Below are 287,708 nucleotides of genomic sequence, written 5' to 3'. Positions count from 1 at the left end.
TTGCAATGTCGTGTAGTTAGCCAAGCTTCTTCCTGCGAGATCTGCGTATTTCTACCCATTTTAGGGGCTTTAGGGAAGTGTCTGAAAAGCACTAGATGACATCTGGTAAGCTGTACTTCGCTTTTTAAAAGGCGAATAGCATGTTTGCGCCGCATGCTAAAGCCATCTTTGTGCTGCATTTTTACCTTGCTTTGTCATCAAAATATACAACACAAGTTCAGTCAGTCAAATAACTTTATTTAAAGGCCCTGTGTTTGTGAGACACAACACAACACAACACAAGTTATTGGTGGCGATTTATGTGAGCAGTACATTAAAATGGTTTTCTATGTTATTGCTCGCTGCGCACAGTGGCAAAGAAGGGTCTAGTGCTTATGTATGTTTTGCAAGTTTATGTGTTATACACCAAGTATGAGCAAGCTGGTCTGTATAAGCTCTAGTCACATTGACAAATAACACACTCAGCAACATAACCAATTAGTGGGCCAGTGCAGTGTACATGAGATAGAAGCGTTACATTATCATTTGCGTCTTCTGCCACTTACAGACTCTTTAATTTTATCTTTCTTTTTTTTTTCTGTTGCAGTCAATAGAGAACATGCCATAATTTGCGTATCCATTTATGACATCGTTGAAACGGGCACCAGCTTTGTTAGGAACAACTGAACATGCTTCTCGTGTAGCTGAGTGTGAGCATCACACAATTATAGCAGTTCAAGCATCCTGACGTTGTGCACAAAAAAAAGTTGGAACAAATAAGGCATTCAGGCGTGCGCAGCCCTGTTTCTTTGCACGCTGGTCATATGCCACTTTATCTTTTCGCGGTGACGAGTACTCGAATGCGGCTCATGCATGTGCATTAAAAACACAGGACACAAAAACCATCAAGTTTCATGCAGTCTTTTTACACTTGCCGTAATGGAACAAGCGCTGTGCAAGTTACGAAGTTGACACGCACACCTGATTGCTTTGTGCTCACCTTTCTTTCGTGTCCAAAACACAGTTTTGGGTATGGGATGACAATAGTTGGCTTTTCTTCAGAAAGTGAACCTAGCAGACTGAAAATAAAAATGCTGAATGGCCATAAACGGCCACATAACAGTGCACTGTTATCCCAAGCCCGCAGCGTAGGAAGGCAGGATGCACACTATCGCATATCTTACGGCAGCAAAACAAATACCCACCTGAGCAAACACGCTCGGCAAGAAGTCTTTTCTTTGTAAAGCTAATACCGAATGGTGCATTGCAGGCACCACGAAAATGTGTCTCCGTGTAAGTCGCAGGGCTGTTGCATGAGCTGCATCTTCTTTTGCTGGTTGTTGGTGCAGCCAACGAGGGCACTGTGCTACCGTATGTACTATCCACTTCTCAAAATATGCAGAAGACAAACAGCTCAGCAGGTGTGGTAAGAACAGGTCTAAAAACATTACAAGCAAACACGTACAGCAAGTACAACCATTTTCTCTCATCTCCCGCAAACCCTGCCAGAAGGCAGCACCTGCTGTCTAAGAGTAGCGGCACAGCTCACACTCGCGCTATGAGGCTATAAAACATCTGGTCTATATTTATGCAAAAATGGCATTCATGCAAGTTTGAATCATTTCCTTGACTGTATTAATATATTGTCATGGAACATTACCAGGTACTCACCAGTTTTAAAATCATTGAAAGAAGTTATTGACACTGTGCTTGCAGTTTCTTTCAAGTGGTTTCTCATTTGCTTTGCAGCTGTTGTTGACACCAATGGCCGTTACTTCGGTGGTCGTATTGTCAAGGCATCCTTCTATGACCACGACAAGTTCAAGCGCCTCGAATTATCAGACTGACTCTTCACCTGGGCGCTTGTCTCTGTATATAATATACCCTTGGCATCAATAAAAATGTAATTTCATTTTCATTTATTCCATGCTGGCCTGCCATTGTAGTGATATCGGCAAGCACTGTGTTTTTTTTTTTTTTTCCATTTATGGCACATGAAAGCAGTGTGCTGTCTGAAGCACTGGCTTTTTTGAGTTTTGCATTACTTCATTAAATGGTGTCTTTTATAGAAAACGGTTATGAATGATGCATTCTGCAATTGTGAAACATTTTGTCCTTGCTTGCGGTGTCGTGCTTGCTTTCGTCTGCATTTCACTGTCGTGATAGAGCCTGAGGCAAGACAAAGCATGATCCATTCACAGAAACATGCTGAAATCACTTGTGTACTTAAATTTATAGGCAAGCTTTAAGAAGGTGTTTTCTTGCAGATAAAAGAAATGCATATCTTCTGCTGCGTAAGCTTGCGTGCCATTACCTGCCGCCTGACATGTCTTAAGGCTGGATGGAGCGAGAAATTGTACACCAAGCATGAAATTATAAATTATGCAATTATTTACTCGTTCATTAGTTGCCGCCCAAGCAGGCATTACCATAACTGAAAACAGTAATGATTAAAATGTAAATTACATCAACACAAAGATACTAGTCGCTTGTCCACATGTCTGCTTTCGGCATGTTTATTTTTTATTAGTTTATTTATGGATACCTTACATGCCGTCAGGAAGGCATTGGGAAGGCATCAACGTAAAACAAGCCTTATGAAACGAGGCAAAAAAAAGCATCATGTAACAAAGGCATTATTTGCGCAACGCATTAGCATGCTAAATCAAACTAAAAACAGAAAAATGTTCACATGGAAACGTACTTGTAAATATTACACGAACATCATTGCACTAAAAATTTCACAAACAAAAATTTCCATACGATTTGCTAAATTATCGCAATGCAAAGTAAAACGATAACGATATCCTTTAATGCGAAATTTGAACGCAGCTCTATTGACCCTTTTCGCGGAACAGTTTGTTCTCGAGAAACGAGATGGCACTTTTGGTGGCGTGCCATACGTTGCCTCAGCGAAAGCGCATGAATACGAAACCATTACCGCTTCTGTCCTGTTTCTGTGCGATCAGCTGTTGGAAATGCAACTGGGTTTTCGATCACGCACTGTGCTCAATTCATGCTGCAAAATGTGGCGCAGTGGATTGAAGATGTGTGCAATAGTCAGCTGAAAAAATAGTGACTGGCATGTTAAGGAATGGAATGAATATGTGTGACCAAGTTCACAGACCGTTGCTACATACGGATAGCCTCTGTTGCCGGCCCTTCTTGATGTACGACTTTCCTCGTGGGTAAAGAAAAATTCACTTATCCGCCAGCATTGTATCGCTAGCCTCCAAAGAAAAGACTTCAACCCCAGAACCTCGGCAAGAGCAAGTATTGCTCGTTAAACAATGACAAAGGGAGTAGCGCCGCTTCCTGGCATAGTAAGTTTCGCGCATGTTATCTACACACAACGACCTCAACTCGCACGCAAGCTTACACGCACTCTATCGTCAACGTATTAAGAATATATGAATGGGCGCACGCTTGAATCAGTGTGCGAATGCATGGTTGACAGCAACTACACCGACAGCACACGAATGGTCGAAGCTGAATGTTTTGTGACGGTCCACAGGAGTAAGCGAGTTACTAGCGATAATACATGTTTGCTATGAGCTATTACGAAGTACAGAACAGCTACGTTCCAAGCCTTGTGTGCAGCAAGGCTAAATCTATAGACACCGGCGAGCGAGTAGGCAGAAAATAATCAGGTAGTGACTGCACCAACGAACTTCACTGAGTCGGAAATGCAACAAACAACTGCTTTAAAGTATTTGCCAAATAAAGAACGAAGATCGAACCACACTCATCCTGATTCAATTCATAAGCGGGAAGCTTGGAATACATTTTTAGCCTCTTTTTTAGAACAAGCACCATATACGCTGCTCACGCTGTTTCGAAGCTTAATGAGCTTTGAAAGCACATGTCCTCTGAAGCTGTCGCCAAAGCTTCGTGTCAACCCCCTAATCAGCGTCTATGATATCTCCCGAAACAGAGGTTTCCTGAGCCGCACCGGGCGTCATGTTCACCCATTGTAAACACGAAGGCAGCTGAGGCAAGCAATGAAGGCGTCACCACGTGATCAAACATGGCAGCACCCACGGGATCGCCGCGAAAAGGGTCAATATATGTTTTCATGTCGCGATATATCGGCTGGCGCAGACAATCTGTCTCGTGCGGCACGTTGCAAACGGAGTGAAGTGTGGCGCGACTGCCGCGCTGATGTGGAAATCGCGAGAGCCAGCGCTTGGGTGACGCGTCGACGCGATTCACAGCAGCCGTTCCCAACAGACCTCCCAGCCATTGTCGCCGCACTATGCTTCTCACGCTTTCGCCATATGCTCCACCTCCGCTTTTCTCATCCCCCGCAGCGCTCCGCGTTCGCTCTCATCTTTCGTTGTGCTCCTTCGCTCGGTTGCGCCGACGCTTGCCGCAAGAACTGGCGCCTAAGAGCTGCGCTCTAAAAAAGCTATAGTAAGCAACACTCTACGTACATGTGCGATAAGCTACCCGTTCACAGACAATGGATGGTGTGTGAACCTACACATGACTTGTTCAAAAAAATAAATGAGTAAACATATGTAAGTACGGACTATATTGATACTACAAAATCGATATATATATATATATATATATATATATATATAGAAAGGTACACGAAACAAAATAAATGCACAGTAAGGACTAAACGGTTGAGACCGCAGTATGTTCCAGGCAGAGCTGAAAAATTGCCGTGGACATAACCTGCGAAAATCTAACCGCAACGCGCGTTGGGATCTCACGCTGTCTACCTTCTACAGCCACCTCCACAGGAGCCAGAGATTCAGAGTGCTTACTTGATAATTTTAGAGTACCGCCACGAACTCTGCCGCCGGCGCGCGACCTCCTCGCCTCCTCCTTGCCCCTCGCGAGTCCCCTCCGCGGCAGATGGTCTAGCGCCCGTATTCCTGCACGATGATTGGTCTCCCTGCCGTTGTCCTTGGAAACGAGCGGAGCTTGCGTTTTGCTTGTGTTTTGCTTTTTCGTTCGCGCCATTTTGCGCCTTAGCTCGGTTGGCTCGGTGTATAGAGAACGTTGCACGCTTACATTGCACACTGTTTCGTGCACTGTCTGCTAGCGTTATGCCGTGCTGCTGCGCATATAACTGCAGCAGGAAGCTTGATGATGGTTGTGCAGTTTTTACGATACCGCAAGGAAAGCGTGATGGCTTGCGCAAGAAGCAGTGGCTGCACCACATTGGCCGAAAGAACTTTGTTCCGACAAGGAAGAGTATTGTTTGCGAGGTAAGGCATCTTTCTTATTGCTCATATCAAAGCATCCCCTAATGCTGCATTTTTTCAATTCTTCCGGCCTGCTCATTAGCGTTTTTGTTGCGGCAATTGTACGTTGCATAAAAATGGTGTTCTCCTCAGAATGCTCAATATTCTGCTGGGACTCCATCACCTCGCACGTCGTCAACTGTTATTCAATCGGAAATGCAGCATTATAGATTCTGCTTTCCACTGAACAAATATACCCGAAGATACAGCCTCGCGATCGCACTTTTCGTGATTGTTAGTATCCGTTGCCTGTTTTACTGAAAATCGAAATAGCATCTTGTAGAGGAGCTATTTACAGCTTCGATGTGTGTGTCAGACACTTAATACAATGAATGCAGTGCCTGAAAAAATTTGTAGGAATTGTATACCCGTGGTATTGCAGGTGATGAGCGCCAGCTAGTCCACATTTTAAGGCGAGACCCTTAGTTGGAGATGTTTCAAGGTGAGCGTTTGAGCTACAGAAAGTGACGTGACCTAATGAAAGCCAGAATTAAGCGGGCCAAATCATGTCCAGCCATGTAAATAGATTATTAATGATTAGCAAAGTAAATTCATGACTGAGTAATGATTGGATTAAGGTGGATTAAGGTTAAATAAGGAGGGCTAGGGTCGATTAAGTTGGATAGGGTGGTTTAGGTTGGATCAAGATGTAATAAGGAGGATTAGCGTCGATTAACGTGTATGAAGTAGTATTAAGATGGATTAAGGTCGTATAAAGTGTATTAAAGAGGATTAGGGGGGATCAAGGTCGAATAAGGTCGATTAAGGAGGATTAGGTTGCATTGAGGTGGATTGAGGTTTATTAATTAAGGCGTATTAAGGAGGATTATAGTAGATTAAGGTCGAATAAGGTGCGTGAAGGTGGATTAGTATGGATTGAGGTGAATTACAGTAGATTTTACAAGACTCGCATTCGCGTCTCTTAGGCAATAGCTAAGGACACCTGGTAATCTTTTTCAGTTCTTGAATTTGCTTTGAACTGGGCTGCCATGCACGCGTGAGTGGGTGACGATTATTATTTGGTTTTCTCACGGATACAGGCAATGTGCAGGAGGCGATCGCGCACCCTTGCTGTTGACTTCCAGGCGGAGGCCGGGAATCTTCGCTTTAATAGCGAATGCGTTACAATCACCTTTCTTCGGTTTTGTTCTGTGGGTAAACTTTTTGCATCCATGTAACACGAGCCGATGTCATTGTATCAATGCGCTTTGATTATGAAGGTTGAGCAATAAATAATGATTATGGTTATGATGTAGCAATGCAGGGAATATTATGTAGGCAATAATCCCACTGAACACAAGACGTTTTGTAGCCGTCTTGGACCAGCCAAAATCAACTAGGACCTCTACAACTATTCAAGACGGCTACAAGACGTCTTTATATGTACGTCTTGAAGACGTCCTGCGAAGGATGGCTTGAAGGCGTCTTGTTAAGCTGTTTTAAGCTATCATCTTGCTAAGACGGCTAGAAAACGTTCTGTAAAAACGTCTGGAAGATATCTGTGCGGATCCTTATCCAGATATATGTATAAAATATGCGTTTCAGTTTTTTCCGCTGCTTTATACGGTTGTTAGATATCTAGCACCCATGAATACTGGTCACACAGCCTGTACTTAAAAACGTGTACATGCACTGCCTATCCTTTGGTCTGTCATTTTACCATCCTGTAAGATGTACATTTCCATTAGCTGCACATGTGTCGTTGCACAGTACGTCCAGTCGTAGCGTCTATACGTATTTCACGAACAAAAAAAAACATGAAGCAAACGTAAAAAAAAATGTGCTACATTGAAGGCAGCATACATGCAAGACCTAAGGCCTTTAACCACGTTAATTGAGAAAACAGAAAGAGTGAAAAATAAATCCATGGGTTGTACGTGCCTAAACTATGAAGCAGACCGTAGGTGGAGACTCTGGATTAATTCTGACCACCTGGGATCTTTAAGATACACATCAATCTAAGTACACGATCGTTGTTGTATTTCGATCCTATCGTACCCGCGATCTCGAGCTCAGCAGCGCGATGCTATAGCCACTTAGCTAACGTGGCGGGTAACAGAAAAACGTGTGCCTGCGCTGAGCAGCTGCGCAAATTTAGTGTGAGTGTTAGTTTCAGATAGATGAATAGGTGAGTTCGATGATATATTTTTGTGGCAGAAGATCGCTCGGGTTTTTTACCTGTGCGGTTTTCTGCAGGCTGTCACAAATGGCGTTTTTCGCACGATGCTAGTTCAACATCCACGCCAGCGCGTTATTTGACAGTTTTTCGCTCCTACCGAAATCTGCACATTGAGCTGCATCACAATTCCGCTGTCAGCTGTTCAATCATGTAGTAAAAAACTATAGTATCGCAAGTTCCTCAATTCCTTAAAACGCGTTTCACCGTCGTGTACTCCGAAGTTGTGAGACTGAATTGTTCATTTCATCGCTCTTTCAAATTAAATACCTATATACGCTCAAAACCTACAGCTAAAATTGGCGCTATAAATAAGGATGTGTACTTTGGTGGGAGAGCAGCATATATGGCATTTCATCTAGACGTGTTCGTTTTGCCCAATTATTTGCAACCACAGCACGGCGATTTTAGCAGTGCACCACATATTATAGTAAGCGTTCCAGAAATTTTAATACTGCAAAGTTTATTTGCGACCTCTTTGAAATGTTTTGAATGACCCTACTTTGTATATTTACTTGGAATATTTGTCACATACATAGAAGCGCTAAGTTAACCAATTGGTAACTACACCAAGACCGATATTGCAGTTACCAGGACCGAGCACGGTTGGTCCGCAGCTCATGATCAGTGCAGCCATATACAGCCGATGCATATCGGGGGTATTATGCAAGCGTCTACCAAGATCGGAGCGCGTAAAGCGGGCAAATTTGCTTTAGAAATAAGTTTGCAGTCCACGTGTGCTTATATCACAACGTTTACAAGGGCGTTGCAAAAAAAAAAAAGCACATTCGATAATTGGCGGTATCTTTCAGAGCCGCGTATACTGCATCTATTTTGTCTGCTTTGGACGTGTTATTAGGTGCACATTACAAAATTGCGATATCGTTTAGTATTGCTATGTCGCAGAGTTGTAAACATGATAATTTCCAATTTTCGAGACTCTTTCGAAAGACAGCGCCGACATTAAATCAACATCTGCTTCCAGCCCATACTTGATTTTACATTGTATTTTAAATGCAAGAAACGTCATCGAAATCGGTGTAGCGATTGCCGAGAATGTCGATTTCACCATTCCTAAGTATCCGGAGCTAACGCTGCAAGCATTGCGCATTTCAGTGCGGGCGCGTCCGGAGTTTCCTTTCTCCGTGCAAACGAAAGGCTAACGGCGCCGCGACTGGCAGACATGGAAGGAGGATGAGATTGGAATTTTCTGCCTCCCCCCATGCTCGGCGGCCCTGGCTGCATAGCGCCTCTTCCTCTTCACAACCACTCTCTCTAGACGCCTCCAACTATCACGTGACAAAAGCCATGAGCGAGGGCGTTGGTTTGGTCGCGGGAGCTCAACCTCCCTTTGCCGTTCTCTCTCGCGACGTGCCCTTTCAATCTTTTCCGTTTCACATCTTTCACGGCGGGAAGCGGCGCCGGTTGTTCGGGCAAGTCGGTTCGCGCGTTTGTTTCCGACTTCGAAAACTGGCCGAGCGTGCTCTCCATTTTGTGTCTTCGATGCGTTAACCAAGGACCCTTGCTGACCCTCGGAGTACGCGGCGTCGCTTCTTTGACTCGGAAAGCGGATTCTGCCTCGTCGATACGGACAAAAAAAAAAAAAAGTGAGTACCGCACGAAAGTGCCTTATTTCTGAGAATTGTTACCCCCAAATGCGCTTTGTATGGGCATGTCACGTTCGCGCCACGCGCTCGAAAAGTATACTGTGAGCTTGCCGCCGTCTTAAACGTTGATACATGTTTGTCACAGATAAAATAATGCTTGCTTTTTCCACATTGTGAATAACTATTTCATGACGCGTTTTCGTGTTTTTTCTCGATGATCCTGACAACGTGCGAGATATAGCGCTGCACTGACAAATTTAATTCCTAATTATATTGCAGTCATCCATGGTCCGTGGAATGCGTTCGGGACAGTTAGTGTCCCTGTGGGGGTGAAGTGCTAAAACACCCGTGTACTTAGATTTAGGTACACGCTAAGGAATCCCAGGTGGTCCAAATTATTCCGGAATCCCTCACTTTGGCGTGCCTCATAATGTAGATCGTGGTTCTGGCGCGTATAAACCTCATAATTTTTTAACGTTAAGGAGAGTCAATTACTCATGGCAGGCTTATCACAGCTGCTGCTGTACGCATGCCGAAACTTTAGGGCTTCAACTAGTGTCGCTCGTTTGGCGATACAGAACTACGCTGCTTGCTCTTCCAGTGGACCACCATTCCTGCATTAATATTGTTGGCGATCACGAACGCGATGAGGCAAACTTGCGTAGCCGACATAATTTGTTTGGCATGTTTATTGTTATTCAATTCCTGGCTGGCGCGGTAGCGCCATTAAAAAATATTCCTTGCCTCGAATCTTGATCCCCACTGTTCTCGCGTAAAATCGCGCGCTTGCTGTTGCGTGTTACTGCGCTTGCTTGCAACGTGTTATGTTTTAACTCGTATTGTACTGGTTGCGTGTGACTCACTTGTTTTAGTCTTTTCATTTGCGTTTAGTGACGGTGATGTAACTGTGTACTGCGCATTTGGTCGAGCTACTCTCACCCACGCTTCGAATCTATTGATTGCTGGTAGGCATTTCTAAAATATTGCGATCTTTGTGGGTGCTTGCTCATGGATGCAGACTCGGGAACACGCCGCTTTGCGCATAATTTTCTTTCGCGCTATCAATTTAACCCATAAATTGTGCATGGCTTAAATTAAGTCGCATCGGCGTTCCTACCGCAAGTCATAATCTGAATATGCTAAATCTCGCAGGCTGAAAACGAAACGTTAGGTGAACTCGTAACTAAAATTCATGAAAATCTGGGGCTTTACATGCCGGAAGCGTGATATGATCATGAAGCACGCCTTAGTAGGGGACTTCAGATGAGTTTTTACCACCTGTGGCTCTCTAGCGTGCAGCCAATGCACAGCACACGGACATTTTTGCATTTCGCCCCCATTCTAATGCGGCCGCCGCAGGCGGGATTTGCGCACCTTCAGCACGCCCCATATTTTGTTTCCTTGTTTGTTTCTCTGGTTAAAGAAATATCGCCAGGCCATCTACGCGTTTCCACGCTGTTGTGTTCTTTCGGGGGTTTTACGAGCCAAAACCACTTCTGATTATGAGGCACGCTGTAGTGGAGGGCTCCGGATTAATTTTGACCACCTCAGGTTCTTTAACGTGCAATACAACGCAAGCACACGGGCGTTTTTGCATTTCGCCTCCATCAAAATGATCTCGTGCTCGCTCGGCAGCGCAAAACGGCTTAGCCGACTAAGCCACCGCGGCGGGTCACGCTGTTGTGAATTGTTGCTTTGTTTCTTGTTTAACCGTTATTTTATCAGAGCTTCATGGGATCGCTGGTAGCGATGTCCTCCAACGCACTTCTCTGAAAGGGAAGGGAAATTGAAATTTTAGTGTTGTTACGAACGTTTAGCAAAGCAGCTATACATCGCTTTATACCGTTGCCGCGACGTTCTCAGGCACAAGTCTGGTTGGCGCGTGCTCGCTAAGCTGCGCCAGTTGTACGCGTGGCGTGCTTTTTAGGCAATGCAAGCAAACCAACCGGTAGCTGCTGGATACGGTAGCGGCAATAGTAGAGCGGCATATGGTAAATGCTTGTTCATTTAATGTTCCAGTGGGAACCCGTGAGGTACCTGAATAATTAAATAAATTGAGGTATGTGTACCTACTCGCGCGTAGCGTCAAGCGTTGAGCAAAATCAGACACTTGCAGCGTTCTATCAGCAAGCTGAAGCGCTGGTAAACAGGACGATGCATGAGAGAGTGGTTTCCTGTGATCCACTTAACGATAGGCCTTTGTTATCGCAAGACTAATTATTTGAAACGCTGAAAAGGTCATTTCTTATTCCTCTTGTGCCATAGACATGCGAAAATATAGTCTACAAGTCAGGCCGCATTGTTGTTCCAGAGCGGATTATGTGACCATATACGTGGTGTCTTTTTTTAGCTGCACCAATTTTTTAAAAATTGCCTGTGGCAGATAGCACAATTACAAACCTTGATCAAAATTACTCGATAAGGCGGCCATTACGTTACGAGAAACCAATATGCTTTCCGAATAATTTACTTAATTGCGCTAATAAACGAACTACTTTGCAGCACATATTTTTAATCTACGAATTGTAGCTAGTGGGTATGCAATGCATATCGACTTGGACCGAGATTTGAGGACTACGCTAGTTTCGATATAATAATTTTGAATGTGTCCACCGAAATGCATTGGCGTTCCAGTTAGTGTGTGCTTCAATGTATGAAACAGTGTTTTCTTAAAAATTAAGTTAGAAAACTGTGCATTTTTACTGCAAGTTTGATACCGCATATCTCGAAACCGCTGCCATCCTCAGAATTTGTTCCAAGTCGATATGCCTGGCATAATCACTAGCTACAATTAAAATATGTGCAGTGAGGTAATTAATAAAAAGTTAATTAGTGTAAGTGTCAATTGTTCAATTAAACGTTTAGATTTTTCGTAGAAGTAATAGGCCACCTCATCGAGTAATTTAGAACAATTTGGACAGCACAATTGTGCTGTCTGCCACATGTTCTTACAATTTAGTTCAGCTAAAATAAAAAGGACCATGTAGAATGAGAACATACCGTATGTTCTCATTCTACAAGGTTTTTTTTTTTTGACTGAACCAAATTAAAAAAAAAAAAACATTGCATGTGGCAGATAGCACTTGGGCAAGCGCAATGGTCCAGTCATATCACATGCTTCAAACCATTACGTTATTAAGCTGCTTTCTGTGTTACATAGAGAGAAAGTAGCATTCTTTAATGAGATGCTGGAGATCTTAGCCTGGCTATTCGCCTGACATGCTATTCCAGGTGCTTAATAACGTAATGGTTTGAAGTAGTGATATGACTAGCCCATGGCGCTTGTCATGTAATTGTCATTTTAATTGAGTATGATGTTACCGGTAAGCTGAACCAACCGCTGAGTAGGTTGAGCTTACCACTGAGGCGAGGATGACAGAAGAAGGTGAATACGTCATTGCGGCCTCAGTAATGATAGAACAAGATGTTGGCCTTCAGAATAACACACGGATGTAATGTCCTATCGTTTGCGCCTTTAAATAAATAAATTGTGTGACCTGTATGTGCGGCATATGTATTTTTGTGTCCTCATTAACTGATAGTTTGGACCTAATTTTTTTATGCTGCTTCACTGACAAATCTATCTGTCCTAATTTAAACCACAAGAATGATTAATACGTAGAATTTTGCCGTCTTCAGTGTTTCTGCTCACATTGACTTCCATACTTTGCAACAGCTAGAATAATAAATTCAAATTCAGTGCTGCATCTGGCTTATGCTTTCTCTTGGTTCATGTTACAAGAAGAAAAAAAAAACAGGACGCCGATCAAAAAGTGGTAATAAGAATTGGACGCACGCAAGCCTTGTTCACAACACGAACTGCTCGAAACGACGGCATTCTGCGCATGCAGGCGGGATATTGCCATCGTTGCGATACAGCGTTTTTTCTGTAGTTTTTTGTAGTCTGGATAGCAAGGGATTCCAGAAACTCCCTTCAAATCCAGTTTCCTTAGCAATGATAGAAGCCTTGTCTCGTCGGTGGCATATTCAGCCTGCCACGTGCTCCGCAAGTGCAATGGAAAGCAACATTGTTTCTTCACTTCTGATTCATTTCTAATTGATATCTTTGACATAGGTTTCATGCTTCAAGCGCTTTCAGAATGACTGCTTTCGCTGATGTAAAGATAGTCGCGATTCGCGCCGGCTGTTCTGTATACAATGCTTGGAACATACCTTCTGCATCTTCACATCTCCCTGTTCATGCTGCAACTAGTGGGCCTAAACGTGGGACATTGACTTCATAGGGTTTCAGAACAATTGCGATGGCCTTGCTCACTCAAGGGACATAGGCGAGGGTCGTGCGAGCTCGAGGGCGCGTGTGACCGGCAATGTGGCAGGCCTCAACGATTTTTCGTCGAACGAATGAACATTTCCGGTTATGCTCACTCGGACGTAATCTGTGCAAGTCATTGTCAGAAATCTGGTCGCCAGGATTAAAGCAAAAATTTTACAGCGATCCCGGCAAATTTGCTCTAAATCAGGACGCTCATGGCAGTGGCGTATCAGGTGGGGGTGGGTGACCGGGCTTCCGCCCCCCCCCCCTCTCTCTCTCCAAATCTCGTCTCTTTTTTTTCTTTTTTTTCTTTTCTTTTCTTTTTTTTTTTTTTTTTACGGCCTGCGCCCTGCTCCGTTTTGTGCCTGGCACGTCGCCTATTAACAAAGGCGCGTATCCTTCGAACGTGCGGCTGTTATGGGCATTCGCGTCTCAACGCATCTCCGACGCCTGGGAACTTAAAAGAACGAAGCACCGCAGTCAGGACGATCGCGGTGCTTTAGCTCCCCCACCCCCACCCCCGAAAGAAATATCCTGGCTACGCGCCTGGCTCAAATTACGTCGCGAACATTCTGAGTGCGGTTACCCCGGAAGTGTTTCATTCGTTGCGTAGAACATCGTTCAAGTTGACCAGTGACCTCGCTTGGCCGCGCGTCCTGGAGTCGACGCTGCCATTCAATATGTCCCCAAAAGGAGGCCTTGTCACGTGTTCTGAAAACCTATGACGCGCGCCGCATATATGTTCCTGCCTGCACGTTGCATCATGAACTGGTGCGGACATGGTGTAGAATTATTTTTCGGCGCAAACTGCTACTACGTTTAAATCAACAAAAGATGCAATTTCGAAAAAGGGCTTGCAGCATGTGTATGATTTGAAAACGAAAAATGTCGCTTGCGACGTAGTTGCGGAGGACATGGCAGCCTCCAACAATGGCACTGGCCTTCTTGGACAAGGCTGTCGTTATTGCCAAGAATTCGGATTTCACGGTAATATCTCGAGGGCTTGCTACCAAGGCTACAGATAAGGCCGAATCGCAATGATGGCATTATTGCATCTGCATACGGAAGATACCTAGGTCGGATTTCTAACAGTTACTGTTTGCAAACAAGGCTGCGGTATAAATGAGTGGGAACTCTTCAGTCATATGCAATAAAATCTTTTTATAGCGAAGTTGAAGGGGGAGCCAAAATTACGTCATTATGTTCATTACTGCCGTTCACTGCAATATATGCGCAATGTCGCGCACAAATTTCAACTTGTATAGAAGCAGACGGTTTTTCGAGCAGCAGAACCACTACATGGCCACGTGCTCGCTGAACTTCTAATAAAACAGCAAAAGAAACTTTGGCGTCCTTAACACACCACTTCTTAGCATCTGACACGATTGCCTTTACGATAGCTGCTTTCTGTTTCAATGTCATGATCTTTCGTTACCGCTTTTAGTTAGGTCGTCTCTAGCATCGCGAAACCGGCGAAACGGCGACGCGGTTGAATAGGTTGCACGCTGCGACACCAACTATGTTCGTCGTGTGCGAGCAGCACGTGGTAGACACAGGGAGGCGTGGCCTCTGAAATTGCACCGGCGCAATCTCCGAGGCCACGCCTATAGCTGCACTAACTATATAGCCTGCGTGGTGCCGCAGTAAGAGGAATTGCGATGGCGATCTAGAGTCTGCTTACGCGCAACTACGCGTAGTGGTGAAAAGTACCAGTGTTCGACGGTGGATTCAACGCAAATACGTAAACGTTTTAAACATCGGCAACGAATGTGTGTTCTACCCTGCGGAGAGCAGAAGCGAGCCTGCAAGGGTCGGGCATTTCTTTTTTCGGAAAAAACTGAAGTTTGGTGTATCTATTGGCAGGATAAGTTTACTTCGTTGAAACGAGGTTATAAAAACATGGATATCTTCGGAGATTTCAGCGGGAATGTCATTTTGTTGTATACAATAATTTGTTATACCCCGTTTCGTTATAACGAAGTTTCACTGTAACATATCTAACATCTTTTGTCTTACCTTCTAATTGCAGGTGCGAAATCTGAGGTCAAGCATCATTGGAACACGCTGAATTTTCTGCGGGTGCATCAGCCTGTGGAAATGTCTAAGCTAGTTCCCTGAATCGTGAAGTGTCCAATTTGTTATAACAGCCAGCCACAATGCAAAACTCTAGGAGGTGCATTAGAAACATTTTGCTTATGTAGTGGCGTGTTATTGATTTATTAAAAATTCTTTGAAACCTTTGACCACTTTAGCGCTTCATTTGTGTGAACAATCATGCTTTATGTTAAGCATACGTGGCTTTGACACGTGTTCATCACTTTTGTGGCTTTGCCAATATTTCAGTGTTGCTATGGTGGGTTGTAAGAAATGGGCCATAGGGATTGGTGCTATCGGTAAAGCCAACCTTTTTTCAATATTGCGAGGAATACGAACATCCTCATTGATTTCTCTATGTAGCAGATAACAGGGAGACACTCAATTCCTTTATAATTAATGCTATAATGGAAGGGTGTTTTGTGTATCTAAATTCTTGTGCGTGCCAAACATCCATGCAAGGAAAAATTCTGTAATAGTGTTGCAGGAGGCTTTTATATTATTCCATCTGCAAATCTAGATCAGTGTTGACAAGGTAAGTAAAATGATATTGGGTCTTCCTGGACGTAATGCGCAGTGTATGCTGTTTCTAGCCAGATCACTGAAGCTAGGCAACATTTCGTTGGATAGTTGACATCTGAAGGAGACAGACCAGCTGGATTGCAATATGACCTAATTTCAGCTTCTGGAAACTACTTAAAATGTCATTTGTGCTAGTGCTTCCCCTAGGTGACAATAGATCAGGTGTTGAACTAAAGTTTAGAGAGGTCAAGTCCGTTGTACTTCATATATTATATATACATTCATAGCATGGTTATTGCTTATTTGTTTCTTCACTTTTTTCCTCAAAGTGAAGATTGCGTAACTTTATGGAATACATTGTGTTGAAATAACCTACGTCGTGTTCAAATTTCACATCCTCTCCACTTTAGATCTAAGTATATTTCCACTGTCACTATCTTTTGTAAATACTATAAATACTGTAAAACAATATTTAGGGCTTAAGTAACTAAATACGAGCGACTAGAAAATGCCATGCCTTAGTCGACCAGTAGATGTTTAAAGCATTTAAAAACGTTTTTAAGACATCCTCAAAACGTCCAGCAGAACGTTTTGTAGCCGTTTTCAAAACGTTCCCAAGATGTCTTGCAAGATGTCTTCTAGCCGTCTTTGAGACGTCTACAAGACGTCTTGTAAGACGTCTGATATCCCAAATTTGGCGGTGCATTAGACGGTCTTAGAGACGGCTACAAGACGTTTTAAGACGTCCGACAAAATCTTGGTAAGATGTCTTGAAGAAGTATTTAAAATCTTGCCAAAACGTCTTCAAGACGTCTTGTAAACGTTTAAAAGGGTTTTCAAGACGTCTTACTTATCTTGTCAAGACGTCTTGAAGACGGCTTCTAGACCAATGTGTGTTCAGTGGGAATGTTTAGCACTGCAGCGTATTAGCCATTTGTACTTGTATAAAGGACGTTTTATTCATCCTGCCTGAGTGATTAACTCTTTGATAAATGTTCTAGCTACATTTCACTGAAGACCAATTTGAGCCGCGCATATTACAAGAATTTAGGGAAAAAAGCTGAAGCCTAACGCAGTTCCAAAACTCGGTCGCTTAACGACGCAGCCAACGACACTATGATCCTTTATGCAGAGCCTGTCGCCTCCGCATGCTTGCCCGCAATCTGCAATGCGTCGGCAATAGGGCCCCCCGCTAATCAAAATCACAATTTTAACTATCCTACTACATAATTTAGCGGTATGTTGGTGTGAACTATCAAAATACCTTATCCAGAGGCGTTTCTTTTGCCTAAAAATATAAAATACCTTCTCCCATAGGTATACCGATTATTTTTTAAGCTTCATTGACACCGAGGCCTAAAGAATCTGCAAATACCTTTCCTCAGCTTCTGTTACTGTGGGCGATGAGTGGTTGCCGGCACCGCTTCATCGCACTGAAATGGCGCAACCGTCCTATTCAATACAGAAACCACAGCGCAAAAGCTACTTTGCCATTGAGACAAACACATGGACGGACGACGCACTCGCCAGTAATTCATTATAAGAAGGCACGCTGAATATAATACCTGCGGTGCACATGCGCGCACATACAAGAAAAAACTGCCAAACACAGAGCGATTTGCCACAAGCAATACTAGATGAGATGCACAAAGTAAAGCAGCGTATTATGTGGCAGAAAAAATAACTGGAGTATAGAACTCGTCTCAAAGCTCCTTTTACATCAGTGTGTGTCATTCATACGGCTTTAAGATGAAAGCAATCTCCTCATGAACGTTGCCTTCAGCATTCTCCATGCTGTTATCACCATTTCTCACAATTTTCTACGCCACTGGGGCGCACAACTGGCCCAAAATCGTGCGCCTCCATCGAATTCTGCGGCCCGTCCGCGGGAGCCCAGGCGCAATCGCGTGCCGTGCGCAGTGCGCGTAGCCGGCGGGCGAGGGGAATCGAGGAGGAAAGCGCGGCGGGGAGGAGAGTGTCGCTACTTTCAAATTATCAAGGCGCTTATCCCTTCTTTCGCTCCCACTTACCCCTCCCCTTTGGCGCTGAGCCGTGCTCCCTCAAGGGCTGCAGAAGATAGCGTCAACCTTTCCCTTTCCTCAAGAATCACTTACTACTACGCGCGACCTCCTCGCCTCCTCCTCGCCCCTTGCACGTCCTCTCCGCGGGAACCGGCTTTGCGCCCATTTTTCTGCACGACGATTGGTGTCTCCCTGACGTTGCCTTTGGAAAAGCGAGGATCTTGCGTTTTGCTTGTGTTTTTCTTCTTCGTTGGCGCCATATTTCTCCTTGCCTCGGCGCAGTGAACGTTGCACGCTGTGTTTCCTGCGGTGTTTTGCTAGCGCTATGCCGTGCAGTAGCGGATATAACTGCGGCAAGAGTCCTGAGGATGGCTGTGCGGTTTTTATGATACCACAAGGAAAGCGTGATGGCTCGCGCAAAATGCAGTGGCTGCACAACATTAGTCGAAAGAACTTTGTTCCGACAAAGAACAGTGTTGTTTGGGAAGAAAGGTGCCTTACTTTGCTCGTATCGAAGCATTTCCTAATGCTGGATTATTATTATTATTATTATTATTATTATTATTATTATTATTATTATTATTATTATTATTATTATTATTATTATTATTATTATTATTCCGGGCTGCTCATCAGCGTTTTTGCTGCGACAATTTGTACATTGTCTAAAAATGGGGTTGTCGTCAGTATGCTAAATATTCTGCTGGGACTCTATTGCTGCTGGGAATATTCTGCTGTTCTTAATTAGGCTATTGCCATGTGCGTATGAGTGGGTGACGATTAATAATTGCTTTTCTCACTGATACAGGGGATGTGCAGGGGGTGGTCACATGATCGCGCACGCTTGCTCGCACTGAAATTGTGCAACCGTGCTAATCAGTTGAGACCACAGCGCAAAACTACTTTTACATTGAGAAGACAAACACATGGACGAACGATGCACTGGCGACTAATTGATTATTAAGAAGACACGCTGAATGAAATACCTGCGGCGCACGCGCACATGCGTGCGCACAGGCAAGAAAAAAAAATTTAAGGGGCACTTATTCCTACGTGGATGAATGCGAAAGCATTGCGACCACCGCGTGATGCCTATGCTCTTTCAGTCGTCTTAATTTAACTTCGCCTTAATTAACACCAAAGGTTGTGGGTTCGACTCCCACCAAGTCGTGTGTTCGAGTGCCGTAATGAACTCTGTCTTAATAAAACCTGTCTTAATTGACTTCGCCTTAATTCACTCTGCAAATTAATTAATTGACGTCATAAAATGCCTTGATTGGCTCACTTGACTTTTTGGACAACCATGGTCACGCCGACGACGCCCGATTTTCTGCCTCGTGAGCCATATAATGCTTTCGCATTAAAAAGCCAAACACATGGATGTGCCACAAGCATTACTAGATCAGATGCACAAAGTAAAGCGTCTTATCATTGGCAGAAAAATGTCTGGACTCGCCGCAAAGCTCCTTTTACATCAGTATGCCCAATTCATACGGCTTTAAGAAACCAACCTCCTCATAAACGTTACCTTCAGCATTCTCGATGCTGTCAGCACCATTTTCAAAATTTTCTACACCAGTGGTACGCGCGCAACTGGCCTAAAATCATGCGCCTCCGACGAATGCTGCGGCCCGCCCGCGGGAGAAAAAAAAAAAAAAAAAAAAAACACGTAGCTTGCACTAGTGGCGCAAGGCTAAAGAAACAGCGGAGCTTATCGGCACCTAGCTGGTCCTGGCCTTACGGGTTATGCTTTCCCGGAATTTATCGATTATTAATCGATTAGCGATTACCTATTGATTGGCTATCGACTGGCTATCGCCAGGTATTGGCCACGTATTTGGGCTAGGCTAAGCACTACCAAGTCATCCCCAGCATTTCCCGAAATTTATTGATTATTGATTGATTATTGATTAGCTATTGATTGGCTATCGCAAGGTGCTGTGCGCAGTGACGTCATCGCTAGGAGAGTTTTTGCAAATGCTACGCGGGCGCCGGATCACACTTTTTTGCTGGGGATCGCGCCGCATGGGATGTCTGGAGCGCAAGCTCCGGACATACCATGCCATGGCACCAATGGCACACGCATGAGATCGGGCGGCGCGCGCTGTCAACAGCGCGCATAGAGTTTCTCCGTTTACAGTGAGAAACAGGAGTCTGCGCGAATAGTGATTTTTGAGACCAAATCGAATAGTGCCAGAAGCGGATCGAATACTTTTGGAATAGTTTTAGAATAATGAATATCCGTTATCATAATTAATATAAAACGATGTCAACATCGCAGTATTATTAAAGTTATTATGTTTCTGTCATTACAAAGTACCTATGAAGCGTTGGTTATTAAAAGCACAAATGAAGCATTAGGAGCAAACAAGTAGTTTCTTCGCATGCACAGAGCTCTTCGGGGAGTGCGAATAATTGCTGCACAGCCTGTTAAATACGGCTACCTATTTGACGTAGGCTGCTCCACTGCGTGTGTAACGCAAGTTCCGCGGGGGTGAAAATTTACCCGATTTTTATGCCAATTTTATGCTTATTTGGGTGCAGTTGACGTTTTGAAATATTCGAAAAATATTCGCATTTGCGAATAGTTACTATTCAGTTCGAAGACTGAATCGATACTATTCGATTCGTTATTCAAAATTTCGAGCACGTTAAAGAACCCCAGGGGGTCCAAGTTATTCCGGAGTCCCCCACTACGGCGTGCCTCATAATCAGATCATGGTTTTGGCACGTAAAACCCCATAATGTAATTTTATTAAAATTTAGAATATTCGCACACCCCTAGCGAAAACTCAGCGCGCGCCGCTAGATCTCGGAGGCCATAACACGCTAATTAGGGTTCTTAACGCCGCCGTACAGCCCGCTGCGGCGCTGCGGGCGTTGGTATTCTAGGCTGTCTCCTCATCGTACGGCCACGTACGGCCACTCTAGTTGGCTCTAGGCAACGCTCTCTAGCAGCTGTAACCGACTCGTAAATGTGTAAAACAAGTGTAAATGTTTAGTCAATTGTCTGAGAAGTACACGTATATTTGTCATGTCAATACAACAAACAGATTTATTGCGAAGTGCGCGCCTCGTTTTGATTGCCTGCGCTCTGTGACTCCGCGCGTTCGAACACTCGCCGGCGTCTTCGCACTCGGAAGCACGCGCTGAAAGTGCTTCGCTAGTGACTCTGAGGCCGCTGTGAATAATAAGACAGCGTGGAAACGACACACGAACGGCCCATGATTCTGCCAGGACGTCGGTCATCGCGCACAGATGGAGACGAGTCGAGGTGGTTTTGCACGGCTGAGAACAACGCCGAGGCGTCAACAATTTACGCAGCCGCAAAGCAGCATTAGCTCGCCGCAGCCTTCGGCCACTTCAGCCGAGCATCCCTGGACAACAAGCGACGTTGACCAGCTCGTGGAACTAGTCTCGGCCCGCGCCTCCGTGCTACTGGGCTCGGTGGACGGCACTTCGAAGCGCGTAGCTTGGGAAGAAGTGTCTCAGCGGCTCAAGAGGACCGACGACGAAGTCCTGCGCAAGTGGACAGGCATCGTCGCCGATCTGCGCCAGGGCAAGCGTTCGACGCCGTTCAAGCCGTACGAATTAGCCGCGTTGAAAGCGCTTGGCTCTGCAGAGCGTACCGGCGAGCGCTCGCGCCCGCCGATTTCGCAAGCGTCGCAGGAGCCTCTACAACTCCAAATCGTCCCTACAAGTGTGCGATCTATCACTACCGACACTTTCCTGCACCAGGAGAATACTACATGTCGGTCACTGACGCCTACAATGACGTCCTTGAGCTCCTCGGTCGGCGGCAGCACGCCAGCGGCCGGTCTGACCATCGTAGCGTTGAATCGCGAAGTGTCCATCACACCCGTGAAGCCACCTCGGCCGCCACCAAGCAGCACGCGGGATTCGTCGGAAGAGCTGCAGGTAACTGCCGGAAATTACCCAAGTTCACATCATAACTGCGGTACTAGTAGCAGAAGTGCAATAGTGTAGTAATTAGTTTCCCGCAGGGAAGAAAAAACAAAAACAACCATGTTCCGCAGATAGTGCCCAGGGCCATAGTGGCCTAGCTGGATTTATTAGGCCATTACCACTTGTCGCAGCTTAATGTTGGCAGCATCCAGCAATGGTACATCAGCCACCAGCTGCAGTCAGCCGATACAATTGGTCACCTGTATTTACCTATAGAGATAGAAATAGGCTGCCCTCTGGCAAAGATTAGTGCAAGGATAATCAACAGGTGAGGCAGTATAAAGGATTCATTAATAGTTCAACACTTTAAATAGTGTTGCTGTTCTGGGTGAGGACTTGAATTTTGTGTTAGCTGTCTTGCTAAAGGCAATATATCGCATTATAGAATTGAGCATTGTTGGCCTCTCTGTAGCACTTGCCTGATCATAGGCACAGTTCAAGTGCAACAAATAATTAGTGCAATGTGACCATCAGTGATCAGACTATGCAATGTGTGTGTATGCAGTGCCCCATTCTGTAACTTGTCTGCAAAACATAACATTGTTTATGTTAACATGCAAGCATAGTAAATATCATGCAGATGAGCCCATTCACACAAAACTCCAGATGCAAGACGCTTATAGCATATAGACTTATAGATCTCTCCGTGCAGTACACACAAATATACAATGTAACACTAACTTGTGCATGGCTCACTGCATCGGTGCAATACAATATGGCAAGTTGCTCATATTTTTGTGCACATAGAGTAACCCGAGAGGGTCAAAACAAATTTGGAGCCTTTTGTGACACGGTTTCTCATAACCTAGAGATAGTCTTGAAACATAAACAGCCTTACAGAGAATCCCTCTTGCGCAAACCATTGCACTTCCTTCTGCAGTTGGTGCGCTTCTGCAATTCGGTGCACACACAGACACCACCGGAGCATGACGAGCCTAGTGCCAAGAAAGCACGCCATGGCTCTCAGGCTGACGCGACCAGCCTACTGCAGAGGCTGGTGTATCTGGAGGAACGTCGAGTTGCACTGCAGCAAGAACAGCTGTCCGTCGACCGTGAAAAAGTGAAGTGTGTGCGTGATCTGTTGGCTGTCCTTGGCAAGAATGACAAAACAACGCCTGTGCCAAATGGAGACGTGGTGGCCGCTGTAGTGTCATCAGCATTGTAGACTGATTGGCCTGGTCAGTGCTGTGTGCACTTTGACCAAGTTGTACATGGTTCTGAGCCATCAGTGCATTGCAATATCATATCAGTGAATTTAGGGGGTATGCTGGCTCAGGCACAGAAGTTTGTACACCATGTGAGCATCAACCAAGCTGCATTGTTGTGATTCTGGTTTCAAGGGGGAGGGCTTCACACATCAATTTCATTCTAGCAGAGATAGTCATTTGAGAGGGCTCAACCAGCATGTTTTGCTTCACCAGGCCTCAGTCACAGAGAAGAAAACAAAAAATGTTATTTAGCTCAGGAAAGTCAAGCAAGAAGTGCTGTCAAACAAGTAGCATGCATTCCAATGTGGGCAAACTTCCTTGCTTAGCATGACAATGTGCCGCATGTACTGTTGTTGGGGAGTCCATTTTGTGCTCTTGTGAGCACAAAATGATTGCCCCAAACTTATTTCTGAAGACCTGACGACCAGATAATTCAGCAGAGCATGTTGTGTCGTTGAGCAGAATAAGGGCGGAAAGACAAAGAGGACAGACACTCTGTCCTGTCCACTCTGTCCTGTCCACATCATTTCTGCTTTTATTTCGCCCAGTGACACAACTTAATGCACCAACTGGCCCGACAGTCAATGATTCTGCAGCAGAGCAGTTTGGCTTACACTCAACATTGTCCGCAAACTTTTGTCCCTTATCGTACTTATTGTACATAGACACACCAGGGCCATGACTGCTTTTAAAATCAGGGAACCATGGTCTTTATTTTTAACGAATATAGTACAGTGATTGGCATCCTTGGCTGCTTTTGACTGTTTTGTCTAAAGTGGTGTGTGCAGCTACTTTCACTGTGGTTGTCTTCTGGTAGCACCACGTGGCACTAGCTGTGAAGACATAGAGGATGGGCTTTGTACTATAACTGCTGTTGATAGTACAACTGCTAGTTTCAGCCAAACACCGATCATCATTACACAGGTGTAAAGCTCGGCAGTTCTCGTCATTATCTTGTAACTGAGGTTCCAATGGCATTGCTGTTTTCTGTGTGAGCACTCTTGCTTTGTTTCTACTGGTTCAGCAAAATCAGTTGCATTGGTAAAGCACCACAAACTGTTGCACAGGAGTTGAGCTAAAAAGATTGATGTTTGGAAACCTTAATGGCATTGACATTTTATGTTTTTGCCCAAGCATGCGCTCACTTTGTGCTTAGTGCTCACTTGTGAATGTTGGCCACATGACTGTGCTGCCTTCAGCAAAGTTCATGTGTGTAGTATTGGCTTGAACGACACATGGTAAATTTTCACAAATTAGCTGCTTTACAAACATTTATCTGTGAGTGTTTTATAGAGAAGTTTGCTTGAATGACGAATTTATTTCTTGAGGAGAAAGGCTTGCCATTGGGTGATGCATCACAGCTGTTTTCGGTTAAGCGAAGATTGCATATGCAGTCAGTGAGCAAAGTCTATAGTTTATCACAGGAATAAAAATGGCTTGTTGATAAGGGGGTGCTCCCAATTTAAGTGTTTAGCCTCTACATTTTTTATTTGGCTGTCGATGTCAGGACTGTTGTTATGCTTTGACCTGCTGCAGAACTAGAGAAGGAGAGAAGGAAACAAAAAGTTGGGAGTTAACCTGACACATGACTGGTTTGATACCCTACACGTGAGGAAACATGTAAAGGGATTCGCAATACTGTAAATGGCCATAACAGTTTTAGCAAGCAATTCAGTTTTTCTAGCTATGTTTATGTGATACCACATTCATCCAACAAGAATTCTTGGCTGCTAGCTGTGTGTTGATCTGTATTCAACATGAACACTTTCTTTTACCCAAATCATTCTGCATGCACATAGAATTCACACAGCCAAACTAGCATTGTCATCGTCTTCTGTGGGCAGAAGAAAATTTTCATCGGGCTTGTATAGTCTTGAAGTATGCTTTCATATGCCTACAGTAGAACACATTAAGCATCACAGCATAGCAAGAAGTAGTCTGCATGTCCAAGTGACTGTGAAAGGTCCCGTTTGGGTTGCTTGTAAGTTTCCATAATGTAAATACTGCATTCTTCTGGCCGCTGGTGCCCATTTGTGAATACAGCCTCTGGCAGTAAGCCTGTACAAAGCGCCCATTTGTGAATACAACCTCTGACAGTATTGCCTGTACAAAGTATATTGTGAATATGTTGTACATCAAATGAATGCCACACATTCTCAAACTACATAAAACATGTTACAACAACTAGTCAGACCTGCTCTTATCAAACTGAAATATCAGAGCACTGTGACATTTAATAGGCCCTACATTCTGTGGTCTGTGACATCATTGCTGCATGCCATAATGAAAAGTAGAACCAGAGTCCTTCGATAACTTTTTCTCTGGTAACGAAACTTCAATGTCATTTTTTATTTAAGGAACTGCACACTTAGTGGTATTCACTTGAATGCCCTGCTTCTTGTGCTGTTTCCTGCAACACTGCAGTAGAAATGCTCACTCAACTCGCTTTCATATGCTTGCAAGTTAGTCTCCTCTAGCCAATGGCTAAGTGCCCTCTAAACAATGCTGCACCTCGTCCCTACTACTTTAGGCAGTGTAGTAAGCTTTCCCATACAAGTTTTGTGACCAGAAAAAATGTTATCAAAGGACTCTGGTGCAACATACTCTATCTTGGTTCTCCTGCAGTCATAAAAATGGCATGTTAGGCACTCCCCCTCTCCCCCCTTCATTTTATTACTCTCATAGATGCATCCATGGAATCTCACTTTGCAAGACCTACTGTGTCTTTTCACTGCCACTGAGTTCATTTATTATTATTAACTATGTGTGGCATATGTGCACTTGATCCAGCTTAATGCACCAGCTCCGACAGTGCAGGAAATAGATCGATTGAGGATGTGTGTACCAAAGACCATGACGCTGCGCTCTTCAGAAGCGTACAGCTAATCTTACTTGCAGCAACTCCTTTGATTTCATCCTTTCATTTAACATTTGTCTTCATAATGTTCTTTACTTTTTCCATTCTTGCATATTTTGCTATTTTACTGAGCATTTTATTTAATCCTTGCTATTTAATCCCTGTACTAGTTGCATTTTTTTTTTTTTGCACCACAATATGTATTTGGTACTGCTTAGTTCATACATCATGGGCCGATATGCAATGGAGTGTCTGATTTAGGTTGTGAATCAGTGACTCCTTTTGTTTGTTCTTTGAAGCTAAATCTCGAATATTGTTGATAACAAAGACTGCTTAGCAGGAAGCAGCCAGTGGGGTTTGACTGGGCACAGCTGTTGCAATCATTTGAGAAATGTTTGTTAGTTCCCATTTATATTAAACTTGCTTTCTGGTGCCTCTCTGCCGACATTTGTTGCCATTTCAACTTGGTCAGTTGGTTACAAAACTGGCCAGATGTGTTTTAATGACTTTATGGTTTCCTCTGCATGGTCTGTGTTTTGCATCTTCATTTTTCTTATTTAAAATTTTCTATCGTGTTATATGCATGGTGCAACTATGGAGGATAGTGTGTTTATACTTTTTATTCCACTAAGGTGAGGCAAATCGCATTATTTATATACGGTTTTAATTCTGCAAGATTCCTCTTCGGGAAATTACAAGCTGCCTTGGTTATCCATTTTCAGCAGGATGCTGAGCTTATTGGTACAATATATCATATACACACAGTATAACAATGCAAGCAACACAGGCCTAAATGTTTGTGTTTGCATTCCCTTTGACCTTATTGCTAGCATTGGTAGGAATGCTAAATGAATGCAAATATTCTTTTTTTTTTGTTAGGTTCTGCAGAATTGTTACCTTAAAAAAGAGAAACGTTAAGACTTCTGCGTAAATTTTTTAAAATTATTATTATGCCATGGTGGAGGTGTGCAGCAAGTTTGAGGGTAAACATTCAGTAGAAGTTGACACTTGCCTAAGTTTAAGCATTTTGATTACAAACACGTTGAAACAAGACATCTTAAATATAAAGTTTAAGGTTATTATTCATGGCTAATTAGCCCATTTAGTGCCCATGCGCTTGGCAATATTCACTCCAACTTTTCTGCTCAATTTGCTTCATAGCTAACTGTTCACAAAACTTGGCAATAAAAATTCTAGAAACATATTTGCGTATGTATGTGCGTACTTATGCAACAAGCCTTTATGTGTGTCCCAAGCCAAATGTTGTTAGGTGTCTGGCAAATCCGATGCACTAGATGTGCAACATCTTTATCAGCCAGCTAGTTAAAGAAAAAAACACGGCTTGCCTCAATGCGCAAATGAAAAGAAGCTCTTTGCAGTGTGCTATGTGCGTTGACACAATGACAGGACCAAGTTAGATGGAGAATATATTTTGGCATACGATAATCTTGAATAGTAACCATCATATCCTGAATAATATGTAACCATCCCATATCTATAATATGTAAACGCATGCTCTATTGACAGTTTAATTTTTTTAATTTTATCTCTGTGGCCATTGCTATGTGACATTTACCCTTTCACTGAATGTGCACGTTGTGAATGATGTACCTGCAAATATGTATTTTCCTATAGTCGGGTACGACTGAAGAAGACAGGGGAGGCCCCGCCCAGATGACCGAAGCGCAGCAGCCGATTGCCTCCGCGACTAAAGAAATAGTCCCGCTGACGCGACTCGCCCCAGCTTGAAGCGCGGGCTGCCATGTTCTCCGTCGGCGGGGACACCGGCCGTCCGGTTCATGACGCAAGTCTATAGTGCGCGCCTATTGGTGGAGGCCCGTATGCAGCCGCCTTTGAGGGGGCAAATGCCGCTGCCTTCTAAAGTTGTACCCGACTGTAACATTTGTAGCATGCTTATTTTAGCGCGATAGTGTTAAGGGCCCTGTGTCGCAGAAAATCGGGCGTAGGTGTCGGCGTCCGTGGCGGAGAAAATCATCCCGAACCACTGCGACCGCGCAGGTCCTCTGCGTGGTGCAAGGTGTTAGTGAACAAAAATTTAATTTTTCACTGTGAAATCCATCAGAAAAATTGTAAAATACGACTTAACCACAACCTACAGACATGGTGGCGTCGGACTGTTATTTGAAGGTACGAGAAAACATAATTGTGTTACGAGGAAACTCAAACACGAACCCCTTTTACCAGCATTTCTACCATATCAACAGGCGCGCGCTCGGGTAGGCTACTTGAGAAAATCGTATCCAGATGGCGCTCGCATCCTCGGCAGGTCAAATTGGGACTTGGCCTGCCTAATGCGTTTTGGACCCGCGCGCGCGTCGGGGCAATAGCAAACAATTAATAAAATCGTAAAAAAAGGTCCGAGCGCCTTCACATTTTAATATAAGACGACTTATATTGCCCCTGGAAAAACGTCCTCCCGGCAATGCATTTCTGTTTAAAAGTGAAGCCGACTTTAAGGGGATCGGTGTAATCTTGGTCTTTGTAAGCTGGCTTTCCCACGTTCTGTGCTGCAGTGAAGCTTACTCAAAGAAAAATACGGTGCGAATGGGTTCTGATAACGCTATCGCGTTCCACTCTTAAAGGCGAAGCTTAAGCGTCCTCCATTTTTTAACATGAATTTGACCGAGTTAAGAGAGAAAAGCACTCCGTATGGTTTGCAAAAAAAGAACTGTAGGATGTGGAGAGACTTTCCTGCTTTGTCGTTGTAGAGTGTTGAAAAGCTGAACATAACCTATTAAATGCTGGATGTGTAAAAGACAGCACATCCTACTGTACCTTGTGGCAAATGAAGCCTAAATTACAGCTGCACCTAAACACTGCCAAATAACATTTCCCACATAGTGTGCAATTTCTTTGTCTGGTTTTCTTCTCTCCTTTCTTTTGTTTGTTTACAGAATGGTGAATATGTGGTGTTAGTACTGATGTAAGTACTAATGTCACCATTTTAAGGTTCCTATTTATATTTACGCCAGAAAATTGCGAGAGAAGTGTTTTACCCCAAGTGTAGCTTGCTTTTATCAAGCCCAATTCTGTCAACATTCTGTATAAGCAGGCTTGCTTTCTGTGTTTCATTGTTCTGGCATTAAGTGACTCGTACATCGAAGTATGATGCGAGCCACGTTGTAAATAAAGGTTGTGATGATATTTCTTTAATAAATGAATAAACAGAATGTGAACTGAATTGTCTCACCAATATCAATGGCATAATTTTTGCGTTGTTTGGTGCTGCAATGTGCAAATGGGCTCTGGACACGAGACAGCTGCTTCTTTAAAAGGGATGCCACATAGAAAAACACGTTAACTTGTATTAGTAAATTACATTCTGCGATACCAAAAAGGAAAAAAAAAGAAAACACTTGCCATGAGAAGAGCCTCGATGAGCTGGAAGATATGGAGAACCGAAAGACAAATGGCAACATTGCCTTTATGTTCCCGCACATCTAGCCGTGACGTCATGCATTTTGAGAGCATCTGCGAGGGCCTAGTTAATTTTGTATCTGTAAAGATGGACTACATTGCGTTCTAAAGAACAGTCTTTACTGTGCCACAACGACCTGAATAGGAGAAAATGCATTGAAACTCGTAACATCGCGCCGACATACCGGCGCTTGGGTTTCGCCACATATTTAACAAATGGATGTTTAACCTTCATCTTTTACTTCTAATAATCAACCAATTATTGCTAAATTAACGAAAATACATTTTCAAAAGAATACTTTATCAGTCTAATTTGATATATTGTTCCTCTGTAGTGTCCCTTTATACAAGAGGGGAAAGGCAGGCGGGGAGGGAGGGGACATAGGGACGAAAAGAGAGAGGGGTATAGACACCTCAATGTTACGTTCATAACGAACTTAAAAAAATAAAATGAGCTAAAGTGAGAAAAGTGCATTTTCGATCGTTGCGATAAACATTCACGAACAGGCATAAAAAAAAAATCGGCCATATTTTTTTCATCACATTGCTTAGCGCTCAAGGCGAGTGATCACCTCCTCTCTGACACAGAATATAGTTATGAGCTCGGCATTTTTGTCTGAAGCTGGTTTCTTGAACCTGAGTCTGCTGGTGAATTCGATATAGTGTTAAAAATAATTATGCGGATCCAACGCGTATTTTTGAATATATGAAGCAAATTTTTCGTGAAGCCGTTAATCTAATGCTATAAGTTTGCCAATTTCATTCCAGCCTATTTGGCGTAAAGGACACTCACACGTGCTCTCACGCACAGGTGTTACCCAACGTTACACACGCGGCAATCTTCTTGGAGAGCTACAGTTGGCGTTGGCACGGCAGAATTATACGTGTGATTGTGGCCACCGAGACAACACAGAAATTCCCATGGACGTCCGGAAAAGATCCACACGTCCCACATCCCAACGGAGACGTCCGGTGGTCTTCAAAGCGACGTCCTAATCGGCAAGGTCCAAAACGGGCCATCGCGGGATGTAGAATCCGCATGCGAAATATTTTCTGCGAGCGTGCACCATGTGGGGGCGTACATCATGAGGGTCTCTCTCTCTCTCTTTAAGTTCACCTAGTATTTTAGTTTGTCGTACCATGGGACGCACCGAGGACGTCACACCCGGGTCCTTTTTCGGCCCACATATTAGCAGTCGGCCTTCTAGAGGTTCGGCCTTTTAGTCTCCGAGAAAGAGAAACATGTGGTTTCTGTTATGTTCAAATTATAACCCAAAGCGGTAACATCTGAAGCGCATGCATACACCAGCTTGCGTATTTTCTGATAACACTGACTTTGAAAACTTCAGGCGGTTGTATAGCTCATCTGCGGCGCGTGACGGAAGGTCTTAATGGGAACTGCCGACTGCACTTCTATGGAGCCGTGCGCGCGCGTTGTGTCTGCTCTTCTGCATTCAGCAGACATTGCATTGTTGAGGTTGATGAAAATAGAAACATGAAGTTTACAACGACAGAAAGCTGAGCTAGTTGGTAAGGATTCATAATGCAAAAAGGTAAGGCGTAAAGACACGGACAAAAGAGAAGTGGACAACACGAGTGCCGACTATCAACTGAAGGAAGCACTGAGGCGAAAAAAGAAAGAAGACACACAACTCATCTGCGCATGCTCTGGAAAGGTAGCACCACGTGTCAATCGGGTACACGTGCTGGCCTACGTGAGAGATAACTGTTGAGCAATTTGATCTCTTCCTTATGTAAGGTAATCGAAGGCTGACTCACGCACGCACTTCCACCATTATTGATATGCCAAGCCTCGACCATTAGACGCATATCTTCATTCCTATGCAATATCGCGCATTCGTCTAACTCGGGCGTGCAGTCACAATCTTGGCAGCCTTGGCAATGTAAGGAAATATTGGAAGGCGATCCACCGGTTAACGAGCTTTTATGTTCCATTAGCCTAGCTCTGATTGATACACCGCCCTGTTTGCCCTACGTAGAAATGGCCACAGATAAAGGGAACTGTATATACCACAACCACACGACAGTCGGCAAAAATTGTTGTTCTTGATGTGCTTCACTGGACAAATATCTGTTCTTTTTTTGCCTTTCACCTTTTCCTTTTTCCTCTGCATGACAGCGCATATATTACCTAGCTTATTGGGAGCAGTAAAAACAACATTAACACCATATCTACTTGCAACCTTCTTAAGCCTGTGCGATACTGAATGAATGCAAGGAATAGCCACAACTCTTTTCTTGCTATTACAGTTAAACCTGGATATAACGAAATTGACAAATTCCCGAAAAAAACTTCGTTATAAAAAGGATTTCGTTATGTGCAGGTTCGGCAAGAAAATTCCAAAAAGAAACGCTTACCGTATTTACTCGATTCTAACGCGCCCTCGATTGTAATGCGCACCCGTTTTCCGTTTTCGTCGAAGCACTCATCCTTGGAATGTCACACCAGGTACTGGATGTGTGGACGCGTGTCGTTTCGCACAAGCGCGAGGCATCAGAAACGAAGAGCAAGCGTCACGATGGCGTCGTAGCGTCGTATAGTGTTACAGTAGAACCCCGCTGTTACGTTCCCGGGTGCTGCGTTTTCCCCGCTGTTACGTCGTTTTCGGCCGGTCCCGGCACAGCTCCCATAGAACACAATGCATTGGTAACCCCGCTGTTGCGTCGCAACTGTGGGACCATTCCCGCATCATACCTTGCGAACTGCCACCCTGTGCCGGCCCGAGTGGCCATTTTGACTTTTCATGTCGCTTGGCTTGGTGGCTTGACGATGGCATTGGCCGCCCAAAGTGCCGGGGGCGATAACTATGACGTATTTTGGGTTTCCGCCAGCAAAAGTCTGGCCCTTGAGATCCGTATTTGCTATCTAAAGATGGTGACGCGTTGTGGCTCTAAAATTGGTTTTGGCTCATAGATGTTCCGTATAAAGTCCAAGGGCAATAACGCAGTCGCCGCGCGCCGTATGGTGTATGTGCGAGTGAATTAACGCGAGGTGGGCCGACGACGGCGTCTAAATCTCGCGCGCGCAAGAAAGAAAAACAGGGAGGAAGCGCGCCTTCTTCCGTTGCGCTCGAGGCACCGGCGAGGGGGGAGGGATAGCGGGCGGCGTTGTGCTATGCTCTTGCATCAACTGCGTACTGCGCGGCGGATCGCGCGGGCTGTATCTTGAAGGCGATCTGCGTTGGGGCAGAGTCCAGGCAGTGTAGGTGCGTCGGTGTCTCGTAGCTTTGTGCGTGCTGTGTGTTCTCGGCGCTCAGTTTGCGTTGAAGCGATAGACAACGGCACGAAGGTCACTTCGCTCGCTTCTGCAGCGGCGCTTCCACACGCTGCCAGCGTTTGACAGCGCGTGTCCGCGCTCATCGAGTATGATGTGTCACAGCGTCTGCCAGCGCGTCGGCAACATCAACTGGAAAAGGAGAGTGCCGGCATACAGAAAGGAATTCAACAAGAGGGGACGCTCCCATAGAGCCCAGCGGCCGAATTGACTGCAGCGCGCCAAGCGGTCGGTGTAAATCACTTCCCGTTTCGGTTTTGGGCGCGCGCATTTTGAACGCAAGCTAGCACGCCGGCTGTGCCCCCCCCCCCCCCCCCCCTTTTTTTTTTTTTGATCTTCGCGCGGAATCTGTTTATTATTTGGAAAAAATGATTGCGAACGATCTCGTAACGTCCCATCGAATCTGTGCCACGTGCAATTTCACAAAGTAGACGCAAGACCTTTTGTGCAATGAGGAAATATTTATTTTGCTCTATATAAAAGCTCGTTCCGCGCTTTTTGTGCGTTCATCCAACGTTGTGATCCCAGGTAAGCAGTAGTTCCTGTATGAAGCTCCACCGGACGGAACCAGCTGAAAAAAAAAAGTAAATTACAAGCATGTGTAATTTTGGTATTTAGAGATAGGAATACGGCGTGTAGAGGCGAAACGTGCGAAAACGGTGAATGGGCGGCATTACAAACAAAAGCCATTCGCTTTTACATACATGGCGTAGAAAATACCCGACTCATCCCAAACAATATAATAAAATATGAAAACATCTGATTTCCAAGCATTCCCCCATTTCCGGGCATTATTTCCTGCACTTAGGCACCACAAATACACGGGCGACTTCGCGTTTCCAAAACTTGGCCTCGGGCGACGCGACGGTGTGCTACATACATAGAGACGGACGCAACAGGCACTCAAGACAAATGCGTGGGTGCAATGCCTTTTTTTCAGTCCTTTAGAAGACGGAATTTTCGAATTACAAGTTTCTGATATGTTCGTCGGCGTTATCTATCGCGCGTTCTGCCGGCGCCAGCAGCACACTCCCATGTTATCACTCGTGGCAATCGCCCATCGCGTTTTCAACAGGCGTGAGTACCGAAAGAAGGCATATGTTGTTGACAAAAAACGTCACAGACTTGTCCCTCTAAGATTCATTACACGCCAAACTAACTATCACCACGGCCAAGCTGCTTTTGCTAACTGCGTCACAGCGCGCTGTGCGGCCAGCGTGCCTCAAAAGTACCCCAGAAAGTAACGAAATTACTTTTCAGTAATGTCTGGCGTCAGAGAAAGCGGCACAAACTTCTCCTAGCAAGATGCACTATACAGACTACGCACTACGGCCGAGTTGGTTCTCGCTAACTGCGACACGGCGCCCTTTGCGGCCAGTGTGCCTCAACAAACTGAAATAAGTTACAATAATCCCCTAGGAAGCGTCGGAAACATGTCCCAGCACGATTCGTTAACTCAAATTAACTGCGCCAGGATGGCCGAGCTGTTTTTCGCTAACTGCGTCTTAAGTGTCGGTCCCGTGCCGTAAGCCTAATTGCGTCGTAGACTATGAAACAAGATTTCTCACCTTTCCGTAGTCCAATAGTGCAGTGGTGTCTTGTCCCAGTACAGAAGGAACGCAAGAATACGCCGAGAGCCCAATAAACCAAGTTACATTAAAAAAAAAAAAAAATGAAAGGAGACAGACGGGTCGCCGCGCGCGAGCGCTCAAACGCGCGCGCAGCCGTCCTCGCTGGCTTCGGGGGAGTGTCTGGCGGATTGCGCATGTATCTGGCACGTCATTGACCTGTAGATTAAGTTCATTTATACGCAAAACGTTTTAGTTTTCGCGGCAAAGAATTTAAAAAATAAATCAATGCCTGTTAACTTAAGTTCACTTTCTTTTTTTTTCGATGCTCGCGGCAGCTAACGTTCGGTGTCAAAAGTATAGCGTGACGTATGGTGACGTGTTTCCTGTTGCCAGTTTTTGCCGAGTGTCCCCTCTTGTTGAATTTCTTTCTCTATGGTGCCGGCTTGGCGGGCTAGGCCAACTGCAGCAAGCGGCAGGATCAGGTTTGAATGAAGGGAGGGGGAATGGTCACTCCCGCGGCGGCAAGATCGCCGGGTCGAGGGATGCAGGCCCGCCTCGCACACGCTCGCACGCAAGCACACGTGCGCTCGCTTCGCATTCCGTCGCGGCGGAGAAGATGCTTCCGGTTGCTGCTCGCGCAAAAATGACAAAATTTGGGGCGAAATCTCTAGGTTGTCAGCGGGGGAAATTCGTTATTTCGAAGGGGTCTCCCGCTGCCTCTTCGTTACGTAGAGGTCTCAAATACATGTGCTTCTATGAAGTAACGGCGGGGAATAGAAAAACTTCGTTATATCCAGGAATTCGTTATATGGAGGTTCGTTATAAGCAGGTTTAACTGTACTGCTTTCTGTAATCCAGTCCGACCCCCGCGAAATCGACTTCTTTAGGCGTTCAGCTACAGTGGCCACTGCCACGCTAACCTGCTTCTAATAGGCACCGGACCTGTGCATTAAAACTGGCACTCAATTTGTGCATGCATGATCTGGTGAGAGAAGACTTAAGGCACAACATGGCAATTCCGTATTTTACTACTTTGGAATGCTTGGATTGAAAGTTTAACAATGGCAATTATCATTACAATTATCATTACCTGATCTACCTCGAAGGGTCGCGCTCGAGCCGTTCTGTCGTAGTAAAGCTTGGCATTACCTTGTACTCTGCGCATTTCTCGTCCTGCCAACTCTTGTGTCGTGTGCAGCCGATCTAACAAATCTAGCACGTATTCAACGACAGACGGATCGTCAGCCCGGCCCTCCCAGGCTTCCCGAATGATCCGGAGTGGCGATCGTAGGCCATAGACTTACTCAGCCGATGAAAACCCTGTCGACTCATGCGGGGCGGTTCGAAGGGCGAACATAGCTGCTGGTAAGCAGAGTTCCCAATATGTTTTGCGCTCATAGCACATGGCTCGCAACAGACGCTTCATGACCGAGTGAACATTTTCTACGGCGTTGTACTGGGGATGGTATACCTAAGTATGGATAAGTTTCATACCGCATTTTTTCAGAATTGTCGAGGTTAGGAGCCTCGTGAAAACGGTTCCTTGATCCGACTGAATTTCCGCTGGGAAACCGACTCGCGCAAAGATGGACAAAAGCGCGTTCACGATCTTGACCGAGCTTAGCTCTTTTAATGGCATTGCTTCAGGGAACTTGATTGCGGGGCACAGTACCGTAAGAATGTGGCGGTAGCCGGACTGAGTTGGGGGCAAAGGCCACACTGTATCTATTACAAGTCTGCGAAAAGGCTCCGTAATTATTGGAACTAGTTTCATGGGGGCTTTAGCCTTGTCCCCGGGCTTTCCAATGCGTTGGCACGTGTCGCAGCTTTTTACGAATGCTTCTATTTCCCGAAAGCGCCCGGGCCTGTAGAATTCCTGCGACAAGCGGTCCTTGGTTTTTCGAATGCCAAGGTGTCCGTGCACCAAGTGTAGCAGATCCTGGCGGCAACGCTGTGGCACTACTAGTTGATCAAACTGGACTCCTTTCTATCGCGATAGATTCGATAGAGAACGCCTGCCCTCTTTTGGAACATTATGTTTTTCTTAGCGGTCCGCGCCTCACCGTTGTGCTTAAGGTACCGAAGAGTGGGGTCCCTTTCTTGCTCGGTAACCAAAGTGCAAGTTTTTACGTTTAGCAACTTTCGCCTGCATTCCGTTTCCCGAGATACTACAGGTTCCCCGTTCACTCTCAAAACTGCCGCCTCTTCCTGGCTCAGTGCGGTGGCCTGTTCTTTAGCCGACGCGCCTTCAACGACCTCGCTTTCACTGGTAACCTCATTAGCGCTCTCTGAGGGTTCCTTGTGTAAGGCTGTGTCCTCCTGTGCTGGGCTTGCGCATGCTACCTTTGCCGCGAGTTGTCGTGCCTTTGATCTGGTTAGAGCTTGCACTATTCCTTCGCCGAAAACGACTCCCCTGCTCCGCAACAACTAGTCGGATTTGTTTGAAAACAAATATGGATATTGCGGTGGAAGGTGCGCTGGCACGGCAGCTTCGGTGTCAAGTGTACCGAAAGGACCCTCAACGCGGACTATGGCTATACTGGTATAGACAAAGACTGTTAGCCTCTGCTGCTTGCTTTATCCAAGCGCATTCTCCTGTAAACTGACTTTGTTCTACGTATGAGGGATGAACGACATCCATCGTGGCGGCTGAGTCCCGGAGTGCGCGACAAGGCTTGTCATTCACTACGAGATCCCGAATGTACGATTCTAACAATCTCATATTGTCATCGGTATTGCTCACTGGCAAAAAGACAACTTTTGTATTTCTGCAACCGAGGGCAATACGTCCGGTCTTTTGGCAGTTAAAGCACACAACTGCATGGCTTTCTAGCTTCGAAAGCCTTCTTTTGTTGCGCAGCCTTGAGTTCTGGTGGCTCCTCCTTTCCCTCTCTGTTCTTCTCGTCATTACTGGTCGCTGACTCTGCTTTCTCCTTTCCTTTATACTGGTATCGACCTTGACCAACGCTCCTGCTTGTCGGATTTGAATCTATTCTCCTTCCTCATCGTCTCTTTGCTTTCGGGGCCCCGGCGCGAAAGTATTCCTCAGCAAGCTCTGCCGCCCTTGCGACTGTCTCTACGCCTGGCCTATCCTGCACCCAATACCTTATGTTTTCAGGCAGTCGGCGGAAGAATTGTTCCAGCCCAAAACACTCTACTACTTTGTCGTGGTCACCAAAAGCTCCGGATCCTTATAATTTCGGCGGTCATCGAGCGAGATGTGTTCATGTTTACCTGTGCACGCGTTACACCGTGCTTGTTAATTTAATTAGTAAGCGAATGTTTATAAGTTTATACAGCCGACAAAACTACTATCTTTAGTGTATAGTCTGCTAATTTGCTATAGCAATCGATGCTTCGCCTTTTCGGGTGAAACTGTGACATTTATTTTCCTGTCGTCGCAAAACGAACTAATGAAAACGCGTGTTCACATCTGTAATAGGAGACCGAAAAGTTTATTGTGCTTTGATGTTTTGTTAGGCCAAAACTCGCTTATTTGTGGCGTCAGGCTGTCAGCTCTTATGTTTTAACAGCTTATTGCTGTGAAGGAAGTGAGTCTAAATTAAATTTGCACTGTTTTAGTGCGACTTATGCAAAACTTGCGTTCCTTCGTCTTACGAAAAACAGATCTGTCTATGCGTAGCGTATGTTTCTTCTGGTGATTGTGACTTGTGCCGCAATATGGTTCTTGATGAACAGTGTACTTGAATGAAAAATCTACTGACAAACACCTGCCTTACCTTTTATAAATACCGCAGATATATTGATAATTTTTATAGTACGTGGATACGAGGCTACAGCGCCGTTAAACTGTCGGAGCTTCAAGTTTTATTGAATTACAACCTGACACCGAATCGCGCGCGTCACAAAAATTAGTTTCTGCTTGGCAGTCGCGTTGTTTAATTAGTAATTTCACTACCTTCTTCAAGGTAAAGAAAAAAAAATCCTACGTTCACGCATGTGGGCGGACATTTACATTTGCCATGTTATTTTATGCACTTATTATGCCGATTTTCAGTGGCTGATCCGTAGTCTTTTGCGGTCGGTCGTACTGTTGCCTCTTGCTTCTTTGAATCGTATTGAATTCCTTGGACCTTGGGTAAACGTATTAAAATTGTTTTTTCGTGACTGTTTGGATGCATCTTACGTACTGGCTTTGTAAAATAATCGCACAGATCTTTTCTGAGTTTATTGTATATTTTACTAAATTTTTTACGCGATTGGTTGGATTTTTTATGGCACGAGTTGCAATATATCAAGCCGGACATGCCGTGGTGCACGCAAAGGCGACGTTTTAAGTTTCCTTGGAAGCTGAAGCAGGCTCATTTGTACGATTGTTTATTTTATTGCGATAGCAATTATATGGACACTCCAAAGCAGATTTCTGCCGTCGGCGTCGCCGTCGCCGTGAGGTTCCGTATGACGTCAATGGAGATAAAATCGTCGCCGCGCGCCGCCGAACGCTGTATGTGCGAGTGAAAGGACGCGAGGGACGCGCGCTTTCACGGGGAGTGAACGCACGGCGGAGAACAAACGCGCGTTCTGTGCCATGCTCCCTTAAGGGCTGCAGAAGTAGGCGTCTCTTTCCTCCTTTACAATCACCATATATGTAGAGCAAACGCGCCTTCTTCTGACGCACGAAAGGCCGTGGGGGGGGGGGGGGGGGGGGGGGGCAGGGAAGGGAGGCGACGTTTAGCTGCGGCACCAAGTGCCTATTTATATCAGAGGCTCCGGCAACAGTCACCAACGTCGCACGCATTTTGTGCGAACGCGGGCAAAACGCCGACGGCGTCGACAACAGTGCTGTGTGTTGCCGGTGCTGCTGCATGTCCAAGTTTGTACAGGGGATAAAACTACTCTCCTTACTCCGTATAGCTCTCTACTAAGTTGCTATCGCAATTGATGCTTCGCCTTTCGGGTGAAACTGCGACAACTTTTTTATGTACGTAAATAAATACTGTATTCAATATCCCAGCAGTAGCACCACATTTGCTTGAGTGCTCTTTCTACATAAACAAAAAATAGTTATTGTATGTTGTGAATCGTTTGGCGGCATGCATAGGGCGATTATGCCACGCGTTCGGACGATCGACTTTTCCATTCCAACCAACCAGCTCCGTGCACGTGGTACCTGTTGCCAGTAGGCAGAGCCCGCCCATCGTCGCAAGAAAAAACGCGCATCTCGCAGCTATAAGCCGGTGCCACGCTCGTGCAGTCGCCCACTCGGGCGACAGTCTAAACTATGCTGATATATATCCGGATCCCTGTGTATTTTTTCGCTTTGTGTATAGTATACAATGCTGGGGTGTCGACAAATTGTATAGTATTGCTATATATAAATATTTGTTGTTCTTATGTCTGTCTGTCTGTCTGTCTGTCTTATGGAACCAGCACCCACATAACCAGCCACTTGTGATAAGCATCGCTCTTAAAAAATTGAAACATTGCGAAAGCCACGCGTCGAACACTGTACAGCGCGTAATTTGCACCTGTGTGTTTACATGTGCATTTACGCTTGCTCTCGTATTCCGCGCCATTTGCGTATTCAGTAAACAAGTGCAAATATTTATACTACGTACAGTAATTTGGGATGATGGATGTGCAACAGCCGTATATAATTAAGCCGAGAAGAGCACCGAAATGTATTGTTCAAGACATATATGCAAAAACAGATAAGTACAGACGTCTCCTGTACGTTTAGGCAAGACGTTTGCTAGCCGTCTTGCGGCGACGTCCTGAAGACGTCTTAGCAGATATACGCAAGAAACGTCTTATCAAGATATCTTCTAGCTACCTCTCGCAAGACGTCTTCCAGACGTGCACAGGAAGACGTCTTGTAGCCGTCTGATATTATTGTAGACGTTATAGTTGATTTTGGCAGGTCCAAGACGGCTACAAAACGTCTTGTGTTCAGTGGGTACCCACGAAACACACAAGCAGCTATTTGATGTCTAAAAGGTGTCTTGAATGGATAATTCAAAAGTCTAATAACTGTCCTGGTCAAGACATTTTCTAGCCGTGGACGTCTACAGCTACTTCAGTAAGCCCTGCTAACGTTACGCTAAAAGTTGGCTAATAAACATCTCGACAAGAACAACTTCAAGAATTGTATTAGACGTTCCCAGAATTCTGTAATAATGACTTTGGAAACATTATGCAGGCTTTTATAAAACATCTTGACAAGAACAAGTTAAGAATTTTATTAGACGTTCCCAGAATTCTGTTATAAATTATAACAGAGTTCTGGGGACGTCTAACAAAATTCTTCATTAAGCTATAAAAGCCTGCATATTGTTTCCGAAGTCATAACATATAATGGCTTCAGAAACAATATGCAGGCTTTTATATCTGTCTTTAAAGCAGCATTTATAGATTGTCATTCTACAGTGACGTGGTAAGCAAAATTATTGGCCACTTCTTCCGCATACCATGCATCCGTATGCTAGCTTCATAGTACACATGTTACTATATAGAACTGAAAATTAAATTGAAACATTACATTATATTATTTATAATAACTTGCATAAAATTGTTTAACATATATCAAATGTGCAATACACATCCAAAGCAAATGAGCATAACATGCAGAAAAAATTGCCTGACCTTGTGAGAAAGCGGCTTTATTGACTAATAAATTAAAAGACATGCAGAATTATTTTACAAAATTTTTAATATAGTAGAAAAGGTGACCACAGAAAATAAGACGTAGCTGCAGTAACCACAGCAATCCAGGTCCTTTCCCTCTTGGATACCGCTGGCTGCCCACAGAAGTTCACTCTGTAATAATACAACAGTGAAGAAAAAAGTGAGTAAGCCACACTTGATTTACAATAAAGATGTGCGATTCGGTATTTCAAATAGCAACATATGTGCCGTTGTTTTACCTCGATCACATTTACTTTATAAATTTAAGCAATACTTTCTCTCAAAATCTTATGCTGTACGATGACGTTCAGAATTATGTTGCAGATATGATATCAAAAAGCTACTGTAGAGTGAAATTAAATTGGCAAATGGTTTGATCCACACACTAATTGCAGTAGGTCATTAGCAGTTAGATAGTTTGCAAACAAATCGCTTACAAGAGTATGCTACATTTATTTAAGTAGTGGTGTTGGTGAGTTGTAGCAACAGGTGGGCTTAGCCTGACAATCAAGGCCGGCAACTGCTCCTTCCGAGTGTCTCTTACAATATCCCTGCGGTATTGTACCACATGTCAATAAAACCATTCTCTTCCTAAAGGGACCCTAAACACTTAACTAATCATAGAATGGCCTCACTATATTAAAGGACGTCGTCTCACGAATCTCATGCCGCAAAAAGTTTTCCAATCCTCCAACAGTTTTCCAAGTGAAGTTACCACAGCAATGCAAGACTATTTTCCTGCCTGCTAGCGTGCTGGAAGCTACACAAAGGAGAAGCCAAGAGAGCAAAGTCCCGGCATACTACGCAATGCAGCACGCTGCTGCCATCTTAAAGGCCACACGCAGCTAGAATTTCTGTAATCATTCAACTAATTATGTGAAACTCCGGCTTTACCTCCCAGATCACAAAAGAACATTCTGCGACATACTGTGCATGCAAATATATTCGAGTCTAAACTTCGGGCCAGCACGGGCCCGCCAAAACAAAAGTGGCGTGCAAGTTGTAGCAGGGAAACGTATACTTACCGTAAAGAACTGCACAGTATCTGCAGGCGCTGGTCAAGGCCTGAACGTGAGCAAAAGACTTGGGAAGAGAAGCATGAGCACTGGCGAGCGAACGCTTGCGAGCATGAGCACGGCCCTTTGAATCGCTCGCGGAAACTTCAGCGCGCCCCCATAGAGAAAGAAATTCCTTTCTCTATGGCGCCCCCCTGGTGCGGTCCAAGACACGTGGTCCAAGAGCAGATAGCAGTTCGCTGAAACGGAGCGCACGTTTGCGACTGCGCGCGGCCAGATCTGTTGGTGACGATAGCTGGTATCGCAATTCCGGCTTCTTCACCGCTTGTTCACGAAAAGGGAAAGGAAGGCACGGCTCTGATAAGGACGCTGAACGGGCGCGCACGTGTGCGCCCTGCCGTTTTCTTTTAAAGCGAAGCTTTGTACCTCTACCAGGGTTCTGTCGTGTCCGTCGTTGTAATCAAAAACGATCCCGACGAACCGCTAACAATTGCAGGTATAGCAGTATAGCTTACTTGAATTCAGGCATTCAGCGTACAACTAAGCACTCGTTTTCGCAAGAAAAACCACAAAAACAAGCTTCAAAGTGATGAGCCAACATGATGGATGATGGCTGCGGGGAAACAACGGAAACAGGCTCGGCGCGGTCCGTAATATTAGATTGCATGCTGCAGCTGTTGCAAAGCTTATGCAGCTGCTTGAAAGAGGGTTGACGTCATTCGAAACCCTTCCAGCCTAGTCACTGCTTCGGTTCATTTTCTAGACTACCCCACTATGGGTAGACCACGGAAAGTAAAGACGGCAGAACGTGCATTCGCGGAACGTGCATTGATTTAACCTTGGCAAAGAATGTAACTACAGTGAAAACTGAAAATTTGAGTGTATATCACACCGATCATAAAGCAGTAGTGAACATTGTTGTGAAGTAAATAATAATAAAGGCCGTAGTTAAAGTTACGTTGTAGTGTGTGAAATATCAAGTGCGCCGCAGTCACCGTGAGGGTGGCGTAAAAAGCTTCGCTTTCCAACCACCTTCACAGGGTGGATTGGCGGGCAATTTTTTTTCTTTTTTCTAAACTTTGACTGTCGTGACAGACTCATCGAGTGAAAAAATCGGAAAGGAATCAAATAACCCCGCAGGCTTTTTCTGCTTGTTCACCCAAAGGGGGATAGCAGCGAAAGGCTATATGATGCGACGTTAACGGATTGCATATATGGCTTGTTAAAGTTGCACGGAATGTAACGCTGCGCGTCGGGCACGCGCATTTTAAATCCTTTTCACTTTCACGCGCACGCCCAAGCATGTCGCACATTTTCCGACAAAGACATCTAAAAAAGTTCTTGAGTTATAAACTCTCAAGGCGTTCATCAAAGTATACTCCGGTGACGCCAGAGGTGGGCTGTTACCACAGCTGAAACACAATAGCATATTTGATTAACTGTACTCCCTGCTATATAATGTTTCCAACAACATCTGTTTAACATCTTCGCGTAGACCAAGACATCTATAGCCGTTTGTAGCCGTTCCGAGAAGTTTTGAAGACGTTTTGTGTTTCGTGGGTAAGCACCCCAAGACAACCACAGGCCAACCCGACAGAGCGGATTAACCGGAACCTCAAGCCCTTGCTCACGGCCTTTGCCCAGCAATACAGGCAGGGATTTGGATGTCTGTCTTAACGAGATCGGCTTCTCCTTGCGGTCTACGGTGAACCGTTCGACCGAGTTCTCGCCCGCTTTCCTTAACTTCGGGAGAGAGCTGCCAAACCCCATGGACCGCGTTCTGCGGCCCGGCAGCAGGGCGTGCGCCACAAAAGCCGGCCTTTCCGGCTACGCGGCTGAACTGCGCTCACGGATGGACGCGGCCCTTGACCTGGCCCGTTCCAACCTGGCAAAAGCGCGAGCTGGACAAAAGGCCCAATACGACTGGTCACATCGGGAAGTGCACAACGGTGTCAGCGATCTCGTCCTCAGACGCAACCATGTCTTGAGTGACGCCGCCAAAGGTATTTCCGCCTCCCTGTTGGTCAAATGGAGAGTGGAGACCAAAATGTCCCCTCTGGTATACAAGCTGGCGGACTCCCAAGGGAGACCAGTCGGCGGTCCAGTTCACGTCTCGGACCTCAAATCTTTCGTTGCCCTTAGCAATGACTGGGGAGAGGGGGAGGCGGTCTACGAACCGCAGGCAAACCGTGACACGGCTGACCCCAGGGCCCAGGCCACGCCAACTGAAAAAAACAACCTCGGTCCAATGCTGGCCCAACATGAATGGACAACCTGACCGACCATGGCCCAAGCTTGGTCGACAAGGTCGGGCCCAGGTCGGGATTGGTTATTGGCCTTACACCGGCCGACTTATGGCTGCCAACATAGGCCCAAGGCCGCAGGCCGACCTTCGACACATCAACTGGTGTACAGCTGGTTTATAAATCGGGCCAGTTACTGGTTATGGTTACCGTACCCACATTACACTTAAAAACTGCATTTCGGCTATGAATATTTCTGTAGGTGCAGGCATCTTGACAGGAAACAGCACAGAAGAGCACAAACAATTAACATGTCGCAAATGACATTTAATGACAATTAATGTCGCAAATGACATTAGAAAAAAATGCAAATTGTGAGCTTCTTGAACAAAACCATGGCCCTACAGACCACGTTTGGTCGCCTGAGCATTGGGTGCCGCCTAATCCCCTATCATTAGTTGAGCTGGCTGAACGTCTTTGACCAACGTGGTCAAATAACCAACGTAATTGGCAGTCGACCAGGGCCCCACCTTGGGCCTCCATTGGTTGGCCGAGAATAGTCTCCACCGGTTGCCGAGCACTGCCCAGTTGTTTACCAACGATCGGCCGTCGGTCAATTTCAGTTGGGACGCCACCCATACAACCTGCGGAAACGCACCTAAGCAGCCTTCCTCCTACCAGCTGGTAGCCGGATTTTATTCCCTACCACGCCGGCGAACGGAAAAAAAATGTCACAGTTTCGCCCTAAGGGCGAAGCGATGAATGCGATAGCAACACAGCAATGTCATACGAAGTAAGGTGAGCGGCTTTGGTAGCAATTTGAATTGTAGTAAACATGAGCTGGATTAAGTAAGCAGGTGTGCTGCGGCGTAAGTAGACCGACATGAAGAGAGACTCGATGACCACGAGAAGGCGCGTGTGAAACGGTGGTGTTGATGAGAAGCGCTTACCGTGGGCAGCGCGTGCGAAGGGACACACCTGTAGTGCTGCACTGCCGATCTGGGCAGCATTGCATGTGCAGCGTGCGTTGGAAAATGTGGCCCGACTATTACTAACTGAATGAACAAGCGTGGTGTGAGCGCGCACAAACAAACATGAATAGATCACACTGAATGACTGCAGCCAACGACTGTCAAAACGCTGGCAGCGGGCGAAGGTACGTGCGGTCTATCGCTTCAACGGAAACTGAGCGGCGAAATAAAGGTCAGAGCCGTGTGGAGATAAGAGACGGTGCGGTCGAACGAACGACGAGCGCGGTTGTTGGCAGCGTGTGCGCCCTTCCAGTGTGCGGAACTTTGCCAGCCAAGGCAGGCCCCTGGCTTCGTATCAAGAGAAGCGCCGTCTTCACCTTTTCGGACTGCTGGGGCCCCTTCTTCCTGACCTGGTCCTGAGGAAGACGATGGCACCCTCTTGTACTTTGCCCCGTTGGCTTAGCTCTCTTTGGCTGAGTCAACCTAGCCACTTGGCCTGGGTCAGCCACCTTTAGAGGCTGGCCTCGGTCTTTAGGAGGGGGGAATGTGGGGATCGAGATGCCTTCCCGCACCTCGTTCACCAGCTCGCGCGTTGCGCTTAGCTCGATCTCCGGGAACCGCCGCCGTAACGGCAACATGGCGGACACGGCTAGCGCGCCGGAGCTAATTTCCCGCGCAAACCGTGTTTCTCCATCCCCGGGATTGAGTTGCCGCGCGAGAACACGTCACCGGGACGCGCCCTGATTGGCCTCCTGACTGGCGACCCCCGGGCACGCTCTCCGCCCGAGCTCTCTTCTGCTGAGCGCCTCATCACCGCGGCAGATGCTCACAGGCCCGCAAAGAGTTGGTTGCGTGGGACCTTTGCTCTCGCGACTCCTCGTTATTGCGCTTGGTGAACCGCTACCCGGTAAGCCCTAGCGCAGCGGGCGCGCGTACTCGATCCGTCTGGCGGTGAACCTTTGCCCGTAAGCGCCGTGACTGTTACACTGTGCTTAGAGGAGCCTAAACTGTGCTGCATCTTGTGTGAATAAACCCGTGTCCGTTGGCGAACTGACTCTGGAGCCTTCCCTGCGCCGGATAGGAGAGTCGACGAACCCTGCCGTAGCGTCTTTGTGCGTTGGGGAGTGGGAATGTCGTGCCCTTTCCCGACCGTCGCTCGTAGGGTGAGCCTCGTGCAATCCCATCTCCACAACAGACTACAGGAATGACACGGACAGGTGCACACATTTAACTACTTCATTCGCAGATGAAAATGGACAATATAAAGATCCAGCACATACTAAGAGAGACAAAAAGAGCATCCACCAAGGTACTTATAATCTAAAGCAATCTCTTGTGAAGTTCACTTCACTGCTGCGGTGCACAATAGATGGCTCACTTGTGCACTTCTTTTAAGGTGAAACTTAATTAGCAAAACCTCCTAGACATTGCTGACCATGGCTGCTGCTGCTGTCTTGTCAAATAGTTCACACATAAGCACTCGACACAAAGGCACTCGAATAATAAATTGACTTGTATATTATTATTATTATTATTTAATACATACTGCGGACACGAAGTCCATGCAGAGTGGATAAAATACAATATTAGGTCACAAGAAGTAAAACAATGTCAATAAAACAAAATGCTGCAACAATACGGCAATAATGCTGATACGAAAAGTAAACAATCGTGATACAAGTTTTATAAAGGCAAGTCATTCCAGTCATTAATGGTGCGTGGAAAAGGAGTATTTAAATAGGTTGGTTCGGGCAAAATATGGGGTTAGAGCATTGTGGTGATGTTGGCGAGTAGGTCTTGTTACTAGCGGACTTATACAATGCCAGGTCGAGTGCCAATTTGTTATTAACTAACTGAGAAAGAAAATCACGCAGTAATTTTTTTCGACGCGATTCAAGAGTAGGAATATTATTAGACCTCATTAGTTCAGTTGGCAAGTCGAATGTTGAAAATTTGTTGTAAACAAACCAGATAGCCTGTCTTTGGATTCGTTCAAGTTTCTTTATGTTACATTGAGTGTAGGGATCCCAGATAATAGAGGCATACTCGAGCTTCGGTCGAATTAAGTAGTAATAAGCGAGCAGTTTAACAGAGGATGGGGCGTGTTTAAGCTTGTATTTGAGAAAGCACAGTTTACGGAAAGCAGAGAAAGATATATTTTCCACATGAAGGTTCCAGGACAGGTTGCTGCAAAGGGTGACACCTAAATATTTATAGTTAGTAACCTGTTTAAGTGCAGAGGAGCCTAGCATATATCTCTAAAGAGATGTTTTCTTGTGGAAAATCGGAAGAAAAACACTTTTTTCAACATTCAAGGTCATCCCCCATTCAGTGCACCAATAGAAAATTTTACTGAGGTATCATTCAGATCATCTTGGTCACTAGCGTGGGTAATTTCTTTAAACAAGACACAATCATCTGCAAATAGTCTTATTTGAAAATTCGGCTTTACAACATCAGCAATGTCATTCACGTACAGGAGGAACAACAAAGGGCCCAATACACTTCCCTGTGGCACCTCAGATGTCACTGGAAGACAGGCCGAGTGATGCCCACCTACATCCACGAACTGTTTGCGATTGCTTAAGTATTGAGCGATCCAAGAAACAAGTAGTTCTGGTATGCCATAGTTTTTTAGCTTAAATATTAGTTTGGAATGAGGTACCTTATCGAAGGCTTTACTAAAATCCAGAAAAATTAAATCAATTTGGTTGTTATTTTCAATGGAAGAAACAAAAGTGTGAATGACCGTGACTAGTTGTGTTACTGTAGAATATCCCTTTCTGAAACCAGGAATTTATATTTTCAATTGTACTATTGTTTTGCCTCAATATGTATTTGCATTTGTATTTTTGTATTTTTATATTTTGCTGATTTTCTGCTGTTAAGTAGTATTTGTATTTTTTTAACATTATAAAAGGTCCCCCTACAGTGTTTACACTATGGGACCTTTTTCTGAACTAAATATCTATACTTTTGTATCTGCACTAAGTATTCAATAAAACTTCAAACATCATGTTGAGAGTTGGTTAGAATTTGTTTCTCCTCAAGAAACTCATGGAGAGCTTTTGCAATAATATGCTCAATTAGTTTACAGCAACTTGACGTTAGTGCATGAGATCAGGCGATAGTTTTCTACAAGTAGTCGGTCGCCTTTTTTGAAAATGGGCATCACACGGGCTGTCCTCCAGTCCTTCGGCCTATCATCTGTAGTACTCCTACATCTTTGTCGGAGGCCGGCTCTGTTCTCTATGAAATTGAAATTATGCAGTGAAAAAACAAATGGTACTTAAATATCCTTGCTGCAGTAAATATTGACGCTCAATTTACTTATTAAAATGAAGCTTTTTATGCCTCCTTTCCCAAGGTTTGACGCATATCTGCTTGGACAATTTCTTGGTGAGTAAAGTGGCCGATGTTGGAGATAGTGCAATAGTTCCTGGAGGCAGTGTCATAGCAAAGTGGGCCAATCCCAGAGACAGTGTAATCTGTGCTTGCATGGTGGGGGTCTCTGCATCTTGCTGGGCAGGCATGTAATCACTATGCTGCAAAACACTGCGCAGAAAATGAACAGCTGTATTGTATTTAATTAACATCTTCACGAAAGCTTCACTTGATGTAGACGCCAATATGTGCATTGGGTCTGCATAATTCTTTATCCCTCTGTGCATGTGCTGGATCAGTGTAATGTGCACTTGCTTCTGGAAATTGGTTGGAAGTGTGCACCTTTCCATGTCGTAACTATCACGCACATTCTCATTTTGTGCTCCACAATTCTGTTCTAAATTATGCACCAAGTAGCCTAATAATGTGTTTTATTAATGATTTTTTTGTCTTACCTGACACTACTCTCACCAAAAACTGCATATTTCGCTAAGAATCTAGATTCGTTTCAGCATTCAACATCACAGTGGATATGTGTGCTGCAAGGATATACAACGCCTGTAAAAAAAAAATGCTGGGGCCGTATTCTGAAACGTTCCACTTCGGCGAAATTTCTTTTTCGCTTTTAGGTGTGCGCTGATTGGCTGGTTGAGTAAAATTGAATGACGTCGGGCTCAACCATCCAATCAGCTCATCCAATTTTGTTAAAACAGCCAATCATCGCGCGCCTGAAAGCGAAAAAGAAATTTCGCCGAAGTGGAACGTTTCAGAATACGGCCCCTGAGTTCAACTGTGTATTTCAGTAGGACACATGTGAATTGGTGGCAGACCTGACAAAAATTGTCTGCTGTTGCTTTAACAGGAGGGTTTTCAGTGAGTGCACGACACGAAACATCTGAGCTCAGCAATGATTTTCATTTTATTGTGAAATAAATAAAGCATTGCAAAAATATACAAGAGCACTCAGCCAAATGTGAGCAGGGCAGTCTGTGCAAAGAGCAGAGTCATGGAAAAGGGGAAAAAAAAAAAAAGCTTTGTTGTGGAGAACTCTTTTTAGAGCTGTGAAATACTGCACACTTGCGGCCTGCGCACAATGACCCGCGCCTCGCTATAAAGCAGTTGGCTAGCATTTCGCTTGTATCAAGGTCAGTACAATGTGCACTTTAAAATGCATGCTGACGCCAAGCTGCTCACACACAACAAGGAACACAGAATCCTGACCAGCATAAGTAGGTCTGTGCTGCATTCCAGTGTGTTCTGTACAACATACAAACCTTAGTCCTCAAACAGCCTCCTGCTGAGGTTTGCCTGCAATGCTTGATCTTAGCAATTCCATGCATAGGTACAGAGCCCGAACAGCTTCTACATAGTCTTAGGCATGATGAAGTGATAGTGAATCATGACCGCCTAAAATGGTGACACATGTTATTGGATAAAATTGAATGGGACACAAGGAATACACACAAACATGGCAAACACAGTACTACAGCACATAATCCAAGATGTAATTCAGCATTGGTAGTGCCTGTGTCTACTTTTTGTGTTTGGTTCAATTCACACTGGTACTTAAACATGTTTCATGATTCAAGCAACCAGTCAACCTAACACAAATGCTCCTGTATGCCCTTTTCTGTATACGAATGCTTTACAATTTGCCATAAATTTGGTGCATGATCAATATCATCAGCCTATATTTATGTCCACTGCAGGACGAAGGCCTCTCCCTGCGATCTCCAAATACCCCTGTCTTGCGCTAGCTGATTACAACTTGCGCCTGCAAATTTCCTAACTTCATCAGCCCACCTAGTTTTCTGCCGTCCTCGACTGTGCTTCCCTTCTATTGGTACCCATTCTGTAACTCTAATGGTCCACCGGTTATCCATCCTACGCATTGCATGGCCTGCCCAGCTCCACTTTTTTCTTGTAATGTCAAGAAGAATATCGGCTATCCCTGTTTGCTCTCTGATCCACACCGCTCTCTTCCTGCCTCTTTACGTTAGGCCTAATATTTTTTATTCCATCGCTCTTTGTGCGGTCCTTAACTTGGTGCATGATACAAGTCTTAGTCTAACTAGGCACCATCAGTAATGGGTATGGCGTGGATAAACATGACTGACGAAGCAGTGTTCTAGGTCTGTCCACTCATCACCTATAGCACTGAAATGATGAGGATTGAGACAGAAGCAAGAAAGGCATTTCAGAGCCTGTTTAAAACATCAAGTTCTGTTAGTCATGTAAACTGAAAAGCCATAAAATGCATAAACGCAAAGTGATGTAGCGTTTGCGCTTTCCTATTGAACAGGACACACAGAGAAAAGTGCTGACACAAAGCATGGCTCACCTCATGGTGGAGGTGAACACTACGTTCAGCCACAGTGCTTTACATTATTCTCTGTTATCAGTTATGCAGTACTGCTATTTGATGAAATCTAGGCTTGGGCTCAGCTGCTGCAATAAGAATATATTAGTATGAGCCCTTGAATTCCTATACTGTCAGTTCTGGATTTTCATCAATACTGCAGCCAGAAAAAGGGCTCTGAAATAATGAGGGATCATGAGGTTCCTTAAATGTTGCACCTGAACCCCAAAACATGACTATACTATGTACAGGAACCCACTCATTACAGTATTCAACTGCTCATAGCAACTCCAGTTCAAAATGAAAATATTCAGAATTATCTTCCATTAGTATTTGATGTCTGCACTAGGCATCATTGCCCGTACTTTCGTTTTAATAATGTCGAAGAAATTTTGACGCAGTATTTTGCTGGATGGTAATGGTGCGGTGACACTGAGAGTGGATGACCCTGTAGACCCACAGTCAAATTTTATGAAGCACCATTTCAAAGAAGGGGACTTTATATCTCGGTGAACAGCCCGAAACGTAATGTGTATTGCATGTCTTATGCTCATGCCAATTCCAGCATGCGGGCAAAGAAAATTCAGCTTGTTTTGCCAAAGCAGTTCTCTGTAAATGTTTTGTTAAAGGTACATGGCCATAAAAATGGTGTATGCCCATGATTGCTAGACAATGACATCAAGACAGCTAACTTCGGTACAAGTGCATTCTCTGCTCTTAGTTATAACAGTGGCCTTCTAATGGTGGGCAAATCACACAGCAGTAAAAGTTCAACAGTTCCAAGTGAAGCATTTTGTCTCCCATCTTTGTTACAGGACAAAACAACACCAGAACGCTGATGACCCCTCTGGTTTCTGTGATGAGCCACACAACATGTGGATCACACATTTTAATTAACATGACACAAAGCTTTTGTCAACTTCCTCAAAGCTATTTACTGCCCCTTTTATGATGAGCAAAGACAACAAGAACATTCACAATGATTCCAGTACTCCTTGCCATCTTGATAACATCTAAATCAGACTTGTACACATTACCAAAAAATAACTGATTACAATTACAACTACTCCTTTTAAAAATGTAATTGATTATGGTTACTAATTACTGTCCCACGAAAGTAATTGAGCAATTACTAAAAAAATAAACAATTATATTAATGTTACTTTCCTCCCAACTTTTATTAACATTGCACAAATACAGTAAATAGAACGAGTTGGACTGGCTCTTCCAATGCATCCTCTGGAGCCCTTCACATGTTGTATTACTTCACTAAGTATTACTTTTGAAAATTTTATTCGGTAATCTTCTCTAGTTTTCTTCAGAACACATCTGCAGCGACACTGAAAACTGACACCATGTGTGCACTAGAGAGAAGAGCTGTGTAGTAATTATGTACAAACAACTTGCTCAAACGATTGTGATTACTCAATGCCGCGACGTTCAGGTCTGGGTTCTCTATGAAGCGCAGCGCTTCATTGTTGCTGGGGCTAGGAGAAGGCATTCGTGACAAGGCAAATGGAAAACTGAAAAATCGTATTAGGTGATACCTTGGCATCAACGTCCGAAGTGGCCATTGCTATCGAGCCATTTCAGTTTGTCAGCCTCTGGTGGACCTCCTCTTGGAGCCCTTCAATTGTTAGCCATTAAGACTTAAATGATTAATTGCAACCAATACTAAAGAGTGATGTTAACATTCTTTGAAAACGTGCTCAAATCTGTAATGTAATTTAACATAATGCTACATATTATTCAGCCCTAAAAATAGTGTTCATGTGCTACAATTAATCATGCCATCATTCCTGCCGTCATTCTTCAAAACTCCCTAGAACGCTCACCACAATCATTCTACTTATTCCCCACTGATTCTAGCGAAGTCATCAACATTATACGACAACCAAAATTAACTGGGGCAGAGCCTGATGAACTTGAGTCTGGTAGCATAAAATTAATCACTTATCTTGTAGGTTCCTCGCTCTCACATATCATTAACCTTACATTCAAGACAGGGTCATTTCCATATTCACTCAAGATATCTAAGGTAATTCCAGTATATAAAAAAAGGAGACAGATTATGCGCATCAAATTATCGGCCAATTTCACTTTTATCACTCTTTGGTAAAATAATGGAGAAGTGTATTGAAAAGCAGTTACACATTTATTGAAAGAAATTCAATATCCTATCAAATCATTAATTCGGATTAAAAAAAATTACTTATGGTGCTTTACGTGCTAAAGCACAATCTGATTATGAGGCACGCCGTAGTGGGAAACTCTGGAACAATTTTGACCTCCTGGGGTTCTTTAACATGCCCCTAAATCTAAGTACGTGGGTGTTCTTACATTTCGCCCCCATCGAAATGCGGCTGCCGTGGCCGATTTAGAACAGGTTACTCGACTGACCTCACCCTACTCTCCTTCACAGACAAAATTAAAAATGCCATAGACAACAATAATTTTGCCGATGCCTTGTTTGTGGACCTTTCAAAAGCATTCGACTCAATTAAGATAAACTTAATTCCGATGTCAACATCTTAACATGCTCTTAAAGTTAATCCTTCTCAAACAACATTCATGCTAATCCATTTCAACCACAAAACTCCGACATACAAGACGGAAATAACACTTAGCAATCATTCCATTCATGCAGTAACCCAATGTTCATTTCTCGGAGTAACATTAGATTTCAACTTGAAGTACAAGGCCCACATTGCTTTCCTAAGACAGAAGTTCATCTATGGCATAAGAATATTGCTCAAACCTAGGCATTATTTCACTGAGTCAACTTGGATGAAGTTATCCTTTGCTTTCATTCACAGTCATTTCAATTACTGCTTCTCGACATGGCGAAATACCTGAGGGGAACCTGGGCACCTCCTACTCAGCGATAGTTCAGGGATCCCCCTCTTCAGAGAAGACATGAACATAATAAATAGACGTGATGTTGGGCCCATGATAATTAAAGGAATGTGACTGTGGCAGCCACTGCGATCATGATTTAGGTATGCTATATACGTCACTTGCAGTCTGCCATCACTTACACACAGATGATCATCATCATCACCAACAAAGGCTGGCTATTGCACGTGTCTTGTCCAAGGTCTGTCACATTAATAACAGATTATGTCCATCAGTCTGTAGAAACCTCTCAGGTCCTGTGAGGCTCGTCACTGCCAGATTTGATGGCAGTCAGTTCAAGGATCAGAAGCGGCACTACCATTGGATAGAAGATCCGATCGGTCCAGGAACTGCTCGCAAGGGCCCTCTTCATGTTCCTCTGGTGCCTCTCCTGACTGGACTACTGCCAGCCACTGGATACAAAGGGAGCAAGTAAGTCAGATCGACAAAGTCCTGGGTTCATCTAATCAACAAACTTTTGTCACTTACCTGGAGCAAATTGGGATAAAATATTAAATTATCATTTTCTAATTTACAATGCTGTCCACCAGTTACTCAATTTATAATACACTGTAAAAATTCACAGATACAGGGATTCAATCAATTCAAGTGCTTATTCAAGAGCACATTGCAGTGTACAATATCAGTGTGTAGTATCATCATCATCATCGCCATCCATCATTATGATGAGTTATAATCACTGCCGCTATTGCCATGAATATTGAATAGCTAAGCTCGCAAGCCACGAGCATCAGAATGTGCTCTCATCCTTGACCATGCTGGACGCCGCCGTTTCCTCTGCTCGTCACTTCGCCTTCCAGAATCATCATTATCATCATGTTTTTTTTTTTTTTCACCACTGGATACACAAGGTGAAAAAGGGAGAGCCGGAAAAAAAGCCGAAATTTCTTTGGCTTGACAAAGCTCCGGTCTCCCAGACACGCACGGTAGCGGCTGGTGTATCAATACAATCACGCATAAAATGTTGATATAAGAGTATTTTAAGCACAAGTACATGTAGATACTTTCATGTTATTATATAGAAACTAGTACAATACAGTTGTGTAAAATAACACCCAGTATACAATTACAATCTGTTATCTTGCATATTATTATTTGACACAAACTCAATCACATACAACATAAGAATGCAAAAGCAATATATATACATATATACACACATACATATATATACATATATACACACTTATATATTACACATACACATATATATATATATATAACAAATTTCACAGAAGTGTACAATAAACACAAGTTACCACCAGGAAACCTTTTTTCAAAATGATTTTACATACTTGCAAATAAATACATTGTACTGTGAAATAAGGAGCAGTGGGGATGTGTCTGTGAGAGAGAACGACGAGAGAGATAAGCCTTGTGTCGTGCTCGATCGGCTGTGCTACCTCTCGCTGCTTGATCGTGCTAGTTGCGAATGCAGACTTCATACATATATATATATATATATATATATATATATATATATATATATATATATATGTTAAAAAAATAGAAAAAGAAAAGCTGCTGCTTTCGCGACAGACACCTCGGCCACATAGCCCAGGGCAGCAACGTAGCCCAGGGCATCATCACATCCTCGAAGTTTAGAAGCGCAAAGACGCCCTTTGCAGCATCGAGTTCACAAAGCAAACCCTGTCGCGCAGCCCGGGGCACAATCGCTGCAGCGGAAACCTGTATTCTAGGAATTATAGTAAAGAGGCTTAGAAAATTAAGGCTAAAGCCTTCACCTTTTTTACTCAAGCAAGTGTGAGCAGTGCAATCAACGATATGAAGTCGAAGATACGGACAGCCAAGAATAATTACTTTTCTAACATTCTTCCAAACTTCTTAACTACAGCACCACGGAAATTTTGGAATCACATAAATCCCAAGAAGCGTGACGATAACCCAGCTTCACACGATGACAACTTGAGTTGTGCGCACTCCTTCAACAGATACTTCCAGTCTGTCTTTACCGCAGACAACGGGAGGGACCCGCCCATAGACCCATGTTTGCGTCAGCCTATAGAACCCCTTTCAGTTAGCACGCAGGGAGTACTGAACCTTTTGTTAAATGTGGACACGAAAAATGGAACGGGACCCGATGACATACAAAATACCTTCTTGCGGAGATATGCGGAATGGATATCTAAATAGAATTTTTAACAAATCATTAGAATCCTGCACTGTCCCCTGGGAGTGGAAAACTGCTATAATCGTCCCCGTGCATAAATCCGGAAGTAAGTCCGACGTCTCAATTATAGGCCGATCTCTCTAACTTGTACAGCATGCAAGCTTTTAGAGCATATAGTACACAAACACATAACCACATACTTGTAAAAACATTGCATACTGTCCCCATATCAGCATGGCTTTAGGAGGGGGCACTCAACAGTTACCCAACTAGTGGAATTACTGCACGACATATCGCTAACTATTGACAACCAGAAACAAACTGACTTGATACCATTGGATTTTTCCAAGGCGTTCGACCACGTGTCCCACAAAAAATTGACTTTAAAACTTACTTCTGCCTTAGGTGACAGTCCTATTGTTCACTGGATCCAGGACTATCTATCTGATCGATTACAATTCATACGAATTCATGATGTATCGTCCTCATTAGAACCCGTCACATCAGGTGTGCCCCAGGAGAACGTCCTGGCATCTGTGCTATTCCTTCTGTACATAAATTATTTGCCATCCATATGCAATGTAAAATTTCGACTATTTGCAGATGATTGCATATTGTACCACGAAATTAACTCACCAGCTGACCAGGAGACACTTAATGACGCATTACAGTGCGTTCATAAATGGTGCGAAGATTGGCAAATGAAAATTAATATTCAGAAATCTGCAGTGCTCACGATAAATCGGAAGAAAGAAAGAACTGATTACAACTATGCAATTAATAACAACAGGATTCCAAGGGTTGACAAGCACAAATATATGGGTATAACACTTTCACACGATCTCAGGTTTGAAACTCACGTAGGCAACATCACGTCATCTGCATTAAAAAAAGCTCTTTTTCTTAGACGCCAACTCCGCTCCGCACCTCCTAAAACGAAACTGCTTGCCTATGCTACACTGGTTCAGCCAATCCTAGAATATGCCATAATTGCTTGGTTTCCTCACAATAAGAAACTTTTATCACAACTAGACGCTGTTCAACGTAAGGCAATCAGGTTTGTATTCATCAAATACACACGAACTGATTCGCCAACAGAAATGATAAATAAAGCCGGTTTACTAACAATTGAAAACAGAGCAAAACTAGCAAGACTTAAGTTTTTGTTCCAATGTCTGAATGGCGACATTAAAACTGATACATATAAGTTCATTTCTTTAACCACCACCAGACCAACCCGACATAAGCACTCCCGAACGCTGGTCGAATTCTCAGCCAACTCAAACTGTTTTAAATATTCATATTTTCCACTTGTAATTAGGGAATGGAATAAATTAGACAAAGAAATCACTAACACTGAGTCATTAAACAGTTTTGTATCCATATTAGAAAAAGCACTATTAGCATCTCAGTTACATTAACTACTGTTACTTTTTTTTCCCTAAGAAATAATCTCCGGGCATGTTATCTCTGTTACCCGGCCAGTATTACTAATGCCTACGCTGGGTACTTCTTTTATTTATGACGACTTTATTTATTCTGATTCTGTGCCCCGCCTGCTATGAACTCGCAAGAGATTGGCAGTATTGTAAAATAAATAAATAAAATATACAGTACAAAAATTGCTAAAAATTGGTAGACTAAAAAAATAACTGAAGCACCAAGTTTACAGCTGTCAACTCCACATCAAAAAAAAAAAAAAAAAAAAGATGTCTGCATTTAACCTTTACTCAAAAGAAAGCATATGGTCAATTAAAAAATTTGAATCACAACGACAAATGCAGGAACGAATCACAAAATGCATGTAAACTTTTAAACCACTCAGCTAGAGAGATGTGTATGGTGAAGTACTAAAAGCAGTGCTGTCTACATCGAATCTCTATTGAAAGTAAACAAAGCAAAGTCAACCAAAAAGGTATATCATGAAAAAAAAAAAAAATCACCGCATATCCACGACGTGAATGATGATGAGTGGGCGAAGCACCGGGGGATCATTCGGGTAAACCAGAGCTACGGACGAGAGAGAAAGAGAGCGCGCGTCACAGTAGCGCACCCAGGATCTCTGCCAGGGGGGGGTTAACAGTTTGCCAATACCAACTAAACAGCACTACTTTCAATTTCTTCACGGGAAATTGTCAAAAAATGCGCTTTTTGCGTACTCGCAGGCGATTACGCCTCTTACATCTTAGTTGCAGTACTCAAAGGCGCAAGGAAAGAAAAGGGGTTATACAAAAGGGCGGGTTAACTCGATCGGCCTCAGGGGGGGGTTACAACCCCCGAATCCCCCCCCGTCGGTGCGCCACTGGCGCGTCAGGAACGAACGCTCTTGTGCACCGCAGCGCCCCTAGCTACGGATGAGAGAGAGAGAGCACGCGTTGGGAACGAGAGAGAAAGAAAGCGCGCGTCGGGAATGAACGCCCTCGTGCACCGCAGCCCCCCTAGCTACGGATGAGAGAGAAAGAGAGCATGCGTCAGGAACGAGAAAGAGAGCGCATGTTGGGAACGAACGCCCTTGTGCACCACAGCGCCCCTAGCTACGGACGAGAGAGAGAGAGAGAGCACCTGTCGGGAACGAGAGAGAAAGAGAAAGAGAGCACAACTGCGCCTTTAGCGGGAGCGGCGACTACTAGCGTGGCTACAACGGCGCGACGATGGCGGACAAGGCTCGACCCTAAGGAGCTTCGCCCCTAAAATAATCCTTCGCAGACATATGCATATCCAAGCAACTTGTACTTCGAAGACAGTGAGGCAGTATAAGCGAGTTCACCAACACTACTGAAGTCCTAGGTACTATCAGGTTTGTCATTGCCCCAAATCTGCCAAGGCTTTGCAAATGCTTCGCTATATCCGGTACAATTTCTTTGTTATACCCGAGTCTTGTCAACTGCTTCACTAGATCCAAGCTTAGGACTTGTGTAGTATTGCTATTCGCTATATCTGATGCATGCGCCTGCATGCTGCGCCAGCGTCCGGCTGTGCGCTCTGATAGCCTGGAAAGCCCTAGCTAGCTGCCAACATTCCAACAAGAGGTCTTGCCTTTGTCAGGGTGGTGTTCTCTTGTCCTCAAGTCCTCTCGTTGAAACACATTGGCTCTGAGCTGAAGCTTCCCTATTTCATCCTTGTCAATGTATTCAAGTGCACATCTTCCTGTGACTCCTCTGTCTTGTTTTTTTCCACAGTTGAACCTCACTATAACAAAGTCTCATCGAACATAAAAATACTTCCTTTACATCTGATATTCATTTAGGCATATATATTTGTTACATGCTGATATTGGCAAGAAACATTTTCGGTTGACTTCATTATACCCATAATTTGTTATATTTGTATTCATTATATTGAGGTGTGACTTGCGTAAATGAACAACGCCTTGTGTGTATGTACGTGCTCACACTGTACAAAGAATGCCGCCTCTGTGCAAGACTGGTCCATTCTTCACACTCAAGCACTTAGTGGTCCCAAGGAGAGACCGGGATACAGGCTGCTGTGAGCTCACCTGTGCATTGTGCCAACAGAATCGTGCCTCACACAGCCGACGGTTCCACTCTGGGTAGTAGTGGGCCAACACGGTCAATGCGTGACTGCAGACGCGGCACACCTCGGGGTTGCGGTCGTGAAGGAGGTCCAGCAAGTACGCTGGCACCTCCTGTGCACCTTGCACCAGCGACTCCCGCACAGCAGCACCACCACTGCTTACTAAGGCATCGAACACGTACGCCACCTGCGAGCCAGCAAGCGCACAACCATCAGATAGTCTTTAAGCAAGTAAGATAGGCTATCTGGTTCCGACAAGTATTGCTCCAGCTAACCCGTGTGATGTACATTTTTAGTGCTATGCCTGGCTTGCGTGTTTCTATTAGCCTCTGGCTTTCATACACGTGCCATCAAATTGCTGTAAATGGAGGTGTGGTGTTGCCAAGCCAACATTATTGCTAGCATTTAGGCCACACTCCTAGCATCCCTCTCTGTGAAATAAAGCTGCATTATTGTGATCCTAATTTGCCAGCATGAAATAGACACAGGCCTCAGCAAGACAAGCGGGATATTGATCCTGTATGCATCCCTCAGTAATCGGTTGGCCTTTATCAGTAGTAAAATTGTAGAGTGTATTATACGCAAAATGCTGTCAAAGAGTGGCAATAGGGGGGGGGTTTGATGTGGTGAGGAGAAAAAATGTGAAGGTATAGGATGGGTTCAGCTGACACAGGACAGAGATAACTGTAGGACAGAGGTAACTCTGGGAGAGGCCTTTGTGTTACATGGCACTTAAAAACAGGCTAATGATGCTGATGATGACGAGGGTGTCGTGTACATGTAATCTCCCACATTTTTTTATGGGTGTGATAAAAGGAAGGCGTGAACAGAAACATAAATGCACACACAAAGCGCTTTGTGTGTCTGTCTATTTCTGTTCATGTCTTGTCTTCGCGCAGTTTAAATATATTGCTGAATCATAAAAGGCTTTACTGGCTAGCAAAGTGGTATAGAGTGAATCAATGGTAAGAGAAAGAGTTAAAACATGCACACAGCACACAGATTAGCGTAAGAATTGTCTGCTCAGCTGTTCAGTAAGACAAGCTTACTTCCTGTCACATTTTTGTTCTCAGCTCCCATTGATAAAAGTCACTTGCAATGTCTGAGCGTTTCCCGATTTTGCTAATGAGAATGCAGGATAGGAATGCATGCCTAACAAAAATGCTCGTGAAATGGCACTGAAATGATGCCAAGGCATACTCGCCTGTAGCACTAGCTGGTCATCCTCCTGCTTGGCTCTGAGCAGGCCCGTCAAGTCGGCAACCAGACTCTGCTGCATGACGGACTTGGCACAAGTCTCGCCGCTCCGTGCCACTGTGGCCACCAGTTGAACCAAAGGCACAAGCAGCTCATCCGGCCCCTCAGCAAGGCGGCTACGAATCCATGGTAAAAGTCGGTCCAGCAGTTTCCCAAACGGACCCCCCTCCAGCTGTGCTAGTGTAGAGGCACACTCCACTGCAAAATCACTCTCAGCTGCCGAGGAATGCTGCATGAGTGCAGCACACAGGGCGTCCGCATGGGACATGAGGGATGCTCCACGAGCTGCGCCACTGTGCTGTGCCACAGTCCGTACGAGCCGCAAGAACAGGGCATCTGCATCCTGCAAAGCACGCTCCAGCAGCTTCTCAAGAGCACCAGAAAATAGCTGGGCATTGCGTCGATGACTGGCTAGGCTGATGGCTAGTGCCAGTGGAGCCGGCTGTGGACTCTGGCTTGCCAGGAGGGACCTGACCAACCACGGCATGCAGTCCGTGTACGGAAACTGGGACTTGCACCGATCGTCGAGGCTCATGTGATACAAGATACAGAGAATTGGTGTCTCATCAGCTGCCACACGTCCTTCCTTGACAAGGAGCTGAACGAGCTTTGGGATGAGCCCCACTGCAGACATGGCAGCACGGTGCGCACGGTCAAAGGACAGGTTGAGCAGCAGACGTATCACGGCTGATGTGAGCGGCTCCTGAGAGAGCAGTGGTGCGAGCCGTTCAATGGTCAGTAGCCGAGCCATTTCAGCCTGGGATGAAGAATAAGTGCCAGTTACTTTCTGAGCAATGCGAGTTGATACGCAAAACTATGCTTACAAAAATATGCCATTATATGCAGAAGTAAAAAGTTTGTAAGGTCATGCCATGCCTTCTTTGCACACAGTTGTTTGTTTGCAAAGCCACACACGGTACCTTCAACTTTACATTTAATGCAGCCGTTCCTACCAAAAAACTCCAGCTTTCTCTTTTTGGTCCAACTCTCATCTCCTCATTCAAACACATTAAGGGCCCATTCACACTTGCGACTAGGCAAGGTCGCGCGACCAAGTTGGTCGCAAAGCGACCAGTCGCAAGTAGTCGCAAATGGTCGCTTTTCTCGAAATGCGACCATTTCGGGCCAGTCGCTCACCGCTCGATTTTTCAGTCGCGCGACCGCAGTCGCAGAACAGCTGAACCAATCAGATGCGAAGGAACAGGACGTCCGTATACGCTGACGCTTATTTTACGTGGCGATGACATTTCAAGCAGACGTGAACGGCATATCGTGAGACATTCCGGTTTAGCGACTCGTCGGTCGCATTTGTAAGTGTGAACATCGTTCGTCTTGAGTAGTTTTCTGGACGCCAGTCGCAATTGGTCGCGCGACCTCGCCTAGTCGCAAGTGTGAATGAGCCCTTAAAATGCAGAAATACTCTCTGTGGATTAACTGAACTGATCTCAATGAAATGTGCTGTGTTTACAATAATAAAAGTTAGGTTTTAGTGAGTATTGTGAGCAGATTTTTGGTTTGGGCCCGCCAACCTTTTTCAGAAATAGACAAAAATAGAAATTGTGCATCCATTTCACCCCCAACTCTGAATACCCACAACTAAACCAGGTATTGCTGTTTTTTAACTTGCATCTGTTCAACCACAGACGGTATACAAACTGGATATGTCTCTGTAAGACACCACTAAATTTGCACTCCTTTTATTACTTACAAAAGCTCTGTTATCAATACAAGTGATGCTTTAGATGCCTTCGAAGGATAATCTACCATTTCAGCTTGACTTTATATTTGACCTTAGAGGCACACCTTTAAATATGGATCATCTAAGCCTAAACTCAAGGTGAGCAAAAAGGATTTAAAAAAAAAAAAAGGAAGGACACGCATAGCCCTTTGATGGGTAGTGTGGGTACACTTGACTCTCACGCATCCCCTGATGTTGCTTTCCCCGCATGGCTCTAGCTTCTCCTGTTCTCCGACTTCGCCGCATGGCCAAGCGCCGCCGGCGGTCAGTGTAGTTGCAGAATAGTACGAGAGATGGCGTGAGTGTTGCGTTGCTATCGACACCTAATGACAGGGTAACTCGGGCACAAAAGGGATTAACCAAGGCCGATGCAAATAGGTCGCGAAACTTCGAGCAAAAAGCAACTCAGAAGCAATTGTCACCGACATCGGCAAGAGTGGCTAGGGGAGCAGCGATCGAAGCATGACTATGTGAGAAGGGAACAAACATTGAGAAAGAAAAAAAAAAGCGTTCTTTAATTTAGGCGAGAGACAGTTTGATTCATTCAAGAAAATAAAATTCCTAATCAATCTTATACACATGGGGCGATCGAGGAAAGAAAAGACAACTCTATTTTACGCTATCATTAACAATAAATACCTCATTTTCAGTGCCCACTACAAAAAGGGGCGTTTATGCGCTGCTATCACTTGCAATGCAATACAGCTCTTGAGGTGTGCTGAAAGGCACGCTTGTTAAGGTAACCTGTTACAATACGCCCCCGTCACATGTGTTGTTTTGCTTGTCAACGACTATCTGAATTCTGGTGGTGCGGGTGCTTTCATTGTTTCTTAACGTCTTCAGTTAAGAGTAGCGAGATATAACAGCTAGACAATTGTTTAATTATGCTGTTTTCGTGCGGCTACGCTGGCCGACAGGCTTGGCGTCTGACGATACGACCTGCACTCTACACTTAAAGGTTTCATCGGCCTGCAAAGAAACGATGTTCGTGCAGGCATGCAATTTTGACATCCGTACAACTACCTTTTGCTGCATTGCTTTCCGCGCTGAAATCTCGAAATGCCCATCAAGTCGAATTGCAAGGTATTTGAAGATACAACTCTAACAGCATGCCACCAAAACAAATTTCGCACCTTTGAGACCAAAAATGACATCACTTCTGTTTTTAACGGATATGTCATCAAATTATTTTTCCTTCCGCTGGAAGTAAGTAAGTAAGTAAGGAGTTCCTAGTGCCTTTAATGCAGCACAGGTGTTTTAGGTGCCACAGGAAAAAATATATAGTTTTTGCTGTCTCACACAGCTCACTTTTGTTTTTGTTTGTGCACTGTCGAGTTTCACCACAGTTTCGCAAAAGAACACCCCTATTCCCCACAGTTTCGCAGAAAACACAGCGCCAAGACGAGCTAAGCCAAGTTTGGCATCACTAACTGCTGGGCAGCATGGCGATGAAAACATCTGTCGCATCTCATTGCCTGTGGCCAACGCTTTGGTCACTGTCGCAGGGGCAGATCTGGCTGGAATCCACGCGGTCCTGAAGCAGGGTTGGTGTGGGCTCCACTGTGCACTCTGCGCAGCCGTCATCTTCGCATCAATGTCCAGGCGGTGGCATGCCGGTGTGCACAGTTGGCAAAGGAGGTGTGTGGGGCATTACCACGGCCGGTCTGCTTTCAGTTCATCTGCAGAGTCAATCCCACCGCAGCAATAGGCTCTTTTTTGACTGGACTCGATCCATTTGTGTCTCCATCCATTTGACAGGACAGGCCTAGGAGTTCAATCAAACTTGATGATGTCTGAGGTTTATCATGCAGGTGTGGGAAGACCTGCAAGGCGTGAGCAACTGTTTAAGGGGTACCGCACAAACAGCATGAAGGGTACGAGTCGAACAGTTCACGTCGTCGTTGTAGAGTGGCCAAAGATCCTGTGCGAGCTTGGAAAGTAGTACGCTTGGTCTGTAGTATGCTTTGCTGCCAGGTTCCAGTTTATGTTTCACATAGCACGACAGACTGTTTTTCTTTGAGGTCGCTGTTTGACAGATGTCTGTGCTTGTCTGTGTTAACCATTTTCTCAGTTCTTTACACCATACACTTTCACTTTTGGTTTCCTGGAACTTTGGGTTTGGGCTGAACTTTGTTTTGATAGAGGCGAGTCGTTGCATCCAGAGAGTCTTTATGCTCCTATACCGCAAGTGTAGATACATTCGGTGGCTTAATTTATGTCGGGCATAAATTTCAGCCTGCCTATGTTTTGTAGTTTTGACCTTGCTTCTCGAATTTCAAACGGTGACCAGCCCATTTGACCTGTTATGGCGGCATTGGCTGTGAAAACGTTTCCTGCCAGCAGCCATCACCTGAGTTTGTTCTGGTGCCAGTTTAGGCATTTTATTGTTTGGGTCAAGTATGTTAGTGCATCAACTGAGTATGTTGTTGCTGGGACTGCAAATGTTTTCCACAGTGTGCAACCCACTGAACAAGGGGTGTACGAATGTCAGCATAGGTTCCATACTCAGCCTTTTAGAAGGTTCAATTTTTTGATTATCGAATCAGTTTGTTTTTGAAGATGGTCTTTTTTTGTCTGATATTTCAATTCCAAGGTATTTATTAGTTGCTGTCTTTGTTATAGAATTTCTTTGTAGTGTGAATGTCAATCTGTCACATTTTGTTTAGGCTCACACATTGCACTTTTAGTGTTGAACGTGAAGTAGTCCTCAGCTGCAACTCGGAAACAGATATTTAGAAGGTCTTGTAGGTCTGCTGCCGATTCAACCAGAAGCACAATATCATCAGCTAATGCCAAGCACGAGATTTTTGTATAGACCTCTTGATGGTCTGTTGTTATGGTGGAGAGTGTCGCCTCCCAGTCCCTCGTCATTTATTGCTCTCAGAAGGTTGTTTATATGGATATTAAATAGGGTTGGTGATAACGAACATCCCTGTTTCAATCCAGCTTTTAGGGTGACTTTTTTGAGATTTATGTCCATGGAGTTCAGATATACTGCTTTGTTCCCTCATCACACAGATGGCGCTTAGCCACATGAACCGCCATGTTTTGAAAGTATGAGTTTCTATGGAAGCTTCGCTACCAGGTACTGTTACCTTGGAGTAGCCGCTGTCTCTTTGGCTTGGATTTGGACAGGGACTCCAAAACGTATTTGGGAGTGGGGGGAGGCAAGTATTGTCGTCTTTGTATGTTGTGTTTATTATTTCTTTTCTCAATATTTGTCAATTCTCATTTATTTACATTAGATTTTATTATTTTAATAATTAGTATAATTTCAATGACATCAATTATTAATGTTCTAATTCATTTTAGCCGTATTAAGTTTTACATATTTGCATCTTCGCTCATTCTGCATTGGTATACACTTTAAAAATGGTAAGAAATTTCAGAAGTACTGAAAACCTACGCAGACCACACAAATGACAAAACTGGTTTGAAAGCTGCGAAAAAATAATTTTTAGCATTTCTGCATTCGCTCCCGCAGTGAAGCAAATGTGAACTGACAAAAGTACACAAATGTGATACAAGTAGACGAGAAAGTAGGCACTAGGTACGAAGCTATTATCACAGATTGACGAGCTTCTTGGCTGGCATGACAAGAGGGCAATGGGCAGGAGAGGTTGTCAAAGGAGGCCGAATGCCGCTGTTCCTTCTGCCGTTCTAGACAATAACTTTTTCATAACGGCATCCAAGTGCAGTTCCGCAGCTTTCTTCTGGCTACAGCAATTGCCGCGGCCAGCAAACATATTTTCCTTCCGTTTTATTATTATTTTTGAATAAACCACTTACATTCATTACTAACTACTGGCCAGCAATCTAAGATTGCAACCAGATGCTTAGCTGTAATAGCTAAAAAGCTATATTATCAGGAATTAGTTGACCGGCTAACTATAGTTGACATTATTCACATGTTTTGTGATGTCCGCCAGCACAGGTAATATTGTGCTGCAGAAGCCATCGCGATGTCTCTAAAAGCCTATATTTAAAAATTTTGGTTGAAACAGCTGATTTATAGCTCATCTATCGGCATATGTGTGTGACTAAATTGTTAGTGAAATAAATAAAATAGATCAGCGAATAAGTAACTAATAGGCAAGAAGAGTTGAAAAAAAAAAGAGGCAAGGTAAAATAAAAAGGAAAGAGAGCTTTTAACAAAAGCAAGGGAACAGAAGAAGAAAACGCTGAACTTAAGGATATGCTATTGTATCCGACTGATAGGTTTCCGTTCAGTAGTGTTATCGAAGGCTGGCTGCCGTGGAGCCAAGATCGGGGCAGGTAGGCTTGGTCAATGATCTGGTTGAATTTTTTTACGAGTTCTTCAAGGGCTTGGTATGTACTGTGGTGTTTGATTATTTCAAGTTTGTATTCTGTGGTGTTTGGAAATTTGCGTGTCAGTAGTAGTCTTTCCTTTCTTGTTAGGGGGCAGTCTATGAGCTGGTCATCGATCTTTTGTGCAGGTTTTCCGCATTTGCAAGAGTTGTGGTCAGTTTTGTTGGATCTTAAGAGGTAGTTTGGAAATATGCAGTGTCCGGTGATTGCCTGGCTTGTGTATTATTTTGTAGGGAAGTGCAGTGGCACGAGGGAAACGTTTCTTATCCATTGATGCGTTGGTGTTCCCTCACCGTGTGTAAGTCAATTTTCCGCCAATTTTTTGTGCGGCTGTTTGCATAGTTGAGATTTAATGAAGAGTTTGGTTACTGGTATGTTGAGTGGCGTGCCTTAATTTGTGGCTTCTTAACCAACCAGCCATCGTGCCACCATTGTACGCCCAGTTGATCATCGGCCTTCTGGAAAGCATTGAACCCCACAACCACCAGTTTGAAAATTTAACTATAGCTCTTGTCAACAATTTGATTTCAGCATAAACGCTCGTAAAGTGGGGGGGGGCCCTGCCCCCTCTGGAAAAATGTTGGGGGGGTGACCGCCCCCCCCTGCTGCCCTTGATTCTGGAGTCCCTGGGTTTGGAAGAGTGTGCAGGCTTGTTGTGCGCCTGTCGGCATGCTTTGCAGGACTGTCTCGCGACGTTTCAGAGCGGGGCACAGGGATGGACAAACTTGATCGTTATAATGCGCCACCGTTTGCATGACCGTACAAGCAAACGATTAGGTTTGGTGTCCAACATGGGGGCTAAACCTGTTAGCTCAATATCCTGTCATAGTGAGTCAGACTTCCTCTATTCGTTCGTGCGCATCGGCATGTTCTATTGGTAGCAATTTGGCTAGCTGGCATTGGTGTATGAAAAGTGCAATAAATGCCATTTTGATTGTTTGCACTACTGTGTTGTCATTCCTTTGTCCCAAGAGCACGTTTAAGACTCCACAGTAGGAAAGTGTTAGTACTCTGATTCTGGGGTAGTTCTTGGCGATATGTTCATGTTGAAGACCACCAGCTAGGTGCCAGTTTGCTAGAGCACAACTAGAACTCAAGAAAGATTTTGTGGCACTCAAATGCTGCTGGGTACTAATCAGTTGTGTACATGAACAAGCAAGTGGATGGTAAAGCACATCAGGCACAGGGTTGTCCACTCTTAGAGGAAATACCTCATTCATATTCAAGCATTGATAGCAGTTCAAAGGTGGAGCGGAGGCCAGCAGGCTAGTCTTCCATCAACAGATATCTCCGTTAGGTGTCATATATTGGTCATCTTTTTGTTGCACAACTATGAACAAAGGTTGGAGCCATATTGGTTTGAATAATTCAGTGAACTCTCCCTTGAGTGAACTTCGAGAGACCCAAGGTTCACTAAACTGAAAGTTCACCAAACTGAATATTCCCTGGAATATGGAACAGCATAGGGCACAGCAGACATCGAGTCAAAAGTGTGAAATGCAATTTCATGCAGAGTCGTTTCCTGGTGGGATTGAATCAAGTTTCACCTTTGAGCTTCGATTTTTGTTTCGCTATCATTGACAAGGCTGACGGTGCAATTCTGTAGTCCTTCGCAACGTCCACTTGCCTTTGACTGCTGTCCAGACACAGAAGGATATTGAGCTTGTCTGACAGAGACAACCACTTCTGTTTCGTCGAACTCATTACGAAAGTGGGCACACGGTGCACAAACTGCAATCCTGCTGTTGTTATCAAAAACGCAGTTGGCTGAACAAAACCGATCCCAAAGAAAAAATTCGTGGGGCTGCAACATTCATATCAGGACAGATTACCAGCAAAGCTGTTTAGGCTGCATACATAGGCTGCATACTGATTATAGAATCACAATTTTTTTTCATATGGCACCACACTACACGGACACAAGCACCGCCATGGTCACCGCACCTCCCATCCACTGATCAAGTTCATTCAATTGAAATATTCGCTATTCAGAAATTTGTTTAACTGAATATTCGCTATTCAGAAATTTGTTTAACTGAAAGATTTTTGCATAGGTTGCATAAAAGAACCGCCGGGAATTTTCTAAAAGCTTGTTGTTCTGAAATATTTGTTTAACCGACATTCATACAACTGAGAGTTTACTGTATAATGAGCAGCTTCTCCTAAGTGTGTAAACTTATTGGTATTCTAGCGCTGGCAGTGGCTTTATTTCGGAATGGAGGCCTGCATCTTATACGTTTATTAACAGATTTCTTCAGCATATTATAAGTCACTTTTTCCATGAAGTTGAGCAGATGCTGAAGTTATATCTCCCCAAAAGAGTGTACAACCCTGTGGATGGCGCGTGTGCACAACAGGTGGTTGAACTATAGCTCTGAAAAAGATGCAACGGTACCAGACCTGATTCTCATAGTAGATGGAGAGCTTCTTCAAGAAGCAGACTGCAATCAGGAGCAGGTCCGTCTGTTCCCGTTCAAGGCACTCAACAAGCATGGGCACAAGTCCACGGTTGACCATCTTGATCTCGCTGCGTGGCTCCTCAGCCACGTTGAGAAGCAGGTAGAGGCACACACGTAGAAGCTGGTCCTGTCGGCGTGTTAGCCCCATAAACTTGCGCCGACTACGCTCGTCGTCTGGTGCTCGTGACAGCTCCTCTCTCCAGTGAGCATGCCGTCGCAGCTCATACTCCACCAAATCTAGGCAGATGGAGCCAACCTAGATTATCAAGACACAATGATTATTTACAATATTTTTGGCCTTATCTTTCTTGCACACAGTATGCCATCTTGGTTATGTAAAGAGACAATACCTTATTTTAATATTTTGTTATTATATTTATTTTATATCAGTATTTATGCAAACTGGAGACACCTGTGTATAAATTTAGGTACATTTCTTGCAGTCACGGCTGTTGCTTTGCTATTGACTCTGAAATAATATTGACCGCTGGCATTTTTTTAAATGCAACAATTTAAAGCACATTAGAGAAGTGTTTCCACATTCCATCCCATTGGAATGCCTTCGGAAATCAAGCCCATGGCCTCGCATTCAACAGTAGAATGCTGTAGCCATTGAGTATTTTCAGCATGTACTGCTTAAGCATGGCAATGGGTATCCCCTTTTCAAAGCTCTGCTATATTCTGTTTGAAGCAACACTTTAACGATTGGCAAAGGAATGGGCCCACCTTGTACTCGGCAATGACTGGGTGAAACTGTGAGAAAGTTGAGAGGCAGAAGAAGACGTAGGCCAGGTTGGTGGCCAGCTGGGTGTCCCTGCGGCCGTCCTCTCTCAGCACCCGGGCCAGTGCACATAACAGGGTATCATTGGCTGCCAGCTCGCCCAAGTTGTCTGGGCTGCGAGCCAGCTGCAGCACCATGGCCGAGCCGCGCACCTTGTCCTCCCCTTCCTCATACAGCATGTCCACGTAAGACTCGAGGCAGGCCATGCTGGCCATCGGTGCTGCTCGACCTCCTGACGGTGACGAACCTCCATGCTGGGACAACGATCGGACTCCTGTCTGGGGCTGAGATCATTGACACATTAGTGGCTAGTACACTAACGTCACGTCAAAGTGACGGTGCAGAATCAAACACTGCCAAGAGTGCGAGTTAAGAATTTAACTCCTCTTTGGGCAAAATGGTGCCCAGAGGAAAAAAAACAAAAAAAAACACTCAAATCACAATGATAGTGGTGAGCACAGTCAGCTGTTCACTGAATTCGAACCCAAGGGTTAAAGACATCCACTCTTTAAACATGTGTAAGCATGCCAGGGTAATTGCTAATGCTCATGGACGTTTGAGAATGTACAACCTTATTCATGTTGGGCATATGCAGTCTGATTAAACAAGCCCCTTTTGAATAGGCCTTATTAAATAAATTATGGATACAGTGTGCACCATGCAGCAAAAATTAAAATGCCTTATGCATAATAGTATGCCATCCTGGTGTCTTGATTTGAAATAATGCATAATGTATCACATGTGTGTGTGTATAATGTCACGGACGTTATATTTGTTGACTAGTGCGGCTTGTTGTCACTGCAGGCCCACAAGGCTTGCACACATTAAAGCACAGAGCTTAGTGCCCATTGGGTACAATTGGTCACTCCAACAAAAACCAATTGACACCAAAGACATCCCTTGTTGGCCACTGCTAAGAAGCAAGATGTCCACACAGGTGCATCTGCTATTGCATTTGGTATATATATGTGCAGAAAAAGAAACAAGAACCATTGTCATAGAGCTAATGGAGGTATGATAAGGTCTGATCACAGAACATGCAATGGGCATCACCAAATCACATCGCCTTCTCTCAAGTGATTAATAAAACCTTAATCTCAAAGGTCATGCTTCGCCTATGCCGAAAGCGATCAGGTTGGCCTGCAACCTAGCGCAGACATCCCTTGTTCAACCACAGTTGAAGTCTTCACCTTACTGTGAACGATCTGTATTGTAATTGTGTTGCTCCTTGCAGGTTGGCTGGACTGAGTTGTGCACTGGGTTCATGATTAGATCAGTATAATATATATATAAGCAGTGCAGCTGATGGCTGTGTAGAAATCAACTACACCAAGTAAATTTACGCCACGGAATTATATCTTAGAAGACAGGATAGACATAGACATATCCTATCTCTGATGTACATGTATGTTCAAAATTGTGAAATTTTTAAATTTGCTGTACATGCAGTCTGAAAAATGAGTGTATATATATATATATATATATATATATATATATATATATATATATATATATTACCACTATGCTCTGTGCTTTAATGTGCGCAAGCCTTGCGGGTCTGCAGTGACAACAAGCCGCACTAGTCAACAAATATAATGTGTTCATTGAAAGTCCATAAACAGCGCTGCACTTAATTTTGAATAAGAAAGATATATCAGATTACTAGAACAGCGCTGCATATGGTTCCTTATTGAGAGCTCAATCTTCCAGCTTTTTTTTTATATTTTCATTTTTTTGTTAACACGGAAAGCTCGCGGAATAGTTGAAACGTATTTTCAAACGAGGCAGCGTCCGACGCGTCGACAGTACGTGCCAGCTGTCAAAAACAAAATGTGTAATTATTACCCTGCTGCTGGCGGTCCCGTTGTCCTTGCGCTGCTGGAGGTACGAAAGCAGCCGCTCCACTCGGCCCGTTTGGGATTCGTGCAAGAGGTCGCACTTGGCAACAATCTCGCGAGCCAGCGCAGTCACGTCGGTCGTGGCATTGATGCTCTTGACGCGTATAAGCTTCTGGCAGGAGCGGCTCTGTTCGAGCGCCGGCCCGTCGTCGGCCAGGACGACCGCTTCCACCTCGTACCGGACTACGAGGGCCTTTTCGGTCGGATGCACGTCCAGTTCGCAGTTGCGGACGTTTCTCTGAATGCACTGAGTCACGTCGTCAGGCTGCATCTCGGCGCGCGCCACTTCCCTGCTGCCTGTGGAAAAGCGATCGTACGCGTTCAGGGCTTCGCAGGTGCGATGACGCACCGATCCAAGGCTCGAGCTGTCTACTGCTTTGCGGACCCGATGTGCAGTATAGGTGTGACCTGCTTCCGGAGACCGTTCGGATAATTCCAGCCCAAACAATTTATCGATCTTGTCACGGGCCCATGTTGACGCGTCTTCGAGGCGGGGACGTCATTCTCCGGCTGTTGTAGCAGCAGTGATGTTGCCACCGGCGTGATTAAACGAGGCACAATGTGAGAGATGCGCAGGTTTCATACGCTGCCCAAACGGAGACAAATAAGTTGGTGTTTTCATCTCTAGTTGGCAACTCGAAAGTCAACTGGTGGAGCAGACGTGCAGAAAAAGAAACAAGAACCGTTGTCATAGAGCTAATGGAGGTATGATGGGTTTGATCAGAGAACACGTAATGGTCATCACCAAATCACATCGCCTTCTCCTCAAGTGATTAATAAAACCTAATATTAAAGGTCACGCTTCGCCTACGCCGAAAGCGATCAAGTAACGCCATAGCCGTCACGTTTTAAGCATAGCGAGGGGCACAGATGACGCAGATGAAAGCAGCTTGCGTTATTTTTCTTTCTTTACAAATCAGGGGTCAAGTGTATTAAACAATATAAATTAAAAAAATGCGATCTTGTTACAAAATTTGAGCAGAAGAAGCATGGGCAAGTGCAAAATCTTAAGGAAAACCACCCAGTACTGTACAACCATGGAGGGAGGAAAATACTTCCTCCATGTGTACAACCCTCTGCCCCAAGTAGGAATCTTTGATTTCTTGGGTTGCGGTTTCCTCAACGTAACAAAAGCCAATCTCGGAGGTTAATTATAAAGCTGCCTCCTGTGACAGGTGATAAAAACACATTTATGGAAGCGGTCATGCTTTAGGCATGATAAGGTCACTCTGGGCATGGTATTTAAGATGCAGATCTTAAAGGCTATGCTTTTGCTGTTTGAATGTGGTGAAAGCTATTTTTGGAGCCGAAAAAGCGCCATAAACACCACTTATAACGTGCTAAAAAGCAAATATATATATATTTAGAAGGTTTGATGTTTAAAAAGCTTATATACATAAGGTCGTTGTATATATTGTAATTTAAAGATTCTGTTTTCAGGGGCACTAGTGAAAAGATGCATCTAGCATTTGCTGCTTGGACGCGCAGCAGACGACGGTAACGACGGCGCGGTGGCTGTAATAACTGCGAATACTAATGTTGAATTTATTAACGAAAGAAATAGGAGATAGGTCAAGATGACCTGAAGCACATGAATAAATTTCTTAATTACAAGCTACATTTTCAGGAGCTTACCTTTAATACTAGTTAAGTAGTAATTTCGTACATACCGAAATTGTAGCGCGAATGTGCGCAAAATATTAGGCATCATACACTGAGCATAATTAAAATAAATTTATGGATACAAACTTAGGACAGTATGCTTCAATATCTATTTACGGCAATCAAGCCACGTTTACATGTACGTTACTTTTAAACACGTTATTGTTTGTTAATTGCGACATGTACACCGCGTGTATTGCAGTGTATACATGCTAGCGTGTCTGAAAAACAAAATTGCATCAAAAGCTGTAAAAAAAGAAGCAAAACAATTTTCGATTAGTTATTCGGGAGCAACTGCTACAACGCCAACATTTGTGACTTACGTGTTTGTTCTGATATTTCAAAAATTTACTCGGGCGCTTTCAAAATTTGCAAGCATGCGCGCATTTTGAGAAGTGCGCAGATAAATTTACTTTTTGCGTTGCGCAAAGACAATGGTAGAGAACGCCAGGTTGTCGAGCGTAGCCTTGTCAAAGAATATTCGCACGCATGTTTCCACCGCGCGCTTCGTCGATTTTGTTCGTTGGGATCTTCCGATGGCGCGCCGCTGCGCGCGCCAGCACTCAAGGCCGCCGCGGTGAGCCGCTAAGTCCCGCCCTCGGGAGGAGGGCACTTGGTATAACGCATGCGCATACGGAGAACTGGGAAAGCGGGCATTATCGCTGGTGCTGGTATGGCGGCGACAAAATTCAGTACGTATGTCGTTTTTATTGTAATTCCAAGAAAACAGGCTGTCACTGTCGGCAGAAAGACCATGCCAATTGAGCCCTTAGAGACAGCCACGAATTTTTCACTGTGTTTTGTCGCGATTCTAGGAGCAATACGGGCGTAAAACTTGGCACCCCGACTTTCTCGCAGCGACTCTCTTGTGCTTTATTTCGCCTGCCGACGACGAAAAACATCTGGGAGAAAATAATTTGGCTGTCGGAAAATAGTAATTCGTGTGCGCATGGCCGAACTACGCGAAGGCCGGGGCAATGTTTGTAAAAATACTTGTTGGCGCCCGAGATGACTCTGTTGGTGTCAGGGAAACTTTTTTTTTTCGCGTGGAGTGGGGGAGAGGAGTGTAATCCTAGCTAGCTCCACGAAGGGAGAGCAACGTCGAACCGCACTGTCCGTCTTGGCCGAAAATTGCCTATTTTTTTCCCCACGAGATTTGTCTCCGCCAACCGTACGTACATTTCCTCGGCACGCATTTGTCAAACGATGAATGCGCGATACGCAGTCTTTCCGTGTGCACTAATTATTGTGTATCTCTGCGCCGCGAGCAGTGGCATCTCATATAAGCTAGCATATGCAATTTAGACGTTGTAAAAATAAAATAAAATAATCAGGCCTGAAGTCTCGAGTAGTTTCAGGTGGCCTTTATACTTCTTGATGCGTGAGCTTGTGCAGTAGCGGTCGTTTCCGATTATACATGTTTATCTACAGCGGGACATAAATGAAACTACCATCACGTGGGTTGTGAGTTTGTTTTGCACCGATAATGGGTGATGACAGACCAGTAACTGTTCATCATTCCTTTTTTTTTTTATTACGCACCAATTTGACGGGACGGGGTGCCCTTTCTTTTGGCCAGCGCGTGCGCCTGTGGCCTCGTAATGGTGGTAGCATTGCGGGCGGAGTATCGCCCGAATGTCGGTACAAAGAGCTTGTCTTCCTTGAGGTTTTTGTTGCTAAGCGCTATCGTGTCTATATCCTATTTAAATGTGTCGCGTTGTACGCGTTTTCAGCACGATGAATCCTGCCGAACACTGCTAGGTTCTTTTTTTTTCTTTCTCCCATGCATCTCTAGCCTAAGTGATGCAGCATCGTGCGTGACGACAGGTAATATGAAAAACCTGATTATGGTTCTGTAAAAGGCAGAAAAAATGCAGAAAAATGTCTAGTTACAAATTTATATATTCTACTTTATAATTATGACCCATTTTATACCTTGCAGTTCCACATTACATGAGTTCTCACGGTATTATATGGAGTTGACACATCTGGTCTTGCCTGGAACTATAACTATGTTAATTATATCCAAAATAATAGTTTTAGTGGAATGCAGAATTCGTGTTTGAAGCATTATTTTTACCCCGTGCCTGAAAGTGTATTCTACTGTTATCTGTGTAATCTACTGGTTTTCACATGTTATGGCAACTTAAACACGTACACCACTCAAGAATTAAGCTGGTTGTCACTCATCTGCATATATCTGTATGGTTGTTAAAGAAATACAAAAGGTTCTGAATCTTTACACTGTAATAGTAATAATGGTAACTGCACATAGAAAATGTATATACTTGTCAATATATCAGCAGAAATATATTCAAATACAGATGTATTATTTTGTGTGTGCTTTTTCAATTTCCTCATGAAGCTGGACATTACATACATGGTATCATCTACTAAATTCTTTAGGAGCACGGCTAGCCTGCTTGTCTCTGTGGCTTTCCGCCTGAGGTGAGCAGCAGCTGTCACTCATTGATGAGTATATAAAAACTTGTACCTCTGTTTCCTGCCATTTGATGTGACAACTGTACAAGGTTGCACTCCAGCCTTGAACCAAGACCTAATAGAGTGTTAGCATTTTCATTGAGTCCATTGACAAAAATACTATCGTCATTCCTTCCATTTGAATATTTCACTTGGGGCAAGATGTTAGGAGGAGGAATAAACTTTTATTGTAGAACCAGTACTTTATGATGGCCGGGTCTAAGCCTCCCATGAGGGGACGTCGAGGGCTTGCCTTGCCGCCGCCTCACGGGCGTGCTGGGTCGCCCAGGTTTGGTCGTCGAGGGCGGAGCTCCGCAGAGCCTCACGCAACCTCGACGAGAGGGTCGTGGTGTGAATGTATGTGTATACTGTGCTGGGCACTCCCACAGCACATGCGGAAGCGTAGCCGGGTGAGTGCCACAGCACCGGCAGTTGGGGGTACTGGAAACTTCAGGGAATATAAGGTGAAGGGCGGGCGGGTGAAGAGTACTTATTTGTTTGTAGCAGACGCAGGGTGGTAGCCTGCGCCCGGCTGAACATGGATTTTTTTTTTTTCCACTCTCAGATAAATAACTTTATGAGGAAGCTAAGGCTACATTCGGTACAATAGTTGTAATGAGCCCAGGAAGCATATATAATTTGCTATATTGTAGGGATGTTCCAATAGTAAAGTTTCCGAATTAAATGCAAATATTCGAGAATCAGCTAGCGCAAGACAGGGGTAATTGGAGATCACACGGAGAGGCCTTTGTCCTGCAGTGGACATAAATATAGGCTGATGATGATTCGAGAAACACAATCTAAATATTGAATTAAATATAGAATATTTTCTAATTTCTGAACAAAGTGAAATATGAATTTTGCATTGTGGCCGTTAAGTATAAAAATGAGGCTTATATGCGTTTGACATGTAATACCATTCAAAATTAGATGTCCGGGTAATCCAGGAGCTTGTAAATGGAAACAATTGGTCTCAGTTGCCGAAATTCCTGTACAAATAGAAGTAATGAAACAAAGGGACAGCTTGTCACCAGATGCATGTACAGTGTTGAGTTTGAAGGAGAGAAGCATTGTACTACAGCACAGCACAATGCTTTGAAGGAGTACTGACTTGGTATTTTCGACTGAATTTTTTCTGTTAAATGAAGGTTAAGTTAAATGCTAGAAAAAATTGTGAGAAGCCTCAGAGTGCTGTAAGTAATTTAACATAATAGCTTTTCTACAGCCAGTTTCGGTTTCATATCTACTGTGATGTGAGAGCAGGACATTGCGTTGCTTTGACACTTACTCTGGCTCACTTGGTTGGCTTGTGTGCTACTACTCGTTGAGAGAGCCAATGTAGCAACATAGCGGAAGACCAAGCGAGCCGGAGCGAATGTCAAAACTTCGCAAATGTCCTGCTCCCATGTGACCACATACTGTGTGGTGATGTCACAACGCAGTAGAAACGGAACCGAAACTGGCTGTAGAAAAGCTATTATAATAAATTATTTACAGCACTCTGAGGCTTGTCACTATTTTTTCTAGGGTTTTAGAGGTCTAGGACTTTCATTTAATGCAACAAATGAATGATCAAATATGTCAATACCCCTTTAAAGAAATGCAAACATGGTGGGATTCGCCAAATAATCAATCAAGACAACAGATTCGTAAGTAGGCAGCCTAAAAGTGAGCCATTCTGTTTAATGAGTGGAAACTATTGGGCAGAACTTATCTGCCTCTTGTGTTCGCTCAGGGGCTGGTGCCTCTGCACAGCAACCGCAGCTCTTCTGCAGCAGAATCGTTTCCATTGTTCTCTCTTCCTTGAGACTGAAATAAGTTATTTTTATAATAAAAATAAACGAATATTGTCAAATTTCAAGCACTAAATTCACAAATAGAATAGCAGAGACTATTCAATCCGCATTTGAAATTTAAAATGTTAGCACACCCCCTACATTATAGATTGAAAGTCATGCCCTTGCACCCGCCTCAGTAACATGACAGTGTACACTGTCATGTTACATTTCCTATGTCAAAAAAAGGAAAACACTTTACCAGCCTTCATTTCATCAGCTGTTGCAAATTGATACATTATATCACGAAATAAGCTCATACAATAATTTCCTACGGCTTCTGCAATCTGCTTGTGTAACCTACACTGCTGTATTTCTCATTTTGTGTGGAAGATATAGCTCAAGAATGAGCAATTCAAAATGGGGTTAATCGTAAGAGGCAATTATACGTTCTGAGCGTCTTTGCGTTAGCTTGTCCCCAAGAAAATGCTTTGAAAGGTGAAATGATCATTGTGGCTTTAGCATGGAAATCACAGCTTGGAGAACCATGTTTTAACTTATCAGCTGTTTTTCAGGTTGTTGCCAGCAACATAATTTTGAGAATTGGAAGGCTTGTCAGTTTCATTTTTTCCTTTGTTTCCCTCCTGTATACTTTTCTTAGACTGACACATAAGGAGAGGCAAATTGTGCCATGGCCGGACGCGTAGTGCAAACAGTGGCTCCTGGAAATTGCCCATCTCAACCGGGAAGTCCACCAAATGAAACGCCCATAGCGGCTCCGAGCCTCATCAACTTGGCATTTGCCACGCCTGACATGTTGCAGACAAGGGGCCCACCTCCCATGACCACCATCACCCGTGAGTCGCCTGTTATGACAGTGATCCAAGGTAATCGAAAGCGCACTTGACTAGAAGTTACTGTTGGGCTAGTTGGTTTGCAGTCACCACGGAAGAAACTTTCATTGCAAAAATACAATTGCGACGAGACACATGTAGGATTGAAACATTCCTTTCTTTGAAGCTTTGGGCCCATTCACACTTGCGACTAGGCGAGGTCGCGTGACCAATTGCGACTGGCGACCAGAAAACTACTCAAGACGAACGATGTTCACTCTTACAAATGCGACCGACGAGTCGCTAAACCGAAATGTATCACGATATGCCGTTCACGTCTGCTTGAAATGTCATCGCCGCGTAAAATAAGCGTCAGCGTATACGAACGTCCTGTTCCTTCGTATCTGATTGGTTCAGCTGTTCTGCGACTTCGGTCGCGCGACTGAAAAATCGAGCAGTGAGCGACTGGCCCGAAATGGTCGCATTTCGAGAAAAGCGACCATTTGCGACTACTTGCGACTGGTTGCTTTGTGACCAACTTGATCGCGCGACCTCGCCTAGTCGCAAGTGTGAATGGGCCCTTATAGTGTGACTGAATGAAGATGACAAGCAACTCACCATTGCAACCATGTTTTAGAAGCCATGTCTTGCACCACAAACATGCTTGTCTGTTCAGAACAGAAACTAGTATAGATGGTGCTAGTAATCAATATCAAAAACTGTGTGTGTGTCTGTATTTGTGAAATTTTTGCTCTGAAACTTTTCTCCATGGAGATCCAAAGGGAAATGTAGTATGTTGACTTTTATGAAGAGAAATTAAAAGACAAATAAAGTGCCACAGCATTTGCCCTTAGCAAGTTTACATTGCTCCCAAGTAGTTCAAATTCATGAGTGCTGCAATCCAGGGTACTTATTTTCGGATGATTGCTTTTGGAGATATCACCTTCAGTTGGGGCCCCCTCCCTTGAGTGGAGGGGGCCCTTATAGGGTGGTGACCGGTATAGCGTACGCATACTGACACTCTCATTTATATATATATATATATATTGAAAGACGGAAGACGACCAGGACAGGCAGCACTGGCAGACCCGTTTATTCCGCAGGCACGGCCCAGGCTCAAACACGAAAAGAAGAAGAACAGGGATGATGATGGCTATATACAAATGAGAACGATGAAGTACGTTAAATGTGCTTACAATATTTATATGTGTGTGTGTGTGTCAACCGATTAATTGCGATTAAATCACTATTAAAAAATTGGAGAACTTGAATTGCCCCCAAAAAAAGGCACTACTGGTAATAAAATTGCTTCAAGCCCCCCCTGACTTTAAGCACTGCTTTCAGTGCACGCTGATTGGCTGGTTGAGCAAGACTGCTCTAATCGTCCAACGCATTGTGTGCTACGTCATGCAAAAGTGATTGTCCGAGAATACCGCCCCTGACTTCCTCAACATGGGAGCGGAGAAGGAAATAGTGTGAAGTTGAAGGTCTGACTGCAGGTACAGAGGATGCTAACAGTGAGAGAGTGAACTGCTTCTCCCAAAGAGTGAGCTGCCAAAGAAAGAGGCATTCCAAACCTCACGCACTGACACTCTTCCATGCCCTTTTTTTGTACCTCTTCCTGTTTTAAATGAGAAGCATTTCTTTGGCTAGTCGGAGCCAAGGTTAAACGCAAAGCCATCCAAGGTCACAGAGTTTGTTGCTGATGTGCCCATTCGCTGGCCGCTATTGGCTCGGCTCATCCTTGCTCCACACGCATGCATGCGCTCTTCCACGTGCCCACTCGCATGTTGCTACTGGCTTAGCATCTCCTCTCCTTGATCCTATTCGCCATTACAGGTGTATGCACCACAAATAGACGTGGCTCGGTTGTGCTAGGCGAGCTATGTACGCTAGGCGCTAGGCGAGCAGATAATACAATAGGCTCTCAAAAGTATTAAGTAGAAGAGGAGCGGAAGAGTGCAAAGGCTCTGCAGAGACTACAGAGGTATGCGATTCGTACCGAAGCTGGGAGGCAGGAGGTGAAGTGACAGGGGGGGGGGGGGGGGGGGGCGATGAGATATGCGTATTCGTGGATCGCGAGCTACACGAGAAGCGATGCGCAGTCAAAAGACAGCGGCACGCCATGTGAACGGCTGTTGAACAGGTTGCCGAAAGCAAGCGGTGCTGATTGGAGGAGTACCACTTGCAGGAATCAGACATGTACTTTCAATAACACTTTGTCAAAGACAAATTTGGTGTGGTTTTTAGTGTTGGCGAGCACCTCCGGTTCTTATTGTACGTTGTCAGGTTGTCATGGCCCGCGCATGTGGTGGTGCTTGAGCGAGCATTTCCCTGGGAGGACATAGTTCATTTGGGCTTTGCGCCACTTGCAGGGGAGAAATGCTTCGCATTGGCTTAAATAATCACATCGAAGATGGTTTCTTCCCTAATTTTTTACTTTTGTGTGCTTCGCTCTTTCCCTTTCCTTCCCTAGAGAGTTTCAACCATGCCCCTGTCCCTGTATTCACAGACATGCCTTGACAGTTTGCCAAGTTTAGGGCTGTGCCAACCTCAACTCCTCTAGTTGCTGAGCTTCAGTAATGATCCTCGTGCATTCTTGCGATGAGGAGTTGCTCGAGGAACACATTTTCGCCTTGCACAGATTCTGAAAAAGACGCATTACAAAAATATTGCTTAGGACTTATTCAGAAAGGTTATTGAAGCACAGTGTCTGCTTCAGCTGAGAGGCTGCATTGCTTTCCATTTATTGGAGTCAAGAAGTGTTGAATCAGTGAATATCAGGCTCTCCTAGGCTTAACCAACGTCGTTCTTGCCTTAAACCTGCTTAATTTGTTAGGCTTATTGGTTCCGTGTGTAGTATGCACGTGTGAGAGAAAACTGTTGAGAGTGCCAGTATAACAATATATTGGAATGAATTGATTCTGTACTTAAAAACAAACATTTTTTTTTCTTCTCAGTGTACACTGCATTTACCACTTATTTTTCTGTTTAGCAGTAAAAAAATCGGTTTGAACAACATTGTGCATTCAGTTGTATAGTCACATTAGCTCATGCACACTTTCTTTCTTGTATTGGTTATCATTTCATCTTTCAGTTTTCTAGTGAGATAATTTCTTTGGACAGGCTTACAGCAAAAATGGCTTATCAATTTTACATGAATGAATGTGTAAATTTGTATGTCTTTATTTGCTAGGAATCTAAGCGATGTTAGTTCAGAAAAATGTTCTCTCTGTTTGTCTTTGCAACAAGTGTGTGCCAAGTCAAAATTGCATCACATTGATCACTAACCTAAGCTTGCGAGTTGTTGTTAGAGTAGTTCCCTCTCAAAGAGAAAGCTTTAGTCCAACTAGTGAAGTACATTTTGTGAAAAATCCAAGACTGAATAATAACTCACAAGCACTTTCTTTGATATTCTGTGGTACTATGAGATTCGGCTGCAGAGCTTGAAGTTGTGGGTTTGATTCATGATCACTGTCGCTGCATTGTGTTAAAGGCAAAATGGAAAAGTTGATGAATTTGGATTTAGATGAGTACCAAGAACCATAGCTGGTCAAAATTATTCTCCACTACAATGTCGCCTACAAGCTTCAGGAGGCTTTAACCTTATTTGGGCGGCTGAACCCTGTGAATGAACTGGCCGCTTTTCTTTTAATGCAAGGAGCAGTGTACAAGCTGCTCCTTATGAGGTAAGAAATGCGGTTATGGGTGAGGTAAGTGTCATAGGAAAGTGTAGTTTTAAGGGATTTCGCCAGTATTGCATGTTTAGTGTCTACTAATCCTTGATGCATGCTTCAAAGCAATTCTAGTGAGTGTGACATGCATTGCCCCACTTGGCTGTGCAGTAACGCGTGACCTGCGGACAGATGGTCAGCTGAACCCCGGCGTGCAGAAGCCCATCCTGGTAACTGTCTCTGGCCTGCCCGGCATGGTGGCTGGTTCCAAGCCACAGGTCAGTCAGTCGCAGGTCATAACCCCATCTCTCGAAGACAGCTGTGAAAGGCAGTGCAGTAACAAGAAAGTTGTACAATGAATAATGTGCAGCATTAGTAATTATTAAAAAAAAAAAAACTGAAGTCTATGTAATCCTTATTTAAATCTACAGTCAACATCTGTTTTTTCCTGCCTCCTAGGGACCGTGAGCATGTTAGAAAAATCTGAAAGTCCGAAAAAACTCAAATTGCCACAGACACATCTGAAATAGCTCTGAAGGCCTGCCAGTGCACCTATTAGGAGTCTCGGTGCTTGTACTGTAACACGAGACAGTGGGTGTGCGTGTGTATAATTAAGGAACGCATACTCTGTCTCATGACAATGGCCGCTTTCAACTTTTGATATGGTTCACTACAATACATTGCATATGGTCGAATACGTAACACTGCTGTATTGCAGCAAAGCTGACTTTTGGGAATTTGCATTATGCAACACTTCTTAGACCTTTGCTTCTTAGACCTTTCATGTAGGAGCAAACCATCTTCGAAGCTTGACGACTCACTCAAATGAAATCCACGCATTTGGCAATATGCGACTTGCAGCTGCTATTTTTAAAATCTCTTCCAGACAAACGGAGTCTGTAAGTCCTCTAGCAGTAAGACTTGGCCAGGGCACTTAAATATGGTCACCTTCAGATTAGTTTATGCTGTACTCAAGGTGTCGATGCATACACTGATGCATGGTTTCAATTCACATTTGTTGAAGTGTGCTTTCTTGCTTGCTCCATGAGAAATGTGAGATTATATTGTTTTTGGCTGCCACCCACTCAACTGTCTAGTTTCTTTCTTTGTACTGTTTTTGTTTTTTTTCTTGTTTCTGGGGTTTTTACGTGCCAAAACCAGTTCTGATTATGAGGCACACCTTAGTGGAGGGCTCCGGATTAATTTTGACCACCTTGGGTTCTTTAACGTGCACTACAACGCAAGCACACGGGCATTTTTGCATTTTGCCTCCATCAAATGCGGCCGCTGCGGCCGGTACTTTTTTTGCCAGTCAACTGGAATGCATCCTCACCGTGAGGCATTGTATGTTATAGACATTGCAGGGAGGGGCCACTGCAATGGAGGGCTGTGTACAGCTGGCACCACTGTCACTGGCACCGGATGCGGATGGCTCTGGGCCGACCTTGGGATCCACGCCCGCGGTCAGCTCGGCCACGCCGGCGGTGCTTGTAGGGAAGCCTGGTGGTGGACTGGCAGTGATCCCTGGAGGCACGCAGGGCGCAACGTTTGGCACCCTCTTGGCCGGGGTGCTCACATCTGCACCCAGCGGGCAGCCTCCTTTGCTCACAGTGTCGTCAGTTGCAACGCCCATTCCAGTCGTGCTGCCGTCGTCTGTCACTGTGGCGCCACTCCCGGCTCATTCTGGGGCGACGGGGACAGCATCAGTAGCTCCTCAGACCCTGATGGCCACAAGTGTAGCAAACAGTGTGCCGGCTTCCTTGCCTGGATCTGTACCGTGCTCTATCCAGGGCTCTATTCATGGCTCGATGCCATGCTCAATGCCAGTTACTATGTCTGGCTCCACACTGGTCTCTGTGTCAGCTTCAATGCCAGTGTCCATGTCATCTTCCGTGCCATCATCAGTGTCGACCTCCATGCCGACTTCCATGCCAACCTCCATTGCTGCTTCAATGCCAGCTCCCATAGCGGTATCAGTGCCAACTTCTGTGCCGACTTCTCTACAAGCCTCTGTGGCATCTTGTGTGCCGACTTCAGCACCAGTGTCCTTAGCAGCAACAGTGCTGACCGCTGTACCAGCATCAGTGACAGCTCCTGTAACAGCCATGGCATCTGTTTCAGCAGCTGCGACAACTGTGCCCACTTCCATAACTGCTGCAGCACCAATAATTGTTTCAACTATACCTCTTACGCCGTCTGTGCCGGCTGCTCCATCTACGCCTATTGCAACACCCGTGCCTGCAACGGCAGCCGAGGGGTCTGCACAGGAGCCCGAGTTTGATCCCATTCAGGCCATGGAATGGAAAGATGGTATTGCCACACTCCCTGGTAGCAGCCTCAAGGTCAGTGCCTGCTGGTCAGATTTCTTAGAAACAGCAACAGTTAAATGAGTGAATGGCTAAGTCAGTGTGACGAGAAAGAGAGAGAAAATGATGAATGGTCAGAGGCAATATGTATTGTACCACCAAAATTGTTTTGAGAACAATTATGGTGCTTGTGTGGCGTAGTTGTTCTGAAAGTCTCGAAAAACTTTCTAGCAACTGTAGCTATTCGCAAATCCCATGTCCATGGCAATTTCACTGTTGTACCAGTGGTTGGCAGGTTGCAAGCCTTGTACGCAAGGCACATTGCAATGGCAACTTATTGACTATACAAATTTAGATGTGGCAGGGATGTACAGCCTCCCGCATTTTTAACTATATCGCGCGGGCATCCATCGGGCATCATTTTAGCGCCTATATGCGCCGATAATCAGCGATACTGGCAGAAGTACTCAAGTGTACTAAGCACTCTCCTGTGCAAGAGTTCTTCATCTAATGCGATGTACCCTTCAGGACGACTTATGACCATATTATAGTGTTATCGCGCAATATGGTTAAAAATGCGGGAGGCTGTACCTTGGGAAGTGATGAGTGACAGGTCATGCCGTTAGATTGTCTGACTCCTTTGGAAAACTTCCCACGCTGAGAAACAGTTCTTGCCGCAGACGACACCATTCTCCTTGTTGCAGCATTAAAATAATACAAGCCAGATTTCAATTTTTTGTAGTGCCATCTGTGACCAGTCCCAACTTAAGACATAGACATGCTCAGCTGATCCTTTGCTTGAAATATTGGCACATTTAGTGAGTGAACTGAGCTCATCTTCTGTAGTACAAATACGACTGAGTAGATGAGCCGAGTTCGTCTGTGGTAGGTAAGAGGTTAATATAGCCTAGTGTGTGGAATGATAACTCCTTACATGTAAATACCTGCTCTTGAGAAAAGGGTCGATTTGCATGTGAGTGAATGAGATGTTTGTAGGTGCGAAGTTGGGCCAAAATGAGTAATTTCTCTTGCATGTGGTTCTCTCTTTTTCTCTGGTTTCCAGTTCCGTCTGACTGAGTTTGGCACCCTGGAGGTGGTGACCACGGACGAAGTGGCCTCCGAAAGAAAGCCCCCCGATCCGCCAGACAGTCCCCTAAAGGCGTTTGTGGTACCCCAGTACTCTGTCCAGCAGCCAGAACCTGTTAACCACAAAGGTCAGTGCTTACTCTGGCACTCATTATCATACTTTCTGTGTTGTCAGCCACCAGTTTAGGTCAAATTCGGCATTCCTGCGATGCGGTAGTCAGTACTCTTGCCTGTCCCCATATACCATATTTTTCGGTCTATAAGTCGCACCTCCCTCAAAACGGCAGTTTTTCTGGAAAAAAACGTACATAAGTCACACTGGCGTATGAGACGCACCTGTTCGTTCGGTTAGCAATTGAAAAAAAAAACCTACTGGAGGACTCTTGTCAGGAAGGTCTCACCTCTGGATTGCAAGAAGCTATTAAAGAAGCGGTGCAGACCGCTATGTGCACGCTCATGTTCTCAACAAAGTACTCAACATTCTACCTGGAGTTGTAGCGACTTCGTGCGATTTGTGTCGAACGCGATGACGTCAAAATTGGGAGGACGCTTAAGCTTTGCTTCTAAGAGTGGAACGCGATAGCATTCAAAGATCCCTGACTACTACTCATGGTTCCCGACGACTGCAGCTTATGCAACCGTAATGGTTACTGGCAAACACTGGCGGCGAACGCTATGCACGTAGGCGAGCTTTTTGGTGGGAACGTGGCCTCTTGCGTAGGCCGATCCCGGAGATAGTGCACAACCCCGCCAAAGAAATTACCTCATTTTCAGGTTTCCATATTTGTTTCGCACTTTTAATATTTCAGTCTGAGAAGATTTAACATAAAAGGCATGTGCTGTGGGTGTTTTGTTTCATGACATTTGTTTGTGGATTGTCATTTTCAAAATTCCGAGGAATAGCTTTGCCAAGAATGCAAGACAAGGTATGAGCAACGTTAATGATAGAAAGGTGTGGCATACCTAAACGTGGTTGGGGATGATTTTCTCGGCCGTGGGCGCCAATGCCGACGCCGGATTTTCTGCGACACGGGGCCCTAAACGCTACGCGTTAGAAATTACAGCGACGTTTCACTTCATGAATGCGGGTCACGCGCAAGCGTATGGGTGCCATTGCGATAGCAATGACATGGACACTACAGGCGCATTTCTGCCGTCGTGGTCACCGCAATGTTCCGTCCATCGTGATGAATTCCGATGAAAGTCCAAGGATGATAACATCTTCCCTGCGTGCTGTATGCTGTATGTGCGAGTTAAAGCGTGCGACGGTGAGCCGAATCGTGCACAAGGGAGGAAAGCGGGAAGGCAGTGCGGGAGTGAGAGGGGGTGGCTTGTACTCTGGTAGCAACTGCGTAGTTTGTGCAGCGGAGCGGCACCCGCCGTATCTTTCAAGCGATCTGCAGATGCGACCACTTCGGGGTCGGTTGACTCGCGGTCGGCCTGCCGCCGCTTGCATTGCTGCTCCATCCTTCTCGCACGGCGCTCGGGAACTCGGATCACGGGAACCCGGTACCTGGATGGTGCACGCAGAACCCGTAGCAATTAAGTGGCAGAGGAGGTCAGTCCAGAGTGCTTCACATAACCGTAGCATCCAAAAACAAAAAAAAACATAGATAACTCGCACCGTTCTATAAGCTGCACCACTGAAAAATTCAGAAAAAAAAAAACGCGACTTATACACCGGAAAATACGGTACTCACTGTATACATGTTCCTGCACACCCCAATTCTGGGCATGCAGAAACGTCATTGTAGTCCTAAACTTTAGAGCTTGTGTTCTAAAGTTTGCTGTTATGATTGCAATTTGACTTGACACCACATGTTGAAACTATAGCCTGGTTTTTAGAGGAAGGAAATAACATGCTCAAGGAATTGGATTAACGGGTGCCTGTAAATGTATGAGTGTGTGTGTGGGGGGGCGGGTTGTCTGTTCAATACAAGCATTGTGCCTGTTTGTCATTTCTTGACAGACTGTGTGCTGCATGATCTGATATGGAAGTGTCTTTTTTACTTAAGAAATACAAGCATTTATGAGGGTTTACAGTTTTTTTTTTATTCACCTCCTGGCAAATCCAGATGACCTCATCTGGCTGAAGGGAAGAAAATCTGCTGCAGTGATGTTCTACGTAAATCCTGTTTAGCCCTTTCTCTACCACTGAGGGATATTGTCTTCACCAGAATTAGTACCTATAGCCATCATGAAGAAACATACCTTCATTGTGAACTGATGACAAATATATTCGTCAGCTTTGCTTCTATAGTTGCAGTTTTTTACACTAAATGACAGCATTTGTCAGTGTCAATTGCATTGTGTGTAGTTTTTCTTGTTTATTATGGGCTGCTTAAGTGCATTGAGAGCATTAAAACATGGCTGCCTGCATGCCTCATTCCTGCGAAATTTCGTACGACTTTAGTCACTTCCTGTGGTACAGAACAGGTTAATAACGATTTACAGTTGTTTGTCAGTTCTGCAGCAAAGCTAAATGTTGACTGTATGGCTACAATTTGGATTTACTTGGTGCATATTTTTCTGTGGACAGGCGTTGTTCGAAACATAGATGAGGCACCCAAGCCAGGAGCAGTTGCGACTGCAGCCGTGACTCCTGCTTCGGCTCCGACGAGGAAGACGCAACCCGAAGTTATCATCTGCTGCCAATTCTGCGGATGCCATGGTCTTCGGAGCGAGTTTGTTCGTGATGGCCTCTTCTGCAGCCAACTATGCTACGTAAACTTTGCCAGTCGGTAAGCCTACCTTCCAAGCCCAAACTAGTGTTTGCACTAAAAGTATTTGGCCAAAACACGGAAGAAAATAATTAAACTTGCTAGGCTCACTTTGAGAGGAGTACTGACACACAAGTTCAAAGTTGTGGAAACACTACCACACACATCTCATACGTAAAAAGGAAGGTTGGGAAACACTTGCAAGATATTCTAGTTTGGTATTACAGTTGATCTCATCACCAAAACCAAAACGTCTTGATGGATTTTCTTGCTGTGCTTATTATTTGGGCATCTTGGGTACTCATGCAGCCAGAATGTGGCTGGATGAAAAGAATGGCGTTTCAACGGTATGTTTACTGCTAAAATGTACTGCCCGGTGCATAAGATTTATGTGTATGAGCATTATTTCTTTTTCCTAAAGGGAGCGAATAAAGCGGAAGGAAGAGCACCTCAAGCAGAGGAAACGCAAGGCTAGTCCCAACGGAGAAGACTCAGATGATGAGGTGAGAAGCTGCATGCACTATTCCATAACTATTCTTAAGAATCATTGAAGACAGCGTATGTTAAAATTTGCACTTGGTTACTTGAGTCTACAGATGGTGATGCCTCTTGTAATGTTATGAGCTTACTCACCAACCTACATCACTGTGCATGTATGTACGTAGGCACCTATTCTTCTTTCTAGTGGATTGTGCCATTTTAGAATGGCCTATTTTAAGCCAGTGCCTACCGTTTCCTTATGCATGGCTAGCTTCTATTGCAACCATAACATTACTTTCTTAATTTTCCAAGGTGTCCAAACGTTTCCTTTGTGTTGTACTATTCTGGTCACTCTTGTGCAAATACCATCATGTTCCTCCTCAAAGACTGTTAAACATTATTGGTTCTGAACTGAACTCTCATTTCATGATGTCACAGGAGCCACGCGATAGTCGGCCAAGTCCCCCGGTACCTCAGAGGGAACCATTCTCGTGGAACGAGTACCTTGAGCGCCTTGGTGCACAGGCGGCACCATCAAGGCTTTTTCGTGAGGCAAGTCTGTATTGACAATTTAAGTTCTTTTAACAAAATGCTTAGTAAAGGTAAGCCTGCCAAAATCCTTACAAGATGAGAGGTTCACAGGAAGATGCTAAATTGAAGTGGTCAACAGCGGTTGAAAGAGTCTTCATTCTGGAGCCAACATTCCTACAAGCACACTTGTCAGGGCAACTTGCCACGCTGTTGCAAGTGTGCTTGTTTGAAGCGGTCAACCACTGTTGGCCACTTCAAACTTGCTAAAGGTAATGCATAATGACTTTCAGTGTCAGGCTTATTTTTTAAAATAATTTAGCAGATAAAAACAAGGTGCTAGTTTTCAAATTCAAAATTAGTGAAGAAGCGTGTACTCAAGGCTGTACTTTTCACAAGTAAGGCCCCTGTAGTTTGAAGGACATAATGCACCTTATTTTCATAAAAAGATGATAAAATTCCAAGGAAATGTTTATCAACTCGCATGCTTCTTTCTTGTTTTTTTTTTCTCCCTCAGTAATTTTTTCTCACATGCAGCACCTCCAGCATTCAGAGTACTTCCAGAATATTCTGAATGCTGGAGGTACTCTGTTGCCGGGAATCTGCAATATTGCTGACAACAGCTGCAGTCACCTAAACCTTAGCCTAGGGACTTCTGACATGGATGGTATCTATTTCGTTACCGCGCCGATCGAAATCAATCAATTTGATTTCCTGTTTTTTTTTAATGCGTTGTTAAACATTTCCATAAGATTTCTTCTACTAGCAACATCATACACCGTCTGAAATGACGACTGAACTTTAACTATTCTCATATTTAACAATGTAGGCTGATTGGCGAATCTGGAAAAAATAAGACTGGAGGTATCATTCAAGCTACCTTCCAGCACTCCTATTTTCGCTGTGGTCGACTCGGCAACATAATATTTGAATGCAATGACAGCAGCAGTGAAGACAGAAGCTTCTGTCTTGCTGTTTAATTTCCAATCCGACATCTAGGCTGTTTTAATAATTTCTCAAACAATGGTAGATGCTCATGAGTGTGTGTTATTTTGATAATTCGAATAATATCACTGCAACTTTATTTTTTCCATCATGGGTTGGTTTTATCCATCTGCGCTTTGAAAGCATTTGTACAAATTATTATGAGCAATCCTTCCTTTCTTGGGGGTTTTTTCACTCACACAAGAGCACGCAGTCGATTTCTGACAGACCTTCGACTGAACCTTGACTTACATTACTACTATAAATTCATTCAAAACACTAGTGATCAGGCTATAGTTTTATGTATAACAGTATACATTGCAAGTACTACTTCATACAATAAAATTTTAAAACATAAAAGCACCGAAAATGAGCACATTTGTTGCATTTAACACTCTGTGCCGCAGCGGCCTATTAAAATGTGGTTAGGGTTCAGTTCAGGTAAAAATGGAGAAGTTGGTAAGGCACGCTCCTTGTATGATTTTCTGTTGATACCACCAAGCATACTATCCCTTAATTGTGGTTCTATATTTGCTTTAAGCTGAGGACATGGTGTTGTATTTATGACACTGGAGAAATCACAGAGTCATTCAATTTTTGTGTTAAAAACATGCAGCACCAAGTGGCTCCCACCGTGGCTAATGGCTTCCGAGTTGGCATGAAGCTGGAGGCTGCGGACCCCGCACATCCAAGCATGTTTTGTGTGGTGACAGTGGCACAAGTGGTTGGCTTCCGACTTAGGCTTCACCTAGATGGCTATGCCGATGTGTATGACTTCTGGGTGAATGCCGACTGCCCCGACATGTATCCAGCAGGTTGGTGCGAGCGGACTCACAGGAAGCTGCACCCACCCAAGGGTGAGCTCGCTTTGTTTGAGTCAAAACTACTTTGGGTTAGGATCAGCTGCTGTATGGACTTACACAATTTGCTAAATTGTGCAAGTTGGGTGCGTTCTGAAGCTGGTCTTCAATTGGAAACTCTCATCCACAAACTAAATTCTTTGTGGTAGCTGTAACTTACTCAGGGAGTGAGCTGTAGTGCAACGGTGTTGGAGAGAGAATCCTTAACCTACAATTTCTCTCGCTTTCTTTTTTTTAATTGGTTGTACTGCAGCAGTAGTTTGAAGCTTGAAAGATGTGTTCGCTCGGTTCGTCTGTTCCGTTATGCGGCAGTGTACACCGTTGTCATGCTGTTTCTGTCATCATTTTGTTGTCGTGCTCTCATTATCATGCAAATTTCTCACCCTTAGCTTCCCGCTCACTATATAATGAACAACAAACTTTTTCTCACCACTAGGACTTACGATTGAATACGTGCTGCTGTTGCATGTGCTTAATGCGTAGTTTCCATGCTCAGTAGTTTGTGTAGGGTTTGTAAAAACATGTGTGTTACAGAGCTGGAAAGTGGCTGCATCTGCTGCTCGTGTATTGCAGATGAAACAAGCAAGCGATACACTCATGCAGCATAACTGTTGTGAAATGCAAAACTCTGGGGATGTTTAGATGAGTTGGGTAAGTTACGCTGTCATAGTAAATAAATTCCAAGGTGAAGGAAATGCTGAAGTCTACTGTATTTTTTTGTTGAGAGAAGTGATATGTCATATAGTTCCTTGGGCCTATCCTCCACATTAGAGCATTGGTTGCCACCCCTTTGTGCTGTGCCAGGCAGCAGCAAGAGCCAATCTTTGCTCTATACCCACAAAAAATGGGCTTTCCTCTCTCATTCTTGCAATAATTTCAGAAATTGATGAGTGAACAAGACCAGTTCTTTGGAAAAGTTTCAGGGCACTTAACACACATTACATAATGTCCATTAAAGGTTGGTTTTGTTAGTTGGATGAAGCTGAAGAGTAGCACAATGAGGAGCATTGCTTGACATAACAGAAAGGTCAAGTAGTATTTTTGTATTAACATCTTCCACTGCCAAGGGGACCACAAAATATTTTGTTCTCTACTGGACCATTGTGTGGATCTGCCAAGAAATACTTTCCTGCTGTTAGCTTGAGCATTGTATTCTATCTGGCATGATAAAGCTGCAGTTCGGCTAAGATAGCATGTGCTAAACGTTTAGAGTAGCCTTAGACACACTGGGCTTGAACTTGGACTGAAGCCTCTTTCATTAATCAAGCGAGTCTTCTGGCACCCCGCTGTAAGGTATTTTTGTCACAGATAGGATGGGATGGATGATGCACAAGTATTTACGTTTAAATAGCTTCCCCAGAATGGCATTGAGATGCAAAATGTCAGTAGGTGTAACCATAATTCGTGCTCAAAGGTAGAGTTATTTGTTTGGAGTTAGAAAGATATGGCTTTAGAGCCAGAGGCCTAACGTTAAGAAAGTTGTTACATATGAACCTGACATTTTACATATTTTTCTTGTTTTCTTCCATTTCTTAAAATGCAAAGGTTGAGTGGAATTTTGGTTCAGTTTCATAGACAGGCTTGTCTTTTGTGTCCAGGCTACACAGCAGAGCAGTTCAACTGGGCCAACTATCTCCGAGCGTCGCGGTCCCAGGCAGCCCCGAGGCAACTATTTGCAAACCGTATCGCCACGCAGCCTGGCGCTCCTTTAAAAGGGGGAATGAAACTGGAGGCAGCTGATCCAAGTACTGGAGTGGCCTGTGTGGCGACTCTCACTGACATCACCGACACCGGCCGATTTCTTGTTACGCCTGACGGGCGGGACAAAAGTGGCGCCTTCTGGGCTGATGCAGGCTCTCCCCTGCTACGGCCGCCGAACTGGAGCCGTGAGCATGGAGAGACGCTGATGACGCCTACTACAGGTGACTGTGTCTGGCTTAGTGGCTAGCTGAAACTGTGAGAGGACTGACAAGCAGACAAATTGACGCACATTCATGGTTGTTGCGCAACACATAAGCAGGCATTGCCTGGTGTTAAACCTTGACATACCGAATTTCAATATAGTACAGACCACTTATAACGTAACCGCTTATAGTGCAGGACCGGATATAGTGCGGTCTTTTCAGACTCCCGTTAATTTTCCCATAGCACTCCATGTATACACATATCGCTTATAGTGCAGTTGCGGGAAACGAAATACCGTTTACAGTGCGGCTGCCTGGGAGTACGGAAGTCAGCAGAGACTGCGAACGCTCCCCTCAAACAGGCGCCCCAAGGAGTGCTCGAGGAAGAAAGAGAGACGAAGTGGAGGAGAAGGGCACGTGGTGCGAACGAATGGCCAGTGAGGCTGAAACGAGAATCTTGAGTGCGAGTCGTGAAATATCACGGCGCGCATAGCGAGCGAGGGCCACGAAACTGCCAACGCCGGCCGACGCTCGCTTCATGATAACGGCAGTGAACGAAACTTCAGGGAGCGGGCGGCACCGGTACGGCACGGCGAAAGGCGCACGCGGAGACCGTGGAATGTGAGGGAGGAGGGCGGCAGGGAAGCGGATTTCGCCTCGGCAACTCCGGCTCCCCTCGCCCTCCCTCGTAGCTCCCTCACTTTCGGCTGTCACTGTGCGCACCCGCAGCCATGCAGGCGCCGCTGCTCCAGCCGGCTCGGCGCCAAGTCTTCGAAGTTTCGTTTTCTGCCGTTATCGGGAAGCGGTCGTTTGCCGGCGTGGGGCAGTTCGTTGGCCGGCCTGGGACAGCGCCGCTGCTTCCCTCTGCGCCGTAGCCGCAGCGTGGAAGGTCAACACGTGACTAGAAAGTAGAGGAAGCATAAAGGAGAAAGAAGAGTTCAATGCCATTTTCTACGCGTGGCTACGGTAGCGTGGCTGAGACGTCGGCACATACACGCATGTTCCGGCACAACGCAGAATCGGCGACCTTGCCATTTGAGAGAAAGTGAAATTTCCGCCTCATTTTTTTTTTGTTTTGTTTTGTTCGCGCGCGACATTGATGGGTCTCTCCTAAGCTTTTACTTCTATGGCGGTGCCGGAGTAATGTCGGTCGGAGGCGCCGCCGCGCGATTTGGTTCGAATTAACGAGATTCGACTGTAAATTGAATGCAAACGTTCTAGCCACATTTATCGACTGTCGCATACGCGTGGCGGCTCGGTGCACGTTTTGCATGTGTGCGGACCTTGAAAATTGTTGCTTTGGTTATAGTGCGGTACCGCTTATAGTGCGGATATTCGTGACTCCGGCGACTTACGTTATAAGCGGTCTACACTGTATAATGAAATCCTCAATATATAACAAAGTATATAACATTCTATAACTTCTTGCCCATAGAAGACCCTGTATTCTTAACGTCAATATAACGAAGTGTGTTTTCACACAATTTCAATAAAATGAAATTTCACTGCCGCCGCAACGGAATGTCAAGGAGACAAATGAAATCAGCCGCGGATGCAGGTGCAGTTACGTGTGGCAGCTTCCGAATGCACCTCTCAAATCGCGTGCCACATGACAGAGAGCGGCCATCGAAGCGTAGCAGCTAGGCCCTTTTGCCATCATGTTCCGTATAATGTCCGAATGTAATAAAACCCTATCGTGCACCATGTGCTGTAGGTGCGAGGGAAAGCATGTGAGGGTGGGCCGAGAAAGATGGTGGCTTTATGCGCACCATCTTCATGTGAAAGCAAGGGAGTGGGGGAGGGGGGTAGTAAGGGGCAGGTGAGCGCTCATCTCTTTCTCTAGCCTGATTGTGCCTGTGCATGGCTATTGGCGTGGTTGAGCACATACGCAGTCCACGCACCCTATCTTTGAGGTAATCTGCAGCGGGTGCGAACGTTACGCGAGCTGAGATGGCCATGGCTTAATGTGCGCTGTCGTCACGCGCGTTTAGTGCGGGGGGTCGTGTAATCTCATGTTTCGGAGATGCTTTGAAGCGATAGGCTGTTGAAGGGTTCACTCTCCTCTACGTGCGCTCTACATGGTAGCTTCGTCTCACTCCAGGCAACACTATCAGCTGCGGTGGTGGAGAGGACGCGAGAGCGTCGTAGGCTTCGCTTTGTACCGCCGATGTGAAGATATCGTCCAGACGGCATGAAGCTGTATTTTTGGTCGCCGACTTGATTAAATTATTTTTCTAATTTAAATTTGTAGGGATGGGCGAATAGTGACTTTGAGGTTCGAAGCGAATAGTGATTTGGTAGAATAATTTCGAATCCAATAGTTCAAATAGTATATATCACATATTACAGTAAAGCCTAATTAATTTGAATTTCACGAGACGGAAGAAAAATTTTGCGAATTAACCGAATGCCGAATTATCAGGGTATCCAGAAAACAATAAGCAAATGCTTACTACATTAACACGCTTTTATTAGTGGAATGGATGAGCAAATCCTTTTGCTATTTTGCACAAAAGCAGTGTGGAAGCTGCAATTCTCGTCATCTCGTGATTGGTTGGCTCTCGCGGCGGCGATCGAGGCCTCGCGACTTCCTTCGCAGCATGGCCGCGGCGCGCATGGCATCATTTGCGACACGCTTTGCACTACCGCGCGCACATCCCGATTATTTTTTCGCCACTAAGCTGATCGCCAACAGATTGCACGTCCATCGTGATGTAGCCAGTGCTCTTCGTCCTCGACAGCTTTGCACCGAGTCAAACCGAAGCAACTGTTTGTCGCAACCACTGCAGAGGAAACCGCGGCCGCTATTGTCGCGATGCTTAAAGGGAAGCTGAAGAGGTTTTAAAATTTGCAGATTTACGGGGATTTGGAAGACTGACACAGTATAACTCAACTCCTGCAGTTATTTTCTCTGTTATGCGCGTAGCAGCGCCGCAATCACGCTTTAAATTTTCGTTGAAGCTCTGCCCCCTTCACACGCCGAGTGTAGCGGCGAAAGACCGGGCACGAGGATGACATCAATACAGGGGTCACGTGAGCACTCTATTCGAATCACGCTCCTCGCGGATACCTAAGATGACATCACAATCGTGTTCGCCATCAGAGCCCATTAAACAACCCGCGGCGTCTCCCACAGACGCTGCGGCTTGTTTTTGCTAAATTAAAGCAACTTGCGGTGACTTCTGGCCTCTTAAACTATCATTTTCGTATTCAGGGATTGAAAAACTATAATAATTCGTTCAAAGCTCACTTTGAGTGATTCAGCTGCCCTTTAAGGCACGCGGCCGACTCACGCACCGAGTCAGAACGAAACTACCGTTCGCTGGAATAACTGTAGACGAAATCCCGGTCGCTATCTATGTGATCATGGATGGCGGCTACGCAGCTTTTTTAGGCACGCGGCCGACATGCGCCTTGAGCCAAAACGAAACTACTTTTTGCCGCAACCGCTGCGGAAGAAACCACGGCTGCTATCGACACGATCATGGCAGCCGACGCGTTGTTATGCACGGCGGTAAACGCAATAATGGCACAAATATGCACGAAGCGTTCCTCCGTTGCTGTCAATTACGTACGATTTCCGCTGATGACTATGGCGATGTGAACTCCGCCGCCTCGTTTGGGTTGGACGCTAGCGCCGTTTCTGCTCTTTTGCGTCACACATTTCCAGCTCATTAATGCAAAAACGTATAGCCTTTGAGATTTACGATTGATGTATGGCAGCTATGACGTAAAGCATAGCCTTTGAGATGCGTTTTTGTACTGGCCATTCGTGGCTTCTGGCTGCCTATTCGGGAGCGCCGAATAATTCGAAAATATAGAATACCTGAATTCGATTCGAAGCGAATAACAAATAGAGAATAATTTGATTGAATAATCGACAATACCGAATATTCGCCCATCCCTATAAATTTGTCTTTTTCCGATTGCCCATTGATTTGGAAAATCTTACAGCCCCTTCCATGTTAGGAAAATCGGTTGGCGACTGTAGTTATTTGTATAAAAGGTTGAATTTCAATATAGTGAAGTAAAGTGCTGATTTTACCGACTTCTTTATATAGAGGTTTAGCTGTACTTACAATATTTGGCAAGTCACTTAGAAGGTGTCACTTTTCTTTACGTTGATCACAGATTCCAGGGTGCAATGAGGGCAATGACAACCTGCTTACAGTGCTTGTTTGGGCAGTTCATATCATTGCATGCTGAAGTAGAGCAGCGAAACTGAGGGTTGTCCAAGCTCTAGAAAAAAATGTCTACCCCCTCGGGCAGTATGAAAGGGGAACAGTCAAATTGTTTTCAAGAAACTGTAGTGGCTAAACACACATGCCTCACATAAAAATGTTCAATGAGACTTAATGTTTAATTAACGAGAAAGGTCCATGTATTAGGGTGTCAGATTTGAAACCACGAATCACAAGTAATCATTCCTTAGAAACGACTTCATTGTTCCCTCTGACATTGCTGATAACTGTACAGTTTGTCCAGAAAGGTGGTGCTGCCACAGCAGACCGTTGTTTTAACAGGCATTTTGGTGTGGCTGGGCAGGGAGAGAGAAGTAGCGGGGGCAGAATTTTATTGCTTCAGGCGCCTTTGCTATTAGTACTGCACCGTTTCGAAGTCTGTGTGGAAGGTACCGTATTTACCCAAATCTAACGCACACCCTTTGGGTCCAAAAATTGGTTGCACAAAACATTAAAAAAGGAAACCAAAACCACGTTAACGGCATTGTTGACAGCCTACCCTCAGAGCTGTCAGACGCAGCGTCATTGCCATCACAAGATGGCGACAGAGCACGTTTTTGTGAAAGTTGCTTTGGGTTCATTTTATCTCGGGTATAAGCTGGAGCAGTATTCTGGGTCTATCGCTTTCGGAGATATCCCTATGCGAGATTTCGCGCAACTTGGCACCAAATGTGTCAACGTATACTGCGGCCAGCGTTTCTGCTGCTGTGCCAAGCTCGCTATCTGCTCGTCTCGTGTTTTTGTTTTTCTGATTGTGAATGTGGGGGGCATGCTGTATTTTCTTTTATAAATCGCGGGCATGTTACATTCAAGTGCACTTTTATTTTGTTACTTTAAACTTGCAAAAATTAGATACGCATTAGTTTCAGGGGCATGTTAGAATTGGTTAACTACGGTAGTCTCAAAACCAACAACAGAGGGAAAGATCTTTTGAATAGACAGGGTTTCTTGCAGTAGCACGGCCAGACTCTTTATTTCAGGTGCTTGCAGCCTGCCTGTAAACTTATTATTTTTTTTTTTTAGGAGAATTTTCTCATAAGGATAACCAAAATTTTGGGGAGTGTTCTTACAACAGAACATCACCCTGACTGTGCCTCTTGTTTTGAAACTTTCTAAAAAGTGCATTGCTTATCTAGCCTACAGAAAGATGCAGTTAGTGAACCTTTTTTTGGCTCCTACTGTTCTTACATGTTTAGGCTGGAAGGGCCCGTTTTCATGGGAGCGCTACCTCTCGGATCACCGGGCTCAGGGTGTCCCTGCACGAGCCCTGCGGCCACGGGCTGGGCCCCAGGGATTCCAAGTGGGACACCGGTTTGAAGTGGTGGACCCGCGCGACAGGCGGTTCGTGCGAGTCGCGAGTGTGGCTGCACTGCGACCGCGAGGATTGCTGGTCCATCTAGATGGCTGGCCACCCGAGCGGGATTTCTTCCTGGATGCCGACAGCCCCGACATGCACCCAGCAGGCTGGTGTACCCGCACAGGTCACCCACTTGAGCCACCAGGCGCCCTAGCTCCGCTTCCTCCGGGAGCCCTGCCCTTCAGCCCAGGGTGTCCCACACCTGGCTGCCATGGCTTCGGACATGTGAAAGGATTTTCCAGCCATCACAGGCAAGACACATGTTCTAACAAACATCTAATCTTCGAGATTCTAGGTGGTATTTTAGGTTTCAATAGCCTGAACTGCATTTCAGTCATGCGTTTGAGTCATCATGCCATGATCACATCTGGTGTTGCATTGCTGTAGTTCACTGATTGCTGTCTGGAACAAACACCATTTCCGAATGGTTGTCACTGTTTACTAAGTGAAGATGATTGATGAGTGGTCAAAATGTTGGCGATCAAAGAGCCGACTCATTTGTGCACTGATATCAGCTAAAGTACAGTGGCAACAGGTTGATAAATTGTTGCCATATGTACAAGATTCCTCTTCCAAGCATATAATTAGTAGAATCCTAACTTTTTTTCTTCATCTGAGTCCAGAAAGATAATGTGATTCAGGAAGTGCTACTTGCTGTAGCACTTGCATTTTTAAACTTACAAGCTGGCAAGATCTGACCTGCTGGCACAATATAATATTGTGATGTCAGAACCGCGTGTTTACTAGGGTATTGTGTGTTACCATATTTCTCTAATACCTGAATGCAAAAGGTGAAGCCATCATAGACTGAAGTATTAGTTAGAAGGAGGACTAAAGAGGGGAATAAGTTGATCTATATTAGTAAATTACCTTTCTGCACTACCAAAAACTGTTGCCACCACAGGACACAAGGCAAGCCAGAAAAGATGCAAGAACGAAATACTAGTGCCACCTTCAAGTTCCCACACCAGCTTGCCGTGATGTTTTGGATATTGACGGCTTCTCCTGATGCATAGCTAAATTTTTTACCGGTAAAGATAGACAGCACTGTAGTCTAAAGGAGCCAAAGACTGACCTTTACAAAAACCTTTTGCTGCACCACAACGGCCAAACACAGGAAAATCCTTTGCAATTCATATTGTCGCACCAGTGAATTGGTGCGAAATTAAAGTATGCAAGTTTTTAATTTTCTTTAACAATAATCAACCTTTTATCATGAAATAATTAAAATGGAGTTATGAAAGACTATTTTATCAGTCTAAACTGATTTAGTGCTTCTCTTTAGTGTCCCTTTAACATAATGGAATTTTACATTGTGACTTAATCTTATGCAGCCACTTCATGACCCAAACACCTGACACAGCATAACAGGACATAAATACTTAACATAAGTGATATCTGCAACAGTATGAACAGCTTCTAAGTCTTCATAAACCCATTGCCTGTAGAACAGAATTATAGCTAGGTTTGCTATGGTATGCACTTTTTGCAGTACTTATGGATGCCCATTCTCGGCTGCTAACCGGGAGTTGCCTGATCGACTCAACATACCATCTAGTGTACCTCAAGAGACCAAAGATGGCCTAAGGTAAGCCTGTATGGTGCTTTCAGTCCCCTTAACCTCCCTGCCTTTTATTTATCCTTTTCCTCACTCTCTCTGTTCAGTCAAAGTCGGCCTGTCCGACTTTCCCTTCTGCATCCTGTCCCTTCTGTTTGGCACTGAAGAATTGTTTTATTGGTGCTTGATCTATGATCTGTAGCAGACAAGCGCTCTTGTTCTGCATCAACCAAACTCATCCTATACCTGTAATTTTTCTAGTTTCATTCAATCTAATTTCCTGCTACACCCTTAACTGTTCCCAATTCTTTGGGCCCCATTCTCTTGATGTTATAGTATACCACTGGTTATCTGTCCGATGGACTCTACCCAGCGCCACTTTTTTTCCATCTCAACTTGAGCATCATCCAACCACACTCGATCCATCATTCATACTGCTGCCCTTCTCTTTCTCAAGGGCAATAAGCAGAAATAAACATTTCAAATGGAGTATCAGAAGACAAGTCTGATGTGCCATCCCCTGTTATTTTCGTATTTCTTACAAATCGGCAATCTCACCAGAGCCATCAATGACTTTGTTATGTGGTAGTGTTGCCAACATAGGTTCATGCTCTTTTTTTCAACAGTCAAACAGCAACTACCCCCCATGACATCCATTTGCTGTCCTTGTGTCACACCTTCAGTAGTTCCAACATGGGACATTTAATTGAATTTGTGTCTTGGTGCTCAATGCATAGGCGGTGCCCAACTCCTGGTTGCAATGGTAGCGGACACCTCAAGGAGAAGTACACGGTGCACCACAATGCATCTGGTTGTCCCCTTGCTACAGCACATGTGGGTGACGACAGCAGCCAGGACAGCCCTTCAGCAGCACCAGTTCAACCACGAGGAAGAGGACGGCCGCGCAAGTAAGTTCCACAGGCGTACAGAGCTCAGATCTGTGGTTGATATTGCCATCCGCGCACTGTCTGCTGGTAACTGGCAGTGCTATTGTTGGACACCAGGGAGTGCTTCATTAGGTTCCTGGAGGACTCAGGGCTGGTGTCCAACCTGTGCACCCATGAAAAACTATATGGACCAGGGATTGTGTGATAAAGCTGACTTTCTTCTCTGCCTGTGAATGTAGCTTGAAATTGAGGACTGCAGTGCAAACTTGGCATTGCAAACTTTCCAGTACACTCATCAATTTTCAGTCTATGCATGTTAATTACGAAGAAACTGCGTTTTTTTTTTTTTTTTTTTGGCGACATTGTGGTTCGTGCACTTTTGCTCACGAGTGTACATGTTCTCCTGCCTGCCGCTGTCACCCACGTATTCTGTGACCGTGACAACCTTCCCTCTTTTTTTGCTTTTTATGTCTCCCTCCCCTTACCCAAGGTGCTGAGCCATGCTCCCGAAAGGGTTGCAGAAAATAGCACCTCTTCTCAACAATCACTCTCTGTTTCGTTGAGGGATCAAGACTGGGCTGCAAAAACTAGGCATATATGTGTTTGGACAACATTCACTGTAGGAGATACGAGCTGTTTTTGCGTGTGATGGCATTGACCTTGTAGACACTCACTGATGCAGCTTTTGACAAGAACAGCTTGCGAGTACTGTATCATTGGTCACTACCTATAGAAATTCCTATTGGTCTAATACAAAACTTATGCAACTAATACAAACTTTTGCTCGGATCGCAAAGATGGCAGCCATGAACTATGGTTATCTCGCACACTTGCTTTCATTGGGAGAGGCGGTTTGTCGGCTTTGAGTGTCGTGTGACCGCTGCATATAGATCTGCGTTTATACTGTATGAAACTGTAACTTTAGTCACCGACACCCGATCACGCAGCTCCGGTTAGGCATGGACTAGACAGTGTAGCCAATGGTGTGGCCATAACGAAAATTCACCGCCGCCCGATGGGTTAACAGGCCGCAAGCATTGCAGAAAACTTGTAGCTAATACATGTTTACTGGTGGCTCATCAGTCATCAGCTGCGAGATCACGCGTACAGGACTGACAGCTGTTGAAGCGGCATTCAGGTCCACGCGGGCAGCCAGCCAGCAACTATACTACGAGCACGCATGCCAATTTTGTCTGTGTGCTTAAGCTTGCTTGAGGGCAGAAAGCTCCGAACTGCGCGAATCTGCATGCGTGAACACTGAACACGTGTATCCGATACATTCTGTGTGCGTTTCGGTGGCTAACTGGCTCTATCTCCAAGCATGCTTTTGTGCTTTCCATACGCGTTGCTTTTGTTGTTCGCTCTGTCTGCATCGCATTAATCATTTTGATCAGTCTCGTCGACCTGGATGAACCTTGTACTCGTAGAGATCGCAGGTCAAGGTTCCGACCACGGCTAGATCTTTCAGTGAATATACCAAACATTAAAAAACCGAATAGTACATAGTAGATATTCTATTCATGAATAGTATTCTTTGAACGTTGACTATTCGATTAGAAATTAAATATTCGAGTATTCGCACACCCCTACAAAAAATGAAATAAAAGTTTTGTGTGCCTAGCACTTAGTTTGCTGAAGATGCTTTTTATGAAGTGTGTTGCCTAGAACAGTAACTGATGGTTGCTGCGTGAAGAAAAAAAGAAAATGTTTGTCTATGTATTATTGTGAGTTCCTCATCAATAGTGATGACGTTCAAGGTTAAAGATAACACGCGGAACCGTAAATAATGAAGGCCACGTGCAGATGCGGTGGCAGTGCTACTTTGGTTCTGGATCGGGTAGCCGAAGTAGGAAAGCTGGGATAGCTGGTGGGGTTCCCCCAAGGCCAAAAAGTTTGACTTTTTGCCTCGGTAATTGAGCTAGTGTATGTAAAAACCACAACTCCTGTCCCTCACAATATGGACACATCCAAAGATGAACATGGTTTTTGTGTTGGTAGCATAGGTATTCATGGGCAAGTAGTGGAGAAAGTACTGCTGGCCACATGCTTGAATCTTGCAGTAAAGCTCACTCCCTGCTTGCCTTGCCTCGAGTGTGCCCTATGTTTCACAGTTTATGAGCCAACAAGTGGTTTCGCCTGCAGTTGCACACTAAAGCCTGAAAAAAAAAAAAAAAAACAGTTCTCAGTTGTATTGCCCACTTGAGGGAAAACTTGCGCAGTTCTTCACCGACATAGTATATTAACCCTGGTATTCTCTCAAGCAGTCCTTGACTCGAATCTCTTCCTCCTCTTGACCGAGTTGAGCACAGCACCACTCCTCATGACTGTGCCATCAACTTCCTTGAGTCGAGGTGGAGTGGAGGAATGTTCTAGAATACATCTTGTGAGATAGTAGCTCACCACTCTCTTCATTATCTTGAGGATGCTAAACTATGTTGTCAAACTTTTCCACTTCGTAGGATACGGACACCTGATGTTGTTCCCAACACAGGACGGCTCAAGAATCAAGGTGAGAAACTGTAGGAAGTGGGGTACTCTGCAGATTCGTGCAATATTTTTATGCATTGACTCAATTAACCACAGCATGCAAATATAGTGAAAAAGACAGGCACTGAAGTTAGTGGAGGTCTCGTATCTCACAGTAAGAGCGCCAGGACATCTAATAACTGTACTGGCAGCCATTCAGAGCTGTTTCTCACCTTGTTGTGGTGATTTGAGCCCTTTCGCCCACCTTGCACACTCAGCCTCGTAATAAGACCATAAAGGAGGCTAGTACACATTTCTTAATTGTATGCACGCACACACCACACAAGCACTGAGAAAAAAGAATAATGTTTTTTCTTTTGTCGTGAAATTGTTAAAGTTGTCATATCTTACGTTCCTGTATAGTGTCCTGACATAGAGTCCACATTGTGTAACTTGACGAAACTCACTGGAGTATTGAAAATTTTGAATCCGTTCTGCAGCTGTACCCTTTTCATAATTTTGAAGATGCATGAAATTTTGTGAAAATAAATTTTCAATGCGGTGTCACCTATGTGCTGTACACGTGACACTTGTCTGTGAAGGCAGTTTTTTCTTTTTGAGTGCGATTGTGTCTTTGTGAAATCATTTGTCTGACCCGTTTGCAGAGCTGCCACAGACTGTGCATCAATCGGTCTTTGGAGTGACACGGTCATCAGAAGAGCGCCCTCTGGGTCTTGAGCAGCACTGGCCGCAGTTGGATCTGGTGCCGGGATCACTGGTGTCGGACTGGTCCCTGAGCCAAGTGGCACACTTTGTCAGCTCCCTGCCAGGTTGCCAAGGTCTGGCCGCCATTTTCAAAGAACAGGTTAGTGCCATTGAAGTAAAAGAGGCCTACATTCAAATAAGAGGAGTGAAATTCAATGCACAACTATTGGTAACTTGCAAGTGTCGATGTGTCTGTGCAGATGGTCTCTCAAAAGAGTCTGTCAAAAGCTTCATGAGCATAAAGGACATCAGAGGAGAAAGCACAGAAGTGATATCTCTGCCTTCCTTTGTACATCACAGTAACCTCATACAGTGGAACATTGGTATAATGAACCTGCATGTAACGAATTATTGGATATAACAAAGTAAACCTACTTTCTTTTCCATTACAAATACAAATACAATGAAGGCTCATCAATTCACACCTCATTAATTTGTCAATTTAGATAATTCAAGTTAACTGGTACAGTCTGGCCAAGTTCCACAAAATTCCATGTATTAAAAAGCTAGTTAATTTGGAAGCAAATTCAGTCCGCCACAGATCATTCAAACTGTGTGCCGCCGTGGCTGGTGGTCACTTTCCCAGTGAAGCAACAGGTGCTGCAATGTTGTCACGATCGACGACACGCCACACGTTCGTCCCGAACTTATCCTTTATTATCCACACCAACCCAACGCACCACACCACTCACGTTCCCCCATTCACCTCTCTGTCCCCCACACACACTCACTCTCGCCGCTGTCTTCCCCGCACTCGCGCCACCTCTAATCCGCTCCGTCAACTACTGTTGATCCCGCGCTTGGCCTCCGAGAACCGTGGCTCCTCATCGCGTGTCTTGGGCTCGCTTGCCCCGGCCCTGGTGCGTCACAACTCTCCCCCCCCTCGAATTGTGAAGCCGTGCTGGTAGGGAGAAGCAATGGCTCATGGTAGAGCATCAACTGATCCGCGTGGGCAGTAGTCCGATAACGTCCTGTAGTAGGATCGCTCAAAACAAAGTCATTGTCGCCTAATCGTTTGAGTACACAATAAGGTCCACTTCGTCGCGGTGCCAATTTTGCCGAAACGCCCTTGGCCGCATCACTCAAGGTGTGAGAATCCAGGAGCACAAGGTCACCCTCTTTGATGGTCGTTGGCTGCCGATGACGGTCGTAACAGGATTTTTGCACCTTCCAAGCAACTGCCTGATGTGTCCGAGCATATTGGAGGGCCTCTCCAAGGCACCGCTGAAGTTCTGTAGCAAGTGCATGGTGTGCTGCTTTCGGAGGCTCCGTGTCCTCCTTATCACTTGCAGGTTCCCATGGGGTGCGCAACTCGCGGCCGTAACACAACAATGCTGGAGTATATCCGGTGACAACGCTCTCGGCAGTACGCATGGCAAGGCTGATCTCGGGTATATGCCGGTCCCAGTCTTTGTGGTTGGAGCAGTATGCCCGTAGACATTGCTTAATTGTGCCATTGTGACGCTCTACCATTTGGCCGGCCGGCCGGTAAGGCACCGTGTGGCGATCTTTGATGCCCCAGTGTTTCAAGAGGTTGCGCCATAGTGTGCTAACAAAGGGCTTGCCATTGTCGCTGGTGATGGCCACAGGTGTGCCATGGCGGCAGAAGACTTGCACCATGCACTCCAGTATTTTTGCACTTGTTGCTGCTCGTAGAGGGAAAAGCTCTGGGAACTTGGTAAATTTATCAATAACTACCAGCAAGTATTTGTGGCCCCGAGGTGTAGATGGCAAGGGCCCGATAATGTCGACACTGAGTTCTTCCATGGGTGATGTTGCCCACTGACTGCTCATGAGGCCCTCTGGTTTCTTGCGCCGAGCTTTTGTGCGCTGACAGACAGTACAGCATTGTACATACTTTGATATGTCAGCCCGCATGCCCAGCCAGACGAATCGTGCTGCAACACGCCTCAGAGTTTTGAAAAATCCAGCATGGCCCGCAGTGGGATGGTCATGGGCCATCTTCAACGCCAGCTGACGCAAGTGATTAGGTAGCCACGCTACCTTCTTGTTGCCTCTTTGCTGAACCAGTAGTCCGTTTGGCTGCAGTTCTGTTGTTTCTGCCAGATTGCGAAAAAGGCGATGATCAGGGTCTGAGCTTGGAAGCCGAGTCCCTTGGACCACTGCCTTCAGCTTTAAGAGGCGGTCATCACGAGCCTGTTCTTGTACAAGCTGTAGTGTGTCACTCAATAGCGAAGAGTCATTCTCCGAGGCAACAGCTACTTCATCAAATGTAATTTTGCCTTCAGGTTCTGGGGCAGCAATGGGGAACAGAGTCTCATGCAGGTTGTCATTTGGGCTGTCTTCACACTGGAGAGGGGCTCTACTCAAGGCATCAGCGGGTATGTTTGCCAGCCCTCGTCTGTGCTTGATTCGGCAGTTGAAGCCCTGCAGCCGAAGAACCCAACGCTTGACCCTGGGTGAAGCTTGGTCAGTATTAAACATCCATGCCAGAGAGGAGTGATCACAGTGTATCTCAAATTCTGTAAATTCAAGATATGCCCTGAACTTGTCCACTGCCCAGACTACTGCCAGGCATTCCCACTCCTGGACAGTATAATGTCTCTCCGCTGCTGTAAGGACTCTGCTAATGAAGGATACAGGCCGCAGTCCCTCAGGGCCAGCCTGCAGTAGCACAGCTGCAATCCCAATGCCACTTGCATCTGTCTCTACCACAAAGGGTTGATTTAGATCTGGGAGGCTTGTAACAGCATCCTGAGCTAAGGCCTGCTTGAGTGCAGTGAAAGCCTGTTCTTGGCACTCCTGCCACTGCCATGGCTCGTTCTTCTTCAAAAGGTTGGTCAGTGGATGTGCCGTCAGTGAGAAGTGGGGGATGAAGCTTCTATAGTAGCCGGCTAGTCCCAGGAAGGCTTGCAACTGCTTAACTGTGCTGGGTCTTGGGTAATCCAGCACCGCACGCACCTTCTCCTCGTCTGGTCTGCACTGCCCAGGGGAGATGATGTGGCCTAAAAACTTAAGGGATTGGCAGCAGACCTGCATTTTATCTGGATTAATTGTAAGGCCAGCAGCCTCAATGCGTTGCAGCACTTCCCTTACATGCTCAACATGGTTTTCCAGTGTCTCCGAGTAGACAAGAACGTCGTCTAAAAACGCCATAGCGAAGTGGTGATTGATTCCCTGCAGCACCCGGTCCATCAGGGTTTGAAAAGTTGCTGGGCCGCCTGCCACCCCGAAGGGCATCCTTGTAAACTCAAAAGTACCTTGATGGCAAATGAAGGCCGTTTTGGCTATGTCAGCTTCGCAAACAGGAATTTGAAAAAACCCTTGAGAGAGATCAAAGCTTGAAAACCACATTGCTCGGCCCAATTGCGCTAGCAGCCAGTCTGTTCGAGGCATTGGGTAGGCAGGTACTCGGGTGCGTGCATTTAATGGCCGGTAATCTACAGCGAGCCGGTAGCCTCCAGATTTCTTTGCAACGAGCACTGGGGCGCTAGTCCAAGGGCTGGTGCTCCGTCTTATAAGGCCCTGTTCAAGGAGGTCATCCACACAGCCCTCAATGATCTTTTGTTTCTTCACGTTCACGGGACGTAGCTTGCATCTCACGGGCGCACTATCCCTTGTGTCAATGCGGTGCGGGTGGTACATCCTGGAATTGTAGAAAACAGATGGCTAAAGTCATACAGAACTTCACTCATGCTTGGCTGTAACTCCTTAGTGGTAGCCAGGTGCATGTTCTCTATGTCCGGAACCACCAGCACTTCCTCAAAGAGGTTGTGCAAGTGGTATGACTCTGCATTTTCTATTGCCAGTGCTGCTGCTGGGTCCCTTTCGCGCTTAGCAAATGGCACCATGCACTGTGGATCGGTTCCAATAGTCCATCCACCCAGCGATACATGTAGAGAGATGCCTGTTGCTGTCAAAAAATCTCTGCCCAGCACAATGTCCCGACACAAGTCTGGCACACACAGGAAGTGTTGACTGCGGCTGCTTGTGGCCCAGTGTATTTTGCACTTGAGGGAAGTCGTTGATTGAGACCAACCTGTTGCCAGGCGGAGTGCTCGTTCCTGTGTCTTGGGTTTGGCGCCTGCCTCGACCGCTACCCTTGCCGCCGGTGCTCCAAGCAAGCTCACACTCGAGCCTGTGTCCAGTAGGGCCTGGAACGTCGTCCTCCCAATCCGCACTTCCAGGAGAGGCTCCTTGTTGCCGGCCAAGGCCACTACTTGCATCGCAGTCTCGTAGGTGCTTGCCGGTGTAGCACCTACCGTCTCCCGTTTCCCGCACACTGCGAGCGGATATGCCCGATCCCGTTGCATTGGTAGCAGCGGGGCGGGACGCCACGTCGACCTGTAGGGCACTCGCGAGCTATGTGGCCGACGCCTCCACAGCGATGGCAGGTATATCCTCCGGGGTCAAGCGGTTGGTACCGTTGCGGCTGTGACGGCGCTGAGAAATGTGGCGTCCTTGTGGTGAATGCAGCCAACCCGCGCAATTGGTCTCGGTGGTAGGAGGGCTGTATCGCCGCGGGGTGCAACGGCCAGGGGGATGCCGCTGGCGGATACTGGAACGGCGCGGCAGCCGCTGTGATCAACCCTCCGGGTTGTGTTCCCGACAGGCCGGCCACGTTTATAGTCGACTGGAAGGCCAAGTCCCTCGCGACTTGGTCAGTCGGTGGTGGTGGTGGCTTGTACTGCAGGCGCCTCCAGAAACGCTCCATGAGGCCGTCAGCGGCCTTCGCCAACTCCGCGAGACTGGAGAACTGCCTTCCTTCCACCAAATCCTGGAGCTGCGGGTGCATCTGCCGCAGCACGCGGTCAACTTTTTCTGACTCGGGAACTTCGCCGCCAATCCGGTCGTAGTAGGCCGCGATTGTATAAATAAATTCTTTTAAATTTTCTTGCGGATGTTGCGTTCGCAGCTCCAGCTCTTGCTTCAAGCGGCGCTTCGCGTCAATGGAGGAGAACTCCGCGATAAATGCGGCAGTGAACTCCTCCCACGACGCAAACGCGCTCACGAATCGCCACCACAACTTCGCGCTTCCTTCCAGCGCAGCGGGCACAATGTGGGTAAGCCTTCTGTCGGCGGCGACATCGCTGACCAAACAAAAGGTATCCAGCCGGTCTAAAAATTCCTCGGGGGACTGCGGGTCGTTGAATCCCTTATACTTTGGAGGCTGACCTCCCGTGGAGCGCGGAGCGCATTCGCTCGCCGGTTGAACCGCCGCCGCCGTGGTCGTGGTTCTCGGAGGTAAGGCCTCGGCCGCCATGAGTCTTTGTCGCACAGCTGCCGCAACTTGCTCACGTTCCATGGCCGATCCGTTCGTCTGTCCCTGCATATGCTGTACTAATTCTTCGGGCACATTCACTGCCTCCATGTTCACGTCGATCCCGGACGAGCCCCCACTTGTCACGATCGACGACACGCCACACGTTCGTCCCGAACTTATCTTTTATTATCCACACCAACCCAACGCACCACACCACTCACGTTCCCCCATTCACCTCTCTGTCCCCCGCACACACTCACTCTCGCCGCTGTCTTCCCCGCACTCGCGCCACCTCTAATCCGCTCCGTCAACTACTGTTGATCCCGCGCTTGGCCTCCGAGAACCGTGGCTCCTCATCGCGTGTCTTGGGCTCGCTTGCCCCGGCCCTGGTGCGTCACAATGTGCTTATTACCGTTGTCATCATTCCACGCCCCAACGACAGCTCCCTCAGATTTTGAAGGCTATGCTTTTGCGAACTAAATGCACCAGAAGAGATTAAAGGAGCTAGAAAAAATTTCCGGAATCCCCCACTACAGCTTGCCTCATAATCAGATCGTGGTTTTGGCACGTAAAACCCCATAATTTAATTAGAAATGTGTCATAGCTACCATGTTCGTTTATTAAAGCAAAGCTTTCTATGTCTCACTGATTCGTCCGTGAGCGCCAAAAATGCACTGCTGGAAAGCTAACTCACACAATGGAATTATCTGTGCATCTGCGCACACAGTAGAACAACGGTGCACGATATAGGTATGGTAGAACACTACAGTTTACATTCGCAGTTGTACCGATAAGAAAAATGGGAACTGCAACGCCACGCTACCCAGACGAACTGTATATATCTGCATTGCATTACGCGCATCACGCAGTGCATTCCCGGCCGTCACCATGGGTAGGCCGCGGGTACACCGTATATGAACGTAAGCGCAAGCATGATCGTACCCATAAAGCCAATCCCGTGTATCGGCAACGGCAGAGCCTCTGACCATCTACCGCAGCCATCACAAGGCAATACTGTGCAAGTGTTGAGTCATCCGTGAAAGTGTGAGTGTGCGTGTAATCAACGGCTACATGATCTGACGTAAAGGCTATGCAAGTTAAAGAAATGTGTCTTCAGTCAACTTTGACGTTGAAAAAATACAATACTAAACAAGCAATCAAATCGCATATGCATCGCATTGGGTCGCTCAGCATTTCTTGGGTTCGTTGCGTGGTCGTTGGCTTTGGACTGACTTTGATTCAGTTTGCATGAGAGAAAGCTCCAATTTCGCTGGGCGTGGCCTAGGTCAACCGTGCATAGCGAAACTGACCACGCTCTCCAAAACAACGATCTCCGATCGCACCCCTGCCCTCACCTACGCTGCTACTGTGAATTACTGTATGCACTCGCATAATGAACGCACTTTTTTTCCCCAGAAATCGAATGCAAAGTTGGGGGTGCTTTTATTAATTTTATGGTGTTTTATGAGTAAGCGTTCTTTGTGAACTGCTCCAAATTTGGAATTTAGTGCTCCAAAACATTTTTTTTTTCGTAACCTGCTACAAATTTGCATTTTCCTGCTCCACAAATTGCTCCAAATCCTATTTTGGCTGTTGCACCACTGATTAAAGATTAATAGGGAGTAGCTGGTATTCTAATTGACATTAAGAGGAAGAAATGAAGTTGGGCAGCCATGTAAAACGTAAAGCAGATAACTGGTGGTCTATTAGAGTTGCAGAGTGGGTGCTAAGAGAAGTGCAGTCGGGGACGACAGAAAACTAGGTGGTGTGATAATCGAAATTTGCAGGCATAAGATTGTGTCAGCTGGCGCAAGACAGGGGTAATTAGAGATTGCTGGGAGAGGCCTTCATTTTGCAGGGGACATAATTGGCTGATGATGATGATAGATGCTTTTGACCACGCTCTCTTGGGTGCTGCTATGATTGATCACGTGGTGATGCTTCCATTGCTTGCCTCAGCCTGCTTCTGTTTACGGTAGTAGCACATGACGCTGGTTTGTGGCAGCAAGCCGCAGTTTCACCAGCTGTCATCGATATGAGTGGACTAAAGACACTAAACTGGCCAAAGCAGAGGACATGTAAGCATCGCACATCCATCCTTGCGAGCTTATTACACCTTGTTGAAATGTTGTGAGCACTGCCTTATGGTGCACGTACTAGACGGCAGTGCAGGAAAATGTTTTCCAAGACAGAGGGGTGCGTACTTTTCGCTCCTAAATTGAAAGGAAGGTTTAGCTCGGGGGCTGTTATCTAAATTTGTGGGAAAAGGGAAATTGTTTTGTTTTTTTTCCTTTTGGTGCAACCGCTGCACCAAATTTAATTAACTCTTTCCGTACCGCGCCCATTGGGCATCGTTAGCCAACTATCGATGGTTTGAAATGCCGCTTTCGAGACCTGCCGCACCCCTCATGGACACACTGCCATCGGACGTGAAGGAGAACTATATTTTTGTTTTCTAAGCAGTTTGATTTTTTCCTGCCAAGCAGTAAAAGTAGAAATCAAAATCTAAAGCAGTTCCACTCTAACGTGAAATCTGATGAAATGCTAAGCACGCCATGCCCCTGTGTTTCTCTTGTGTTTTGCTTGTTTTCTTGCAAATTAATTTCCAGCAACATTTCTGGCTTGCTAGGGTAAGTATGCCCATTCGTTCACTCCGATGGCGTTCGCTCTCGACTGAGGATTCCTGATGTTGCCCACTTTCATTAACGCATTACCGAACCAAAGTCTATCACATACTTGGCAACTGTGTCGCAATGATCGATCCAAGAAGTCCCGCTTGAATTTGGCATCTGCACCTCCCGTGCTTTTTGTTTATGTATTACATAAAATATTGTGTGCAGTAGTTCCTTCAGAAAAAAAAAATCTGGCATAACCTGCAAAAAACACCTATTTCCCCATGGTAGGGAAAGATTTAAGTTTGTTGCATTACAAAAAAAAAAAAAAAAGGTTAATATCTAATGACTGTTGGTAACAGGTTTTGTGTTTTCGATTTTTTAATAAAAATTGTTGAAATGCAAAAATTTTCAGAAAACGGAACTATTAAATTTACAACTCGGTAACTCAGCTATGACAAATATCAATTCTGTAGGTTGCATCTAACAGTGCATCAAAAGCAGACAATATTGATGTGCAGTTAAACCTCAATATAATGAACTTCAATATAACAATATAACGAAATTATCGATAGAACAAAGTACTGTCAAACCCGTTTATAGTGAACTCGATAATTCCACGAAAAGTGGTCATTGTTTCAGTAGTTTGTTATAGTGGGCTCGCCCTTCAAAACGCGCAAACATTAACGACACTGTAACTGACATGAGGAGTTATGATTCGACACCACTTTGGTCAGAATATAGAATTTTAAATACCTTCTTCATCTTTGTTCAAACTGCAAGTTTTCGTTAAAAACATCATCTGAGGAACGAAATGCGGCGGCGTAGCTCCTTCAAAACGACGCCTGGCCGGTTCCGATCCCCTGCCATTTCAAGACTATGAGCGGATCTGCCGCCATTTTTTTTTTTTTTTTCGAGAGCTTGTGATATATTTCACTATCAGCGGGACAATAGTGAATTCTGCATACGATAGCTAAGCCTTTTAGTTGGCTGGAAGCAGAAACTACTGGCGGAGTAGCACCAACTTATGGTATCACTCATCTTCACAAGGAGTGACGTCAGGGCCTCTCCTTAGTCTCCAGGCCTCTCCATGCACACTGCTCTGTGCCCAGTTCAGTCGCACTTGCATGCTTGAGAACTTCACATGTGCCCTCCTTTTACAGCTACCCATTTTAAAGTGTTCATTGTAACAGTACAATAAACATTTGAAAGTTCTCGTTATATCTAGACGCAGTTTCAATAGGCAGAGTCGAAAAATTGTATATGCCGTGAAACATTATTGTTATAACCGATAGATTGTTATATCTGGGATCGTTATAAGTGGATTAGGCTGTATTTCACTTTTTAGAACTTGTCCATAGAACACCGTGTATTTTGAACCTCAATACAATGAAGTGTGGTTATACACGCTTTCAACATAACGAAATTTCACTGCTGCCGCGGACGAATACTGAGATAATGGAAACTTCCGTGGACGCACATGGTGAAATGTTTGAATTACATGCGGCTGTTTGCGAACGCATCTCTCAAATCACTCACGGCACGACCGAGAGCGTCTGCTGAAGCGGAGTAGCGACATGTTCCACATAAAGCCCAATTGTGCCCCGTGTCGTTTAGGTGCGAGTTATAATGTGCTAGGGTGAACCGAGAAGGATGGTGGCTTGATAAGTGCCGTCTTCCCACGCAAGCAAGGGAAAAGAGCAAGCTTGCAGTAACATGATCATGTGCGTGCAAGGGTGAGGGGCAGGTTGGCACATGTCTCCTTTTCTAGCATGCACATGGCTATCAATGGCTGAGTGCATACCGTATTAGCACAATCATAATGCTAGTTTCTTTTGTAATTTTCAATTTCGGAATGTGCCTTGCGTTATATTCGGGTTCGTGATATGCATAATTGTAATATGTGTTTTTTTTTTTTCCTCCCTTTTTCCGAGTGACCGCAAAAGTTCCCCCCTCACGTTCTATTTGTTTGTGGTCGTATTATTTACGCGCAAATGCGGTATGCAGCCCGCTCGCCCTGTTTTAGAGGCAATTCTGCGAGTGCAAAGATTGGGTGACCTGAGATGGCGTGGCATTGTGCACTGTCTTCCCACGCGCCCTGTTTTAGAGGTAATTTGCTGTGAATGCAAAGACTGGGTGAGCTGAGATGGCGTGGCATCGAGCATTGTCTCCCCACGTGTTTAGTGCTGGAGGTTGCATAATCTAGAGTTGTGAAGATGTGTTAAAGCGAGAGCCAGACGAGGCATTTGCTCCACTGCTTTCGGCACTTTTCATGATAGTGTCATCTCAATGCTGGCAACACACTATCAGCCAGGGGGGCAGAGTGGACGCAAAAGAGTGGCTGGCTTCGCGTCATACCGCTGATGTGAAGATATCGTCGACACAGTATGAAACCACATCTTTCGTCGCTGACTCTCGCATTCAACAAAATGTTTTTTTTTTTCTCGTTCAAATTTGCTTTTTTCCGATGGCCGTATAAATAGGAAAACTTTGAGGCCCCTTTCATGTAAGAAAAGTCCATCAGCGACTGTACTTATGTACATAGAAGTTGAAATTTCAATACAACGAAATTTCTATATCCTCCTAAGACCTCTTGTACAATACATTGCGCATTGCCTTCTGCATTTTTTATATGTTCACTCGGGAATGATTACGCAAAATATTCATTCTCGGTAAAAAGTATCGTGCATCTGTAACTGTAATGAAGTGGTTTACTTATATTCTTGTCATCCGCTTTCGAGGAATTTGACACTCAATTGATCTAGAACTCTGTGTCATCCCAGACGGCAGAAAGCAACCTTGAAGTGTGTTTCGAAATCAATGAGATTGCTTTAAAATACCGGAAGCGCCAGCAACATAGCAATGTACTACACGTACTTCCATCTTCATCTCTGCATTTTAACAATGAAATGCAGTTTTTCTATACCAAACATGACGAGATGTACATGGAGACACAGTTTTTGGCATCTAACCGTGGTATTTAAATTTTGAAAATACTTTTTCAAGACAATAAGAACCACCTTGAAGGGCGATTATACCACATAGTTATGTTTGGGACTCGGGAGGATAGAACAAAGCAAGTTGTCGATTTGACCAACTTTGTTATATTGAGGTTTAACTTGTGGGTTCTTGGTGTCTCACAGGAGACCAACCACTGCGGGTTCAAGCTTAGCGAGCCACAGGGCCGCGTCAGCCGTCGCCTCCAGCACCGCTGGCGCACGAGCTCAGAGGCCGCAAGGGGCTACCGAGCGACGCACTCAAAACACAGTAAAGCCCTGAGTTGACGGAAACCGTTTATTGAATCTGTCGGCACCAGCACTGCACAAACGCCCGCGCGGCGGGGAACCGAAGGAGTCCCGCACCGGGGTGAAAATACAGAAAACAGGCGCCTATAGCACGTCGCTGCGAGAGCACAGGCTCAAGCTGGGACACGCTGCTAGGAAAAGTCCCGGCGGCTATGCTACTTGCTCTGGCGATAACCAATGGGTCAACTTGCGAGAGCTCGGGCAATATCCTTCGGCTTAGGCTTTCGGCAAGTGCGGCTCGGCGTGGTACGACCTTGCGCGAGCGCTAGGCACTGCTCGTCGGCTTAGCGTCGGGAAAAGGATCAGCACAAAGTACACGCTCCCCACACGGGCAAAGGCACCGTGCACGAGCTCCAGTCCTAGTCACAAAGGTGTCGGCGGACGAGAGGAAAGCATGTACGTACCGTGCGCTGATCCCGGAGATAAGAGAGCCACGCTCCGCCGCTAGCAGCCAAAACGCGGCCGTACCGTGACGTCAGCGCCCCGCCCTCATCGCAAACCACCGCGAGTGGAGTGCCACCGCTAGAACCGGTTGGGAGCGGATGGGGAAAGGCGAGGGACAGCAGAACAGGTGAAGCCTGTGTAATGGCGCCGGCGCCTCCCTCAATCCCCACAAACTGTACTATACATGATCTTAAATACACCGCTATTCTGTGAGCAGGACTTTTCTTTTTTTATGTGAGTAGGACATCGCTCTGTACTGCTGATGTGAAGACATCGTCGACACGGCATGAAACCATATCTTTCGTCGCTGCCTCTCATACTCATTGAAATATTTTTTTCTCATTCAAGTTTGCTTTTTACGATTGCTGGATAATTAGGAAAGCTTTGAGGCCCCTTCTGTGTAAGAAAAGTCCATCGGTGACTGTACTTATTTAAACAAAAGGTGGAATTTCAATATAATGCAAATTGTCAATATTTGTGGAAACACGTAAACCCAGCCTTCAGGATGCGAACACCAGAAGAGAAATAGACAGACACACACTGGGACTAGCAACAAGTTTAATGAAAACGTCCACACAGAAGTCCGCAGGGAAGCCAGAACGCTTTGATGGTCACGTGGTTTTTCTTTGATTGTCATGTGGTTTGTACGACGCATGCACGTTCTGGCTTCCCTGCGGACTTCTGTGTGTTTTCATTAAACTTGTTGCGAGTCCCAGCGTGTGTCCGTCTACTTCTCTTCTGGTGTTCGCGTCCTGAAGGCTGGGTTTAATCGTTTCCACAAGTATGTACCAACAGGCCCAGCAACAGACTCTTCGTCGATATTACCGACTTGGTTATATCGAGGTTTAACCCCCCCCTATTATACATGGCTCTTAAATACACCACTATTATGCGAGTAGGACCTTTGTAAACATTTTTTTAAAATCGCGTAAATACCCTTGTAAACATTTTTTTTTTAAATCACATAATGTGTAAAATTAGTGTATCAAATTTGTCTGTTATGGATGTAACGGCCGCAGTTTACAGAACTGTGATATCTGTTGTTGGTACAGGGTTAGGGATTTGTAAACTTCGTGCTTCTTCGCGCATACTAAAAATATATATACATAGTATATATTTCTGAATGCGAGCAAGTGTTAACTAGATGTGCAGTACTACGTGGCCATCATTTATTTTTATTTGAACATCATATTAACAAATTTACTGCAAAACTGTTCTGCTGCAGCGGAACCTTGGTTAGAGTTCAGTCATGGTTCAACATTTTATTCTGGGTTTGCAAAGAAAGGATTGAAGAACTGGACAGAAGCTACAGTCAAGTATTCACGAGGTACATCTTTTTGTGATCCTTCTTTTACCATCACAAAACTCTGCGAGCTGACCAGCTCTTAGATCCATATGACAATGCCACAGCTGTCAATTCATTAACCAGGAAGCAACCTTGCTCAAGTATGTACACTTGGAGCATATTTAGCAGATTACCTTTAACACATTTATGTATATTGACCCCATTTAGGTCTGTATTAAGGATTCAAAGTTGTAGTGCGGCTGCCTAGAAGTGTTCTTAGCGCTTCACTAATGTCTTTATTCTGAACCTGTGTTTCAGTTGTCCGTGTTTATGTGATAGAGCGCATTCTAGCGGCAATCCAGCTCTCAGTTAAGGAAGATTCTCCTAAGGCATGAATTTGTAGGATAGTGGTCTTGATTCATTTATTGTGCATTATGAATATTTGCAACGTACATATGCTAACATTGTGGAGTCACAGTGGCCATGTGGGAGCGGGACTGTGCCAGTGCACAGATGGATGCATAGTGCACTTCGGTTAGAAGCAGGAACTCGTGTAATTCGAATTACTGGATTTAACGTCCCGAAGTAACAAACGGGCTTAATATTAAGGACAGGAGTGTTTTTGGATTCTACCCCTATCGGAAAGCAGCTGCCACAAACGGTAATCGCATTGCACCACTGATGGAGTTGGTGTGAGCATGTGCTGTCATAAGTGATTGCAATGATGGACCAGAGTCGAAGGAGCAGTCTCGAGACAGCTGGAGGGCTGCTCACTTGAATGACCACCACTCGAGCTGGAAACCATCCAACAGGTGTTGCAATGCAGATCCAACCCAAGTGGGGCTGTTGCACCCCTGCCATCATTCATGGATTTATGTATCATCGCGTCGGTGCTCTTTTGTGGATCGTGTGCAGCGGGAAATGCAGGGGGCAAGATTCTTCGCCACTCTTTTGCTCGCAACACACTTCTCCTACACACTTCTCCTGTTCACAGGACCACGTCTCACGGAACAAGTTTGATAGTATTTAACATCCCAAGGCAAAACAAGGGTTTCGAGGGACTTTGTAATGAAGGGCTTAGAATTAATTCTGACCACCAATGCCTAATTGGTGTGCACTAAAAGCTCAGCGAGCCAGTGGTGTTGTGTTAATTAAATGAACGTTTTGAACAGTTTATACTGCCAGGAATATTTTTTAGTGCGAATAATCGGACCACCAATTATGCAACATGGCAGGTTTAGCGGCAAGAAATGGCTGGGCGTGCCATAATCGCCATCTTGTTTATAGTAAGAAAAATAGTCTGTGAAAAAGGTCTATACTTCCTGACCCGATTTCTTTTGTTGACAAAGCAGAGATGGCGAGGTCTGCTATGAGTGTTACCTTTTGCATCATGCTCAAATGGTTCATGAAAGTGACGTTGTCATCACTGAAGAAATTGAAAGACTACTCTGTGATAAGGCTTTATTTTTGGCTGCATTAGATGAGCTCTTGGTCACCCTGTGACATGTACAACATGGCTGTTTCCATCACGCTGGGATGTTGCCAGTCATGTTCAAGCTGTGCGGTGCGTGCAGCAGAAAGCAACGTCGTGAGATGTACAACTTCATGGATTGACCCCACTGTGTTTTGCTGGGAAGCAGTGCGGACAGAGGCCTGTTCAAACTTGTGCAGGGTGCTGGGACTGGCTTGATACAGTGGCTAGAAGGGGTAGATGCGTTGACTGTGCAGCTCTAGCCATGCATTATAAATGTGATCAGGAGAAGGGTAGGGCCTGTTCTTTGGAAGACGTGCTCATATATATAAACACAGCACCATATTTTTAATAGAATAGCATTGCACTGTAGGAGGTACATGCTTTTACTTCCCAGTACTGGCAGAGGTCAGAAGATACAAGTTGAACACGTTATGCATTTTCATACAGATGCTTGCTTCATTGGTAATTGCCAGTTATGGGTATCTTTGGAGAGCGTTTCAGTAGTTTCATTTCCACAGACCCCCCCAACCGATGTCGGCTGCACAGAGAAGGAGAACATGGCATCCAGGTCGCCACCCCTGTTCGCAGTCCGTGCAGTAGTTGTACAGTGACAACCGACTTCATGGCCTCTCTGTGACTACACTGCCCCCTTCTAGTCACCACACCTGTGTTGTATGTTGTCATCATCAGTAGCTTGCATGTGTGTGTGAACGCAGCACGTGGTTCTTCTTTGCTGTGATGCAGGAGATCGATGGCGAGGCCTTCCTGCTGCTCAGCCAAACCGACCTGGTGCGCAACCTCCGGCTCAAGCTTGGTCCCGCCCTCAAGGTTCACAGTTGTATCCTGCGCTTCCGCAGCAGTCTAGCCCCGTCCTGAGCAGCTTGTAGGGACAAGGCCACTGCTACAATGCTACTCTGACCCCTCCCATGATGACACACACACGCTCACAAAAAGACACACACCTGTTGTCTGTACTAGCACTGCACCCTCCAACATGGCATCGGTGGGGTCCTTAAAAAGCAGTCCTTTCTGTCTTTTATAATCTCTGTACAGCAGCTGCGTTGGCCTACTCCACAGGTGGCCTCTTCAGGGAGAAGCAGTGGATGTGGAAGTGATGGCACATTTGCTGAACCTGCATTGTGACATGAGATTGTGAAAGCGTGCCATGACATACATAGTGTTTCGGAATAAAACAAGAATTGTGACTTCATGCAAGTGGACCCAGTTGTGCATTGATGCTCGTGTGCACTTGTTAATGATTGCTTCCAAGGATATTGCTTTCAGGTGTATGTGATGAAATAAGCACGCTGGTGTTATTGCTGTAGTGCCACATCATGGAGTGGCGTTTAATACATACCATTGCGCAAGTATTTTAAAAAGTAGGGGGGGGGGGGGATTGGCAATTTTTCCCACCATTGACAGCAAGTTTTAACATTGCACTTGAGCTCCTGAGATGGTGTTCTAACTAAATGCAGGTGTGACATAGCATGCAAGACAACTGCTCCTGGGCAGAAACAAAACTGCCCCAGTGGCGTTGCAGGTAGTGAGGTAAAATTTCTGGAAATTTTGAAGCCATGAAAAACATGAGAAAAACTGGGTTTTCTTCCGGATATTTTGGAAACGTATCGTAACCTTTCTTGGCATGCAGAAGCAAAAGTAACAGCAGACGAGGGTGCATGCAAAGATATGTTTACAAATGTTGTGGCACGATATGGACCAAATATACCACTTTTTTATTTATTTATTCAAACTTCAAAATACCCTTAAAGGCCCACCGGAAGAGGGTCTTTAAGGGGGGAGGGGCTACTATGGATTTATCATCCAATACTATGAAAGCTGTGCTTTTTCTTTTTCTTTTTATGAAGGCGAGGCTGGTGTATTGTCTGCACACTACTGGACCTTTCGTTTTTCAGATTGTTAACGAAGTGTGTTTGGGACGTGGTCAAATACATAACCTGAATGGTAAAAACTAGGTCAAACATGTGGGTGCCATAACACAAAACGGAATGGTGGGAATGGAGCAGTCATAATTGCAGAAGAACCTTGTTCATAAGCCTTTAAAAAAACATGAGAAGTAACATACTAACGAGTAACACATACGACCCAAAGCCACTAAAATACTTGGTAGGCTCAACTGCAGTCCACATATATATATGTGGAATGGGAAGCGTTGCAGCATGAGACGCGACACACGTCAAGCTGGTGGGGCCCGTGTGGTGCGAAAAACGCTGTTATTGTTTTCGTGACTTCGGCAAGCTTATTGTTTGTGCTCCTTGAATTTGGCCTTGAATTTGGGTAAACAGTCTGTTTGGGCAGGGTGTCTTGGTGGAAAGTTCTGACGTGCCCACTCGGCGAGAATTATGGTAGCACGAGACGCCGTGCCTGGTGGGGCCCATGTGAACCGAGACATGCTTTGTTGTTTTCCTATTGCGTATTGTTTTAAGATAGCCACGACAAGAAACCGAAACAAAATCGAGGTGGTAAGCAACGCCAGAATATAATGCCGCCAGAGCGAAACATTACTCACTTCGCGCCACCTGCAGCAGGGATCGGCGACGCATTTGTTATCTATTAAAATCAGTGCAGTAACGCACACGCCGCAAGTGCAGTCAGACAGCTAGATAAATGAAGACGCTTATTGCGATAGGGTTGGTGGCGACAGCTGTGGATGCAATGTGTGATGACCCGCGAGATTTGCAACTACAGGAAGAGGAAACTGACTACCGTGCCAGCATTTTCACGTGACATGGGCGAGTGGGAACTACAGGAAAGCCGCCGTGGTGGGCACTTCCTCTCAATGTACTGAACGTTGGTGACGAAATAACGTGTTTTCCGGGAACCTATTAACTGGTAAAAAAGAAGTAACTGTATCCGGTCACATTTTCTGTTCTAAATTGTGAACGTTAGCGCTGGGAAATTGTACGAAATGGATCATATCAATGGGGTTCTACTGTGTATATATTCTTTTGAAACCTGCTTGACACTAGTTAGCAATGGTAAAGTGTTTCGAAATTGTTTTTATTCATTCTGTGAAAGAAAATGCTGGTGAATAATTGAAAAAATGAAGACCCAAAATTTTTACTCCTAATTTCTTGCTGGAACGCAAGTGCTATCACAAAAATGTCATAAATTAAAATGATTTTTCTTGTATTTGGGCAATTTTGGCACCACTTTCTAGGTTGAACTTTTGGTTAATTCAGAATGTGGTGTAGTGCTTTAATGAAACTATACGTGCATGCAAACGCTGTCAAAATCCATGAGATCTCGACATGCCAGTGCAGGCAGCATTTCCACCTAGATTTTGTGTTTGCACCTTTTCTGCCTTGCCAAGCTTACTACTTGCAGTAAAATGCTGCACAGAACTGTCAACCTCTTGACTAACATGCACTTTACACTGAATCAAGGGAGTGCTGGAGTACCGATACGAAATTTTTGTGTCCCACAATTTTTTTTGTTTGGTATTTGTCATATTACGGTACGAAGTTTCAATTAGTATAAATTGCTATGAATAATTAATTTACAGCACCTTTTTTGCAACTAGTTCAAAACGTGTAACAGTAACAAGTGCAGTGTGGCTTTGGACGCGAAAAATGAGATTATTCTTGTCACCAAAAGTGGAGGTGGCAGTCATGAGGTATCACAAACTACAACCAACAACCAGTTTTTCGAACATGCCTGACAATTTGTACGCCTTTGACGCACCGCCACGTACTTCATAGAGCCAATGTATAAGGACATCAGAAATTTCTTGACGCTCATTGTCGTTCGATTTTCCTGACATTTTGCCATGACCACAGGTATGAAACAGCATTAATTGAAGGCACCATGCACCCATTTTGATTATCTCGCAGCCTCAAATATCGCTCTCGCAAGCCGATCTGCTGGCAGCTGTAGTCGTTTTGTGCTGTCATTAGGCCTAGCTGCTTCAACGTTCGCTATCAAGCTTGCTGGTGTTCAGTGCTGTGTTTTTTCAGTTAAAGCATTCGGCGCTGTCAGCTATGGTGCTGACTCTGCTTTTGTTGTGCCGGCCGATGGCGTCGAAGCGCAGAAAGCACGTCAAGGGTCTAAAGCCTTGCATAACGCAGGGTCCCTAAAGTCAGCTTTGCCACACTACAGCAGTGTAATGTGGTCAGGGATACACAATATACAGTGGAATCTCGTTGATACGATTCTGCATTAATATGTTTTTCGGGATAATGCATTTTTTTTCTTTTCCTGATAATACAATTTGGTTTGATAATACATTGGATAATATGATTTTCGGATGATACGCTTTATTTTCCGGTTCCCGTAAAGATTGTATCAACGAGCGCAAAGGGGCCACTGTCATAGGTCATATTATACAGGTGCGCACCCGCTGTCTCCTGTCGCAGTATGAGCAGCAAGATGCCCAATAATTGCACTGGCAGGCCTTAAAGTAGAGGTGTAGATTTCCGAATATAGATTCGAATCAAGAAAAAGAAAGCCGAATATAGAATTGAATATCGAATATTAGAAAATTTACCACAAATTTTAGTGTTTCCAAATTTTGTACAAAAAACTGCGGTACATGCTCAGGAGGCTAATCACACTAGTACTTAACATGCACTACTTAATCACACACAACTTGTTATAACCTTACTAGCTATCAGTAACTTGGAACTTACGAATAGAGTTTGTATAGTATGCTCTACTCTTACTAAAGGGAACACCAATTAGTATGCCACCACTGATCACTTGGTTCGTACATGAAGGTCTGCAAAATATCTTTCATCAATAAAATGTCTGCAGCAGGTTCTTTTTCTGAATAAGGTTTACCGCTACTGTCAAATAGAATCAAGTGCATCTTCCCTCTGAAGCTGAAGAAATAATGAAGTTGTCCTACATACCAATGGGGTTTTCAGTTTAATAGTGGGTCATACTGTGCTTAATGGCAATCTTCATTGCCATTAACAACATTCTGCTTTCCAGTTTTCTTCCAGAAAAATGGAGGGCTATTCCATCTTTATGGCAGGTGGTTTTTATAGTAGCCTGTTTTATACGTCGCCCGTTTTGCATCGGCCCGTTCTGCACCGATTTGTCACTCCAGTTGCAGCATGTGAAACACCTGGAGAGCGAAATCACTGCTGCCCATACGAGGGCTGCTCCGGTTGCACCGTCATCCTCTGTTGTGTGAATGCTAGCTGTGCCTGCGAAGTCATCCGATTCACGTAAGATGTCACGTGACTGATTTGTCCGCGATAACGTCTGTCGTGTGAATCCAGCTTGATCAGCATCGCGACAAAAGGGGGTAAACAGACCTGCTGGCCGAAGATGCAACATGGATGAGCTGTGCATCCGTGAATGGACTGTTCTTGCAAAGATTTGAGCGTTGTTGTATGCAGTTATTTCAGCGGGTTATATGCGCGGATTTTTTTTATCTTTCCCGGCTGTTGTAATTGGAGGTGCGAGTCATATGCAGAAAAATAAGGTAGTTTTCAAATAATAAATGGCCATTATCACAGCTAACATAAAACGATTTACATATAAATGTTCACATCCCAGCATTCCTAAAGTTTTTGTAGCTGCACGGTATGTATTAAAAGCACAAGTGGAGCATTAGGTACAAACAAGTAGTTTCTTCGCATGCACAGAGCTCTCCAGAAAGTGCAAATGATTGCTGCACAGCCTGTGAAGTATGGCTACCTAAATGACATAGCCTGCCTGCTCCACTACACAAGTCAAGTTTTATGTCTGTACTATGCACCACGGGGGTGAAAATTTACCATACTTTGGCTCTGTCTATTTGGGCACAGTTGACGTTTTGAAATGTTCGTAAAGCATTCTAAAGATATTTGCATTTGCAAATAGTGACTATTTGATTCGAAGACTTAATCGAATAGGACACTATTTCATTCATTATTCGAAAGTTTTAAATATTTGCGCACCCCTAGAAATTACTGGCATAAGAACTGAAAGCCGCGCAAGGTGGTGTGAATTCATTATTAACTACAGCGCGACAGAAAGATAATGAACAAGAACGTCGAAGTGAACACACAGCACTGTGTGTTCACATTATTCTTGTTTGTAGGTCCCTTTATCATGCACCATCTACATATTCTCATAATGCACTTAAAGTGAAATCTCGATACAATCTTCAGGGGAACCAGAAAATAAAGCATATCATCCGAAAATCTTATCATCCAACGTATAATGCAACCAAATCGCATTATCGGGAAAAGAAAAAGAAACATATTATTCCAAAAAATGTATTATGAAGAATCGTATCAACGAGATTCAATTGTACATCCAAGCAGAGTACCAGCTGACGAATCATTATGATTATGCACACTTACTAGTAGCACTGAGAGTAGTAGACAAAACTGATTGGCAGGTGCAGAAGAAACACAAGTGCAATTTCTCGTCTGTGTTGCTTCTCTCGGAGCCACTAGCAGCGCACACAGGCATGATGGTGCCTACGTCCATGCAGCAACCAAGTGTGGCAAGCTGACCCAACTTGAACAAGCCCTTACCACGCAGACACCATAGTGCACGTGTGCGAGAGCTACCAGGGTGGCCAACAGGCAGAGCACCAGGGTCTCGTCTGCCTGAAACCACAGGCAGCCAGCTACGCCAAGCGCCACGGGGAGAAGCAGCAGGTTCAATGCCTCGCACCGTGTCGACGTCATCTGGCTGATGATGAGCCGGCACTGGAAGACAAGAGCGACCGATCAATTAGGCTTAACCTTATGCAGTCATATGGTGAATTTCACTGGTCGATCTAGAGCGGGGTGTTGAATCCACGAGAGATCAATGAAATTCGGCACGGAGCGACCCAATCCAGATCGCCCAGCGAAAAATAAACATGCTCTGGCACCACAGTCGAAGTTGTGCGCCCGCCATATCGCGATTTCATCATTTGCACCTCAAGCCTTCAGTAGCGCTTCTAGAATTGGGCAGTGGGTCCAGCGGATGCCTTGGCAAGCGCCAGGAATGAAGCAAAAAACGCTGAAATTGTGGCGTTGCATAAGAATTAAGGCGGAATTGCCTCTCGCCTTATTCTGAAGCTCCGGCTGTTTCAGCGGTGCCCATCAGTTGAGGTGAGCTCACGGGCTGAGTAGCTGTCGTCTGCTCAACACACCATCGTTTGCATCGTTTCCGCCGCTCGTTCTCTATTTTATTGACTACAGGTCAGTGGGGAATAAAATCACTGTTTCCACCACCAAGTATCAAATGATGCAGCAGAGTTAAACGCCTGTCAAAGCTGTATGTAGCTGCGGTAGGGTCTCTGATGCCACCAGCGCTCGACCGGCGCTCGGGGCCGCTCATTCAGGTGAAGCGAAGTGGACGCCACCAACTTTTCAATAAAAAAAAAAAAGCCTTGGCGGGAAGCCAACACTGGACCACTCCCCCTAGCTAGTACACTCTAGTAGCGCGGTATTTATGATGGGCGCCCCAAAAAAGAGCTGAAAACAGCCAAGCCACCCGAATGATCCGAAAGTGACGCCAACGCGTCGTGGGAGTTCCGGTGAAATTCGTTTCTGCTCGGCGGATCAACAAGGAGCGCTCTGTCGCGGAGCAGGTTGATCCCAATCGATCAGTGGAAAATGCAAACTTGCTCTAGATCGACCAGTGGAATTCAATTTCTTTGCCATGGAGCAAGAAAACGTGCTCCAGATCGACCAGTGGAATTCACCAATAATTATTTACTCCCTACGTGGTCATTTCAGCCAGGAGCTATTTCCCATATTTTGGGCACTGCGCAGATTGAGCATTTCTTTATCAACAAAACAGACTAAAAATTAAATTATGGGATTTTACGTGCCAAAACCACGATCTGATTATGAGGTACGCCGTAGTGGGAGACTCTGGAAGTTTGGACCACCTGGGGTTCTTTAACCTGCACCTAAATCTAAGTACACGGGTGTTTTCGCATTTCGCCCCCATCGAAATGTGGCCGCCGTGGCCGGGATTCGATCCCGCGACCTCGTGCTCAGCAGCCCAACACCATAGCCACTAAGCAACCACGGTAGGTAACAAAACACTGGTCGGCTAGTTGGTATTGCATGTTAATAGTCTTTAGCGCAAATAAACGCTAAAAACTATTAACATGTATTTATACCTGATGATAATTATGCAGAATGTGATGCTTGCTGGCTGAGGCTATTGTACAGTGTACTACAGCCTCCACCCAGCATCACATTCTGGGTAATCATTAGGGTAACAATTTTTTCTAAAGTCCTCACCGTCACTTTTTTATTCAGTGCTCTTATACGAGCATGTTTGTTGCTCTTTTGAAGACAAGATATATTCCTCACTGGCACTGAAATCATATTCAGATTCACTAAACTTGCATAAATTCTTTCCATAAAACACATGTGGAGGAAACATCGCCATCCTCTCGCTGCTGACAGTGACTACAGCAGGGGAGAGAAGGGAGAGAGCGCCGGAAAGGTTGTGAAGATTTTAGGAGAGTCTGTCGCCGCAAAGAGCTCGGATTGCCGCCATGGAGTCCGAGCAAATGCAATGCCGAGGAGAGGGAGGGAGAAGGGTTAGTTCTTGCGTCGCGTGAATGATTGCGGCCAATTCAAGAGATAGAGAGGAGGTAGGAAGGGAGAAGGGGCCAGCAGTGGAAGTGATGGGAATGTTAAGGGGGGTGGGCATTGCGACACAAGTAGTGGAGCCATGAGTTTGGTAATACGCTGCGTCAACATAGCATGTGACAGTGTCTGGTGGGAAAGGGTCGTGGAAGTGAGCACGGGCTTGTAGTCGTCCCTTACGAAGATGTGGGGTCATGTTGAGGGAATAAGGGCCCAGCGGAGATGGGGTCGTTGAACGGTGTGCAGAGGAAAATCAATGGGCCGGATGCCAGCCTGCTGCGGACCCAATGGCCCTGCACAGAGCTGGATAGGCGGCCCAGTTGTCGATCCCTGAGAAGGCGCAGGAGCTCTCAAAGGGGAAGGCCCATTGCGTATAGTTTGGCTGTGAATGCATGTATCGGGAAATGTAGGGCCGCTTTATAGTGTCTAAAGCCGATCGAATGCGATGCATTTGTTTCTGCGTACGTGTGGTGTAGGAGTTGGGAGTCGTGGCCTCGGAGTCTGACGTCCAAACTGCGGGTCGCTCTCTAGCTTACGCCCCCGATGCGTCTCGCCACCAGTTGTAAGAGTTGGGGTCGGGCATATCCAAAGTGGTAGCTGGCCCAAGCCGTCGTCCGCGTCATCCTCGCTGAAGAAATTGTTGAAGGGAGGAACAGGTTCTCGTCGAGAACGAAGAGTACTGGGTTTATTTACATTATTTACATGAGAAGTCGGAGAACGTTACGTCTCATCAGTCTAACATGACTTGATCGAAGCACCCTGGATCGAAGCACTGCCTACATCTCAGGGCAGATGGGAGAGCACTCCTAATGGCCCGCAAAAGTCCGCTTAAAACCCCCTCTGGCCAAGCTGCGGTCCCACCATCCTCCAATCGGAGCATCGAGTCACCGAAGGGTCCGCCTAGAAGGCAAGGGTGTGCATAATCCCCCGGCGCCTTCGTTTCCCGACCACATTCGGAGAAGTACCCTCGGGCACACATTACTCACTCCCCCACAGAAAAGAGGGGACACTCGTAGACAGGCGGCTTCACACCTGACTCGAACTGACGCGTCTGTTGTTCCTGGAATGGGCCAGCCATCGACGGGTTTGTTTGGAGAACGGCCTTGGCGGCCAGCTGGTCTGTCGAGCGGCCGTGAGAAAGCGTCGTAGTAGCGGCCCTTTTCCAAGAGTCTCCTCTTCCTAGCGTCGTGGTCGGCGCCCGGGTAACACGTATTCTTTGAAAGATGTAGAGGCATGGTGTCGCTGCTGATCTTTCCCAGCGGGACGTTTTTCAGCCTCCCGAAGTGATTCGTCACAGGCAATCAGGAGATACTTCAAGATCGCTGCCCCCGCTGGTCGCAGAACGTAACAGTGGCCAGGAATAAAAGATTTTATTCAAGGCAAAGACTGTTGCAAGTTGATTGACTCTGCATTCGTCGAAGCTGCAGCGCCACTTGACCACTCTCGGACTAAGTGAGATACTTGGTGGCATGTGGTGATCGTGATTGCTTGGGTGAAAGAGTGGTCTTGGAGGGGAAAGCCTAAAACCCGGCAAGATGACGATAGGTGTACTGGCGAGAGTGAGAGATGGATGAGAAAGGTTGACAGACCGTTGGTACTTAGTAGCGGAAAGGAGGAGCAGCTCAGATTTCTCTGGGGCTGCTTGTATACAGGAGTGGGAAAGGAACTCGGAAATGAGGTTGAGGCCAGACTGTAGTCTGAATTCCACCTCCCCCATTGACCCGTGTGTACACCAAAGGGAACAGCATAGAGACCGGACTAGGTGGGGAATCTCAGACAAGGCCTTTGGTGTCCCGCAGGTGAGTGAGATGGGCGGGGATAACGTGGTCCCGAGTCATAACTGGGCTTGTTGGAATCCACAGCCGGTGTCTTGGAGGGGGGAAGAGGATAGTGTCTTAAATTAAAGTAGAGTATCGAAGGCCTTTTATACGTCCACAGTGACAAGTGCGTGAGCTTCACAACTCGAAGGTTGAAAGAAAGTTTCCTGGAGAAGGAGAAAGAAGTCTTGTGTAGACATGTGGGAGCAGAAAACAATCTGATTGTGTGGAAGGGAGTATCGTCGAGAAGATCCGTAAGACGTGTGAGTACCGCACATTCCATGGTTTTCCCGACACAGGAAATGAGTGAAATGGGACGTAGGTTGGAGAGGGTGGCGGGCTTGCCGGGCTTTGGTAAGAGAGTGATGATGGAACAGGTCCATTCATCAGGATGAATGCCGGCGGTCCAGTGTTCATTAATTTTCTGTAAAAGAAATTCTCTGTTTGAATGAGGCACATTCTTCAAAAGGGAGTAGTAGGTAATGTGGTCCACACCCAGAGTGGTTCCAGCCTTGTCTTGACCCAAGGCTCGTTCCAGCTCGGGCAGAGTGAAGGGGCTGTCCAAAACGCTATTGGGAGGCCCTGTGTATTCAGGGTACAGGAAAGGGAGTGGGGGAGGGATGTACGAGGTGTGTTCAAAAGTGCTGTCTCCTTCAAAGTAGTCACCTCTACTGGCCAATGCACTCTTCCCATCATTTCTTCCATTTCTGGAAAGCCTCCTGGAATGCACTTTCTGAAATGGCGCGCATTGTCCGGATCTCCTCTACGGTTTGGAAACAACGTCTTTTCAAGGTGGTTTGCAGCTTGGGGAATAAAAAAAAGTCTGCTGGCGCTAGGTACGAAGAATATGGTGGGTGGGGCACAACAGGAGTGTGGTGTTTCGCTAAGTAGCTGCGGACAAGGAGCGACACGTGAGCCGGGGCATTGTCATGATGCAACATCCAAGCCTGATTTTCCCACAAGTCAGGCCTCTTACTGTGCACAGAATCCCTCAAACGTGCTAGGATTCTCTGGTAAACTTCTTTAATTAGCGTCTGACCATGTGGCACAAATACCTGATGGACAATGCCTTTGCAGTCAAAAAACACAACCAACATCACCTTAATTTTTTACTGACCCATGCATGCTTTTTTTTGGACGAGGAGAACCTTTGGCCACCCATTGCGATGACTGCACTTTCGTTTCAACATCATAGCCATAAACCCAAGTCTCATCGCCTGTTATGATGTTCTTAAGAAAGTTTTCATCGTCACTAGCAGCGGCGAGCAGTTCCTGGCTAATTTCAACACGGGTCTGCTTCTGTTTGTCAATCAACAAACGCGGCACGAATTTTGCACTGACACGATGCATCCCAAGTTTGTCACTTAAAATTTCATGACATGATCTTACGCTGATACCCACTTCGTCAGCGACTTCTCGAACACCCAAACGACGATTTTCACGAATCACAGTTTAAACTCTCTCGACGTGGTCATCATCTGTGGATGTGGAAGGTCGTCCGGGCTTCGGCTCATCACCGACCGACATTCTTCCGTCTTCAAAACACTTGAACCAATCATAGCACTGCATGCGACTCACGCAGTCCTCCCGTATGCTTGGCTAAGCAACTGACATGTCTCTGTGAAAGTTTTCCCAAGTTTGTAGCAGAACTTCACACACACACACACACACACACACACACACACACACACACACACGCTGTTCTTCCAATTCCTTCATTGTCACTTTGGCACCAATCCGAAGAACAGCTTCTCATGTGCTCACTTCAGCGGCTGTAGCTTGCCAACTAACGGTCAGAGCAAAATGCGGCAAATGGTAGTTTGTTGTCTAAACCTGCGCTCAGTAGCCGCAGTAAACATGCGCTTAGTAGCCGCAGCGCGCTCCCTCTGCCGGTTGGCGCGCTATTTCAAAAGTTTGGTTTCTTTTTGAATACACCTCATACATATCAGTCACCTGTGGGTGATACTTTTTTTGGGTTTGTGAGTGATGGTGAGTTTAATTTCAATTATGTGATGGTCGAATAGGAAGGTGTCCGGAAGGACTTGCAAAGTCTCTGGAAGGTTGTGGCCATGGAAAAAGGTGAGATCAGGTGTTGTGTCGTGTGTAGCGACGGGCGAATATTCGGTATTGTCGAATATTCGATCGAATAATTCTATGTTCGTTATTCGCTTCGAATTCAGGTATTCAATATTTTCGAATTATTCGGCGCTCCCGAATAGGCAGCCAGAAGCCACGGACGGCCGGTACACATCTCGGAGGCTATACTTCACGTCATGGCTGCCATACATCAACCATAAATCTCGAAGGCTATACGGTTTTGCATTAAAGAGCCGGAAATGTGTGACGCAAGAGAGCAGTAACGGCACTAGCGTACAACCGAAACGAAGCAGCGGAGTCCGCATCGCCATAATCATCATCAGCAATCGTACGGGAATGACAGAATGACAGCAACGACGGAACGCTTTGTGCCTATTTGTGCCTTTATTGCGTTTACCGCCGCGCATAACGCGTTAGAATGCATTAGAATTAACTGGTCTCTTTCATAACTAATCAACATGCAACTAAGCATGTGGCATGCACCTGTCACAGCCAACAAACACTCTCGTTTTAATAAAAGCCACATGTAGCTGACAACAAATACGAGACTAGCAACAGGTGTGGAGGCATCACATAATTCATGCAGCAGCATGAATGGGAGGCTAAATGAAGACATCAGGCGCACTGCTGTGAGTGTGCTGGCAAAAAGACAAGGCATCGCACCTTTTGTGCTCCCTTTGCTGCACGAATTCAAGACTTGATGAACTGAGATTGATTTAATCCTGGGTTTAACATTCCAATGCAACACCGGCGCTATGAGAGATATGCCACAGATTAATTTTTGCCACTTATGCTTCCCTTTAACAGAGAAACTCAAATAATAAAACTATGATTGACATACACTGCACCTTAATTCTACTTTACCCACAAACTTTTTTTCATTTAGCTTTCAAGCAGTACTGTCAGGGTACACAGCTATCTATGTCAACCACTGACAAACATCACCTCATGCTTGCCAACTGGTCTTAGTGCTCTATTAAGTAGTCGGCAAGGCAACTTAAAGTGGGGGACGGTGTTCCTCACCGAGATGTTGGAGAAGAGTGTGCCCAAGAGGAAGTAGAAGAGGCGCGGCTGATGACTCAGCACGTCGTTGGGAGACGCGACCGCCCAGCTCAGGGCCAGCACAAACAGCACCACACCAGACAGCAGCGGCCGCACTGCCTCCCAGACACTGGGCTGCCGCAGGCGCCCCTCTTGCCAGGCACTGGTATCAGATAGACGGCAACTAAGTACGTTCGTAACTGCTGATCACTAGAGGTGCCATGCAGGCAGTGCCGCTGCAAAGTAGCAAAGTGCTGACTTCTGGGACAAGGCACATTCAGAATACAAATCGAATTCGAATAGTAAGTCTCGAATATCACATTGTATACCGAATAGTCAGATGCAGATGCACATATTTACAACAGGAATACTTCTTTATATGTAATTAAGTACCATGCTCATACTGACAAGTGAAAAATGACAGCTATCATGAACAATTAGGATCAGTTTTAAAAACAAGATTAATAACTCATATTTCAAAAACTGTAGGAATAACCTCACAACCTCTGAAAAGCCTGATTGCAAACAAGCTTTCCAAGAATGAATGGCTGCTACATGGCTACCTTTCCAAAAACGCTAAATATAAATGGTTGCTGAAAAAAAGATCACAAGTTGTGTTAAGAATAGTTAACAGGGCGAGTTGGTATTGCTTCTTGTTATAAGGGTCATCTATGTAGTGCTATCCTTAAAACAGAAGTCGTGGAAAAAGAAAAGAAAAGGTTGCTGAAGGACCTGTACATGCATATAAAATGGCTTGTTGCAAGGAAAACATCACTGGTTGTAGCATAAAAGATAAAACTGCTACATGACTAGACTGCCAATAACACTAAATGACATACAAGCAAAAATCACAGATTGTCATGTAGGCCTCAGCCACGAAACCGCTAACAAAGCTTGTATTACACCCATTTTGTTTGTGCATTATTGCTTTGACACCTTTTGTTGATGCTTCACTTCTCATCATTTGCGGTACACTTTGTTCAGCAAACTAAGAACAGTAACCATGCCTTAACAGTTGGTTTCTGCAAAATGGAACATATTCGAAAATGCCAAATAGTTCATTTTCAAATACAAATACAGATATTTACCCACCCCTACTTATCATGAATGCGATAATTCGTAATTATTCAAAGCGAGGTTCGTATGACAAGATATGACAGGATTTGACATCCCAAATCAACACAGGGGTCATTAAAAAACGGCATAGTGGACGTTGTCCTACTAAATTCTGTGGGGATTGAGGGTTGCGCCGGCATGATTGAGCGGGCTTCACCTGCTCTGCCATCCCTCGCCATCGTTCCCCGCTCGCCTTATTCCCCGCCCGCGCCGCCTAACCGGTTCCCGCGGTGGCGCTGCGCACGCGGCGGTTTGCAGTGAGGGCGGGGCGCTGACGTCACGCGGCCGCGCATTTCGGCTGCTAGCGGCAGAGCGTGGCTCGGGACTTCTCTCCGGGACCAGCGCACGGTACGTTCATGCTTTCTTCTCGTCCGCCGACACCTTTGTGACTAGGACTGGAGCTCGCGCACGGTGCCTTTGCCCGTGCGGGGAGCGCGTACTTTGTGCTGATCCTTTCCCGACGCTAAGCCGACGAGCAGTGCCATTAATGCTCGCGCGAGGTCGTACCCCGCCGGGCCGCACTTGCCGAAAGCCTAAGCCGAAGGATATTGCCCCGTACTCTCGCGAGTTGACCCATTGGTTATCGCCAGAGCAAGTAGCATAGCCGCCAGGACCTTTCCTAGCGACGTGTCCCAGCTTGAGCCTGTGCTCTCGCCGCGACGTGCTATAGGCGCCTGTTATTGTATTTTCGCCATGGTGCGGGACCCCTTTGGCTCCCCGCCGTGCGGGCGCTTTTGCAGTGCTGGTGCCGACGGTTTCAGTAAACGGTTTCCGTCAACTCAGGGCTTTACTGTGTTTTTGTGTGCGTCGCTCGGTAGCCCCTTGCGGCATCTGAGCTCGCGCGCGAGCGGTGCTGGAGGCGACGGCTGACGCGGCCCTGTGGCTCGCTAAGCTCGAACCCACGATGGTTGGTCTCCTGTGAGACACCAAGAACCCACAATTCTTACCAATTTAGGTTTTTTAAATGTGCACCTACAGCTAGGTACTTGAACGTTTTTGCATTCTGCCTTCATCAGCATGCAGCCACAGTGGCTGAGAATAGCACCTCTAACCTTGCACCAACTTGAAGAACGCCATACCCACAAAGCCACGGCAGCAGGTAGTCATTACTAGCTGTGCTTACCATGGAAAACACACAAAGAGCGAAGTCAATGAGCCATCTTTATAACAAAAAAAGAAAAAAAAAGCCTGAGTGAAGCTTGCTTACTTTCCCACTGCCTGAGACATGTCTCCCAGGTTGTTCTGGTGGCTCAAGTATCCCTTCACAAACCCACCATGGCGCACGCTTATAGGTGTCAGAAATTTCAAGAGGTACACATGAGTGCATGTAAATCTGCACTGGCAGTGTGGGGTGTAGACCCACGTGGGTTTCCAAACCAGGAGAAATGCACTGTTACGTCATGAGACAGCGTTTTTTTCTAGCTGATGCATCAGTGAATGTGCTGGCAGACATGCAGAACAGCCATTGATATGTTATTGTGTGCTATTTCCTTGACTAGCTGCACAACCATTTTCTAATGTATAGCGATAGTGCGCTCATTTTACAAGCACACTTTTAGAGCACACAAAAAAATAAGCAAGAAAGGCAAAATGAACACAAGTGCTTTTCGTTAGACAAGCTGCAGAGCATGATGCTATGAAAGTATGACTGTATCAGCCCATATACAGTGTAGACCGCTTATAACGTAAGTCGCTGGAGTCGCGAATATCCGCAATATAAGTGGTACCGCACTATAACCAAAGCAACAATTTTCAAGGCCCGCACATATGCAAAACATGTGCACCGAGCCGCCACGCGTATGCAACGGTCGAGGAATGCGGCTAGATCGTTTGCATTCAATTTACAGTCGAATCTCGTTAATTCGAACCAAATAACACGGCGGCGCCTCCGATCGGCATTGCTCCGGCACCGCCATAGAGTAAAAGCTTAGGAGAGACTCCTCAATGACGCGTGCGAACAAAACACAAAGAAAGAAAGAAAAAAAAAAACTCAGCGGAAGTTTCATCCTCTCTCAAATGGCAAGGTCGCCAATTCTGCGTCGCGCCGGAACATGCGTGTACGTGCAGACGTCTCAGCCACGCTACCGTAGCCACGCATAGAAAATGGCAGTGAACCATTCTTTCTCCTTTATACTTCCTCTACTTTCTAGTCACGTGTTGACCTTCCACGCTGCGGCTACGGCGCAGAGGGAAGCAGCGGCACTGTCCCAGGCCGGCCAACGAACTGCCCCACGCCGGCAAACGACCGCTTCCCGATAACGGCAGAAAACGAAACTTCGAAGACTTGGCGCCGGGCCGGCTGGAGCAGCGGCGCCTGCATGGCTGCAGGTGCGCACAGTGACAGCCGAAAGTGAGGGAGCTACGAGGGAGGGCGAGGGGAGCCGGAGTTGCCGAGGCTAAATCCGCTTACCCTGCCGCCCTCCTCCCTCACATTCCACGGTCTCCGCATGCGCCTTTCGCCATGCCGTGCCGGTGCCGCCCGCTCCCTGAAGTTTCGTTCACTGCTGTTATCGTGAAGCGAGCGTCGGCCGGCGTTGGCAGTTTCGTTTCCCTCGCTCGCTATGCGCGCTGTGATATTTCATGAATCGCACTCAAGATTCTGGTTTCAGCCTCACTGGCTGTTCGTTCGCACCACATGCCCTTCTCCTCCACTTCGTCTATCTTTCTTCCTCGAGCACTCCTTGGGGCACCCGTTTGAGGGGAGCGTTCGCCGTCTCCGCTGACTTCCGTAATCCCAGGCCACCGCACTGTAACCGGTATTTAGTTTCCCGCAACTGCACTATACGCGATATGTGTATACATGGAGTGCTATGGGAAAATTAACGGGAGTCTGAAAAGACCGTACTATATCCGATCTTGCACTATAAGCGGTTACGTTATAAGTGGTCTATACTGTACAGTGAAACCTCGATGATACGAATCTCACGGGGTCACGAAAAATATTCGTATTAGCCGAAATTCGTATCATCGAAACACAATTAAAACTAGCTAAATTAAAGAGTCAGAGGTGAACTCACTCAGGCACATGCACGTAAAAAGCATTTACAGTATAGATAACTTATAACGTAACCGTTTATAGTGAAGAACTGGCTACAATGCGGCGGTTTCCGACTCCCGTTTATCCTCCCATAGAACTCCATGTATACGCATACCGCTTACAGTGCAGCCGCGTGAGACGAAATACCGGTTATAATGCGGCTTCCGCGGTAAAATCTCGCCGACAAGGGCGGTAGCGAGCATGCTTCTCAACGAGGACGCCCACCGATGGGAGAGGAGATCAACATCAACGAGGGCGATGCGGAGGAGGAGCATGAGACGTGGAGCATGAGTCCGAGGGCGATAAAATCGTCGCTGCGCGCCGTATGTGCCAGTAAAAGAGCGCGGGGGATGCGCGCCTTCACGGAGAGCGAACGCACAGCGGAGAGAAAACGCGACTTCCGTGGCGCGAGAGGCCGTGGGGGTAAGGGAGGGAGGGGGAGGGGGGCGTGGCGACGCTGTGCTACGTCGCCAAATGCATATCTTGCAACCGAGTGCAAGGGTAACTGGCGACGCAATCTCCCACGCGAAAGGAGCAAAGCGGGAAGGTAGCGTGGGAGGGGGGGGGCTTTTACTCTGCCAACAAATGCGTTCTTCTACTTTGCGCCTGTGCCGGTGTTTCGCGCGCACCGTATCTTGAAAGCGATCTCCACATGGCTCTGACATTTGTATGCGCCGTGCTTACGCCGCACAGTTTCCGTTGAAGCGATAGACCGCACGAGCCTTCGCTTGCTGTGGCGGCCGCGCAGTGGGGAAGAGCGGCCGCCGCAGCGAGCGAAAAGACAAAAGGAAAAGCACAAAAGCAACAAAAGCGCCGCCGCTTCAAACTCTTCGCGCCCAGTCGCGGCTTCCGCGCTGTCCGGCGCCGCGTCCGCGCCTCCGCACCAAAATAGAAAGGGAAAACGCGCGTGACTGCTCGCTGTTCTCTTTCGCGGCCGTCGGTGGGGCGGCGTTTATTCGTATCAACCGAAGCGGGTTCAAAATCGATTCGTAGCAACCGTTCTCTAGCACGTTGCAAAGTAATGGGGCTCGGCCGGGACCTCAGAAAAATTCGTATCATCCGGAAATTCGTATTAGCCGTGATCGTATCATCGAGATTCCACTGTATAATGATACAGAGTTGCATTGATTGAACCTTTAATATTTTGTAGACAGGATTTCCCACAACTTCTGTAAGCAGACTGAGTATCGTGCACTCTTACTTCTCTGCATTTTTTTCTGAGATGTTGACATGAGAATTCACACTCACCGATGAATGTTGTAGAGACACATGGGTATCGTCATGAAGAAAGAACCAGCTGGAAGACAAAGTATTTCAATTAGAGATCACTAAGTAAAAATTCCACAATGCTAATAGCACTCATAATGTAATCATCACATAATTTACTTTGCCACTGCCAGTTAGCGCACTTTCTTTTAACCCTTCGAGATTAAATGTTTTTGCCAATGCGACCCCCCAGGGTCGAATTTTTTTTATTGCAGATTGAAACCTTCAGAGCAACTTATTTCGGAAAAAAATTACCTCAATCTTTTTAGAGTGACCATAAAAGTCACAAAAAATATTTTCCATAGGTAAACATGCATTGTTTACTCATGAATACAGATGGGCTTGCATAAATACTTATATTAGGAATAAAAAAGTAGATACACTGGAATAGATATATGTTGTGGGGATTGAGGGAGGCGCCGGTGCCATTGCGCGGGCTCTGCCATCCCTCGCCATCGTTCCCCGCTGGCCTCCTTCTCCGCCCGCGCCGCCTAACCGGTTCCCGCGGTGGCGCTGCGCACGTGGCGGTTTGCGGTGAGGGCGGGGCGCTGACGTCACTACGCGGGCAGTTGTCGGCTGCTAGCGGTAGAGCGTGCCTCGGGACTTCTCTCCGGGACCAGCGCACGGTACGTTCATGCTTTCCTCTCGTCCGCCGACACCTTTGTGACTAGGACTGGAGCTCGCGCACGGTGCCTTTGCCCGTGCGGGGAGCGCGTACTTTGTGCTGATCCTTTCCCGACGCTAAGCCGACGAGCGGTGCCATTACTGCTCCGAGCCGCACTTGCCGAAAGCCTAAGCCGAAGGATATTGCCCGTGCTCTCGCGCGTTGACCCATTGGTTATCGCCAGAGCAAGTAGCATAGCCGCCGGGACTTTTCCTAGCGGCGTGTCCCAGCTTGAGCCTGTGCTCTCGCCGCGACGTGCTATAGGCGCCTGTTATTGTATTTTCGCCCTGGAGCGGGACCCCTTTGGCTCCCCTCCGTGCGGGCGTTTGTGCAGTGCTGGTGCCGACGGTTTCAGTAAACGGTTTCCGTCAACTCAGGGCTTTACTGTGTTTTTGCGTGCGTCGCTCGGTAGCCCCTTGCGGCCTCTGAGCTCGCGTGCAAGCGGTGCTGGAGGCGACGGCTGACGCGGCCCTGTGGCTCGCTAAGCTCGAACCAGCGGTGGTTGATCTACTGTGAGACACCAAGAACCCACAATGTATTCCAATTCGACACTTGGGTAGTAGTCCGCATTGGAGGAATCACCTTTCAACTCACTTTCAGCAGAGCAACCAGCACGCCCATAGCGTAATCGAACCATGTATGTGAGCGCACGAAAGAAAACTCCATGGTGGTGTGCCCGTGAGAAAAAGCAAACGAGTCAGAAACTTTCACTAATCGTTCGTTCCGTTGCCAACAAGGGGCAATCAGCTTTCATGAGCCAAGTCTCGAGAAAATAAATGCAGGCATGGCAGCATCATTTGTATATACCAGTGCCCGCCTGTGAAAAATGTAATCGCACCCCTCTCAACAGACGGTCGTGCATCTAGCGGTGACCTTTTGAGAGATTAGAAACCAGATAGACATCAATTCTTACGAGCACAACGAACAGAAACAGGTCGTGAGACAAAAGCTAAACTAAATGCCGCGCGCCCCTGCACACGCGAGCAGTCACTGAAATGCCAGCGTAAAGAAGCTGTGGAATGAAAACCAAGAGACTACGGTGGAACAAATAAAAAATTACTTGCATCCACATAGGGTGCATACAAATAACCCTTTGTTGACCAGATGGAGTTCTTTAACTCCTTTGTTACCGCAAGACATGTGCTCATTTTCGGTGACTATGTTTTAGCATTTTATTTCAAGATGTAGTAGTCGCAATGGATACTACGATACATAAAATTACAGCCTAATCACTTGTGTTTTAAATGGATGTATAGCAGTAATAACTGCTCAGATTCTTTTTTATAATAATTACGTGAAACTTCAAAGAATCACCTCAAGGAACACGAACGAACGTAATAATTTACTAGTCTTAGTATGTAAGTACTGAGAGTAGAATAAATCTGAAATATATAAAATATGCACTGGTTCCTAGTTGCCAACTTTTATAAGTCAGATTGCACAAAAAAACATTATTGTGAAGATTTGTTGGTGTCAATACTAGCCATAGTGATGCCCATGCTATGCGGGAAAGCAGTAGCTTCCCAAATGTGAAAGTGGGTAAGTTCCTATTGAACAGAACGAATTTGTTTTACACAGTGCAGCAGGCAGCTTGTGTGTTCTTGAACTGCATTCTTTAGGCTCGCGAAGCAATGGTTGTCAGATCAGGGAGCATGCCTCCTCATACTTGGTTATTGCATTCAATCAGCGTTTCTCTGCAAGCAAGCTGGTCTAGTATGCGTTCAACTAGTGCTAGAGCCTCCACCAGTGGCGCACCCAAGGGGGGGGGGGGGGGTGTTTCAGGTGCTGTAACACCCCCCCCCCCCCTGAGGCCAAGTTAACCCCCTCGCCCCCCCACGCGTCCAGCAGCACCAGTCGAACCCACGTACCTTCGGTGCTGTGTTCACATTGTCATTACAATTCAGGAGGTGGCTTGAGGTCGAATTTTCTTGATTAACAAAAACACTATCACTGTCTTAATTACTCACTCTTAAATTACTCTGAGTAAAACACTGAAGAAATAAACATTGTCATCATCCTTGGTGTCATTATTATAATTATTAGGCATTTTATTTTCTGTTGGATTCCTCTGGCTAAAGCAACGAAATTGCATATTATGCAAAGTGCTTGCTCCCCCCGCCCCCCACCACAACAATTCAACCCCTCTAGGCAGAGATCCTGGGTGCGCTACTGGCCTCCACATGCTTTCTTCAGTTCCTGTAGATTGTTGTACAGTAATGTGGAGTGTTGCACAGTAATGAATAAGGGCTGTGCAAGTGCACAGCCAGTGTTGGAAATGTAAGATTAGACAGCTAGTAAAACTTCGATCAAAAGTCAGTCTGAAATCGAATGCATGCTCGTGCGAGTGAAAACCCCACATTAAAGGAAGGACTGCTCGTAATAATTTGTACATATGCTGTCGAAGCTGATGGATAAAAGCAACCCACGGTGGGAAAAATAAGGTTGCACTTGATATCAGTCGAACACAACTATCAAAATAATGCACATTCATAAGCACCTGCCATTGTTTGAGACATCGTTAAAACAGTCTAGACATTAGACAGCCCAACAGAAACTTCGGTGTCTTCACTGCAGCTGTCATTTAAAAATTATGTTGTCAAATCGACCAAAGCGCGAATTTTACGTCTTTTTATTGAATAAGTGCTATGAGCACTGCAGGCTAGCTTCGACGATGCCTTCAGTTGATGTTTTGTTTTTCCAGACTCCCATATCTGTCAAAATTTGTCAACGACAAATAGTTAAAGTTCAGTTGTCATTTCAGACGGTGCTTGATGTTGCTACTAGAAGAATTCCAACGAAAATGTTTAACAGTGCATAGAAAAACTTTCTATCAAATCAACAATTTCTAAAGGCGAGGTAATAAAAGAGTCAATGTGCACCTAAATTTGAGAAGGTGTGTGCTTCTGCTTTCCAACGCCACCCGAAAGCAGTCACCATGGCTGGAGCATAGAGGGCAAATATTGCCCCAGTGACTAACCATGTAATGTCAGTTCAAGGCATTCACCGGCACCAAATCCAAGAATAGTGAACTTCCACAGTCGATATGAATTCAAGTAGGTCAGCACAAAGCTCCCGAGAAGAATCTGCACAGAAAAAAAAAGAAAAGAAGAAAAGACGATTCAGGTGGCTTTCAACCCAATGCAAATGTAGCACACATTTTGAAAGAGTTGCAAAGTCTGTTAAGAGCACTCAACAAAACTACTATAGCACCTGATTTATTATCATTTTTTTAACTTTAAGGGTTTGAGCTTTTTTTTTTTAAACATTTATGAGAAGGCCAAACAGAGTCTGCAGCTATGCATCATACAAGGACTTTGAAACGTCTTCGTTAGCTTATTATACATCACAGAAAAAAAAAAAAATTATGGGGTTTTACGTGCCAAAACCAGTTCTGATTATGAGGCACGCTGTAGTGGGGGACTCCGGAAATTTAGACCACCTGGGGTTCTTTAACGTGCACCTAAATCTAAGTACACGGGTGTTTTCGCATTTCGCCCCCATCGAAATGCGGCCGCCGTGGCCGGGATTCGATCCCGCGACCTCGTGCTCAGCAGCCCAACACCATAGCCACTGAGCAACCACGGCGGGTATACATCACAGAACAAATACAGCTGTATGATACTTGTGTAACAACCTAAATGCTCTAGGGATGTACAGCACTGGGATGATGAAACATGAATAGTTGTACGTCCTGTGCAAATATGCCTCCTAGACCAGTTTATATCCCGGAGTACAAGTCACAGGCCATTCTCCAAAAAGCTAGAAAGTCCAAGGACTTTATGCTTAATTTCCCATAGATTCAGTACACTGAAGCTGGGCTTTCAATAAGAGATTTGCAAAGTCTGTTCACCTTAGCAGGAACCTACTGAACTTTGTAGAACGTACAATGAGGCAGTGTTGGTAGCCTTCACTAATCCTCCTAGTAGTACTTCTAGTACTAGTACTAGTAATCCTCCTACTAGATGGGCAACATCCTAGCATCACAGCGTACCTAGCTTAATTGCCATTCAATTAAATAGCTTGTAGACTTGGTGTCTTAGTGTGCTTATTGTACATTCTGGTTCTCTCTGAAGGTGATTTATCCATGGAGTCAGCATGAATTGTATGTGACTGACTATACTTACTAATGTCGTGGTGCCATTTACTTCAACAACCATGTAAACTATAGACCTTGACAAAACCTCCCGACTTAATTATGGATGAGAGACTGCACAACAGCCCCTTTCCGTGAAAACAGAGTGTGTGGCTCTTTTCAACGCACCATCTGGGAAATGTCGTATCCCCAGGGCAAGTAGAGAATGCCAGTGTTGTACTTCTCCCAGTGGGATAGAATGAAGCAGAAGTGGATGTTGCACAGGACAAGCAGGAAGCGCCATGTGTTGCAGCTCATCTCAGCGCGGCCAAACACCGAGTACAGGCATACTGGCATGAACAACGTTGCCCAGCTGTCCAAACCGTGGTCAAATAGCTCGCCCAGTGGACCACTGCTCCCAGTGCGGCGAGCATGCTTTCCATCGATTCCATCTGCAACAGATTGATTTAGATTGGTTGGGTATAAGGTCCCAGAGCAATGCAGCAGTTATGGAAGAGGCTGCACTGAAGTGCTTTGCATTCATTTTGAGCACTTGGACTTCCTTAACATACACACAAAGCACACAATACACAAGCACAAGACCATACTTGCTGATCGACTGCGGCAAGTAACAAGGAAATCAGCACGTCCTCACTGCTGACGTGACTGAAGCCGACCAAAAGAACAAAGTTTAGCGAGTTGGTGTTGCTTCATGATCAAAGTGGGATGAGAACATGATGAACAGAAGGGTTTCAAGTTACATCTGTTTGGCTCATTCATTCTAAACTGTCCACAATGAAATAGAAACCCTCAAGGTTTTCACAATAATGTAAACCCTAAACTCAAGATAACAGATCACCAACCAGCCCAAACAGTCAACCAGCTCAAGGTTCTCCATCTTGTCTGTGAGCGGCTTACAGTTGGCTCACATTATTTCAATGCCCTTGTAATTGCAGATAGTTAGTTGCCTGAATTATGCAACACTTAAAAGATTTCCTATAGCAACAGGGACCATTGGCACTCTTCATCCTCATTTGTGCAACTGCAATGCTGCAGCACAAGAAATTCGAATGTTTCTAGGGGAAATCTGATCAACAAGGGCATTTTAATCAAAATGTGCTCAAAGTTTGCCTCCTGTATATTTGTTACACCGACTATGAAGACTACATTTGCTTGGGTCGAGGCTGTGGGCTGCAAAAGGCAAAAGAAGAATTTTGAACTTCACTGTAAGCAATGCAAAATAAAATTTAGTAAAATATGCAAAGCTACGGAAACCTCTGTGAAAGAGTTCTGTCGTGCCACCCATATTAAGGCAGACCCAATGAAAGAAAATGCTGGCATTCACATGTCTCACATTCCCCTTTCATAAATTTTCCTCTGTATTGTGCTTTTCTCAAGAACCCACTTCATTTGGTCTATAGTTGACTACTCTGCTACACGAAATATTTCAAGCCAAATTTTCTAAACAGCTTTCCCAGCTTGAACAATTAACAATCATTGAAATGAACCAACTAGCCCTTCAAGGAGTCCTACTCAGTTATACAAATTATGCTTTGATTATCCAGTAACTTATGTATGTCTTTCCTTGAAGCAATTTTGGCCACAACTACTGTATTATTTTCATATGGTGTGGCTCATGGAAGAAGAAAAAAGCTTGAAATAAACTAATGCCCCAATTGAAAGGGTGAAATTTATGCATGCATGAATTGGCTGGAACTACAAGTAATCATAGTTTGAATTCAGACAATATAAAAACAGTGCAAAGTGACACAGCTAGCTGAGTCAGTGCTGTGTACTGCCATTTCTTGCCTAATCATTTTATATTATCAAGCCATACCAACAAGCTCATTTGTGTCATAATTCAACTTTCAAAAAGTGAAGCCTGAGCATGATAAGAATGTGAAATCAAGACCAAAACATCATATGATATACACTAGAGAACTTGTCTATCCAAGAAATTATAATTACATCAGGGCCAAAGCACTAAAGGCTTGCTATATTGCCTTTGAGACCACATGTAGTCCCACACTTTTTACATACACGTGAACATATATGTATATACATCTAGAATGCCTTAGCACAAATGAAATTGGTACTCTGCAGACAGTTTTATGTAATTAGTTGGCACTAAGTAACCTTGCTTAAACAGTCCAAATTGCACAATCATTTCACATTAGAAACTGCACATTTCTTTCAACATATGCATATTATTTTAAAGCAACTTCATCAGTTGCCTTTATCATTTACAATTGTAAGTAGCCTAGAACACTTTTTGCAATGCAAAGAAATGTCTCCTTACTAGCCAAGTTGTACGTGTGCTACTTAACGGCCCATAAATAACGATGTACGCTGCAAGAAACAGTGATACAAACTGGTTGCCCTTTACACATTCAAGTGGAACTAGGATTGTGCCAATATTTGGCTGCATCTTACTGCAACTGAAGCCGTTCCCACCCGTTACCTCAAGAGCACTTACAAAATGAATAAAGTTAATCAGTCATGTAGTACCATTTCTACCACTTGATATTACAATGTCAACGACCAAAGTATCAAATGTAAGAAAAGCTTAATTGTCAGAAGCACAGGTGACTGCGGGAGTTTCTGCTCTAATTTCAAGTAATGAGGAGGTTCAAACAAAATATCATCTACTTCAGGTTCTAAAAGGTGAATGATGGCAATTCGATCAGCACACCCCACCCGCCGTACGACATTAAGGCACATAGTAAAGAGCATCACTTGTCCTGCGTTTGTTCGCGCAATGCGACGGCACTCGCAATTTTGTCGCCATCGTAGGGCAACATGGTCACTGGAGGCGCGCAACGCGCTCGAGGGTCTCCGTGTCAATGAATGGTACCGTTTCACTCACCTAATGTGTGAGCCAGGAACTGGTTCACCGCACACACCAGCCACACCCATGGCGGCACCGGTGGAGCCTCAGGGTGGAGGTCGCTCGACGCAAAGAAAGCGAAGTCATAGTAGGACAGCAGGCCGACGTTCACCAGCGTCAGCACGAACCCCGACAGCGTGAGCACGTTGGGGGCCACACCGCGCGGCACGAGCTGTAACGGACGCGAGTGGATCACCGTCGCGTACATAGTACTACGTCCGCCCCTGGAAATAGACGATTCGCAAAGCCTTCCTAACCTTGACTGCTTGGTCCCAGAACGGGTGCATCACGTAGTTGCTCAGCGGGCTGGTATCCTTGCACGTGTACTGCACAGAGGACACAAAACGTTCACCGGGCGCTGCATCACCGATAAGCACGAGCAATAGTTGGTCAAGAGCCGTCCTTCCGATGCCCGCACCACACTTGCGACACACACGCGACCAAGCTATCACTGGCTCCTGTCGTCAAGCTAAGCAGGATATCGACACGCTGAGGAGGGCCAGAGAACAGCAGCTGGTTTCAGGTTGGCTCAAGGCAGACCCGACTTCGCGTGATCGTACCACATCGGAAGACAACATGAGCGCGCCTTGCTCGTGTGTAGTACCTTACCTCATAGTTTTCGAAGCCCTTGAGCTCTTCTTCCGACAGGTACCGCATGTTTCCTTGTGATCGAGTTTGCCTGGCGTTTAATGATGACTTATTAATGAAAGCATTTACGATGTGGGACTAGAAATCACTGCGAACACCCGAGTGGCGCCTCTCTCACGCTTCCTCGCCGCCCGGAGTGCAAGAGAGTGAGAATAGAACGGTAAGAAAGTGAGAAAGAGAAAAGTGGGCGATCAGGGTACTGGAGAAATGACAGAAGGGAGTACCGCTATGGGAGTGGGGTGCTCCTGCCTGTGGTTTGCGGCGCTAGCGAGTCTGGCTGACCCCCACCCCCTTCGTCGCGATAACACCAGCGTTCGGGGTCAGGTGACATCACTAACAGATGAGGCGCGTATTTGGTGCATAGAAAATATCAGAAATACTTCTCGGTAAGCGCTTGATTACGCTTGTCTCACTCGTTTGAGGAGCTTTAATCTGCTTGAACAAGTGGCGGCTCCTGGTAGAGAAGGCGAGAAGGTCGCCGATTCATATGGTGTTGTGCATAATATGGTGCCCTGGTACCTCCATGCATGCATGCTTCGAACCGTTGTTCGAACATAGCCTCCTATATAATCCATAGCGTCCTATATAGGAGGCTCTGCTTCGAATCACAGCGAAACATGAAGGAAGGAAGGCATTTAGAATAGTCATATTACGGTGTGGTGTGCTAGCATGATTCGCACAGCTGGCGGCAAGTTGTGTGCGCGTAACGTAACCGCGTATAGCTATTTGTTTACATTAGTTGCAAAAGTCATCATCTTACGTCTCAAAAAGCTTCCCTCAGTTGTAAATCAACAAATGCCTGCAGCCAGATTGTCGCGATACCTATAAGAAAGAAATACTACTGATTAATGTTAAAAAAAAGTGCATTTTGGTATTTTTGGTTGTATTTTGTATTCATAGGTGGCGCAAAGCTCTTCAATTTCGAGAATTTTAACACAAACAATGGTGGGATTTTTGAGCCTGGTTTCGCAACTGACAGGTTTAGTGTGTCTGTGAGCGCACTTGCAAACAAACACCGCCTCACCGCTGCCGCTGGCATGGAAGAAACTAGTTTCCGTTGCATTTTCCTCTTAGGTGCGAGGTGGCAAGGTCTACCGCTGCGGCAAGGAAAATGAGCACGCTATCTTAGATGGTCGGATCAGACAAGAACCAGCGTTTGTCGGCCGAGCAGAGAGCAGAAGTGCGCGTAACAGCGGTGTCGTCGCTGATGCCGCGGGGGTTTGTGTCCCGCGGGTAGCCTTTTCCTGAGGAGGAAATGCTCAGGTGAGCGGCTGCTGCTGCTGCTGCAACCCAGGTGGTTGCCGGCGGCGGCGACGAGCCGCCGTTGCTTAACCGAGGCATCGCCGCGGCGTCCAGGCAAGCCCCATGGAGGCGCCGAGTTTGCTGCATTGGGTCTCGGACCTCGACTACTTCAACTGGCTCGTCTGGCTCTTCACACCTGTGGCAGTTGAGTGCTCCCCATTACGCGCGCACAAATGTTGACATTGTATGTAGCGCTCGCATGCCGGAATAGAAGACTCGCGGCGTCACATGCGAGTACTTTCCGCGCGAACAAACTGCGGTTGAGTTTCGAGCGAGCGACTGTGGTCTGACCACGTTTACTCAGATTCGATTGCACGTCGGATACTTTGGGTCAGCGGTCTAGTGATTGAGCGGTCTCTTGGCATGTTATCCGAGGCATGCCTGCGCATATTTCCGGGGCACCGTATGGCGTCGTCTCTTGTTCAGGTGGCTCAAGCCAATCGCATGCTGTGCTGCAGGTGGCCTTCCTGCTCCCGACGCTCATCATCTTGCTGCTGTACATTTCCATACTCTTCCTGCACATCTACCGCTACCGGCTTCCTCTGCGAGACGCGTACGCCCGCCACTTTTGGGATGGTGCGCGGTACACCCTGGCGCTCCTGTGGTCGGGCCATGGCCGCGTCTGGCATGGTGAGCAAGGCGAGAGCTCAGTTCGATATAACATCCGCAGACTCCCTACCCGTGCGTACAAACCAGAAAGCGTAGAGTGAGACGTATTCTCCATAACGAAAAAAAAAAAAAAAAACTTCATTACCTAACATTGAAAAGCTAATATATTGTAGAGATACTAACATTAGGGGTCCCTATCGCATGCATTGCACACCTCACGCTCGCTATGACGTTCACGAATCAACAAATAGAAATTCCCCATTATCAAGCAGGCCTGTGGTGCTTTGACTTGCCTTCAGCGCATGCTCGTGCAAGAAAATGAGCGTAGGGTAAATCAATTAACGTTACAATGTCTCCATGTGCCACGCAGCATCAAGTGCCTTGCGGAACAGTATGAACAGCATCTTGACTTATATGCTAGGTGGCAAATGAGAACTATGTTGCATGTGGTTCATTGCATCAAAGGCATGTGTCCATATCTGCCCTCTTGGTTTTAACACAACTGCAGAATACAGCAGACTATTTCGTACGTATCCGCTATTGACAGCAAAAATGTATGAAACACAGGAACTGTGAAGAAACAGTCACCTCAAAGCTTGAGACTTGGGGTGCGATCCTGTACGCGTTCCAAAATGGAACGGAGGCGGTCCGTTCCATCGAGCCACACACGATTGGTCGATTTGATCGTCACAGTTCAAATTGACCACTCGTGTGCGGCTCGATGGAACGGACCGCCTCCGTTCCATTTTGGAACGCGTACAAGATCGCGCCCTTGTATTGTTAAACCAACAGGTGCAGTCAGCACTGCCGTCTGCAATAATCACAGTACATCTTTGATTTTCTTGTTGCGCAGGAAAAGGGCAAGAAAAGCTCATTCTTTTTCTTACACATTACACAAACAATCTTGCGCGCGATGGCAACAACCGATGGAATGTAGATGGTTGTCGTTTTCACTCGTCGCCTACAAGTCGAACCCTTCGCGAGCGACGTCTCCCCGGTGTTGTTGGTATGAGGGCAACAAATACGATTGAAACTAATGTGATGTGTGCTTTATTAATTTCAGTTGATGTATTTTACTATAAAGAGCAACATAAAATATTTCTGAAGGTTGTTATCCTTGCACGTATCAAAATTTAGTCGTTTGCTCGTTCCGTGCGACAATTGGTAGTACTTGACTGATGTACATCCTGTTCTGGCTTCGCGCTATTGGCTAGTCACTCATAGCACTTCCAAGTGACGAATTTTATATTTTTAGAACCAGGCAATCTGTTCGCGCAACAGCCCATTTCGTCGCTCATCGCTGTTGTGCACAACATCGCGCTCATTGGGTTTGGGCTTCAGTGTTACGAAAGATTTTGTGGTCGAGTGTACAACATGTGCTTTAATTTATTTTCTTACGTACTAGCCATCTTTACCCCCTGGTTAATTAAGGTTATGAGGTCCAAGGAATAGAGAACATCCCAGACACTGGCGGAGCACTGCTTGTCTACTACCATGGCGCTTTGCCCCTCGACTATTACTACCTCGTGGCCAGCTGCCTGCTACACAAGCGTCGCCTCATCAGTGGTGTTGGCGACCGTTTCCTGTTCATGGTGCCAGGTGTGTACTGCTTCTGCCAGATGTTGTGAGGCAAATGTAGCAAATGTATGTAAAAATCTGCAGCGCATTCATCAACAAACCTCTTAGTATCTCTAATATGTAATCTCCTCAAATGTTGCATTTGAAGGGCCTGTCAGCCATTGGTCATTTTGCCAATAGAACAACGAAAACAGTGCTGCTATGTGGGCAGAATAGTCAGTCATAGAGAGGTTTAATGATACGAAGTGCAGAGAGGGTCTGCCTGAGGCACATTCCTCTAGCCAGCTACTCTGCGTTGGGGGAAAAGGGAAAGAAAGAGGCGCATGATGGGTGACGAGAGAAAGAGGATGTAAAACATATGGCAAGCAATTTGGTATACTCAAAGCCTACAGTCCAGGCCCATACTTTTTAAAAAGTCCAGTAATGCCTGGATGGCCTTAAAACTCGATTAAACTCGAGGGCCTAAAATAACGTCCTCTGACAACGGTGGGCTGTCGAGACACGTAAAATCATTGCTCAACTTTTGATGCTCTTCCACGTACTTAGGGTAGTCACAAAGCACATGACCTATAGTCTCATTCACATTGCACAACTCACAGTCTGGAGATTCGGTGCATCGCATGAGGTGCGTATAAACGCTACCCCCAGCCTTAGTCTGTGCAGAAGACTGGCACAGCTGCATTGAATTTTCGGTGGTAGCCTAAATTTCATGGTAGGGTCTAATCTCTGCAGTCGTTCGTGTCGGTTATCCGGATTGCCCCAGGCCTGGCAAGAATCCAGGGAGGCAATTAGCATCATAAGTTACCTATCTCATGCAAGATAACCAAGGAAGATGTTATGGTAACCGATGAAGCCAAGTTGGGACAATTTTAGCATTAGTGGGGAGGAGACAATGCCAGTAAACACAAGAGTTGTGCTTACCTGTTGGACGTGGCTGCTGTTAGAGGTGAGAAATCTGTTGCATTCGGTGAATGCTAAAGCTGTTTTCAATAAGTTCTTGTTTTGTCACTATCTTATTTTTAACCTATACTTGTCTCTGTTGCACTTAAAAGAAAAATTCAGCATGAACATTGACCAACCAACCCGAATTGCCCACTTGCTCTTGTAAAGTCAAATATGTAATTAGGCAAATAAGTAATTATGTAATTTATGCACATTAAGTAGCACTGGAGTAAATCCAGATAGAACTCTATGCTGTTCAAGTGAAGCTGCATGTTTATTACCAAACAAGCTCAATGTCAATCTTGCTTCACTCAATTGCACTTTAGTCACAATTCAACATTACCGAGTGCCACTGGAGACAGCTGCTAGTACACTCAAACTCACTGCGCAAGCAAATGCCAAACAATAACAAGAAAATTGACCATTTAGTTTTATGAGCTAATTTGCTAATGTGGAGTAGTGAACAATAAAATGGTGATATTTCTGTTTTGCAGGTTTTCTTATGGTTTGTAATACCAGAAATATTTTATTATTGCCTGCTGCACAACTAAGGTACTAACGATGCATTATACCATAGTTGATATTCATCTCTACCCGCCGTAGTGGCTTTGGTGTTGTGCTGCTAAGTCCAAGGGTTTGGGATCAAATCGCGGCCGTGGCAACCGCATTTTGATGGGGGCGAAATACAAGGACGCCCGTGTAATGGCATTGGGTGCATGCTAGAACCGAAGGTCCTTAAAATTAATACGGAGTTCCATTATGGTGTGCCTCATAATCACATCGTGGTTCTGGCACGTAGAACCCCAGAATTTAATTTATAATTATTCTCTGAGAAAGCTTATGTATCATGTCTTTTTGTTAAGTACTGCATGCTTGTAGCTTCAAAACTGTACAGCTTTGCCACTTGCTTTGGGCGAACATAATGCTGTTGTGAACATATATGCAGTTGTTGGCATAAATTAGTGGCTGCATATCTTGCAGTGTATTAGGCAGTTAATGATTGTTTCACATGCACCTTGCAACGCCAGCTGCTTGTAAAGTTCCATGCTGATCCACTTCACTGATCATTTGAAGAGCATTAGTCTGTAAGCCTTTCAGCAAACAGAACAATGCAAGTGTGTTGAGTGTTTATACGCATGCTAGTTTTGGAACCTTCTCTCACTGTGAATTTCTTTGCACATTAAGCTAAACGCCAAAATTTTTAAAAAATATTGTGAGCCTTAATATCCCCTTCCCCCCTCCCCATCATTTCTACTACAATTTAAAGTTCGTGCTTCAAATGTCGGCGAGTTTAACTACTCGACTACTGAGCTGAGCAGGAAAGCGAGAAATACAGACGTGCATTGGTGCGCGAGAGCGCGCGCAATGAAAGGGTAAACTGGACGCCGGCGGGATCCGCTACCGCGACGCGCGCCCTTATCTGCGCAGGTGCAAGTGTACTCACGCGTGCGCCTTTCGGGGCAGCGTGTCGCTACGGTGTCTAGTGTCGCGGTCCCGTTTGAACGTCGCAGCGTTGCGCGATCCGTTACCGCATTGTGCGCCTGCGCCATTCTATGCCTGCGCTGCCTCCGCGTGCGGGCTGTGCGTCACGGATGGCGGATGCCAGTGGCAGATTTCGAAACGCTCCGAAACTACTAGTAGCGCTCTTGTTTTCGGGATAGAGCCGCTGCGATCAGTCAGTCTTCGAAGCGGCCATGACTGATCTGCTTCAACTAGGGAAGCCAGGCTTGGTATCAAAGCGCCCTAGCTTCATCACGTGCTGTGCGCCCTCCTCGCTCGTTCCGGTGCCAGGGTAGGCCAGGGCGTGTTCAGCTCGCGGATTTCGAGGCCTCTATGCTACTATTCGCCGTTCGCGGCCGGCCCCGGCCTGTCCCGTTCACAACGCGAGCGGAGCGCCGCTCTGACCACTGACGAAGTGCGCCAAGGAATGTCATTGGAATTGAATCGTGGCGTTTTATCCTGGCTCAGACTTCCTTGATGAATATCGCGAGCCGGCCGCGCGGCGCTGGCATGTAGCGTTACGAATGTTCTAGTCTGCAGCTTGTATGGGTGCGTTGTGCACCTGTTTACATATCTTCCTCACATTCTTAACCGTAAAAAAACAATAAAAGTTTCATTACATTTGGTGCAGATATGGTAACATTTTGGTCATGCCATTAGTAATGCAGTTTATACTAGGATCTAAACAATAGCTCTGAAATATGCCACCAAGCATTCGAAAAGGTTGGTTGCTGCTGCACTTTTTTCTGGCGCAGGGACAAGAAGCCTGCATTCCTGTCCTTTAGGCCCACAACAAAAATTGACTTGCTGCTTCACAAGAGGTTTTGCAGATTACCAACATTTTCACGTAAAGCATTCAGTGCCTTTATAATTAGCCTAATCTTTATTGCAGCGCTTCTTGTAGATCGTTCAGTTCTGATTAGCTAGCGTGGAGTGTTGCAGAAACTACATTATTAATGGCATGCAGGTTTGATGGAGCACATTTATGCACAGGTGTGCATAAATGCTTAGCGCTTCTAGCTGCGAAAACGAGAAAACCCCACAGCTAGCCTGTATACGAAACGAGCTTCAATAATGGAGTGTTTATAACATTGTGTGCAAAAGCCAAGTCATTGATGTTTTTTTTACTGGTCGCAAAACTTCTCAGTCCTTCATACACTGCCAACAGTGACTGCGCGGTGGCACAGCAGCTGGCTGGTGTGTTCGTGTGATTTTTGTGGCAGCTTTACGTGCCTTTTAGTGTGTGCAGAGAAGCTCGAATAGTCCTCAGGAGCTTGAAGAACAATGCCGAAAACCTGTTGTTCAGCAGTGTCGTTCCGGTGACAGAAGGATGGACGAAACAAGCTGCCAACCTTCGTGAGATCAATCATTGAGAGGAAACATCATGCACACAAGTGATGTCCCAGCTAATGTTAGCCAAGCTGTTAAGAAAAAAAAGGGGGAAAAATCTCCAGTGGTTCCAGTGGTTCAACCACGGTTAATTCCAAGTGTCTGCATGTTTGAAGCATTGTATGTGTGGCACCTTGGCTGGAGAAGAACCTAGTGTGTATATTCCAGTCTGGTGTGCAGGGCAGCAAAATTTTTAGTGAGCGAGCAACCTGATGCTTTCGCATTCAATTCACATGATCTTTCATAAATGTAGCTATACACAACTTTGCCGAAAAACAGTACTGTTAGCATTCGTCATGGAGATTGTGGCTTACCACTTTCGCCAGAATTATTGCAGGACAATGGTTTATCACCGGTCCATTATGATACGTGAACTTCAACCACTTGTATTTCTGTCTCCTGAATCCACGCTTCTGCCGTGTGTGTGCATGCAAGTCGCATGCATCTCTGCACAGGGTATTTTGACTGATCTCATATCAAACGAGCACACTACAAGCCCTTTGTCCACTGCTTGCTCGACTCTTACGATCAGCATAGTATTTCATTGCGACTTTAGCAGCCAAGTATCTTGCTGCCGCTTCGTTTTGGGGTATGCGTGGAAACTCTCACTGGGCTCGGTCGAATAAGTCTTACACTGCAGCACCAAGCAATAAACCATGCTGTAAGAGTGAGCAACAAAATTGCTTCCTTGGGAATGAAACACGTTACCTACAGCCCTACAATCAAGGCTTCAATCGCCGAGCCAGAAAGCTGCTTTGGTTGTGGCGAAGGCACAAACACGAATCGCGTCATGTCACTTTCTACGTCGTAGCAATAGCAGTGCCAGTCTCTCCAATGGTGGCCTTCAAAGCCAATAGTGGTAGCTGTGTATGTATTGTTCACAACCTACTTAGGAAGGTGCCAATATTCTTATACTGACAAATTTGTTTGCCTCTTATGCCAAACGGGCAACAAGTGACCCGGCCGGCACCCATGCATTTCTATGGGACTGAACCTTTGTTATTTCGATCCTGCAATTGGCCTTTGCTGGATAATTTGAACTTGATCAGTCAGCATGCATGCGCCCGACCCCTATGGTGACCCCTTTAGTGGCAGTGTCTGTCTCTGCAGAGCTAAGGAGATAGGGATGCGTTGAACAAACACCATCTGCCATCGGAAATGCCTATTTTCAACCAGCCCTAGTAAGATTTTCAAGCAATAACAGATTACGGTATTTACCTGGTTCTAACAGGCACTGTCTTATTTTTCCCTTTTTTTTTTCAAGAAAATTAGGCCGTCAATTGCCTGCGTGGTGCAGTCGAACACGATATGAAAAACCACTCTTGTGGCATTCGTGTGCTTTACGCATAATACAAATGTATTGCAGTGAAGCTGACTTTAGAAAACCGTCCGCCATTGTGCAACACATATTATACTCTTAGCCATTATTCTTGCTAAAAAATCTGGTGCACATTAGATTTCTACTTTGTTTAGGAGCTTTAATGTCATTTCTATGTTAGTCTCACTTTGGAGATATAGAAAGTGGGCACACATTTCATTCGGTCGAGTGTTAGAATCGGGCAAATACAGCTAAATGAACCATCGGTGTGTAATGGAGTTTTTTTCTGCATTTTGTTTAAATCGACTTGCCAGATAATTCGATTAATTTCATCGGTCCTGTCAGGGTCGAATTAACGGAAGTCGACTGTATTTGCAGCCGAGTTCTTAAAAAAGATGGATGGTGAAGTTTAGTGAGCACCAACCACTGGCCATTTGACGAATTAGGACGAGCAGCAGCCATTTATTCTCCAGTAGGTAAAAGCATCCACTATGTTGAATCCACAACTGTGCACAGCTCACAAATGTGATTGTTTGCCACAGGCTTCAAGATCTTGACGGAGGTGTTCAAGGTGAGCCCTGGCACCGTGCAGAGCTGTGCCCAGGTTATGCGAGATGGCAACCTTCTCGCCATCGCCCCGGGAGGTGTGCTCGAGGCCCAGTTTGGGGATGAGCGGTACCGTTTACTCTGGAAGAAACGGCTGGGCTTTGCCAAGGCTGCCATCGAGGCTCGAGTGCCCATTGTGCCCGTCTTCACAGTGAACATCCGTGAAGCCTTCCGGGCAGTCGCCTTCGGCCGTGGTACTGCTTGTGCATGCAATTGATGGGCTCACGCATCCACCTTGTAGAATATTGTTTTGGTGCCACATACGTTGCTAGCTGCATTAGTAAATTACACTTCTGCATGCTGTCTTACGTTTTGACAGTCTACTCTTACTACAGTGCATTTAAAGGAACTCGACCTAGCAAGTTTCGACAACTTTTTCTTTGATAAAACAGCCCACAAAAATTAAAAAACACAGAATTTTGACCTAAATTTTTTCAGCAATATGACTGACAATAGTAGTTGTGAAAAAATGTCAGTCTTAAACTGGTCAACAGTTGCTCGTTATTTCATACTTAGCGAGCAGTGCTGTGTGAGCTATGCAAGTAAAGTGCTCGTAGAAATATGTTACTCCGTGAGCCAGGCGGGCAGCTACGGCCATCGTTCACGCGAGCCTTGCGCTTATTGTTGCTTACATGGGATCATGCGGCCGGAAAACTTATATGATCGCAGTTTCGCGATGCACTGAACATCGGTGCCGAAAGAGTGTTTTCCAGGAATGCATGAACCGGTTAAAAAGAAGCGCAACTGTATTGGGTCAATTTATAGTGCAGCTTTCCTGCGTTGAGCGTCAGCATAGCGGAGGATAAAAAAAGAGAGTGAGGAGGAAAGTGGAGTGCCACACAAGATGTGTTCTGCACCAGAGTAGCACGTGTCATCTGTTCACCGATGACGCCATCGATAAGGCATCCCGTGAGCACGACCACCGATACCATATAAGGAAACAAAGTGCTGCCTGAGTGGAGGTCTGTCTGCGGTGGCTGCTGTGAATCGTGCCCACGCGCTGCCTCTCGCAATTATTGAGCCAGTCGCGCCACACTTCATTCTGTTTGCAACGCGCTTCACGCTCAAATTTCGCATTGGGAGTATTGTAATCTTCAGTGAATTTTTTTGTGTGTGTTCTCAATTGATAACGCTGGCACCTGGAACTCCACCGTAACAGAATTGTATGAACGAGGTTATGCCGTAATGTATTGTTTGTATGCCTTGATAATGCTCCACGATTTAGTCATGACCGTAGGCGGTGTGCTGCAGAAACTGTGCAATGAGTGCTTGTACAAACGTCACTTTTGTCACCCATCTGTGATCAATAGGTTCATCTGCAGTCTTCCACATAGCACTTGATTGTGACCGTAAAAATATGGGAGTCAAAATTGTGCTGCACATTCCTATTTCGTGCATTATTTTTTCAAATACTACAGGCAGTACGAAAGGTTGCTCCAGCCTCCGAAGTGCTGCCTGCTGTGTATGAAACTATGTACAGTGTCCCCTCTAAGTGGGGCTGGACAACTGCTGAAGCTGTCCCATAAAAATAATTTAGTGTGTACCAACAAACTTAATTTCCAGTGTTGTAAAATATATCTCCTACTCATCAGCATTCACTAGTCGTACGATAAGAACTACAGGTTTTCGCTGTTCCGACGGAAACTTTCGGCCTTGACAAGACAAGTCAGGTCATTTTTTTGCTTCGGCGTCTTCCGAAAAGCAATCCGCCGACTCCTGCAAGCACTTCAGAGTTTTTTTGAGCTTTGCCTTCTTCTCTTGCATGCTCTGTAGCTCTAGCTCGAGTTCTTTTCTCTTCAGGGTTACCTGCTATGCTACAGCTTGCTTCTTCTGTTCGTCCATGTATAACACATAACACCTATGCCTGGTTGGCGCACTGATGACTTCAGTTATTTCAACAGTGGAACGTCAAGCAGCCCACCATGGGTTTTCACGGCCTCGCAGATGACTCGTGAGATATACGAGAGCTCTGCCATATTTTCAACCGCAATCTGCTTGTTTCTACTGAAGCCTGCCCATGGCTAAGCAAGAGAAGAACCTTCAGTACTTCCCATAACATCGAGAACGCCGCGTCATGCTTCAAAAGGCGCACAGAGAGAGTGTCAAGGCGTTCATGGTCTCTTTCATAGTTTTGCACTTCATGCCGTTTTTCTTGGCAGAACTGAATGTACTGTGCACACACACTAGCTCTCTTGTGCTCAGAAAGAAGCTTGCTGTCAATTAAACAGTTAAGAACAGCTTACAGCTTCCCAAGGCACATTTCTGTCTTCGACATATCTCTGGGGTCGAAACATGACAACCCTCGAACCAGAGGGTACCTAAGAGGACTTCTCTTCATGATTTTCAGGATCATGTTCACAATGAACTTCCGACACTCGCCCCTAAATTCAAAAACGCACTTGGTACTCGCTTTTCCGCTCTTTTAAGATCTTCCAGCCACACATCCAACGTCCACCTTCTCAAGTGACGTGTAATTGGCAGCATCCTGAACATCAATTCGCAGTAGTTTCGTGATGCTCGTGGCTTCTGTCAATACCGAGGGCTTCACGAACCTTGCAAGGAGGCTCCTCAAGACAGTTTCAAGCTCTTTTGCTAAATAAAATGTCTTTGGAGAATCACTCTGAAAAACGGTCAGGAAAGGCTGCACAACCACTGCAACGTTTAGGGAAAAAGTTGAGTTTCGCAAATGCAAGCTGGTCCTTTAGAAAAGCACTGACATTCTCATACGCTCTACATTTCGCCAAGGGTAGTCTATAGTTGCTCACTGCTTCGGTGTAGTGCCTCAAATGCTCCCTCCCACATAGCCAAGGCTCTCTCCAGTACTAGCACGTTCTCGACCCAACGGTGGGGTACGAAAGGAAGTGGAAACAGCTTGCTCCCTGTTTCTTCAACAAAATCTTCACGGCGGGCCGGTGCATCATGGAAGAGTGAGAATACGCTCAACAGAAAGGCGCCAACTGGCCAGCTCGTCGCATGCATTCCTGCTTTGTAAGCATTATGCACTGTGTGCAAGCCACATGAACCAATATCCAAGCACTGAACTTGAAAGTCATTCTTCATGTGCTGCTGCAACTTGTTGAAAAGACTCCAATTGACATTTGGGCCGTCCATCGAGAGCTGCACAATCCTGTTCAGGGGAAAGGACGCGAGTGTTTCAGTCACCTTCTGCATAAGGTCGTCCGTTGTGCTGTGACCCTTGAATGTCGAAGTCAGATATCTGGCTGTCACCTCACAGTTGTTCCACAATCTGACGTTAACATCAAGTTGTTTTCTTTGCAGGTATTCATTCAAGGTTTCGTCAAAAAGCACAACAAAATTGTCGGACTTCTCCATCATTTGTTGTATTTGCGAAGTGAAAAATGGGCGCAGACCATGGCACACGATGTACGCGCATTTTTTCTCGGAGCAAGCGAAGCTTCTCGCGACCTCGCTATCCGGAAACATCTTTTGGAGTAGCTGGGAAATGGATCCACTGGAGCTGTAGGAGTAGTGTGACGACACAACTTTCATCGTCCACAAAATCTCTGCTTCGATCATGGAATCATGCTTTCTGCAGTCTTCGTCAAGTGTTGCAGCCCGAGAGGAAGTTGCCATGCTTTCACGCTGACAAGTACCTCGGACGTCAGATTTGCCGCTTGCATAAAACTTGCGACGGATGAGCAGCCCTCACCTGCTGCAACTTTGGACCGGTGCTTCGCACCTTTATGGTGGCTCTTCAAGACAGATTCCCCCATCGTTGCAATGTCGACTGTCTTCTGACATATTGTGCACTTTGCTCGATAAGGATCACTTGGTTCCGGTCTCATCCAGTGACGATAGTCCGTATGTTGAAGCCACGCAGGCTTGCAACTTGCACTTCCCGCCTGGCATCTTGTCAAAGTAAACATACAACGCAAACGTGAACTTCACTGATGGCCCGCCGACTATAGTGCCTAAAAGAGCACTTACTAGTGTTCAGAGTGCGGGTGTCGCGGTAGCACAGAGTGTGATGCCTGCCGCCGCCGGCCGCTTGGTGCGCTGCATGACGAGACTGTGCCGGACCATGCCGAGACATGGGCGGACTTCAGGCGAGACACGACGAGAGTCTCCTCATTTGCCCGGCGATCTGCCTCTTTTATGTTCTTGTCCCAATCCACGATACGTTCGGGGTCTGCGGATGCACTCGGTAATGAGATGAGCCGTTTCTTTCCGTGTCTCTGTCTGGGAAACCACGGTTTCGCGACCTGTCTTAAAAATTCTTTAGACAGATGAGAGCACACAGACGCAAAACACCCACTCACAAGAAGAAAAGACTGCAACGAAAGCGGCAGCAATGCGTGAAATGAACTATGCATTGCAATTGACGCGTAGCAATCAACGCATCGCAAACGAACGCAAATCAAACACCGCACTGTTTAGCATGGTGCCGACAGGCATCGCCGTCTGGTGGCTCGCGGCGGCAGGCATCACTGCCCGTGTCACCGTCCTGCGTTGGAGACGCTCGGTGGACGGCACACTAGGGTATATATATTCTAGGCACTATACGCCAACCGACCGAGCGATATGCCTCGCATTGTATTATATTTTATTTCCAATGCATATTAGTTGCCAGACGACGTAGGGGCTGCGGGATTTAAAACCGAAACTTCCTGATGTTGCCCTTTAGTCAACACAGCTTGTTTTCATGGGCATTCGCAAGCGAAAGGGCCTTTAAAATCAGCGAGACTTCTGGAGGTACGTCGTTAATTTTTTCTAGCAGAACAAATCCCATGGGATTTTCAAGGATTGCAAGGAGGCTCATGGATATTCAAGTAGTTTCAAGGGCTCTTGAACTTATACTGTCAATATCAAGCATTTCAAGGGGCTGTGTGAACCCTGCTCGATTCTAACGATCCCTCTCTTGTAATGCACACCTGTTTTCCGTGACGAAAAGAGAGAAAAAGAAATCCTTTACAGTACCGCGTACCTGATGCTTTCATACAGAAGTACAACTTTCTCTCATTTGGAAAAACAAAGATTTACTCCCAATGCACTGATGTTGCAAAAAAAAGAAAAAAACTAAAAATTCACCAGCCCTTCTCCTGTCGAGAAAATGGGGGCAAGTGAAGCTTGTCATGTGTGTGTATCTGACCTTCATCAGAGTAACGTGAAGTTCACATGTCACGGTAATAAAACAAATGTTTATTAAGTGTACACATTGAGGGAAGGAAACGTTGCACGAAAGGGAAACAATAGTAGTAGGTCAAGTACACACACGACAACCTTCGCTTACCCCCATTTTCTCGACACGGGAAGGGCTGGTGATTTTCTTTTTCTCTCTCTCTTTTTTGTCCCTGATATGTGCATTTGAGCTTGGACCCTTTCTGCACTATCACCAGGATCACTTTTCAGCCTGACACCACCACCACCGAAACTTGTGAGCCTATAAAGCTTAAAAAGTCGCAGTTTAAACTTGTAAACATTTGCTAACTAAATTGAGAAGCATGGTGTCATGCATGCTCGAGCAAATATGAACACATCTCGCTCGACCAGGTAAGAACGTTGGAGTGACAAAGCGCGACAGCAGCAGCGGACTCTCTCAACGTCGCAGATCGCTTTCAAGATATGGCCAAGGCAATCGTATCGCCGAAGTTGACCGTTGCAGAATATATCCTGCTTCAGTCCACTAAAACCCTTCAGTGTTGCTTTGCTGGTGAAAATACTCTTTTTCTGTGTGTGCCAGTCCCGCACGCATGTTTCGAGTTCTCCGAATGCCCGTGATACAGCCCGATTTTCGTCCCGTCTCCGCACACTTGATCACGTTCCTTTTAAATGTGGCATCATGATGAACTTGGTACAAACGCAGAAAAAGGGAAGACAGACAGTAGACTAATGCCTAAGCACATGGAGGAAGTTACAGCAGCTAGGCTCGAAGCACATACGAAGCCATTTTGAAATGCTGCTCGCGATATGGTAACGCAGATTTAGGGTCGTACTTGATTCTAACGTGCATGCAATTTTTGGACCTGTTTTATCGGAAAGAAAGCACGCGTTAGATTCAAGTAAGTATGGTAGGTCACTTTTGCGAGCGCAGTCAGGGAGTGTTTACAGTGTTCTGCATATGCTTGTCGAATACATTCAGTGGAGACTCGCATTGAGACAGGCTCCAGAAGGTCTGCATGTTGAACAAGTTTATTTGCGCATCTTGAATTGCAAGGGCATCAATATTCTGCTGCGGAACGGCCTCCAAATAAGGGGGCCCTCGTGTTCTCCCGCTGGCACAGGTCTGTTCAAGAGGCTATACGACAGGACGAGGCTTCCCATTGTACCAATATACGGAGGGTTCCCCGTAAAATTGAGGTAAATGCCTAGCAGAATACTTTAATTGAACCCTTCTAACTGTTTCACCCGCACTGCAGGACCATCGTTGGGCCGCCCATTCCGTTTGACCCAAACATGTCACCTCAGGAGCTTGCCCACAAGGTGAGCAGCCAAAAATTATTGTCAACTCCCTTGCTAAAGGTGCAAACTGGGACTACAGTATGCTGCAATTGCGTGCACATACCTCCTAAGATTAAAATAAAACTTCAGCTACTCCAACAACTTCGGGAAATTCTAGTGTAAATTTCAAATAAAAAATATCTACACAAGACTGTACAGAGATAGCAAGAGTATTCATTCTTTTCCGAGCTCTGCTCTCGCATCCTTTCGCCCCAAATTTTTACAACTCATTAAATTAACAACTGCACTAGAATTTCCCATCACGTTGGAAGTTGTCAAAGCAACATAAAACGCATCAAATCTGACCGCTGCGCAAAAAAAAAAAAAAATGGAAGGGGGTGGGGCACAGGAGCATCACACTGTGCAAAGCTTAAACAGGGATAAGTGGAATACCCTGGCTTAGCTCATCGACAAAAAGTGCTCAGCACACTGCCAGTATTTTCCGAGTCTTCAGCCACAAGGCGTCATACCAGCACAGTGCAAGGCTTTTTCACACGAGTACCCCTTTCTGAACAGCGTACAGCAGAAACACTGTCATCCCCCAAATGTCTCGCAGGCGGCCAGTGCAGTGGAGGCCCTCATTCAGCAGCACCAGGAGATTCCGGGCAGCATTGTGCGGGCCCTGGCGCAGCGATTCAGCAGGACCTGAGGGCGGCACATACAGTGCATGTGTTGGCAGCAGCCAGACAGTCCAGAGCTACCGCGGTGTGGGCTTTCGTCGAATGGCCTTGCGGATGCGACGCTGCTGCGCAGGCCCTCCACTGCCGCTGGTGGCATTGAACGGGTTCTCGGAATCCGGCCTGCATAGGCCAGGGACCAACCAACACACACCATCAACGAAGAGGCACTCCAGTTTAAGGAGGCAGCTTTTGTGCTGCCAGTTGGGAAGAAAGGGACAAATGAGTCAGACCTGCTCTTCTCCCTGGCTTGCATGCCAAGGTTAGGCAATTTACGCAAGCCCATTGCCCAACGAACAATGCAAACAAGTACTGGCAGCTGTAAAGAGGTACATTGAAAGCACTATCTTCTTAAGCTTTGCTAGGCAATGTATTGTACAGTTAAAAAAAATGCAGAAGTTCTGATAGCCAGTGAGCAGAGCACAGTTGCGAATGTGGAGCTTTGAATAAAACATCCAGCTCGCATTCTCCGACTATTCTGTCTTTTTGTCCACTGCCTGCTATAGACCAGAATTTCCACCGCCTGTAGGCAGCTGCCATGTTATTGTAGGGGTGTTCAATTGCCAAATAGTAGATTTCGAATGAAGGAAAAAAAAATAACAAAATTTAATGCTTACCAATTTTGGCCAAGAAAATACGAGAATGAAGCAAGCTACCAGTAACAGAGATACCGTATTTACTCATTTGTAACATGCCTTTTTTCACGATTTTCGTTGCTTAAACTCTACCCTCACATTACACTCGAACAGCAAAATTCGTAATCTTAAAACAAATATCCTAAATTTCACTATTTTTACCATTACGATGGCAACTTGTCTCAATCCCATCCATAGACAAGTCGACCGAAGTCTTTGTTTTTCTGTTCGAATTGACGCCATTTTCGCTGTACTTGTGATTGGTGTTATAGTGCTGCAGTCCCCTGTGGTCTTTCATGCTTTGACTCTGCTTATTCGCGACGTTATGGCAGCGTATTGCATTCGATATGACTCCCGCGTTGAGAGAAGAGCAATTTTGATAGCCGAGGGGGGGGGGGGGGGGGAACTTCGCTGTGGCTCGGCGGCTCGATGGGAAGACTAGCGGGAAGCCCTCTTTAAATGCGAGGCCGGTTGAAAGGGCTCTGTGGACATTGTAGTGGCCTGATAGCATCCCCGAATAATATAGTTGTGAGGCCTCTTAAACACTTAATCTCAAAGATGATGTGATCTTGTGCAATCACTTACGGAGATTGTTTCGTTTTCGCGAGACTTGCTCGTCCCAGCACTGAACACCTTGACGTATACGGCCGATAGTGCTCTTGGCACTGATAACGAGCTTGGCAGAGTGCCAAAGACACTTGTCGGAGACACTTTGAGTGCAGAGTCACGCAAAAGTTTAACTATCTCCGAAAGGGACTGCCCAAAGAAAGTTGTCTCCACCGCAGACGCCCAAGTCAAGAGAACCTGTTTCTGAATTGTGATTTCTTGAATATAGTGTAAGGAAGAAGTGCGCTGGGCAGAGCTCCGCAGCCGGATCGCCAGCGCTACGCAAGTGGGGCTTGAGCTAGACACTGTTCCGGACTAAGCCTACGCTCTTGCGTCTTCCAGTCATTGTCATTCGTGTCGTCCACAGCCGTGTTGGACTACTTTGTCAGAATTGGTGGAGGTTTGCTGGGTCTCCTGTAATCCTGGAATTGCGCAGCCGGACTCTCCCTGCCATCATGACCACCGAAAGCGCCACGAGCTTACCACCACCTGCTCCCCAGTCCTCCGTGCCCTGGCACACTCTGTCAGTGGGACCCTCCCATCTTCAGCGGCACTGATGACCACGATGTTGATGACTGGCTCTCATCATATGAACGCGTCAGTGTGAACAACAAATGGGATGACATCATGAAATTAAGTACTGTCTTTTTTTATCTCACTGGAATTGCCCACTTGTGGTTTCAGAACCACGAAAGCAAAATCCCAAGCTGGACTGTGTTCAAGACAAAGTTCATCGAGGTGTTCAGCCGCCCTGCTGTTCGAAAGCTTCATGCCAAACAGCGTCTGCAGTCGTACTCTCAGCAGCCTGGTGAGACATTTACAGAGATTGATTACATCTTCGACATAGCTGGTAAACACATCGATGCATCAATGACTGAGGGCAATAAAATCAAGCATATATTGAAAGGCATCGACGAGGACGCGTCTCGGATGCTGATTTCAAAGAGCCCCTCTACTGTTGCCCAAGTTATTGAGCTATGCCAAAGCTATGACGAGCTCCGCTGACAACACCTCGTCACCCGCTGCCCTGTTCCCCATCAAGAATCGTTGTCTGGTTTAACCTCTCCTTTTCAAGATCCCACCCTCCTCTCGCAGATCAAAGCTTTCGTGCGGGAAGAAGTTGCTCGCCACTCAACGCCCCATTGACTTACGCTGCTGCTGTCGCACGACTACGACCACCGATGTTCCGGGCTCCTACTCCGATGCCTATCCCTGTTTTTACCTCCACGCCGCCACGACCTCCTGTCCATCAAGTAATTAATCCCTGGCGCACAGCGGACAATCGGCCCATCTGCTATTTGTGCGGTATTCCCGGACGCGTTGCATGCTTGTGCCGCCGCCATCCACTTCAGCCACGTGACGACTATTTCTTCGTCCATTCATCTTGTGTTACATATGCATTTCTTTTTTTTTCTTCACTTTTGTTTCGCGTGACTGAAAAAGTCATGCTTGATCACTTTACCACGCGCTTGCTTTTTCCCCCACCCCCCTTGCACTAATGACACTAGCGGCGTGCCGCTGCGGCAGTCACGTGACAGCATAGACTCCACCCCCCTTCCATCATCTGCACGCATCAGTTCCCGGACGGAGCTGACGCGTGCAGATGATAGTACGAAACGAGCGGTCGGGCGGGTCCGAATGGCACCAGTTTCCATCGCGCACGTCATGGAAGCAGGCCTCATTGGTCTCCTTCATCCGCGGCACACGGCAAACCGCAAAAAATCGGTCCAGTTGGGATCCCTGCCACGGCAAGAAAAACCTGTTTTGCAGCTTTCACCACGCGCGTTTTGCCGCTAGTGTGTACGTGCCATAAAGAATCGTCAGCTCTCGTGTTTCTCCTAGCACTCCGAACTGCCACATGCCTTACAGCCTTCGCGAGGTGCTAAGCGACAAATGGCGCAGCAGTGTTTTCTGCATACTGTGGCGCGGCGCAGGCGCTTCGATGGTGTTTCTGCCGTTTGAGCTTCCTCAGTGGCCGACATTTCATAATTTGTTTTTGCTAAATTTACCTGCCATACAGGCTCCAAGTGCATGCTTGAAATGTTCGGAAACTTGGTTAAATTCAAACCGTCATGAAATTATTTTGTTAAATTGCAAGAAATAATACATGGTTTTTAATGTAATTAAGATTGGGAAATAAAAATATTTGGTAAATCGAGGTTCGTTAATTGTGATTTGACGTATGTAAATTCAATGTAAAAGAAGCCAACGTGTTTAGAAATGTGTGAAACATATAAACGAGTACTGTTTGCTCATTTCTTTCTGATGTGAAGCACCCTAATAACATTCCTGGGGTGCTGAGTGCCATTCATATTTTTGGCAGCAGCATCTATATGTAAAACGATCACTTTGTTTCTGTTGGCTGCCTCAGAAACAATTACCGTATTTATTCGAATCTAGGCCGACGGTTTCTTTCAAATAATCATACATGAAACTCTAGGGTCGGCTTAGATTCAAGGATTTTGAAAAACACAACAGTTTTTAACTGAAACTGATAAATATGGTGCATAGATAGCGCCATCTAGAAAAGTCGGTATCGCAGGCGCTACTGGCCGCACCAGTAGCCAACTGAAGTAAACGAGTGACATCGCCATTTTGACCTGTGTTGCATCGGTAGTATAGGTATGGTGTAGCATTGGCGTGTGGCGTGGCGTTATCGTAATGGCACCACACAGGCGATGCCACTATAGTGATACTTTTTAACTGCCATAGAAATTTCTAACTGCTGTAGAGCCGTGGAAGCATCGTGAAACGTTCAAGCCGGGCGGGACTTCGGCATCGATGAGAAAAACGTCCGTCGTTGGAGGGGGCAATGGTGTAGCATCAGCATACGGCGAGGCGCAATCGTAATGGCACCAAACAGGCACCACCGCTTTCTAACGAACAGTTGTACTAGCCACATAGGCATCGTCAAACATTCCAGCCGGGCGGGACTTTCGCATCAATGAGAAAAACGTCCGTCGTTGGAGGGGCAACGGGAGATGCTTTTTGCATGCGCCGCAAGGAGGGATGAGAAAAACGTCCATCGTTGGAGGGGGCAGCGGGAAAAGCTTTTTGCGTGCACCGTAAGGAGGATGACATTTACCCAGGAACTTTGATTGTGCGCTCCTTCAAAAAGTGCAGCATCTCTAATGCTGCTTGATGGTATTGAATATAGTGCACTGTTTGAAAATAGCAGCGATAAGGAAGATAGCGACAAGGCTAGCAGCGATGACGTAGAATGAGCTCGGCATGTTCATATTCAATAAATGCTGTTTTCATGTTGTGAACTCGGTCCTCGCTTTTTTATTCGGCCTACATTTGAGGTAAGTTCTTTTTTTTCTGGCTTTTTTTTTCCGCAAATGTGCAACGCAAGAGCAAAAACGGCACTAGCATCCAATCGAAACGCAGCAGCGGAGTGCTCATCGCCATATTCATAGCGGAAATCGTACATGAATGACAGCAACACAGGAACACTTTATGCCTATTTGTGCCCTTAAAGGGACACTAAAGGCAAATATTAAGTCCACGTGGAATGTTAAAATATGATCACAGAAACCTCAAAATGGTTGTTTTGTGCCAAGAAAATACCTTCTTTTATGAGAAAATTGCGTCCGAAGCATGTGCGTACCTTTAGCGCCTTTCAAATCGGCGGCCCTCCCGAGCGAGGAATGGTGACTTCGTGGCCTGAATAGTGACGTGCCGCTGGTGAGTAAAACGCCGCCCGCAAACGGTGCTACGGCTTTTTTTGTGGAAAATGCAGACGCACGGCCAGAAACAGAGCCAAGACGGCAGTGCGAAAGCGGAAGAAAAAGCGTGCACTTAATTGTAAACGTGATCATCGCAGACGCTCGTCGCAAAGGCCCTGTTGACAACACTGACGACACATTGGCTCGTGATGCTTGGCTCGATTTCAGAGATTTAAGCTCCGATGAGCGTGACATGCTGCAGAGGGCTCGCGCTGCCGGCGTCGTTGCGTACTACGACGGCGGCCTCGACACCGGCTTTTCCGAGCGCGAAAGCAGCGAGGACTCCAGCAATGTGACGTCGGGCGAAGAAGCTAGTCACCGTCTGGACGTTCCGTTGCACGGACCGTTCGGGTTTCCCGCGACATCACATGGACGTGGCCCATTCTCTGCTGCTTGCAATTTCAAGTGCGAGTTTAGCGAGCCAGTAACACCAGCGCAGCACTATGCGATAATGGAACTACTGAAACTTGAAAGCGCGCGGCGCAGAGTCGAGCGAAAACGAAACCTTTACACCACCCATGTCGTTATCAAGGGTAACGCCAAAAAGTTATTGTTTTCTAAGAATCTAATAGAAGCAGACAAGTAGCATTTTCTGCCATCTTATAATCTACAAAATGATCTTTTTAATCCAAGTGGTTGAGTACTAGTGTGTTTATTTAAGGAGTGCCTTCGTCATCGGGTAAGTACCTGAATGTCTTTCTGGGGTTTTACGTGTCAAAACCAGTTCAGATTATGAGGCACGCCACAGTGAAGGGCTCCGGATTAATTTAGACCACCTGGGGATCTTTAACGTGCACTACAACGCAAGCACACGGGCGTTTTTGCATTTCGTCTCCATCAAAAAGCGGCCGCCGCGGCCGGGATTCGATCTCGTGCTCAGCAGCGCAACGCCTTAGCTGACTGAGCCACCACGGCAGAATGTCCCTGGGGAGTCTCTTATGGTGTCCAGCATTTACCTCAATTTCTCGATTACTAAAGCTCTGTTCGCGATTATATTGACGCCTTAGACGTTCTAGAGCATGGAATCTCAAAGTGGGTTCTGCAGGCCACTCTTCAGGGTCCCGCGAGCCACGGATAAATATTCCCTGGTTCTGCGCTCGCCAAGTCCGCATCGCCATAGTCACCAGTGGAAACCGTACGTGATAGCAACGCTGGAACGGTTCGTGCATAATTGTGCCTCTAAAGCCTTTATTCTTGCGTTTATCGCCGCGCATAGCACCGCGTTGGCAACTGTGCAGTCACCATCCATGATCGCATCAATACCCACCACGGTTTCGTCTGCAGCGGTTGCGGCAAACAGTAGTTTCGTTTTGACTCGGTGCACGTGTCGGCCGCGTGCCTTCAAAAATGCGTAGTCGCCACCAATGAACACGGCGGTAGCGGCCGTGGCTTCGTCCGCAATTGTTGCAGCAAACGGTAGTTTCATTTTGTCCTGGTGCGTGCGTCGGCCGCCTGCCTTCAGAACTGCAAGGTCACCGTCGATAGCGGCCGCGGTTTCATCCTCAGAGGTTATGGCAAACAGTAGTTTCGCTTTGACTCAGTGCAAAGATGTCGAGGATGAAGCGCACTGTCTACATCACAATAGACGGACAATTTGTTGGCGACCAGCTCACTGACTAAAATATTTCAAGCAAAAACTCCTCTGGGAGTAGTCTAAGTATGAGTAAGCATTGTACCACTTGCTAATCTCCACGCATCCGAGTGTCATTATCAGTGCTATGACACTTGATCCGGCCAGTACAAACGACAGCGCTGCAGCGACACAGACTGGTTAGGATGGAGGAGCAAGTGCAAGTACTGCAGGTGGCAGCGCCATGTGCACTGATGACGTTCCGATCATCGTAAGCCATTATCGCTCTTTAGCTCCATGTCCATCCGTGCCGAACCATTATGAACCGTGATCACAGGACTCCGGTGGCGGAACGGACTGATCAAACGTACTCTGGCCTGGCCGCGCAGACCGTATCTTCAAAGCGATCTGCAAAGCGGACAGGGAGTGCCGACTGCTAACTCCGCGTACTGTGTTTTCGCCGCTTCGTTTGCGTTGAAGCGCCAGGCGGCACGAATTAGGTGAAGTCGCTCGTTGCTGCGGGCTCGTCTTACGCAAGGGATGTACAGACGGGCCGTTTTCATGTTGGGAAAGCACAGAAATGCTTACGCATTTAAAAATAATGTATGTGCGCGCGGTAGTGAAAAGCGTGCGTGCCTGAGATGAAGGCGCGCGTCGCACCCGCGTTGCTAAGGAACTCGCGAGGCCTTCTCCGCTGCGAGCGCTAATAAATACGAGATGACAAGAATTGCTGTTCCACACTGCTTTTATGCAAAATATAAACAGGATTTACCGATTTATTCAGTAAATAAAAGCGGGTTGACGTAGTAGGCATTGGTTTGTTTTCTTTATACCCGCGATAATTCGACATTCGTTTAATTCAAATTCGGTCGTTTCTTTTTCAGTCCCGTGAAATCCGAATTAACCAGGTTTTAAGTGCACAAAGTAGAGTCGGCAATAATTCTAAGACCTCTTGTGATGAAAGGTTATAAGTCTCCCCGTGCGATATGCACTGAAAACTCATTCTTTCTTGGCATGCCTTGGTTGCAATGCTGTCTTGTCTCGACTCATGATGATTGCGCCCAGTTTGCACCACGTGCGTTGCACGCTATGCCTAGCATTTTTACTTAGGAGGGGAGGGAGGGGAGGAGGTTCCTTGGCACTTGATGAATCTTAGCTGGGTTCCCTGGGACCAACATGCTTGAGAACCCCTGTGCTAGAGCATTACTCTATCATTTTAGCTTGACTTTTTATATGCCTTTAGTGTCCCTTTAAAGCCTTTATTCCTGTGCTACCACCACGCATAACACCGCGTTGCCCGCTGGCTTTCATAATTGCGTAGTCGCCATCCCATGATCGCGTCGATAGCAGCCACGGTTTCTGCTGCAGCGGTTGTGGCAAACAGTACTGTCGTTTTGACCCGGTATGCGTGTCGGCTGCGTGCCTAAAAAACTGCGTAGTCGCCATCCATGATCACATCAATAGCGACCGCGGTTTCGTCCGCAGTTGTGGCAGCGGACGGTAGTTTCGTTCCGACTCGGTGCGTGCGTCGGCCATGTGCCTTCAGCACCGTAATGTTGCCGTTCATAATCGCGTCGATAGCGACCGCGGTTTTCTCTGCAGCGGTTGCTTTGTTTTTGCTCGGTGCAAAGCTGTCGAGGATGAAAAGCCTCGGCTACATCGCGATGGACGGACGATATGTTGGCAATCAGCTCACTGGCGAAAACATGATCGGGATGTGCGCGCGGTAGTGCAAAACGTGTCACAAATGAAAGTCCGTGCCACAGCCGTGCTGCGAAGCAAGTCGCAAGGCCTCGATCGCCGCAGCGAGAGCGAATGAGTGACGAGATGAGAATTTTAGCTTCCACTCTGTTTTTGTGCAAAATAGCAACAGGGTTTGCTCATTCATTCACTAAATAAAAGTGTGTTGACGTAATAAGCATTTGCTTATTGTTTTCTGGATACCCTCTATAATTCAACATTCGGTTAATTCGGACATTTCTTTTGGTCCCGTGAAATCCAAATTACCGATGTTTTACTGTATTGCAATTACTGCGTTTCCACATGGCATGATTAACCACGACAATGTTTCTTATCAGCTGGTCCTGCAGCGCGCGCTTTTTTTTTAAAGGGGCAGCATTGAGTGGATGCACCCGTATGTATGTATGCTACTTATTAAACTTTACTGCTGTGTACATAATGGCCACTCAATTTACCACACGAGACATATTAAAAGCAAACGTGTGAACAGAAAAATGTGCGATTTCACTCTGCACAGTGTGGCGCTTGTCCCAGCTGTATATTTCCCTGAAATGCGCAGTTTCGTGGGCCTATCTCAAGTGCTTGGTGTTTTCAAGGTTGTTGTGGCACTGCAGTACAGCAGTATCGCATTCCAGGTTTGTGGGACAATGAGGTCACACTTGCCATCACGCAAACACAACCACCAGCAGCACATGTACATGAGCAAATGGGTACGCACGTGCTCCGATGTGAGGGGAACCAGGCCAGACGCGGCCGCAAACTTTCGTATCTCTTCACTAGGGAAGAAAACTGCGCTGGTGTTGCAGTGGAAACATGAGCTTGTCTATAGTTAGTGGACTGTGCGAGTCTTTGTCACATGCAGTAATGCTGCTGCTGTGCGAGTAGAAAACGAAAACAACGCCACAGTTTCTGGGGCAACGCAAGTTATGAGGGATGTCGTAGTGGAAGGCTTTGGATTAATTTTGACCACCTGGGATTCGTTGATGAGCACCTAAATCTAAGTACATTAAATCGGCTTTCGTTGAAATGCCGCCAATCTGGTTGTGAATAAGACTCTTGCAAAGTACTACACATCCTTTGCAAGTAGGAAGCAGACTGACTGGACAAGCAAAACCAGTCCTAGGTTTGTTAGTGGACAGTGAGGAGTACTAATAAATGAAGCTTACGCAGGAAAAAGTGGCGAGGGTGACATGCCAAACTGCATGGGGGCTGTTTGGCCAAATGGGGTCCCAAAAGGTTCGTGGGCTGGCTGCTGCTGCTGCGGCTGTTGCTGCAGAGGCGTGGCCGGTTGGTTTGGCTGCACCATTGAGGTGAGAAAACATCTATTAACGTCGTACAGTATGCATGAAAATCCTCGCTGGATGGTAGTGTGCAATAATGATACCATTAATAAACCAGCCTATGAATACCTTCACAAGGCTGCAATTACGCATACATAAATACCCAAGAATGTGGACACAGGAATGACAGTAACCGTAGCTCAATGGTAAAGTATTGCATGCATAATGCGGAGTATTAGGGTTCAGCTTCCACTGACAGCAAGTTGTTTTTTCATCCACTTTCATTTCCCTTTACCTCATCATTCTTATGTTTTAATCAAGACAACAAAGTTTCCCCTATGATTTCCTTGGCGTGATTATCTGTTAGCTGCATATGGACTCCTTGGTTCTTGCCCTTTTCGTTCAAAGTGTGTGCACACACACAAGCAGAAAATTTGTCTTGTGCTTGTATAAATTATGCCACGGAAGAACAAATTTAGTTCAATAAGAGCATCTAGATTGCATTGGGCTGAATTTTTTGAACGCTTACTACTTCTCGTCTATACTAATAGCTGGGTCATAGGGCAACAAAAGGAATGAACAATGCAATTTACAGTGAAGTTTTAGTGTTAGGCAGCACCCTACTGTCCATTCTTTTGAGCCACATTTATTAGATCTACTGTGCAGGCACTGCAGCCTTTTCCGAGGATATCGTGGGTTTAGCCAAACCTCTACAAAATACAGTGCAGCACACTTTTGAACAGCTTACATGAGCTCAGGCAAAATTCACTCAGGCTAGTGTGGTAGAATCATAATATTGAAACTCCACCAGAATTAGGAAGAGAACAATATTTCATTAGAAAAGAAAATTAGTTACCATCCCCTGCCCTTAGTGCATCTTGGTGAAATTCACTGTTTCTTAATAAAAGTGGTTGAACAAGAAATGACACTATAGACAAGTCGCTCTGTCAAATTTGGACAAAAAACAATACAGTGCAAACTGTCAGTAAACCTGAAAAACAAGGATATCTTTACCTGAGCTCCAAAACGGAAGACTCCACCCGAGGTGGGGCCAGTGCTGCCAAACTGGAAAGTCACCGGCGGTGCGGTTGTTGGGGGCCGAAAGACGAATGATGACTGGGTAGGGACATTTGCTGCAGGCAGCCCAAATCCAGAATTGGGTGTCGGCTGTTGGCAGCCAAAGCCAACTAGCAACGAACAGAAACCAGAGTCAGCTGCTGTGGGGTACCAGCAGCATAGGGACAGCAAAGAAAAGGCATATACAGTGGAATCTCAATACGATTCTGCATAATAAGTTTTTTAGGGTAACATGTTTCTTTTTTTAATAGACGATTATTTTTGAATTATAAGATTTTCAGATGATACATTTTATTTCCCTGTTCCTGTGAAGATCGTATCTACGAGATTCCACTGTACTGTATGTGATTAAAAGACTGATGAGGTTTTAACTCCCGAAAGCAGCAGATGGGCCAGAGTTGCTGTTGTCAAACACTGCAGATTACTCTGCACTATACAGTAAACCTTCATTACAATGAAATTGCTTTACTCAAAGCTTTTCACCCTGTGTTACTATGGCTTTCCTTTAGCCCCTCTGCCTTTAACAAAATATAGCTTATAATGAAGTCAATTACCTGTCATGATCACTTCGTTACAATGAGGGTTTATGTATATAGGTGTTCGCTAACATGCACCCAGTTCTTAGAACATTTTCACATTGTATTTTCATCTGTGATTACTGTAGCAAGTGAATATGCATGAGGTCTGCAGCAGCTGTGAATACATACCACAGATTGCCCCAACCAACCCCTCTGTCATTTTCAAAGCCTTAATGACAACGGTAGATACACAGTAGAAACCTGTTGATACAATCTCTAGAAAACTATAGGAAACGAACGTGTGATATGGAAAACGTAACATCTGATAACGCTTGTAACAGCACTACAGGCAAGATAAAAAGGTACTCTCAAGCAAAAGATTACTCCAAGATTACTCTAAGCAAAATATCAAGCAAAAGTTGAATGGGAAGTCCACAAACGATTGAAAACCAGCTCAGTAAAGCTCATAACCACTGCCTGGTGGTTAAAATGAATCCTTAACACTGCTGGAGCGATAGTAGCTGCACATTACAATAAATAAAGCCTGTAATTTCCACATGGCCCTTCAGTTGAATTCTAAATAATAACAGCCTCTTTTTTAGCACTAAATGCCCTTTTACAGTTTCCGCGCAGCCTTGCACAGCAAAGCAACCACGCAAGGTATCAAAGGCCAGGAGACGGTGTCCATAAATCTGCCCGGCTTCTCGCCGCATGCGCACATAGCGCACGCGGCGAGAGCCGGGCGGACACCTTCTCCCGCATACGCTCGTCGTCACATGCGCAAGTAGCGCGCGCAGCGGGAGTCGGGCGGACACGACAGAGAGGCACTTTGCCCTCTCCCGGTTCTCGCTCGCCTCTCGCGACGCGCGTACCCGTGTGGGAAGAGGGAAGGTATCCGACAAGCGAGGAGGACAATCCCCTCGTGAGAAGGTAAAAAGGCATAAAAGAGCGCGACCGATACCCCTGAGGCTCTCTGACCTCGCTTGACCTAACTGCCCGGACGGATTTTACCTGCTGAAAGCCGTGAGTGACCTCGCTTGCGCGACTGCAGCGGGAGCCGGGCGGACACGAGAGAGAGGCACTTTGCCCTCTCCCGGTTCTCGCTCGCCTCTCATGAGGTGCGTACCCGCGTGGAAAGGAGGAGGGTATCCGACGGGCAAAGAAGACAATCCCCTCGCGAGAAGGTAAAAAGGGATAAAAGAGCGCGACCGAGAGACCCCCAAGGCTCTCTGACCTCGCTACACCTGACCTGCCCCTACGGATATACCCGCTGCAACCTGTGAGTGACCTCGCTTGCGTGACTTCTACATGCAACGAGGCAACCCTATTTATTACTTATTATACATAGCGGACTTCCCTCTGCAACTGTACTTTATTGCCTGCAGCAATAAACGTTGAGTTGACTCGCTCGTTGCCTTATTCACCCGAACCCTACCTAGCTGCGATTGCACGCGCTACGGGTTGGGGAATACCCCCACAACATCACACAATAACTGTGCACTGTGGAAACATTGACAACATGCATTCCTGCTCTAAAACTCCTTTCACTATATGTAGCAGACTGTAGCAGATTGGGACTACTTAAAAGGGACAGCTTCGAAAACAGCGATTGCGACCACTGTGTGTGGCACTGAAGCTTCGACTATGGCAACTGGTATCATAAAGCCAAACATTCAAGGCATGCGAGCCAACTCACCTGGCATGCTGGTGGCAGCAGGCACTACGGCAGAGGTAGCAGCAGGCTTGAGAGGGTTGAGGGCACCAAACGCAGGAGTGGATGTTGCCCCAATGCCAAATGTTGGCTGCTGTGCTGCTGCCTGAGGCTCTGGGGGCTTGCTTGTCAGGTTGCCAAAAGATGGCAAGGGAGCAGATGCACCACTAGGAGGTTGGGGAAAAGCCGGCGCAGGCTGGGAGCCAAATGAAAACGCAGCACTACTGCCATCAGTTTTCTGGCCAAAAACGAACTGCGAAGTCGGGAAGGCTGGTTTGGCAGGCTCGACAGCAGTTGCTGCTGCTGGCAGGGAAGGTGTGACTATTGCTGGTGCAGCAGATGCTGTAGTGGCTGTGGCTAGAAAGCCAGGCAGCTGTCCAGCAGTGGTGGTCTGGCTGCCTGCCTGAGGCAGAATAGATGGTTGCTGCGCCGTCACCGTGGGGGCTGACATATCATTAGGCTTTCCTGTCAAGCCAAATGAAAATGGCTTTGGCACTGCCTCTGTTGCTCCTGCTGTAGTTGCAGGTGCTCCAAAACTGAAAGGCTTAGTAGGATTGTTGACAGGAGTGCCCAATTTTGGTGGTTGCTCCGCAGTCGCACCAAATTGAAACAGCTTAGATGGTTCTGCAGGAGCTGCCGGTGCAATGAATTTGAAGGCCTTTGTAGCTGGCTGCTGTTCCTCAGAGGAACCAAGCTTGACAGTGTTTGCAGGCTCCTCCGTAGTAGAGCCGAACTTGAAGCTTCCAGTGGGTGTCTCCGATGAAGAAGTGGAGCCGAACGTGAATGGCTTTGCCGGTTCCTTGACAGTAGACCCAAAAGTAAATCCTTTGCTTGGCTCTGCCATGTGACCAAGCTGACCAAGCTTGAAGCTGCTCGGTGCAGCTTCTGTGGAGCTGCTAAGCTGGGATGGCTTTGCAGGTTCATCTGTGGTGGAACCAAACTTAAAGGCCTTTGTAGAAACTTCTGCACCAGGTCCAGCCTGAGGCAACTTGGCTGGCTCGTCTGTTGTGCACCCAAACTTCAGAGGTTTCGTGGACTGCTCTGAAGACGAACCGAAATTGAACAGCTTTGCTGCCTCCTCTGTAGTTGTGCTTGGCTTGAGTCCCTTAGCTGGTTCCTCTGAACTAGTACCAAGTGTAAATGCCTTCATAGGCCCAGGTGTTGTTATGCCAAAGTTGAATGACTTCTTTGCTGGCTCCTCAGTAGTGGTAGGAAACTTGAATGACGTCGTTGCTGGCTCCTCGGTGCTGGTGCCAAACTTGAATGTCTTAGACGCTTCGCTAGCTGGTGAACCAAAGTTGATGGCCTTTGATGGTTCCTCTGAGGAAGAACCAAACTTGAAATTCTTCAAGGGTGCCGCAGTAGTAGAAGTTATTTCGGTAGTGGTGGTTGTAAGTGTGGCAGTGCTAGTAATGCCAAATTTGAAGGGTTTTACTGCACTCTCTGAGGAAGCAGCTTCAGATAGCTTCACCGAGGTTGAAGCAGGTATGCCGAACTTGAATTGCGTGGCTGCCGCAGCAAAGGGTGCCCCGCCAAAGCCACTAGGCCCAGAGGAGGGCAATTTGAAGTTGAATGCTGCTGCAGCTGCTGTTCAAAGCAAGAAAAATAACAGTGGGTGTCACGAAATGAAGAAAATGAACCACGACATAAAGAACGCAGAAATGAAAGCGGCTAATGTTTCACACCATTGTTTCTTTTTTCCTTGTATGTATTATCAGACGCTCTCGGCATCAATAAAATGTAGCTGCAGACTGCAGCTACGTCACGTCTAATGTAGATGTATTTACACCATCAAATTAGAAAGAAAAATGAGCAAAAAGAAAGAAAAGAAATAAAAATAATAGGCTAGCAATGCAGAAAACAGCACTTACCGAAAAGCCTGCATTTAAGGCAATACAAGAGGCAAAGCCTTGTGCAACAGCAACCCATCAGAAAATGCAGTACCACGCTGCAAAACCCCATATGCCTGTGTTTCACATGCTGCAATCTTGCACTGCTTTTTAGAGCGAACCCCACGCACCTCTCTTGCCAAATAGTTCACACTCGGCAGTGGGACAGTGGCATCATCTAGGATCAATGGCTCATACTACTTCGCCTGCAGAAGTGGAAAGTAGGGAGCCTGGCAACCGCGCGGACAGTCGCATCTGTGCCTCCAAGGGTAGGTCAGGTACCCCATACAAGTGGTGCAGAAAGCCAGCTTGCTTCTTTCAACCCATATAACGCTGGTTGCATTCAAAGGTGCATCGCATTCTTCGCCAACATGAATAAAGCATTTGGTTTCACTTTGCCCTCACATTGAATAAACAGAAACACGCGTTTCAGCACTCCTTATGCATTTATGGAAAGCTTCACTGTATATAGATTCCAACAGAGCACGTTGGAATCTGGATTAGATTAGATTCTGGGGTTTAACATACAGAAACCACAATATTATGACGCATGCCATAGTAAGGGACTCCAGAATAATTTTGACCACCGTGGGGATTCGCGACTCTCACGCGTCCACTGATATTGTTTTCCCCGCATGTCTCCTGTAGTGCGGCTTCTCCGTGTGGCTAAGCCCGGCGGCGGTTGTGGTGGTTGCGGCGCATTGCGGGAGATGGTGCGACTGTCGCGCGAGTGCCCCCTTTTTTTTTAAATCCAGCAATCATGCAACCTCCCTCAATCTTTTTTTTTTTTTTTTCACCATTGCAATTGCTGTATTCACGCTGAAAAATTTTTTTTCACTGCATCGTATTTACATAAATATGCTACACGCCGGCAATGTGATTGAATGTACGATCCATTATAAACTGCTACCTACCCAATTTTTCTAGGTCAAACTAAAGAAATCTAGCATAAAACAGTTATCCAAATCTATGTCGATCATTGTGCAAGAAATTTCATTTTACTTTTTTTCTTCTTTTTTATACCAGCAAACAAGCACGTCAAGCGAGCCAAGTAAATCGGCACACTCAATAAAAGCGCCCGCTGTAACAGCAGTACTGCTGCTCAATAATAACTCGCCAGTTCTCTTGAACTATCGTCATATATGGCTCGAAATCAGAGCCAAAGGTCAACACCAGTTCTAGGTGGTGTTGCAAAGGTGCACCTCTCGGGCCTATATGTGAGCCTATTAGCGGCCCAGTACCGACCCCTGGGTATAAAGATATTCTTTCAGGCAGCATTGAGATTTTATTTTATATTTTAGGAACAGAAAGCACAACTCTCACATCAATGAAATGTAAACGCTGAGCGCGGCCGCTGCGCGAAGCATGCGGATGCAGCCAAAGGAACGCTCCCACCCGCGCGCTCCTGTACCGGAGCAGTGGCGCCGCTGCGGTGGCGCGGAGAACTAGGCGCATCACACCGGTTTCGGGCGACGTGGCAGGCCACACCTCGTGCTTGATCGAGTGGCTGTGCAATATTCATCCTAAGCGTGCATGCCAAGATTAGCAAAAACGAAAGATAGAAGAAATGCAATGAGTCATATATATATATATATATATATATATATATATATATATATATATATATATATATATATATATACAGGGTGTCCCAGCTAAACGTAGCCAATGTTTTAACAATGACGGAGTGTGCTAGGAGGCTCGAACCAACTCACGTGGTGTTGAGGATCGCGTGTCCTAGTCTGCAGTATTTTTTTTCGTTTTTCAAAGTCAATTAATTAGTATAAACTAATTGCCTAACTTTCTAAATATTGGCTTCACCAAGAAAGTGTCAATATGAAAGTTGTAGATCACATTTAAAAATGTCCGACTGAAGTGTTTGCAACTAAGTACCATTCATGGAGCTTCTTCTAATTGCCTTCAAAGAAAGCGCGCGAAATACAAAAACAAGTGCGTGATAGCGCCACTATTTCAGCGCCCCTAGACGACCGACCACTAAAGGACATTGTTTGCATGCTTTTTTCGCGACACACTCGCGTGCCTTGTTGTGATCGGGCGCACAGAGCCAGCGGCGGTGATGAAGATGTTGTAGCGCCCACCGACGCTGCTAAGCGTCCCCGCTTAGCACGCGGTGGTGGTCTGGCACGCTCGTGCCTCGCATGCCAGACCACCAAAGTGACCCGCCACACGAAGACTCCCACGCAGTCGTTCTTGCCACCTGGCTGCCGCTTTGACCACGTCCATCTCGATTTGGTTGGACCACTTCCTCACTCTCACGACTGCCGCTACATTCTAACAATGATCGACCGCTTCACACGTTGGCCCGAAGCCGTGCCCATTCCGGACATCACTGCGGAAACGGTCGCCAAAGCCTTCGTTTCAGCATGGGTTTCCCGCTTCGGCTGCCCCACTATTGTGACAACTGATCGCGGCCGGCAATTTGACTGCACACTCTTCACTTCGCTCAGCCGCCTGCTTGGCACTAAGCACTGCCGTACCACTGCATACCATCCCTGTGCCAACGGCATGGTTGAGCGGCTCCATCGCCAGCTCAAGGCTGCCCTCACTGCGCGCCTTGATCGCAACCACTGGGTCGACCACCTTCCTATGGTGCTTCTCGGCTTACGTGCCGTCCTTCGTCGTGAGCTTGGCTGTTCAGCGGCCGAACTAGCCGCTACAGTACCTCCACCGCCTGCAGGACTGCATTCAGCAACTGCGCCCCGTACCGCCTCGATCATCGGACCACAGCATCTTTCTGCACCCGGACCTTGCGTCTTCGTCCCACGTGTTCCTCAGACGCGACGCTGTAAAGGCGCCTCTTACACCATCCTACGACGGCCCGTACCGTGTCCTTCACAAGACGCAGAAGTCCGCCACCATCGTTTTGAATGGTCGCGAAGAGGTCGTTTCATTAGACCGCCTCAAACCGGCCTACGTCGAGACGCCTCCCAAGGAGCTCCTCGTGGACGTCGCCGGCGCACCCGTCGATATGCTTGCAACTACGACAGCTCCTTCTCTGCCTCGTCGACGAGTACATTTCGCCGTTCCGTCTGGGTGGGGGGCCCTGTAGCGCCCACCGACGCTGCTAAGCGGGGACGCTTAGGTCGGCGTTCTTGGCCAGCGCTTTGGGGCTGGCTGCAAATGACGACGACAATAAAGTTGGGCGGCGCGTGCTAACGGCGCAAGCACCGCACGCGCCAGTCGGTTCTAAACGCCTGCCGAGCTGGTCTCCTTGTTCTGGCGCTCCGCTGCGACCCCTCGGTTCTCGACAATGTATCGCGTTTCGAGGTGACGTGGCATAAACCTATCATTCGCTCCACTTGTGGAATGAAGCCCGAACACAAAAGGCAAGAAAAAATATAAATAAATAAAAAAGGAAGTTTGGGCTTGAGTAAATGTTGAGGGCAGAACTCTTTAATCGGGAGGAAAATGCAATTATCATGTTCTTCTATTCGTTCGCGATCTTATCATACTAGCAAGAGTTGCTGGCGTGTACCTTGCGACCATCGAAAACGCCAAGCCCGTCCTGGAATCGGTCATCCGGGAGAGCTGAAATAATGATATGAAGGACTTGTTCTTGTATTTCGCGGGCTTTCTTTAAAGGCAATTACATGAAGCTCCATCAATGGTACTTAGTTGCCAACACTCCAGTCGGCCATTTTTAAATGTGATCTACAACTTTCGTATTGGCACTTTCTTGGTGAAGCCAATATTTAAAAGTTAGACAATTAGTTTATGCTGATTAATCAACTTTGAAAAACGAAAAAAAAAAAAAATACCGCAGACTAGGACACGCAATCCTCAACACCACGTGAGTAGGTTTGAGCCTCCTAGCTACACTCCGTCATTTTTAAAACATTGGCTACATTTAGCTGGGACACCCTGTATATAAAAAACATAAGCATGAGCCAATGGTGTCTTGTCAATTTTAATGGCAGCTTGCCATGCCAATACACGACATGTGAACAACGCAAAATTACAAGCGCACTTTGCACCTTTGCTATGTAACCATGCAATCGGTATGACCACACAGGATTGGCAAGTTGACTTGCTGGCTACGGGCCAGCTGAGTCAAGCCATTGGCCGAGACGCAGATGCACATCCAGGATGTGCTGTTTCAAGTTGCTCTTGCCAAGTATTAAAAAGCAAACAGTTTTCTTTGAATCTTTTACCCATTTTCGTGATTGGTTGTCAAGACCATCACGCGATACTAAGGCGCTTATGTAAAAAGAACTCACTCTCATGTAACCAAGTTAGACGCGTGCTTTGTTGAATGATAACTAGCTCTTTGAGATGCACATGCTGTCGCGCGAGAGCTTTGTGGCATCTGAAGCCCGAACCGCATGAGAGCGATTTTGTGCGCGACGGCGACGAGCGACGGCTTCTAGCGACGAAACGGGCCGTCGCGCAAACAGATCGCTTGTTTTTGTCGCTCGTTCTTGTCGCTCAATCGCTCGGTTCTGGAAATCTAGAATTCATCGCTCGTCGCCCGGAAGTGCTATGAGCGACTAGCCAATAGCGCGAAGCCGGAACTGGATATACATCACTCAAGTACAACCGATTGTCGCACGAAACGAGCAAACGACTAGATTTTGATACGTGCAAGGATAATAACGTAGTGCAAGACCTTTAGAAATATTTATACTGCTCTTTACACTAAAACACATCAACTTAAATTAATAAAGCACGCGTCACGCCAGTTTTGGCGAGTATTTGCTGCCCTCATACAGGCAACAACAGGGAGACGTCGCTCAAAGTCCGTCGCTCCGTCTTGTCGCTCGTCTCGTCACTCGATGCGGTACGACTTCTAGGCGACGAGCGAACGCGACAGTCCATCTCCATCGCGTCGCTTGTTGCTGTCGCATGCAAGATCGCGTGCATGCGGTTTATACTTGAAGGTTTAGATGCTGTGCCAGGGCGTTCGGGAAGGACTGCCTTTGACTCTTGTCCAGTTAGTCATTTTGAGGTTCGACAGTATTCAACACTTACCGAGTGTCATAGGGCAAAAATTACCTGGAAAAATGATGAGTTACACCATGCCAATAATGGTGAATTATAAGCAATCTTGCTTTGGTGGGACTACTGGAAGCTTGTTGGTACTAGATTGGGTGTGCCTTGTGTGAATAAGAGCCAAGCTTTTTAACCCTTTGAGGGTCAAAGACAAAATACGGCATTGCAAATAGACAGTTTTAGTTTAGCGTGGTTACCGGAATCGCGGGCGTACCGGAATAGCGGGATCGAAATGTGCATGCGCAGAACGCTAAACGAGCCATACCGTTTACCGTGCGCACGCTATTTCTCAGAGTTAACGTTACCGTGTTAGCGTGTTTACGTAGTGTACGTTAAACATGGCGGCGGTCCCGGCCGCCCGCTTCGAACTGAATTTGGAGTTGCTGTTGAATAACTCACTTCGTTGGTAGGAAATGACTGTGTAAATAGCTTTCGCTTACCTTCAGGCAGGATCGACAATATGTTTTTATGGATAATTTAGCGGAGTTTTCGAGATCACTTCTCGTTTTGAATGCGCCTAAGCCTAACGAACGAAATTTTCTCCGAGACGCTGAGCGCCACCTGTCGATAAAGTCGGGAGATAGGCGCGACGACGGCGTATGGCCTCTGAGATGGGAGAATTTCGGAGGCTATGGTAGACAGCTTGTACTGCTTGTCTGTTTCGTTGCAGATCGACGGACATGTGAAGTAAAAATACAACGCGCTCCTGGCTTCCATTGCGCTGCCTCTCGCACTTTCCGGACGCACACACACATAGACTTAGGTGCCCTATGTATGTGAAATTCAAAGCGTAATGGAATAGCGTCCCGCACATAAACTACGCTATCACGCTATACTAAAACTCTCTTTCTGCAAAGTTCGTTTGTGGAACGGTAACGCTATTTCTCGTAACCCCGCTATTACGCTAACGCTAAACTAAAACTGTCTAATAAGTCCCAAATGGTCGGTGTTGTACATTTACGACACCGTCCGGAGTCTCTTGGTTTTCATTCCATGGCTTCTTTATGCCGGTGCGTTAGCAACCGCTCACGCATTCACGCGTGCGCGGTGGTTAGTTTTGGTTTTGTCTCGCGGGCTGTTTTCGTTTGTTGTACTCACAAAAACTAATGTATGTCTGGTTTCTTATCTCTCAAAAGGTCAGTGCTAGATGCTCGCCCATTTATTGCTCACAGGGGTGCAATTACATCTGTTCACAGGCAGGCGCTGGTATATACAGTGGAATCTCGATGTTACGATCACGACTAATACAAATTTTCAGATGATACGAATTTTTCCGCGGTCCCGGCCGGGCCCCATTACTTTGCAATGTGCTAGAGGACGGTTGTTAGGAATTGATTTTCGACCTGCGTCGGTTGATACGAACAAACGTCGCCCCACCGACGACCGCGAAGGAGAACGGCACGCAGTCATGCACTTTCTCCTTTTCTCTTTTGGTGTGGACGCGGCGCCGGACAGTGCGGATGCCGTGACTGGGCGCGAAGGGTTTGAAGCGGTGGCGCTTTTGTTGCTTTTGTGCTTTTCCGCCCAACGGACGGAGTGGCTGCTGTGTTTCGGGCCACGTTCTTTGTGTTTGCGCCATTTTGCCTAGTCGCAGCGAGCTATGTCTACCGAGATACGATCTCGGCTGAGTCGCGCGGCCGTACGCCGAGGCGCGGGAGCCTTCATTGGCGCGTCTTCCGTCGACTGTGTTATCGGTGCCAATGGCACAGGAGCGATTGTCGGTTTCGCTGCTGGTGCCACACGGTGCAAGATAGCGCGGCACGTAATCCACGGTGCAAGGTAGCGTGGCACGTTCAGTCACGTGCTCCTCCGCTTCTCCCGCTAATAGCCGTATTTTTCTTGCCGTAGGAGGCTTGCGCTTCCGTATTCCGAAGGCGTGCTTCGTCTAAAATTTCTTCTCCAACGAGCGACGATCCATCACTAACCTGGGAGCCCTCAGTAATTCGAATTCTGCGTGTCAAGTGAAGACGCCGGTGTGGTTTACGAAGCAGATAACTGCGGTTGCCATCTTGCCCCTGCCACAGCAGCAACCAATGGAGAGATGCCTTTCCGCACGGCAGCCAATCGGAGGCCCGCTTTCATCGGAGGGCTCGTGTGACTGCCTATCGCAGACCCGCGCTTCTTTTGTGTTTGTGCGTTTGTTACAAGATGGCGACGACTACGAGATATGTCTCCATGAACTGCGGTGATTTCGCGCAATTTAAAGCTGTTTTCTTGCCCTGCGCACTGACGAATTATTCTTTTTCGGCCACTTTTTGTGCGTTTACAGCCAAACCATTTTGGTACAGCGAAGATTAGGCGTTGCAGATACCCAAACGCATGGTGTTTCAAAAATAGATTTTTCTAGTGATTTTCGCCATCTGATCCCCGCGTGCCCCCATAATTTAGCTAGTTTTAATTGTGTTTCAATGATACGAATTTCGGCTAATACGAATATTTTTCGTGACCCCGTGAGATTCGCATCATCGAGATTCGACTGTATACAAATGATGCTGTAATGCCTGCGTTTCTTTTCTCGAGACTCATGAAAACTGATTGCCCCTCATTGGCAATGGAACGAAGGATCACTGCATGGTTCTGACTCGTTTAGTTTTCCTGACAGGTGCACAACCAACAAATTTTTTTGCATGCGTTCACACACACAGTTTGATTATGCTATATAGTAGACGCACGCGCCGGCTACTACTTCTGCAATTGAGTCGAGCGGCCATTCCTTCAATGCAGGCTACTGCCCAAACGCCGAATTGGAATACAGTAGCCAACGGATTTTTCGGACTCCAAAAATTCGGACTTGTTGGATATTCCGGACTTCATAGATGTACCATTAGGGTTTCTACAGAGCTAATGCATTTTCGCGACCACTTTTTCGGACGAACCTCGGTGCCAATGTTCGATTTTGTGGACTAAATCGCTCGCTCCGAGCCACGCTACCCAATTTTGGGGGCCGCCATGCTGGATTTTCCGCTGGCATGGCCGGGCTTGGCTTCCAGTGGCCCCCTGTATAGCCTTCCAGATTAGTACATGCACGCTATCTTCCTATCTCTGAGGCCATGCCCGCTCTTCCTTGGCGGAAAAACATTCCAAAAAGGGGCACTTGCTTTTATTTTTTTTTTTTTGGTCAGCTCAGCACCATCGCCATAATCAATCACCTTAAGCGGAATACATTTTTTTTTTGCCTTTTCTTAAGTTTCGGTTGCGCCGTACGCTGCGTGCGGGTGAAAGCTTGCGAGGGTAAGCCGGCAACACACACGGAAAGAGGAAGGCAGCCGGAAGCGCACGGACTTCGTTCGCACGGCGCTGGGCTACGTAGCTGAGCTGTGCTCCCTCAAGGGCTGCAGAAGATAGCGCTAACCTTTCCTTTCCCAAATGAACCACTTAGTAGTTCGTTCGCTCGCGGTGCACAGGGAGGGAGAAAGCGACTGAGACGGTGGGAAGTTGCGTTCATCTCTTACGGCTGCTGCCGACGGAGCTGCCACGCAGGCACCTTATCTTGAAAGCGATCTGCTATGTGGCCGAAGTGTGCGCCCGCAGGGGCCTCATCTTCAAAGCGATCTGCAAGGGGTACAAAGGGCACGCGCCGAGTGCCAGTAGCTTCACATGCGCCGTTTTTTTTTTTTTTCAACGTTCGCGTTGAAGCGTGAGAATAGACAGCGCGGAGGTCAACTTGCCTGCTGCTTCTGGCGCGCTTTCCAACTCCAGCGTTTTAACGAGTTTCCACGGTCATCGAGCGAGATGTGTTCATGTAACCTGTGCCCGCGTGACACCGTGCTTATTTAGTTAGTAAGCGCATATTTACACCTTTATATGGCCAATAAAACTAACATCCTTACTTCGTATAGCTGTCTTATTAATTTGCTATTGCAATCGATGCTCCACCTTTTGGGCGAAACTGTGCCATTTTTTTAAGCCGCTCTAAGCCTCATAATTTTTTTTCTTGAGAAGGGGGGGGCATGCGCGATTTTCTCTGACTGTTCGGTTTTTCCGACTGTTCGATTTTTCGGACTATTTGTCAGTCCCCGGGAAGACCAGAAAATCGGTCAGCTACTGTACATCTATCTATTCCAGTGTATCTACCGTATTTACACGATTGTAGGTCGACCCATTTTTTCAAATTTGGCAATCCAAAGTTGGGGGGGTCGACTTAGAATCGAAACCGAACCGTGTACCGCTAGTAACGGCAAGAGAAACGAGAAATCAGGGGTGCTACGGCGTGGTTACAACTTTGCACCTACGTTTTTATGGTTACGGTAGAAGCGTAGCGTAATAATTTACTGTATTGCATACATTTTGATTGCGCGCACCACGAGCGCACGGCTCTTGTGGGAGCATCGATCATGGAAGAGCCGCCGCTTAGGGGGTATTGGTAGATGGCGGAAGAGCCGCCGTTAGGGGGGTATTGGTAGCTGGCGGAAGAGCCGCCGTTAGGGGGTATTGGTAGTTGGCGGAAGAGCCGTCGTTTGGGGGGTATTAGTAGTTGGCGGAAGAGCTTTTCTTTGAGATACGATTGTTTTCGACGGCCGCGCGCATCTGTCACTTCTGCTGTTGTGCTGAATCGTCGCGCCTGTCATGAGTGCCAAGAACTTTCGGCGCTCGTTCTCAGCAGCGTTCAAACGGGCTGCTATCCTCCATGTTGAGGAAACTAACAACTGCGCAGCAGGACGGAAGTCTGGAGTCAGTGAACGTGTGGTGCGGCAGTGGCGGATTCTTGCGAGAAAATTTGGCCTCACTGGCTACTGTGTGCGGGTGGGTCCTCTCTGCGTGGGGGGCTGTATCGCGCGATGTCGTGGTGCGGTCGTTCGCGAAGTGTGGACTCACTTTTGATGACGACGTGCTGTGGGACCGCAGCAGCTATGACGGCAGCAGTACCAGTGAGGTCAACTCTAGTGACGATGAGTAGTCTTAGCAACCCCATCAATAAATTTCCCTTGTGTGAAATGCACTCGTGTGGTTTTTCTCCCCCCCATTTTTTTTTTTTTTTTTGAGACATGCAATTTTGGGGGGGTCGACCTACATTCGAGTCGACTTACAATCGTGTAAATACGGTACTTTTTTATTCCTAATATAAGTATTTATGCAAGCCCATCTGTATTCACGAGTAAACAATGCATGTTTACCAATGTAAAATATTTTTTGTGAGATTATGGTCACTCTAAAAAGATTGCGGGAAATTTTTTCGAAATAAGTCGCTCTGAAAGTTTCAATCTGGAATAACAAAATTCGACCCTAGGGGGTCGCCATTTGGCAAAGACATTTAACCTCATAGTTGATAAAGAGATTAAGTATTCATCAAAAGCTATTTTTATTAATGTCATTCTGCAAAAACTATTTGTTGGAAGAGGAATTTAGGTAAAAGTTAAATTTTGAGTTTCATGCCAGAACCCCAGCGTTGGTTAGAAAGTGCAACGTCACAGATTTCAGTTAACCCATCTTTGCTTATAAAAAATGAACTAAGCCCAAGCAGATGCTATCATGACAAGCTGGTGTGGGAACTTCAAGGCAGCGTTGCCGCCTGTCTTTCGTTTCAGTGTCTCTTCTGGATTACCAAGCCTCCCCTCTCAGAAAGAGTGGCTTTTGTTTTTTGGTATTGCAAAAGGGCAATTTGCTAACACAGCTCAAGTAACTTTTCTCTTTACTGCCCCCTTAACTGCTGTGGTCACAGAGAAAGAAGTGGGAAGCTCACCCTCTGCCGAAGAAGGAGTGACACTGCTGGCCGACGGCCGGGGATTCTCACAGGCACAACAGCGCATGGCCATGGGCTGGTTCCTGACGAGGCATGTGTCACACTCCCAAAGGGAACCACTGGCTACCGCAGAAGGCGTAGCACCAGGTGTAGCACTGCTGGTCGAGGATGGCCGAGGACTCTCGCAGGCACAGCAGCGAGTGGCGCTGGTCTCGTTCCTCACCAGGCATGTGGTGCACTCCCAGCGAGAAGCTGTGGGAGCACCACTGGCAGACAGTGGCTGAGGAGGAGGTGGCGTTGAGGAAGGAAGGCTCGTGGGAGCCACTACTGCTGCTTTGGGAGCAACATTAGGAGATGGCGTTTCACAAGCTTGGCAGCAACTTGCCGAGGCTGGGTTGCTGATCATGCACGTCGAGCATGACCAGTTTCCTTCAGCGGGCTTGAAGCGCTCCCAGAGGTCCCCAACATCTGCTCACAACAAGCAAGCGGTTGAAGGAAATGAGCGCAGGACATCCCTTAGACCATATTACTATGATATTAATATGCATGCCTATTCATCTCTGCTATTAACTGCCCTAAGATACAAGGTGTGCACACAGCCTGGCAAGGCTGGTAATGGCAGAGTGGTAATCACACAGTGAAACATGTTTCTAAAAATACACTAAGACTTTAACATGAGAATTCATGGCTCACCTTTGTCATTACGTATATGAAATTCTGGGGTATTATGTAGGTGTGTGCAAATAGTAATTATGAGGTTTTACGTACCAAAACCATCATCTGATTATGAGGCATGTCGTAGTGGGGAACTCCGGATTAATTTGGACCACCTGGGATTCATTAAGGTGCCCCCAAATCTAAGTACAAGGGTATTTTATGCATTTCGCCCCCATCGAAATGCGGCCGCCGTGGCCGGGATTCGATTCCCACGACCTCGTGCTCAGCAGCCCAACACCATAGCAACTTAGCAACCACGGCAGGTTGCTTGTGCGAGTATAAATTTTACAGCAAAGTTGAAGCGAATAGTAATTAGTGCCAAATAATTTCAAAGTGAATAGTAGTTCAAATAACTGTGGAATTTGCATACCGTTTTCAGACAGGGTCCTCCCCCAAAATTCGTGAGGGGGAGACATATTAAAATGCAACCAGGGAAGGGTTGGGGAGGGGGTGCTCACACGACTAAGGCTCTTTTTTTTCTCTTTTTTGATCAATAAATTATTCTGCCATTTTGAATTGTAAATTAACCATCTTAGCATCTTGGACGTATTAATAAAACAAATGTGAGTCAGCGATGCATCCCATCGTGATAGCCAAACTTCATCAGGACAAAAAAAATGCCCAGCACACCACTGCCAAAATACGTCAATAGGAGCACTTCCTGTGTTCTCATAAGGCTAGTTTTTTAATTTTGTTGTTCACTGCTTTTTGTTTATTTCTGCACGGCAAAATACAGTTCTGTGGCTACTTGACCTTTACGGAGGTACCAAAATGGCAGCATTGCATGAACAGAAAGTCACATGCTCCGCAATATCACGGCAGCTACCAACGGCCGATTTCCTACCCTATTATTGCGAACAGCACACTAGAAAAGTGTGTAATTTTCTTAACTTCTACATCACTATTAGTTTATATATTCCCCCCCCCCCCCCCCCAATAAAGGAACACCCAAGGATTGGGGGGGGGAAGAAAAATTTTGACATGGTCAATCGAAGTGGTCGGCGGTGAACCGGAGCAGAACCGGTCCACCGTAACCCACCGTGGGGGGGGGGGGAGGGGGGGGGAGAACCCCCTGCCTTGAGACCAGAGCCAGATGTTTACAAATCTATAAAGTTTTTTTTTTTTATTGTTAAAAAAACTTTTTTTGGAGTCAGCTTACTTTGAAAGTGGTGTTAAGCAGATATTTCTAATACAAAAATGCAAATTCAACATTTTTTTCAACATCAGCTGCACATAAAATTGGTTTACGGGCTCTTGCTAACTGTTGTGCTTCAGTCTACTTAATATTTCGTGGTCGTTGAGGCTGCAGAAGCGTGTCACGTTCACACGTCGTGCATCGTCACAATGCTGTGAAGTGCAACCACCTGCATACTGCCGATAGTTTACGCTGTGTTGTGCAAATTCAGCTTGGCGCTTTCTGTCTACACGCAAACTTACTTAACCTGTTCTGCAAGCATACAGAGTTTTTTTAAGTTCAGCAGTAAGATCAGGGTGCAGGTTATATGCAAATTTTTATACAAAAAGTGGCTTCGTGACAGCATGGCCCACACGGCCGTGATACCACATTTACGGCAAAGTTTTCCACCATCAGTGTCACCGAAGAGGTGAGGAAAAGAGCAGCTGACCGAAGATATGCCGTGGACGATTCGTGTATTGACGAATGAAGACTTATTACAAAGATTTGGCCGTTGTATGCATTTTCTTTCTTTCCGGGGTGTTGCAATTGGAGGTTGCGGTTTATACGCTGAAAAATATGCATATTCGTTCGTTTCGAGAAAACTAGAAATACTGAAATTAGAGCCAACGCATTTATTGAATAGCATAATGTTAGAAGAACTCAAATATTCACACAAGCCTAGTATTATATGCCAAAACCGTGATCTGATTATAAGGAACGCCATAATTCTGACCATCTGGAGTTCTCTAACGTACCTAAGTCTAAATGCACGAGCATTTTTGCTTTTTGCCCCCATAAAAATGCAGCAGTCGCATCCAGGATCGAACCCACGACCTCAAGCTCAGCAGTGCATTGCCACAGTCACAAAAATACCCCAGCAGGTGTTTGTCGCTTTGGAAATTCCATCAAAAAAGCATTCTTGTTGCAGGAGCTGTTCTTTCTCCACACTTAAAAAGCTCACCAAGCCCATCTTAACTTGTAGAAGAAGAACAGTTGCTCGCACCTTTTGTGGAACTGCTGCTGTCCTTGTCGACTTTCGCCTTGGATTTCTCTGGCTCTTTATTGCCCTCAGACCTCTCGCTCTCTGGTCTGACGACATCCAGTACAGACTTTGCTTGAGGATCTGCCTTGATGGCCTCTCTGGGCTTCTTCAGTCGATGACCTGAATAAAACGGTGCATGTAACGCACTGCCAAAACACAAAAGTATACCTGCCAGCCTATGAAGCTTAAAATGTGTAAAATTCTACAGACGCAACACAGAGAAAGGAGGTGGAGAGGTAGGGGGAAGAGTATCACAGTTCTTTCTTTTTTTTTCCTTGCCTTTAAAGCTAGCTCTGCATGAACACACACCTTTTGAGGAATACAGTGGAATCTCGATACGAATCTCACAGGGTCACGAAAAATATTCGTATTAGCCGAAATTCGTATCATCGAAACACAATTAAAACTAGCTAAATTAAAGAGTCGGAGGTGAACTCACTGAGGCACACACACGTAAAAAGCATTTACAGTATAGATGATAACGTAACTGTTTATAGTGCAGAACAGGCTATAACGCGGCCTTTTCCGACTCCCGTTTACCCTCCCATAGAACTCCATGTATACGCATACCGCTTACAGTGCAGCCGCGTGAGACAAAATACCGGTTATAATGCAGCTTCCGCTGGACAATCTCGACGACAAGGGCGGTAGTGAGAACCCACCGATGGCAGAGGAGATCAACGAGGGCGATGCGGAGGAGGAGCATGAGACGTGTAGCATGAGTCCAAGGGCGATAAAATCGTCGCCGCGCTGTATGTGCAAGTGAAAGCGCGCCTTCACGCACGGAGAGCGAACGCACAGCGGAGAGCGAACGCACAGCGGCGAGCAAACGCGACTCCCGTCAAGGCCAGGCACGCTGGTCGAGCCCGGCCCTGCTTCCGTCGCGCCAAAGGCAGGGGGGGGAGCGACACTGAGCTGTGTGGCACCAAATGCGTATCTTGCAACCGGGCGCAAGGGCAACTGGCGACACAATCTCCCACGCGAAAGGAGCACAGCAGGAGGGCAGCGCAAGAGGGAAGAAGGGAAGGAGGGAGAGGGGGGCGGCTTCTACTCTTACAACAAATGCGTTCTTGTACTTTGCGCCTGTGCCGGCTGTCGGGGTTGTCGCGCGCACCATATCTTGAAAGCGATCTCCACACGGCTCTGACCTTTGTATGCGCTGTGCTTACGCCGCTCAGTTTCCGTTGAAGCGATAGACCGCACTTCCCCACGCCTGTGTGGGGAAAAGCGCACAAGCAAGAAAAGCGCCACCGCGTCAAACTCTTCGCGCCCAGTCGCGACCTCCATGCTGTCCGGCGCCGCGTCCGCGCCTCTGCACCAAAAGAGAAAAGGAGAAAGCGCGGCCGTTGGTGGGGCGGCGTTTATTCGTATCAACCGACGCAAGTCAAAAATCGATTCGTAACAACCGTTCTCTAGCACGTTGCAAAGTAATGGGGCTCGGCCGGGACCACAGAAAAATTCGTATCATCCAGAAATTCGTATTAGCCGTGATCGTATCATCGAGATTCCACTGTACATACACACTTCATTAGCAACCATACACCATCTGACTCAACACACAAAGAGCACCAGACTTGAAACAGCAGACACTGATAAACAATGCACCGTTTGTAGGTCACAGTGACATCTTTAGCAAATTTCCCGTTAACACTTTTGCCTGCTTTAGGAACTTGTTGGTATAAACTTGCTTGAAGCAAGCATCCCCTGTCACTCTTTCATCAGATTTCCAGTGGAAGGTTCAGCAAATGACGAGTAAAACTTTCTCATGAACACAACTCATTTTCCCTAAACAATGAAGGACTAGGCTTGTGCGAACATTCAATATTTTCGAATAGTTGAATGAATAATGCGCTATTCGATATTTGCTTTGATTTGAATTTTGTTATTCGGAAATTTCGAAGTATTCGGCTCGAACGAATAGCCACACATGACAGGGAGAAGGCGTTTTCGGAAGTTTCGGTTTTGGATTCAGTAATACTTTTCCCAATCCAATCCAAACCAGGAAAACAGAACTATACTCAGAACAAAGGCATGCAAAAACGCATCTCGTCGATGTGATGGTGTGGTCGATTGCGTTTAGTGGGCGACTCTGTCTCTGCAGTGGCGGCATTTGATCAATCCCAGCCGCTTTGGAACACTGCAGAGAGCACCATGCGGCCAGCAATCCGATTTGGAACTTTTTTGTAAAGATTCCACCAGGAACCGAAGCTCGATGTCTTAAATGCAAGGCTGTCCTGAAGACCCCGACAAGTACGACAACAACCCTAGCAACGCATTTAACCCTTTGAAGGTTTTTGCCGATCTGTACGGCGGCGGTTTTCTGTCCCACAAGGTCTTTGTCGTACGGGTACGGTTTCGATCCTCCGTTTGAAATTTCGCGCCATAATGACGATGCATGCTTACCGGGAGGTGCTGCCACCTTTTAGGACTTACAAGTGTGACATTTGTGCTACCTTCTTGCGGAGTTAAACAGAACTGATTTCTAGTTTCAGCGCGTGCGTCGCGCACACTGTGGCAACACCCCTTTCGCGGTTTCGGTTTCACCGGGTGATCGCAACGGAGGCGCTCGAAACGTGATTTTTCTCTTTGTCGGCACTCCCTTGAAGGAACGGCGGAAGTTGATTTCTACCTTTATTGGCGCTGCTCTTAGCTTGTTTATCACCGTCGCTCACGAGGTATTCTCGCTCTCTGTGGCAACGCGCTTTCGGTTCCGCCGCGTGATCGCAACGGAGGTGCGCGAAACGTGAGTTTTCTCTCTGTCGGCACTGTCTTGCAGTGGCGCTGAAGTTGATTTCTATCTTGATTGGCGCTGTCTTAGCTTGTTTATCAGAGCTGCTCACGAGGTATTCTCACTCTCTGCGGCAACGCGCTTACGCGGTTTCGGTTGCGCCGCGTGATCGCAACGGAGACGCGCCAAACGTTAGTTTTCTCTCTGTCGGCACTTTCTTGCAGGGGCGGCGGAAGTTGATTTCTATCTTGATTGGCGCTGTCTTAGCTTGTTTATCAGCGCCGCTCACGAGGTATTCTCGCTCTCTGCGGCAACACGGTTTCGGTTCCGCCGAATGATCGCAACGGAGGCGCGCGAAACGTGAGCTCTCTTGCAGATGCGGCGGAAGCTGATTTCTACCTTGATTGGCGCTGCTCTTTGATTGGCGCTACCTTGATTGGCGCGATAAGGCGCTGTGCGTAGAACCGTGTTTCAAGGAATACCACACTCTGAAATATTATTGAACATTTGGAGTTCTGAGTGATGCCGACATCAAAATACTGTTTGTAATTTTTTTTCACTATTTATTCCCGACTTTATACATTTTGTACATTCAATATCCGCAATAAAGTAATTTGACCATCTGGGAAAGTTTTTTTTCAAAATAATTCGACCTTCAAAGGGTTAAGGAGACACCTTCACTTGCACAAGGACTACCGTATTTTCCGGCCTATAACTCGCACCTTTGTATAAGACGCACCCCCCTCAAAACGGCAGTTTTTCCAAAAAAAAAAAAAAACACATTTCACTCCGTTAACACGGGTCGCGCGCAAGCGTATGGGTTCCGCATATTTCCACTCCAGGCGCATTTCTGCCGTCGTGGTTGCCGCAATGTTGTGTATAAAGTCCAAGGGCAATAACAGCGTCCCCGCGCACCGTATGCTATATGTGCGAGTGAAAGCATCCGAAGGTGAGCTGAATCGCGCACAAGGGAGGAAAACGGGAAGGCAGCGCGGGAAGGAGGAGGGGGGGGGGGGGGGGGGCTAAAACTCTGGTAGCAACTGCGTAGTTTGCTGCTCAGCAGCGCGCGCCGTATCTTGGCAGCGATCTGCAGATGCAACGAATTCGGCGTCGGCCGACTCGCGGTCGGCCTGCCGCCGCTTGCACTGCTGCTCTGTCCTTCTCGCACAGCGCTCGGGAACTCGATCCCGAGAAGAACATACCCGGTACCTCGATAGCGCGAACAGAACCCGTAGCAATTAAGTCAACCAGTGTGCTTCGCGTGACCATAACATCGAATCCGATTTTGACGGCAGTTTTTCCTTAAAAAAAAAAAACCTACATAAGTCGCACCGTTCTATAAGATGCACCGACGAAAAATTCAGAAAAAAAAAATGCGTCTTATACACCGGAAAGTACAGTACCAAGAGAAGCAGGACTCACGCGAAAGGCCATCCAAGCTCAAGGGGGCAAGCAAGGCAAATGGTCAACAGCCATCCATAGCCGACAGTTTCAAGCCGAAAATGAAAGCGTCAGCCCCAAAAGCTCAACAGATGACAAAAATGAAAGCTCGCTTCGTAGCTCGTGGTATGCACCCCTACAACATAGTCGAAGAACCGGGTTTCCTCGACATGAAGTTCGCTATGCCGGATTATGCCATGCCGTCTCGGACAACGTTCTCGAGAGCCATTATTCCAGACCTCTACGCATCAAGCAAAGAGAAGATGAAAAAGAAGCTCGGGGACATTTTTGCAAGCGGAGTGGAGTCGCTTTCAATCACAACTGATGGTCGGACATCGGCGGCAAATGACATCTACGTTTGCGTAACTTGTCACGTCATGGACAGTGCAACACGTGCATGCATTGGCTTACACGGAGATGACAGACTCTCACACTGCAGCAAACCTGGAGCTATTTATCGCAGGTGTCAGCGAGGAGTGCGAACTTCCAGCCCACGATACTGTGCCGATCTTTGTCGTTACAGATAATGGAAGGAACTTTACTTCTGCAGTAGCGCAGTCGTCCTGAAATGGTGTGCAGTGTTTCGGGCACACCCTTCAGTTGTGTGTAAGTGATGCCAAAAGAGAAGTGTCAGGGTTTTTGCAGCTCTGCGCTAAAGCCAGAGCGATTGTGGCTAGATACAAATGGAGTGTCAAGGCCCAAGGACGGCTTCAGGAAATTCAGAGAAACATGCAGCTGGACCCTCTCGAGGTTATACAAGACATCCCAACACGATGAAACAGTGAGCATGCCATGATGGCCAGGCTTGTGAAGCTGCGTACGGTCATCACTGTAGAACTTTCAGAATCTGACGCAGTTCCAAACTTGAACGCAAGTGAGTGGAAGCTTATGAATGCAGCACTGCAAGTCTTGAAGCCCCTTGACCATGCAACAACTGTCTGGGGACAGATATCCCACGCTGTCACAAGTCATTCCCCCGTTGCAGTGTACCAAGGTGGTTCTAGCTGAACATTTTTCCAAAGCTTTTCTTGCCTCAAGGCTTTTGCGCAGCATCAAGACAAGGTTCCCTGATATCAAGATGTCACGCCTTCCTGCATTGGCCATGTTGGTCGATCCTAGATACAAAGATGTCTGTTATGCTGAACGACCTGCGAAGCAATGGGCATTCACTCTACTCACAATGGCAGCAAAAGAGACTGTGCCAGATGATCAACATGGTACAGCAACAAGTGAGAACAGCACCTGCTCTACAGACCCATCAGGGGACCCTGTGCTTTTACACACTTCAGTTCGCGTGCACATCATCAGTCAAGCCGTACAATCTCGGATGAGGCTGCTGGGTACTCGAAGGCTCCCCCTTCTTTCCCGGTCCAAAGACCCCCTTGTGTGGTGGAAAAGCAAGGGCCAGGGTTGACCTTTACCCCAACCCTGGTTGCAGCTGCCCATAATATCTTTCAATACCAGCCACCCAGACAAGAAGTGAAAGGCTTTTTTCCACTGCAGGAGTCGTCGCAAGCTGCAGAAGAGAGCACCTCAAACCCCAGCATGTGGAACAGCTAGTGTTTTTGCATGAAAATTTGTAGATTTTCATAAATAATCAAGATGTTTACTTTCCTTGAATAAATCCCAGACCTTAGCCCTCTGCCGTTTTTTTTTTCTTTACTTGCTACTATTCGAAGTATTCGCTTCGAATTTGCTTCGAACCAAAAAAAGCACTATTTGCACAAGCCTAGTTGCGACCAAACAGTGTTAGAAACTTTACCAAAGCTTCCGAGAATTTTTAAGACTGAAAAAGTCCTCAGAATGAGTGTGACAGCACAAGCAAACTTCCACAGCCTAGCTACTCACACAACTGGAACTGCTGCACAAGATTACCAGAAAGAAAATGAGCTCAAGCTTACCTGTGTCATTAGACAGTTTATCTTCCTGCTGTTTCTCATCGCCACTTGGTCCCCAAGGCTCAGAGAACTGATACACCTGGACAACAGAAGACAAAAAAAGCAGCACCACACCGCATTTTAGTAACTTCTGCTGAAAAAGAACAAATCAGTAGCTAGATTTTTATACAGTCAAAACCTCGCGACGCATACAAGTTATTATCGGCAGAACAAGAATTATCGGGTCACTGAAAAATAAATGCAAGCATGATGACTACAATGAGCCAGCAATAGGTCTCCATGGATCTTGAGGGCCCACAGGCGGCCATGCCAATATGTGGGTCAGGAATAACAAATTAGTTACACGTGCTTTGCACTTACTAATACACATCCCATGTAAGCAGCATTACCAAGTGGGACCAGCACATTGGTTAGCCGGCTGCGATTCAACCATGCTTTCGTCGCAGCTATACCGTCTAGACTGCTAGGCCTAACCAGTGCTGCTTTGTCAGGATTAAAGAACTGAAGTTGTGGTTTGGTGCCAAGTTAACGTGCAGCACCTTTGTTAACAGCTGCAATGCTTGCAGCATCATCTTTGGCATTAAAAATTTAAATTGCAGTTAATGGCAGTGACAGTGCCATGGGGAAGCCAGAATATTCGCGCAGATATGTTTAAAAGCTTGATTGGCGAATGTGTTTGACATTTTGCTACCAGAATACAAATTCCGGTAGACACACACACAAAAGAAGTTATTTCGCTATAGACGGTTAATACATGGCCTCAGAGGTTGCACTGGCAGGCTTTGCTCCAGCCAACCCATTCGCACGTACAGAGCGCAAGTACAGTGGTGGGCGCGGCCGGCTCCTTTTCCGCACTGCGGCACTCGCAACCAAGGACTTTTCATGCGTTGAGGAGGCTTTCGGGCACTTTGGTACTGTTACTGAGGCTTGGATGAGGCAAGAAAAAAATGCTCTTGTGCTGCTAAATATTATCCCTTACTGATTTGGAAATGACAGCTGAAGGTCTACGAGGGGCAAAGTGCATGCTGGCACTTATTTATTCTCAAATGTGTTTTAGATCATTTAGGTTAGTACATTTTTGCACATTTTTTTCCTACAAACTATGAACGAGGTTCTGGTGTGCACGGTGTTCTATGGACAAGTTATGAAAAGTTAAACACCATATTTACTCGCGTATAGAATGCACCACCAGACTGGTCGCAAAAAATCAATTTTTTTTTTCCCCCTTGTGTAATGAACGTACCCCAAAATTTGCTATTGTGCAGTTACCATACCAAAAAAATAATTTTAGCTATTCTCCATACACCTCTGCCAGCATACGTGACAGATTCATCCTTGTCTTCCTCAGAAAGCCCTAGAGGTGAAATCAAAATGGCGGAAGGTAAGAAACACGACTGCAGCAGTAGCCACGACATTTGATAATATTCTAGTCAATACCTATTGTCTCGGTAGCGATCATAATTTTGTGTGTTTCTGATATGCTTAGGGGTGTATTTATGTCGGCAAGTTTTGCCTGTTATTTGCACATAGCCCGCAGCACGCCATGATCTACGTCTCCTAAATATAGGACACCAGGGCTCAGTGGTTGTCAAAGGCACTACATGAGTTGAATGTACAATGAAGACGCTATTGCTTGTAACAGCTTCCGATTTCTTGTGCTGTTATTCCAGAGGCGCTAAGTCAGCCTGAACTTATGTACTCAAGGGTAAGGGGACTTCTATAGCGAAATGTCTGTGTATCAAGGGCCAAAATAAGTTTGCACCACTATAGTAAGTGTGCATGTTTGAGGTAGAAGACGATGACGCTGTAAAGCAGGATATACAGTTTGCTGTTGCAGATTAAGGGAGCAGTAATTGCTGCACAGCAGACGAAGAATTCGCCGTCTCTGGCTAAAATACATCCTACAAAGCGACTATGAAGTAGATGGAGGCCATTCAAGTGCAATGATGAAGGAAGAGTGCTTGTTGGAGCTAGAAGACGACGATGAAAACCAGGATACACATGTCCGGAACCGAGGCAACAACAACCGAGGGGTCGCCGCGGAGCGCCAGAACAAGAGGACCATCGCTGCAGGCTTTTAGAACGGACTAGCACGTGCCATGCTTACGCATTGAGCAAGCGCAGCCTAACTTTATTTTTGTCTTTTGCAGCCGGCACCAAGGTGCCGGCCCAGAGCGCCGACCTTAGCATCGCCGCGTTGGTGAGCGCTACACACAGTTTGCTTTTCCAGGCTTGGGGAGCAGTACTTGCTGCAAAATAGATGAATATTTGGCCATCGATGACGAAAAAACATCCAATAAAGTTACTATCAAGTATATGGAGGCCATTCAAGTGCAGTGATGAAGGAAGTCTGCATGTTGGAAGTACAAGACCACGACGATGAAAAGTGGGATATAGTTTGCTTTTGCAGGGTTGGGAGCAGTAATTCCTGCACAGTAGAAGAATTGGCCATCTATGATGAAAATACGTCCGACAAAGCGACTATCAAGTAGATAGAAGCCATTCCAGTGTAATGATGAGCCGTTTATAACGAGCACGAAGAATATTTTTGAGGCTTCTGAGGCACAAAAACCACTGTCAAATTGCCATCATGCAAGTTTTTCTACATTTAAATCTGCGATACAGCTGAGAATAATATGCAACTTCGAAATACTTCGAATTGCTTTCTACAACCACTAAGCCCTGGTGTTCTATACAGTAAAAGCTCGATGATACGAATCTCACGGGGTCACGAAAAATATTCGTATTAGCCAAAATTCGTATCATCGAAACACAATTAAAACTACTGTCGAATCTCGATAATTCGAACTCGAAGGGGCCCGAAAATTTGTTCGAATTAAAAGGACGTATTTTTGAAGTATTCGTGCACCATAGCACGATGCACGAACGGTGCGAGTCGTGAAATATCGCGGCGCGCAAGCGCATAGCAAGCGCTGGCCACGAAACTGCCCACGCCGGCTAACGGTGGCTTCCCGATAACGACAGAAAACGAAGCTTCAGGGAGCGAGCGGGCGGCGCCGGCACGCGGGTGCGCGCGGAGACCGTCGAAGGTGAGGGAGGAGGGCGGTAGGGAAGCGGATTTGGCCGCGTCAACTCCGCCGCTTCGGTGGCTCCCCTCGCCCTCCCTCTCAACTCCCTCGTAGCTCTCTCACCTTCGACTCCGTGCGCACATCTCCGTGCGCGCCCGCCGCCGTGCTGGCGCCAGCTTATTTTAGCTGCCCCCTGAAGTGTCGTTTTCTGCCGTTATCGGGAAGCGAGCGTTTACGGGCGTGGCAGTTTCGTTGGCCCGACTGTGCCTCCGCCAGTCGCGGAGCCCGCGCTGTCTGGCGCCGCGCCTCCGCACCAAAAGAGAAGGAGAAAGCGCGTGACTGCGCGCTGTTGTCTTTCGCGGCCGTCGGTGGGGCGGCGTTTATTCGTATCAACCGACGCAGGCTGAAAATCGATTCGTAACAACCGTTCTCTAGCACGTTGCAAAGTAATGGGGCTCGGCCGGGACCACAGAAAAATTTGTATCCGGAAATTCGTATTAGCCGTGATCGTATCATCGAGCTTTTACTGTATATAGGACATGACGCCATCTCATGCTGATGTGGTACTCCGAATATAATAAGTATTCTTGGGTTTCTTAGGCAGAAGTAAATCAATACAAAACGATTAAAAAAAGTTCTGAACGTTAAAAAAAATTCAGGGCTGAAAGGATATAATCTCAATGCCCGTCACTGCGTTGGAAATAATGATACCACGTGGGAAATGCTGACATTAACACAATTCTGCAGCTAATTTCTGCAGGCTACACATCCACGCTAGCGTTAAACATGCCGTGGCGGCACACTGGCAGGGATGGGGGGGTTTATGACTGAGAAGCTGACGGCAAAGCCATGAGAGAACACTGGCGATAAGCATGTGGTAAGAACAGGCTGCGTGTTATCATGGTAGCTTAGGGCCCGACGAAAAGAGCGACTGTGAAAAAGCTCAGCCTGTTCTCACCACAACCTTGCCGCCAGTACCGGCGCAAAGGCACCTCGCAGACTCGAGAGGAAAAAAAAAAACGTAACTGGCTCTCTGCAACAGCTACTCTATGCAGTTTACGAACTTAACTCTGACGTAATAGCAGATGTAATAACAGATGGCATGTGCACACAATGCATAGCCAGGCGGGGGTGGGGGGGGGGGGGCACGGGAGACTCCAAATGAAGAAAGGGCGGCCGGCACATGGTCGGCATAGTCAGCCTGAAATTTAGTTACACTCAGGCGATTATAAATCAACTATGCCCATAAGCCCAATGCTACCCACAACTACTTGAAAACCAAATATTTTTTTACGCTGTGCACTCACCGGTAAGAATTTTCACGCTTCCAGAAAAATACACACACTTCCCTTGCTATCAGAGCTCTGTGTCAGTCTTGTCGAGATTCACTGTGCTGATTAGAAACTTTTACGCTCCATAGAGCCCGATGTGAGCAAGGCCAGCAGGCAGCCTCTACAAGATATTAAAAACACAAACAACGTTTTAAAGCCACAAAAATTTGCGATAATAACTGACCTTTTACAGCACAGCGAAAGCTTTCGATGCGTGTTTTTGAGCCCATAAAACCCGTCACCCCCTGGCAACCGCTGTAGAAACTCTAGAGGTGCGGCGAAGCAGTTGCAGCGCTCGTTTGGCCGCCTCTCCTATTCTACCACCGTGCACGAAGCGCTCCGTCGTTGCCGTCATTCATGTACGATTTCTGCTGATGACTACGGCGATGCGGACTCCGCCGCTTTGTTTCTGTTAGAAGCTAGCGCCGTTTCTGCTCTTTTGCATCACACATTTCCGCCTCTTTAATACAAAAATGTATAGCCTTCAAGATGTGTGGTTGATGTATGGCAGCCGAGACTCTGAGATGCGTTTTCGTACCAGCCATCTGTGGCTTCTGGCTGCCTATTCGGGAGCACCAAATAATTCTAAAATATAGAATACCTGAATTCGGATCGAGGTGATTAATGAATAGAGAATAATTCGATTGAATATTCGACAATACCAAATATTCCTAATCACGTGCTTTTCTTCCGAGCAAGAAACAAGGAAATCAGAAGCTTACACAGTCACGTGATGGCGCTAGTCCAATAGGACGGAGGAGGCACGCAGTTGGCGGTGCAGGGAATGGAGAACGGTGGAGAGCAAGCGAGGGGGCGGCAAAGGACGGCACTACGTTTGTTCATTAAGGGACCTTATGACACCCGAGAACAGTAAAATGGCTGAATTGTAGCTGTTTCGTTTTTCTGACGAAATGTTGACAGAAAGGCTTGCAACATTGACCAGTCTTTCTGAGGCATCTTATCCCTGCTTGTAACTTTTATACCACAGTGTGCTACTCCACGTGTCGGCCCCCTTCTTGGTTTTGGATTTCCACACTAAAGCAGTATTGCATCATAAACAAAACAATTTTCAAAGCCTGAACACATGCGAAACATGAAGACCAAGCAGACACACGGTACAACTTAAAATGCAACACAGCGCACCTGGTCTCTTTGAGGTCGTTCCAGCAATCCAGCACTGGAGCTGGCCAATGCCTCTGGCTTGCTGAAGGTGAATTCAGTGACTGTGCCAACAGGGCCAGTGCTGACAGGGCCAGAGCTGGTACTGCCAGTGTTACCATTGCTTGCCTTGCTGCTGCTGTTGCTGGCAGGAGCAGCTTGAGGGGAAGCTAGTGGCGCTTTTGGTGGTGGTGGTGGTGGTGGTGGTGCGAGTTTGAAAGAGAAGGTAGGAAGGCTCGGGATGGGTGGAAGAGGCACTGCAGGTGGAAGCTCTTCCTCTGACTGAAGTGGTGGGCCACTCATCTGAAACGCAGGTATAAAAAGACTACACTCTATAAAAAGCCTACAAATCTGCATGAGTCAACTTTAGCAGAAGTGAACGAGACGAACCTTGAAGTTTCCTCACCAGCTCTTGGCGACATTGTAAGACATTGATGGTGCCTGCTACAAAAACATTTCTAGGGTAAGCTGAACTAAACCTTACCAATTTTGTTGCACTTCTCCTGCACACAAAGGGCCAAGATATACAAGAGTAGCGTGAAATCCACGACAACAAACCAGAATTTCCAGTGATACAGTTTGGGTATGAAAAGTGGGCAGCTAGGCCTTCAGTTTTTCCTCTACAAATATCAACCACGTTAATTTCAAGGATTGAAATTCAAACAGAGTCCTCAAGAGAAAATCTACTGGTCCAAGGTAAGTTACCGTTGCTCCTGAGTATTCCTTTAATATCTAGTTTCCAAATTATTTGAATCAGCAGTATAACATAGTAGTATAAGATCCCCAAGCAAGACCTTGAATTCTTAAAGCAATACTAAAGATAATAACAAATTGAGCTGTATTCGTAAGTTACGATTACCCTTCTACATTACCAAAACAGCCACCCTTACCACAAGAAAAAAGACAGCGCCTTGAAGTTCCCACACCAGCTTGTCACGAAGTCATGGATTTTGACAACCGCTCGGGCCCAGTTAATTTTTTCTTTTATCACTGGAGATTGACTACAGCTAAACCACAATTCTCAATGTAATGAAGTATTATCTTTTTGTAACAGTGCTGCATCTCTGCATGCTTTGGATGCGAGGGAAAGCGAGCCGTGAAGGTTGGTGGCTTACAGAGTGCCGTCTTGCATTTGCCCATGTTGCAGGCAAGGTGAAAGAGGAGGGAGGTGAGTGAGCTCACGGTGACACGATCAAGTGCACGAGGAGGGGAGGGAGGGAGTAGGGGGCAGGTTTACACGCGTCTAGCGCAGCAGTGGCAGTGCATGGCTGAGCGCATATGTACCCAGCTTTCGATAATCTGCCGTGTGTGCAAAGAGTGGGCGTGCCGAGATGGTATGGCACCATGTGCGCTGGCTTCCTGCGCATTTAGTACTGGAGGCGCTGTAGGTGCTTTTCATGATAGCATCCCACTGCAGGTGACACTTATCAGCCAAGGCAGCGGAGTAGACACCAAAGCATGGCTGGCTTTGCTTCATACTGCCGATGTGAAGATATCATTGACACGACATTAAACCGCATCTTTCGTCACCGACTTCCAAAATCAACAAAATGAATTTTTATCATTTAAATTTGCTTTTTCTGGTTGTTTGATAATTCGAGAGCGCTTGCAACCCCTTCCGTGTAAGAAAAATCCATCAATGACTGCACTTACTTGCATAAAAGGACAACTTTCAAAATAAAGAAATTTCAATATAACAAAGGAAACTGCCAATTTTATAGACTTCATTATATAGAGGTTTAACTGCACATCACATTCTTAAGAAGCCAAAGACTGAAATTGGAGTTTCAGAACGTTTACTGCACAAAAGTTTCACAAATGTCCAAGAAAAGGCTACTTCCGTGACGCTGACCAGCACGGGGGCTTCAACATGAAAGACAAGGAGTAGAACTTGGACCTTCATCTCTTCTAAGAATCAACCTACTACCACAACATCAGTAGAGTCTATTTTACGGAATACTTCATCAGCCTAAACTGATTCAGAGTTCCCCTATAGTGTCCTTTGTCCAGTGAGACACAACAGAGTGTCATGTATTAGTTAGGCAAACAAGGAGAAGTTTGCACTAGCTAAAGCTCACCTTCAGTGGTGCCGGATGGGCTGTGTGGATAACACGAACCATCTTGCCTCCTCCTGGTGCACGATCAGGAGCTGACCTGCAAGTGACATTGATGAGAAAATGAAGCAGCTATCGAATGCGCAAAGCACCCTGGTACAGCATGAGCAAGGCAGTTGTCACTGCAGTTCTGAAAAACCAATAAGTTTTCTATCGTCTAAAAAAAGGTTGGGGACCACTGAAAAGGACATTCTAAAGAACAGGAGCAGCAGTACACACCTACTAGACGGAGGTTCCCAAGCAGAAGCCACCGGCTTCTGTTTGGCTACAGATGCCAGCGTCACAATGCTCGCTTCAACATTGGGGGCCTCTGTTCTTGGTGGGTCCTGCTTGGAAGCGTCAACCCGAGGCACTTCGGGCCTGCCAGTTTCCATCCGAGGCACCTTTGTCCTAACAGCGTCGGCCCATGAGGATTCGGCTGCGATGCTTTCCTTTCTAGAGACCTCTAATCGAGACATCTCTGCTCGCAGCGGCACTACGGTTCGTACTGCTGGCCTCGCAGCACTTCTGATCGGAGGCCCTCCCTGCAAGCGAAAACAGTAAGTAAAGATTGTAGTTGTGCAAGCATCCGAATATGGCATCTCTGCATGCTTTACCTGCAAACTTAATGCCATCACAACAAACTTTAGGGTGTCCTCCTAGTTGTCTGTCAAAGTGATACTAAATAAAGTTGAACCCACTTATAATGATACCTGTTATCACAGATACGCAGTGGCCAAATTTGTTTGTTTTAGCCAATAATGCGGCATGGGAACATTGTAGAGAACTGTTTATTTAACCATAGAACACAAAGAAATTTCCGGAGTGGCAGCTGCTCATTTACATCAGAGTATTATTAAAACAGGTAATGCTATGTAGACCATTTTTCCATGTGCGGCACCATATTGCATAGGCAGTGGCGCCATCCTTGAGCACTTGTCACGTCGGTTTGGGCAAGCGCTCCATCTTGTATGCCAGCTATACGCTCGGTTAATCAACCCTCAAAGGGTTCATGTCATTTTTACATTAGTTTACCACTTTGGACACACAGTCAGTGGGTGCACTTGTTTGGTTTAGGGGCCGAATAATTCGATCAATTTCGTCAGTCCCGTCAGGGTCGAATGAAAGGGGCCCTGAACCACTCCTCGAGCTAGGTGAAAAACATAGTCCACAGATGGCACATGCTGCTGTAAATATCTCAGCCAAGTTTTGCAATTGTGCGCAGCACGTGGAGCTCGCAAGCAGAGCACGAAGTCACCTTTCTCTCAAACGCCTTTTCTACACAAGACTGTCCTCCCTCTCTTCTGGATGGTTTATTTCGTCATGCAGTAGATTCCCATAGACAGCTGCTATTGGCCAATAGCTGACGCCAATCAATAAGAGTGTTTGGATCAGCGCGCTTCTTCCTACGGTTACTGTGTATACTTATTGACGAAGTTCAATAAACAGGCTGTAAGCGAAAATGTGCTTTCAAATTTCAATAATAATTACGTACTTCCGCAAGGCGACTGCTATTGTCTGCTCACGCTGGGTTGTGGCAGCCCGCATAGGAAATAAACTTTGGAGAATTTGCTTATCGGTGTCGTAGCCATCGGGTCTCACCAATTTTGACTAGTTTTGAATGCTCAACTAGCCTCGATCCACACAAAACTTAAGGTCAGACTGTACTCACGTTTGCCAGTGCGCTCGTGGCCGCTGTGGATAGACGCCGTGGTAGACTAATTGATAGTACTTCAAAAATGTGCTAGTTGGATGTGGCTACTATCTGTCGGTCAAGCTGGTGAAGGAGAAAGCCGGTCTACACCATGAAGCATGGTCAGAGTTGTGGGGATGTGCGACTCATGCTTGCCCTGATGTTTTCCCCCGCATGATTCCCGTCTCCTGTAATCCGGATTCGCCGCATGGCTTTACGCCGACGGCAGTTGGTATGGTTACAGAGTAGTACGAGAGATGGCGCAAGTGTTGTGCTGCTACCACCACCTACCGACGAGGTGGAGTCAGCCCAAGCGCCTTGAAGCATTCGCAGAACTGCGAGGGAATGAGGGGCCAGCCGGTTGGTGAGCAGCGCTATAAGGTATCAGCGCAGTTGCATTGGCGCTGAGCCGTGCTCCCTCAAGGGCTGCAGAAGATAGCGCCAACCTTTCCTTTCTCAAACAAACCACGTAGTAGTAGCGCAGTTGCGCGGTCCATTTGTGTTTAGGAGGGTGGCGCGGCGCAGAGCTATCGGCACGTTTCATTCATTAGCGGAGGGGTGGAATGGCGACGGGAGAGAGGCACACAAGGCCGGCAACGCAGAAAAGGCTGGAAAACAGTGCGGCGGTGTGTGGCCGCTCGAATTTCTTTCTTTTTTATTTCCAAGGATTTTGTATTCCATTACCTTGTGGCATTACCTTCATTGTTATAACTGTACTGTGAAATAAGGAGCAGTGGGTATGTGGCTATGAGAGCGAGAATGACGACGAAAGATAAACCTTGGTTCGGTGCTCGATCGGCTGTGCTACCTCTCGCTGCTTTGTCGTTCTAGACGCGAACGCTGACTTCCCCAAGTGCTTCGTGACATTTGGTGGAAGGTGTTGGGCCTTTTGCAAAACTGGAACTCCGAAGCCGGACGATCCCTGTCACAGCTCCCATGCCTGAGGAGACTAGTCCTCCCAATCCACCCCAGGCACCGCCTCCGGTCGTCTGTCCTGGCGCGCCACGCCAATGGGATCCTCCCATATTCAATGGCACTGACGATCATGACGTAGAGGACTGGCTGTCACTGTACAACCGAGTAAGTGCCCACAACAAATGGACTGAAGCTGACAAGCTTGGTTACGTCCCCTTCTACCTTTCCGGCGGCGTCCATCTTTGGTTCTGGAACCATGAGGCTGACTTTACCACCTGGACAGCTTTCCGAACGACACTTCAGGAGGTCTTACGTAGTAAGAAATGCTTACGTAGTAAGCATTTGTTTATTGTTTTCTTCATACCCTTGATAATAAGACATTCGGTTAATTCGGACATTTTTTTCAGTCCCATGAAATCTAAATTAACGAGGTTTTATTGTAACTCCACTTCTGCTGAGCTCGTTGAAGTACTTTTTGCGGCAAAGTACTTCTGAAACGGCCTATTTTCACTTCACATGTTTGCTCCACTTCAATAAAAAGTGGTTCAGGGCCCTTTAACAGTAGTTGACTGTAGGTGAAAGTATAGTCAATGCAGGCACCAAATCTCCATCATCTGGTAACATAACAGAAGTCAACTGTGTCGCGATAGCTGAATGATGGCGGGTTTTTTTTTTTTTTTTTTTTTTGCAACAGCACAGACGTGGATAGTGCAGTTGGCACCACTTGAAGCTACTCGATACTGACCTACAAAAATTGTCACTAGGAACGTCTATTCACATTTAAAATGTGAATAGACAAACACAGGAGAATTTCTTGGGACAAGTTGCATAGAATTGTGTATCAGGAAATTGTAACATTGTATACCAAAGGAAACAAGGCTTATAGTTGAAGACAAACCTGTGTTGGTGCAGGGGGATCTCTGTGATGTGGGAGAGTCCACGGCCGGCCACCTGCTATCCTGCTCCTCAGTGGTACCCGCTTCGCCTCCTATGCAAGTGTCAGCAATGAGTGCAGCACTTCTACTGCTCTAAAGAGACACTAAAGAGAAACACTATGTATGTTTATTTTATGGTCGGAGGCTCATTTTAAAAGCCTAAATGAAGGTAGAAGTTCCACTTCTTAAATTTCACATGGAAACACCAGCCCCAGTTTGCCAGTTCGCGCATAACAGATTTCCAAGCATTTTATTCATATTTAGGGCCCCCGTGGCTCAGTAATAGTTCTTGAAACTTGCTAAGTTCAGTCCTTGACTCTTCATTTAGAACACAATGCAGTTGTGATCTTTCATGATGGAAAATTTCAGACTCAAGAACCCTTCGCCATCCGATTTTCCAGACTTTTTGCTGTGACTGCAGGTCCGAAACGGCATTAATCAAAGCCACCACCGCCATTTTGATTATCACGCCGCCTCGAACTGGCGCACCTGCACGCAGATCCACTGGCAGCCCCCTCCCCCCCATAGCCACCACCACGGCAACCCTACGCCTAGTTGCTTCGGCGTTCGCTATTAAACTTATTGCCACTCGGTGCAGCGTTTTTCTTGAAAAAATTCACAGCTTTCAGCAATGGCGCCGCCTCCGCCTTTGTAATCCTCTCCATTGTCTTCGAAACTCTGAAAGCACGGCGTGTTGCATAACGCAGGTTCCCGAAAGTAAACTTTGCCTCAACACAGCAGTGTTACGCGGCGAAGCTTAAGCAAAGTATTGCAGTGAAGCATGCCAAGAGTGGCAGGGGTAATTGTCACGGGACACAGCATGTATTCCTAAATTATACACGCGTGCTTCCAGTGTCACAAGCACTGATATGACTAAGTGTACTGGCAGGCTTTCAGAGATTTTTTGGATGCGCCTGTGCCCATTTAGACCTTAGGGGCAGAAAAGGCATGCATTCATTTTTTTTCAGACTGCCCTATTTCTCGGACGTTTTCGCGCCCCCTAAGGAGTCCAAAAAATCGGACGCTGACTGTATTGCAGTTCAGTGCAGTACATGCCCAATGTTATGAACAACATTAAGCATGCAAAAAAAAGGATCCGGCTCCATGGCCTGCTGAATCACTACGCGGCCGTGTATGCGATGAAATTTTAATAGAACAACAGCAAAAGAATTTCTGGCATGTGTAACACACAACATTTTAGAACCTGATGGGACAGCATTTATGGTAGCCTCCTCCTGTTCCAATGTGATAGTCTTGTGCCTCCGCTTTCCACTTGGTTAGCTCATATTGTCGCGAAACGGCAATGCGGTCGAAGGAAAGTCCATCATGTTTGCGCTGTACGTGGCCCCCAACACCGCGTGCCAGGCAGCTGAGGCCGGTATTCTCCAGTGACTTCCATGACTTTCAGAGATATAAGTACAGTGGAACCTCTTTGATACGATTCTGCATAATACATTTTTTGGGATACGTTTTTTTCTTTTCTCGATATTATAATTTAGTTGGATAATACGTTGCATGATACGATTTTAGGATGATACGCTTCATTTTCCGGTTCCCGTGAAGATTGAATCAACGAGATTCCACTGTACACGGCCAACAGAGGTTGGCATGCGTTCGGCACACGAATGAGAAACTATCTGAACTGCCGCTCTTTCGTGGGACGGCTGTGTGAGCATGCCGGTTCGCATGGATTGAAATGCAACCAGCTTGCACCGTAAACATATTCAAATTCATTTAGAAGTTGTCGAGCGAGAACATTTATCCAGGATGATCATAGCAAATGAACGACAACACATGCGTGTCTGCTGTGTGAACTGAAGCATACGACAAAGACTTATGCACACTGATATACGACAAGCGCCATACAGCACAAGCATCTGTAGTGGGAGTTGAAGATGATGACCAAGGGGCGGACACGGTGACTACAGTTGGTGACACAGCAGCAAAAGAAACATGCCAAATCTAGCAGCTGGCGCAGAGTAACGCAGAGTGTACAAGTGGCGAAACTGACAAAAATTTCTTACAGCACTTGTGCGTGGGTTTGAAGCGTTGGGGGGATGTGGGGATGCGCGACTCTCACACGTCTCCTGTAATTAGGCTTCACCGCGTAGCTAAGCACCGGCAGCGGTCGTGGTGGTTGTGGCGCATTGCGAGAGATGGCGCGAGTGTCGCGATGCTAACGCCACCGAACGACAGGGTGACTTGGGAGAAAAAGGGCGAAGGCGCTTCCTCTTTGGCTTGGGATCGGCGACCAACACGCACGAATGCTTCGCGCGCGCGCCGGCCCGCTTCGCGGGGCCGTCTCGCGAGGCTAAGAGCAGGACACCGGTATGGACGAACACGGATTGTTCGAACGTGCCACCGTTCGCGTGACCGTACACGTGAACGACTAGGCGATGGTGTCACAGCATGGGGCGAACACATTCGCTTGCTATCGGGTCGCGGTGAGTCGAACTTCCTTGATTTGTGGCGCGCCCAGGGAATGTTCTAGTGGTAGTAATTCGGCAAGTGTGTATTAAGTGTATGAGCGGTGCAATAAATGCCCTTTTGATTGTTTGCACTACTGTGTTGTCGTTCCTTTGTCCCAAGAGCACGTGTGAGACCCCACAAGACATAGCGGAATGAAATATTGAAAGAATTGTACACCTAAAAATAATTTTTGAGAAATTAAATTTGTTGGGCCATTCCTCGTGCACAAGGCATGTCCCTAGGGCCCTTAACAAGTAAGCATCGCACCGTCACAGGAGTTGCCATCTTTTCAAGGGTGGCCAGGATTTGACGGGTGGTGTTACTTAGCCCGGCTGTTGCTCCACCCGGCTTTACACCTCGAGCCATGACAGGGACCTGGAGACAGAAAGGGCAGTTCATTGTTAGTGATCCAGCTATCAAGCGCTACCTAGGAACACCTTTGTAGATGAGGTAGGTGCAATTCAAGGCCAAGGTGCAACTGCTTAGAGGACACACGAATTAAAGGGACACTAGAGGCAAATATTAAGTCAATCTAAAGTGATAGTTTAGTGCTCGAGAACCTATAAGCCGTCAATATTATTGCAAACAGAGCTTTAGCAACTGAGAAATTGTGGTAAATACAGGACATGATTAGAGACTTCCCCAGGACATTCAAGTACTAAAGTAGAACCCCGCTGTTAGGTTCCAGGATGCTGCATTTTCTCGGCTGTTACGTCGTTTTCGGACAGTCCCAGCATAGCTCCCATAGGACAGAATGCATTGGTAACCCCGCTGTGGCGTCGCAACTGTGGGACCGTTCCCGCATCATGCGTTGTGAATTGCCACCCCGTGCCAGCCCGAGTGGCCATGTTGACTTTTTATGTCGCTTGGCTTGGTGGCTTTACAATGGGATTGGCCGCCCAAAGTGGCCGAGGAGATACCTATGACGTCTTTTCGGTTTCCGACAGCAAACATCTGTATTTGCTATCTAAGGATGTGTCCATGATGCGCTGGGGCCCTAAAATTGGTTTTGGCGCATAGATGTTCCGCATAAACATCGAAACTGAGAGCTGGGTCAGTTGGTGTGGTTCCATCTTAAGAAAGAACTAGCGGGAAAAAGACTTGGATGCCTAAGAAATGACAAACACAGCGCACGTGTTTGTAGTTTCTTGCTCGTCCATGTCTTTTTTGCGCTAGCTTTTTGTTAAGATGGTTCCATATTAAGTCCAAGGGCGCCGTGTCGCCGTGCGCCATATGCTGTACGTGCGAGTGAAAGCGGGCCAGGGAAGCCGACGACCACAGCTAAATCTCACGCGCCGAAGAAAGAAAAGCGGAGAGGAAGTGTGCCTTTTTCCATCGCGCTACAGGTACCACGGGGAGGGAGGGATAGCGGGCAGCGTTGTACTCTGGCATCAACTACGTATCGAGCGGCGTCACGCAGTTGCGCGGGCTGTATCTTGAAAGCAATCTGCGTCGGGGGCAGAGTCTAGGCAGTGAAGGTGCGTTGGCGGCTCTTAGCTTTGTGCGTGATGTGTGTTCTCGGCGCTCTGTTTGCATTCAAGCGATAGACAGCATGCAGGTCACATCGCTCGTTGCTGATGCCGCGCTTCCTTGACAGCGAGTGCCGGCGCTCATCGATTGTGATGTGTTCATGTTTGCCTGTGCGTGCTGACACTGTGCTTGTTAATATACAGTGCAGACCACTTATAACGTAACCACTTTTAGCGCGGGACCGGTTATAGCGGGGGTTTTTTGGCCACCAATATATCTCCTATAGAACTCAATGTATAGGCGAACCGTTTATTGCATAGGCGCGCGAAGCAGAAACCAGTTATAGCGCGGTTCTTTTAAGCGCGCAACCATGAAATAGGCGCACGGAGCATGGCTTTTCTAGGAGGCGTTTAGCATGGCCCGCATGGTTGCCGGGCGCGCAAACGCGAAGAAGTGGGAGCGCAGGCGCGTGCGTGGAGACCAGCGGCGAAAAGCGAAACAAAAAGTTGCAGTTTCCCCCGAAAGGTAAAGCATCAATTGGGATAGCAAATTTACTAGTAGAGTATACGGAGTAAGGATAGTAGTTTTATTGCCTGCATAAACTTGGGACACATCCGCTTACTAACTGAATTAACAAGCAAACATGAATAGATCGCACTCCATGACCGCAGACAAGCACTGTAAAAACGGTGACGTGAGCAAACGCGGCTGGAGCAGCAAACGAAGGTTCGTGTGGTCTATCGCTTCAACGGAAAATGAGCGGCGAAAGCGCAGCGCATACAAGGTCAGAGCCGTGTGGAGATCACTTTCAAGATACGGTGCGCGCAGCAGCCCTCAGGCGCGCAAAGTACGCAGTGGCTTGCAGAAAGCCGCGCCCCCTCCCTCCCGCGCTGCCTTTGCACTTTCCTCATTTTGCGTGGGAGCTTGAGTCGCCAGTTCCCCTCGCGCCCGGTCGCAAGATACGCATTGAGTGCCCCAGCTAAACGTCGCTTCCCCTCCCTCCCTCCCATCCCCTCACGGCTTTCTGCATGAGAGTCGTCGCATTTGCTATGCGCCGTACGCTCGCTCTCCGTGAAAGCACGCGTCCCTCGCGCGCTTTCACTCGCACATACAGCATACGGCATACAGCATTTATTTTCTCATATATATTTTTTTTTTAAGGAGTGGGAGCGTGGGCGTGCACGTGGTGACCAGCGGCGAAAATCAAAAAGGAGGAGAAGGATGGGAGACTTTGGAGGAAGGAAGGCGCGTGTTTTCGTCCAATCAGGGAGCGCTGAATGCGGGGTAGAACGGTAGCGCGCTCCTTTTTTTAAATTTCTTTTTCTTTTTTTTTCAGGAGTGGGAGCGTGCGCGTGGAGTCTAGTCGAAAATAACAGCGTTCATCCGCTGATGCCGCACCTGTCAGGAGAACTTGGTTTCTGTGCTGTGTTGCGATTGTGTTGCATGTGGGTGTGGGTGAAATATGTAATAAATTGTGTTTGAAAGGTGGGTTGCCCGTTTGGCTTAAGCAAAAGCCTAAAAAAGCATGCTCTGGTTATAACGCGGCACCGCTTATAGAGCGGATTTTTACAACTCCCGCGACTTACGTTATGAGCGGTCTACACTGTAGTTAATAAGCGAATGTTCACAAGTTTATGCGGCGATGATACAACTACTATCCTCACTTTGTATACTGTCGACTAATTTGCTAGCGCAATCGATGCTTCGGCTTTCGGGCAAAACTGCGACCTTTTTTAAAACGTAAAAACTTAAATAAAGTTATGTGAAGTTCACAACTACTCTCATTTCTCAAATTTTCCTAATTCTCAGCTCTTGCGTTTCTCGGCTCTTACGTTTTTTTTTTCTTATGGTCCCGTCAAAAACATATCAGCAGGGTTCTACTGTAGCCCGATGATGAAGGCACTCCTTATAATTTTGTTACTAGTACTCAACCATTTGTAATAAAAGATCATTGTATCACATATAAGACGAAATAAAATACCATTTCTCGAGTTCTATTTGATTTTTAGAAAAAAACATATTGTAGTTACTCTTGCCAACGACGCGGGTGGTCAAAAGGTTTCGTTTTCTCCACTCCAGTGCCACTCGTACTTTCACATTTCAGTAGTTTCGGTATTGTGTATTGCTGCACTGGTTTTGCTGGCTCGCGAAACGCGAACTGCAAGTACAGTGCAGACCACTTATAACGATACCACATATAACAATATGTTGGTTATAACGACGAGTCGACTTAAGGGTATTATGCATTAGGGATATGAGCATTGCTAAGTACCCCTTAACCGAGACGGGGCGAAAAACTTTCCTACGCGAGTTCGAATCTACCACCATTACCACGCAAAGTATCTCACCCGCCCACCGTTGGCGAAACCACAGAGAGCGTCGCAAGTTGGGTCAGCATCCCACAAGATGGCACCAGCTGCTTCGTGTCCACATTGCCTCGCGCGAGCGTCCGGAGAAGGGAAAGAGAAAAAAAGCGAGAAGCAAGAGGCGCCTACGTTCCCCTTTTCTCTCAGAGAAGGCGGAAATGCGTCGCGGAAGCAGCTCCGGTAGGTGCACTGACAGTGCAATGCTCTGTCGCTCGAGACAAAGCTGCAAATTTTGCAAGACTTGTGAAGTACGAGCTCGCACAGTCGACGATATCGAAGATTCTGAAAAGCGGGAGTGCCAGTGGTCATGCCGATCAACGGAAAAGGCGGGCTTTGTGCGCCAGGGCAAAACCCCCCATGGGTGAAACTAACGTGGTGGAAGCACCTCATATTACCGAACTCTGGGAGCATGAAATAGGCGGTGCTTCGAAGAGGAGTTTCCAGGTGCCGATAGTGCTGCCTTGTTCTGCGAAGTGATCTCCGACGGAGCAATCGTCGCGACAGACGGCGGCGTTGTGCGATGGAGAAGACGACAGCAGTGGCAGTGACGAGATTGACAATGGCCTGTCTTTGACACTGACCCTGATGTTCACCTAAAGTGCACTGTCGTCAATCGGTCAATCGAGTCGCTGACTGATTTCATGTACACTAAATTACAGCCGCCAATGTTCACACAGCAGCTGGACACGATGCACATGGTGGTTGTCAATCGAGTCGCTGACTGATTTCATGTACACTAAATTACAGCCGCCAATGTTCACACAGCAGCTGGACACGATGCACATGGTGGTTGTGAACCCAAAACTTTCGCAAAAGCAGGTGCACATTTCTGACAATTTCGGCACGCTTAACGCTTGACACGCTGTTTCAGAGGTATAAATAAACAGCCTACTTTCACAGCCTACTTTCTACAATATCGATATTTTATCGCAAGTGGCAAATTTGGCTTCGGAGCTACAAAGGTATGTTCAGCAGCTTTTTTTTTTTTGTGAGGGCAGTCGAAATATAGCGATCATCGGTTATAACGATCGGATTTTTCGTACTTGATATACAGTGCAGTCCACTTATAACGGTATCAAGAAGAACGAAAAATCCAATCGTTATAACCAATCATCGCTATATCTGGACTGCCGATAAAAAAAAATATATATTTTTGAAGTCCCGAAACCAAATTTGCCACTTGCGGTAAAAAATCGAGGTTGTAAAAAGTAGGCTGGGAAAAACAAAACGTTTATTTATACCTCTAAATAGCATCTCAATCGTTAGGCGCGCTGAAATAGAAATCTGCATTTGCTTTTGTAGAAGTTTCGGATTCACAACCGCCGTGTACATCCCGTCCAGCTGCTGCGCGAACACTGGTGCGAACACGGGCGGAACACTGGAGCGTGCGTGAAATCAATGAGCGACTCGATCGACGACATTGCACTTTGGTTGAACATCGGGGTCAGTGTCAATGAATGGCCATTGTCAATCTCGTCGCTGCTGCTGTCGTCGCCTCTGCCGCACAACGCTGCCGTCTGTCGGGACAATCATCGCCCCGGCAGTTTGCAGAACGAGGCAGCACTACCTGTACTTAGAAACTCCTCCATAGAAACACCACCTATTTTATCGTCAGTAGCGACGTGCTCCCAGAGTTCGGTAATGTCAGCGGCTTCCACCATGTTAGTTTCACCCATTAGGGTTTCGTCTCGGCGCACAAAGCCCGCTTTTTCCGTTGATCGGCATGGCCACTGCTTCTAGCCTTCATGATCGTGGCGCTCCCGGTTTTCATAATCATCGATATTATCGACTGCGCGAGGTCATACTTCGAGTGTTGCTAAATTTGCAGCTTCGCCTCGAGAAACACGGCTTGGCGCTTTGTCGGCGCACCTCCCACTCTTTCTGCGGCGAATTTCTGCGCTGACTGAGAGCGGGAGATTGTAAAGGCAGCGTAGGACGCGCAGGCACCACTCGCTTATCACTTTCTTCCCCCCACTCCTCTGAACGCTCGCGCGACCTACGCTGACGCGGGCACGAAGCAGCTGGCGCCATCTTGTGCACGCTGCGCCAACTTGCGATGCTCTCCATGGCTTTCGTTCGCAATCAGCGCACGGGCGGGATGCACTGCGGTGATGGCGGCAAATACGAACTCGTGTAGGCAAACTTTCGCCCTGTCTTCGGAACAGGCAACTTAGGAACACAAATTTCGCGATTATTCTGCATGAAAACCGCTGCCCAGAACCAATATTTCGATCGTTATTCCAATATGCGGTGAATAATATGTTATATATGTTTTTTTTTTTCTCATAGCCCTAATGCCAAAGTTGATACAGTAAAAGCTCGATGATACAATCACGGCTAATACGAATTTCCGGATGATAAGAATTTTTCAGTGGTCCCAGCCGAGCCCCATTACTTTGCAACGTGCTAGAGAACGGTTGTTACGAATCGATTTTCGGCCTGCGTCGGTTGATACGAATAAACGCCGCCCCACTGACTGCCGCGAAAGAGAACAGCGCGCAGTCACGCGCTTTCTCCCATTATCTTTTGGTGCGGAGGCACGGACGCGGCGCCGGACAGCGCGGACTCCGCGACTGGGCGCGAAGAGTTTGAAGCGGTGGCGCTTTTGTACTTTTCCTCCTTTTCGGCGGCCACCCATCGGACGGAGTGGCTACTGTGCTTCGGGCCGCGTTCTTTGTGTTTGCGCCATTTTACCTAGTCGCAGCGAGCTATGTCTACCGAGATAGGATTGTCTACCGAGATAGGACATTAGAGACTTTTTCTTCAAGAAATAAATGCTTTTTACGTACATGTGCCTGAGTGAGTTCACCTCTGACTCTTTAATTTAGCTACAGTCTAATCTCGTTGATTCGAACACGCTTATTTCGAACATACCGCGCACTGACAATGCTCTTAGCAGCGCGCCAAATCACGTGGCGGCGCCTCCGACCGGAATTGCTCCGACACCGCCATAGAGCAAAAGCTCAGGAGAGACCCCTCAATGCCGCGCGCGAAGGAACAGGGAAAAAAATAAAGAACCCGCGGCGGAAATTTCACCCTCTCTCAAATTGCAAGGTCGCCGTTTCTGCATCGCGCCGGAACAAGCGTGTACGTGCCGACTAGAGTGTTCTAGACAACCGTATTCTAGCACACACTAGTGCCGACGTCTCAGCCACGCGGATAAAATGGCAGTGAACCCTTCTCCTCTATTTTCTCTGCTCACGCCCGCAAACGCTCGCTTCCCGATAACGGCAGAAAACGAAACTTCAGGGAGCGGCTAAAATAAGCTGGCGCCAGCACGGCGGCGGGCGCGCACGGAGTCGAAGGTGAGAGAGCTACGAGGGAGTTGAGAGGGAGGGCGAGGGGAGCCACCGAAGCGGAGGAGTTGACGCGGCCAAATCCGCTTCCATGCCGCCCTCCTCCCTCACCTTCGACGGTCTCCGCGCGCACCCGTGTGCCGGCGCCGCCCACTCCCTGAAGCTTCGTTTTCTGCCGTTATCGGGAAGCGACCGTTAGCGGCGTGGGCAGTTTCGTGGCCCGCGCTTGCTATGCGCTTGCGCGCCGCGATATTTCACGACTCGCACCGTTCGTGCATCATGCTATGGTGTACGAATACTTCAAAAATACGTCCTTTTAATTCGAACAAATTTTCGGGCCCCTTCGAGTTCGAATTATCGAGATTCGACTGTAGTTTTAATTGTGTTTCGATGATACGAATTTCAGCTAATACGAATATTTTTCGTGACCCCGTGAGATTCGTATCATCGAGCTTTCACTGTACTCTTAGGTCGACTCATCGTTATAACCGATATATCGTTATATGTGGTATCGTTATACGTGGACTACACTGTAATTATAAGTGGACTGCACCCGAGTGGATTCCTGAACTGGCCACACCACTTGATCAAGAGCAGTGGCGATCAAGAGCAGCAGTGGCAGTGGCAATCAAGAGCAGTGGCGAGCAGTGACGAAGCAGTGGCTCAGTTTCTTCACAGCCGCACGTTTTCGAGTTTAGTGCAAAAAACGGCAGCACCGTCTGTCGGGCGCTGTTTTACTCACCGACAGCAGTAAAGGGCAGTGACGGCGTATACATCACCACTCCTTCGCTCGGTGGCGGGCAACTGAATGAAGTCTTTTGTTGGCATGAAAGAAGCGCAGCAAGGTTTCTGGAATCCCAATTCAACAGTCCAAGTATTTAGTATTTAGTCCTTAGTATTTGCCTTTAGTGTCCCTTTACACTTCTTGCTGTAAAAGCATGGTCTTAAGCGACCAGGTTTTTGCACTGCCATGTTCTTGTACACTAACACATGAATGTAAATCAAAAAGCAGGGAAGAATAGCAATGAAGAATAGCAGTCGAAAAATTAAAACCAAGTGAAAATTTACTCTGCCATTGTAAACGTCCAGCCTCGGTTTTGAGAAATGCGCCAAACTGCTGGGCATCTGCCCCCACCTGCACTACCACTGCTCAACTAAACTCATAGGCTGGGTCATCACTAAGAACCATTCACAGTAGCGTTGCTGATGAAGTCCCAACGGTATCACACATACCATGGGAGTCTGAGACGTGGCCAGCATTCGTAGCCTGTTCTGGGCAGCAGCTCCACCATATGTCGTCTGACCAGAGTAGAAAGGAGACTTCAAAGGGCTCTCTTCCTGCCAAAGCTGTAAGAAGGAAAAGCAAATGTTAACTACGTCACATTACCCCTACTTAGTAAAAAATTGTATCACACTTTCATTTCATTCCGTTAATGTTTACCCTCCTGGCTTTACAGCATTACAGAGGGGAGCAGGCACGAGCAAAATGCAAAGAACAAGCGAAAAAAGAAAGTTGCAACAGTTGAATCCCCCAATAACAAAATCAGCGGAAAAAGCAAGAAAAAGCTTTCGCTATAATTTCATTGCTGCGAAATGAGACAGCACATCAGGGAATGCGTAGCAAATGAAACTGTACAGTCAAGATTTCGCTAGCCTACTTTGGCAAGCCTTGGTCGAGGCTATAGAACAGCATTGCCGACAGCACAAAGTGCGCCCCATGAATTGGGTCAGCGATGCCGGCACTGCCATGGAATGGTATTCTCAGTCGATTGCTTTTGTAGATACAATCACTTTCGCAAGATTTCGCATAACTCAACCCCAGACAAGGAGCCACAGTCTTACTCCAGCGCACTCTGTCACCCGTCGACGCTGACGCGTACAGTGCCGAGAGTGAAAGTGACTGTATCCCATATACACAAAAGCAATGGACTAAGAATATACAGTTCCTTCGTGCAAATCAACGTCCAGCAACACAAAATCCACATGTGATGCCTGTTGGGTGGCACCGAAACCAGCGTTCTTGAATCAGGGGACACGTATTGTTGGAAGATTACGCAATCAAAGCCGAAATGCGAGGCAGCTCACGCTGCAGCCGCCATCTCATGCTCTATAACCAAGTTGATGTAGGTTGTGGGGATTGAGGAATGTGCTGGCACCATTGCACCGGCTTCACCTGTCTGCCGTCCCCCGCCTATCCCCGCCCGCACCCAACCGGTTTCAGCGGTGGTGCTCCATTCACGGTGGTTTGCGGTAAAGCGGCTGGGGCGCTGACGTCACTACGCGGCCGCTTTCGGCTGCGAGTTGGCCCATTGATTATCACCAGAGCAAGTAGCATAGCCGCCGGGACTTTTCCTAGCGGCGTCTCCCAGCTTGAGCCTGTGATCTCACAGCGGCGTGCTATAGGCACCCATGTCTATTTTCGCCCTTGGTGCAAGACCCCTTTGGTTCCCCGCCGCCCAGGCGTTTGTGCAGTGCTGGTGCCGACGGATTCAATAAACGGTTTCCGTTAACCCCTTAAGGGCTTATGACGACCTAAGCTTGTCATGAGCAGTCGCCCCTTTTTTGCTTATGACGACCTGGGGTCGTCATGGGTCTTCCGCAATGTTCCAAGAGGAATTTGACGAGCCCAGCTCGTCAAATGGTGCTTTTCTATTTATAACGCAGATGGCAGCATTGGCGCTTTTGTTGAATGAGCGTTTGCGCACTTGCTGGCGGAATGCGCACCTTGTGTTTCCCTTGCGTCATAGAGGATTTTGACGAGCCCAGCTCGAGAAATGGTGCTTTTCTATTTACACCACAGATAGCAGCATGGGTTCCGTCATTGGCGCTTTTGTTGAATGAGCGTTTGCGCAACTGTTGGCGGAATGCGCGCCTTGTGTTTCCCGCGTGTTTTATAAACAAACATGGCCACATCCACGTGGCGTACTCGCGGGGGAGATCTTTCTCCCTCAGATGATGAAAGCGCGAGTGATGAGGATGTGGTTGTCGAGTTTGATTCTTGAAGTGAAGAAGATAGTGATGACGTTTTTACGGGCAGTGACACTGAAGAGGAAGAAAGCAGCGATGATACAATGGCCAGCGCCCGCGAATGGTACCGGATAGGCGCCGACAACATCCCAGTCAGACCTCCACCGGTTTGAATTCAAGGGTTCTCCGGGAGTGACGATCACAGTGAGCTCTCCCCCTCAACCACTTGAGCTTTTTGAGGCTTACTTTGATGATGAACTAATTGATGTTATCGTAGTCGAGACAAACCGGTACGCCTCTCAGCTATTGAATTCGAGTAACCTGAGCCAACATTCTCGCTGCCGAAAATGGTCTGCACTTACGCGAGAAGAGCTTCATGTTTCTCTTAGCCTCTTGTTGCTGCAGGGAATTGTACAGAAACCAAATGAAAGGATGTACTGGTCGAGAAATCGGCTGATTGAGACTCCTGCTTTTGGCGAGATAATGCCGAGAAACAGGTTTCAACTCATCATGAGAATGTTGCACTTTGTTGACAATGCGACCATCGAAAATTTTGAAGGACACCCTCAGCCTCATCTCAGAAAAATCTGGCCAGTGTATCAAGAGCTTCTGACCAAATACCGCACGTTGTACGTGCCTGAGCGTGATCTAAGTGTCGACGAGAGCTTGCTGCTATTCAAAGGACAGCTCAGTTGGAAGCAGTACATGCCCCTAAAGAGAGCAAGGTTTGGCATCAAATCATTCGTGCTGTGCGAGTCTGAAAGCGGCTATATTTGGAACTCAGTAATATATACAGGGAAAGGCACCAACCCTGAGATCTCGTCAGTAGGAACAGAAACCTTCGGAATGGCAACGAAAGTTGTACTGAAGCTTGCGGAGCCCCTCCTAGACAAAGGCTACTGCATCACAACCGACAACTTTTACACATCACCAGAATTGGTTGACTTCCTTCTCAAGAGATCTACTGATATCTATGGCACAACACGAGCCAATCGCAAAGACCTTCCTCCTGGTTTCGCCAGGGCAAAGCTCAAGAAAGGTGAAATGAATGCCTTTCAAAGGGGCAAGTGTTTGGCTGTACAGTGGATGGATAAAAAGCTGGCAACAGTTTTATCCACGGTGCACAGTGCTAAAATGGTGCCATTCACTGACAAAATGGGCAACCAAACCTTGAAGCCCGAAGCTATCCTGGATTATAACCATACAATGGGAGGAGTCGACAGGGTCGATCAGATGCTGTCCAGCTACTCAGTGCCACGCAAGCGAAAGAAGATCTCATACAAGCAGATCTTCCAACACTTATCGGATGAAGGGACCTACAATTCATTCGTCCTATATCAGAAACGAGGAGGCAGAGCATCTCATCTGGATTACCGGCTCAAACTTATTGAGGCGATCATCACCAATTACTCCCGTAAGAGCAGTACCAAAAAGAAAGGGCGGCCGAGATGTCCCCTGAACATCAAACGGTTTGATGAGCACCACTTTCCGTCGCATATACCAGCAACAGAGAAGCAAGAACCAACACGCCGCTGCGTAGTCTGCTACTTGAAGCGAGACGGAAATGGTAAAAACATCCGCAAGGAAACCAGGATCTGGTGCAGGTGGTGCGAGAAGGCTCTCTGCGCAGTGCCGTGCTTTGAACGCTATCACACTAAGTGAACTATCAAGGAATAGTGCATCTTGTGCGCGGCAATTCAATTCCAACCCTTACTTTCTAGAGTTGCAGAAATTTTTTTCAGAATACACCTTAAATACCCCATGTATTATAGAGTAATAATACATGATGGAGCGAAGAATGGCCAATAAAACATTATTATCTGCCGAAAAAAGTTTTCGCAAATATTTTTTTTTGTTTTGAACACATTACTGAAGCATTTCGCATCATAAAAAATTTGGCAATTTTGGAACAGATTTTTTTTTTTTTTGTTAAATGAGCCCTTAAGGGGTTAAGTCAGGGCAATACTGTGTTCTTGCATGCATCGCTCGGTAGCCCCTTGCGGCCTGAGCTCGCGCACAGCAGTGCTGTAAGCAACAGCTGACGCGGCCCTGTGGCTCGCTAAGCTCGAACCCGCAGTGGTTGGTCTCCTGCGAGACATTAAGACCCCACAAGGTAAAATGTGTATTTTTTTTCTTTTTGCTGCACTTTTTGGACCGAGGCAGCACAGATTATGCACTGCACTAGGTACACAAAAAACGTCGACTCATGTCAGTAGAGACATGCGGCCGTTCCATTTGAAACAGGCGATCAACAAACAAGATAGCAGCCATGATGTTTTTCCAGCGCACGCACTAACTTCAGCTGATTGGCTGTTTTTGTGAACAAAAATGGCATCAGCCTCACAAGCACGCTGTGACAGCATTTTAAGCAATTCAAGGGGGCGAAAAAGTGCATTTGAGCACTTCATGTACTCTGTTAGTACTCTGTTAGCATTACACGGGTAGATAAACTTTTTTCATTGTGCCGAGAATTTCGTTGTCTCGGGCTTTCGTTATCGCAGGGTTCGACTGTATATACATTTAGCGCATACTGTAACACCCCCCTCATGAAGACAAGTGCTCCCTTTCAAAATGTTTGTTAACCATGTGTTGACTGAATACAGTAGAACCCTCCCGATATGTTTTTCACGGGACCGTTAAAAAAAATGTAGGAGCCGGGAAATGCAAGAACCGAGAAACAGGAAAAACTGAGAAATTATAGTGGTGGTGAGCTGCACACAATTTTATTTTTAAAAAGGTCGCAGCTTCACCCGAAAGCCGAAGTATCAATTGCAATAGCAAATTACTAGACAGCTATACAAAGCACCTCGCAAAGTATTTGCTTAGTAACTATACATGGTGTCAGCCTGCATCAGCAAACATGAATACATCAGACTCGATAAGCACAGACACTCACTGTCAAAACGCTGGCGTGAGGAAGCGCGGCAGCAGCAGCAGTGGTCGATGTTACCTTTGTGCTATCGCTTCAACGCAAACTGAGCGTCAAGAATACACAGCACGCTCAAAGCTACAAGCCGCCGACGCACTTACACTGCCTAGACTCTGCTCCACAAGGCAGATCACTTTCAGATCACTTTCATGATCGCTTTCAAGCCGCACAGTACACAGTCGCGCGGGCCAATGAAGCAGCACTTGGGGACAGTGGAACCTCACAAACTGCGACTTACAACAGACATTTGAGCTGATCGGTGTAGATTCATTGCTCGAATACACCGGAAAACTTGACTGATAACAAGCAGTAAAGAAGGTATGAGACAAAAGCTGTTAACTCAGAATTGTAAAGTTTAATTGAAAAGAAAACAGAATGTATTAAAATTAAGCTGATCATGAGGTCACATGCCCAATATTAAGAATGTGCTGCATGCAAGTAAGGAACCAGTCACACAACAAACTGAAAAACTAAACTGAAAAGCCAGGTAAAGGTAAATTCTCGGCTATGCTCGAACTTTACCTGGCTTCCACCTATATTGAATGGGACAGTCGTTTGTACCTGCAAAAGAGTGGCGTTTTTTGCATAGGTTCGTGTTTAGCTCCGATCTTGAGCGATTTATTTTTAGCTCATGTGGCAGAACCATGTCTAGCAGTCTCGAGGGTAGCGGTGTAGTCAAAGCTTTTAGATTCGTTGACTTCCTAATTTTCGTAGATCAAAATTTCATTGACGCCGACTTGGTCGTTGGTCAAACATTGACAACCTTCAGGCAGATTCTATCTCCCATAAGTGATCCACGAACTTTCGGTAGATTCCTCCATCAGATTTTTAGATCTCAAATTGTTTTTAGCAAGTAACCACGTCTGTTGGCAGTATGAACGTCGGGCTAGTAAACCTCTGCTACCTTTAAGTTCCTCTCACTCTAAGCTAGTTAAACGCAGCATTCCTAACATGTGCTTGCTGAATGTTTTTAAGAAGTGCTGTCCACATCGAGCTGCGGCGAGTTTTATTAAGCAGATTGACCAACTGGAAGAGGCAGGCTACACGCAACCTGTTCTAGTTTCCGCAGTAGAAACAATCCTGAAAAAGTCACGAACTCGCCAACTGGACCAGGAGCCACCTCGCGAAAAAGAAAAGGCAGCTGTCATACCTTACGTACCGCATGTCGTATAAATTGAAAAAGATTACCAAGCGAGCTAACGCAGAAGTCGTGTTTTCTGCCCCATGCAAGCTTTCTAAGCTCTGAAAAATGACCAACCCTTCTTTCCGCAAGGCACCGGCCTGTGTCACAAAACACGATAACAAATACTTAGATTGTCAGCCAGGAGTGATTTATGAGATTCCTTTAGATTGTGGAAGAAAGTGCGTGGGCCAAACTAAGCAGTGCCTGAATGACAGGCTGAGGCAACATGATAACAAAGTCAACATTGGGAGGGAGGGCCACCTGGCTATTCATTGTAGAGATTGTAAATGTAAGCCAGACTTCTACGCCTGCGCTGTGGTTGCCAGAAGCCGTGAGAAATGAGTTCGTTTAATAATTGAGGCCAAAAGGATCATTGAGGCAAGTGATGAGTGTGTGCGTAAGTAAGTGTTGCATCAATATCTATCATGCAAAGAACTGCTTTATCTGAACGCGAATGCGCACTGAGAAACTGTGATTGCACTCCCAGTATAAAATAGTGGCGCCCTGTGTGTGTCTCTTCATCCGTCACCGTTTTCACGCCTTCACTTCAGATCATGCTTCCAACACACCCAACTATCCATCCTAATGTCGAAAAAATGGTAAGGCCTACTTTTTGTCTCTTGTTGGAGCTAGCTGTTCCAATGAGACTTGTTCGACTGCTGGGACTGGGTGTTGCTGCTGACCACTGCTGCGACTGTTGCAATGGCCACTCTGATGTCTGCTCTGGCGACCGCTCCAACGTCCTCTTGAATGTGTGTCCCAGTGGCCTTTCCGATAGCCTCTCCGATAACCGCTCCGACAATCGCTCTGATGGTCGTGCATACAACCTTTCCAATGGCCGCTCAAATGTCCTTTCTAACGACCTCTCCAACAGCTGTTCTTGTGGCCGTTCCAAAGGTCGCTGTAATGGTGTCTCCGGCCTTGATGTCACAGGCTCCGAGAAGCTGGATGTCTCATTAAAGACATCGTCCGGTCCCACAGCACAGTCCCGTGTCGACCGTGGTGAGGCCAGGGACGGATAGACAGAAGGATCCCTTTCGCCTGCACCAAACACAGTGATGGAATAGAAGTTTAAGAAATAGGGAGGACTGGCACACAAGCAAATTCAAGCGATCAAAATGAAATGAATAAGAAAGGAAAAAAGTGGACATCTAATTTCTTCTACGAGAGGAATAAGTTACCACAAATCAAATTTACAGCAGAACAGCAGGACAGTATGCATTTGCTCCAGTTGGTGCATAACTACATATGGTTGAACAGCGCAACGACAGGGCGCTGCGTGAGCAACAAGACCTGTCACACTTTCTGTCTGGTCCTTCCGCTATTCACCCATGCGGCAAAACAGTGAGTGGGTACGCCAAATCCAAGCCATCCAATTACATATTACACTGAATATGTAAAATATGCTACATTTGGAATATTACTGTTATTACAGCCTAAATTTCACTGCATAATGACTTGCAAAGCACTTAACTCCCCCCCGCAAGAAAAAAGAAGGTGCGGGGAGGAACCAAGATGATGCAAGGGCTAGGAATAGGATGCCTACACTGTATAAGAAAGTTCAGGGCCAACTGCAATTTTCTTACAGAAAATGAATTTTCAGCATACAAGAAGCCCTCAAACAACAACACTTCATCACACGAAGCATGTGAAGCCAACTTTAATTTTGCTCTAGGGTTTACCATTTCTGTAAAAGGAAGCTTTCCCTACAGTGAATCTCACTAGTTTCTGCACCAATAAAAGTACCTTTAAGTTTCCTTCAGGCTCGGAACACACACACAACATGCAAGTACTACAAGCACTGTGAGATTCCCCCCCCCCTTTTTTTTTGCTGTTCCAAATTGCTTTATAGCAACATTGGGTAGGAGAACCAATACAGACCCTAAGAAAAATTAGGAGCCACTGGGTAGCCGTAGCCTGAAGAATGAGGGAGACATCATGACAAGTCAAAAAGTTACAGCCACTTCTATGCCATGCAAAGAAATATCAAATACAAAAAAACGCTGAAAGCAGCACCAAGTTTTCTTCTCAGCATTTATGCATCACTATGAGTACACCCATTGTCTCCACTGTGGTGTGTTCCGTAATCTTGTGCGTAATATGGCTAAAAATACTCCCTTAAAGAGACATCACACGTGAGCTGCGGATACATCACATGCGACACACGCACAGTGACTCCTGCATCATCATTGTCAGCCTGTTATAAGTCCACTGCAATATTGGATTGCAATATGGGATTGTTTGGAGAAGCCTTTGCCCCCCCCCCCCCCAAAGGCTTCTCCAAACAATCCTCAGTTACTTCTGTCCCCCACCTGACCCATGCTTTCAAATGATTAAATCTCGTGATTAAATATAATGTTCTGATCCCCTCGACTGCTTTTCACCTTGGCACTCCCATTCTGTTACTCTGAAAGACAAGTTCTCTGCGCTACACATTGCCCAACTTGCCCGACTTGCCCAACTCCATTTCTCAAATGGGATATCCGTCTGCATTTGCTCTCTTATCTGTACTGCTATCTTTCTATCCGTTTTCTTTTTCTTTGCTGATTGCACACTCCTTACCTTCTTTTTCAAGTTTCTGAGCAATGTTCCAACTAGCCCATAAGCCCATCCCTTTGAATGTTCCAAGTTTCCTATTTATTGTATGAACGCATTATGTGCAATGACTTAAAATTCCTGCCAGTTAATTTCCCACATTTCCATGTATTTGCAGTACTCTGCATTGTGGATGATTATTGGCAGCTGTCCTGACCAGACACGGATAACGGCATGTTAACCCTGTGTTTGCCTCTTCTAAGTCACTTAGCCCCACAGAATACTGGTGGTGCAGACACAGTTGATATAAACTAGAGGCAGAACTAATGACATAATTTGCTTTTCAGGCTACATGAATTTCGGATGCTGAGAATATATTCTGCTGTGCCAAGAGATTAAATGTCAATGACTCTCCATGCCTTTTTTCAATGATATTAGGTAACTAAGGCATAGGAATGTATGTTAATTTGACAACTTATGTCTGCATTCCATCATTCCACATACATTAGTCTTGCAATTGTGTGGATGCTTTTATCATAGGTTACACCACAGTTCACTCTGCAATAACAGTGTATTTGTCAAGTGACGCAAGACAAGGCACTATAACAATGTTGACGTCCATCACATGCCTCATGGCAGCAACAGGCATCCATCGAACTATGTATGTTGCCTTTAATGGAAATGCATTCAAATGTGTGATGTAAAAAGCACTCGAACATGTGGCCATCTACAAGCAACACATCTGCTCAATGTACACTGAAAGAATTGTACACGACAGCAATAAACCAATAGTACATGTACAGCGCAGTCCACGGTTAAAGGGAATACCCCAATGTGCGGATCTCACTTTGCTGGTGCACTAGTTGAAAATGTCAGCCAGGTCAATGCACTCACAGGGGTGAATAAAAGAGCCAGCAGCACCAATCAAGGCACCTGCTGCAAAGCTGGCTGATTGTACTCTTGTCAGAGAGGAAAATTGACACATGCTCTACACTGATGTGTTCCCTACAATAGTGAACCGCACTGTACAGCCCCAGTTCATGCCATAAATGTGTTATCCGAGGTATGTTACCATTTATTAGATCTGGCTTTTCTTCACTGACAGGCTCGGGCGGGTGCTCACTCAGCCAGGATGGTGTCAGCAGCTGCCGCATTACTGAAGTCACAGTTTGCAGCACTGACTGCAATAAGAACAAAATTGCAATTGAGATTACACAGTGTAGACCACTTATACAGTGGTGGACCTTGTCTACTACATCATACATACCTTTCCAATCAGTGTTGGTATTACAACCCACCGAGCCAAGAAGCCCCTATTAAATATTTCTCCAGCCATTCTATAGTTATTAAGAACGAAATAATTTTTTTTTTACCTGTTTACGCTTATCTTTACTCAAATCCTGTTTGGAAGAGGTTGAAGTGTTCTTGTGATCAGGTAGCAAGACTAGAGGCAGCCAGTTACCCTAGCTAACAAACACGTGCATCCTTTCAATTGACAAACAAAAAACTAACAGGGAAATCATAGAGGTGATTCATATCAGTAACATGGGTCATGCATGTGTCAGTCATTCCATCACATTGTCAGACAAAGAAGTTGTCTTCTTGCGCAGCACGTGTCGCGAGGCCCATTGAAGTTCTTTAACGACTGTGTAACTTCAGTCTATTCAAGGGTTGACAGCAATTCTTTTCCGTTAAGTTTTTCCTGTGGTTTTCAGTTCCACCACCAGGGTGGTTATGTGCTGATAGAGTACTTAGGCGTAAAATTTTTCCTAAAATAAACCCGTTAAGAGTTTGCGCATTTGTCGTCTGTTCTTTCTTAGGGTGTTGTTGCGCAGTAAATATGAATCAGTACCAACTCGCCCAGATGTCAGTCCCTCTGGACTATTGCGAACCTGTGTGGCCCCCGCTCAAGTGCACTGCAGAAATGGCAGTGCGTGCATTTTTCTGAACATGCAACAGTTCAGAGTGTGGCGTTTTCTACCCATGACAGAAACGTTTATACTGGCGAAGTAAAAAATCTACCAGGATTATAACCCGATTTTTAAACATGTTCTTCACACTTATGAATGGGCTGCAGTGTATAACCATTGACTATTTTAATTGTACTTTTACGGTAACGCCAGCCAAAAGATAAAAAAACATGAGGGTACAAACACGCCAATCTACCATACCATAACTCCTATGCAAGGGTTTTAGACAAAGAATAGCACGCATTTCGATTACAATTCCTACAAAGCTTGCTCTCAGATGCACAACGTAGATGCAGCGTATTGAGCTGGATGCTTCAAGCTCACATGAGGTAGCGGGCCCCGCGGGCTAACTGAGATCGCATGAACCTAAGAGCCCTGATGGTTCAACGGTAAAGTTCGCGGGGTGTCATACAGCCGAATCTTGGTTGTGTCCACAAAGGATTTCGTGACGCCTTACGTAAATTTGCGCACTAAGGTAATGTCGGATTAGCACACTAGTTAAGTTTTTCTTTGGGATAACTTTTGTGCTCTTAACCAGTTGGAGCTCTGTGAGCGCCCAAGAGATTTTACCGGGAGACTGAAGAGTCAGTTGTTGCTCGACAAAACCATTGTTGACACTTCTATTTTGGTTTCGCGGTTGGCCACACTTGTTACTCACCCAGCGTCATACGCAGCACGTAACAATCCCTACGCAAACAACATGCTGTTAAACTTGTCTTCTTTTTGCCGGTACTTCAAAATACGGCGGCTACAATCTCGGGCGATTTTCTTGTGATGAAGAGACGTCCAGTACAGCCCACTAACATTCAATCATTTATCGCCATTCATTAGGGTTGTTTGTGACAGGCAAGAAAAAAGCCGACACTTCAGCAACACTGCAGCCTGGGTTTCGTCGTTTCGCTTCGAGCGGTAAAAGTTGACCGACGAAACATGCCGGGCTACTGCGTCTTTAGGCTTAGCTCACCCTGCGTCTTTCGTAAGGTTTCACCTGTTGTGTCTTGTCATCCGTAGGCCGGGTGGGTCTTCCCGCCATGGCAAGGAGCCCTCCTAGTGCGGAGAGGCGAATTTACACGAACTGTCACCCTACAGAATTTGCATGAATCACGACAAGCGGTTTTGATGGTCCCGCGAACCGCTTCGTGAAACACAGACCACACGCGCGAACTGCTGCCACTGCTGCTTAGATGAATGAGGCACAGACGTATGACTACGACTCATAGAGCTACTGAGGAGCTACTTCATTCAACTCATGATGCTGGATGTCTTTAACTGCCGCACCCCTTCTCTTTTTTATACACTTTCTAGACCTAATTTCAAAAAAAAAATCAAATAATGCTAATTAAATCTTCTTTTTGAGCAACTACAACAAAAAAGCAGAACAAAAAAATAATGTATTTGTGATCGCAAATGTTTTAATTAATTTTTTTTTTATTCGCTTTGTTGTTGCGCACATGTGTGGTTTTATTGCCTGGTGGTTGGACAGCTGTGCCATTTTTCGTAGGCCATATTACCGAAGTATGGTCCCTAGAAAAAGTTTTGCAAAGCTCTCGGGGCTTATCTTGTCCCACAACGATAATCACCATCTGTCTTGCTTGCGTTTCCCTTCTTGAAAACTCTTCGCCTCTTCGCTTGCTACTTTCCTGTCGAGAATGCTATGTCACGTACACTGATCACGCGCATGCGGTTCGTGACCTCTGGATGTACCGGGCGCTCAGTATATAGCTATCAAAAAAGGAGTCTTTCGACGCTTCACACGAGCATTGATAACTCCGTGTGGATCGGACATGCCTGCCTTCGGCGCGATCTGTCCGTAGATCCGATGCGAGTGGGTCATAGAATAAAGAACCAACGGTCGAGTCAGGAACCGGGTGACCGAGTCTGCCGTGATCGCGTTTACATCAAGGAGGTTTAAAAGTTTACATGAACTTGCTTCTAACGAGTCTAGAGTTGTTGTATATACACATGGAGAAATGAAAAAAGAAGAAGGCCATAGGGAACGGCGGCCAAAGAAAGCGTTCGAACAGGGCTTCCGGTTCCCGCAGCCATCTGCAACAGCTCTCTTTCATGAGTCTTATCGTTACGATTAGGTTGCACTGCACATTGCTTGTTTTTTGCCGTGTCCTGATAGCATTCCCGCTGTCGGCGCATAAATCGCAACGTCACAGTGGTCCCGCACAAGTCTCAACGCTAAATGGCCCTACCCGTCCGTGTTTACATGCACGCTGCAAACCTGTCGGACTTGGTCAACTATACTACAGTGCCTAGAATGTAAGTATATTCTAGGCACTGCGACCATACTACTAGCACTGTCAGCGTAAGCTGATGGAAGGGCTTTAGATCGAGCTTTAGGTCAACCTACCCCATGCACTCAGGCTGACTCGACTCGTTCAGCTCGACCACCTAGCGTTTACAGAAACTCGACAGGCCAATCCCCTCCCGACAAGCCGACTCGACCCACTGGATTCTGTCGGGTTCATATGAACGCGCTGATAGATCCTTGTTAGATTTCATCAACACCATCAACACATAATCAATTATACATGCATATATAACTTGCACGCGCCAAACGTTTCACGCCGCAGGGCAAACTTCGGGAAAAAAAAAAAAAAAGAAGTACCGGGCGGGCAAGATAACGATTGTTGTTGTGGGCCAAGATAAGCCCCAAATGGTACAGATTTTTTATAGAGTGTAGGCCTATCTCATCTTCCCAAAAGACCACATAACATTTTGATTTTTTTTTTTTTTTTTAACTCTTTTGGTTCGATCTGGCCAATGCCCGTCGACCGCCCGCTGGTGGCTTCTGCTGGCATCGTATCATCATAACTTGACGAATGTAATTAGCCATCTCAAGCCGCAGCCTGTGCCGCATCTACTCTAGCCGCATCGCAGCTGCTACGGCCCGCTACGGTGCACCCGCTCGCCCGCTCTCGTACGTACTGTGCGCGTTGCATCATGCGCAATATTTGCGACTGTTTTCGAATATCATTCTGAATTGATAATACCAGCTGAGAAGAAAACAGACACGCTTGAGCTACGTTAGGAAAAATCACTGACACTGGCACTAGTCCATTTCTCGCATAAGAACGCTGAGCTTCTCTAGAGTGTTCCGAACTTAAGACATCTCTGTAAACCGGCAGCCCCCGTCATTGATGAATATCGGTCTCAGAAAGCTAACTACAAAAAAGGAGGTCGATCGAGCTATCAAGGGAACAGTTGACAAAGTACTTGTGCTGAGATTTGGGGAAGAAGCTGACTGCCTGCGGATAGATGACATTGTAAGTGAAGCTGATGCATGGTCATGGTCCATGATCATTGAAAGTATTTGTTAATTGCTTGTTGACTTAGCCGTGTCACGCGCTGATTTGTGCAGCTGAACAAGGCGGCGCCTCTGCTATCTCGTATGGCAGAGGTGTACGCCGTAGAACCTCACTCCGTGCCCGTTTACACAAGGTACTTCGACGTCACCATTACGCCAGCCACGGTGTTCTTCTTCAATGGCCAACATATCAAAATAGAAAGCAGCAGGTAAGCTAACGAAATGGTATCGACCTTTATGTCGAGTGCTGATAGAATGTAGTTGCGCAATGGGAACCTATATTGCGTCATCACTATTTGCGTTGTTAATGACACCTAATCGAACTATGCTCGAACAAATGTTTCCACGCCGAAGGGAAGTCCTTAATTCGCATATCACGTAATTAACCATCGTTCGAGCAAACGCTTTCTTAAGGCCCCTTGAAATCCTCAAGTAAAGATTTGCTGTAAATAAATTGGTTATATGTCTGTAGGTGCAAATGTAAAAATTAATACCGGACTTTTCCTCAGCAATGCATCAATAGGTACATGTATCGGCTAACAACGTCCGTGGGTGTGCGTCAGCACCCTCGGCAAATAAGGCATTGAGCGCATTCATAGGTAAAGCAGCTGAAGAACCCGGAAGTTTTGTTTCATGGCCAGTGAAATGGTCCTGTGGCTCGATAACGCCATTAGGATATGCGAAATTGCTTCATATCATACGGTTTTATAATGAAATGTGTTGTTTAACATGCCTAAGCGTTCTGGTCTCTCTTTTTTTTTTAACCACTTTCGAACCTGGTTGAATTAAAGGCGAGTCAAATTAATGGAAAAATGTTCTAAAAGCCAGAATGTGACATGATGAAAGAAGCCCAAACTGCATGAGAGCGATTTTGTGCGTGACCATCCTTACCAAGGAAAAGATGGAAGCACTAACGTGTCGTGTTGCTTTGGCAATACTGCTGATCGTCAGAGTATGCTAGGAGCAGAACATCATGCCAACTTAAAGAAGCTGATTTTTATGTCGTAATGTTTTGCCTATAATTTTCCGTTCTATTACTCATTGCATGGCCCCTAGTGTCTTTTAAAGTCTCTTTATTATCCTCCAAGTTTCAGCCTCATACGTTAGTGCTGGCAGGATTTTGGTAAATTGCATTTGTGGCTTGTCTGCCTAATATGTCTGCCTGCTGCACAGTAGCTGCCAGCAACATGATTTTGAGTTGTCAATTTTAGGAGTGCCGACCACACCAAGTTTGTGGGCTGCTTCAAGACCAAGCAGGATTTGATTGACCTGGTGGAAGTGATCTACCGGGGTGCCATGCGAGGCAAGCTCATTGTGACGTCCCCAATCGAGAGTTCTCACACACCTCAATACGACCTCCTGTACAAGGACATCTGATGGCCATGTGGGCCACACCTGTGCTGCGAGCGGTCAGCCGCGAGCTGCGAGTGGCTGGTAGGCTGCACCGGCTCAGGACTAGTGCAGGAACCCTACTGCTGAGGTAAGAGTGTGTCAGTACTGCATAGTGCATTTGCACAATCATCATTCGAATGTAGCAGTGCTAATTTTGGAGATAGGAAAAGCAAGAAGCAGCAACGAAAACGAGGAAGATTTTTCACTGTCTTCGAGTGTGTTCTTGTTAAGCTTCATGTCATGCTGTTAAGCTGTTAATTGTTTCTGCATTGTACTTGAAGTGGTTCTTGTCGTCTTACACAAAATATTAAACACCTGCCATGTCTTCTAGGACAAGGACTTTCCAAGAGTTTCAATTTGTACATACTAATACCTTCAAGTATAGTCTCTTTCCAAAAACCATTGGTCATATACATTATCAGCTGACATGTATTCTTACCACTGAACCAGTTTTTAGACACGATAAACTACATTTAATTGCCAATTTTCAAGTACTTTGTATCCGTATTGTTCGCTACATGTGTCCCACTTCTGCCATAGCCCCGAACGGGGCTGCAATTTGTATAAATAAAGTATAACAAAAGACATGTTGTTCACTCCTAGTTAATGGTTGTCACTCGTGTTCACTGAAAAATGTAAATCAACTCTGGCAGAGAGCTTTAATGGTGGCTGCGAACAAGTACGCTAAAGAATGAAGAACACGAACAGAGTTTTAAACAATCTAAAATGAGCTCGAGCATTGAAACACAAGATAGGAAGGTCCCTTAGAGTTTTAGTGCTCATTCACTCTTCTAGCATTAAAAAAACATACTGTAATATAATTAGGCTGGATCGCTAATGTATTACAATCCATTTTAATCATGCTCATAATGGTGGAAGCAAGCAGGGCAAAAGATGTTTCTTCTTTCACATTGTTTGCTCTTTGTTACCGTGAAAGAAATCTACCTAGCCAGCTTTCAGTTTTGATCCTTCCATGTATAACTCCTTCCGACATTATGTCTGCATTTGTACATGCCAAGATAACACGTCATAAACACAAAGAACTAGAAAAAAATAAGGGCATTTAAACATTTTTCAACACAGCTTTGAACACTGCCAGTTAGACTGCGCTGCAAAGTTGTTTCTTATTCACCAAGCATGTTCGAAAAAAGAACTCTGGAAGGGAGGTAGTATCTGGACGCGGGTGCTTGCTGGCCACGCCAGTATGCGGCCACGTAGTGGGGGCCTTTCTTTGATTGTGTCTGGGAGTTGGGCAAATGTCTGGAATGGGGGGGCCTATATTTTCCAAGTACACTGCATGCAAACCAGTAGATCTAATTTCTGTAGCTAAAGCAGTTTTCCTAGTTTGGGCATGATGTGCACAATTTCTGGGCACGATGAAACGCAGCAAGAAATTCAATATCGCCAGCCTTTTTCAATCTTGTCACTCTTTTTCCTTATCTGGCCCTTGCGCTAATAAAGTTCATTAATCATCATCATCAGCCTTTTTCAATGCTTTAAGTTGTTGTGATGCTAAATACGCTAGAAATATGGTGAAATTGACTTGTCAGGTTACAGAATTAAGTGGTGTCTGAAACAGAAGAAACCCACACAGCCCTGTTACAAATGAACCTTGTTATATCCAATATTTGTTATGAGCATGAGTGAGAAGAATTATTTATTTACTTCAATATATCAGCGTTGGTTATGTCGAGGTTTGACTGTATTGATAATTTTGTTGTCTTCTTGCTTTCTCAGGGGTGCCTGGTTGCAACAGCACCTGCCAGTGTCATGGCAGCGTAGGGGACTCGGATTCGCTGCCGTGCCTGTAGGACTCGGTGGCTACTTGATGGCCAACAAAACCAGTAGCAGCGCTCAGGAGGAGAAGTTGTTTCGTGCTGCCAAGCTTGGCAATGCGGATGAGCTTCGACGTCTCTTGGCTGAAAAAAGTGTAGACCCGAACTGCCGCCACGCACTGGGCTGGACGCCGTTGCATGTTGCTGCCATCAGTGGGCACCGTGACTGTGTCCTGGCCCTTCTTGAAGCTGGTGCCGACATTGATGCTGGTGACGAATTCAGCAACGTTTACCAAATGGCGCGCGAGAAGCAGCTTCACTCCCTGGAGGTAACTAAACTAACCCAGCTATGTCGTTATATGTGACAGTGGTTTGGAATTTTGGGAATTAATGGACCATAGTTTAATGAAACTTGCACTGTTATTAGTAAAACAGATTCCCTTAATTGACATATAAATATAAAATATGAAGACAGTAACAAAAAAGGGCAAAATGGTTAGTGGCAGCATCTGGAAAATTTTACACAAATGTTATTAAAAGACATGATGCTGGAATTGTTTAGCTACCACTAAAATCTGTGATTTTTTGGAGCCTAAATAATGCGCCTTTTGTCTCAATATCATTCTCTGGTCACCACAGTGCTTCCTTTTGGAACATTGTGTTTAACATTGAGAATAACTTTAAAAAGCAACATACATGACTCTTCATGATCCTTGTACTCAGTAGAATTTTCAACCTTATCATCTGCCAACTGAATAGCGCATTGATAGTATAGAGGCAATATGAGGTTTTTCAGTCAATGCTTTCAAGATCTATGTTTCCCTTCATTCTGATGGCATTCTAATGAGTTATTTAGACACTGCTATAGACACTAATGTAAGGGCTTTTCGTAATCATTCTAGTCAGCTTTGTGATGTCACCTTTGTAAATGCATTGCAGGTCTGCAATGGTAGAAAAATTTTTAATGTCCAAGTGGTCCCACTAGTCACTGTACAATCAGCACAAATTAATATGCAAACAGGAAAAACAGGCATATGGCACTAGATTATGTGAGTGTGCAATGTTTGTACCACTAACATCCTGTCGCTAAATTATTTCATTACCATTACTTTTGAATCGGACAGTAAGTGATACAAATAAGTATCTTAGTGCTAGCAAAAAATGAATATAATGTGCATCATAGTGTGTTCGGACCTGTTCACACTTGAATTTATGTTGATCGTACATGGTGAGCTTGAATCCACCGGCAGGTGTTGGTGGTTCGTGAAGATGAGTTCAGCAACCGGCTAAGCAACCGAGCTTCATTCCGTGGATGCACAGCACTGCACTATGCAGTGCTCACTGACGACACACTACTGGTGAAGACCCTGCTGGAGAAAGGTGCTGATCCAACACTGGCCAATGACCAGAATCACCTGCCGGTCGACTACAGCCGCAACCCAGTCATGCGCAAGTTGCTGCAGGAGTACACGGATGAGCACATCAAAAAGCGCAAGCAGAGGGAAGCTGAAGAGCGACGACGCTTCCCCCTTGAGCAACGAGTCAAACAGGTCAGGTGTCACAAATGTTCTTTATTAAGTAAAATGAGCAGAAAATAACAAGAAGTTGATAACACTGTACTGCACTATCCAGGCTTGACATTTCGTCAGAGATGGCATTTCTATAGTCTACTGAGTTGTGCTGTGGAACATTGTAATCATGAACTAGAAGTGTGCCTCTGCATGGGCTCAAGAGTCCCATGTTGAACAAGCTTTTGCTGGTTGAACTACTTATCTTTGGCAATTGCCCTAACGTAGATTGTTGCCAAAGATACAATGGCGTTATACTGGTGACAAAGATGTGTCTGTAGCCACTCCTCGAATGATGGCTTGTGCCTCCCTTTTGAGCCCTTGTGGCTTGAGTGCAACAGGTCAGTTCATCTTTGCCGATTTTCAATGGTCATGTTCAGGAACATCAGCACGGGGGACATTATTTTTCTTATATGCTAGACTGGTTTGAGAAGCACCATTTATCAAGTGCTTCGTTAGTGTGCATTACTTTTGTTATTGAACAAGGATCGTTACTGATTCTCAGCTCAAAGCTCTCACCTGTTTTCCTGCTTACCATTATTGCACACGTTCAATTTGAGCACAGATTCTTTGTCAAAACGTACCTTGTGTAAAGAGAAGACATCACAATTCTTGCAGTGCTACCTGGCATTGCATAGAGAATTCACTAAGGGTTTAGAGACCTGCGGTGGCCACATTTCAGTGAAGGTGAAGTACAAGAACACTTGTGTACTTATATTTAGGTACATTTAAAAAACTCAAGGTGGTCATAGTTAATCTAGATTTCCCCACTATGGCATGCCTCATAATCAGATGGTGGTTTTGGCATGTAAAACCCCATAGTTTAACAAGGGTTTACAGCAGTGTGCATTGCTATTTGTAGAATGGTTTCAGGGAAGTTGTCCATTAAATTTATCATCATGGGTTCACGTAAGTTCTCCATTGAATTTATCATCCTTACGTTGCTCGTCATCACTGTTCATAAGTGTGCAGAACAACAGGGTCAAGCCTGTTGCTTACATTGCCCTGTGGGACCTCGTGTACCACATTTCACCACACAGCACAATAGGTGACTAGGGAAGTCCACTTGTAGAATATTGCATGTTTAGGGCTGACTTTTCCTTCAAACTCAGACGTATGGTTATCAAGCCCAGTGTAGTGGTAAAAGGCAAAGCTTTTGTTACATTTGTAGCATGGTTTAGTATATAGCGTGATGTGCACTACCGCCATCATAGATTATTTTGAGTGCACTGCATTTACCCTTCTGCCAAATGAACGGCCCTGTGCGTGCAGATCCACCTATCTCATCATTGCATTCTCTACAGCCCTCAACTGCATTTCCCTTCCGTTGGCAGTTGGTATTCATTCTGTTACCCTTGGAAACCAGTGATTACCTGTTCTTTATATTAGCTGATCTGCAAAACTTTTCTCTTGCCCTTTCCCAGTGTTATGCTAATCACTTTACATTGCTCATTGCATGATCCTTAGTTTCTTTTCAAAATCACTGTTAGCCTTTGAGCATTGATGTAATTTTATGTGTACAAATACAGTCACGTGACACACCAGTTCCGCATATTCTTGCATGCAGGTAATCGTGGGCCAAGAAGGTGCCATTGCCCTGGTTGCAGCCACCATTCGGCGCAAAGAGCTGGGCTGGTTTGACGACGAGCACCCACTCGTCTTCCTCTTCCTTGGGTCATCAGGCATTGGCAAGACAGAGCTGGCTAAGCAGATAGCAGAGTACCTTCACGGGGGCAGCACGGGCCGCTCATCATCGTCCGGAGGAAAGGGTTTTATCCGGTTGGACATGTCAGAGTACCAGGAGAAGCACGAAGTGGCCAAGCTCATTGGCTCGCCACCCGGCTATGTTGGCCATGATGATGGGGGCCAGCTGACACAACGGCTGCGCGAGTGCCCTAATGCAGTGGTCCTGCTTGATGAGGTGCAGTGCTTTGCTCTGTAGTGTGCATTGACTTCTGCATAGCAGTCTGGTGAAATCTAATTTTAGGCTGCAAAATGTGCACTTGTCATTTTGAATGATTCAGGAGCATTTCTTTAAAAAATGTAGAATGGTGATACTGTGTACATTTAACAGATAACATACCAAAGCCTATTTGCACTTATTTAGTATGCCTGTCTTTGTGTGTTTTATGCTTCGCATTTTTACTACAACACTGGCCTTTTGTGCTGAACTCGATATTGCTTTTTCCTGCTCAGGTGGACAAGGCACACCCTGATGTGCTGACTGTATTGCTGCAGCTGTTTGATGAAGGCCGGCTCACTGATGGCAAGGGCAAGACTGTCGTTTGCAAGGATGCCATCTTTGTTATGACTTCCAATTTGGCCAGTGAAGAGATCGCTCAGCATGCCACCGACCTCCGGAGAGATGCCGAATTGCTTGCCCTGCAGCGGCAGAGCCTGCAGCCTACCGGCGTTGCAGAGGAAGTCAGCATCCGCAGTGATTTTAAAGAACGGGTGGTGCGGCCCATCTTAAAACGCCACTTCCGCCGCGACGAGTTCCTTGGTCGGATCAATGAGATTGTCTACTTCCTGCCCTTCTCACGCAAGGAGCTGACGGTGCTGGTGACAAGGGAGCTTGAGGGCTGGACCCGGCGAGCGAAAGACAAGCACGGCATCGAACTCACCTGGGAGCGACGGGTCGTGGAGCTTCTGGCAGATGGATACAATGTCCACTATGGTGCACGATCAGTCAAGCATGAGGTAGAAAGGCAGGTTGTGAACAGGCTTGCAGAGGCACACGAAAAACAGTTGCTTGACTCTGGATGTGCTGTTCACCTTGTGGTTGAGGACAGCGATGATGGAGGACCGGCCAGGATTACGCTGCTGGTGCGACCTAAGTCGCACCGAACCATGGACCTGGACCTCCCACTGAGCAACGCTGCACCCCTCGGTGGCAGCTAGATTTGTTTGGATGGTTGTGACACAGTACAGCAGCACAGTGAGGTGCAGGAACGAGAGAATGGAAAGATTCCTGATCATAGTCGAATTATTTTGGTTGGTGAACTAATATCTGTGACAGCTTGCATAAGCTGCAGGAAAAAGCAGGTACAGTGTAGAGGCACTGGACATCCACCAACAACTGAAAATTTTGTGGTGACCTTGTTTGCTTCTAGTAAACATAACATGGGCATTATTCCTCCTATTTTGTTCCATAATATGCTCTTAGATAAAGTCAGTATAGCTGCTGCTATGGGTACTACCCATCAGCTGACCTACATAGATGGCCTGTTGAAGGTATCTGGCCTTATTTATTTTAAAGAGAACTGCGCGGTGCAGGTGGGCCACACTGTGCGATGTGGGTGGGCCACACTATGCGATGTGGGAACAGGGTCCGTGGTGCCTTCAGGTGGGTGTGTTCCCTAGTTGTGTGTGCTGTTGTGTAGGAGCATTTGTGTTGAGTGCGCTTGTCTCGTCTCGGTGCGATCTTGAGTGAGCGAACTTAAAACTCGACCCCCATAGAACGAATTTCCGGCGTCCAAGCGGCGAACCTGTCGTCCAAAATCGCGACGCGCGCCACCGACTTCAAGGGGATTGATATTTTCGCTCGCCGCCGGAAGCGTTCAGCGCGCGGCGACAAGCCCGATCCAATCAGGAGGCAGCACTTCCGGCCGTTGCATCATGGGATTGAGTTTACGTAAAACATAGCTACAGTGGCTAGAATAACATGGCGGCGGTCCCGGTTGCCCGCTTTACGGTGGCTAGAAGGGTGAGGCGAGGGCAACGGCGGCGGCGGAGTGTTGCAAGCAATCATGACAGATGCGGCGGCGCTGCAGTCGCCAGCAAGATCGCTCCCCGGGAGCGGAGACACGGCGGTTGGTGCCGCGGGTTTCGGAGCGGGCGTTTTTGTTCGCAATTAGCGGTCGCATATTTGACATAACTAGCGTTCAGCTAATGCATATCGCACCTTGTTAGTAGAGGAGACAATAAATTACTAGGAGCTATCCTCTGATGGGTGGTTAAGTGTTGAAGATGCATTCGCTTTGGGCACGGCCGGCACAAAGATTTTTCGCTGCACGCGTTCTACATGCTTACCCGAATCGTCGGGAGCGAAAAAAAAATTATTTCAGCTAATGCGGAGAATATTATGCTAGTGCACATGGTGTGGGTAAAGAAAGCTGCACCGATTTCTAGGCTCGCAGTGAAGAGCTGCTTAGGTCATATTACTGCGACGCACTGCATCCTGCTCGTCAAATTGGTTAATACCAATATAGGATGCTTTAAAATCATTCCACATAGAAGTTAAGTAAACGAACTTATTTTAGTCGCCTATGTGATGAACTAGAATGGTGGTGACCATGAAGAATACCCAAAAGGATGACTTGACAGCACTTGATTATACGATTCTATATACAGGGTGTGCCAACTATCACGCCACAAGACTTAAAAATATGCAAACGCCCCGTAGCTCGACAGAATCAAGGCAGTGTTTGACGTTGCTTGTAGATACCCAGATTATTTTTGCAGTATGCTTAATTATATAATTAGTCTTTTAATTAATCAACTTCTAAAATATTATAATTAGATAAAAAGTGTCAACGAGAAAACTGTAGAGCAACTTGAAAAACTCCCGATACAGCTTTATGTTGCTCAATACGTGCTACTTAAAAGTGTTTTCCCGAGCGTGAAAGAAGCCAGCGAATGCACGCAAAGTGCTTCGAGTGGCCAGTCGCACGGCGATTTTGCGTGCATTCGCGGACTTCTTTCACGCTTGGAAAAACACTTTTATGTAGCACGTATTGCGCAACATAAAGCGGTATCGGTACTTTTTCAAGTTGCTCTACAATTTTCGCATTGACACCTTTCATCCAATTATAATATGAGAAGTTGAATAATTAATTAAAACAAATTATGTATTAGGCGGAATACAAAAAATAATCAGTATCTACAAGCGACGGCAAACAACATTGCTTGGTTCTGTCAAGCAACGGGGCATTTGCATACTTTTAAATCTGATGTTTAAATCTGAGTTGATAGTTCGATGCGCAGCTCGCAGATCTTCGAAGTCCTGTCTAAGGCCTTGTCTGCACGGGGCACGGCCCGCTGCCACGCTTTAAGTGCCTCATCGCCATCAGGCACCGAGAAAAGGGATGTTTTTTTCTGATTTTCTACCAGAAACATAGCCTGTTGTGCAGCCCGGCACAAAACAGTGCGTCTGTCGTTTCACGCGACTTGCCATTGCTTCTTACGGCATGACAACGTGTAAAAATATTGTCACCACAAGCAGGCACAACTGTATAGCGTGAATGCGAACAGAAACGAACGTGGAACAAAAATAACTGAACAAAACCATGCCAACCGCGCGCACTCGCTAGCTCCGGCAGCAGCCAAACTACAGCGGAGGCATCTTAGTGTCGACGCGCGCGCCACCACTCGGCATCATGAATCACTGCAACACGCGCCGCGCTCTCCGGCGGCTGCGTTGCTCCCGCCCACGGTGGAAGCTCCTTATTCTTACACCGTGCTCCCGCCTCCCCCTTCTAGCCACCGTACCCGCTTCGAACTGAATTTGCCGTTGTTTTTGTAGAATTCACTTCGTAGCAAATGACTGCGCAAACGGCTTTTGCTTAGTCTCGTGCTGCTTCGACGAGAGAGAGTTATGGCTAATCTTGAGGAATTTTCGAGATCGATTCTCGTTTCGAACGCGCCTAAGCCTAACATGAGAAATTTTCTTTGAGATGCGAGCGTCACCTGTCGGTAAAGTTTGGAGATAGGCGCGACGACGGCATATGGCCTCTGAAATGGGAAGATTTCGGAGGCTATGGTAGACAGCTTGTACTGCTTGTCTGTTTCGCTGCAGATCGGCAGACATGGGAAGTAAAAATACAACGCGCTCCTGGCTTCTATTGCGCTGCCTCTCGCACGTTCCGGACGCACACACACATAGAATTACTTAGGTGCGCTATGTATGCGAAATTCAAAGCGTAATGGAATAGCGTCCCGCACGTAAACTACGCTATCACGCTATATTAAAACTCTCTGCAAAGTTAGTTTGCGGAACGGTAACGCTACTTCCGTTAATCCCGCTATTACGCTTACGTTAAACTGACTGTCTAATGACACTACCCACTGTATCCGCATGGGCACAATGTTGGCACAGCCAAGCTGTTTTCTGCGCTTTCTGGAGGTTGCGAATAGCCAACCGTGAAATGTAGAAGAAATAACTCAAGAAAAATTATAACACTAAGTTATGACGTTATTAAGTGTCGCAACATGCTAAACCTTACTGTGGGTTACATTTAAAAAACAGTAATATCCTGCTTCACGGCTAGCGGCTCGGCGGCGTTCGCCGCTGGATCGTCGCATGAGGGGCGGTGAGGCGAAAACACGGCGGCGGGTCTCGGGGAAGTTCGCTCCATGAGGGTCGGGCTTACTAAAGGCAAATATTAAGCTAAAGTGATAGATTAATGCTAGAGAATCTTTAAGGCGTCAATATTATAGCGAACAGAGCCTTAGTAATCGAAAAATTGAATTAAATGCAGGGCACAATTACAGACTGCCCCAGGACATTCAAGTACTTGCCCAATGACGAAGGCATTCCTCATTTAAATTATGGCTCTAGTACTCAACCACTTGTTATAAAAACATAGTTGTACTTTATAATAAGACAAAAGAAAATGCTGCTTGTTCAGTTCTATTTCATTTTTAGAAAAAAAATTAATTACCCTTGACAACGACGCGGGCGGTCGAAAGGTTTCGTTCTCGCTCGACTCTGCACCGCCGGCTCTTTCGCGTTCGCTAGCCTCACCCTGCAAAGTGAGGCTAGTGAACGTATCTGAGGCAATTATCTTTCAAGCCTGTGGCCATGAAACAAAAGCATCCACAAGCAATGGCTATCTTCTCCACACAAATTCTTTAGTTATTTTGCTTTCTTGTAGAGTGCGCGAATACTTGGAACATGAATCGAATCGTGAATGTTCAAATTATTTGGTATGTGAATCAAATATCTACTGTGAGCGGCACTATGATCACTGATAAAAAACATTTAAAAAATTAAATTATGGGGTTTTACGTGCCAAAACCACGATCTGATTATGAGGCACGCCGTAGTGGGGGACTCCGGATTAACTTGGACCATCTGAGGTTATTTAACGTGCACATAAATCTAAGTACACGGGTATTTTCGCTATTTCGCCCCCATCGAAATGCGGCCGCCGTGGCCAGGATTCGATCCCGCGACCTCGTGCTTAGCTGCCCAACACCATAGCCACTAAGCAACCACGGCGGGTGATTAAAAAATAAAAAGATAAGTGCGGTGTACGTTCGCATGAGATTGCGAGAACTGAAAAAAAAAAAAAAAAAAAAAACTACAGCAATACGTTTTACAGCCATTTTAACATGGAGTAAAGGAAAGATAGAAGGGAGCGTCATGTAACAGTCTAAGGTGAAGCTGGGAATTCTACCATCCAGTATTGTTAAATAAATAATAATCACGTGATTGTGTAACATGATAGGTCAGCGGTGTACCGCGCGCCCGCTTGTCGCCCGCACTCAAGCGGGTTTCTCTGTTTGGTAAGTGTGTCCGCGGAGTGTGCTTCGCATGCTTCTTGCCTGTGCTCATGCGGGTTCCACTTTCCTGTCTTTTTAATTTTTTTTCGCTCTCCGGCTAGGTAAAATTCCCAGTGTGCAGCGCACTGATCAGCTAGCGGGGAAGGAGAAGGGAGTGGCTTCAATGGTGGTTGGCTTGTGAACGTTCATTCATGATGAAGTTTATGCAGCACTCGCAGTTGGACCAGGATCTTTCGTTGGCCGAAAGACAAGGAAAGTACGCGGGACATGTGCTGCCCTTGGCTTGTGAACGCTAGGCGCGCTCCCTCCTAATCATTTTTTATTGCGATCGCAATTATATGGACACTCCAGGCAAATTTACGCAGTCGCCATGAAGTTACGTACAAAGTCGAAGTGCGATAATATGGCGGCCGCGCGCCGTACGTTGTGGGTGCGAGTGAAAGCGTGCGAGGGTGAGTTGACGATGGTAGCTCAATCTCGCGCTCGTAGGGGAGAAAAGCAGGGAGGAAGCGTGCCATCTTCCGTCGCGCGCAAGGCACCGTCGGGGGGTCTGCTCCGGCGGCGGCTTCACACAGGCTCTATCTTGAAAGCGATCGGCGGTGGGGACAGAGTGGGCCGAATGCTGATAGCTTCGCGTGTGCTGTGTTCTCGCCACTCCGGGGCGGAATCTTGTAACGGTTCCGAATGCGAACCGGTTCGCTTCGCTGCTTACGTCACTAAATAGGCCACTCTCAAGCCAGAGGTGGAAGACGGGGAGGACGCGGCCAATAAACGAGATGGTGCCGCCTCTGAAGTGTACGTCATCTTAAGACGAGTTAATCGAGGAATTGCGGAGTGTTGCTTGCTCAATATGCACTATTTAAATATTGTCCTGAAAGTTTTCAAGTATCGCCGCGTGTGGACTTATTCCTTTCTTGTACATACATTAGGCAATATATTACCATTTGTTTAACTGTTCGTCGCCAGGTGGTAATCCACGCGTTAAAAATTGTAACCACTCTAATCAAAGGAAATAGACACATCATCATCAGTTGTGCGGAAAATTTGAAAGTTGGTTCTTTATTCTATGCTCTCGCAAAGCTATCGAACTGCCTCAAATATCCCTAAGCGATTATGTCCCTAGGCACCTAGGAGCTCCACAATTGCCATGACAACACGTGTTAAGCGGAAGTCACGTGACCCGCAGTGCCACGCCCCCGCTGTACCTACTAGCAATTGTAAAGTCACGTCAGGGAGAGCCACCCGAGGCAAAGACTGAAAGGCGCCGCCATGTTTTCATGTGTATCCAGTCATAGCTTAGCGATAATCAACGCGCGCGCGCACCACCCGTGAGTCTCCGAGGCGGCACGGCCCGCGCGCGCGGCCAAGGTCGCAAGCAAACAGCCAAGCCACAGCAACGGAACGCAAAGCGGACTACCTCTTCGCCGGTTCCACTCATGGCCGACGACGGGCTCGCTCTGAAGATGATTGACAGATGCGTGACGTGTTCAAAGTTTGCGGTCCCGCCCCACTGTCTCTGACGGTCAACCACAATTCTGACCAATCACGTGAGGGTAAGCGAACCGGTTCGCTTTCGGAACCGTTATAAGATTCCGCCCCAGCTCGCGTTGAAGCAACATGAAGGGCTTGCAGCCGCTCTTGCTCACGTCAGCATTGTGACAGCGAGTGTTCGCGGTCATCAATTGAAATGTGTTCATGTTTGCCTGTGCGCGCGTGACACCATTCTTGTTAATTTAGTAAACTAATGTTTACAAGTTTATACCACCGATAAAGCTATTAGCTGTCGCAATCGATGCTTCGCCTTCCGGGCGAAACTGCGACATTTTTTCTTCGTGCATTTTAAACGTCGACTAATTGTCGCACAGCCATGACCCAGGTGTTACAACCATGGCAACGACGCATCAACATGGCGCGCAAACGGCCGCCTCGCGGAAGCTGTTGTAGAACTGACGCCATGTCCTTCGAGATCTGACCTGAGACTCCGCGCTGTACCCGCCGTCCGCCTGTGCCATTAGCGCCTCCACCCGCTCTTCCGGCACGGCCCGCTTTTCCCGTTCTTCTTGTAGCTCGCCAGCTATTCGCTCTACCAGGCTGGCCTCGGCCCCCTGCCTGTCAAGCAACTCGCCGATCCGAGTTTCGAGCTCAATCCTCCGCTATCGCTCCACCTTCAGCTCCCCTTTGAGCTCCTCCACACTAGCTGCCCATTCCCCTTCCATCCGCCGCATAGCCCCCTTAAATACTTCACACAGCCTGCACGTGAAGCTAGCCTCCTCAGCGTCGGCTAAACTTGCGAAGTGCATCTCGTCCAAGTAAAACCAACGTTTGCACTCCTCGCACTGCACCAGCTCGCCATCACCCCTGACTTTCCTAGAGTTACTGTATACTACAGTAACTCTAGACTTTCCTAGCCTGCCGCGCCGTCTCCCGCCCGACCAACTAACAAGAAAGCCCGCCAAAATACCTGAACAAAGCCCCACGGTAAGCCGTACGGCAATCTCGTTATCCGGCTACCTCCGCTAGCTTCCTTTAACACGGTTTAAAACTGCCGCCCTACACTGCTTTCACCATGCAACACGTGCGCCACAACCCGCTTCCAAAAAATACAACTATTCGTTACTTAATAACAACCAACCAAAATAACCAAGAAACTAAAAAAGCATGAAAAACAACATATATATAGATAGCTCGGTTAACCTAACACTTCTATCAACAAAATAAAAATGAACAAAAATTGAACTTATTCTCCTGCTGCGCTGAGATCCACTCAGCCACGACCGGGTTCGGCTTCACTCGAGAGAGTGACGAGAGATGATAGTGACGAGAGAAACTCGACGGACGGACGGACGGACGGACGGACGGACGGACGGACGGACGGATGGATGGATGGATGGATGGATGGATGGATGGATGGATGGATGGATGGATGGATGGATGGATGGATGGATGGATGGATGGATGGATGGATGGAATGAGCGTCCCCTTTGAAACGGGGTGGTGGGTTGCGCCCTGAGTTGTGCACTGAGTTAGTACAAACATATTATCCTCTAAGCGTCTGCCTGGCCTGAACCCATTCTGTAGTTCCCCCAATACATCGTTTTTCTCCGCCCACTTCGACAGTTCCAATTTTATGGCTTGCATTGCCATTCTATATATCACCGACGTTACTGTAACTGGCCTGTACGAGCTCGTCTTATCCTTATCTCCTTGGCCTTTGTAGATGAGGTTCATCTTGCTTTCACGACATCAACGGGAATGTTATTTGTTCTAATCACTTGCTGTATGGCATTAGTCAGCAGTGCCTTGCTCTTTGGACCGAGGTTTTGATTAGCTGTATTGGGATTTCATCGGGTCCTGCTGTCGTGTTATTAAGGACATTTTCTGCTGCCTTCTTCCAATAAAAGCTTTCTATGCTAAATTTTGATCTCTCAGGCCTCTCTGTTGTTGCTGGATCTGTTGTCTGAACTACGCTTTTTCTCGTGCCGAAGTTATCCCTTAATAACGTATGTGATGTACTGCAGCGCATAGTCTCTTTCGTAGATGCTACCGTCTTCATCCCTTATAGCCGTTTGCGAGATTTTAGTTGGAGCTCCGAGTGCTTTTATATGGTTCCAGAATCTTTTTGGGGCGCGCCTTTGTCTCTTTTGTAAATGCTATGCACCCAACGTTCACTTGCGCATTTAATTTTCTCTTGCACGAGCTCACTCGCCACCCTTTTCTTTTCTCGGTATGTATTCCATCTAAGGAGCACCTTTTCTTCTTGTAATCCCAACTTTTTGGCTTCTCGATGCGCCCTAGATGCATCTTTACGCTCTTCTATAGCTTGTTTTATTTCCTTGTTCCACCTCTTACGTGGTTTCCTCTTTCCAATCCAACAATTGTTTTGCCGTGTCTGCCTTATTTCCTGCTGCATAACGTCCACCAGTCCCTTATATTCCTAGACTGCTGTAGGGAAAGCCTCAATTTTCTTCTCAATGTTTTTTTTTTTTGCGATCTCTGTTATTTGCTCTTCATTCATTAAAAAAAAAAAAAAAACTGAGGCTATTGGTTCGTGTTCTGCGTTGGTATCTCTCCCAAACTTTAATGAACGCTACCCAGGCTATTCTTGCCATATTCGTCTATCATCATTTGGTCTAGTTGTTCGTAGACCATTTCTGATACTAAGGCGTAGTCGATACATGACTGCCTGTTTCCGCATTGCCACGTTGCCTGTCCATGACACTTATCTCCATGGTAACTACTATAAGGTTCTGTTCATCACACAGATCCAGCACTAGAGAGCCGTTGTCATCGCGCTCGTCTTCGCGCATGCACGAAGGCGAGCGCCATCTGGTGGTGGTACAAGGAACCCAACAGCGGTGACGACGCGCGCGTCCTCCACTGCGATTGGTTAGCCTATTCGGCAAGAGAACAGTCACGCAGCACCCACGGTCACGAAAACCCGGCGAGGTTCGCAAAGAAAAGCTTTTAAAAATGCTAGGATTTTACTTACGTTTCGGCTGGGTACCGTCGGAGTGAAGGACGGTCCCCAGCCGAAACGTCAGGTCAGTAACATCCTGGTGTGTTTCCTACGTGCTTCTATTCTTTGACCTATATTTTATATAGAATAAAAAGTATATAAATAGTATATATTGCGACGGGGAAGAGAGTAGCAAAAAGGAATAGGAAAATTATATTTACAAGATATATACAGAGAGAGACGGCTGCAGGCAAGATGGCAGAACAACACGAGCTCTACTTAGATCGTAGTCTTCACCGGCTTTCTGGCACATTCTTCCATGCTCGGCATAGCGCGTAACATAGAACCCCCGCCATCGAGAGCGCCGTCTCGGCAGTATAGGATCGTGTCCGGCAACATAAGGCTTAAGGCGGGAGACGTGCACGATATCAGTGGCGGACGCGGCAGATGATCGACTGTCCAATGGAGTGATCTCGTACGTGACGTCAGTGATCTGGCGTAGGACCTTGTAAGGCCCGGAGTATCGGAAAAGAAGCTTTGACGACAAGCTAACGTGGCGGCAAGGCGTCCAGAGGAGGACCAGAGAGCCCGGAGAGTAATTAACAACTCTGTGATGGCTATCGTAGCGGGCCTTCTGGGACAGCTGGGAGGCATAAAGACGATGCCTTGCAATCTAGCGAGCCGTTGCAGCCCGAGAAGCTGCATCGCGGGCGTAGTCGGTAACAGGGTGCACATGTGAAGGTAAAAGAGTCTCGAAGGGCAATGTGGGATGGCGGCCAAACAAGAGATAAAAGGGGGAAAAGCCAGCGGTGTCATGGCGTGACGAGTTGTAGGCGAATGTCAATAAGGCAAGGTGCTGTCCCAATAATTAACGGTGGTCTGAGGAAACGTACATAGAGAACATTGTGGTCAGCGTGCGGTTGAGGCGCTCGGTAAGCCCATTGGTTTGCGGATGGTAGGCAGTGGTTAGCTTGTGACGGAAGGAACACGAACGAAAATGTCGTCGACGACTTTGGATGGAAAGGAGCGACCACGATCGGTCAGCAGCTGTCGAGGAGCGCCGTGGTGAAGAATAACGTCGTAAAGTAGAAATTCCGCAACGTCAGTGGCACAGCTTGTCGGTAGTGCCCGCGTGATAGCGTATCGTGTCGCGTAGTCCTTAGCTACGGCAATACACTTGTTCGCAGTCAGAGATGTTGGGAATGGCCCGATGAGATCAAGGCCGACGCGGTAGAACGGGACACCGCGGGAATGTCGATGGGCTGAAGAGGACCGGCTGGCGACAAGGATGGATGCTTGTGGCGCTGGCAGGACTCACAAGCAGCAACATAACGGTGCATAGCGCGGTGGAGGCCTGGCCAGAAGAACCGACGCCGAACGCGATCGTACGTGCGAGTTGCTCCGAGATGTCCAGCGGTTGGGGCGTCCTGAAGCTGTTCGAGGACAGTGGAACGGAGTGTTTTGGGAACAACCAGCAGAACCTCTGTGCCATCGGAGCTGATGTTGCGTTGTATAAGATGCCGTCACGAAGCACGAATACTTGTAGGGACGGGGCAAAGTGACGAGAGGGTAGACGGCGGATAATTGACCGCAAATTGGCATTGCTGAGCTGTTCGCTGCGTATGTCGGATAAATCGGATATCGCGAAGACACAGGCGTCCAAATCGTGCGCTGACAAGTCGGGAGGGTCCACTGGATGACGGGATAGGCAGTCCGCATCCTGGTGCAGTCTGCCAGACTTGTAAGTGACGTCAAAACTGTATTGCAGTTTCAGTGCCCAGCGACCAAGTCGTCCAGTCGGATCTTTGAGGGAAGACAACCAGCAAAGCATATGGTGGTCTGTGATGACCGAAAAGGTGCGGCCAAACAAGTATGGTCGAAACTTTCCGACAGCCCAAACTAGTGCGATGCACTCGCGCTCAGTGATCTAAAATTTGCACTCTGAAGAGGAAAGAAGGCGACTGGCTTAGGCGATGACGCGGTCGCGTCCTTGTTGCTGCTGGGCGAGAACAGCGCCGTTGCCATATCCACTGGCGTCGGTGCGAAGTTCAGTGGGGGCTGACGGGTCAAAATGGGCCAAGATGGGTGGTGACGTAAGTAACGTCGTGAGCATGTGAAACGCAGTGGCCTATTCAGGACCCCAAGAAAATGACGTTTCCTTTTTCAAGAGTTGCGTGAGTGGACGGGCAACGTCGGTGAAGTTCTTGACAAAACGTCGAAAATAGGAGCACAAACCGACAAAGCTCCGTACGTCTTTAGTGGAACGTGGCATAGGGAAGTCTGACAACTCGAATTTTTTCTGGGTCAGGTTGCACGCCTTCAGCACTCACAAGGTGGCCAAGAACAGTGATTTCGCGGTGGCCAAAACGGCATTTGGCAGAGTTGAGCTGAAGGCCTGCTCGCCTGAAAACTTCAAAGAACTGCCGACAAGCGACTAAGGTGACTGTCAAATGTCGGTGAGAACACGATGACATCGTCAAGGTAACAGAGGCAAGTTGACCATTTGTATCCACGGAGGAGGGAGTCCATCATCCTTTCAAATGTGGCATGGGGCATTACACAGCCCAAAGGGCATTACCTCAAACTGGTAAAGTCCATCGGGCGTAACAAATGTGGTCTTTTCACGGTCTTTATCATCGTCGGAGATCTGCCAGTAGCCTGACTTCAGGTCGATAGAAGAGAAGTAGGCAGAGCCGTGTAGACAGTCGAGAGCGTCATCGATCCGCGGCAGAGTAGACGTCCTTGCGCGTTACCTTGTTTAAGTGGCGGTAGTCGACGCAGAAGCGCCAGCTGCCATCTTTCTTCTTGACTAGGACGACCGGTGATGCCGATGGACTGCATGAAGGTTCAGTGAGGTCCTTGGTGAGCATCTCGTCGACTTCACGCTGTATCACTTCTCGCTCGGCATGGGACACACGATAAGGACGTCGTCTGATTGGGCTCGCGTCCCCAGTATTGATCTTATGAGTGACCACAGATGTCTGTCCCAAAGGACGGTCATTGAAGTCAAAGATGTCGCGGTAGGATTTCAATATGCACCGCATATCGGCTGTCTGTGCAGGAAGAAGGTCAGACGCTATCATCTTGTCAATATCACCGTCGACGAGATTGTGCGAGGAAGAGGAAGGGGCAGAGGACAAAGAAGCGTCGGTGACGAATGCAGAAACGGCACACTCATCGATAGGAGAAATGTGGGCTAGAGTCATGCCGCCTGGGATGAGTTGCGTGCACCAGCTAAAGTTCAATATGGGTAGAGACGTGTGATTATCCGTAACTCTAATAAGGGTGTGAGGAAGAGCGACGTTTCTGGCGAATAAGACGTCAACGATCGGGGTCAAGATGTAATCGCCATCGGGAATGGGAGAACAAGACCGCAAGTTCACATACATAACGGCTTGAGGAGGTAGACGAACGTAATCCACTGAGCACAAGCGCGTTTGGCGTGTAGTAGGAGCGTCATGGTAGCACGGTAGGTCTAGCTGAAGCAAGCCGGTTCCACAGTCAATAAGGGCAGAATGGGCAGACAGAAAATCCATACCGAGGATGAGGTCACGGGAGCATTTCTCGAGCACGGCAAGTAGTACGCTTGTGGATCGGTCAGCAACACTTATTCGCGCGGAGCACATCCCTAGCACGGGAAACGTTCCGCCATCGGCGACACGAATAAGTGGTACTGTGGGTGGTGTTAGGACCTTCTTAAGGCGGCGACGAAGCTCCGAATTCATCACTGATATCTGAGCCCCAGTATCCACTAGAGCGACAACATGTGCGTCATCTAGTTTAACGTCTATCAAGTTCCGTCTGGTCTGCAGTGAGTCAGAGGATTTGGCAGGCGAGTCGTCGATGCAGCATCACCTCTGGGAGCTGCATCGTCTAGCTTTCCCGAGGAAGTCGTTCAATCGGCGACGCGTAGGGTGGCGGAACAGGGGCGAGCGAGATGATTGGCGACGCGACAACGGCGAACGGGACTGGTGACCACGTGGGGATGGCGAACGACGATGCGGCATGGGGGGAGCGTCGTCAGCGGTGGTTTGGGGATGCTCGTGGTAGGGCTGCAATCGGCCATGAGCCATGTCGGGGCGACGGTTGTTTCCATAGGGAGCCTGATACCAATACCACTGGCTGTTACAATGGCGGGCCACGTGTCCAATACGACGGCAGTTAAAGCAAATGGGACGGTCATCAGCAGTCCTCCACTCGGCTGGGTTGCGAGTACGAAACGGCGGCCTTTGACCTTGGGCGTGCAAAAGTGAGGGACGGCGGTCTATCGGCTGGGAAGGAGCTGCGGCGCACACAGAGTCCAGGCCAGCATTGGAGAGCTCCTGATGAACGATGGCTTGAACTAGTGGTACCATTTGGGAGCTATGGTCACAGGTACGGCCGCACGTAGAAGCAGGAGACACAGCGTCAAGTTCACGTCGGGTGATCTTCTTCACGTGTTCCACGGTGAGCGGTGCCGACGGCTCAGGTACATCTTCGCAGGAGCACGTTGCTGCCGTGTTCGGAAGTCGAGCGAAATTATGGGCAATGCGTCGACTTTTGGCGGCCTCAAAGCGCTTGCACTCTTGGATGATGGCATCGATGGTGTCGCAGTCTTCGCAGATTAACAGGTTAAAGACATCATCTGCTATGCCCTTTAACACGTGGCCTACTTTATCAGACTCCGTCATGCCGTCGTCGGCTTTGCGGCAAAGGGCAAGCATGTCTCCGACGAAGTCTAATCCGACAAAGTCAAATCACGTCTGGTGAGTAAATGCCGTCGGACATCTTCATCTGCAACTCCGCAGACGATTCGCTCACGGAGCATACGCTGCAGGGAGATTCCAAAATTGCACTGTTCGGCCAGACGCCGAATCTCTGCGATGAAGTCTTGTACTGTCTCGCCGGGTTGCTGCGTTCGTATAAAAAATGCGTAACTTGCGGCTATCTCATTGACTTCCGGCGCATAATAATCCTGCAAATATCCAATGGCTTCTTGATAGGTAAGGGTATTGACTTGCCTTGAAGGACTATTACCGCCGCGTCGGGAAACGAAGATATCAAGATGGCGCGTCGCTTCGTCGCGTCTGTTATCTCTTGCACTTCCAGGCACGCCTCGAGTCGAATCTTGAAGGTCGTCCATATGTAGTCTCGATGCCAACGAACACGGGTGGTTTTCCGAGGCTAATCCTTGCCTTCTTTGATGATGATGATAATGATGATGATGATGCCTCAATCAATGGCACAACCCACTGTGGGGGATAGGCCATGAACCGGGTGGTATTATGATCGTAATTTAAAATAAATTAGTTTAGAAATAAATAAGTAATAAAAATTAAAGGAAAATAAATTTATGAATAATTGAAGATGGGAAATAAAACGATAATAACAGAATTAAGTAGTCTACACTAAGTTATTCAGCCTTGCCTCGATAAGATTAGTAATATTAATTTTGTAATCAATTAAATACAGTAAAAGATAGACGTAAATTTTGAATAATAGTATTAATAATATTAATATAACTTTGATTTTGTGACATTACTTTTTGAATTTGCTAAATATTTATTGAATGATAAATAAATCATGAAAAAATGGGAAAATATTAATAAGGCAATCTTTTTGTGTCACAAAGAAAATTATAAATGGCTCGGCAAATATTCCCGTGGCTACATCCTAACACCGTGGCTCCAAGTGAGAGTATAACTGAACTGCTTAACGGCAGTCCTAGATTGCAAAGTGGGATTTCCAAACATCGTTGTCGATGATTAGAAAACCGTCGACACGATAATAAAAAGTGATCGATGGATTCTGGTTCGTTGCAGAGGTAGCATAATGGCCGGGGATGCCGCCAGACCACATCTGTGCAAGTAAAAATTTAGCAGTCTTGTAAATGTTAGTTCGAATTGCCGGTTAGGACACCACTGTCGGTTCCAAGAATAATTTAGATGTATAAAATCTGTAGATTTTGCTAACGCGAGGCTTTTTTTGTCTTCGGTGAAAGAAAACTGCCTATATCTGGTTGCAGTGATATGCGCAGTTTCCGGCAGCACAGATATTGCCGGACCTTTTAAAGAAGCTCGTGCTAAAGAATCAGCTATTTCATTAAGTTGGATGTCTCGGTGGCCATGGTACCCATACTAAATGAACTAACCTTAAGTGGGGTGGAGCTAATGTGTAAAACGTGTTCAAAGCTGTCGAAATTGTAGACGCGTTAAGCGCGCTGCATACAGAAAGAGAATCTGTGACGATAACAACTTTTGAAACATTTAGCGGTAACTTTCTCAATGCAAGAACTATTGCCAGAAGTTCGGCCTTAAAAATTGATGTGTAATCAGGCGAAGTGAAAAATACCAATCGCGGGATCGTGAGTAAATTCCCACGCCTGCCTTCTCTTCACACGAGGAAGCATCAGTCGGCATTACATTTATTGGGAAATGGTCCAAATAGTCTTGCAAAAGGGCATTCAAATATGTTGGTGGCAGCAGTTTTGCGTTATTGGGAACAATGTCTGCAAATTCTATTTTGAGGGACAATGTGGACTTATCAAACGGAATGATTTCCCTAATGCGAACATTTAAAGGTGCTAATTGTGCCTGCACAAATACAACCTGCGGTGTATGTAACCGGGGCCACGTGTTCTCAAAAAATAAATTTGCTTCACTAATAAATATATATTCTGTACGTCTAAGAGGTGAGTCATAAGTCCTTAAGTAGGTTTGAACCGTAAGCATGCGGAATCTCGAGTGAAGAGAAGGTAATCGTGCTTCCTGGTATAACACGTTATTAGCAACGAATTTAGGCAGACCTAAGCATAATCGAAGAGCTTCTCTTTCTAAGAGAAGAAGTTGTGTTATTTTATATTTTGCACTTCCGGAAAACAAAACACAGCCAAATTCTAGAATCGGTCGTACATACATACGGTAGATCATAATTAATGTGTCACTTCGCATACCAGAACGCCGGTTACTGATTCTACGTAATAAACCTACTGCTCGTGTCCCTTTCGTTGCAATATTTTCTATGTGAGAACGTCAGTCAAGTTTTTCATCATATGTGATACCCAGGTACTTAAGTGACTCTACCTGTGGGATGGTTCTCTGATCATATACTAATGATAAATATATCGGTCCGGAAAGCGGAAAGACAAGGACTGCACTTTTGTTTACGTTTAGTGACAGGTGAAGGGTGTGAAGCCACTTCTCTAGAATACATAGGTACGTTTGCAAGGACATGTAAAGGGAATTTATGTCTCTTGCTGTCGCGAAAAATGCGATGTCGTCTGCATAGACATAGAGATGAACTTCCCGGCGCAGTGGAATTGAACTCAACAGGTTAAATAGTACAGGAGACAGAACAGCCCCCTGGGGCACCCCTCTTGTCTGATCGAACTTTGTTGAAGAAAAGCCGTTTTGAAAACAATAAAATATTCTGTTTCTTAGAAATGCAAAAAACCATGTCGTTATATATCTCGGAAAATTGTAGGACTGTAATCTGTCCAGTAGTAGTGAGTACTCGACACTGTCACAAGCTTTCGCCACGTCAAGAGTCACTAAAGCACTCAATTCTTTTCTATTCCGAGCAAGTTGGATACGGCTTTCCAAGTCTACATGCGCACACCAAATGGAGAGACCAGGTCGGAAACCTATTTGACTTGGGCTCAGTAACGAAATTTTAGATATATGATCCATCGTGCGATCATATAGAACTCTTTCGATAAGTTTTACCATATTTGACGTAAGAGAAGTAGGCCGAATATTGTCAAGATTGTAGTCAGCTCCTCGTTTTTTAAGTAGCGGAATTATTTTGGCTGTCCTCCATTCTTGAGGAATCCAAGCATTTTTTAGAGAACAATTCACTGTGTTCAGAAGTTCCTCAGGAGACATTACAAACAAAATTTTTATCATGGCATTGGAAATGCCATCAGGACCTAGGGCTGAGGCAGGCAAAGATCTAACGATATTAGAAAGCTCTGGCACTCTCACTTCCGTAAAGTCATCCGCGATGGGCGGTCTTAATAGCCCATTTGGCAAACATGATGTTAAGCGTTGTGCTAAGCCCTTTCCTATGAATTCTAACGAAGCAGATATCTCGTGTGGTGAAAGAATTACCAACGCAGTATTCGCTGGTGTTGGTATGAACTTTCTATACCGAAGGAATCTGAACAGAGCTTTTTTGTTGTTAGGCTCAGAGAGGAATGCATGATGTTTTTCATCATATTCGTCTTTGCCATGTAATGCTGTTCTCTTGAATGTACGTGGCAGCTGCAAACTTATAATCACTCCAGTTATTCGGAGACTGATTGTAAAGGAGTTTTTTCCAAGCGGCTTTTCGTCGTCTATATAATCCCGCGTGCACTCCGAATTCCACCAAGGAGAGTGAGTACTTTTATCTGTGTTAACAATAAACTGAGACCTTTTATAGGAACTTTTTAATGCAGCGTAAAGGCTCATGGCTTTGATGTCATCCGGCACCGTTATCTGGGAGTTGAGGGTCGCTTTTAAGATGCTCTGAAATTTCTGGTAATTGACAAAAATGCGCGCCGGAGACTCTAAAGAAGTAAGAGGGCACACAATATCAACGCGAATGGGTAGATGGTCACTGTTTGAGGCAGAGTCGACTTTAGACCAGGAAGTGACGGACATCCCCGAACTGGCAAATGTTACATCCAATGCTGATTTATAAAGGCCTTGAATAAACGTAACTTCTTTCGTGTTTAAGCAAAAAAAAATTGATTAATTGCCCAGTCCGACAATCTCTTTCCACACGAGCCTGTTCTTAAACCCCAAGCCACATGATGTGAATTAAAGTCTCCCGCTATCACTATTTCTTTCCTACAAGATTTGACAACGGTATCGAGGTATCTAATGTCTTGAACACCTGCGGGAAAATATACATTAGCTAAAGAAAACGGGGAGCAACCAGGAATAGTTACATCTATTGCTAGTATCTCACACTCCGCAGACATATACTGATATGATATTTTTGCTTTGTCGCATATTTTAGTTGTTATCGAGAAAGCAAGTCCTCCGCCTCTCGATGGACGGTCCAATCGAAATAAACGATAGTTTCTTATGTGGAAATCTTGGCCATTTGAGAGTCAAGTCTCCTGCAAAAGAATAATTTCGGGAGAAAATTGTGAACAAATATATGTTAAATATGTAGCTGCAGAAATAATGGAACGGCAGTTCCACTGTAATACCTTTAAAACATCTATGATGAATTAATGCCTACTTAAGAAATCGCTTGCTCTAAAATACTGTCTTTTAAAAAATCTCTCTTAGAAATACTTTCTTTACCGTGTTTGGTGGGTTTTGATTGAGGGATAGAACTTGAAGAATTAGGGTTAGCATCTGTCTTGGAAAGACTATCTTTAACAACTTTTTTTTGGTTTTTGAGCGCGGAACAAAGGTAGATGAATTATCATTAGGTGATCTTGTGCGTTTAAGCGTCGGAAGACCCATTTGTACATCCTGGTTGTTTTCCCGACATTGATCCAGAGAAGCATCCGTTGTCGGTCTGCTGAGTTGAAGTTGATGGCCTTGTATTTTCAGCGTTTTCTGCAATGACTGGCGAGGGATCTATTAGCTGCCCAGCGTTCGATGTAAGAGGATGTGTAGGAGTCTGTAAGCTAATGTTAGAACTCGTTACAGAACTGAAAAGCTGAATCATTTGAGATGTCGTCACATGAGCTAGATTCTCCGATAGGTTTGATGTCAGTCGTTCCATAGCTTTTCACAGCGCTTTTTCGACCGCTATCGCAATAACATCGGAAAAGGTTGAGTCTGCACCTATTTGTTGACGGGCTGTCACTCCTGCATATCCCTTAGACCTTCCCTGGACCTCAGCAACAGCATCACGGCGTGAGCAAAGTCTGCTTTCAATTACTTCTATAATGTGAAGTTCCTGTGTTCTCGTGGGACAATGCGAGTAGTTAGCGGGGTGACCACCACTACAGAGACAGAATTTCTCTTCTTCGTGCAGCTAGCACTTCTGGGTCACGTAAGGCAGGCGGCAGAGGCCAGTGGAGCCCTGGACTTGGGGCCCCACCAATAGAGCTCATAACCTTTCACCCCAACCCCTTTTCAATAAAGTTATTCCTCCTCCTCATCCTCTTCTTCGGACCAGCAATCACTAAAACTGTGGTTCTTACCGCAATTAAGGCAACGTGGCGCAGATCTGCAGCCCCTCACGTTGTGACCGAATCGCTAACAATTGGCGCATTGTAGAATGCGTGGAGCCAGAGCTTTAACCTTGTAAATTAGGGGCCAGACCTTGACTTCTGTCGGACGCATCGTCCCAGCACATGTAACTATCACTGACTTAGTTGGAGTCTTCTTATTATCAATCACTTGGCTACACCGGTAAACGGAGATGATCCCAGCCACTGAAAACATCTCTAAAATCTCTTCAGGGGTTAAACTGACGTCTACACCTCGTACAATGCCTCTAGAGCATGCGGTGGGACGAAACATCTCACTGGATGTGAAGCGAATGTTGAGCAATTGAGCAGTTACTTGGCACAGTTGTGGTCTGGCGAGCAACATAATATACCTTCCCTGCCGATCTGGCGGATCTCAGTGATCTGTCGGAAGTGCGTTGACGCCTTCTGTAATTATGAATCGTCTTCAGGTTCTTCATGTTGATTATACCGAGGTCGGTAGGCACCATGGCCACGGGAACGTTGCCGGTTCCACTGCAGAGAAAAAACTCAAGCGGTAGCTCCTGGGGAGCTGCCGAGGCTGACCACGGGGAAGCTCCGAGGCCAGGTGATGAGCCAGACATCAAGCAAGGCTGACTAACTCAAAAACACATAAAAATTCTTCAAACAGAAATAAAAAGAGTAACGTAAAAGAGCAAGGTGAACAAAGAAAATACCACCTGATACTTGACCCAAGCCCCCAAAGCAAGGGATGCTACTACAGCGATCAAACGCAGGAATGGGGAACGCGATCGAGGCGTCGTTGAACCTTCCAGTCGAAAGTTTTAAGGATTGCGTTGTGAACCCGCTGCGTCCGTCTTCTTCCTCGTCGCCAGTGATACGTCGTGTCTAGACAATAAATAACTACATGGTGACTGCAGAAAATGGAACATTTATTGCGTGCTCCGCAGTCGTATATATAAGGGTTGATGACGTACATGTCACGTGCTTTAGGTTGCCAGCCGGAGACAACTCAGTAACAATATCGTCACGACCTCGTAGGAGACGTGAAAGCCGGCGCACATCACGTATATAAGCACTTTATATGAACAGCCAACGCAACGTCGTTGTCGTCTCTATTCTACCCGCGCGCTACTTCAGCGTCGATCCATGGCCGGGCACATACCCGCGGCGACGATATATAGGATGTGGCATTTGCCCCTCCTTTGAAAGATGCATCGTCCCGATGCGCCAAGCGCCCAAGAAAGTGCAGTGATGGTGCAAAATTGATGTCATGATGAGCGTTTTCAGAGTATGGCTTCATACGAAGCACGTGCACAACCTCGAGCAGATGCTGCCGGCGTTTGGAGCAGTAAGGACTGTCGGGCACAACTTCATAATTCACGTCACTGATGCGGCGTAGAACTGTGTACGGCCCGAAGTATCTTCGCAGGAGCTTCTCAGATAGCCCCCGCCGACGAATAGGAGTCCAAACCCACACCTGGTCGCCGACGTTGTACGTGACGGGTCTGTGTCGAAGATTATAGTGTCTGGAATCGTAGTTTTGTTGCTCTTGGATGCGCAAGCGCGCAAGCTGCCTTGCTTCCTCGGCGCGTTGCGTAAACTCCTCGGCCCTGCAGTCTCGTGATCACCACACTCGTGTGGCAGCATCGCGTCCAACAGTGTTGTTACTCCCCGGCCGTAAACGAGGCTGAAAGGTGTCACGCGTGTTGTCTCCTGGCTAGCCGTGTTTTACGCAAATGTAACATATGGTAAAATCTCGTCCCAGTTCTTGTGGCCGACGTCGATGTACATACTCATTTGAGGCCTGAGAGTACCGTGTCCATTAGTCGTTGAAACGTTGCTGGCGCAGAACACAAACCGAAGGGAAGCACCTGAAATTCATAAAGTCCATCGGGTGTCACAAAAGCAGTCTTTTCACGATCTCTCTCATCAACTTAGATTTGTCAGTGGCCGCTTTTCAAGTCCATCGACGAAAAGTAACGTGCGTTTCGTAGCTGGTCCAGTGAATCATCGATACGCGGTAGCGGATAAACATCTTTCTTTGTGATCTGGTTGAGTTTCCGATAGTCGACGCAGAAGCGCAGACTACCGTCCTTCTTTTTCACCAATACGACAGGCGATGCCCACGGACTCTTAGATGGCCGAATAACCCCATCCTCAAGCATCGTCTTCACTTGTTTTTGTATTGCCTCCCGCTCTTTCGGTGCTACACGATAAGGATTCTGCCGAATGGGTCTTGCGTCATCTTCGGTGATAATACGGTGCTTGGTGAGCAGCGTCTGGCTAACTCTAGACGCAGATGAGAAGCAGCTGTTAAACTCATTGATGAGATCAAAAAAGCTGTTGCGTTCGATGGGCGATAAAGTTCGACTGACATCAACCACAGGTGCAGGCATAGGCACGGTGGACGCCGCGTGCTGCGCTGAGAGGCAGTCTTGTATTGGGGCAATTTCGTCGAAGTAAGTAACGGCAGTGCCTTTAACAATCTGTCGACGTTCCCTGCTAAAATTCGTCAGCAGGAGTCCAGCATGTCCGTCGAGTACATTAATTACGGCCCTGGCGACGGAAACGCCCTGACTCAGTACCAGTGCGTTTATGTGTTCAAAGACGCCAGGCCCGGTGTGCAAGCTTTCGCAGATTTTAAGCGCCGACCATTTTCGGTCACTGTGGGTGGCTTAAGCGCGGGCCTTTTTTTTTATTTTTTATTTTCCTTCTTGCCCCGGTTGACGTGGTGGCGCGCTTAAGCGCGGCGCTTCAGCTACGAGGGAACAACTTCGCGGCGGAAGCGTCACGTCGTCGTCGGCGATACGTAAACGCGGTCGATGGTCCTCCGCGGGGTCGACGTCATCGGAGCTTGTAGAAAATGGAACCATGCGGTCACGGACATTAATAAGTGCACCGTACTCCCTCGAGAAATCCATTCCCAAAATAAGTTCTTTAAAGCACTCAAAGAGAATGACGAGGGTGGCCACGAAGGCTGAGCCGGTGATTACGATTCTGGCTGTGCATTTTCCAATCGGCGTCATCAACTGGCCCCCGGCAGTTCTGATGTTGGGCCCGGTCCACGGCGTCTTCACTTTTCTTAGTCTGTCGGCTAGCTTTAGACTCATTATCGAAAAATGGGAACCAGTATCAACGAGAGCGTATCAACGACAAGATAGACGCTGACGGCGTCTGTTACATGTGGTGTGGTTGGAATCGTCGGAGTCGTAGAGTCGTCAATCGTCGGTGATGGGGGCTCTTGGGAAGCTGGACGGTTTGCAACCTCACCCCCGGAGGTCGCTGTCTCTAGTTTCCCCGGCGCGGGCTAGGGGACCTGCCCCTAGAAACGTCAGGAAAATCGCGACGGGTTGGTGGGGTGTAACGAGCCGGTGATGGGGAACGCGATGGAGGCGTCGTTGAACCTTATCCAGTCGAAAGTTTGAAGGATTGTCGTCGCATTTACGTGGAGCGGCAAATCGAGGGTAACTGTAGTTGGTGGGAAATCGGGAAAATCCAGCTGCGCGGTAGTGGCAAGCTCGATAAACATGCCCTGCTTCGCCGCAATGAAAGCATAGCGGCCGGCGGTCAGCGGTGCGCCACAAGTCGGTTTTGCGAAGCGGATAGGCGGCAGGGAATTCTCCGTAAGACCGCGGCGCAGCGATCGGCTGTCGGCGATACGGCATTGCTGGCGGCGGCTGTGACTGTCGAAGATAGGGCGTCGGAGATGGCGGCGGTGGCTGCGTCGGAGTCGTCGACGGTGTCAGCAGCATCGAAGTGGCGGGAGGCGGACGACAAAGAGCTTCCGCATATGTGCATCGTCGCGGCACCGCTTGCCAGTCGGGCGAAGAAAGGGCCTGTCGAACTTCCTCCCGGACGACATCAGCGACAGAAGCCACCGCTGGTGCCATGGGAGCAATTCCGAGCTGCCGGATCTCCTCTCGCACAATCTCTCGGATAACTTCACGCAGAGATGTGCCGCCGCCCTCAGGTAGCAGTGAAGCATTCGTTGGTGAGTTCGCGCGATCGTATTGGCGGTACCGCTGCTGTAGTGCCCGTTCGATAGCGGTAGCCTCCTTGGTAAATTCGGCCACTGTCGTCCGTGGATTCCTCACGAGTCCGGCAAACAGTTACTCCTTCATTCCGCGCAAGAGATAGCGCAACTTCTTTTCTTCGGCCATCTCAGGATCTGCTCTGCGGAAAAGGCGGGCCATATCTTCTGCAAACATGGCAGCGCTCTTATTTGGCTTCTGAACACGAGATTCGAGAAGGCGCTGCGCATTGTATTTTCTGTCGCTGCTAGTGAATCTGTCCAGCAGCTGGGTGCGGAAGGCATCCCATGTGGTCAGGCTCCTCTCCCGGTTCACAAACTGTCACGATCCGCCCCGGACCGTGAACGAAAGGGGGAGCCGAGGAACCCGCGTCCCAGATTCGACGCACAGCGTGGTGGTGTTGAACGCTGAATGAACGCCGAGCAGCTGTGCTCGCGCTGTTTATTAGATGCACTAACCAATGTTGCCCACCGAGCTTCGGCGGGCCACTGAGCCTAGCGGGCCGACGGAAAATATGTCCGGGGTGACATCACACGATCGTCACACTCCCTTACCCTCAGTTTGTTTCTCCACGCAAACAACACAAACAAAAAAGTCTTAACCAGGCGAGTAACGGTCCGGCGGCCTCCGCTGTCGAGTACTCCGCCTGGGCACAGGTGTTGACGATCCGGGTGTGGCAACGCCGGGTGCTCCCTGAGCCAGTCGAGCTCCGTCCGGAGGGTCAGCAGTGACCAGCCTTGAAAATGGCACCGAACTTGGTAGTGGCTCAACTGGTGCCGCACAACTGGCGACGCTTGCCGCCTCTGGTGTTTCGCTGGCAGCGACCGGTGTTGCCGTTGGCCCCCCTGCGGGCTGGCCTTCTGAAGTGGCGCCCAAGGTTTCAGGCTGGGTCACGAGGCGAGGCCGAACATGGTCGGCGTGCCGGTGCCACGTGTTCCCGTCCGGCATGCGGACGAGTAGCGGTGAGGCGCTGGCAGGAGATTGTACCTCTCCGGCGGACCAGGGTGAACCAGGCCCACACATGAGGGCCAGGCCTTCCTTATCCAGCTGGCTGTAACGTTGCTCTGCAGCAAGAAGCCGACGGGAAGCAAACGACACAGGCCGTTCCAGGCCATCCTTGTCCCGGTGCTCCAGGACGGCTCCCACGCCGTACGGCGACGCATCTACTGTAATGACGACATGCTTGTCCGGATCGAAGTGCGCCAGCACTGGAGCCTTGGTGATTAGCTCCTTGCTGCGCTGGAATGCCACTACCTGCTCCTTCTTCCAGGTCCACTGCTGACCATCTCGAAGTAGAAGATGGAGGAACTGTAGAAGCGCCGACAGGTTCGGTAAGAAACTCCTGTAGAAGTTGATGAGGCCGAGGTAGCTCTGAAGCTCCTTCTTGTGATGGGGCTTTGGCGCCTTGAGCACAGCATCAACTTTGCGGGGGGCTGGGGACAGGCCAGCCTGGGAAATGACGTGTCCCAGGTACTCAACGCTGGGGGCCAGGAAAACGCACTTTTCCAGCTTGAGCTTGAGACCGGCGTCCTGCAATCGTGCCAGAAGGTTATGCAGGTTCTGCAGGTGGTCACCGTCGTCGGTGCCAGTAACCAGGATGTCGTCCAAGTACACCACCACGTGCCTCATGCCCCTGAAGAGGTTGTCCATCTCCCTCTGAAAGATGGCCGGAGCTGAGGCCACGCAACGGTAAGCGCGTGTACTGGAAGAGCCAACGAAGAGCCCCATTGTTGTCGATATCGTGACATACTTCCGGGAGGCATCCTGGAGCACCAGCTGCTGGTAAGCGTCTCTGAGGTCGAGATTTGTGAACTTCTGTCCCCCGGACAACGCTGACCAGAGATCTTCAATCCGGGGCAGCGGGTACTTCTCCACGATAGCGACGGGGTTGATGGTAACCTTGAAATCCCCGCTGATCCTGACATTGCCATCTCGCTTGAGGACTGGAACTATGGGAGCGGCCCAATCAGACGTCTTGACGGGCACCAGGATGCCCTCTCGCTGTAACCGTTGCAGCTCCTGGGTGACCCCGTCCTTCAGGGCGAACGGCAGTGGGCGAGGCTTGAAACGAGGCCGGGCTTCCTCAGGAACGTAAATGCTAGCCGTCGTGCCGGCAAATGTGCCCACCCCCCGTTGGAACAGGGACTTGAAATCGATCACGAAGCTTGGGACGTCTTTAACCACTCCGGCAACCGAACGCCCAGTGCGTGAATCCAGTTTCGGCCCAGCAGCGTCGGTGATGACCCCTTGGTTAAATAAAGGGGAAGGGTTGCCTCCTTCACACCAAAGCGAACGCTGACCTGGGCCTGCCCCTGGACCTGGGCGAGCTGTCCGGAGTAGCTGCGCAGCATCACGCCCGAAGCCTCGACGGACACGTCGGGGAAAGTATGCTTGAACAGTTTCCCGGCCATGACCGACACGCTGGCCCTTGTGTCCAGCTCCATGGAAATGGGGTACCCGCAGACTTCAACGGTCAGCAGATACGGTGGCACATACGACGGAACAAGGCCTGTGTGCCACATGCCGGAGATTGGCGGGTTCTCGGCCACGACGTGGAGCCTGGCCGCTGAAGGACCCGTGCCTGCTGCCGCACGTCCCCGTCGCGAACGCTTGTGACGGCTACCCTGCCTGGGCTTGATCCAGAGGGAGGTGGACAACCTCTTCAGGGGCATGAGGCACGTGGTGGTGTACTTGGACGACATCCTGGTTACTGGCACCGACGACGGGGACCACCTCTAGAACCTGCACAACGTCCTGGCACGATTGCAGGACGCCGGTGTCAACGATCATCCCATGTGGTCAGGCTCCTCTCCCGGTTCACAAACCACGTCCGCGCACTATCTCGAAGAGCAAAATAGACATTAGACAGCTTTTGCCGGGAGCACCATTCATTATGACTGGCGACACGCTCGAACTGGTCCAGCCTATCTTGGACATCTTCAATGGCGCCACCATGGTAACTTTCTGGGACCATAGGATGCTGTAGCGTCACCTGCGATGGAGTTTCAGTGGCCATGGCGGTAATATACGTAGACGCGGTCCGGCAGGGTCCTGCAAGGGGTTGAACTCGGGGCGTCAGGCCTAGCAGCGGCGGCTGTACCGGTGAACAGGAGTTTCGACAAGCGAAGGCGATCCCGCGTTCGATGGATGGCTCCGCGAAGGGGTGCCAAGCATGAGGCAATCCTATCCATCACCTCCACCAGTGTCAGGACCTCGTAGGAGACGTGAAAGCCGGCGTACAGCGCGTATATGATGATGATGATGATGATGATGATGATGATGATGATGATGATGATGTCCTCAGCACATGGCTCGTACCCACTTCGGGGGATTGGCCAAGAATTGAGCACCTGAACTTTTAGATATGGATTTTGAAACTACAGTTAATGTGCAATTTAGTAATCAGAACAGGCAGTTTAATTTTCCTGAACTGCATAATTTATAATAATAATGCCATGAATTAAAACTGAAATATCTCTCAGAGAATTGTTAAAGTAGGGATTTAAAATTTTAATCGTTTTGTTGATTGAATGAAACCACAAACGGCATCAAATACGTCCCTGTGGCTAAAGCCAAATACCGAGGCACCGAAAATGAGTATATAAGCACTTTATATGAACAGCCAACGCAACGTCGTTGTCGTCCCTGTTTTTGTACCCGCGCGCTACTTCAGCGTCGTTTCCATGGCCAGGCACACACCCGCGGTGACGATATAGGATGTGGCAATATAAGTGTATACTATTAGATAAAAGTATAAAAAGAAGGAAATGCATACGCGCTTTGACGACTGGAATGGCACTCCTTGTGATATTGAGTTTGATGTGTGCCATACTAGGGCCTTCCTACATGACTAAATGTCACTATACGTGACAGTCGCTTTCGTCACGACTCTCGCAGGCCACAATAGTTGTGTTTTAGACGTACACTTTTTGTTTACTTTATTGGCGCTCAAAAAGCCAACTTGCAGTGTAGTGAAGCCAACTTTCTCCAGAGTAAAAAAAAATGTTAAGGGTATTCTGCAAATAAATATATTATCCTGAGTGTATTTCGGGCATTTATTCATTGTGCCGATTCAATTAATCACTTAGAAAAAAAATGGCATTTTAGATTTTTTTTTTCAAATATAACTCTGGAGGTAAAGAGTAAAGATATTTGCACTCAAAGCAAATAAGCCTGGCTACAGTACAGAACACTACGAATAGGGAGCGAGCATGATTGCAAAAATGTGACCCTCAGATCCCTACTAGTTGTCACTTAAGTTGAACAAGTAAGCTTTCTAATGCGTGAATAAATGTAACTTGTGTATTTGGTTACGTTATTTTCGTACCCTAGTGCCTATACACCCTTTACAACACGAACAAGACGTTTCACGTACCTCTCTCAGCCTTCGTTAGTGATGCGACCTACACGATTTTTGGGAAAGAAGATCTTGCCTGACATCACACGGGTTTGGCGTATCTGGGATCCCGGTACCTTGTAACCACTTCCAGAAGAAAACGAAAAAAAAAAAAAAGACTACCCATTCGCGCCTCCACAGCGTCGCAGCGAGTCGCAAAAGATATCAAAATGTAGGCAACAACGAGCCAAGAAGCGAAAACTAGTCGCAGAGTAGGTATAAAATATTAACGGTAAGGACGTAATTAGTGCCAAGATAGTGTCACGTGGTTCACAGGTTTTCACAGGTTGCTTCTGTGGTTCCCGCAGTTTATTCTGTGGTGGTCCCACCTTCGGGTGGTTGTACGTTCGTACCCCGCACCTCCACCAGATGTCACGAAGTAGTGACGCTGAAGGAAACAGTCGTAAAACTGTACAACGAAACTGGTTGTTTATTGGGCGAACCTGTGCCCACAAAAGCAAGGTACACTCAAAGCACAACGATAACGGCGAACACAGTCGGCGATCGTCGAAAATCTGATTGCATGACTGACGCGAATTCTCTAGAACTTTCTGGAAGACACGCGGGCATCAGGAATTAATCTAGAACCTTCGATGACTCAGGTATAAAAGCCGACGCGTTTCGCCGCTGATCAGATTTTCGACGATCGCCGACTGTGTTCGCCGTTATCGTTGTGCTTTGAGTGTACCTTGCTTTTGTGGGCACAGGTTCGCCCAATAAACAACCAGTTTCGTTGTACAGTTTTACGACTGTTTCCTTCAGCGTCACTACTTCGTGACAATAGTGTCGAAAATTAATCACATTGCACTATGCCCCTGTAAAGGGTGCACCGCCGTAGATTGAGGTGTGTTGAGGCAAAGCCGCTGTACGAGACACTTTTGGGAAATTGAGTCAGTTCGCTTGGACTAAGGGCTCGCGCGAGGCAATGGCGTCTGGAAAGCGGCTTCGGCGGTGCCCACAAGTTGTGAAAATTAGTCGCAGAAGAGCAGGTAAAATTAACGGTACCGGTGTAATTAGCGCCAGTATAGTAAAAAAAAAAAAAAAAAAACTTGGAGGACGCTTATATAAACTTCGCCTTTAAGAGTGGAATGCGATAGCATTCAAAGATCCCTGACTGCTTATCACGCTTCCCGGCAACTGCAGCTTTTGTAACCGTTTGCCTGGAAACGCTGGCGGCGAACGCTATGCACGAAGGCAAGCTTTCTGGTTCTTTTTCTTTCTTTCATCCGAACGGCGGGATCCGCGGAGGCGACGCCATCTGGATGGTGTTGCAAAGAACCGAGCGGGGCACACCGCCCCCACTAAGACAGACCTCAAACTGCAGCTGGAAAAGGGGTTTGTGTTTGAATTTCCACGTAACAGAATTATGTTTTCTCGTATATTCAAATTACAATCCGACGCTATCATGTCTGTGGGTTGTGTGTAAATCGTACTATACCAATTTCCTGACGCATTTTACTTTGAAAAATCCAATTAGTTCAGTAACGCCTATGTGCCATGCGGAGGCCCTGCGTGGTTTGGGAAGATTTTTCCCTGACGGACAACGCCACCGACGCCGACACCGGATTTTCTGCGACACGAGGCCCTTAACGCTTTCGCGCTAATATATTTTATGGTTTAACACCTACTTACCTACAAGAGTGGACAAAATTCATGCGTCTTTGGTATAACTTATCACTCATAATGCACAACTAAGCAATCGAAAATTAGCTGGTAACCTAAAGAAACCAATGAGAACGTTCAGTAATTCAACAGCAGGTAGCTTCTCGCTCTAGGTGGCCCATGAAGCAGTATGCTGTGCCAAGAATTTTAGTTGAACAAGGGTGGTGACCATCACGTGCAGTGCCTCGGGGAGATGCATGCAGCATTACAATACCTGCTTTCCTGTTTTTGCCCAAGTCACATCAATGGATTAATCTCGATTAAATCATAAACCGAAAAACTGGAGAGTTAGAATTGCCCCGCACAAGGCACTACTGGTAATAAAATTGCCTCCAGGCTCCAGCAGCGCTTGTCGAATGGGTGCCGCAGTGCTACAGCTGACCTGCCGAGGTGGGGGTAGGGGGGGGGGGGGGGGGGGGGGGGGGGACGAGCCTTTCCTTAAAAAATGGAGGCGCGCACCCCCCCCCCCCCCCCCCCCCGAACGCTCCAACGACTGTCAGTAGCCCGTACACGAGCCGCAGATGAGCCACCCGTACGGACATATGAGCGGCAAATTTCTTAGCGGTGACCGGCGAATTTAGGTCATGGCCACACCGGCGCTGCTTTAGCTCGGGGCCTCCTATCTAAATGAATGGAAACTGAGAAATAGTTCTCGGCAGCCACAGCACCACATTTTATGAGATTTGCTCCATCTAAAAATAAAGAAACACGATAGTATTAAAGGACCCCTTCATCACTGCTTCTCACGCTTCCGGGCAACAGCAGCTTATGCAACCGTAAGCTTTACCGGGAAACGCTTGCGGGGAACGCTATGCACGAAGGCGAGCATTCGGACATGCGGCCCATACCGATAAAGCTGTCTCGAGAGTGACGGCGATGGACATTAGGTGTAAATACTGTAAATTTCCATTTTGTGAAGGCTAACTTTGTAGGTTTCAACTTTCGACGTGAAACGTCTTTCTAATTGGTCGGAGGTGGTCGCTTGTTAAAACCGCATGTAACGAAAACATGTTATCCCTTATGTTATCGAAACTATTATCGCTTATATATTCGCAACTGTTATCCCCCGCGCGCCTTAATTTGATAATGTTGCGTAGATTAAAGAAACCATTACTCGATCATACATGTGTCGGGTGCACAGACGGTGCCGTTGTCGCGCGCATGATGTAATCGGAGCTAAATTTAGGTTCTCGCTTAACGTTTTTAGATACGGACCCTTTTCCTGGCATCACTCAAGTTCCCCCACCACTTCAAATCGCCGTTGCATTCCAATTATGGTGCGCCGTTACCGGACCCGTCAGACAGGTTGGCGACTGATGCGCGAATATATGTCTCTTGCCTCACTTTGGTATCATTGTGTGAAGAAAGGAAGCCATGTCTCGCGTGCACAGATAGCGCCGTTGTCGCACCACGCATGACACAATCGGAGATAAATTTAGTCTCGCGCGCGGCGTTCTAAGAGACGGAGCTCGGCAGTACATTTGTCCATCTGAGCAGGAATGGCCGCGTTCGGGAGAGCTCATTGTACCATAGTAGGTATAATTTATCAAAATTTAACTGTTCTTCATCAGGAGCCATATAAAGCATACAAGTGTGCAATTGCATAAATGTCACGCTCGCTCGGTTATATGCCTCCACCCCCCCCCCCCCCCTCTCCCCTGCGTTCGACATGTAGGGTCCAGAAATGGCCTGAAGAGACTCGGGCAGCAAGGCAGAGAGGTATTCAACCCCTTTGATCATGGCGGCGCATGTCCGTCGCCATAGGGAGCGCAGGAGATTGAGGCAAACGCAGGGGCTTAAGCAATCTACGAATGCGGCGGGCTCGAGCAGCGCAAGTCTCCAGTTTCACCACTTGTGTACGAGCATATTGCCCAAATACCCTCTGCAAAACAAACAGGCCCACTGAAAATAGGGAGCGAGCACGATTGCAAAAGTATACCGTAACACAACACCCCCACTCGCTGTAACATAACACACGTAAGCTTTCTAACGCGTAAATAAATGTTTTTTTCGAATTTTTTTTCAATAAAATTTCGTTGGCATCATGTCTATAAACCTGTAGTGCTCATACGTCATCTGTAGCAAGCACAAGACGTTTCACGGATCCCACTGTGGCTACGTCCCTGACACAGCCTACCCAACATTTATTTATTTTTTGGTTGACAGATTTGGATGCTTTGTACATTTTTCTTGTTATAAATTCGGATGTGGTTAACTTTAGGTCACATTGTTTTGTACTTTGAACCCATATAAATTTAGTGCACGTAGCTATAAGGGGGCGTGTTCGAATCTGGTGGATACTGCCAAAAAAAAAAAAGCGGCGGTGTGTTAGATTATTAGTTTTAACAGCGAAGTTGTTTAAGCTAGCCGTAAAAAGTATGGTGTTTCACAGAAAGCCAGCCGCGCCGTAGCTATGGCACCAGCGACGCCGCAGCTGCTAGAACACCTGGCGCACCTGAACTTCACGATCGCCATGCTCTCTAAACTGCGCATGCGCGAAAAAAACTGCACATAGGGATTTCTTTTCGTCGAAGATTCACCTGTGTCTAGGTACTACTGAGGAGTTGTCGCTCCTTGAATATATGACTTTGCCTAGGTACTACGGCGGAGAACTCTTCCATTGCTCGTTTTGTATGCATTTGTCCCTAGGCTAGCCGGCATGTGCGTTTGCGGTCTCGTCTCGCCGTCCCCCAGGGTCATAGAAATCTCCATGCACGGGGTAGGGGTTGTGCCCACGAGCCGTTGACGACGCTACACGCCTCACTGCCGAAAAGCCGCGTCGCCCAAGTTTTCAACGACGAAAGTATGCACGCTCACAGCGAAATAAGGGAACAAGACGGCGGGATGAAAGTGCCCGTGTGTTGAGGCGATAACAAAGACGCCGACACGGTAAGTTTTTTTTTTTTTTGCAGTGAAATTGCAACGAAGCGAGCGTCCGCTCTTGCGCAAGCGGATACTGCTATCGTTTGTGCGCCGGTGCTGCGGCGGAAGCCGCGGTGCCACGCGCCGACGCGAAGCGGCGGTTGTTGGGGTGTTGCTACGCTGCGCTCCGCAACACCCCAAATAAAAAAAATACTGCTCCAGTCAGGTAGACTGCTCCCTCCCTGACAGTGAGATTATATTTGGATCATCAAAACAGTGATGCATTTATTAGGAATACCATCGATCCCTTAACGGCAGCCACAGTTGTGCCTAGTCACCACCAGCCCAGCATGTTCTCCGTTCCAACGCCGGCGGCGGGAAGACAGCGTCGCGTAAACAAACCTCAAGTCTCGGAAGCCAACGTTAGGGACAAACGTATACAAAACGAGCAAAGGAAGTTCTCCGCCGTAGTACCTAGGCAAAGTCAGATACTCAAGGTGCAAAAGCCCCCAAATTTTCTCTCGTAACACGACTTCGCGCGCAGTGAGCTCCGCTAGGGACGAACAGAGCAAAACCGGCAACTCGACAACTCCTCGATCAGTAGTACCTAGACAAGCGAATCTTCAAAAAAGAGAAATACCTATGTGCAGTTTTTTAGGAGCGAAGCTCCTTATAGCGGCACCCGTTCCGTCCCCGTGGTAGTAGTAGTAGTGTGTAACCAGTCTGAGAAAAATGAGAAAAAAAATTCCTAAGTTGTGTCCGTAGCGCGGTATCGAACCAGGGACCCCTCGCTTCCGAGCGCGCGGCGTTAGCCCACTACGCCACGAAGCGCACATAGACACATGCACCACGATGGCAATAAATACCCAACATTAACGAAAGGCCGCGTTTCTAGCGTGTTTCTAACGCGTTTGTGCTAGCGCGTTACGGCCCGTGTAAGAAGCTGGTGTAAGACGCTGTGGCCTCTCCGCCTTACCTTCAACGCGTTTCGAACGCGCTGCCCAAGGCGGTGGCAAGTCAAGTTCAAGCCGAGGAGCGTTTATGAATACGGGGGGTATACTCTCTCAGCAGTCATGTGATGGCGTCGGCAAACGCGGTGCACGTTCCGGCATGCGTAAATGGCTGCGTAAGACGCTGTGGCCGCTCCCCCTTACTAGAGAGTACTGCACGTTTCTAACGCGTTTGTGCTAGCGTCCCCTTAAGCGGGAGATCCGATGATTCCCTCCGGAGCTTCGCCCACTCATCATCATTCACCCCGTGGATATGCTGTGATTTTTTTATTTTTTTCGCGCATGCGCAGTTTAGAGAGCATGGCAAGCGTGAAGTTCAGTTCCTGGTGCAACCTACTGCCTGTGTATTGCGCATGCGCCGAGGAAACGCGGGCGGCGTCGGCAGCAGCTCGGCAGCAGCTCGGAGACACTGCGCGCAACCGGTTGCCGCCGCCGCGCGAAGATCTGCGCATGCGCCGTGATAACGATAGGATCTGCGCATGCGCTGACCTTGAGGCAACAGCTATGTTAGCGTGTGCGCGGCGGCGCTCGATCAGTAGAAGCCACGGGACGCTCAAAGATAGTTCATACTCCCGAAGAAGAGGCCGCACTTCGCGATAAATTCCGGAAAATGCTGGGTATAGTGCTTAGCCTAGCCCAAAAGCCAGGACTAGCTATAGTTGCCCATCAGCTCAGCTGTCTCTTTAGCATTGCGCCTCCAGTGAAAGCTATTTCTTCTATTCGACCCGATGGATAATTCGATCACCTCTGCCGGCTCCATCAAATTCGAATTAACGGAAGTCGACTGTAGTATGTTTTGAATTTTACACTTAAAAGCTAAGGCCAACTGTTTGCTAATACAAAACTAGGTACTGCACGCTTTCGCTTATAGCGTCACGTGCTGCATGCCCCGCATCTAAGCATGCATAAAGTTGTCGGGAAAAACAATGAAGTGGCAAATCGAAGATGCTACACACACTGAGGCAACAACAACACAGTCAATGCTACGGAAGTACAACTCCGTCGAAGGTATTGGCCCTTTTCGCAGCGATCCCGTGGGCGCTGCCATGTTTGATCACGTGGTGATGCGTCCATTGCTTGCCTTAACTCCCTCCGTGTTTACAATGGATGTGTATGACGTCGGTGAGGCTCAGCAAACCTCTGTTTCGGGAGATACTGTAGACGGTGACTGGGTGGACGACACCTTTGGCCACAGCTTCCGAGAACATGTCCAAACCTCGCGAGCAGCGTATATGGTGCTTGTTCTAAAAGCGGGCCTAAATATGTATTCGAAGCTATCCAAACTTTACGCTCAAGCGGATTGTCATGTTTCTCGGTGCGGTCACTATCTGATTATTTTCTGCATAATCGCTCGCGGGTGTGCTCAGATCCGATAGTTTTGTTCTTGCTGCACGGAAGGCTTGAAATGTAGCTGTTTTGTACATTGTAATGCTTGTAGCAAAGATGTATTATCGCTAGTAACTCGCTTACTCTTGTGGACCGTCACAAAATCTTCAGTTTCGACCATTCGTGCGCTATCGGTGTAGTCTGTCATTTATACTGTGCGCGAAACTTACTATGACAGGAAGCAGCGCTACTCCCTTTTTCATTGTTTAACGAGCGGTACTCACTCTTGACGACGTTCCGGGGCTGAAGCCTTTGAATGTTAGCGATACAACGCTGGCGGATGAGCGAATTTCTGTATCCTCGAGAAAAGCCGTACATCTCGAAGTGCCGGTAACACATTCCAGTCACTATTTTTGCAGCCAACTACTGCACACGTCTTCAATCCAGCATGCTTGGAGCACAGTGCGTTAGTGAAAACTCAGTTACGTTTCCGATAGCTGATTGCAAAGAAGCAAGGTAGAAGTGATAATGGTTTCGTATTCGTGCGCTATCTCTGAGGCCACGTGCGGCGAGTCGACGAATGCGCCATCTCGTTTCTCTAGAACAAACTGCTCCGCGAAGCTTGCCCTACCAACGAGAGCTTGTGTCGTCACGTTCTGTTGCGTACGCGGGATTTTCAAAAATTCGTGCACGTTTCGATTAATTGTGTGTCAGTGTTTTTAAAGCCTGGTTCTTTTCTCTTGCTAGACCGTTTTCCCCTTCCTATGTTTGATCAGTCCACGGAATCCAACAACTGCAACAGTTTCAGATCCGTATAAGTAACGACCTTATTCGCGCAATCAATAAAACGCAGCGGCAAGGCGACAAGGCGCAATCGAAGCATGCGTCGTTGGAACCGCCGTTCCTTTCCGTCGATGTACACAATCACGTAAGCACAAACATAAAAGAATAGAATCGCTTTTATTCTTCACTTTCTTGGAATGGGAGTCAATGTATTGCGATGGGATCGTCTCGAAAAAGGAATCTTCTGCGGAGCCAACTGTCGCGTACTGCTTCTCAAGAAGAAAAAAAAGTAACAATAGAAAAGAAAGCGAGTGGGAGTATCACTGAAGTGGGTCTCCTCAGCCGGCTCCACGCAGTGTCCCAGTAACGATCGCGAAATAAATGCTGGCCGCGTGGATGAGGACGACGCGAGCAGGCGTCCCCTTTTCTTCCGAGCGGCGACGCGTTTTGTTGTATGGATTGAGACGCGCGGGCGCGCCAGTTGGCACGCAGCCAAGTGAAGCCTGCCGACGGCCGAGATGCTGCTTAGGCGCCTGCGGCATGGCGCCGCTCTCGAAAACGCCGGGCGAGAAAGCCCGGCTAGGGCACCAACGCTCGTCGCCCCTGATGAAAGAACCCTCCCGGCCGCGCAAACAAATGGGGGCCGGTCATATACGCTTGCCAAGGAACGGTTACAGGGCGCCCTCATCCATCTATCCATACCCCCATCTTGACCGTCAGAAACGATAAAAAAGGAACGGTGAAAATGCGTTTACAATGGCGCCGTGAAGACATCGGTGACTGACACACGCGTCTGCTGCTGAACTTGTTGGTGGTGGCGGTATTGTTGCTGCGCGGGAGTAAAGGCTGGGAGATGCCTTGAGCTGAGAAAGACACGTTGCACGCGGAGGTCTGTGGACATCGTGCAGTCGATGCGCGGGCATGCAGTGTATGCTACACATATTGAAGACACGTGTGCGACTGGCGTTACTACTACACGAATCATCATCATTATTATTCTTTATTTATTTAATCGCGAGGCATTGGCGAGTGAAAAATATGTTTCTACGTATATGGTGCGTCGGTACAGTGGGAGGACCCAGGTTTCACGCAGTTCCGTATATCAGTCTGGTCTTGGCGACGTTACTATTAGTACATGCCACATTTGGCACATAAACGAAACGCTTTGTTTTGGTTAAACATGCGAAGCCAGTGGCGACCCCCTTCAGGCAGCTGCCAAGCGAGAGCCCTTTCGCACTTCCTGAAAGGCTATCCCTCCACGTGACGTCACAATTTGTACGGTACGTTAACACCATGGGTCACCTTCGGAGTCATACGCAACGATTGTTCCTTAAACGCAAGCGCCTCGCTCGGTGCGAAAACCTTTCCAGGCGCGATATCCTCGTGCATTGCACTAATTCGAGATCATTTACAAGGGCGTACATTTGGAATGAGCAGCTCTACGGTCTGTTCGTTCTGTCAATCTTCTGCTGCGCCTGCGCGCGCAACGTCATTGCTACAGTATGACGTCATAGATGTTACCAAGAACGCACTCTCTGAATATATAAAGGGCGCTTCGTAGGCCTAGCTGCCTCAGCGACCGAGTTGAACTCCTCCAAGTATCTTCCATCGACACATGACATGAGAGTGTTGTTAGCAACAGCTCTGGCGGGCACACAGTCATTTACAAAGCGATGATAGCAGGCATGATTCAGAACCTAGGGCCCGCGTCTCCCTGAAAGCTGTCTCATTGGCAACAAAAATAAGAATATAGTGAGACGAATAAAAACGTGCACACGCTTGTGTCACAACGTAATACGTCCCAAGTGGCACCCGCAGTGGACAAAGTGCGTTGCGTGTCTGGTCACATTCTCGATTTGATCACCTGGCGGGGAGAACCATTGCAGTGCACGTTATATACGATACAAGGTACTTGTAATCACGTCGCGGAATTCATTGGTCCATTTGGGAGACGAATTCCATACTTTACTAACTACAAATTCTTCCTTCTTTTCTTTTTTTGAGGTTAGCTTTCAGTAGGTTCTGACATCCACGTCGACGCGGCCGAACGTATACGTTCTGCGCCGTTGCAAACGCAGCAAGGGGACATGCGCTCCTTTCGAACAGAATTAAATTCATTAAGACCCATTGACCTGCACACGCACCACCTAGTCACGGCTCCCTTGGCATTTTGTCGCATCGATGAAGCGTAAATTCAGATTGCACGGCTGCAACAGAAACTTAACCGGAGCACACTGATATGATGGCGCAATGTAGCTCACCACCGAAGCTATGCAGAAGGACGGAAGGAACAATACTCCTCGAGCGTCACGTGGCAGGAAACAGAGCGGCGGAAAAGCTGCGCGCCAAAAATGGCCGCGTCGTAGACAAAAGAAAGAGCACGACCCGCGCGTCGTTAGACATTCGGCCATCTTGCAAGGTCACGGTTGACACCAGATCATTACGCACTAGCAGGCAGCAGTCAAGCATCTGCGCACTGCTTGTGTTAGCATTCCCAATGCCGCAAGCAGGCATTACAAAAACGAGCGAGGAGTGTTTCTATGTCGAAGGCAGCCCGATGCAGGAGTACGCGTAGTCTAACAAGAATGAAGTCGTATGTTGACACCCCTGCGCAATCTTGTTCACATCACTCTAGCATTCATACGCTAAAGTGGATCGGCTTTCGAAATGGAATTCATAGCACCTTCTAATGCTTAGCAGGCCTCCGACGACGAGAATGCACCAGAGTAGGTCACGTTAACCTGAGGCAATCATTCGTGCACCGAAGGAGAACATGCCAGACTCGAATGTACACGGAGGTATGTCACGTGACGCCGGGGGAGTCGCGAGTACTTTTTATGCACCAGTTATTGTTGTTGTTATTATTCTTTTTACCTTGTAAAGCTGCGAGTGGATAATTGATGCTCTCTGTCACTTTACGGTAACTCGGCTTGCGTGTGTTTCATATAGCGCGCCTGTCCGGACCTCGTGTTGGGCACTGGGCGGCGCAATTTCGTGTATGCGTGTCAGTGATGCCCCGTCGTGTGCCGGTGGCATCACTATCAGAGTGATTAATGGTTTTCACTGCATAGACTTTGCGGATGGCTCACAACCGGTAGCTGCTCTTCTACGCTTGCATACAACACTCGCGAACACACACGCTCACAAAGTTGCATCGCACTGGAAACGGGCTTGTGACAAGCACGCGGTGACTAGACAGGAAACGTGTAAAAAAATAGTAATGAAGAGCGCAGTGCTCCGACATGCTAGCGCCACCGAAATTGTCCCGATGAAGAGAAGCGGCTACAGCGGACACAACCCAGCATGAGGAAACGTTTAACGGCACCATATAGTCGACCGATCGGACAGGGCTGTAGAGTTATGTACTGCATTGCACCGAAAATGATTAAAGGAAGCGCACACTATGTGCAACTGTATTCGCAAACGTGATCTAATGGGCGTCTTCGGTCCGCTTGTGATTGTTTCCCCGTGTCCGTGGCCACGCGGCTATCAAGACACAGTTCGAACGACTCGGGCAGTTAACAGCCGCACTGACACGTGGCATAGGCTTAACATTGCCCCTTGTGGTGTCGCTAACGGTGCAATTGAGCTGCGTCAAAAAAAATATATATAACAAGCACAACACGCCATTTTGCCGCCAGCAGCATACGTGACGCGCTTCACTGCCGGCCGCTAGTGCGCAAGAAGTTCGTGTCAGTCCCACCGTTCTTCGTGGCACACACAGACGAATGGTTGCAGTGCTGAGTAACACGAAGGCGTAAGTGAGCAGGGTCGTTATTCGCACCAAGAATGTGAGAGCAGTCTAGAGTTCGACATATAAAACAAAGAAATGAGGAGGAAATGCTGTGGTGGGCTGTCCGATGAGTTATGTACAAGCGCGAGATGAGGTCACATATCGTCGATGGCTGTTGCTGCTGCCGCTGCGGCGGATGTCGATGATGACGATGAGGTCTCCTCCGGGCGTCCCGGGCGCTCGCGCGGCGCCGCCTGGGGCCTCGGTAGGGATCCCGGAGGAGACAAGTAGCGCCCCCCACCGAGGCCCCGAAATTATGGCGCCCGCGGCGGCGCCCGGGACGCACCGTATGGTGTCGCTGCATGACCTCCCTTTCCGGCACCCCCCACGCACACGCACTAGGCCACTCTGCAAGAGACAGAACACGAGGAAACAAGATGTAAGGCTTGTGCACGGTGAAGATGAGCTTGCACTGGCGCCAATCACGAACGCCATGTTGGAGAACCTCTATACGGCATAACGAAATGTTGCGCCTTCATTTAATCTCCAGCGACGGTGGGTAAATCACGAAAACTGCGAGATTAGGGCAAGAAAGACAGACACATCACGATACGACGTAGTCTATGTCTTCCTTTCCTTCATGTGCTGTCTTTTGCGCGGCTCCCGTAAAGTTGACATGTACTTTTACTACTGTAATATACTCAGTTACCTACCACCTGGTTCAAGTGGTAGGCAACGGGCCCAGATCCGAAAATATGCATGATGATCCAGTAGGGTATCCTTGACTTCACGTGACATTTTGCTCGGATTAGCGTAGCAATATCGCTCCGTGGTACAAACAACTCGCAAGTATCGTCATGCGGTCACCATACTAACTTTCCACAGGTTGTTCGAGAGTTTGAGGAATATGCACCTTCCACCGTGCTCGTGGTTCACCAATATGATGATCGCAATGACGATATAGCAATAGATCACATAAGGCTAGCACTACTTTCGGGGAATTCATCCCCAAAATCTGCTAATAATGCATTGGCGTTCCAGTTAAGATTGTCCTGAACCGCTAGTGATGCCGTCTCGAGGAACTGTTTGCTGGAATTCCAATGCATGTGCCGTGGCATACCTGGAAAGTAATGATATTAGTCAAAGGATTTCTGCTAAGCACGCATGAATCGACTGCTGATCGGATTCAATGTCGCAGTTGCAACATATGTGCCGTAAAGGGAAAATTAAAAAAAAAGCTAATAAGTGAGTCTGTCTACATTAGCTACCTGAACATAGCCATTTCTCAAGCAGGTAATTTCTGCCTCTCCCAGAAATCCTGAACAAGCGGAAAAGCGCTGTCACAGGACGATTGACAAAAATCTTCTTTCTGTGGTTTTACGTGCCAAAACCAGTTCTGATTATGAGGCACGCCGTAGTGGAGGGCTCCGGATTAATTTTGACCACCTGCGGTTCTTTAACGTGCACTACAACCCAAGCACACGGGCGTTTTTGCATTCCGCCTCCATCGAAATGCGGCCGCCGCGGCCGGGATTCGAACCCGCGATCTCGTGCTCAGCAGCGCAACGCCTTAGCTAACTGAGCTACCGCGGCGGGTATTTACAAAAATGTGTTGGGACTTTAAAAATAAAAAGTGGTATATACCGCAGATGCCACAACGCTCATACGAGAAGCAATCGTAATATCAGGAAAAACGTACAAACGATAAACTTGATTCTCTGTGCAATGAACAGGAGAGGGAGATGCGGGACAAAGATACCACACGTGCCCTAAACTCGGTGTCTGCATACAAACGTCAACTGCGAAATTCTCAAGACGTCGTGGAAGCGCTTGGCGGTTGGTGAGGGCGATGGGCGGGAAGTCGGTCGCTGAAACGCTTAATATTTGCAGTCGCAATTTAAGGTGGAAAGCTCTTCCGGCGACACCGAAAGGAGCGTGTCAAATAGCGTCATAAAGACGCTACCCACTGTAAAACGTCGAATGTGGCAAGCTCAGAGCGCATCATGGTTATTTAACCTTGTGGAACCAGACAAGTTAGAAAGGGTATGCACTGTGGCTGCGGCGTTTTGCTGCCGAGGTCGCGGGATCAGTCTACAGTCCGCGGTGGTCGCATTCTGAAGGGGGCGGAATGCACAGGCACTTGTGTGGTAAGACTTACAGCACAGTACACGTTCGTTAGCCTCAGGTGGTTTGAAATAGATCCGGAACCCTATCCTGAGGCGTCTCTCATAGCCCGAGCTAGAGTGAACTGGAACCCGTGTTGGTTTAGGAGATGTTAAACCTGTTCCATTTTGTTGTGCAGGAGTTGCTCTGGAGAGATTGAGGTACACTGTACATCGGCAAATCCACTTCCCTGCTACATATCAAAAATAAATAAATAGAAATTCAAGGGGCAATTAGTTATCCCTACGTGGATGAATGCGAAAGCATTACGACCACCAAAGGTCGAGGGTTAATTCCCACCAATTAGGTCGTGTGTTCGAGTGCCTTAATTAGCTCCATTTTAATTACCTAGGAATTAATTAACTTCGTATTAATTAAAATCAATGGTCGTGGGTTCGAGTACCATAATTAATATTATCTTAATTAAACCTGTCTGATTTAACTTCGCCCTAATTAACTTCATCTTAATTTATTAACACTGCCTTAATTAACGTCATCACCTGCCTCAATTGGCTCACTTGGGCCATTTCACTCACTCGGGATCACTTGGGCCACTTGGGCTTTTTGGACCATCGTGGTCACTCCAACGCCGGATTTTCCACCTCGTGAGCCATATATTGCTTTCAGGTTCAGAAAAAGGAGGACAATGAAGATGACCATAAAATCGCCGCAACGGAGAGCTGACAACCGAATGGAATGGTATAAACACTTTGTTGGCACCATTAATTGGTCCAAGAGTCCTACATATACTAAATGGGCACTGGGTGCAGACACACAGCTCGGTTCGAGTTCCGTACACGGTATGCCGAGCATAAGTGCGTCACTTCATACATATAGCTGTAGATATGTACTTATCACAAACGCTGATCTAACTCATCTGTGTCCGCGTTAAACTCCGTGGGTCAATCAATCGACAGGGTGCAGAATGCCGTGGGTTTCCTCTTGCGCGCACAACCACCCACACGCACCTGGCTACGAGTGCGGCTCCCTGGCGGGGCTGCCGTCCTCCTCCTGCGCGGTGAGCAGGGGCGTCCTCTCGGCACGCACGGGCGAGCACATCACGTCCACTGTATGCACGCACAGTGCGCCCAGGCTGGGCGTGGTCGCGGTGCCCGTCGATGCCGTGGTCCGCTCCTCGGGCTTCTTCAGGATGGACTTGGCGGCGCCGCGGCTCGCCGGAGGCTGCTCCGCGCGCACGCCGGGGTCCCCCGAGCCGCCGTACTTGCCCGACTGGCCGCCGAACAGCGTCAGCACTGTGACACGCACGACACACGCGCTCGAGAGGAAAGGCAAAAAAAAAAGGAAGAACGGCACCACTACTGTATATGGCACTTGTGAGCACCCTCCCATCCGTGGGGCGCAGTGAATGGATCGCCCGGCTTTGCTGGATAGCATGTTTGTCAAGTCAAAGAGCAAAGAGGAGATGTGTGTACAGTATGGTTCATTCTTAAAGGGAACACCTATTCAGTAACGAAGCCAGTATAACTATCACATTTCGGCAACTTTACCTGAAAAAAAAAGTCATTGATATATGACACATTAGACAGACATAAAAGCGTAAAAGGCAGGTTGCGGGACTTATTGCCACTATTACAACAGTATATAGCGGCGGAAAACTATCTGTGTGTAAAGTGCGAAATTATGGGCCAGTGTTGGGGAAAAGTGGAGTAGAGGAAGTTTTTTTTTTCTTGGCGTGTGTGTGTGCGTGTGTATTCCCTGTTATCGAAGCAATCGTATGCTTTTTGACTTACAGAATAAGCGAATAACTATATACTGTCGTTTTGTAATATGTAAACAAAATTTATATGGCATATCAAACGCTGAACACGTTCTTAGCGTACATCGGCAGGAATATTGAAGAAATATTAGTATACATCTGACCAAAGTTAAAACTTTTCTATCGCCCTTGGAAAATATTGAGGATGTCTTCCGATAAATTAGTTTCCTTCTAACCTTAGATTTAATTTTCCGTTACATGCATTATGTGTTCCTCGCAACACATTCGCCCGGAGCGGAAGTAGGCAATAATAAGTCATTTGAAATTACCACTGTTCATGCAACAAAGAAGGATTATGACGAACAGAGGTGAATGAACTTCGGTGTTGGACTAAATTCAAACATATACCCGAGTGACTGCAGAGAACGGTTCATGCTTAAAGAAGTCAACATCACATATAGTTGAGAGAGAAAAAGCTGGCATTTGTTGCATATTAACCCTGATTACAGTGTTTTATTCTCTTGTCCCATAGAAAGTGTCGTATATATGAATTTATATCCGCCCTGCTATATTTATATATTTATATGATTTATATATCCTAACCAGCGTGTGTCATCGTCCCTCTCTGTCCGTGTCCGTTCGTTCTGCTGGAAACATTTTGTGCCACCTATCATTCATCCACCTTAATCCACCTTAATCAACCCTAATCCTCCTTAATACACCTTTATCAGCCTTAATTCACCATACTCCACCTTAATCCACCATAATCTATCTTAATCGACTTTAATTCACCTTAATCCACCATATTCCTCCTAGATACACCTTAATCCTTCTTAATACACCTTAATCTACATTAATACACCCTAACAAACCTTAATAAACCCTAATCCTCCTTAATCCACCTTATCTAGCTTAATCCTCCTACGTCCACCTTAATCGACCTTAATCCACCCTAGTCCTCCTTAATCCACCTTGGTCGACCTTTATCCACCTTAATGCACCCTAATCCACCTTAAACCCTAATCCTCCTTAATACACCTTAATCAGACTTAATCCACCTTAATCCTCCTTCATCTACCTTAATTGGTGGATTGGTAGGTACACTGTGACCAAATGGTGATCCATCACTGGTTTTGCCACGTATATTAATGAACCTACATACACAGGCTACTGTAGATTCAATTTTGTCGACGCGACTTTTTTCTACACACCCTGTTGACGCACGCACTTTTGGTCAGAACCTAGCCATATACAGCTTCGCTGTAAAAATAAGCCAAAGTATTCACGCCAGCTTTCATTCAGCTAGAGCGAGACAAGTGCGTAAATGCGCACAAAGATGACGTGTGCGTGTATGCGCGGGACGCCCAACCAGCAGTAGATAGGGCTACACGTCTTCTGAAGCCGGAAGCACTGAACATGGCACATCTCGACAAAAATGAATTTCAATAGTAAAAACAAAAATCGTAAAACGTCACATCTACAACGTAATTATCTCGCGCCTGGAAGTACCTACTGCTTCGCGCAACCGAAAAGCGATGCGTGAAGCGATAACCGGTCGCAGCTCCTTTTCAGACCCGCAGAACACGGCAGCAAAGAATGCATGCAACGCCGTGCAAGCCCCAAAGTTCTGGGTTGCCGTGCGCGCCTCTGTGAGCCCCGAGCCAAGTGGCCCACCTTTGGAGAAAGGCGACGCCTTGTGGCTGGCCGAGGGCGCGAACACGTGCGGCTCGGGTCGCGGCAGCTCGATGGTGTCCGGCCGAAGAGCCCGGGTGGCGTCCACGGGGTCAAAGCGGGCCTTGGTGCGCACGCCTTGCAGGAACCGCGGCCGGACCAGCTGCACTGGCTGCTGTTGTTGGCCGGCCATCGGTTCTTGGCTCAGGTCCGCCTGCGAGGCGAACGGCTGCGTGGCGCAGGACAGGTACGTGTCCGAGCTCTCCACGCTGCCGACGTCCCAGCGGTTGATAGTCTTGAGCTCTATGTTGGCCCGGAAGTCGCCTTCGAGGAACTCCTTGAGCTCCTGCGAGTCACCAAGGGGTTTGCATGCTCTCGCCGGCGCCCTCGGGCCATTGCGGCACAGGGCCGGCCGGAGGAGAGAAAAGCACGGCGGATAGAAAAAGAGGGCCGGGGGGACGAGGAGGCCGAACCGGCCAGCAGCGAGGGACGAGCGCCGGAGGCTGCTGGCGGCGGTTCGGCGACAGACAGACAAGCAGAGCGGCAGCAGTGGTAGGCAGAGGCAGAGAGTTAGTGCACGCGCGGCTGGCCAAGTGGTGCGTGCTTTTTTTGCGGCGCGTGTGTGCGTTTTGTACGCTACCTGGCCCGGTCTCGAAGGGGTAGATCCTAGCGCGGGGCGCTACGCGCTCGAGCCACCTGCAAGGCAAGCCCGCAGCCCCCGGCGCTCGTCCCCGATGCCCCCGAGCCGAGACTCACGGGCGAGGCCGCCAGCGTCTGGCCCGCCGCCTGCTGGCGACTGCCGCTGAGAGAGTTGAGCGGCTCCGGTAGCAGAAGAGGGTCGGAGGCACCCCGGGCTCCTCCTCCTCCTCCTCCAGGTTGTCCCCCTGAGCAGCCGCCGCTGGCAGCCTGCAGCGTGTGCTCGTAGTTGCGGAAGCAGCCGGCGTTCAGGCGGGCCGCGGACTCTTCACCGATGCTGATGGCGTCGCCCTGCGCGGGGGTTTCGACGAGTGCGGAGAAGCGCGCCCGATTCACTTGCCTCGCGTCCTCCACGGTCTTCCGAGTAGGTGTCATGGTGGCCGACCGCGCGGCTGGAAGCTGGTCATACTTTGAAGAGCATCTTTTCAAAGCACGATGCAAGAACGGACGCGCACAGCACCTATACTTACTTATATAAAACAACACTATCTGTCTGAGACGTCTATAGCTAGCTGATTCAGATTTGTGCCTACGCATTCTTTGACGGCACGAGAAGTCCTTAGAAATCTCTTGTTTTTTTGTTTCTTTTTTTTTGGGGGGGGGGGATATGTTCCTTGTTATTCAGGGATCAAGGAACAGCTACCACTCTAGGCGACCTAGCTATTTCTCCCAGTTATTGCTCGCAGTTATGTGCAAGAACGCTGTGCGGTCATATGATCATGCAAATGTGCAAACTATCGGACAGTGCTCGCCAACACAGCGAGGTCTTCGATGTTTTTAGACAACCTAGAAAAATTCAAGACTAGTATGTCCACGTAATTCACACGAATAACTCAAAATACGCTCCTTACAATGGTCGACACTGCGCACACAGAAAAATACGTGGAGGCAGAAATGGCCACGTCAGGTGTACGCGGCAGAGAGAAGGCGTACCTGGGAGGCACCGTGGGCCGTGTCCACAAGGACGTCGACCAAGTCCATGCTCTTGGCGAAGGCGTCGCGCAGGTTGACGTGGTGGAAGGAGACGATGCTGCCTTCGCGCCTGGCACGCTCCAGGGCCTCCTTGCGCTTGAGCGCTTTCTCCCGGCGCATCTGGTTCTTGTAGAACTCGGCGAAGTTGTTGACGATGATGGGGATGGGCAGCGCAATGACGAGCACGCCGCAGATACAGCAGACGCTACCGACGATCTTGCCCAGAGGCGTGGTCGGACAGATATCTCCGTAGCCGACGGTAGTCATGGTGATACTTGCCCACCAGAAAGTCTCCGGGATGCTGGTGAACTTGGTGTCGGCCACCTCCTTTTCGGCGAAGTAAGCCAGGCTGGAGAATATCATGATGCCGATTGCCAGGAACAGCATGAGCAACCCGAGCTCCTTGTAGCTGTTGCGCAGCGTGAAGCCCAGGCTCTGCAGTCCGGTCGAGTGGCGAGCCAACTTGAGGATTCGTAGGATGCGCATGATGCGAAATATCTGCACCACGCGACGCACATCCTGGAACTGGTCCTGCTTCTTGCTACTCGTCTCCGTGAGGAAGAGCGAGATGAAGTACGGCAGGATAGCCAGCAGGTCGATGACGTTGAGCACTCCCTTGAAGAACTTCCACTTGTTGGGCGAAGACAGGAACCGCAGCAGGTACTCGAGCGTGAACCAGGTAATGCAGACGGCCTCGACCAGCGCCAGCTTGGGGTTGTCCACCACCTCCCCCTTGTGGTCACGTTCTTGCAGCTCGGGCAGCGTGTTGAGCGTCAGCGCGATCGTCGACAGGATGATGAAGAGGATCGACAGCACTGCCACCACCTGGGGGACAACGGTCGCATTTTCGCTGCTTCTTGGTTTTTTTCTGCCCGCGCCCTGGCCGCAGCGCCCGTGGCGCCTGCTGCATCGGCGACGCGCAGACTCTCGCGCTGCCCATCCCCAGAGCGCGTTAAGACAGCGCGGCGACAGACAGACAGAGAGAGAGCACCTGCTGCGCGCGCAACGAAAAAAAGAAGAGAGAGAGACGGAAGAACCAAACAAACATAGCGGAACAGCAAAGAAAGCGACAGCAGAGAAAAAGGGAGAGAGAGAACGACAACACACACACACAGGCTTGCGACAGCGCACGTCGACTCTCACCCGGGCGGCCAGTGACGAAGTGGGCTTCTCGAGCAGGTCCCACAGGAACTTCTGCAGCTGGGCTCGGCGCCCTTCGCCGAAGTACTCTTCGTCCCTCTGCCTCAGGGACTCGGCTTCCTTGCGCATCTCCTCGTGGACGTGCTCCTTGCGTTGGTGGTAGCGGTGCTGGCAGCATGACTCCAGG

At 46.7% G+C, this 287,708-nt stretch overlaps 9 protein-coding genes and 2 long non-coding RNA genes across 22 annotated transcripts in view; 6 read left to right on the top strand and 5 right to left on the bottom strand.

Annotated features, from left to right (window-relative positions):
• Positions 1 to 8,217: 8,217 nt before the first annotated feature.
• On the top strand, positions 8,218 to 15,536 carry LOC125940914 (uncharacterized). The gene is made up of 2 exons (XR_007464076.1): positions 8,218 to 9,020; positions 15,323 to 15,536. It is a non-coding gene; the product is annotated as an uncharacterized LOC125940914 (long non-coding RNA).
• A 5,325-nt stretch (positions 15,537 to 20,861) lies between these two features.
• LOC119431094 (uncharacterized) lies at positions 20,862 to 28,650 on the top strand. The gene is made up of 2 exons (XM_037698570.2): positions 20,862 to 21,848; positions 22,777 to 28,650. Exons 1-2 carry the CDS (start codon positions 21,189 to 21,191, stop codon positions 23,059 to 23,061), a joined length of 945 nt encoding a protein of 314 aa, XP_037554498.1. The 5' UTR covers positions 20,862 to 21,188; the 3' UTR covers positions 23,062 to 28,650.
• A 4,526-nt stretch (positions 28,651 to 33,176) lies between these two features.
• LOC125940915 (uncharacterized) lies at positions 33,177 to 34,456 on the bottom strand. Its single transcript, XR_007464077.1, has 2 exons — positions 34,263 to 34,456; positions 33,177 to 33,265 (listed from the first exon to the last, which is right to left on the bottom strand). It is a non-coding gene; the product is annotated as an uncharacterized LOC125940915 (long non-coding RNA).
• A 14,964-nt stretch (positions 34,457 to 49,420) lies between these two features.
• Positions 49,421 to 72,779, bottom strand: LOC119431150 (kinesin-associated protein 3). Its single transcript, XM_037698619.2, has 6 exons — positions 71,874 to 72,779; positions 69,974 to 70,312; positions 69,189 to 69,503; positions 60,669 to 61,478; positions 59,427 to 59,651; positions 49,421 to 54,191 (listed from the first exon to the last, which is right to left on the bottom strand). The coding sequence occupies exons 1-6, from the start codon at positions 72,195 to 72,197 to the stop codon at positions 54,075 to 54,077; spliced, it is 2,130 nt and encodes a 709-aa protein (XP_037554547.1). The 5' UTR covers positions 72,198 to 72,779; the 3' UTR covers positions 49,421 to 54,074.
• A 1,349-nt stretch (positions 72,780 to 74,128) lies between these two features.
• On the top strand, positions 74,129 to 120,047 carry LOC119466081 (lethal(3)malignant brain tumor-like protein 4). 5 transcript variants are annotated; one of them, XR_005195006.2, is made up of 17 exons: positions 74,129 to 74,280; positions 78,506 to 78,731; positions 82,523 to 82,629; positions 83,707 to 84,693; positions 85,721 to 85,871; positions 88,283 to 88,484; positions 88,885 to 88,966; positions 89,382 to 89,495; positions 91,072 to 91,312; positions 92,914 to 93,237; positions 98,657 to 99,068; positions 100,310 to 100,405; positions 101,113 to 101,283; positions 103,722 to 103,771; positions 104,394 to 104,593; positions 119,356 to 119,509; positions 119,582 to 119,786. XR_005195006.2 is itself a non-coding variant. In XM_037726570.2 (16 exons), exons 2-16 carry the CDS (start codon positions 78,536 to 78,538, stop codon positions 119,711 to 119,713), a joined length of 3,435 nt encoding a protein of 1,144 aa, XP_037582498.1. In that variant the 5' UTR covers positions 74,130 to 74,280; positions 78,506 to 78,535; the 3' UTR covers positions 119,714 to 120,047. The 5 variants fall into 5 exon arrangements, 4 of the variants coding, with proteins under 4 accessions (XP_037582498.1, XP_037582496.1, XP_037582497.1 ...); XM_037726570.2 differs by lacking the exon at positions 119,356 to 119,509 and having other exon boundaries at positions 74,130 to 74,280; positions 78,506 to 78,701; positions 119,582 to 120,047; XM_037726568.2 differs by lacking the exon at positions 119,356 to 119,509 and having other exon boundaries at positions 74,130 to 74,280; positions 119,582 to 120,047.
• Positions 118,808 to 146,445, bottom strand: LOC119466083 (ethanolaminephosphotransferase 1). The gene is made up of 9 exons (XM_037726573.2): positions 146,002 to 146,445; positions 145,650 to 145,718; positions 145,372 to 145,564; positions 142,695 to 142,957; positions 141,411 to 141,516; positions 137,752 to 137,800; positions 132,333 to 132,513; positions 125,329 to 125,505; positions 118,808 to 119,969 (listed from the first exon to the last, which is right to left on the bottom strand). Exons 1-9 carry the CDS (start codon positions 146,047 to 146,049, stop codon positions 119,904 to 119,906), a joined length of 1,152 nt encoding a protein of 383 aa, XP_037582501.1. The 5' UTR covers positions 146,050 to 146,445; the 3' UTR covers positions 118,808 to 119,903.
• Positions 146,446 to 147,014: 569 nt separating this feature from the next.
• LOC119466084 (transmembrane protein 68) lies at positions 147,015 to 162,885 on the top strand. 2 transcript variants are annotated; one of them, XM_037726576.2, is made up of 7 exons: positions 147,015 to 147,486; positions 147,801 to 147,972; positions 149,383 to 149,550; positions 155,221 to 155,478; positions 161,527 to 161,602; positions 161,662 to 161,725; positions 162,300 to 162,885. In XM_037726576.2, the coding sequence occupies exons 1-7, from the start codon at positions 147,406 to 147,408 to the stop codon at positions 162,390 to 162,392; spliced, it is 912 nt and encodes a 303-aa protein (XP_037582504.1). In that variant the 5' UTR covers positions 147,015 to 147,405; the 3' UTR covers positions 162,393 to 162,885. The 2 variants fall into 2 exon arrangements, with proteins under 2 accessions (XP_037582504.1, XP_037582503.1); XM_037726575.2 differs by lacking the exon at positions 162,300 to 162,885 and having other exon boundaries at positions 147,070 to 147,303; positions 147,397 to 147,486; positions 161,662 to 161,866.
• On the bottom strand, positions 161,417 to 230,394 carry LOC119466080 (nuclear pore complex protein Nup153-like). Of its 3 annotated transcripts, none has more exons than XM_049657606.1 (16): positions 230,170 to 230,394; positions 228,308 to 228,416; positions 225,311 to 225,741; positions 218,855 to 218,968; positions 210,757 to 210,864; positions 207,984 to 208,073; positions 204,718 to 205,022; positions 204,463 to 204,538; positions 202,370 to 202,687; positions 196,870 to 196,945; positions 190,762 to 190,920; positions 187,865 to 188,332; positions 175,271 to 176,872; positions 172,994 to 173,166; positions 171,866 to 171,996; positions 161,417 to 162,543 (listed from the first exon to the last, which is right to left on the bottom strand). In XM_049657606.1, the coding sequence occupies exons 1-16, from the start codon at positions 230,236 to 230,238 to the stop codon at positions 162,441 to 162,443; spliced, it is 4,332 nt and encodes a 1,443-aa protein (XP_049513563.1). In that variant the 5' UTR covers positions 230,239 to 230,394; the 3' UTR covers positions 161,417 to 162,440. The 3 variants fall into 3 exon arrangements, with proteins under 3 accessions (XP_049513563.1, XP_049513564.1, XP_049513566.1); XM_049657607.1 differs by having other exon boundaries at positions 175,271 to 176,869; XM_049657609.1 differs by having other exon boundaries at positions 230,194 to 230,393.
• Positions 220,340 to 223,362, top strand: LOC119466082 (piggyBac transposable element-derived protein 4-like). The gene has a single exon (XM_037726572.2). It carries the CDS (start codon positions 221,021 to 221,023, stop codon positions 222,248 to 222,250), a length of 1,230 nt encoding a protein of 409 aa, XP_037582500.1. The 5' UTR covers positions 220,340 to 221,020; the 3' UTR covers positions 222,251 to 223,362.
• A 1,601-nt stretch (positions 230,395 to 231,995) lies between the features above and the next one.
• LOC119430949 (caseinolytic peptidase B protein homolog) lies at positions 231,996 to 240,389 on the top strand. 2 transcript variants are annotated; one of them, XM_049657620.1, is made up of 7 exons: positions 231,996 to 232,134; positions 232,576 to 232,730; positions 233,733 to 234,001; positions 235,651 to 236,017; positions 236,939 to 237,238; positions 238,824 to 239,177; positions 239,453 to 240,389. In XM_049657620.1, exons 3-7 carry the CDS (start codon positions 233,898 to 233,900, stop codon positions 240,155 to 240,157), a joined length of 1,830 nt encoding a protein of 609 aa, XP_049513577.1. In that variant the 5' UTR covers positions 231,996 to 232,134; positions 232,576 to 232,730; positions 233,733 to 233,897; the 3' UTR covers positions 240,158 to 240,389. The 2 variants fall into 2 exon arrangements, with proteins under 2 accessions (XP_049513577.1, XP_049513576.1); XM_049657619.1 differs by having other exon boundaries at positions 232,092 to 232,480.
• Positions 240,390 to 275,587: 35,198 nt separating this feature from the next.
• Positions 275,588 to 287,708, bottom strand: part of LOC119466447 (potassium voltage-gated channel protein Shab) — a 39,040-nt gene continuing 26,919 nt past the window's right edge. The window contains exons 2-7 of one of the 4 annotated variants that reach the window (XM_037726960.2): positions 287,525 to 287,708; positions 286,343 to 287,206; positions 285,470 to 285,700; positions 284,717 to 285,059; positions 282,294 to 282,578; positions 275,588 to 279,570 (exon numbers count right to left, since the gene is read on the bottom strand). The exon at positions 287,525 to 287,708 is cut by the window's right edge and continues 413 nt beyond it. In XM_037726960.2, the coding sequence (XP_037582888.1) occupies positions 282,298 to 282,578; positions 284,717 to 285,059; positions 285,470 to 285,700; positions 286,343 to 287,206; positions 287,525 to 287,708 (1,903 nt within the window). In that variant the 3' untranslated portion in view covers positions 275,588 to 279,570; positions 282,294 to 282,297. Of the gene's footprint in view, positions 279,571 to 282,293; positions 282,579 to 284,716; positions 285,060 to 285,353; positions 285,701 to 286,342 lie in introns of those variants that run through there. The other 3 variants (XM_037726958.2, XM_037726963.2, XM_037726962.2) reach the window with 3 other exon arrangements.

The sequence above is a fragment of the Dermacentor silvarum genome, chromosome 10 (genome assembly GCF_013339745.2).
Source record: "Dermacentor silvarum isolate Dsil-2018 chromosome 10, BIME_Dsil_1.4, whole genome shotgun sequence".
Taxonomy (NCBI): domain Eukaryota; kingdom Metazoa; phylum Arthropoda; class Arachnida; order Ixodida; family Ixodidae; genus Dermacentor; species Dermacentor silvarum.
This window is presented reverse-complemented; position numbering and strand designations above follow the sequence as displayed.

What these genes read in the sequence shown, in the direction of transcription:
- LOC119466081 (XM_037726568.2), top strand. Translation starts at nt 78,536, where the DNA reads ATGGCCGGACGCGTAGTGCAAACAGTGGCTCCTGGAAATTGCCCATCT. An exon ending in TGTTATGACAGTGATCCAAG is followed by an intron (nt 78,732 to 82,522) that starts GTAATCGAAAGC and finishes TTGGCTGTGCAG; the next exon opens with TAACGCGTGACCTGCGGACA. An exon ending in GCTGATGACGCCTACTACAG is followed by an intron (nt 93,238 to 98,656) that starts GTGACTGTGTCT and finishes TTACATGTTTAG; the next exon opens with GCTGGAAGGGCCCGTTTTCA.
- LOC119430949 (XM_049657620.1), top strand. Translation starts at nt 233,898, where the DNA reads ATGGCCATGTGGGCCACACCTGTGCTGCGAGCGGTCAGCCGCGAGCTG. An exon ending in GCAGGAACCCTACTGCTGAG is followed by an intron (nt 234,002 to 235,650) that starts GTAAGAGTGTGT and finishes TTGCTTTCTCAG; the next exon opens with GGGTGCCTGGTTGCAACAGC. An exon ending in AGCAGCTTCACTCCCTGGAG is followed by an intron (nt 236,018 to 236,938) that starts GTAACTAAACTA and finishes ATCCACCGGCAG; the next exon opens with GTGTTGGTGGTTCGTGAAGA.
- LOC119466082 (XM_037726572.2), top strand. Translation starts at nt 221,021, where the DNA reads ATGTACTGGTCGAGAAATCGGCTGATTGAGACTCCTGCTTTTGGCGAG.
- LOC119466080 (XM_049657606.1), bottom strand. Translation starts at nt 230,238, where the DNA reads ATGGCGGGAAGACCCACCCGGCCTACGGATGACAAGACACAACAGGTG. An exon ending in TAAACTGTCTAATGACACAG is followed by an intron (nt 190,921 to 196,869) that starts GTAAGCTTGAGC and finishes CGTTTTATTCAG; the next exon opens with GTCATCGACTGAAGAAGCCC. An exon ending in CAGCAGCAGTTCCACAAAAG is followed by an intron (nt 188,333 to 190,761) that starts GTGCGAGCAACT and finishes TGTTGTGAGCAG; the next exon opens with ATGTTGGGGACCTCTGGGAG.
- LOC119466083 (XM_037726573.2), bottom strand. Translation starts at nt 146,049, where the DNA reads ATGCGGTACCTGTCGGAAGAAGAGCTCAAGGGCTTCGAAAACTATGAG. An exon ending in TCTGGGACCAAGCAGTCAAG is followed by an intron (nt 145,565 to 145,649) that starts GTTAGGAAGGCT and finishes CGTCCGTTACAG; the next exon opens with CTCGTGCCGCGCGGTGTGGC. An exon ending in GATACGACATTTCCCAGATG is followed by an intron (nt 141,517 to 142,694) that starts GTGCGTTGAAAA and finishes TTTTCTGTGCAG; the next exon opens with ATTCTTCTCGGGAGCTTTGT.
- LOC119466084 (XM_037726575.2), top strand. Translation starts at nt 147,406, where the DNA reads ATGGAGGCGCCGAGTTTGCTGCATTGGGTCTCGGACCTCGACTACTTC. An exon ending in GGCAGTCGCCTTCGGCCGTG is followed by an intron (nt 155,479 to 161,526) that starts GTACTGCTTGTG and finishes CCGCTGGCACAG; the next exon opens with GTCTGTTCAAGAGGCTATAC. An exon ending in GGGTTCCCCGTAAAATTGAG is followed by an intron (nt 161,603 to 161,661) that starts GTAAATGCCTAG and finishes CCCGCACTGCAG; the next exon opens with GACCATCGTTGGGCCGCCCA.
- LOC119431150 (XM_037698619.2), bottom strand. Translation starts at nt 72,197, where the DNA reads ATGCAGCCTGACGACGTGACTCAGTGCATTCAGAGAAACGTCCGCAAC. An exon ending in CCATCTACTATGAGAATCAG is followed by an intron (nt 61,479 to 69,188) that starts GTCTGGTACCGT and finishes TCTTCATCCCAG; the next exon opens with GCTGAAATGGCTCGGCTACT. An exon ending in ATGACCAGCTAGTGCTACAG is followed by an intron (nt 59,652 to 60,668) that starts GCGAGTATGCCT and finishes GCTGGCTCGCAG; the next exon opens with GTGGCGTACGTGTTCGATGC.
- LOC119431094 (XM_037698570.2), top strand. Translation starts at nt 21,189, where the DNA reads ATGGAGACGAGTCGAGGTGGTTTTGCACGGCTGAGAACAACGCCGAGG. An exon ending in ATTCGTCGGAAGAGCTGCAG is followed by an intron (nt 21,849 to 22,776) that starts GTAACTGCCGGA and finishes TTCCTTCTGCAG; the next exon opens with TTGGTGCGCTTCTGCAATTC.